At 38.9% G+C, this 288358-nt stretch overlaps 1 protein-coding gene across 1 annotated transcript; it reads left to right on the top strand.

Annotated features, from left to right (window-relative positions):
- Positions 1-66794: 66794 nt before the first annotated feature.
- On the top strand, positions 66795-272830 carry MED13L (mediator complex subunit 13L). Its single transcript, XM_076353034.1, has 31 exons — positions 66795-66943; positions 87114-87351; positions 164230-164314; positions 169398-169481; positions 215250-215395; positions 216786-216980; positions 217364-217555; positions 222563-222725; positions 223568-223672; positions 227083-227811; positions 229070-229292; positions 230272-230377; positions 230781-230905; positions 232344-232443; positions 236014-236234; positions 239452-239657; positions 242111-243057; positions 243734-243913; positions 245722-245945; positions 246558-246750; positions 248765-249209; positions 250504-250723; positions 253559-253747; positions 256660-256883; positions 257340-257482; positions 259273-259431; positions 260461-260637; positions 262853-263007; positions 266290-266451; positions 268564-268676; positions 269948-272830. The coding sequence occupies exons 1-31, from the start codon at positions 66872-66874 to the stop codon at positions 270078-270080; spliced, it is 6654 nt and encodes a 2217-aa protein (XP_076209149.1). The 5' UTR covers positions 66795-66871; the 3' UTR covers positions 270081-272830.
- Positions 272831-288358: the final 15528 nt, after the last annotated feature.

Genomic DNA, 288358 nt, shown 5'->3' with positions numbered 1-288358 from the left:
CATAACCATGATTTAATCAAGGATTACTTTTTGGAAATTCAAATATTTTATAGTATCCCCTAATTGTCTAGTGTTCTAAAAATAAAGTTAACACAAAAAATCAGCCATACAGAATAAATTTAGTATCTCCTCTTTTCAAGCTTTCTAATCTGTGATAATAAAAATTCTGCTTGTAAGGTATTTTATGTATTTTATGACAGTATGAGGCATTTAAATTAGGCCCTCAAAATGTGTTATGAACACAGATTTGTTAAGTCTTCCAAGACTCAGTGGAAGAAAGTGAGTGTTATTGCACTGGAAGTCTGCAATATAGTTGGAAGGAGAAAAAATCTAGGCCTTTGGATTCTGTGAATCCTTTACTTTAACCACAAGATCTTTCTTTCACATCTGTGACTCAAAAAAAGAAGTGATTTTTCTTCATTATAATGAGATGTAGTAATTAGAATATGGAAACAATCTGTGGCCTCTGAAACTGTACAGATGTCACTACTGCATTTTATAGTCACTTGGGGCTTTGTGGTTAACTGGAGATAGAATTCGAACTGTCCTGTTCCAAAAGCAAAGGCTCTTAACATTTAGGTTAAAAAAAGAATCTGCACTGGCTTTTTGCTATAAAGGGCTTATGATGTTCACATGTGATAAGATACGATTCTGACCACTTAAAACAATAGTATGTCATTTATGTGTACATATGAAGGATACAGCAGTAAGAGTTCCTGGATGGTCTTTAGTAGCTCTTGATGTCTGATTTATTAATCAGTCAATTCATTTAATGCAGCTTTGTGTGCAGAGTGATACGGCTCTATGTTGTATAATTTATTTCCCTTGTACAAAAGACTCATTGTCCTGGTTTGCCAATGAGACCTTGTTAAATGTGTGTGTGTGTTGCTCAAGCAACTTCTTTTTTTTATCTTTCTGCTTTGGTTCCTGTTTTTAGCCATCTGCTTGACATTACTGTTTGCCTTTTGTGCCTACAGAACTTCCTAAGCCATTGCAAACTGTGCTATCCAACTCTTCTTCCGTCAACCTCTTCATTCCAATGTCTCCCCCCCATGGTGCCAGGGAATAATAATACATGGAGGTGTTAAAAAGTATCTTCATTTACGTGCTTTCAAAAGTGCCTTTGTGTTTGATCATAAGGATGTTATCTAAAAATTCATCAGACCTGGAAACCAGTATTTTAGAGTTCATTAGAAATTGGTTGACTCTGTTGGTGGTGGTCATGGGTGTAGACCAGGAGGGCATTGTGCTCCTTAAGGTTTTTGAAAACACATTAACACTGAAAGACTGCCTTTGCTACCAGATCTAGAGAGAGGAGTGAGTTACCTGTGTTTTTGTTAGGCTGGGCGATGGAGCCAATCTTCCTGGCCTTGTCCACAAAGAAACTTCTACTGACCTACATACCCGCAGAGGTGCAATTCCAATGCTCCAGCTATACCAGCATATCTTACCATATGGATATGCTTATTCCAATGTAAAAACATTCACCCAGGGAGTTATATTATTACAGCAGTAAGTCTATGTCATACGTATCCTAGAGGATATAAGGTCTTTAAGTGCTGAAAGCTTTAAGAAAGAAACAGTGGCAGCCAGTGAAGGGAAATAAGAAAGAAAAATTCTGTTACTCCAAGGAAAATTGGACTCCTGTATTTGACCTTGCCTAAGCTAAGGAGTAACTAGAGTGTTATCTTTCCGTCTTAAGACAACCATATCTGTGTGTCATCTTGGCTATGTCTTTTTTATCCCTCCAAAAGTATATTATTTGGATGGTATTTGAGGATTTCATCCATTTGTCGGGATTTTGAGCAGTGCAGCAGCCTAGTCAGAACAGTGGGTACTGCTGTAAGCAAGCTATAGAGAAGATCTTGCGCATCCCAGATATGTTATGCTCACTGTGCATGTGTCACAGAGCACACAAGCATGCTATTTTTACTCAGGATTTCCCCAAAGTAAATATGGCTTCCTACCCTCTTTTGAACTCTCGTGAACTTTGCTGATGCCCAGAGGCTGCAGCCACAGTTTTGTTGTACGTAGGTGGAAAAAGCAGCAGCCCTGAGTTTCTCAGTCATTATGTGAGCAGGAAGTTTTGTTTAGCTAGAATCAGTGGCTAAAAGGAACTGCTTTGTGACTGCTTTGTTTCTCCTTTCTCAGGAGTTATGCCTTTCCCTGGACTTATCAGCAGTGGGCCAGTTGGTTTACAGCATCCATATCCAGCCCTTGAGGATTAAAGCAATAGACCTTTAAACTTAACATTAATGCAAGAGTGACTACTATCCATCTTGCGCTTTCGACCTGCGTAACTAGAGGAAGAGAAAGGAAAGGAAAACAGTCTTCTGGCAGTTTTTCCCATTCTATATTTTAGGTAGCAACTGTTTTTCAAACTGTTCCTAGAGTCTGGAATAGGATAAATCCTTGGAGAGGAGGGTTAGTGTGCAGAACACAGGTGAGGTGGCCAGGGTTAAATGAAAAATACCATTTATTGTCTGTTTTTACAGTTTATCATGCTACCATTTTAGACGCATACTTTATAAAATACCATTATATTTATTGTTAGCTGTTGTATATATAAGTCCTACTCATTTATGTAGCTCAACAAAGGCCTGCTACAGTTCTTAAAATAGCCAGAGATATTCTTACTCCAAAGAGTTCACTATTTCTAACTACAAAATAAGTTTTAATTACTTCCTATATCTCTATTGTGGCTTCTTAGTCATTTTAGTCTGACTCTGTTCCTTCTTCGTGGATAGGTTCCACACAATAAAACCAGAGCAGCTCAGGAAAGGCTGGGTATCATTTCTGTAACAGCCTGAAATGTTTCTACTGCTGGCCTTATATGGGGATGATTAAAAGGGAAATCCCTCCCTGTAGAAACCTTCAGGTGAGAACTCGTGAGGAGAAGGAAGACATCACATTATGCTTTTTTGCACATACTTTACTGTGGCAAGAATATTACAAATAAAATATACTTGTCAGCAGGTAATATGTCAGCAAAACCACTTCCACCTGAGATTATTGTATGAAGCCCCTGGTTCCTCCAGCTTCAAGAGGGAATCAGCCTTTTCCCAACAGAGCCTCTTTGGGGAGAGAAATGTTCGTGTCTGCGTCAGTCCTCATTGTCTTTTGAAGCAACCTCAGCATCAATGTACTAGAGTTCAAGTATTACTCAAACCGCCTGATTTCAAAGATAGTTCTGTCATTGTAGCGTCTCCTCCAAATCTGAAGTACCTTCTGTTTCCAATTGTTTGTAAAAGTGTACTGCCTTTTAATAGAAAGAATTTTCATATCCACTTGCAGTACAGAACAGGGATGGCTAACCAGCAAGGAGAAAGACGTAGATCCTCTGTTCATGGAGGGTAGACAATTTTGTTGTCTATTATCAAGCTACACTGACATAATTTTCAAAACAACAGCTTTCTGTTTTTAACAACTATAATCACCACCAGGAAAAGACATGAAGAAGAGAGCCTCACTGCACCCTCTTGAAGCTATTTCTTTTCTTTTCCAAGGAGTCATAGAAAACGGATTATTTGTGTTCTGGAAGAAAAATATTTTTCTTTTGCCCCTTTCTTTTCTGTAAGAGAAGACATGAACCCATTCACATTCCACTATATCTGTAGTAACAGTGAGGTTCCATAACCCTCATAAAATATCCCAAGTTTCTTAGCTAAAGAAGATTAGGACATAGCTACAAAGCTTCATTATGACCTGGGAGACTCTTCATTAAGAGGTTATTGGATATTAATTACCTCTTGATACTGACAAATATTTTATAAGCAACTTTCTTTTCTGTCTAAAGTTAAATCATTGGTGCATTTGCAGAGACCACTAACTATTAGAGCTAATGCCTGTGTGGCCAGTACTACAGAGAATATTCTGGTATTGCGTTACAGCAGAGAGACGTAATTTGAGGGCATTTACGTACAAGAGTTGTCATTTTTGATCAGGCAAGGCAAAGATGGACAACATGGTGGCAGGTTGCAAAGCGCCAAGGAGGTGACAGTGAGCTGGAGGCGCTCTCAATATGAAGTGGGAGGACCAGTCCAAGTGGCCTGGGCTGGCAACATGTCAAGTAATTGCAGATTGATTTGCCTCTGAATCTGGGATAACCCTTAGAGGGACAGTAGTTTCATTTAAAGAAAGCTGTTGGTAATAAGCAGAATTGGGTTTTAATGGGGTTCAAAGATAGAACAGAAATCAAATTTGAGTCTAATTGGCATACACAAGATGGAAAGAGAAGCGGAAAGCACACAGCAGCAATGGCTGTCTTGAGCTGAGAGGCTCGGCAAGCAGTGCTTAGGCAGCCAGTCTCCATTAAGATCCTATCCATAATGCATAAGGTTTGGAAACCCAGGGGACTGTCCAACAAAAAGGGAAGAATCCTCCACACTACCCTTCAGAAAGTGATGGGTATGCTGTCCCAAAAGGGGCCCGTCTAGAGAGCACTTTTAGTAAGTAATGGTTCACTTTGGCAGTAGAGGTGATAGAGCACTAATGCACTACAAGCCAAGTACTAGCTTTCCTTCCATTGCCCTCAAATGCTCTGCTGTTGAAGGATCACTGCAGAGAAACAAGGCTTTTTTTATTTCATCAAGATTACTGTTATTTTTATTTTACTTTGAGCAGATTGCAGGAGGTAATCCCTGCCTTAAATATTCTCTCAGGTTGGAAATAACAATGTCCTCCTGATTACTTAGTTAAACACTTAAACCTTTAAATGTTAACCCTTTATTAGTCTGGTGCGAGTCTAAAAAATTAGGTGTCTATTTCAATAATTCTGAGGTCTAGAAGAATTCACATTAAGAATTTTGATACAAACCATTGAAGTACTAGAACAGAGTGGCTAGCCTGAAAATGTGGATTTGGACTTTTCTTGAGACACTGTGATTTGGTCCTCACAAATTTGCTTGTCTTTTCAGCTGAAGTTATGGGCCAGACCTACTGTCAATCACTGCAGTCCTGTTTCTCATTTCTGATTTGTGGGGCCTGCAGTATTATTGAGTGTTCCAGTTATGTTTTGTATCTACAGCAGAAAAAAGTCCTTACATTGAGCATTTCTAACTTCTTTTCATGACAAATGCAGTATTGAAAAAGCAGAATTATTAACTGAAATCTCTTCCTCATTAGAGTTAGTTCTGCTAGAATGAAGCTACAACATGCAGTGATTGGAATGACTGAATAAATGGAGCTTGGAACTGAGAAGGTATTTCTCAGCTGTCCATGTTTTATCTTCTCTGTGGAGTGTACGCTGTACAGTAACATAGACCTGAGACTGGCCTCCTGGGTCTTCACAAGGACTGTGGTGTATGACCTTTTCCATCAAGGAGAAGAGGGAGGATCTGTCAGTTCATACACATCCAATTTATTTGCAGCAAACTACAGAATTCTGGAGAATATAAAGCCTACGTCCCAGACACCACAAAGTTTCCAATTACCTTACACTTTGGCAGGCAACTGAGGGAACAGCTGAAATAGTAGGGATCAAAGTTGTAGTACCATAAACAGCTTTGGCTCCACTGCAATCAAACTCAGCGAAGTACAATGGTGAATTCACTTCTCAGGCCTGAGAGGTGTCAATTCCTCCTTCTTTCCCAGTAAGGCCTCCTGCATCCTGCATGGGGTTCAATTTTACAAGTAAGATTTGTAGAGATCTTCATGGTCTTGAACTGACGGAGCATGCTCTAGGGTGAGACAAGAAGATACCTGAATGTTCAGATTACTAGTGGAGATTTATAACTTAATATCTTGAGGGAGACTCTGCAAATAGTGTTGGTCCTTTTTCTGAAGCAAAAGCAGAAATATAATTCTTTATCCAACTATAAAAGGGACCTGATGTTAGTCTTCAAGTACATAAAAGGCTGATGGAAAGAGGGAGGGGATCTATTTTTCTTCAATTCGTGGTGGATAGAACAAGAAAAAACAGTCTACAGTTGGGCAAGGAAGCCTGAGACAAGATTTTAGGAAACCTTTTCTAATGATAATGGTAATAAAGCACTGAAATAGATTTCTTAGGGAAGTTGAAGGATTTTAGAAGAATTTGTATAAGCACAAATTGATCTTGCTGCAGAGCAGGGAGAAGAACTAGATGACAAGGCTCTTCCAGGATATGATTCCATGATTTTAGACTAGGTTATACCTTTGGGCAAAGTCCTGGGCTTGTGGTGCATAATTTGTTCTGCCCCATTTCTATTCATCTACCATAGACGGAGTGGGAGAATGTGAGGGAAGTTTATTCTTTTGCATCTTTCTTTCTTACTCTTGTGCATCTGTCCAGTTCTCGCTCCAACCTGGAATCCGAAATGTGAGTCAATGAGATTAAGATGACTGAAATTTAGAAAGGGCTGTTTCTAAACTGCTCAGATTACACATTTGGCCTGTTCCCATATTGGCACATGCTTCTGTATGGATCCTATGAAGCCAAGATAAATGCTGAGCAAGTCTTTCTCAACCTTTATGCCAATACATGGGAGTCTGGCAGTAGCCTTCAGTGAAGTACCGTGCATTCAAATGTGTTAGATTGCCAGTATACGCCAGGTACTTCCAGTTGCACTCTACACAGCACTTGTCGAGTGAAGTTAATACATAAAATAGTGGTGGACTTAATTGTACTTCCTTTTAGGTACAATTTATTTCTTAATGCATGGTTGTCAGTGTCATAGACCCTAGGGTCTGAAGAGTATATGACCTATGGGCTTATGTTTGGCCCATAAAAATGATAGACTCTTTCTACCTATTTGCATACCTGTAGAGTCCCATGTGGCATTTGATTCATCTGGGAGGTGGTTTAATATTTTTTTTTTGCCTCAAGGGGGCTTCATTTAATATCTTAAAGGAGAAGCTCCTCAGTTTTTGGTAGTTGCAGTTCTGTCTCTCTAATGACTTTCTCAGCTGTGCTGTGCACATTTGCAGGGATCGTGTTACTTCCACTTCACAGGAGCAGAAGGTCACCTTGTAGGAGCAGCCACTGCAGTCAGTGGACACTGACCTGCCAGGTGACGTTAATATTAGGGAAGTTAGTAACATTCCTAAACCATACTCTTACTGCATACATGTCTCTCTTATAAAGCTACTCAAACCAGGGATCAACAATACGGATCATTTTCAGAACATTCCCGGATATATGTAGAAGTTCACTGAACGTGGATGTCTTTCAGATAATCATTGAGAGACCTGTAGTCAAATTATGTTTGTTTTCTTCAAGTCCAAAATATTTTCCAGACTTTCCAAGAAATCCTGAGGAAAGCTGACTTCTGACAGCATCTGTTAAGGAGCTGAAAAAAACAATTTTCATTTTTAAAAGACTCCTTAAAATAATTTATTTTTCATTTTATATCTCTCTGCAATCTTTCAGTAATGCTTCATGCCATCCTTAAAAACGTGTATGTGTCAGGCCTGGATTTTGCTTTGCTCTGAACAGAATGCATTAGGTCTATTTGTCATTATCATAATCTTTGTCTCTAGACGTCTCTTTATGGCACTCAGGTTTTGTAGCTACTGGAAGCTTTTCTGTTATTATTGATTGTTGTAGCTCATGGTGACTGCATTTTTAATGTGACATAATTTTTACTTTTACCATCTCTGTGTACTGCCATTTGGAAACAGACCACCTAGGAGGAACAGATGTGAGTTTTAAGTGATGAGAAGGTGTTAATTGGTTCTTTTTGAGCTTTCTCTTCTCTCTTTTACCCACCAGGTTGGTGGGTACATTTTGCCATAGATACTGAGAGAACATTGTAACAGGTTTGTGTTAAGATCTCTTGATCCAAAGTCTTTCATTTCGGTGTTGCTGATACTGACCTGACAAACTCCGAGAAGGGCTGTCGGTGTCTTCACAGTGTTAGGAAGGTTTCAATAGAAAGTGACCTACTGTGTGAGATGGAAGGTCAGTGCTTCTTGCATAGTCATGTCAGCAGATTCCCAGACTCCTGTGCAGGCAGCCCTGGAGGAATTGGTCTCGCTGTTGGAGATTGCAGTTCTATGGAGGATCATGAAGAATAGCAGAAATAAAACCCGACTCTTCTAAAACAGATTCAGGGTGAGTACAGGATCCTTTGATACTCCAGACATGATTTTGCAGAAAACGCAGTGTTCAGCTTCTTTTGAAAGCAGAGAGATACTTGTCAGCAATTATTGCTGAGCTAGGGAGAGTACAGTTAAGACAGATAAACTTGTCAGCTGTGATGATGGAAGAGTAGAAGGGCCAGCTGTAAGGTTGAAAAAGACCTTTGTATTTTAGATGCAGATAGTGAGGTTGTTCTTGCATAATGCTGCAAAATGGTTGAAAGTATCATTGTTTTTATGTGCACTAATTCCACAATTATTACAGAAAAAAGAGCCATGAATGATGGGCTAAGAGGGTTGTATTATCAGCAGGAATCACGCTTGCTGTTGGCAACATTTTTTTGTGGGCCTGCATGACTGAATCTTTCAATTTGAGCTCCCCTCGCTATTCAGGGGATTAATTGGTCTCCTCCTTCTACACACTATTGGTTTGCTCATCATCCATCTTTCATGCTTATCTCTTTAAAATTGTAACTGTTGCTGATTTTCTCCAAAGGATCTTCATAGGCTTGGCTGATAGCTATGTCAAATGTACTCTTTCTCTTGTAAAAGTCTGATGGTGTAAGATTCTCACTATGACATCAAATTTGAGGCTGGCAATGAATACGTTGAAGTGTTGACTGTTGGGCTGCTAGACTTTGGCTACATGGCTGGTTAGAACCCCTGAAGCGTGACTTGGAAGGCTCAGGGAGACTAAAACGTTCAACCTTGCAAAATGCATAAACACAGTGTATCCAGAACTGTTTTAATGTGTCAGGAATTTCCTTTAAATGCTACCATTATTTTTATATAAAAGTAATAGTAAACTCATTTCGGTTTTGTAGGACCTAAACAAAACAGTATCTTCTGCTCTGATGCCTGAGAGCCAGCAGAGGGAGTGAAAGTTAACTACTAAACCACCTTGGGCAATGCTGAACTGAGACACAGAGGAAAAACCTTGTGCACAAAAAAAATTGCACATCATATTCCTTTCAAGTCCCATTAGAAACGAAGACTAAATAATCAGTCTGCCAAACAGAAAAATATGATAGTAGTAACAAAAAACATTTTAATTCCATGCTTCTAAGTGGATATTAGCAACAATAACATTAAACAAAATTAAACCATAAAAAAGTACTCAAGAGTATCGTATTCATAGTCAGCATATAGAACCTGATGAGACTTCTGATATGTTTTCTCCATTACAGATGCTAGCGTGAAGGAAGTGAAAAATCTGTGTGTTGCCCTTGGCTTGTTCAGACTGTTGTTGTGTTTATTTCTATAATATTTTTCTCTCTCTCCCCTTCTCTCCCCTCCCTCCAATAACTTACGGGTTTCAAACACTGGTTTTTGCTCAGTCACAGTGAAAGATGTTTAATGTATCTTCATTAATATGCATGAAATGCTGTTACTGTTTTCTGCTGAGGAGGTAACTGTGGCTTTTCCATCTCAGGTCTCAGCTGTGTGTGCGAGAGTGTGAGAGACGGAGAGAAAGGGAAGGGGGAAGTGGAAAAGAGAGTTGTTTTCTGTACACATGTAGGTAGCTTTAAAAAAAAACAACAACAATCTTTTTTGTTCTTGTAGGATATATATTATATATCCAGAAGACACTCAAAGCAAAGACTCATGTCAAGCAGGGTGAGAGGGGGAGCTTTTTTCAAATTGTTAAATTTTAAGGCCTATGAGCCAGCTTTTAATCAACGTGGTGTATGTCATGTTGGAATGTACGTCATGTTCTGGCTTCTTAATCAGAATTTCATATTATAGAAAGTCAAATGTCTTCTACAGACATGAAACTGGATTAGTGGCCCTTTTATTCCCCCCCCCGTTTGCATGACACAGATCACACTAGTATAGAAATCAGTGAGTGAGGCTCCTATGTATCAGTATATCAGTAACGATAATAAAAGAGTAACAAAAATTATAGGACATGCACATGTATTATTAATCAATCATGAAAGTAATTACAGTTCATCAACTGCTTGGCCTTGTCTAGACCATTTCTTCTGTTAATAAATGGAAAGATTTTTGCTATCAAAATAAATCCTAGTGTTTTCACGTCTCAAAACAGGAAGATGAGTACACCAGCAGGTTCACTTTGAAATTATAGCAATGTGGTAAGGATAAACTGTCTAATGAAAATAAAACATCTTTTTCAGTGGTACGGAGTCAGGAGCATTGACGACTTCTGGAAAAGATTGTATTCTTTTTCATTTACTCCAGTCAGATCCTGTCCAGTGATTTCCTCCCTAAAATGTATGCATTGTAGTCTGTGTACAAGTTCTAGTATAAGAAAGATTTTTACAAAGTAGGGAAAATTGATATCAGCATCAACGCAAAGGATGAAATATCTGGAGGTTTGATTCATGGAGGCAAATCAAAAGAGTTTTTTATGTACAGCTTGGAAGAGAAATGTAAGAGAGAAATGGTCTGATAATCTAAAATGTTTCAGAAAGTCACAAATGCCGTGAGGTTGCAAAATAAAACCCAGAACATGCAGCATAAAACACTAAGGAAAAACTCTGGGGAGAAACCATTAAAGATGATACAAAGGAGTGTAATTTCTCGAGGTAAAATGAGATGATGAAATTTGTTTTTGACTATGAGTCAGCGTACAGAGGAGCACATTTCTAAGAAATATGATAGAAGTACAGTCACTGACTAAGACTGAATAACATTCTTAGAATACACTAATTGCTGCACTGATCGGGATTAGGGACTAGATAGTCTCTTCAGTCTCTAATTTTTGTAATCGTATGGATTTATCCACTATTTCAGTACGTGGCAGATAACAATATTTCATATTCTTTCAGCACTTTTCAGCAAATGACTTTAAATAGCTTTAATTAATACTTAAAATTCCCCTTGGTGATCAACAAGTGCTCTGCTTCTTACACACAAACTGGTAAAGTGAGATGAGTATGAAATGCAGCTCTGTGTAGACGGGCCTTTGCAAGATCTGTGCATTACTTAGAGTCACTGCTGCCAGAAGAGAAATGCAAAAACACCTGATCTATGTAACTAAGTAGCTCAGCCTGTATTGTATATATGAACTGTCCACCAAGACCTGTCAGCAGATAAAGAATTATCCAGTTAATAAGTTTGCAAATTATTCTGATAAAAATATGTTCAAGAATTTGACATACAATATGTGAGGAAAGTGAAATTAATGGGAAACTTCTGCTGAGCTGTAGTAGACATTTGTTCAGCTGTAGTTGACAGGGAAGACTTTTTACCAGATGACACCTCATAAGCATTACTTGGCCCTCATTTTATATACTCCAGGTAAAATCCAGAGTACTGTAGCAAAGAATGCTATGATTTGATACAGAAGTAGAGAATATCAGAATCTGAATCAATGTTTGAAAAGAATCAAAGGCTCTTTTGTCTACTTTGACACCTGATACTCTGCAGCAAAGATTTCCACTTCCAATGAATAAAACTGCCGCAGGCCTTGTTTCCTACTCCAAATATCCAGGGAGTAAATCTCTCCAATTGTTCCAAACTGCATCGATATATAATATCAGGAGGAATGTGCAGCAGAATGGATATAATGTGAAAAATCTACAAGGCTGAAAATAAAAACTAAACAACCCTCTGATCTGCACGCATAATCCCATGGTGCAGCTGACCCAGAATTGTAATGCAAATATTGTAGTTCAATCAGGCTATTTTAAGACAGGCTAGGAATGAGGCTTCTGCTTTCCCCAGAAGGAATGTACATCATTGCCTCTTATTTAATTTCCTTTTGATTAAAAAAATATTAGACTGTCTGAAGAGTATGTGCTATCTTTTCTGTGTGTTGAGGGAAAGAGAAGAATCAAAAGGAATGAGAAATACAGGTGAACTTGTCAATTCAGGTTCACTGGGAGAAGCTTAGAACTTTTTGTTAGGTGCTTTTTTCTATGATTTAGTTTGGCTGATTAAGAAATTCAATTTCTTTCCTTCTTTCTTTCTAAAATTCTGAAATCTACCACTGAGATTCTAGATAAGGAGGGGACAAGGGAATATAAGTTAAGTTTCTATGCAATTCTTCCCTCACCAATTGTTTAAGGTTTATTTACGTAGCTGTTAGTTCAATGGTTAGTGAGATGTGAGGTTTTGATACCTGAAGTATGCTGAAGCTGAGCTTTAGTGTTGCCCTATTTATTGCAGCCAACCAAAATAACTGATGGCAAAACCTTTATTTTTGAACTTTGTTTTTTGAGGTTTGCAAAATATTTGCAGAATGAAAGGTCTTAGAAAATTTCCAAATGGCTTGCTACGTTTTTATTATTTAACTAATTGTGATGGCAATTTTCCATGTATTCTTTGCCTGCTTTTGAGCCAAATGGGTTAGCTTGTTGTGCTTGACATGTGACTTTGACCAGCTGCCAGAGCCTTTGTATGGATAATGGCTAAACCTATCCAGTCCCAAGAGATTTAACAGAAACCATTTTTACTGTTTTTCACATTCTCTAAAAAGTGTTTGGGAAATGTAAGTTGCAGAAAGCATCCTTTAAATGACTATCCAGTATATGATGGGGAAGAGTGGCTTTTCCTGACAGCGTCATGGAGACACCAGAGAACAGAATAATATTTCGACCAAAAAATACTAGATGATAGCTTTCCTTTTAAGAAGAGAGTATCAAAGAAGGTTGAGGAAAGAGAACTGCTGACACAGGGAGAGAGCTATAAGCTTTATCAGGAATATCCTTAAGCAATGGAATGTTGAATTAGTTGAAGCTCTTGAATTTCTATTTTGGTATTTAGTTTTACTGTCCCACAGCTAGTTTGCATTGTATAGCTGTAGAATGGCAAGGGGAGTGAATACGGTGCTGATATAATAATTTTATATGAAAATTTGCATGTGGTAGATAGTGGAAAATCAGACTCTGTATGAATATACACATGCACACAGATAGTGATGCATAAAACTTTTTTAATCCCTGACTTCAGAGAGCCTTATGTTCTGTTGAGGTGTCTTCTCTTTAGTATGTAATATAATGTAACAGTTTCTATTACTTTGTGTGTTGATCTGTCGCTCCCACACTTCTCTGCTAAAGCGAAAGATGGAAACTGGAAAATGTGAAATTTTAACCCCTCATGGATTTCAGAAACTGATCTCCCCTCCCAAAGGTGATCATTCCATTCAATTTTCAGGGATTTTAAAGCTTTGCAGTATTAATTGGAAGATGGAGGAAATTCTTTATGCAGTTCTGCATGTTGATGAAGGGAATAAAATCTTTGTTTCATGAAGTCTAGGTATGCCTAGCTACTGCAGTGCTAGGTGCCACGGAACTGTTTGGCTAAACAATATACAGGAATTTAAGTGGCAACATCCTGAGTGAGATGGTGCTGGTAGTTCCAAACAAATGGCCATAAAACTGTGCCTGCATTCTTCACATTGTGTTCTTTGGTTTTGTAAAGACACTTCCTTTCTTTGGTCTTTATAATTTTTTAAGGTTTTTTTTTAGCTTCTTTTTAGCTTCTTCCTCTCTTTTGCAATGCATTAGTTACTATAGTAACTATGCTGTGAATGGTATAGAAAGAGGCTAGTGCACCCTAGCAGTGAAGTATAAAGCTACTTTATATAGTAGTTTGAAATTTATATCATGGTTTTGAAAATACAGCAGGTTTTGTGGTGGTTTCCATGACCACGTATGTGGTATAAGTATATATAGCACTCTTAGGTCATCACGGGTAATTACCCTCTTCTGCCAACATCCGAAGGATGGTAACAGCCCTGCCTGAAATTCTACTCCACAGACAAAGCATTCTGAAATACGCATCCAAGCACTTCACCACCATCCGTTTTCATCTTCTGAATATGTTTAGTTGTTATGGAAAAGTAATCTGTACCTGTAGGCATAATGCTATATTATAGTTAAATTAACTTCCACTTACTAAATAGATGGTTGGCGAGGGGTTGTGTCTGGACTAGCCACTACTCGCAGTTGATTGAAATACTTTGCATTACTATATTACATCCCACTAGTATAAAAGCCATAGTGTTTGTGCTGTGATCCTGTTATCTCCTAAGCTACCCTGCTCTGAGTCAGTATTTTCACAGAAGAATGCCAAGCATTGCAGAAAGCAAAGGTAGAGTAGAAAGTATTCCTGAAGCCAGTTCTGACCTGTAGCTTCAGCATAGCTTCAGGAGACACTGAAGTACAGGGTATTTGTTGATAATGATGTATTACACACCTGGTAACTTTTGCCTCTTCTGGTCATAAGAGACTTTTTTTTTTTTTTCAGAGAGCATATTTAAGCATAGCCTGGTGTAAATTCATACTTTAGTAATTGTGTTCTACCTATCCCTGGAGTTTTGAGTGAAAGCATTACCATTCATTACTTCCTGTCCTAAACACAGTGCTGCCAACTCTCATGATTTTATTGAGTCTCAGGATAGTTGTTGTATTTTCAAAAAGTTCCAGCTCCTGAAGTAATGCAAATATGTGAAATCTATTTCATTACATAAAGGGCACATTTCTAGTTTTCTCAGCTGTGGGAAAAGCTTGAACTAGCAACTCAGTGCGCTGTTAAGGCTGGAAAAAAAAGTAATTTAAAAATGTAGTCTTTTTAATATAGTCTCTAATTTAAGCAAGTATCTTTTCAAGTTCCTGACTCATAAATTTTGGATGTTTGGACTTGACAATAAGGTATTGTTTGTTTATTTTTGCTGCCATGCTTTACTTGGGAGCTTGAATATATCTCTCACTGGTAGAATGTCCTTTGCATTGCCTCATAAAAGAGTGAAGTCTAAACTGGAAACCCATTTTAAAATGTTTTGAGATCCATGGATGGAAGCTGTGAAAAACACATCTGTACTCTTAAATATGCATTAACATATAAAACTTACTAAAAATTCAGTTCTTAAAATCTTATTCAGATGACCTGAAAGTGTGCTGATGTCTCTCTCTGACTAGCATGGCAGATTCTTGATGAGCTGGCTAATTCTTTATTTAAACTGTGAACCACCTAATAGATTCCTGATTCTTAGGGTACAGTGAGTAAAAGACAATAGTTACAAGAGGAAAATGGCTAGGTTCTGCCAAGGTGTAGAAAAGGAAAAACACAGTAGGTGCATGCATGCATGTGTGTACATACGGTTGTTAGCATGCTGCTTTTGAAAGGCGTGTTGACCACTGGTCAGGAAAAAAAACAGTAAGCAGGTTATTTCACAACTACCTGCTTTCTGCAGGTTTTCTTGGCTCTTCCCTTTGAAATGCCTGGGACTGACCACGGACATAATATTTGGCTGACAATCTCAACTCATCTCATCTACTCTACTGATCTACATTGGCAATGTCCTGCATATCATCATATAGCAGATGCAAGCTTGTATTTTTTCCTTGCAAAGCAAGTTGTTTAAAGTATTCTTCACTGTGCGGTAGTAGGATGTTTATTTCAATAACATGAACTGTTGGATTCCTGTAACTTAGAGCCTAGAGAAGGGGAAAGAGCAGGAGAGAAACTGAAATGTTTCTGTACAAACCTCTGGCTGTGGAGCCCAGTAACCTCTCCAAAGCACAGTCATATTTCAGCCAAGTTATAGAAGGACTTGGAAGCTTGCTCGAAGCAGGCCTAGGAGGAACTTGCATTGTTCGCATTATTGCTGGTATTCTCTGTTTTCTGGACAACAGCCAACAGGAAATTCCTGGGACAAATCTTTCCGCTTTTTTTTTTTTTTAAATAAAATATTTAGGGGGGGGAAAAAGAGAGTGAAACTAAGTCTTACAGAACAAAAAAGCCAATATTAACCTCAGATCACAGATACGTAAAGTTTTGGACCTCCTTTGTTATTTTATTTTTTCCTCTGAAGGATTTATGACCTCACACGCCTTGTTTCTGTGACATCAGATGGTGTTGCCATGGGAACCATTTTATTGTCAAAAACAAAAGAATTTTGAAGAGTTCCTTAGCAGCACAGGACACAGAGTGCAGAGTATAAAGAAACTATTTTTATCTAGATGATAAATCTGTTTTATTAGGCCCATGATTTTCCAGCTCTGTCCTGCTAGAAGCAAGAATAAATCTGGCAAAAACAACAACAGTTGCACCTGTTAATCAGGGGCTGAATTTGTCCCTGCATGCAAAATCTTGGGATTTTCCTTTCTTGTCTCCCCCCCCTCCAAATGACTGATAGTTTCCAAATGCTTTAACATATGAGAAAAAACAGCAATCTGCTCCTACAGGCTTTACAGGAGCAAAAGCTTGATAAGTAACAGGAAGTTTATATTGCTGTGATTTTGGTTATTTTAAATTGACAGTGTACAATACTGAATGCAATTCATGCAGAATGAAGTATTGAGGATTCGTATTTTGCTTCCATAATACCTCCAAAATCAAAGGGCATGAGAGACTTGGTAGTTTATGTTATTAAATGTAGAGCTCTCTAGTTTGTACTGAGATATGAGGGTGAGACTTGCTGTCCTCAGCTGGAATGATGGATACCCAGCAATGGACCCATAGGTAAAAAAAGAACAAAATGTTGTGATTGAGCATAGCTAAAATGTGGAAGAATGTTCAAACCCTGGCTGAAAACAATACAGGATAAACCTGCTAAAAGCTAACTGTTAACATGTAGCAAATCCAGGAGTTTTACGTCCATAAAAATAGCAAGTGTGTATGATGTGTGTATGTGCATACTGATAACGTACTGATAAGTCTTACGATCAAATCTGCATGCATATCTACACACAGAGTTTATCATATAGTAACAGGGGACCAGCCTAGTTTTCCTTAAGAAAAATATCAACATGGGTTCCTGAAGAAAGTTGTTAGAGGAAATTTTAAAAATTCCTTTCACATATGTATCCTGCTCTAGTTAAGATTCTGCAGCTGCTGAATTTAGTGCCCAGAACTTGTCCAAAAGACAAGTGACCTCATTGCCATATATTTGCTAGAGTAAAAGTAATATACACAAGGGGATAGGTAGGTTAAACGCCATATGGTTAACCCCAACATTTCTATTCTAAATGATTCCCTGCATTTGGGTGTATATCAGCATTTTGCAATGTTTTGCTGATCTTTTCTTTTGTAATGAGGTAACCTGGGGAGGGACAGAATGATGGTAACTGTAATTACTACCGATTTATCTGTTCTCTGTCCAATCCACCTCTACAAATGTATTCCTGTAGACCTAAGCAGCTTAGAAGTGGATCTGAGGGAATATCAAGGATGCGGAATCCCAGCATGGGAAGGAGAAGGAAAGTGCTGCTTAAACATTGACACATTGCCAGATGTAGTGCTTTTTAACATTGGTGTGGGCTTGTTCACACTTGTCAAATCATACTGTGCTTGCTAATGTTGCATTTTCATCAAATACATTAGCTTGCTCTCTATTCCCACTCTTCAGCAATCCTTTTCATTTCTCCTTTCTTCCCTTCATTCCACTGTTTTTTGTTTTCCCTTTTTCCCCTTATGGTTATTTTCTTTCTTTCTGCCTGACTCCCCCTCAGCTGAAAAAAATCAGTCTGACCCAATCTACATTTTTTTTAGAACACATAGGTTAAACAGATGCCTGCCTGGAGGAATTTACAGTCTCATCCTGATGTACAACATGCAAGGAATATATAGGCTGATATACAAGAGTGGGAGTAGTTAGTTGTTGATCAGCAATTGAAGGATACATGAAAGAAACACGTTTGGGATTTTCTTAGGAAAAAAAGGTATAGCAGTGGATGTCTGCCATGAAGAAAAGGAATGCTTTTTTTGGTGTACCAGTGGGTAGTGTCAATGAGGAAATGGAACTCAGACCTGAGGAGCATTTGTGCGGAATACTAGAATGCACCAGAAATAACAGATTACAGTAGGCGGGAGTTTCTTATAGGTGAAAAAGAGGCTCTTAAATGAGTTGTAGAAAATAGCTGAGGTTTATGAAGGGATTTAAAAAAAAAAATTTCAGAGTAGCAGAACATCCCCTCTTCCCTCTCATTTTAAATGTACACAACAGAAGAAAGTATTCTCATTCCTTTGCCCCCTCAGCTCTTCCCTATTTCCCTGTGTGATGTGGAAGGATCAAAAGATAGAGCATTGAACTCAGAGTGTCTGATTTGGTTGGACAGGAGAAATACTGAAAAGGTCTTTGCTGAGGGCAGATCTGTAGGCACAAACAAGGGTGAGTGGAAAGGAGTTGTCCTGAAAGGCTCTTATCTAGGATCTCATCTCATTTCATCCGAGTGGGGGATGTCTGACAAGTACAGACAGTTAAGCAAGGCCAGCGTTAAACCAGGCTGTTGCCCTTCAGTGGTTTGAGAGCTGCTGCTGGAGGGAGAATGTTAAGCAATACAAAATCTTGAAGGATCACTAAGATGGCCTGAACTATGTAGGTTATGCTGTCTAGCTGGTAGTGGATGCTCTTAGAGGCAGGTATCATACTTTGTTTTTTTACTCTAGGTTGTAAGTCTTTGTATTCTTATGGTAAAAAATGCTAACGGGTCTAAATCTTCTCTTCACATAGACAACCTTTTACAAACCTCAAAAGGAGATTTTGCCAAGGAAGGATTTCAGCTTGTGGTCCCCCAGTAATGTCTTGTGCAATACGAATATGCACATTTGTCCAAAAAACAGCAAATGAGTTGCTGAGGAAGCAAAGCCAGTGAAGACTCAGTCCAAGTTGTACCAGCTTTTTCATGGACCTGGCACCTTTGCTGAGTGGATCACAAAATGGGGTTTGGTCTTTGCTACCCTTCTCAGAATCTGTATAGGTCACCTCTTCACATTGCCATGGGGCGGTTATTCATCATATTCAGGGGCTAAAGGTACTGACTTTCGTAGGATTCACATGGACACTGCTGCATTGGAAGCCCAAGGAAAATTCTGATCGGATCAGTTATGCTGTAGAAGCAGAGAAAGCTCCTTGATCCACCAGTATTAATGGAAGAAGAACTGCAGATCTGCTCTACCTCTGTATCTTGTTACCCTTACAATGGGTAATCACTGCTTTTGTGCCAGCTTAGTGGGTTGCATCCACACTCGATGTGATATAGATTCCTAAATCTGATAGTTATCAACCACAGCCTAGACTGTAATGTTTTGAAGTCCTCATATCCTATGCATAGCAAGGGAACATAACCAAATATTTTTTAAAATAGTTCTGTTTCTTCCCATTGTTCAGGGAAGGGACATGATTTGTTCAGACATAGGCTTACCACAAGCCATCCATCTTTCCATTGTATGTAATCTGAGGCTTTTCTGTGTTTGGGGAAAGATTTGCAGGGGTCTTAAGTAAATTAAGGATAGTTACATGTTAGAAGATACAGAGCTGCTGGTATTCATTGTAATGGCTGTAGGTATTATAATGAACCCTTATAAGAATACCACTTGCCCTAGACCCTGCCTCAATGATTACTTTTCATCTGAAAGAGGCTTTACCTGAATTAGTGTTTTGATTTGGAGCAATAGTGCAGTTTTGAAGTGAGCCCCCTAATCATCTCTACTTTCCGTGCATTGGAGTGGTTTTAGAATGCATTAACTAGGTTTCTTTTGGAGGCACTTAAACAAAGACCCTGCTCTAGGAACACCACAACCCAAAGTTGGGATATAAAGATCCAAAACAATGATTGGTCTTGTGGATACTCCTGAACCAAATATATGCCAGGGATACTCAGTCCATGGAACCGGGCTAAATCTAGTCCAAAGCAAATCTCCAGGACTGCATTTAGTGTACCCTTTGATCTACTAATGTGCTCCTATTGTACAAAATTACTTGCAGGATGTAGCCAGAAGTGGCTGTGGTTTAAATGTCAGAATTAAATGCAAAGATGAGAAACAAGAATTACTCCCAATATATCAGTTCATCCCAATAGTTCACATTGTGAGCAGCCCTACACCTGCCCTCCAGCTTCACATTAGCATTAGTAGATACAGCAAGTTCTGGTCGTCTTTGCCTACCAAATCCCTACAATGAAGTCAACCCCTCTTTCCCCCATACAGGAATATGACGGCCAACTAAAGATTTGTGAAAATTCACTTATCAGAGAAGGACTAAAGCTAAAACTTAGCATCAAGAAGTGAGAAGAGTAAATGGTGTGGTATGGGAAGTCATTAGTACATCCTGCATGCCTATGCATTGCACTGGAGATTGATGTCCCTGTTGTTCAAAGGACAAGGATACCTGAGACAACCTCAGGGAACTTTAATATTAAATTCCCTCCCTTCCCCACAAAAGTTAGTCTTGTGAAGAAGGAAACTGGAGGTAAGTGTTCCTTCTTTTCATCTGTGGGGTGGGGCAGCAATTCTCAGCCCATGGCTGCACGCCATCGTTTTTGCCACTATTCTAAAAAGGGAAAGATTTTAAAACTTTCATCTTGGAGAACAGCTGGGGTGATTCAAGCACTCTGTGCCCTGTGGCTGTCTGTAATTTCCTCTGTCTTCATGACTAGCACAAGCATAATTGGTTCTTTTGAGAAGGGAAGGTTGTATTTGTTTCTTTTTAATCATTAATATGCATCCCTTAGACCCTATATTGGGTTTTTGGTTAGAGAGAAGAGAACCACTATGAATGTGGGTGCAAGAATAAAAGATTAAGGCCTGGTACAGCCCTGAGACATGGAGAGAGAAGGGACACAATGGATTCATGGGCTGAAGCAGTACTGAAGGCAGGAATCCTGTTAGAGTACAGGGGGGTTCTGCCATATGTAGTAGTTCATACGGGGTGAGGAAACAAAGGAATTCTTACAGAAGAGCAGTGCTGACATTGTTTTCAAGTTAAGCTTTTTGTTCTCATTAGTCCTATGAAATTTCATGGTGAACCAGTCTAAATTATTACCTCCTAATGCTATTGTTTCTTGCCTTGTTTTTGTGAGAATGTTATAAATCTTAATTTTTACGGCGCTTTGCTTGATAATGCATGGATGTTTGGCCACATGATTTCCAATGTTAGTTGGTATAGTTGTTAGTATTATGTTATCTTTGTCTTAGAGCTGGCAATGTAATTAAAATACATTAATATTGACTAAACTTTAGTGTTTCTAGATTCTCAGCTGAGAGTTTGAACTCGATGTGCATAGAAATAGAAAGAAGGAGTTTTATGCACCCTGTGTGCATGTAGGAATGATTTCTGGAAAGTGCTGAATATTTTAGCGTAAAACTTCTACAGGAAAAACCTAGAACATTGCAGTTTCACTGCTTCATAGTAATTTATAAGCCAATTTTTTAAAGGAGAGGAAGAACTCCAGCTTAATTTCTTTATATGACTATGGACCTTTCACAGTGTACAGAAGTCATAAATCAGATCCCAGAAACAAAGAGATTGTTCTAGATTCCTTTTACTTGCTGGATGGCCTTTAGGATTCAGTTTTCCAGACTCTTCTACGCATTTTAGAAACTATCTTCTAATTGACAGGGAAGACTGGTACGTAATTTCCTGATTCCAGGAGCTGGGTCTTTGTGAAAAATACAAACTACTGCAAGATCAGCCAAAAAAAAGAAGTGATGTTTGCATCTATCTGGGTTATGACCATCTTGGTTGTTGTAGTCTGATGTATTCTGTACTGGCTTAAATAGGAATTTGTTCTGTTTGCTCTACCTTAAATTCTTGATCTGGTTTTTACACATTCAAAATAATATTTTTTCCCCCATAAGAGTAATGAGGATGACATAGGTCTAGGGAGGAAAACACAGGGACAGTACAGTGGAAGTCTTCCCTTAGATTTAATTTGGGTAAAATTAGTTTTGACATTTTCTTCCCTATCTTATTGCTTCTCTTCTCCTGTGGAAGGGGAATGAACGCTAGGATTTCCAGGTCAGAGTACAGGAACATGGATCAGACCAGAAGACTGTGGGAAGCTTGCCACTGCCTGCCTACTCTTCACTTCTGTCTGCTACTCTGTAATATATATGATCAATAAATACTACTCTAAAATAAGGAGAGGAAAAAGACAGGTCTTTCTCAGTGTGGAGAGGGGTAAAACGAGAAAGCAAGTGATAGAAAGCCCTCCCGGACACAATGCTTTAGAGATTCAGATTTGACTGTAGCTGCTTTCATTGCATTCAGTTCAACCCACTGGGCAACATTAGGTTTTTGCCTTAGTTCCTAACTCTATCAAATAATGGATCCTTCCCTTTGTGGGCATTTTCAAGGAATCTGCTCAAAAGCTTTGCAATGTGTGCAAGAAGAAAAAATTTGCAGGGCTGAACTGCTCTTCTTTGCTGAATACTACCCTCAGCCAGCCAGAGCTCTCCAACAACTGTCCCCACTGAGCTACCAGTCTTGATCTCTCTTGATTTAAACAGGAATAACTGCATTTGCCTTGTAAAGGTGCAATAGCCATTTGAGATGAACATCAAATCTGTTTTTTATATTAGCTGTTCCTTCCTCACTTGCTTTTAACAGGAGTTGTGCTGGCAGGTAAACTCATTCATCCTGTACACAAAGAGCTTAACAGTTGATTTCGTGCTCCCTACCCTTGTGCTGCCATTTCTACATGCATGGCCCTACCAGCAGCCCTGCGTGTCTCCTTAGTTGCAGGTTAGAGGCAGGAAAGTGTCCCTTTCTGGCAGTAAAAAGCACTCTTGAGTGTTTCTCAGCTGGTAACCCCAGTCCCCTGCAGCATTTTCATTGATTTTGCACAGAGCAAGGAGGGTAATTTTTACCTCAGAGAGCGCAAGGAGCCACACGATGTTTCTCCAGCTTGGGAAGAGCTAGCTGCACATCAGATTCCTGCTGCTCGGATCCTTCAAGAGAGGCTGTCAACTTGACTTTACTTCAAAACTGCCTCAGTTTAACAAGCCTGTTGTTAGACTGTAAATTCAAATGTAAGCCTTCAATTCTTCTGCTTTTCTGACATGATTCTTTATTATATGTATCAATGCAGACTAGAAGTGCAAGCTGAAGAATGCAAGCAGGTATGTTGTATGTATCAGTTGGGCCACGGAAGCTGTACGTGATGCCTCTGGGCTTTTCTCAGTGCTCCCATCCCTACCCTCAACCCACTGTGGAAATGACCTCTTCAGAAACTGAATGCCTGAAGGCATCCTTAAATATCGATGGAACAAGTGTGTTAACAAGAGGCTTCTTCTAGCTGCCTTCACTAAAACTCTGGCAGCCAACCCCTGACTGGTTATACCAGGTATTCGGACTGAGAAATGAAAGCATCAGTTTCCTTGGAAATGCACAGAAGCAGTTCAGGGGAACATCATCTCGACTGATGTAAAAGGGCAGGAGATTTTTGTTAGTAAAATCCTCTGTTACCACCTTTTCTGGAAGGAGCTCAAGAGGAGGTGACTTGTTACAAGGAAATCATTCACTCTGGAAAGGGAGAGAGTGGGGCTGTGGTCTTGGGACTATAATATCCTTCTGAGAAGATCTCAGAACTGCTCTAGGAATATGCTGGGAATCCTGTGAGGTCAGTATTTACTGCCTTCACTTTATAAGGGAAGAAACAAAGTCACAGATTGGTTTATCTGTGGCAAACAGACTGTGTTACACAGGCCCATGAGGCCGCACACCTTTCTGCAGGCAAAGGAGGAAGATGTCTGTGGTATTTCATTTTTGTCCTTCCTGTCTGAAAACTGTTGGTACGTATCTAAAGAGTACAGTCCATCAGGAAAGAGATCCTACCTCTTTTGAAGAGGAAGGTAAGACTTCGAGAATGTTTGAGGTCACCTTTGTGATGCCCAATTGACATGCTCACAAACCTAACTGAAGGTTTTTGAGTGCTCAGTTACACTGAGCTGAAGTCAGTGAAAGTCGTTTGTGCTCAGTATTTCTTCGGTGAGCCACAGAGTCACTCCAGAATTCTCCCCAGCTTACAGATTTGTTTCTTACAGGTTTGTCTCTCCCTTGAGAACTAATTCCTGCTATTGTATATCTCTCCATTCACTGGCATATTTTGTGAAATATTAATTTGTTTTTATATTGCGCTTCATTTGGCCACCTAAGTTGCATAATATTATGTCTGTTTCCTGAGTGATACTTTTTAAACTGGATTATGGCAAGGACGTTTAAAAAATGAATTAAAAAACCCCATGGGATTATTGAAACTGTGATTCGTTTGTTTTTGCTTTTCTGGATATTCTCCACAACAGGAAAAATCTAGGAAACTTACTTTTTATTTTCCTAAAACAAAGGTTCCAGACAGTCATGTGGCCACAGAAACTAGGGCTTTAAGAAAACACTATAAAACTGTGAGATTCATTACAAAATCTTGAGAGCGGACAAAGCACTAGCACTCACCCACATACAACTCCTCTTGTGGTAGGCAACAAGAAAAACAAAAAAACAAATACCACACATCATGAATGCTCAGGAGAAAATTCACCAAGTTTTTCACAAAAAAACCCACAATGCAACAAACAAAACCAAAACCCAAACCAAAAAAACCCAAGTTACTTATTTGTATTATTGTCTTCTGGCTGCTTTCTGACTGGCTAATTTTTCTAAACTACTTTGAGATCCTAGGGTCAAACACAAAATGGGGAATAAAGTTCAGAGAGGCTAGGGGAAGTGAACTTTACTGTATATGAGAATAATTAATGAAAAATTGTGGCAATAACTGATTTATCTCTTTCAGTGGACTCTTGCTGCTCTTAACATTGTGTCCCTTTTTCGTTTCAGAATCTAAATGTTTTTATTAGAATAAATGATGTGACTCTGAGGATAACCTTGCTCTGTGGTATTATTTATAAGCAAAAAGGAAGAGATTTCTGTCCATTGGATATAAATTTGCAATGTTTCAGTTTCATCCTAGCTTTATCAAACTGACGCAGGTTTCCCAGGAGGCCACATACACAACCCTTGCTCTGCAGCAGTGTTGGCACCACACTGTTGCTGAAGCCCTGGGATTTGGGAACTGCTCTTCTCTGCCTCACAGCACACTCTTTCCTGGCCTGCCCTGGCATTTCTTCTTCCCATGCACTTCATATTCAGCACACTGCAGTGAGGCTTATAATTCATATCATTGTCCTTTCAGGTTATGGAGCTCTGATCTTGTGCTGTTCTTTCATAAACATCTGCTCTGCATACTTGCCATTTGTGTTAACCCACAATTCCGTAAATGTTAAACAACTGGAGTGGCTGCACCATTGCAATTGTTTGTCTCCTTTTGCACTGCAGTATACACCCACTGAGTATTGTTATATATTCAATCCACAATCATAAAACCCGTTCACAGCTTAAAGCATTTTCTTTTCCTAAGACCACCTCAAAACCCCATACAATTAGTGCATGTAAAACTCTGTTCCACCTCTGGCAACTGATTTTGTTGGCTCTTCCCTTTCCTTGTTCTGCTGCATCTCACTTAATTTTTAATATCTTTCCTTGGTTTTGCCTTTTTTCCCAAAGTTCCTCTGCAGAGTGGCATTGTCCTGAAAAACCAGCTTGCTAGTACACCCTCAAGGTCCCCAACTATTATGTAAAGAAAGCTGATGATGTTGTATGTGAATCTTGTAAGTTTAGGAAAGGTCTCCTGTCTGCATCATGACGTTTTTCCTGTCTGTGACTTTTCACAGTAAGTTAATGAAAAATGAATCAAGTTCTGAGTCTACCTTCAGCTCTTTGGTTACTATATCAAGTTAATAACCATCTGCTGACCTTTGACGTGAAGGTGTGTCCTGGTTTTGGCTGGGATAGAGTTAATTTTCTTCCTAGTAGCTGGTATAGTGCTGTGTTTTGGATTTAGTATGAGAATAGGGTGTAAATCTGGGGCTGCTCAATTCAATTCTGCCCCTAGCCTTGACTGCTGTGTTTTTTCCCCCTCTCTATGATTTTCAGTATCTTTTCTGTTTTGGACTTTGAAAATGCTTGGGTCATCAGTGTCTGAAAGCAGAGGATATGAGGGGATGTCCAAGCTGAAATCTGATTTACTGAGGATTCAGTGTCCAGTATAGGATTCACTTGTGACAAGTACTGCTGGAATATGTTTGCTAACAGAGTATGTGATAATGCAGATTTCCTGTGGCACCATGGCTATGCTCAGGCTCCAGCTAAAGGAACTTCATAGTATTCAGGACTGGGTCTGAAGTGAACACTTTTTCAGCCAACGAGATTCCTAGAAATTGTTTATTTACTCCAAAAAAGAGGAATACTCCTCCTGAGGCTGGCTGCTTCCAGGGTTCCTTATAAAAATTACCCTGTTATTTCAAGTTTTTGGGGGAGTGTGTGGGGGTGTCTCTGTCTGTGAGGGAGAAACAATGTACATGTAGCTTTTGCACTGTGTGATGTGGAAGTTGCTCTGGCAACTACACATGGCTTATTGAATGCCAAGGTAAATAATAGCAAAAGACATGCATACACTATTATTCTCATAATTTCCTGCTGCCCTTAGGCAGTAATAACTTACACACCCTATTTTCCAAATGTTTCTAATTTATTTCTCATGAGCAGAATTATCTCATAAGTAGAACTCCTCCCCTTTGCAACCAGTCCTGCCTCTTCTTTTACAACTGCCACAAATGAGGTGACCAGTCAAAAGAAAAGATGATGGTTATCATATTTACTGTTAACTAGTGAAACAGAATGGCTGCAGCACACTTAAATTCCTCACGTCGTTCTGCTTGTTCACCTGGAGCTCTGGAGTTCTCCCTTTTCAAGTATTAATTCTGCGTGCAATGCTGCCTGCAATTCTGCAAACATATTTCTTTCCTTATCATCCCAGATGATGGTTCTCATACAGCTTCTGCTTTTATATCTGAATCTTAGGCTGTGATATCCTTGTTATTCCAGTCCCACGTCTGTCATGTGCAGCTTGAGCTTGATTTGCAACATGCCTTTTATATCAGCTACTAAGCTTCTCTTGAGAAAGAGCAACAGAGGGAGGAAGTAGCCAATTTTGGTTTTTTTTTTTTAACATTAAGGCAGCAACATAGTTATAGGCCTTCAATTTTCCTGTGTTGAGGGCTATCTTTATTTTTTCACTACTTTTTCTCCTTTATTGCCATCTATATTGACTTTTGAATTGGTTTTGAGAGTGCAGCAAATGATGTGCAGTGATGACTACAAGATAATTGAAAATGTAGTAAAAAACACACCTCAAAATTAGATTTTGAATATTGGTTAAGCAAACAAAATTACTCAAGATTATCATAAAACTATTTAAATGAATGCTTAGGTTAAACTGCAGTTGGAAGAGGATCTCCCTAGACTGGACTGTAAATCCCACTTTGTGACTCCGCTCCTGCCTTAACATCCTTTAGCATGAAGTCAGCAGTAATTTCCAAGCTCATGAGTGAGAGAATCGATCCTAGGTGACTGTGACTCCTGAAAGTACATATTTAAATTTTTGGTCTTTCTTTTTAATTTTGGGGGGCTCAAAGAATAAACTACTTACAGAATGTATTTTACATTTTAGTTTTATATAGACTGCAGTGAAAAAGCACTATATGTCCATATAAGAGCACCATGTGTACGTCTCCTCTATTAGTTTGCAGCAATCCTTGAAATAAAAACGTTATTGTGTTTCCATGCCAAGCCAAAGTTCTTAGAAACTAAAAAGGTATAGTACCCAGAAATACAGACACTGAAAATTTCTAGCCATGCTAAAAATTGTTATAAAAATTAATTTGTTGCTACAAATTTATAGCTACTGCTGTTTATTTCTCCTTTGTAATCATGTAGTTCAGCCTGTGAACTGGTTAAGGGAACTAGAAAGCAGGATTAGTCTTTTTTTTTTTTTTTTTTTTTGAGATGTTTCCACTTTCTTAGTCCCATGCACTAATACAGTATTATGGTAACTGGATTGCAAAACACATCTGAGATGTTACTTTTCTCAGGAGTAAAGGAAGTAAGCAGGTTTTATTAATGTATTGGAAAGTAATCAAGAAAAATAAGTTTTCTTCCTCTTTCTATGCTGTTTATTGTGTACCGTACCCCATTCTTCCCCCTTCAACTTCCTGCGGTGAGAGACATTACGCTGACTAGTTCTGCTGCCTCCTCTACTTACAGCCCAAATAGCTGTTTTTTCTCTGTAGCTGACCAGCAAAAATGGGTGGTGGTGGTGGCGGCATAGCAGTATGAGAAGCGGTGAGGGAGAGGAAGGGATGGTGAGGAGCAGGGTAGTTACAGTGTGGGGTCTCTGGTCGCGAGAGGTAATTGTGGCAGGCAAAGATGTTTGCTTCCTGCAGCGCTGCCTGCCCGGTGAATGAAATTTCAGCAGGGTGGTAGAAATGGTGGCACACAAGTGGGATAAATCTGTGAGGGTCACATCCACTATATGGAACTGAGAAGAAAATTTTTATGTGTTTGTTTTTTTTTTTTAAAAAAAGCCTTTTTCCAATTCTGTTCAGGTTAGGCTTTTATAGGACTGTCGTGTCCCCTTCCCCCCCCCCCCCCCCCCCCGCCTTCTTTTTGTGACTAAGTTTTTATCCCACTTTTCTGAGTGGCCATTTTCAAGGAACTCATTTACAAGTATTTAATTTTGATCTAAGACAGTTGCTTCTGTGCTAAATAAAGCAGTAATTAATTATTAAAAACATACCTTTTGTGGCTGAACATTCTCCCTCATAGCTGTTAAACTCTAAGACATGTTTTGCTTTTTAATTATACATGCTTCCTGAATGGCTGAGCACATACCTAGATGTATCGTGTACATCTGCCTCAATGCCTTTGTAAAAACAGCTGTCAGGTTATTACTGGTGAGCTTTAGTACCTCCTCTTACAGGACTGAGAACAACACTGCCCATCAGTCTGTTCAGGGAGCTGTCCCAGAGATCAAAAATGTACTGCAGTGCCAAAATAACTACAGGCACAGAACAAGTGAACCGTATATGCTAATATGAAAAGTTGTATATTCTCCTCCTCTTTCCCCGTTGATAACCCGCGAATCGGAACAGTGAAAACCCAAGATTTTTGTATGAACTGAGCCACCGTAGCTTTGCCCTGAGAAAACCTGGGTCTGTATGACGAGAAAAATGGCAAATTTATTTGCTTAAGGTTTAAAAGATCTTTATGAGCTCTGGTAAGGAGGAAATTTCATCTTTGAACAAAGCCTTACGCACTAGATTCTTTGTGAACCGCCTCAAGCCCTTTTCTGTAATTATTCATCTGATCTGTACAGGGTGGATTCAGCACAGCATATTCCTCCTGACAAACTACCTCTGAATGTTACAGCGGTGCTCCTTAAAGCTTTGCCTCTGTGCTGGAAACACTGCAGGAGCCTGCAAAGGGTAGATCTAAACTCAGCTGGTGCCGGTAGTCTGTGCTGCTACAGTGTGGGAGTTACGGTGGCAAAGCAAGAGCATTAGGAAATGTATAATGGGACCAGATAGGCAGCACTTCTCACTGGTGTGTTAGAAGGTCTTGTGCTGCTGAAAGTGCCGGTTTTTTCTAATGAGACTTAAGACTGTAGCTCTGACCTCCCATTGTGTATTAGCACTTTCTGCAAGAGATGAGAAACTTGGTAGTTGGCCAGATTGCAGCCTGCAGTAAGTTCTTATATTTTGCCTGCCGAGATTCCCTCTGCAGTTTCAGGTACGCTGAGTGCCCTACTCTTATTATCCTGAACAGTTTTATCCCTGTTAGCAGTGTATGGCAACTTTGTGTAACCGCTTTCCACTCCAGAAAGGACTGTGCTGCAGTGGTAAAGTCCTCTCTCTCTGAGCGTATACACGTGTAAAAACAATGCTTGAAATACTAGAGTTGATGGAGAGGGAAAATTTATCTTTCTCCCACAGTAGCTTTGCCTGGAATCTGTGGGAATGCCTGCTCTTTTGAGGCAAGGATGATAATGGTCCCAAACAAGGAACGATTTTCTCCCAACGTTATTAGGAAGGTGTAATTGTGCCCCTGGTGCCAGCTTTGGATACCACTCCTATGAAGGGAGGTTGTCTCCAAGGTTTTGAGGCCAAATCATTTAATGATTCAAACAGTATAACTTTCATTTCAGCCCCCATGTCTATTCAGTGCAAAGAGCCAAGCACTTGTGAGGAGATTCAAAAGGTCTGGAGGCTCTGAGTGAACAGCTGTCTAAAGATAGCCTAAGGATCAGTAAGTACAGGCACTTCAGTAAAATAGAGGCTGTGTGAATTTGTTCCTTAGGGCTAGATATGATAATAGATTTTATTCACTAACTGATTAATACGAACTTGAAGAACAGTCCTGGAAGCAGGGTTTCAGAGCCCAGAACTCCTCCTTCCAAGTGTGTGTCACAATGACTAGGATGCACAAACAGGCTGTCCCTTTCTAGCCAAAAAAATCTTGAATTATTTCTGCACAGAGGTACAGCAGAGACGGGCTACTCTATGGAAGGTGAGTACTACCTGTCAGAACTACTGAGCACTATTATTAAATAAGAGTCATCTCTGCTCCATAAAAAAAAAAAAAAAATGGCCAGAGGAGCCTGTCCAGAAGAGGGGCTGCCAGGTTACAGGTCCTGGAAGTGCCTTTCTTTAGCTCTGAGTCTGAATCTAGACCATGAGCGTCAGAAAAGGGATAGAGTCCATGGCCTCACTGTCCGCTGTTGATTGGCATTAGGCATTAACATCTTGTTCTTGGACTGCTGAGGAGGCAAATGCTTGGGTAATTCAGGTTTTTGGCATTCATCCTGAGCAATATCCCTGGGCTCCACCTGCAGTCTGGGAAGACTAGAGAGCAATCCCAAAGGCAGAGTCAACTGATCTAACTTAGATGTCTTTTTTGTATCATCCTGACTTATATGTCTGAGTTAGGAAAAATTAATCCCACCCTGGAAAGCTGAGACTTAGGGATTTAGGCTGGCTTTTGACACAGTAAAGAGGAATGGAGGAAAGATTTTTTTTTTTTTTTTTTTTAAATAGTTTTGGAAACCAAAAGTAAATAGGAAAAAATATTTTACACAGAAGATAATAAAGTGCCAAGGAAGGCACTGAAGCAGAGAAAGCAAATATCTTCAGGAAATACCTGCTGTAGCTTTTGTTTTTAGAAAATGTATTTAGAAGACAGAGTATAAAAGTAGGGAAGTAGGACTAAGAGCAATCAAACTAGGAAGATCTATGGTCGAGGATAGCCAAGTTGTTTTCCTGAAATTTCAAACAGGATTTTCCTGTGTTGTTAACATTCAAAGTGCTGAGAATGCATTTAATTAATCAAAGATACTTGTTAGTATAATGAAGGGGCCTGAGCAGTCCAAAATTGGGCCCACTGAGTGAAATCAAAATAGTAGAAAGTCTCTGTCCAAAGGAACATAGTGGATAAGAAATCAAAGGGTTAAAAATAAAGTGATCGAGGAAGGCAATGGCAGCAAAACTCATGCTTGTTTATGATTTTTTTGTGTGTGTAGATCTCTGGAAGTGAATCAGAGGTAGGAAAAGGCAATTAACAGGAAAGGAAGGCAGGGACAAGTGTGAAATGAGCCTGGGGTGTAAACACTGAAAATCTGGGTGTGAAGAGTGACCAAGCAACACAGCATGAAGTAAATGTCTGTCAAACTTTAGGAAATACTGTCTGTGTCAGTTTACTGCTGTGTATGCTTTTCCTGCCACTCTTCTACAGGTTCCTCTCTGCAGTTTCTCCACATGGCTAATGTCTTCCTTCTGCGTCAGTAGTAAGATGTATACCGTTCATCAGGCAATTTTCTTTAACCATCAGAAATAATAAAACCTCTCCATTCTCTTATCCAGTCCAACAGGGGATCTTTGCTAACACAGTAGCAAACCTGTGTGCTCATCTCCAAGGCTGCTTGTCTTGCACACTGGATTAGCAGAGGCATGCTAAAAGCAGCAGACTCAGGACTTCACTGGAGGTAATTCATTGCGTAAGTCCTCTTCTTGTGCCAATATTCAATCAGACTTGTACATTCTCAGACTCATTAAAGGATATCCCAATAGAGGCAGAGAAAACATGGGCAGTACGGAGAAAATTCAGGAACTCTTTCATTAGCTGATGGCTGATTCAGGATAGTCCTCAATACAAATAAATAATATTAACGCTAATTACTTTGTGGGTTCCTACAGTAACATGGGGTATGGATAGCACTGGCTTTTGGCAGGCACTGAGGAAGAGTTTACTGTGCTTGTTTCCCTGAATAGTTATGTCAGTGCATATCACATTCGACTTGTCACAGCTTCTCTTCCAGATTCTTGTTTCCAGTTCAGGTTTCCAGCTCAGGTCTTCTCTTGAGCAAGACTCTGTCCTTCATCAAAAAGGGCTCTTTTCATAATGTGCACAAGAGAGAGCCAGGGTGAGACTGCTGAATCCAATTTTTAGTTCAAATATATAAAATGTTATTTGATCTGGTTTTTTTCTAGTGGTGAAAAGCTAAAGAATTAAGTCATAGTGATGTGACAGCAGTGGCAGTAGTGACAATATTTCTGTGCCGTGTGCTTTCCAAACAACAAAATGGACAATCTGTCTTGAAGGATTTATAATATGAAACAAGCAGGCAGGCAGAATAAAGAGAAGGAAGCACAGCATACAAGTTCAGCAGTCAAACAGATGTCCAGACTCCTGCTAATAATAGGGATATGTAGATTACCTTGGGCTAAGAAATGTTGCAAGGCAAACATGATGCTGTGGGCGTTAGGAATTTCAAAATGAGGTATCCAGCCCTATGCCATAACTATTTCCTTTTTCGTTATTGAACTATTGGGACAAATTTTGTGAAAGTCTTGGGAGTTGGAGCTCATAACACTCCAGCAGGACTCTCTTGGTTAGCTAGTTTGCTTTCTCATTTTCTTAAAAAAAGTCTACTCCGAAGTCTGCTGGGACAGCTATATTGTATTCCAAACCTCCCTTCAGAGGGCAGTTAAAGATTAGCATGATTTTTCACAGTGCCGACTCTAGCTTTGGGTGCTGGATTCCTTCAGTCCAGCTTTGTTCTTCTGGGTGTGCTGGAGTCTTTGGTGGGGGTGTGCTTGGTTTTTCTAGCATCCGTTTTGCCAATCAGACATGGCCTTCCTGATGCCAGCTGAGCTTGAAGAGCGCTAGAGCTTCATGTTGCCAACTCATCCCACACATCATGTGATGCCAAAATTACAGAATCATCCTGATTTCCAGATCAGCACAGTGACATGAGATAACCCATTTTTTTTAGATTACATGTTTGATATTCCCATGAGTTCCTCTCCACCCTTTGGTAGAACTGCATCATGTGACTGAATTTCCATACATAGGATCTCCTTGGCATAGGTTCCTTCCATTTCAGTGGTTTTATTTCCCTTCTGTGTGCGCCTAATTTTTAAGATCTTTCTCCTTGGGAAGACAGAAGACTTTCTTTATAGTAATTGGGAAATGCTTTTGAATGTATATTCTGGAAAACAACATGTACCTCAGTGTAAACGATTATGCTACACTACATCCATTCAAAAGCAGTGATATTTCATATTATGGGCGCAAGGGAGACATGGGGTTCAGTTAAAATAGCACACTGAATTTGGCAGGAACGTGCAGCATAGTGCTGATCAGACTGCTTATGAGAGCAGCAAGTCTGGAATGTATGCTGTGGAAGCAAGGAATAAGAGAGATTTCAGCTATCTTCAGCCCAAATTAATTAGCATTATGTAAGTGGAGAGAAAAGCAAAAATTTAAAGGGGAGGGAGACATCTGTTATGTCTCTGCGTTTTCAAGCTTGCCTGCAAATACAGTTCTCCTGGAAAGACAGAAGTATCTCCGTGCTTTTGAAACAGTGAGGGGAGTAAGCGATGAGGAGTCACTGGCTAAAATCCAGTGGTGTGGTTATTGCTAATCCTGGCTCTTTCTTATAAGGGATGGTTTGCTTTCGCAACTCTTTATGATTATTTATTGTTATGTTATGATGAGGATTATATAGCAGCAAAGCGTGAGGACAAACTGAAACCTCCCCCTCCTCTCCCAGCAAATCTAAGCAGAGTGGCAGTGTCTGTCAGACTGATGGATAAAATTCCCAAACACTCTTATCTACAGAATAAGGAAGTTTTCTGCAATATCAAGAAATTCTTACTCAGGAATGTGTTCTGTTTGCTCTAAGGTGCTGCTGGCAAAGGCATGGTGGCTCAAGAGTGCTCTTCAATATGTACCAAGCAAAGAACTGATTACAGTGGCGAGGTGGGAGGTAATGTTCCAGCAATTTGGAAATCACTGTCGAGAGTTATAATGTTTAATTAAGGAAACACTTCTCTGAAATAAGACGTTAAGGCAGACTGACTCTTTCTTCCCCCACTGCCTTCCTCTGGTGGATTCTTTTAAAGTGTGTTGGGAGGAATAAAAGGAGTGAGGTCAGGTCAGACTGCGTGGCAAGGAAGGTCAGACAGGGTTAAGCAGGTCAGGTCACATTTCTGTGTCTTCTGTGGTTCTCCAAGAATTTGGGGTCACTGCTTAGAAACTGTGCTATTTGATCAGCTGTTGGTAATTTGAGCATTACACAAGAGCAAGTGGAATCAAAGATGATTCTTAAGGTGAATGATTGGAAAGAATGAATGAATGGAACACTGTTACATTGAAAAATTAAATACACCGATCCTTTATTTTATTCCCATTTCAAATAAGCTATCATGGTTGGTTGACTTAGAAATAAGTACTGTCTGGCCAAGCAGCCAGAAATGTGTATTTCACTGTGCTTAAGAAATAAATGCAGAAAAGGCCATGTGTCTGGGAAAGGAGGACACACAGCTGAGACATGTGCATAAGGTATTGTTCTGCTGAGAAAATTAACTTGTCACTTCAAAAGTGGCTGGGCACCAAGCTTGGACAAAAGCTACTTTGAATATCTGGTAAGAGATGGAATTGTGTTGAAGGGCTAAGAATAATCTTTATCCAGTAATTGTGAAGTATTTAATAACTTTTTTTAAAAAGTATATTATCATGGAGTAGTTTTCATCGCCATTCATCAGACTGGCAAACTGAGACATTCAGAGGTTAAATAGCTTGCCTAAGGTCACAGCAGACCAATAGCAGTGCTGGCGGTAGTACCTAGTTCTAAGCCATGCCTGCTTAAATTACTATCTCTGAAAGAAAGTAAATTCAAGGTGGATAAATTAACTTTTCTTGAATGATGAAAATGTCAGTAGAATCAAGTAAGAGGAGGAAAAGCCTGGCGTCAGCAGCTTAGAGAAGATAACTTCAGGATGGATTTCCTGTTCCCAGGGGAATGGACGATGATAAAGGAAAACTATGTTTGTTTGGGTTTTTTATTACTTTTTTTTTCCAGATCATGTTGTTTGAGTTCTGGATAGGAATTTGGCTCAGCTGTTCCCAAATCTCTTGCTCTTTGTAGGCCAGTCTCCTTATAAAGTAATATTTTCAGGCCTAAAAGTAGCAACGTACGTAGAAAAACAAATCCACCTGAGATTATTAGTTAGCTTATTAGTTAGTTCTCTAAGAGTTGCTCTGGGCAATGAGAGATGCGTGTGGCTTTCTATCCCCTGCCATCCTTGTCTTGGATCTCCTTCTCTCGAGTTCCCCAACCGTGGGAATGGCTCTCCAGCACACAGAGGTAATGCTGAGAAAGAAAACACCTATCTAGTGGGGAGCAGAGGGAATACCCTGGCCCTTTATATTCAGTAAGGAAAATCTTGTCACGGAAGGAAGAGTTTACTTACAGCCCAGCAAAGGAAAGTGAGTTTCAAGGAGACATATTTTATGGCTGTTTTACTGAAACTATAAGGACTTAAGTGCACTCACTTGTTATGTCACTCCAGAATTTTGTAATCCAGCTCAGAGTTCCTACTTCACCGTTTTCCTCTACCCACTCCTGCTTGGCAGTTTTTCCCTCTGAGCGTTGGTTTTGGACCCATGACAGATTTCTGAACAAAACAGCAATCTCGCTGCACTGTGATTTCCACAGTGTTCTCTTATGTTCAGATGCACCTGCACCCCCACAGACTCTGAACATTTCATATCCCTTTATGCAGAAATGGCTACTTTTGAGTTAAGCTATAGCTGGAGTAGAAGAAGAAAGCCCAGCAAACAGTCATGTGTTTATTGAAGCATTCAATGAACTTATAGTACAAGTTAATTGTGTATACCATAAAATTGAAATACTGCAATAGTTTTATAGGGAGTGAGTGTTTTAAAATCATTTAAGCCTAAACACATTTAATTAATGACAGATTTTCCAGTTTCTGGGTCCTGAGAATACTACTCTTGTGGAGAACAAAGGAGGAATCACAAGATGACACTACAAGAACTTTTTTGACTCATCTGCTTCACAAACAAGGGAGCAGCTTTGTACGTGTGTGGATATTTGGTGATGGAGGGGCTTGAAGAGCAGAGTTAGAGAGGTAAGACTTTCGAGAAAGGCAATCCACTATCTTGTCCTAAGCCATAGAGCTCCACCAGGCACTTCTCCATGCTAAGGCAGACTCTCCAGTCTCCTGTAGTTTGGGGTCTGTGCTCAGACCACACTCTGCCTCTAGAAAACACCTATGTGAATTCTTTTCTCTGATGTATTTGAGGAAGAACAATGCAAGTTAAAAGTTGGTGACTAATTCTGGGGTTATGAGAAGCCTGAAATGTAGACACTCCAGTTACGCTACCTTATTTTCAATGGCTTATTAATAATGTGTACATTTAGTTTTCCTCCATAACACTATCAAGAGCAGCTCGTTTAAAACAACACACGGGAGAATGTATCATTACTTTTTATAGCAGGAGGGAGAAGGATGAGTGTCAGTCAGTCAAGACTAGTTCCAAATATGTCTCCAACTAGGCCTCCTACAGAATAAGTGATACTGGCCAGGTGCCATCTAGATTATTCAGGGCTATAGCTCTTTAAAGAGTGTTTGTTATGGATTTCTACAGTAGAGAGATTTACCAGGGAAGAACAAACAGATCCTGCTACTGTTTCCTTGTGCTTTATAGAAGTGCTCTAAACTGTTTACAGTGTTGCCTAATACTGTTTAGATTAGTTTCACTTTCTGGGTGTTGTTTCATCCTGCCCTGTATTAGTGTTTGCGTGGATGCAAACTAGCTGAAACAACTCATCTAGTCCCCCTTGGTACACCAGTGTTCTTGCAGAATATCACAAGGGGCACTCTTCTTAGCACTGGGCCAGGGAGTTCAGCAGGGATATGCAGAAAGCATCCTAACTCGCTTCAAAACAGTGGGACTGTGGAGATGAGCCAGGCTTGGAAACGCTTTAGCCTGCCCACCCTGCCCACCAATTTCATTTTCTGGTTCGGACAAAGCCTGGGAAATTTATCTTTAGGACACAACCGTCCTGAAAGCTTTCACACCTGTTCTTTGAGTAAGTGTGTTAGGACTTCATAGTACCTTCAGAAGGTGGTATGAATTTCCTGTCTTTGTGCTTGAATGATACAGAAAGCTCAGTGTAAACTAGGGGATGAATTTCACTTGATCGTCATCTTTTATTTTATCGTAACCCCAAGATGTTTGCCTTATTCAGAGATTTCTTGTATAGTTTGTCTTTGCTTCTTTGCTTCTCTTAAGGAATATTCCATACAATTTTTTCAAGTTTTACATAACTCTGTAGTGCCTCAAGCAATTATTCAACTTAAAACACAAAAGGACAAAAAGTTACTGCCCATGGACAAAACCAAATATTTTAATCATTTATAGTGTTGTTTTAAATATACATATAATTATTTTTTGGGGCATCTCCACATGACATTTGCCATTTTTAAAGATGCTAGGATGATTTATTCTCACAGGAAGAGCAATGTAGGGTTTTTTTGGTTCTGAGGGGACAGAGAGATGGAGAGCAGTTGTGGCAGTGGAGGGACGGGAATTGCAGGGACTGAATGCGAGTGGTGTTGCCTGTGGGAAATATGGCAGAAGAAAGCACAGGGGGAAGAGCATGGGCTAAAGGATGATGGCGGGGCTTCAGGCTGGGATGAGAGGGACTGCAGAGGGGTTCAGAAGTCCAGCAGGAGATGCAGGGACTATGTAGTATTAGAGACTGGAGAAAATTCTGGGGAAGAAAGAGGCATTGCATAAAACAAGATGAAAACTGTGTGACTGGATGCTGTACCCAGTGAGAAGACATCCCTGCACAGGGAGTCTTCAGCCTGGCCTGGTGCTCAGTATTTGTTTTTCTTTTCCCTGCTTGTTAATTGTTGAGGCCAATGGCCATTAAGGCAGTGGACCTCCTGCTACTGGGTTTATCTCTACTTTTACAGTCCTGTCAAGCAGCAGTAATGTAGATAAGCTGCTAGATGGAAGCTGTTCAGACGCTAATTAAAACTATACTGAGAATTACAAGGAAAAACTCAGCTATACTGATACCAAAAAGAAACTTAAAATGGAAGAGTTGTCAGTTCAAACCTGCCAGTCAAATGGCAATGCTTAACTCTGCTGGGTCAGCTCCTGTCTGACTTACTTAAAGATTTAGACAGACCTATTAAAACATACAATAAAGATATGGCTATGTCAAGAAGAATCCACTCATTGCATAATGTAATCATAGCAAGCCCCCATATAAAACAGTGCGTGGCTGATCTTCTTTTCATTCTGTCAATGTAATTCCACTAATGTCAGCAGGGATGCTATTGACTTGAGCATCGTGCTTATACAGTGGCACAGACACACGCACTCTCTGTTTTCTAGCCTGCATCATATGTGGCAATGGGTTATGTTGTAAAGTGTCTATAGTCTTTGTCTGAATCAGAAGAGGCTTCTGTAATCTTTCACTGGAAATTTTGACACAATCTATTATTTACAGTCTGGTTGGTGAAAGGAATTCAAGAGCTGAGGCCAGCAGAAGTAAAGCAATCCAGAAGGGTGAAACTACTACCTTTCTTACAGTGTGTATCTTACTGGGTAAGTTCAGTCTTATAAAGGGCAAACATACCAGTGTCATACCTGTGCATTGCCAAAGGCAGGACCACAGTGAATGGCACCACTCATTAGAGCATTAGAGTGTTTCAGATGTCTAAAATGATGAACTTAAGAGGCTAGGGCAATTTGAGGACAGCTTAAATTTAAAAAGGTGCATCCATAGACATTGGGAAGGATTAGAGTTCATCTCTGAACCAGGTAGGACAGAAGATACCTTGCTGTAGAGGTAGTCATTACTCCGGCAGTTGCATGTGATACAGACAATACCTTGCCATTCATCAAGGGCAGAACATACATTTGCCTCTGGAAAAGGGCATACGCATACTAATCCCACAGGAACAGCTGGTTAATTAATAAAGCCATGAGGGAAATTGTTTGGCTTTGTTCTCTCTTTTCTGACTTCAGGGTTGATGAGTCTGAGGAACAGAGAACTACACAAAAACTGTTTACTGCAATGTCTTGGGACCTTCCAGCAGCAGAGAACGTGCTTTTTAATGGCTGTTTTGTTGGAAATAATAGTCGTCCATCTGTACAGAGTTCATGAGCACCGTTCCATTACGTGCAAGTTTTAATGTGGCACTTGAACAGTTCCTGCCACATTAAAACTACAGCATTGAGTAGCACTTGGGCCATATCACTCTGCAGCAGGAAAACATACTAGAAAGTAGGTCGTGGAAATTATCCTGCTGGTTCCAGTAATCAGAGTATACAAAGGGGTCGAAAGTTCAGAGTGAGCTGGGGAATGCAGTCGGAGAGTTTCTTCTGCCTGAGTGCTGGACACCACTTATTCTCTCTGAGGGGCTGCTGGAAGGAGGATTTCTCTTAAGTGGGACATAGCCATCAGCTGGGCTTGATAAAAAATGCAAAGTTTACAGAACCATTTCTTCCCCGGAACCTGGTGTCTTCCTTCCTCTCTGAAGAATGAAGTTCTTCAGAGCAGAGAGTGGGGAGAAAAAACTTGCTAGGTCTCTATATTCAGTTGTGTAAGTTTTACATACTGGAAATATATGGGCAGCTCTGTGATGGTTTGTTCATTCCCACTCAAAGAATTTAGACATAGGATGAGAGAGAAAAGGAGGAAACTGTCTGGATGTGGGTCAAGTTTAAGATTAATTCTGGGTTAGGAACTGTGAATAAAAAGATTATTATTTTTTTGAAAGTCGTTAAATTGTCTTGGAATTTCAGATTGATTATTCCTGTGGTATTTTGGCTGCTCCTGCCCCAGGGCCAGGACACAGAATCCAAAGCCATGCTGTGGACTTGATTCATAATCTAGACCTCCTTCTGAGGTTTTGGTATAGGGATTTGTATTCATGATTATCCCTCTATTCCACGTCAAAGTAGAAACTCTGTTTGAAAACTCAGGGCTGCTCACCTGGCTTCTGCGTATGTATGGCACCTGAATAATATAAAAACAGTAACTGTCATGCTGGATAAACTAGAGCTGTGTATAGGTTATGCATAGGATAAGGTGCTACTTTTATATCCTCCTGACTCCTTGCAGTTGGTAGTTTATGGTGTATCCTTACATGAGGGATGCATATAAGCTACCACGTTTAATAACTATCAGTGCATCAGTTCTCCATGAAATAGTTTAAGCCCTTTCAAATCCTCTTGCCTCTACAACATCCTGCATCAATGAATTCCACAGTTTCAATTATCAAGAAAAATCTTTGTTTTGTCTGTTTTTTAAACTAATTTATCAGATTTCTTCACTGTGGCTCCTTGATCCTTGTAATGTGAGAAACAGCAAATAATAATGTTTCATCCATTTTATCCATAACACTCAGGATTTACACCTCTCTCTCTTCATTCTCTCTTCTCTGAGCTGAAGATAACTAGTTAATACAACTTTTGTCACTGCTACAGAGTCCTTGCGTGGCTCTGCTCTTCAATTTCTGTGCATGTGAAATGAGGACAATGCTCCCTACACCATAAGATAATTGGTGCTTGTAAAGAACTTAAGAACTATTATACAGAAAAGGTATTATTGTAGCATTCAAAATGCTGCATATAAATTAATTCACAAATATGCAGACAGGTGATGAGTATAAATGCAGCCATTCTCATTCACAAATTGCTTTTCTTACAAAATACAGGTATCAATTACAGGCATCAGTTTTTGCAAATGTGGCCATTATTTACTAGAAAACAGTCCCAAAATTATTTTGGCTCTAAAATATGAATATTGCTATCGAAGAAAGGTATATAGTGAGCCCATTCAAAACATTAATTGGTGTTAACTGGAAGAAAAGTCCCCCACACCTCCTTATTCATTGCCTCGCTCATGAATCGCAATTCATATAATGTATCTATCATTCCTGGGCCAAATGAGAGAGTGATACAAAATCCTGTGTAAGTATTTCTTAAGTCATTTTACCATAATTAAATTTTGATTTGTCTCTTTCAAACCTTTCTTTCCTTGCTAAATCTTTGGAAGAGAGATTACTATAAGTAAAGAGCTTAAATGGCAGCTTTTAAAGTTCTAGCAGGTTCTCTTCTGAGGAGTTTGTTTATAGCTAGTTTCTTACTCTTTAAAGCTTGTTTTTTCCTTTCAGATTGTCTATTCAGATCACTTTGTTTTACTTAATGTAAATATTCCAGCAAATTTCAGAACCAAATAGTGATGAATGTGATTAGAATCAGAGCTTTGTTAAGTAGTATGAGAAGATCTTTTATTTCAGCAGGGGAGATATATCACCTCTGTTGCAAATTATATCATGCTGACAGAGTGAAATGTACTGTAACCTGATGAAAAAAGAACATGATCTAACTGTATTGATACAGGAGGAAAGAAATGCACACAGTGTTCAAAACAAGTATGTCAGGAAGAGTTTGTTATTTTCTTATTTTCATTTTCTGAAGCAGATAGTGAGGTAATTGTTTCTCTGGATAGAAAAGTACAGCCAGTGCCTGATTGATAGGTGGGTCTTACTCATTTGTTCATTAATTGACAGTTTACCCTATATGAAACAGGGACAATCACAGTAGGAATGATGAAGAGCCATCTCAAACAGAAAACATTACAGGATCCTATCTTGTGAAATTATACACTGAACACTTTTAAAAAACCTTTTTTTTGGGGGAACAGGTGGATTGTTTACAGGCAATAATTAAGACCGTGTCCCTTCCCTAAAATGCTTTTGATGTCAGGGCCAAATTTCATTTACTGTTACATCAAATCTCAGATTAAGTCATTATCTACTTCATCCAAGCCAACAGAGACAGTCTGGATTAATATAGGGGTTGTTGGGAGGAATATCTACTTAAAGTACATATAGAGCAACAGAGAAAGGAGAGCCCAATGGTGAAAAGCAGTATCATTAAGCACTAACATGAAGCAAAATTATTTGGGTCTGTGGTCTTGTTTGATTCTTTGCTGGAGATACACTGGTTTGCTGAGTAGATCCCAGAATAAGTTCCAATTCACAGACTCAACTGCCTGTATGAAAATCTGTTGAGATTTCTTGAGGTCAGGTGGGGGGACAGTGTTCATAGACGGTTGCTCACATACAGGATTTTACAAATATGTAAATAATATCATTTACCATTGATGCAGGTTAAAGGCATCACTATATTCAAACCGATGAAAAAAGAGTAGCAGGACTGCTTGAAGTGCTGTCTTGTGTACACAAAAACAGGCTGTCCTTTATCACTCTTCTCAAAGATTGTTTGATTTTGCAGTTGAAGCTAAAGCTTCTTGTATGGACTCACTATATTCAATTTAAAAAAGTAGTTTATCTGCCAAAGGAAGTTCTTTTTGAGTCCTGCAGTCATTGACACTGCCAAACCTGTCTGTTCTACCGCTCCATCACTACACTCTTCATTCTAAGCCATTGCTACAAAACATATTTCTACTGAAGAAACCCATTTCCAGCTGAAATATAACACAAAGCTTCCACTATACTTTGTAAGCATAAGTACCTATTTTTCAGATCATCAGGTGCATCACTAAATGTACCTACTGTTTGTAAGTGTTTGTTAAACCTACACTTAAACTGGGCTTTGCAATGGCAGAAAATTGCATGTTGGATTTATCATTAAGGGGGGTGGCGGAGGGGACAGAAGGAAAAAGCATTGTCTAGTGTATGAATAAAAGAACAAGGAAGCTTTTTATTTTCCCATCGCTCATTTTTCAATCACCAGAGGTTGCAATAAAGATGGAATGAAATGTCCCATGGCCCCTATGATAGCCTTGACCAAATGTGTTAAATCTGAAATTTATCCCAAAATTTGAGAGAGGGAAAATGTGCTTACCCACATTTAAATTCTTGCCTATAATTTCAACATATAAGTTTTACATGGCATTCTTTTCTTCTTGTTCTAAACTGCCGTGAAATGTTGCTGTACTGATATGACTATACACTGTTCCTATCAAAAGTAAAATCTCTGCTAACTTTGTTGATTATCATTTGTTCCTGAATGGTGCGGTCTTTCACCACATCAATAGTGAATAGTTATCCCTGCACATTAGCTTAAGTTTTCCAAGTTGTTTTGAAAATTAACAAGTAAATAAATATATATGCCCTATGTTGTACTGTCAATCTTACAAACATGTAGGGGAACAAAAATGTTTTAAAAAATAATTTAAAAAGTTAAGTATTTTTAAAATACTTTGCAAAACAGCAGGATGGTTACTTTTTTTTTTACTTTTAAACTACTCAGTTCTATATTATCCAAATGATCATTTTTTGCACTTGTATAAAACAAAAATAGTTTTGCTCTTAAAAGATGAGATTTGGCACTTAGGGCAAAATTTTCCTCTCCAATCTGCAATGCAGATGCCTTCGCCGCAGAGCAGATTTCAACTGCCTTTCTGCATTCATTTCATGCATAAAACTTCCACTGACGTCTATGGGAGCTCCATGCACGGACTCCGTTCAGACAACACAGAACAGGCCAGAGGGAAGAATATTCCCCTGATTTACCTTGAATGTCCAGGACCAAAATCTAGACAAAGATTGAAGTCGTGCTGGTAGCAACCATTTTAAGATGGTTCTTACACGATCAGAAAATATTCTTGGAATAATTGCGGACAGGCTGTGGTCTGTTGGAGAAGCTGATATTTTGGCGAGGGTTAGCACAGTTCTGTGACTGGTTTCTCTTCTCTGAATTGAAGAAGAGGTGGTAACTCTGCAAACCTACTTGCTAAAATTTGCCGTTAAAAACAAATCATTGCAGCCTAGGTTATGTGCGGGGCTGTTATCAGCGTGCAGGAAGAATTAATTTCCCTACAGTGCTGCCTTAAAGAGATGTCTCTGTCTCCTTCCATTAGCAGCTACGCTGGAGTGGTTGGCTGGTGAGTCTAACTACCACTGTCCCTCCAACCCATTCCTTCTGTCACATGCTTAAGATAACATGCAAAAATTCTATAGGGAGGAGACCCTCAGGATGAAGCGGATATGAATCCTTTTGGTATTTGTACAGGAGAAGGTTCCTTCCCCTGTGTAGGAAGAATGTGTTAAAGCCAGTACCAATTGCTGTTTCTGTGTGCCTTGAGGCAATGCAAGCAGGATTTTCTCTTTAAATCACTACTAATTAGAATGAATAAATCTAACGAAAATGCAGCAGTGAATATTAATTGAAATAAACCCCCAAATCTCACCTAGATGTATTTTGAATGTTTCTGTTGGTTTTTGTCTGTAAAGAGTCATACAAATACATTTATGTATGGTTTCCGTGCCTAAGAAAGTGTGAAAAAGCAAATAAAAAAGTCACAGACACCAGTGAAAATGTATTTTGGTAGAAATTTCCAGCAGAAATATTTATTCAGCCATGTTCAAATCTATTTCCTTCTCCTCCCTAGAACACTATGTTTGAGAAAATGAGGGGGGAGCAGACAGTCATCTAGTTCAGGCAGGGGAGACAGGGGAGGGGGTGTCACCCTCTATGTCAATGACCAGCTGGAGTGCACGGAGCTCTGCCTGGGGATGGATGAGGAGCCGACCGAGAGCTTATGGGTCAGGATTAAAGGGAGGGCAGGGACAGGGGACATTACAGTGGGGGTCTGCTACAGGCCACCCGAGCGGATGAGGCCCTCTGTAGGCAGATAGGAGCAGCCTCACGCTCACAAGCCCTGGTCCTCATGGGGGACTTCAACCACCCCAACATCTGTTGGAGGGACAACACGGCAGCCAACGAGGAGGGGTGCTATGCTGGACCTTGTTCTCACCAGCAAGGAGGGGCTGGTGGGGAATGTGAAGCTCAAGGGCAGCCTGGGCTGCAGTGACCACGAAATGGTGGAGTTCAAGACCCTTAGGGCACCGAGGAGGGCGCACAGCAAGCTCACTACCCTGGCCTTCAGGAGAGCGGACTTTGGCCCCCTCAGGGATCTGCTTGGCAGAGTGCCATGGGACAAAGCCCTGGAGGGAAGAGGGGCCCAAGAAAGCTGGGTGATATTCAAGGCTCACCTCCTCCAAGCTCAGGAGCGATGCATCCCAGCAAAGAGGAAGTCAGGCAAAAACGCCAGGAGGCCTGTGTGGATGGACAAGGAGCTCCTGCACAAACTCCGACACAAAAAGGAAGCCTGCAGAGGGTGGAAGCAAGGACAGGTGGCCTGGGAGGAATACAGAGAAATTGTCCGAGCAGCCAGGGACCAGATTAGGAAAGCTAAAGCCCTGATAGAATTAAATCTGGCCAGGGGCGTCAAGGGCAACAGGAAAAGATTCTATAGGTACGTCGGGGATAAAAGGAAGATGGGGGAAAATGTGGGTCCTCTCTGGAATGAAACGGGAGACCTGGTTACCCGGGACACGGAGAAGGCGGAGGTAGTCAATGACTTTTTTGCCTCGGTCTTCACCGGCAAGTGCTCGAGCCTCACCGCCCGAGCCGCAGAAGGCAAAGGCGGGGACTGGGAGAATGAAGAGCCGCCCACTATAGGAGAAGATCAGGTTCGAGACCATCTAAGGCAGCTGAAGGTGCCCAAGTCCATGGGACCTGATGAGACCCATCAGTGGGTCCTGAAGGAACTGGCGGATTAAGTTGTTAGGCCACTATCCATCGTATTTGAGAAGTCGTGGCAGGCCGGTGAAGTTCCCACTGACTGGAAAAGGGGGAACATAACCCCCCTTTTTAAAAAGGGAAAAAAGGAAGACCCGGGGAACTACAGGCCAGTCAGTCTCACCTCTGTGCCTGGGAAGGTCATGGAGCAGATCCTCCTGGAAGCTATGCTAAGGCACATGGAGGACAGGGAGGTGATTCGAGACAGCCAGCATGGCTTCACCAAGGGCAAGTCCTGCCTGACCAACCACGTGGCCTTCTATGATGGAGTGACTACATCAGTGGACACGGGAAGGGCTACAGATGTCGTCTATCTGGACCTCTGTGAGGCCTTTGACACAGTCCCCCACAACATCCTTCTCTCTAAACTGGAGAGGTATGGATTTGATGGGTGGACTGTCTGGTGGGTGAGGAATTGGTTAGATGATCGCATCCAGAGGGTAGTGGTCAACGGCTCAATGTCCAGATGGAGATTGGTGACGAGTGGCGTCCTGCAGGGGTCCGTATTGGGACCAGTACTGTTTAATATCTTCATCAGTGACATAGACAGTGGGGTCGAGTGCACCCTCAGCAAGTTTGCAGATGACACCAAGCTGAGCGGTGTGGTTGACATGCCAGAGGGACGGGATGCCATCCAGAGGGACCTGGACAAGCTCGAGAAGTGGGCCCGTGTGAAGCTCATGAGGTTGAACAAGGCCGAGGGCAAGGTCCTGCACCTGGGTCGGGGCAGCCCCCAGTATCAATCCAGGCTGGGGGGTGAAGGGATGGAGAGCAGCCCTGCTGAGAGGACTTGGGGGTACTGGTGGATGAAAAGCTGGACAGGAGCCGGCAATGTGCGCTCGCAGCCCAGAAGGCCAATCGTCTCCTGGGCTGCATCCAAAGCAGCGTGGCCAGCAGGTCGAGGGAGGGGATTCTGCCCCTCTGCTCTGCTCTGCTGAGACCCCCCCTGGAGCCCTGCGTCCAGCTCTGGAGCCCTCAGCATGAGACACACACGGACCTGTTGGAGCGGGTCCAGAGGAGGGCCACGAAAATGATCAGGGGGATGGAACAGCTCTGCTATGAAGAAAGGCTGAGAGAGTTGGGGTTGTTCAGCCTGGAGAAGAGAAGGCTCCGGGGAGACCTTATTGCAGCCTGTCAGTACTTAAAGGGGGCTTATAAAAAAGATGGCGGCAAACTTTTTAGCAGGGCCTGTTGCGACAGGACAAGGGGGAACGGCTTTAAACTAAAGGGGGGTGGATTTAGACTAGATATAAGGAAGAAATTTTTTATGCTGAGGGTGGTGAAGCACTGGCCCAGGTTGCCCAGAGAGGTGGTGGATGCCCCATCCCTGGAAACATTCCAGGTCAGGTTGGACGGGGCTCTGAGCAACCTGATCTAGTTGAAGAAGTCCCTGCTGACGGCAGGGGGGTTGGACTAGATGACCTTTAGAGGTCCCCTCCAACCCAAACTGTTCTATGATTCTATGATTTTTTTTTTTAGTTCAGTTTTCCATGCGAGATGTGGCAAATAATTAAAGATACAGGGTGAAAATTTGAAAAATACTTTGTGTTAAAATGAGACCTGAGCACCTAGCAGTCCTACTGAAAATGAGTGGGGCTTGGACACAGTAGTAATTTTTTAAAATGGTATTTTAGTAGTTTTGAAACGTTGTTTCTCCTGCTGCAAGGACTGAGGTCGGTTCAGGGGAGTTCATGAAACAAATCCACAAGGCTTAGACTCTTCATGCATTGCGAACAGAAGAAAGGGCTAAACCCGTGTAGTGAAGTAGTGCTACAAACGGTTGCTGAGTGCAGTTGCTTGCATTTTTCCAATAACAAGATCCCACCCTCCTGTCAGTCTTGTACTCTTTAGTCTCCTTTGATTTCACTGAGGCCATGCACATGAGCTTATTGTCTTTGCAGATCCAATGACTAGATATAGTGATCTTAACGATAAAATATAAAGAACAAAAGCAAAATGGATACATTTTTACCTGTGTTTAAGTGGTGCAATAGAAGATTCTTTCACCTAATTGCAAGAAAGGCAGTTTCACACAGTAATTACACTGGATGGGATTAAGGAGAATAAAAATCTTTTTGGAAAACAGATATTATAACATAAACCCATAGAATAGGAAGACTTTCTTTGCATCATATTACTGGCTTACTACTTAAATTTCTGGCTGACTACTTAAAATTAATTTCCTTTATAGAACAGAAAATTTAAAATATAGTATCGCGTACACCTTCGTCTGGAATTTTGATCTTTATAAGGATGTTACTTTGAAATTTCTTGGATGGGACAAAAGGCCTTTCAGTTTAAGTGCTTGACTTGGTTCTACCATTTCTGTGTTTGGTTGTTTCTCTAGAATTTTTTTTCATAGCCTTGGGCAAGTCACTTAATACCTGCATTTCATTCAAACCCAAATTGGATGCCAAGAGCTGGAACCTGCCTGCTAACTTTGCCCTCTTCAGAGACTTGAAGAGAAGCGTGAGTAAGAAGGAAAATGAAAAATTAATTAATATCACTTGTTCTGGCATTAATCATTCACTCAAAGAATTGTATATAAGATACAATGGGATTAAGATAATTGTATATAAGATACAATGCTGATTTAAATATGTGAAGTGGATTTTTTTAGAAGAGGACGTGCTGTCTCAACCTCAAAAAAGGTTCTGAGAGGTATTGCTTTGCTTACATGATTAATATATATTTTTTTAAATGCATTATCAGTCTTCTCCATTCAGTGGAAATACTGAAAGAATGAAATTATCCTTTTCAGTTATAAAATAATACAAAAGGGAACACAATTATTGTAAACCTTTCCCTTTTTAAGGTGTAATCAACACCAAAGCTAGAACACATCTCAGACAGTATGTGCTGTGGTTTGCAAAGTTATCGGTTCTAGTGCCCTCAAACCAGCCCGGAGTTGTCTTGTCTGATACTCCAGGACAGTCTATCTCCTGTGTAATAAATTTAGTGAAAATCCTTGTGATCAATGTCTCTACTAGTGCATGTTTTCCCATCCCCTGCCTGTTACTGCATTACACGAGAAATCTCCAATTTAGCCTCTAATCCTGGCAAACATTTCTTGGACCATATCACTATCCTTTCATGTTGGCCAAGTTTAAGGGGGGAGGAGGAGGAGGAGAAAGATTAGCCAGCTGCTTTAAAAACGCATCAGTGCATACTGTATTTACTGAGATGGGTAATAAAGACAAGCTTTGGTCCTCTTGTTTGCTTTATGGATAAAGACTGTGTTATGTTTGGGGAACAGAGATCACGTTTTCTTGCACTTGTGTCTTGTGATTGGTGCATTGCTTAAAGACTATGAGGAATGAACTTGTGCTCCAAAGGAAGCTGGCCGTAAAGTTTACTCTATAAAAAGAAACCTGCAGTTAGGATACAGTTTCCTATTCTGAGTCAAAGCAGGGTGTCGAGTCAGAAATTCCAACCCAGCGGGTCAGGAAGAATTCCAGGACTTCTTGAATCACAACTGAAATGTGTTCCCTTCCTTTCACCCTTTTGGCCCAAGTCCCACTGGGATTACTACTCAGAATTATTTTATTCAATTCACTGTGTGACTGGTGCTTAGTGTGAATACATACTGTGTTTTCCCCACGCTGTAGCTTCTCTTCCTGTCTTAACTGACTACTCTTGTTTCTCTTCTACATACTGTGCACATGACCACTTCCCCCCCCCCATTTAGAAGACTTTTTTATACCTAAAACACAGGAGACGCTGAACCCTACCCTAAACTGATGAAGATAACTGCTCTTGCTGTTTTCAGTGTCCTTGCTTATGGTATTTCTCTTGTAAAAGAAAAACCCCAATGAACTTACAAGCTATTTGGATAGTGATTTTATTCCATACTTATTTTTTCGTTAGAATTATTTTGAGAAGGACACACAACTTTTTAAATAAAGATTTTTTTCTCCTTTAAGAAAGCTTTGAACATTTGAACGAAAGCATGCACTTTGTTTCCACACATTTACAGTAAAGACAGTGCACAAAACATGGCAGTTTGTTCTGTATTGGCTATGATTTTGTGGACACGTTTATATTAGGAACTTTTCTCACCAATCTTTCTCTGTTTGTATATATGCTTGGCAACCTAGATGGAGAATAGGAAATATTTCTCATAGTTGTCATTCTCAAGTGGTACTGACTCCCAAATATAAGGTCACAAAAATAGTATAAGAAACCATAAATTATATATACCATGTATAGCATGTGGTTCTGTGATACTTTATGATGTGAAGGACTGAAAATTTCAAGTCTGCCTAGACAGAAGGCAAAATGTAAAATGAGTGAATCTCTTGTAATGTAGAATGGCTTAAATTTGATGAAATGGAGCTAGTAGGACATACTTACCTGGATGGTTTTACTGAGTTTGATCATGTATTGTATCCCATTCTCCTGGTTTTCTTCCCCCCAAGGGTACATTAAATGAGCTGACGACGTGATTTCTTTCTCTCCACTGTTATGCAAGCAGCACATGCTAAGGATGAAATGTTCAAATGTGAAGATAATGCAGTAATTAGCAAAGACCTACCTTTTTTAGGTACCTAAAAAAGAGAAGAAAATCTAAAAGGTGAAATAACAACATTAGAAGGGAAATTAACTTGTAGGTAAGTGAAACTCATGAGATGAGCAAATTCACTGAAGTTTTGGTGGTTCTGTGGATCAAAGAGCGTGCTTTTGCAAAGTGCCTTACATGACGTCATTGGGTAAAGCAGTAAGTGGCAAAACAAGGCAAAATAAGTCTGTGCCTTAATCATTAGGCATTAATAATTCTCCTTCTCTTTTGCCCCATGTATCTTTCACTCTGCTAGACACTGGACTGTCATCAAAGGATGGGTGGAGAACACTCCACCTAGAACACCCTGTAATTTAGTAGTTAGGTCATTTTCATGGGAGATGTGGGTTTGAACCTCCTTAGGCAGATGTCTCCCACTTCCTTGTTACTGTATTAAAAGGGGACATTACCCCAACATCTTAAGAGAACATTCTCTGAAAAGATGACCTTAGGTACCTAAACCTGAGGAGAATGTTCTTGGCTTGGCTGTCGGAGGTGAGCAAAGGTGGCCATGAAGGTCAGCAGTTTGTATCTGAGAACCAAGAGGTATACAGCCTTGCTGAAGGAAGAGACTTCATACATATGCCTCGCTTCAGTGTTTTCCACTGGCTGGGCTAGGAGCAGCACGTCATCTTCTGTGACTGTCTTGCTGAGTAATCAAACTTTCTTCATGGACGTATGTGCTGAACACCATTCTGGGAGAACAGTGCCTTCCTTTGGACAGGATGATGCATCGGCCTAAGTCCATTGTAAATCTATCCCTCAATTCTTTTCCTGTCAGATCAACGCCTCTGATGGCTCTCAGGTTTAGACCAAAACAACTAAATATGATGTTGAATTCATGCCATCACCTCAAGCTCTTGATCCTTCTCTGCTTTTTAACAGGAAGGTATGAAGTGGTCAGGAATCAAAGACATATTATTCTAGGTTCACTTGGCACATGTATAAAAGACAGAGTGTTTGGATAATGGAGAATCTAGCTCTTATTTTTCCTCAGCATGAAAAAGTCTGGATCAAAAATCCAATGCCGTGCTGCAAAGACTATCTCAAGTTCCCTTCCCATTCAAGACAGTGGCAGTGTTTATCTTTCTTATTTCTCATTTGCTATGCAATAGCCTACAAGGCTTCAAACTGTGAGAGTGAGCAGGGAATGGCAGTCTTTCCTTTACTGCTTTCGCTCAAGCACATGCAGGTTATTTTAGATGATGATTCCTTTGCAGGAGAAACAATGAACTGTATGAATCAAACGTTTTCACAGCAGTTGAAAACTATAGCTTGGCAATGAAGGGGAGCGGGAAAACATTAAAGACAATGTGGTAATAACAGACAGGGAAGAAAGAGAGAGATGGGGTAGAAGATAACAGGGTATTGGGTAGAGCACACAAGCTAAACAGGAAAAATTAGATGAGGAAAGGAATGTGAAAAAATGGGGCGGTAAAGATTGAGAAATCTGTCTTGCCAGGTAAGCAAGCTGTGGTGTCTCACTTTGAGAAAAGGGAAGGTTAGAACTGTTGACTGACCTCTGATGAAATATAGTTTGCATTTTCACAACATCTTAATAATAGTAGTAAAGTAATTATATTGCATAATGGTCTGAGAAATGGATACTTCTAACACTGATTTCTAGCACTCTTACTTGCTACTGTAACTGCCAGGATACCTTACTCCTTGTAAGAGGATACACTGATTGTCTTGCACGGGCACTGCAGGTGCCATACATTTGTCTTCCACGGGGCAGGCCATGCCCGAGCTTCAGATTTTGTCGTGCTTTTTAGCTGAATCTGCATTGGAGTCATGTGTCCTTTAAGTGCCTATTTCTTTTATCTGCGGTACTCTTATGGAGGTGAAAGAAAAGGTTTGGTGTCCAACACTTAGAACATAATTGAAATTTCATGGCTTGAGGCTTTCGTATAATTTGTTCAAGGAGTTTAAGGCATGTGGCCAAACACACAACTGATCTGTGTTTTGGTTGTACAAATGTCCCTGTATTGAAACCTGAAGAGGTTTTTTTTCCCCCTATTCTTATCCTGGAAACTACTCTTAAATCTGTGTCCAACAGACTGCAATGGCCCCTCTATGTATTCCGAGACAGACTTACGGCTGGTTGTGGGCTGGGATGACCATACTGCAAAACCCTGAAACCAACTGCATATTTCCCAAAGGCAAAGCCCGAAGACTCACAGTTTGTGGGCCCATTTTTGTGGTGTGCTCCTGTGGTGAAGGATCAGACGGATAGCATTTGCTTCACAAGTGATACCAACGTACATACCTAAGCACCACCTTTCCCACTGAGCACTACTTGCCTTTATTCCTCCTTTACATCACATTTGCCTTTTCTATGTTGTTTATTTGGGCACAAAGTCTCTTATACATGCAGTCATTTCATAAATCCTGCAGAGGATAGCCTTTTTTTCCTCCTGAACCTGAAGGCATAATGTCGCGTTTCACAGCCACAGCCTTACTGATCTGAAAACCTGCTGGTGACACCCACTTGCAGTTTGCCCTGTAGCTGAATTAATCCAGGTCTCTAGGAGAAAACCACAGACCTTGATCTACTCCGCATTTTCCTTATGCGATACCTAAGCCGCTTTAAAACACGGCAAATTTATAATGTGTGGTGTCATCTCACAGACTCTGCCAATGAATGTAAATGGCATAAAGAGCATGTGGAACAGATGGAATGAGACATGCACGTAAAGAATTAAAGTATTTGTGAGGGAATTTGGCAAGGATATTGGAATGCTTCAAGCACTGTGTACGGGGGCGGAGGGAGGGAGACCAGAATGAGTTGTGGGGGGCTGTATGCTGGTGATCCATTTCTTTCAGAAACAATATGTGACCTATTTCTGTAATCATGCTAAACACAGCAACAAATATTCCTTTTTTCCCAGCTTCCTTCAGGAAGCTTGACAACTTCTTTAGTTGGAGAAAATGTTTCCTTGAGGAAGAGCTGTGAGTTGTTTGGTTTTTCATTGCAAATATTAGAGCAAATGAAGGATAGCAAAGAGAAAAAAGAAAGCATGGGTGGGAGTGGAGTGACTTGTTACAGTCAGTAACAGTGCACTTACCTGTGCTCCGTGCGAGTAAGCGGTGAAGAATGTATTGCACTAATGCAGTTGTTAAATTTACTTATGTGAAATGACTTAGGGTTTTAATTTTGAAATGTATTGGCTTAGTCTAATTATTTTAAAAGTGACTTTTTAGGAGATTTTATACACACATACACACAAAGAGTGAGGTTTTTTGAGTGGCTTACCAAATTGGAAAGGAACAGGAAGAAATTTTATGTAGAAGTGCCATAAAGAAAAGCCACTGGAAAATGCAATAAAAAGCAAGAGACTGCCTCATCATGGACTTCTGCAGACCCTTTCCTTTTGCAATTCCTCTAAGCAAACTTGGGGACTAATGTTTTTGATCAGCTCATTGCATAACATTTTTCTTGGAAGATATATCTGGAAGTTCGTGATCATAGCTTGGATTCGCTTTGAGTGTAGTCTTGCAGGGAGCTGCTTGATCTGCTGCATGCCACTGGTGACACAATCACACAGATTATGGTGACATCCCAATCTTCAATCCAATTTTGTAATCTTTAGTCTTACTTTCTCGGTGAGGGGTCATGGAAGCCCTAAGTCTGTGGATAAATGTTCTTGTTCATTGCTCAGACAAAACATCTAAATTCATACACGTGAAAGGAAGGTTTCTTCCAGCCACAGGAAAAGCAGATATATTAACTGAGAAGATTTTTGAAAGAAAAAAGTGACACTTACTTGAGCAGTGCAGACTAGCAGTCTTAGGAAAAGGTAACACCTGATGGTTTTCATTAAATCACTAACATAGCTTCTAGTGGTGCTACTGGACTTTAAAGGAAGCCCACAGCCAGTTAGTTTGCCCCAAAAGAAATCCTGAAACAACAATGTGAATAGAAGAGACAAGTCAGGTTTCCCTTGATAATCATAAAGGGCTCAAATTACCTTCCTTTCCATCCCCAAAGGGGGCATAAATACTTCATTTATGAGATTGTTTGCGCATGACTAATCTATTTCTACATGCTAATTGTAATGACTAATGCATCTTACAAGACAAATATTAGCTTGTAATAATACCTGAACAAGTAGATTTATAAGCGTTAAGCAAAAAACCAAATAATTAACAGAAGCTGACTGGTATTATCTTCTAATTAACTGTAAAGACACTTTCTATTTGGAAGAAAAAGTATGAAGATTTCTCAAGAAGCTGTGGAAATAACTAGGCTAAGCTACTGTTCTCTTGAAAAAAAGGCAGTGGTCAGGTAATACTTAATTTTCATGGGAGCAGAGTTCAGTCATGCTTCCTCCACTGACGTCAGTGCAAGAAAAGCACTTTTGGCCTGTTCCTACCTGCTGAGACCATATGTCCACTGGGAAGAATTTGGCAGACATCTCTGAGTAGAAGTAATTACAAGAGACAGGAACGGTCCAGATAGCACAGTTCAGGAGTTACTTCTGCACAGCCCAACTAACTGACCACTGCTCCCAGAAACTGATCTGAAAGAATGCTGTTGACCAAATACTGGGTTTGATACATACAATACATTTGACTTGGGCTGTTGTGCTTTGTTTAAACAGAACATTAAAACTCTGCAGTGATGTTACACGTAATTTATTAAAAATGAGTTCTCTTTAAGTGAGGTGGAACATCAGAATCGTTATGGAACGTATCTCCAAATTTTTGCAGTTCATAGACACACATAGTAGCAAAGTGATTTTCTAACTGTTCAGACGTAAAGTTTGTGTACAGGTTAAAGCACCACACTCATATTATATTTGAAAACGGGATTTAAAGAAACTCTATTATACCTCCTGAATGCATGCGTGAGTGCTTACAGGGTATCATTACCTCAGAAATAGTATTCTAGAGTAACTTTTTACGATAATGATGTAATCCTTCACTTAAAATCTGTGAGTATTACCTAAAATATTTGACCTATATTACAGACAGTCATCCAGAAACCAGCTGGCTTGCCTAAAACCACAAAGTGAACTGAGGATAATGCTAGAAATGTTGTCCAGCTCTCATGCTCCCAATTCCTTTCTTCAGTTTTGATCTCTTCCAAGTTTTAAATATTCTGATAAGTGATCATAATATCGCACACTGAGAAATAGGATGGGGAGGCTCCCCTTTTGGCAGGTATCACAAGTATACATGAGTGGTGTCCCTAACTCTTCTGTTGCAAATAATTACAAGGCCAAACTGTAGACTGGGAATGTGCTCAGCCTGCAACTCAGTGGTCTGCATCCTACTGAATCTTAGTAAAGATTTAGTGTATTTACAGTGGTGAACAACAACAAAATAATGATTTACATGCATTCATACAGTCCATCGTACTGGCTTAATATTAAGAGACCAAACTAGAGATTCAGTAGAATTATTACACCTAAGTTTCTCATTTTACTCAGACTATACAGCTATGATTTTCGTTTAGATTTTACACAAAAATATTTCTTCCAAATACGAATTTGGAACACCAACTGTGTTTTGTCAAATACTGTATTAGCTTGGAGTTCTAGAACAGAATTTAGACACTGCAGTGTGCCGCGACTTGTAGCTTTGTCAATCATTTAAAAAAATCTGTTAGCAACACTCACTATCCTTCTAACTAAAAAACCCCCCCCACATTTCAGAATGAGTTTGTATCCATAAAGCCCCAACAAATGTGAAATAATCGGCAAGTACAAACACTACTTGTTTCCTAATATCAGTAGAAGCGTTTGTTTAAATCAGCAGAGTCGATCTTTGCCCAAGTTAGGTCCATGTGCCAGAAAGCTGAAGGTCATCCCTGATTAGATGAAAACAGGATCAGCTGCAGCTTCAGAAAATACAGTGGCTAATACGAACTACTGCCTCTTAGTCAAAGTGGGCGGTGGAAGGTAAACCACGTGAAGGCAAGGACAGCGACTTGTTCTGGACCAGAAAGCATGCTCCTATTGTGACCAGGTCATTGTTACTCTTTCCATCTGGCTTTGCAAATCCATTCAAATTTTTAATTGCTCTTCTGCATAAAGTCTCAGTCAAAGGATTTTCAGCAAAAATTATCGACGGAGTTGATGCGTAGGTATTAGTTATGTTGTATGTCCTACAGCCAAGAGGCTTCAGTCTCCACACAGAAAAACAATAAATATCACTGTGTAATTCATTTCGTTATTTGTCAAGCAAAGACAACCATTTCAGTTTCTTCCTGGAATGAGTGTCAGAAAAATCCAAAAAAGCAATATTCACTGGGATGCAGAAAAACAGAAGGATGAACAGATATCTCTAAGCTTGCCTAGCAGTCTGGAGAATAAGTTCCCTTGAAACAAACATTTCAAGCCATGGCTAGTTTCTTGAGTAATCAAGAAAGCAGTTGATTAAACTAGAAGCAGTTGAAATATTTTATTGTAGATGAGTATAATTTCTTATAAGGCTAATATTTTAAATTTTTGGTAGTAGGAGTGGTAGTAAAATAAATAGGATTTGCTCCGTAATTCCTTTTTAAATTAGGGCTTGTGAAACCTTAAAATCTCAAAGAAATGAGTTGTTTCATTTAATAGGGCTTGGAAACGGTAATGTCAATACAGGGCCATCTATGGAAGTCTTACATCTTTAATTCTTTCATTCCTTCTCATAATTTCAGCAAAAGCTTTCAGCATAATATTTATCTGCAGTCGATGGATCACTCGATGCTTACAACTGAAGAAAATGAGCATCAAAGATATCCAGTAGATTATTTTAATGGTTGGGTCTTTCACAGAGCAAGCTTCACCTTTCATATGTTTTGTTTTCTATAAAAATACATTTTATATACGTTTTAAAGACAGCTTACTATTTGCTTTGATTTACATTTCTTCTAACTGAGCTGTAAGTGAACTTGACAGCTTTGTGGCCAAAGGTAAGTCCTGATACTAAGGTTCCAGAACAAAAGGGCCTTAATGAGGTCAGAGTGGTAACAGAATGTAAAACAGAACATTTCTTATTCAATCAATATTACTGGTGATCCTCCAGTGGGTCCTCACTAGTTGTTTGGACTCCCAGTTTGGAATGGGGTGGGGGGAAGGAAAGACAGAAGAGTGAACAGGCATAAACTGTGAATAGAATAGAAATTATTACAAGTATTGAAATGTGCGTGCCTGCTCAGAGTGAAATGCATGGACGTAGCCTTTGCATTTTTGTCAGTACACCTGTGACTGACTAGCTTGCTTAGTTTTAGATGAGTTATTTTCAGGGATATGAGTCTGAACCTTAATCTCTCTTTAAATGGTGAAGTCCATGACAAGGGCATCTACTCCAAACTGGTTTCCGTTCATCTCATAAATGCGCAGTGACTGCTTGTTTTGTTCAGGATACAGCAGGAACAGCTGCACACTCCTCTTCAGATTCAAAATTTGTTTGATGTTTTGTTCTCGTATCAGTTTGCAAGATAACTTTTTAGTCTCAGAAATCTAGAAGTACAAAATGTGGGAGTGCAACAGTAAGATACACTTTTAATGATAAGAAAAATAAATCTAGAGGAAAGAGGAGAGGAAAAATTGGCAATTCAAATGTAATAGTGCCTATAAGGAAGAACATGAATGTGAATGATGGGTGTATGTACGATGAAATATTAGAAATTACCCCTTACTTACAAAGAATCTGCACACGGGTTGCTAAAGGCCTGAAGTTCTAGCTGTCATCTAGAAAGAGTTTATCATACCTTTTCAGATTGTGGTAACTGTTTCCATATATCCATACAGAAATGCTCTAGCCAAGACTTAGATAGTGTGGATACTCTTTTCTTCTGTCTTCTAAAGGATCCTGTTTTTCTTCCTTCCAACAGTGTGTGAAAGTGTTCACACCAGAGTACAATCAAAAGAGCCAAACAATTATAAGGATGTGTCAAAGTCAACTCTCACAGAGCTTTTATCCACTTATAACTGCAGGATCAGGCCCCAAGTATAATTCCATGTCATCAGTATAAAAGCAAAATAACCTGTAACTCAGCTCCTTTTTCCAGATCATAATGGTTACATAACATTTTAAATTCAAATCTATTTGGTTTTTTTTTTTAGTTTCTTCATAGTGCTTCACTTTGCAGAAGGTTCGTGGTATCCATTAGATGAACTTAAAACTACAGCTGGGAAATTGCACAGTTTGCAACAAGAGGGACAATAGCTCTAGAAAAGAAAGAATGAATATTTGAAGGGTGAAGAGTTGGAAGATAACAGAAGACAAAGAGAGCGAGCTACGTTAGTCCAGGCTCTAATGTGGTCAGTGATCACAGACCATAAGCCATAGTTTTTATTCATCATTTTTGTAACAGAACTTGAGCATGACTTCAAAAAAAGCAAAGATTTCTTAGGGCTTAGAACAAAAACTTTGTCTTAGCTTTTCCTGCCACAGTAAAGCAAAATGATTTTTAGAATTAAAAAAAAAATTTTGGAGTGATATACTTAATTTGTGATTTGCCCATACTTTCACTACACTTTGTCTAGAAAGGCCATACTGTCCCTGGCAGATTTTTTTTTCTGTTTTAATTTTAAGCTGCAAAGTAAACCTTGTAAGCTTGGCAGGAGACGTCCATATATATTTCAGGGCAATATTTTGCAATTCTTGTTTTTACAGCCATAAACACCTTCTAATGCCAAGGGGGAAGAGGACTTTAATCCAGATAAAATAAGATTCTTAAGCACTGAAAACTGTACTCAGATTTATGGGCCAATTTTAATATTTGAGCTCCCATGCCAAAAGCTGCACATTCCACATGTGCAGCATGGGGTGTTGCCTGAGTGGCTGCTTCCAAGGTCATAGCACATCAAGCTACATCACCCATCCAGCATTACCCTAAAATCTATTCCAATAAACAAACTTGGGAGTTTTGTTCTCAGAATGTGTTTGCCAAATGTTATTTCCATATTTACTTTGCCTTTTTGCCTTTTAGCCTTCAATCTTTTCATTTTTTTCTCTTGTAGTATTTTTATCCTGTATCTTATTTAACACCTTTTAATAAGCTGAATTCTTACCAAGCGAGCACAACAACATCTGAAAGATGAAATCTATCTCTTTGATGGTATGAAACCATGACCCAACAGGCCCATCCTCTGCCTAGAGGGCTAGTAGAAGCTTCGTGTTAGATTATTAAATCCTTTAGAAACTCAGGTATGTTTATTCATAATGCAAGGTATCTAGCCAACATCACAATTCTTTCCCCTTTTGAGTGCAAAAATAATTTACAATTAAAAAGTATTTGCCATTTTGCTCTGCCTAAATCATGCTCCCCTTTTATTCCTGAATAGTTTCAGTTGTCATTTGTTTCTTTCTGTTTTTCCAAACAGCTCATTTGCTTTGGCTCTACAGAATATTTAAATGAGAATTTACAATCGTGTCTCACAGAAACCAAGAGGGCATGCTGATGCACAAAACTGTTCCTTACCTCCAACTAAAAATAAACATGCTCCTTTGTCTTCCTTTGGTAGTTGCCTTTGCAAGATCTTGCTGGCCAGTTCTCTCTATACTGAAACTTGTACCACTTACACCGTAAGTTCTCAAAGGCCTCCGTGACACACAGAGCGTTCTCATTCTTTTTTTAAAGAAACAAGTGAAAACTTGCTACCACAGCGATAGCGTTTTGACTGTCAAATGGGACGACATATAAGAGACTGCCTAAAGCTTTATTTTTGAATCTTATCTATTACTATTTTCAACAACTTTTATTTTTAGCATTACGTTTTCTTGAAAGTAACGGTTTGCATTTTGCTATTTGCTTCATCCCTGCCAGTTATACCTGAAATGTCATCTAAATATCACCATGATGTGGGAAGGAAATAAATCTACTTCTCTGCTCCTGAACTGTTTTTATCCTTCCATCCAGAGCCACGTTTCTAGAGACCTTCCTTGTCTTTTCTTGAATTCACACGGCCAGATTTAGCCATCCTTTTTTCCTGACTCCCTCACACTTCCATCACTAGTAAAGGCACCGTGCTACTAGTACTACTCTTTATAACTAGTCAGGCACCTTTGGCGCCGTCCTTCCTTTCACTGTTCATTCCTCTGTTCATACTACTCTTCACCGCTCTCACTCAACTCCTGCTGCTACTTCATCCATAACAGTAAGAAATGACCTTTTCTCTTTCTAGACAGTAAAAGACCTTGTCTGGGCTCCTAGTGCCTGCCACGGCTTGCTTTCCTGCCTCTCTTCTATCTTTTACAATCCAGAGAACAAGGAGCTACTAAGATAATTTGTCTGTTTTTTGATAAAAATATAGGAGCACTTTCTTTTAACTCCATGTACAGCTTTACGTCTGCTTCACCAGAGTAAGCTTAAATGTCTCATTCTTGTCATTATGACTCACCTATTAACTTCAACTTTTTCTCTTTTCAGTTTCTGAATGATATGACCTTCAGTTAATCTAAGTCCTCTACAATAGTTTGCAGATTTCTTTCAGCATTATCTTGTAGGTGTGAAAAACTTCCCAAAACTGGCTTTCCAGGTCCTTTTATCTTTCCTCAAACTGCTCCTTAATAAGTACCGTTAGTCTAGTATTCATATGAGCAAATAAAATATAATTTTCAGGGAATTTTCATGTGTATAACTCTCAAGAGGTATGTTGAAACACTGACCTCTGCCATGGGTGTGCTTTTCTGAACCCCCACACAATCCTGACCCTGAAACAGTTGTGCCCTGTGAGAAGCTTGTTCCCGTAAGTAGTCCCAGTGACATCAACAGACTTAGTCAACTGAAGCTATTTATTTGTGAAAGGCATTTGCAAAATCCCTGCGGTATAACTATTGTGGGGTCTAGCATCACATCTGGCAGTAGCCTACATTTGGTCTTTTCTTCATCCTGGAAAAGGAAAAGAAACAGAAACTCCGTGAAGTCTGAGCAGACAGTCCCTGCTGCCGTTGATTGTCGAAGTTCAATGCTTAGATACTGGTGACGGTAGCAGTATAAAAATCTCAGATAGCATCAGCTGGGGAGGTTTGCAGTCATATGGAATGTGTTTGACTTGCTTTTGTGCACTGTAAAATAATCCATGTAATTAATTTTGATTAAAAATATGCTTAGGTTCTATAGATATTTTCTATAGTTAGGGGTGATTGTAAACAGACTACGTGGATCTATCTTGCAGTATTTATTGATAACGATGGTGAGCAAGGGTGACAATTCAAAGACCACAGTCTAATCACTAGCAGGACTTAAGCTATGGGCCACATGAACAACTTGTCTACAAACGAATCTTTTACTTATGTATTTATTTTCCTCTTAGATAGAAGCACCCATCCCTTCAGAAAATCAGTATCTTGGTTTAAAACTCAGGTAATTTTTTATCTTTACGAGGAATAAATAAACTTACTAATGTAGCCATTCCTGTATCTTAATAAAATTAAAATTAAAATGTTTGTTTACAGGCAATCTGTACATTATCAGTTTTTTTTGTTTTTGTTTTTTTTTTTTTAAAAAGAACTCTTTAGTATGGATTTAATGTGTGAAATTTTTTTATTATTTTTTATGTTAAAGTTAGATGCTGTTTATTTCTTCATGCCAGGGAACAAGTTTGGGTTTTTTGGGTTTTTTTCCCTCTTAAGTCTTTAATTTGTGGAAGTAAAGGGTTTTGGTTTAAAACCAAAATCATTACGAGTTCTTATTTATAAACGCTTGAACAAAAAAATGTAATTACTGGATCAATTAAAAAACACTTAAAAAATTAGTGCAATGTCATAAAAAGTAAACAATAAGACCACTGGAAACATACCTGAAATTAGGCTGTTCATCTGCACTATATTACAAGAACATGCAATAACGAACTACATAAAACATGGACAAAGAACTTGAGTTTTAGTAATCGTCAATGAAATTACTAACTTGAGTAGGATTTATTTAAGAGCAACTGAAGAGCAGGAGGGAAACTATTATTTTCTTTGTTGCTTTTTGGTATGTAGAATAGTTAAAGACCATTTGCTTGTATTATATTCATAATTTGGGTCTCATATCATTCTCCCCCACCCTATCCTTTCCATTACTGGGTATTGTAGGCAACTGGAGAGGAAAATTTAGAAAACACTAAAAATGACTTGATTAAATTTGACACAAGACAATCATTACTTATAGTGCCAAAGCTGGAATTTGTGCTAGTGAATAACCATGTCTAACTCAAATACGTGGAAAAATACATTTTACCTAGAAATGAGTTGTCTTTGACATGAAATGTCAAACACTGCTGCTTTCTGACACTGACAAAACTTGGCTGAACTCCAGTTCTGCTACTGGTGTAAGAAGGGCCAAACTCTCCATACCCAGAGCTGGGAGAGCCCTGTCTGAATCTAGTGCTCAGGCCAGTTGTATTCCTCGAGTAAATACTCTTTTCATAAATCGGAGGTACTTGAAAGTACAGCAAAGTGGACATACTTTAAGACAAAATAAACCCAAGCAACTGCTTGACATTCTGGCTTTGCTTTAGCCTCCTGACATCTTTGTTTCTTCCTCCATGTTTAGTTTGAAGCATAAGCAACACCTGCTGGTGAAAACAAAGTCTACGAAACTGCTGAGCCATCCTCCTTGAAGAACAGGTTTGATCATTACTGTAAGCTCGGGGTAGGTTGTTCTAGAATAAAATAAGCTTGCCTATCACTATTTGGGCTAATTTTGTAAGGGTCGGTAACTGGCTCCTTCCCAGAGTGCTTATCAGCTCTGTACGGTGAAGGCTCAGTGTGACCCAGCTGATCTCCAGGAGCCTGGAAACCCTGTGCTGCGTCTGAGTTTTGGAATTGCAGCTTGCAAGTTAATACATTGGCAGAATTAATTAAGAAGTTCCCGTATCTTGCGACTACGGAAAAATGGTTATTTTGTTAATGTTATTGTTCGTGTTCATTGATCAATTTTTAAAGAGAAGTAAAAGAAAACAAGGAATAAAACTTGAATACCCTTGAGTTGGGAAACATGTTCCACCACATACCATCTAGGATAATTATGCATGGGCAAGTGTCACTTGTGTATGATATCTGTAAGTGGAACAATTTCTGTTGTAAGTAACACTATTGTCAGAAGTCGGCAAGGGAACTTTCCTGGTTTGGTACTGTGAAGTGAATGATTAGACTGTAATGATTTCTCTTGTCTATGATCGCTGAACATAATATGAAGTCAAGTAACTGGCAAACTACTTAACGAGATGCTATCTTTTTTCAGTTTAAAAAAAAAGTGAACTTTGCAGTGCAAGGATGTGGTCAAAGTGTTTGACCGGTAGCCTGTCACAAATGCGAGCAGCAGCCCTTCAACTTCAGAACATTGACCCATTACAGGTAATTTAATTATACTAAAAGATTTTTAATTTAAGGAGTAGTTAACGTTCATAAGAATCCTGAAAATTGGCGAAAGCAGCACGGTGTGAGTATATTAACATTTCTCTCCATGAAAATGGATCTGAATCATGTGTTAGACCCCACATTTTCATGAGAAAATCGAGCATAAGTCATCTCTACTTGAAAGATCCAGAAGAGGAATGCTGACAACTGGAAATACCATTTGGAGGGTAAGCAGCATGTGGAAGAAACGTGAATTCTGCAGTTTCTAATTCTGCACAGTATTGTTAGTTTTCTCTGGGATAAGTAATAACGTGATTCTCAATTTCAAAATATTTCTATAAGAAGAAAATAATTTTTTCATGACAAGGGATGTTCTTTTATTCCAGAAATAGAAAGGATACTTCATCAAAGGGTTTGTTGTACCCTAGGCGTCGTTTAGTGGTAGGATGGATAACTGATGCCGCAGTGTATTTACAAAGAACTGTACTATTTTAATGCGGAAGGATGTGTTTTTTGGTTGGTTAATACACAATTGCTTGACATATTTACAAGTGTCAGATTGTGTTCCCTGTTTATAAGACTTGTTGCCAAAAAGGAGGGGAGTAATATGGTCCAAAGTACTCCCCTGATTCTGGAGCGCCAGGCTGTAGCAAGTGATTTCCAGACTATGGCAGTTTGGCTTCTTTGTCAGCTTTGCTCCTTACCAGTTTGGGGCTTTTACAGCATCTTTGTGCCACTTTGATTCTCCTAGATGAACTAAGGAGGATAAAAGTCTCTCCCTAGGGTGAGTCTAGGCTTTGTTTGGCTGACTGATAGGTGTAAAAAAATAAATACATTGCAATTGTAACTGAATGTATTTGATTTGTGTGTTTGAAAACATTTTCCCTCTTGCTAATGCAGGCCCAGTCTTTGCAAGACAGAGTTCCTGTTCGGTGTGACAGTGAAGGGAACGGGGCATGATGGATCGGATTTGTCAGACGAAGAATGCACGTGGTAAGAACACCGGTCTTGGTGGAAATTTTCTTTTGGCCTAAATTCTATCTATCGCTCTGCGTACGTAATTTAGCTAAATGGCTGTGATGCTTGTTTGTGTTAGAGATTTGTTACCATGAGGTAAGTACAAACAAACTCCATTCAGTCATTGGAATAGATGCTAATCTTAATTTATTGCGAAGAAAAGTAAATTGCAAAAAAGATGTCTAAGTAAGATTAAAATCATGACAAGGAAAGCTGCCATTGAGCACAGAGGGAGAACTTTTTCCACTGAATCAGATCACTGAAAACACGCTACATGTCTGTATTAAAGCTTAAGCTGAATTGCTAAACAACCGTCATCCTTTAAGCAGCAATATTTGCTTTGTATCACCTGTGGAACACTCCTGTCAGTGGGAAACTCAGGCAGGTGAGCTTTAATCTGCCTGAGCAGATCAGGCTCCCACTGGTTAGGATCCAAGGGTCGTTACGAACAGTGAAAAAATTATTTGTTATGAATTACGTATTTTAAACAAAGTATTTAATATTTATTGTTATTTTGTGTCTATCCTTTCTCCTTCTCCCGACCATGGCTGTTACAGGAATGAGTTTCATTTGTTTATTTAACTCAGGTATTTTCGAGTTCCTTTTATAAAAAAATAACTATACACAATGTCTTAGAAGCGGTTTCTAATGGAACGAATGCGAAGTCGTGTTTTACGCGCTCTGCAGAACTTGGGCTTGAACTTGACTTTTAAAGGGGAGCTCTCGGGGGGGAACGCCCCGACTTAAAAATTGGAATAAATACGTTTCGAAGCCAGTTTTAAACGACTTTGAAAATTCGCAGGTGCCGCGGAAAAACCCGTCGGACGTTTCGCGGTGCGAACTGCAGCGCGGAGGCGAAGCGCAGCGGATCAACAGATGGGAGCGGGCTCGGGCTCGGGCGCGGCCGGCGGCTCCGCCGCTGCCCCGCCGCCGCCCCCGCCCCGGACAGCTTCTTTTAAATCACATCTTCTGGCGGCGAGTGCCCCGAGGCGCGGGGCGGCCGGGCCGAGCCGAGCCGAGGCGAGGCGGGGACGGCAGGCGAGCGCCGAAGGCAGGCGCGGCAGAGCCCCCGGGCCGCCGCGCCGGCAGCGCCAGCAACGAGCGAGTTCGCCCCGTCCCAGGCGGCGGAGGGCGGGGCCCGCTCCCCGGCCAGCGCCGTCTCCGGCGGCCCCCGGGAGCGGCGCGGCCCCCGGCGCGGGCAGCCGGGCCCCGCCGGCCGCCGCGGCCTCCCCCGGCGCCGCCGCAGCGCCCGCCCTCGCCGCGCTCCCGCGCGCCCCCAGCGGCCCGGCGGGCGCCGCCGCGGCGGAGGGAGGGGCCGGGGGGAGCCCCGGCGCCGGGCCCCCGCCCTCCGGCGCGCGTCACGTGGGGCGGCGGCGGCCAATGGCGAGGCGAGCTGCGCCTGGCGGCCGCCATTGCTGTCAGAGTGGAGAGAGGCAGAGGCGAGTGTGTGAGGAGGAGCGGGTGAGCGGGGCCGCTGGGCGGGCAGCGCCAGGCGGAGGGGGGCGAGGACGGGCAGGGACAGCGCTCCCTCTCTGGGCCGGGGCCGCCGCCCGCCGCCCGCAGCACCGGGAGCCCCGCACGGAGCGTAAACAAGGCGGCGGCAGCGGCGGCGGCAGCAACAGCAGGAGGAGGAGGAAAACACCATCCACCCACAGCCAGCGGCGGCAGCAGCGAGGGGCGGCCGGGCGGGGAGGGGAGGGGACACGGCCTCCGCCGGCACGCGAGACAGCGCCCCCCGCCCGCCGCCGCCGCCACTGCCCGGGGCCGGGACCGGGACCCTCCCCCGCCCCGCCCCGCCCGGCCCGTGTCCCGCGGGGGCCGCCGCCGGGCCGCGAGAGGAGACCCTCCCCTCTCCTTCCCCTCCGCCCTCCGCCGCAACGTGTGCCCTGGCCGGGGGGGGGCCAGACCTGGACGCGGAAGGAGGGCCCCGGGCCCCCCCCCCCTTCTTCTCTTCGCCCCGGCGGTGCTGAGGCGGCCCGGAGGACCGGAGAAGGCTTCCCCCCTCCCGCTGCGTGCTGAGGCGCTTGGACCGCGACGCCCCCGCGCCCCGCCGGAGAGGGCCCCCGCCAGACCGGCCCGCGCGGCTCGAGGATTACCCGGCCGGGGACGGGTAGAGAGGATCGCGCCCGCCCCGTCCTCGGCGCCCGCCCGGCGGCCGGGCCGCCCCCCCCCGCCCGCGGCGCGCCCCCTGCCGGCCGCGCTCCCCCGCTCCGCGCGGGCCGCCCGCGGCGAGGGGCCGGACCGCGGCTGCCGCCCCGGCCAGCGGAGGCGCGGGCCGCACCGAGGAGTGCCTGCTGCTTCTCCCCCCCCGCCGGGCCCGTCTCCTCAGACATGCCCCGCTCTGGCGGCCGGGCTCGCCGAGGATCATGACTGCGGCGGCGAACTGGGTGGCGAACGGGGCCAGCCTGGAGGACTGTCACTCGAACCTCTTCTCGCTGGTGAGTGCCCGGGGGTGGGGAACGGCGGCTCCGGCCGCGGCTTAAACGGGCGCTCCGCTGCACAGCAAGTTTGCCGGTTGGGTGCAGCTGCCAGGGGCTTTATAGTCAGGGCCCGTGGGGCTGCTCCTCCGCTGGCCCCTCCCCCGGCCCGGCTCCCCGTGTTTATTTTGCTCTTTAACGTGGTTTGCTGCGGGTGTGTGTATTGCTCTCACGGCTGCGCTCCTCCGAATAGGAGAGCGTAGAGGCAACGGATCGTGTGTCCCCTGCATGTGCGACCATCTTCTCCGGTAAACAGTCTTTTCTCCCCGCCTCCCTTGGCACTCCGTGCCCTGTGTGCTTTGTGCCTACCGAACTGTGAGGTTTTTCTCTCCTTTCACAATGACAAACGCCATTTCAGCAGCAGCGAACAGTCATGTAGTGTGATTGTCTGTCGGAGTTACGCTCTGGGCTCTTGTGACTACATGTCAGCTGTTGTTACAGCACGGTCTCCTCTTTGCGTAGATCGTGCCTGGGGGCAAGAGATAACACCCCCCCCTCCCCTCCCCCCAAGCCTTTTAGTTTTTTCTTCTCTGAAGGAAAACAGTGGCTGAAAATGTAGTATGCTGGATAGCTTCTTTGCATAGATGCTGTCTACCCATCTTACTGGTAATTGACAACTTCCTACTCGTATTGTGTGGTTTAATGTTGCAGAAATTATGGTATCAGTTTTGGCTAGCTACAGATCTGTAATTTAAATTTAAAACAAGAAAAGAATTTGTTTCCGTGTAAGGGCAAAGTCATTTGGAGATACCGTGCTTTATTTTACCTGACATATATAGGAACATTATCCCTTCTGGCTGGGCGACAGCTGAGTGAGCGAGAGGACTGTTTGATCATCAGGAGCCTTCTAGTGCTACCAGGGATAGTGTCAGAGGGAAGGAGGGACTTTTTTTAGTGCATGGTATGGTATAGTTGAAACAAAAACTTGTAATGTGAGTTTGGGGATAGTGTGTGTGAAAGATTTGTGGTAGATACCCCCTCCCCGCATCAGAGCTCTGCCAGAACTGGAGGTGGGTGCATATGTTGTTCTTTTTCTAATAGGAAGAGACTGTTGTTAGCTCTCTTACAGGAATTTAGGGGGAAAAAAAAGAAAATTAATTAAAAATGCAAATCATCAAGCTCTTTGTTTTAGGTTTTTTACCTTTTATTGCTGTATGTTCATTATTTTACCTCTTTTTTTTAATGTACCTATGTTTGGTTTTTATTTTGCTCATACCTATTAAGAATCAGGGACAAGAGCCATAGTCACTTACGCTGCTAGGAAACTGATCCCGAGATTCTTCCGTGAAAATAAGTGCAGTTCTTACTTTGGCTTTTTATTGAACTGTTAGGTTATATAAGTCTGTATCTATGCTTCTGTTTGACGTTTTCTGATATTTATAAATATATAGCAGTGCTATATGTATCGAGATGCAGGAATTGTTATGGTGATTTTGGATACACTGCTCTTACCCAGTAAGAAAAAGAAAACAGCAAGCATGAGGGAGACAATTGTATCTGATGGTAAGAGCAAGGTAGTGAACGGTTTGTCCTTTACGGAAAGAGAGTTGTGAAGTCCCCATTTATTAATGGAGAATTGAGTAGAGGGTTTTTGAGACGCATAACTTTTCATGTAGCTGCAATCTGAAAATCTGTCCCTGGTAAAAATAATTGTTGGCGTGCGATTAGCATAAATTATAAAGTGAAGTTATTTCATAGTTATTGTGGTTTGGTCTCTTTTTATTCCACCTTACTAGACTAAGGAAATATTAAATTTTAAATGGGCCTGTAATATCATTGAAAAAAGTTTAGCAAAATTCTTTTGCAAGTGGGTTTAATAATAATAATGAGTTTAATGTGCAACCCTTTAATCTCCTGTGTAATTTTGTGGGAGCTATCCATACCTGTAATGTGGTGCTATGTGTGAAACTGTAGTGTTTTTATTGTTTTCTAGTTCTACTTGCAAAAAAAATTTCAAATAAAGTAGTATTTTTTTTTTTAATATAGCATATATACAAACACACAGTAACTATTAGGGTGATTTATTTTAAATTACATTAGTATTTGTTAGGATTTATGTATCAGTGAAAGATATTGAGTAAGGAAATACTGACTGGAAATACGTGGCCAACACCACTGACCCTTTAACCTCAAATTGTCATACTCATTTAAAAATTTATGAAGTGTTAAAGCTACAGTAGTCTGGATTACTAATTGGAGAAACTTTTGCTAATCGTTTACTTTTTCAGTGCAACGCAACAAAAACAAGCACAAACTAAATCAACTGTTGTTGGGAATTCATTAATTCTTTAGGAGTGAAGTGGATTACAAATCTTAAACTGATTCTGCTGCTAGAAGTTGACAATTAAATTTTTTTATCGCAGGCTTTGTTTTGGGTGTGAATCAAAAAGAAACGTTCTTGACTGGAGAATTACAGTTCTGAAATAGTCATAATCTACTGTGATTCTGTTTGTTTATGTTCAAGTAATATTTCTTCCCACAAACACTTGTTTTGTTTAAGAAGGAACGGTATCTCTCCACCCCAGAAAAGCCAGAGCTCTGTGGTGAGTCTGGTTGCTGTAGTGGATTCCGGTTGGTTTAACAGTTCATGATTTCTAGCTTATTTTTCTGTTGACTGTAGACAGTCTTTAGAGAGAGGCTAGGTACCACTGTTTCTTCTGAATCTTTTTACGGAAAATGTTTTCTAAAAGCTTTTAGTAACCGATTCTCTTTTATCAGCGATGTCCAGAAAGTATAGAGGTCCTTAGTGTTCTTGGCTCAAAATACTTCACGTGAGGGGAGGGCACAGTCTTAAGTTAAGGTTTTAAAGTTAGCTTTGAATGTCCAGATGCTGAGTGTGATCTCAGGCTTGCACAGTTGGGTTTCATGAAGTGTCCCTCTGGACGTAGTGACGCAAAGGTCTGTTGTCTGTATTGTCTGTTGCTCTATAATGAAGCAGGAATTCAGTGCCATTCTAGAAAATGGGTTAATGTTTGTACGCTCTGTCAGGCAAAAAAAAGCCACAAACAACCTACGCAAAGAAATCTAGAATTTTACTCTAAATGTAAAGCATTTCTTAGGAAGATGATATAAGGGCCAGTTTGCATATTTGTCATCAGAATACACCTCGGATATAAACTTGTCTATACTGGCATACACATCAGATTAATAGGCTTGCTCATTAAAAATACACTTTCTGTCTGAAATGGCTATGTTTCTAACGCAGCAGTAGAAGAAATTATATTTATCCTAACTCTGTTTTTACGGTAGTCAACATGTCTGCTGCTGCTTCTGAAAAAGAATGTCTGTTTATCAAAACAGTATTTAATAAGCAATTGTTAAGGGCCAGTTTATTTAAATACTAATTAAGAGTTGTCTAATAACTATTTAGAGCCAAAATGCTCTGAGGTAATACGCTTTGTATTAAAACTTCAGACCCAGCTGGCAAACAGTCTTCCTATGAATAATCCTTAATCATAAAAGTAGTCTTACTGAAATGAATTAGATTTTTCCTGTGAGTAAGGGTTAATCATATGACGGTGAGGGCTTGCATGAAGTATGAAGATGTTTCCTCAGCTGTCTGGCTTAGCTGCTGTGGTGGATCCAAGGCACAGGTCAGTCTCTGAAAATTGGGATGAAGTTGCATAATGTTTCATATGCTGGAGCTGGAAAAAAGAGTACGGCAAAGGGTGTCAGGAATGACCTAAAATTTGGAGTAGCTTTCATGTGGTGAAAGATTAGATACTGTAGGAGTAGGAGTCTTCAGCCTGGGAAAGACACGGTTGTGTTCTTGGAAAGTGAGACCTATTTATAGAGGACTTTAGAGAAGCTGGTATGGAAGATGTTGTGAGTACTTGTTTAAATGCGTTCTTGCAGAAACCTGCTGCCAGAAAGGTCAGGTTAGTAGGAACTGTATCTTTGTTCCAGTTAATGTTCAAAGGCAAATTTACAAACTGTAAAGGTCATTGCTGCTGTTAGTTTTTTCCAGTTCGCAAACAGGCACAGAAGTTGTTGCCTTCGATCAGTGAGTTTTGTTGCCATTTTCATAACGAAACTGAAAGGAGTCAAGGAAATCTGAGATGGCATTTGAATTATTTTCTTAAAGCTTTTTCATGGCATCAGAAAGTGAAGATTAGGAATGCAGAGATTGCTGGTGAGGTGCTCTTTGGCGTTGCATAATTGTCAATAAAGGACTTCATAGTAAATGGTTGATTGCCCAACTAAATCCATAAGTAGTAGTAAATTAACTGGTAGTCGTTCTTGCTTATTGTATTATCATAAATGCAGTGCTCCAAGCAGTAGGCTGTTATTTTGGCATGCGGGATGTTAGATCACTACATAGTAGATACCTTCTTTGTTTGTTTGAAATTTTATGTGAATTTACGTATGCGTATGTATTTAAGAAATGGAATTAACCTCTCCAGTTTTCCAAAAGTATTTGATTTTTTTAGTTATCTTTATCCTGAATTTTATTAGGTAACAAGATAGAAGTAGAAAAATTACATTAGAAAGCTTGCTCGCTTGCTGCTAATAAAAGATTATTTCAGGTTTTAAATCACTTCAGCAGTAGGCTTTTATTATGTCCTGTCAGAGTATTCGATAGTTTAATGATATCTACTAGGGTGTGAGTTTGAAGAAAATAGACCCAGATTGGGATGGAGCGACATTGTTAGCTTGCCCAGCTTTGGGAGTGGAATTAATGAACCTGTGTTAGGTAACTAACCTCTTCTGAATGTTGCACAAAGAAAATTAGGTGCGCAGGAGTGACATTTGCAGTTTGAGACAAAGCATGCCGAAGAATCCCAAGCTAGCCACTAAGAAATATTTGAGCGAGGTTTTCTTGAAATCCTGATTATCTTCTGAATGTACACATACACTGGGGCTGTGAATCCTTCTCCAATGACTGTGTTCTGACTTTGGTGACAACCCGAGTCCTTTGGTGAGACGGGTATTGTGAACATCAAGATTAAGAAAATACTCAAATATTAGGCTGATGTATTAAAAAAAAAAAAATTCTAGGTAACTACATCTTAAGAATCATGATTTTCACTTGCTGTAATACTGTCTGAAAACACATATTTCTGGATTTTTCTATGTAATTAGTGCAGTATTGACATCATAACCCCAGTTCTCAAGCCCCTCCAGATTCACTTGATCTTGAATTCTTTTCCCCTTCTGCTTCTGAGAGCACTTCCTCAGGTGAAAGAGCGTAAAGAAGGAACTCTTTAATCCTGTATATAGACATTTCTTCTATTATTTTCCTTCTTGACAATGCAGTTTTTTTGAAAAAATCTAAAGAAACTGAAATTTTTGAACTATAGTGGTGGAAAAAAAAATTGTGATGCATATGAGATGTATCTGCTGAATGTGTTAGCTTGATTAACTTTGGTCACTCGATGAAGAGGGAATTGTTATGGATTTTGTTTTCATTTTTTTAATCTCTATTCAGAAATGTTATGCCTTGGTAAAGGGGTGCGTGTGTGCAGATGTGCTGCTTTTTAAATACCTAAAAAATTCAACGTTACTGGAATGTTATACTTTGTATTAAGTTGAACGTCTATGCGTGTTTGAAGCTTTCTGTTTACTGGACAAGAATGCTTAACCTGTTGCCTCCACTTTTTCCTTGATCAGTATAGGGAATTACACCCACCCCCCCAGTCTTCACTTTTACTGCCTTGGTTATGGCAGCATCCTTTTATTGGGGTTTGACTAAAACATCCCTGCTCATATATCAAGAATGCTGCTACAAATTTTCTCTCGCATCCTGTGGCTGGGACCATGTGGCACCTTTCTGCATTCTTTCATTGTCTTCCCTTGCTGGTACATCTCCTCAAAGTTACTGTGCTTTCACTTCCAAAGCCTTGAGTCCCATTCCTTCTCTGCCTTTTGTTTTTCATTCAGTACTGACTCCTGACTCTAATATACACCAGGATCATCAAGTTATGTATTAGTATCTTTTGGGGTTTTTTCTAGTTGTTCCTTTGTATTTGTGGAAGGTTACCAGTTGACGGCCACAGACTTACTACATTGCTGTCCTACACACCCTTTTCCTGAACTTGTTTGTGGGATCCTGCAGACAACCTAATAACACTGAATTGGTAGTTGGTCTTTTCAGACTGTTGCCTTTAAGGCTGACAAGTACAGTTTTTTATATTCTTTCACGTCTGTGTGTATTCATTTACTGTTCTGTGGGCGAGTAGTGCACTTTTTTTGTGTAGAGTCTAGCACAGTGGGATTTGCGACTTGTTGGTGCCATAGTAACACAAATAATATGAAAAAAATACCGCTCTGACTAGAAGCAAGCTTGTTTTAGTATTATCTTGCCAGTTTTAAAAGTGCACAAGTGTTTTCAGCAGAAGAACCCAAATCAAATCCAGAAGATTTGTTTATATGGAGTATGTATTTACATGGGGGCATCCTTCTTCCTCAGACCAAGCTTTTATACCGCTTTCATTTTAAGTTCTAAGTATTGCTTTAAAAAAATAGGCCTCTGTCCCTCAGTTTCCCGACATCAACTGGTAGTTTCAAAGAGAAACCAGCTAATAAAAATGTTCTGCTCTAACAGACCTCAAAACATTACTAAAACATTGTGTTAGATTCCCTCTGCACACAGTTGTGAAGTATATACTACAGGGATAACAGGCCTGTGATACTAAGAATGACAGCTTGCATCGTTTCCTGCTGTGGCTTCAGCTAGTTACGCAGTCGTGCATTAGTATGATCTAATGCAGTATGATACTGTAAAATGATAATGACGTCTGAACATAAACCGCTTTGATACCATATAGTAAGTTTTAACTTTTCAGATCGGGAGCGTTCTTAGCATTTTACTTCGATGATGTCTGTTTTTTAGTATCTCACAAATCTAAAAGGTTTAAGCAGTCTTTCCTTTGGCTTTTGCTGGGAGTTGTGATTAATTTTGATAAATCCCAACTCTCACTTCCTACTTTAGTCTGTTAAAAAATGTTATTTCTCATTGAGTCGTGTGTGGCTTAATTGACTTTCCTGAACAGAATTGCAGTAGTGCATATAGAAATGGGACTTGAGCTTTTAGTGGCGTTCTCTCTTTTGTTTCTTTGAGACAGGAAATTTTACTGTGTGTTGCTGTTGTATAATGTGCCCCTAGGCAATATTTATGTTTGTGACTAACACAGATGAGCTCAAACATACACAAAGACCTTGTCCCCATACTAAGGAATGTATTTCATCAGCTTATGAAAATGGAGAAAAATGGACAGTCTTCTAAAATGTAATTTTTATTATAAGGTGTGGCATGCTTGTTTCTGTATCACTTCTCATTAGGCACTTACCTCTGCTTTCTTTAGTCAGCCAGTGTTGCAGTGTCGTGTAGTGTACTATTCTTGTTTACGAAAAGAAAATAATACTAACTACAGAATAAAAGGTGGGGTTTTTTTCCTCTCCTTTTTCTCCCTCCCCTTTCACTCTTCTTCCATGCCGTGGTGACCCCAAAAGGATTCATAAGCTCACATTTAAGCCTGGATCAGGGAACTGACCTGGTGAAAAACTTTTCCCCCTTCTCACTCCCTAGCCAGCTCTGTGTACCTCTTACTCCTCTCTCTCCCCACCAAGTTTTGGCAGCGGCCTGGATTGAGGCAAGATCAAAGTGGCCAGGTAACCACAATCTCTGTCTTAGAGAAGGGAATTTAAAGCTTGTTCAGTAAAACTTTATTTAATTCATCTTTTAGTTTTAAAAGAGCTATGCTGTGGTCAGTGCCTCGTTGTTGCCTATTCTTATAGCTCCGTATTTGCACATAAAACACAATATTTCGTGAGAATAGAGGATTGAAAACAAAATTTAGAGCAAAACTGTTCTGTACTTACTGACCAGGCATTGGCAACCTTTGTTTTTTGGTAATGATGCATTCATAGCTAACAGCTATGAGGCATAAGTTTCAAAACGTATTGGTTTGTCGCAGTATAAACCCATGACTCTTTTTCTTATTGGAGTCTCTGGTTTACTAGGAAGTTTTCAAATCTAGCCCAGTGTATCTGCAATCTTTTAGTGTCAGGTTTTTATGAATCTCAGTTCATGTATGTCCATCATATTACTGAATTTTTAGGAGGTTCTGGGTGAGTTATAAAATCCATTCCAGGAACATCTTGTAGCGACTGTGTCAAGTATTTTTATAACAAAATAATACCTTTGCTGAAAGAATAGGTTAATTGTGAAGTTGCTGGCTTCACTTTTAGCCCAGTATTTCTGGTTATTTAATTTTGCATGTGTATTTTAATAAAATTTTGAGTTGAGCTCTCTGTGAATTTCCAGAATTTCCTTCTGGCAGGAGTTGCTGGAGTCTTTGCAGGAATGACGGTAAGAAAGCTGGCAAAAAGGATCTACATGACCAGTCACGTAGTGGATTTATTTACTACTTTCTATATTAAGGAAGATTCATACAAAAGAATTCTTGAGGTGGTGGTTTTCTAAAGAGCTGAGGGATTTTGGCAGACTGCCTAACAATTTGAACTTTATTTGATGTCACTGGTCAAGACAGTGTTGATGTTAAAGAACCAGGGCTGTCTGATTGTATTTCTGCGCTGTTACTACCTTCCTAGCCTGGAGCCAGGAATCTGGGCCAGGGCCCATTTGGGCAGGCAGCATAGTTTGCTTTGCAGGTCAGTGATGGACACACATGTAAAACGACTATGTGAACTGTTCTTGGTATTCACTAAGCAATTCTGCTTCGATGTGGTGTACAAAAATGTTCTAGTTCTGAGCTCTTAAATACAGTTTTTTGTATAAGGGAAGAAAAGGAACTGCATTCTTTAACTCAGTATGCCAGAGTTTACTCTGCTCGGGTTGTTACTTCCTCCAGCCTGCCCCCTTCTTTTTTTTTTTTTCCTGCCCATATGTCAGATTACTTGGTTTGGGAAACATCTGATAGTCCATTGTATGAGTCTGATGTTTGATATTTCCTTCCTCCTTCAGTTAAAAAAAAAAAAAGGTAAAAAAAAAAATTAAAGTTGGGGGAAGAGAGACGATTCCTTCGTTTACTTGCAGATTTGCTTATAATTTGTCTCTCTTGCTGGTGACATGTCTTTTGTCATCTTTTTTCGTGTGTTGGACTACTTTTCTGTAAGAGGGGATTTTTTATTTTGGAAAACGAGTGGTTTCTTAGTTCTGATTCTGTCTTTTTGAAGGGGACTTGCAAACCTAATCATTCACCCTCTCTTAGAGCGAGGGAGGGACTCTTTGGCTAGCAAGTTGCACATTTGTTTGCTTTCTTTTGTGTGTTATCTGAAGCGTGCAGTGGTAGTTTTCATTTTATTATCTGTTCTCAGCCAGCTACTCAGAAGTTAAAATATAATTGATTCCCTTTCATAAAGAAACTGGCTTAAGTGTTAAAGAACTAAGAGGTACTTTTAGCATGCTCTGTAAAATAGCGTCCATCACCTGACCTGCAGGGTAGTTCACTACCTAAACCTAGGGTTTGTTAAAATGAAAAGAAGGTATTCAGTTCCTTCTGTCTCTTGTCTTGGAGATGGCATTTTGCTTCCAGGCATTATACAGCCTACACTGGTATACATTCAGTTCTGACATGGGTAAACTTCATTCCACTTCTTCCCCTCTTCCCCATAAAAACACCCAAACCAAATCAAAATCCACCATGTCTTGTTTTTAAATGCTTTTGTCTGTCTTGGCTTTATTTGGGTAGGAATGTTCTCTGTGCACACAGACAGGTCTTGCCTAGTAGCATCCTCTGCAACCTAGATCCCTACCTGTTCAGTACCTGTTTTGTTGTTCAGATTGGCTCTTCCATTTCCCTTTCTTGTGCATGGTGGTGAGACTCTAGCATGACAACTTCCCGTTTCATGTGTCTGTATTGGTGCAAAAGGCAGTAAGTATGAGTGTGTGGAAGTGCATGGCTATGTGACTTTCAGTCACATGCTGACCTGAGAAGATGTTGCTGCCATCTTTCAGTTTCCTTATATTTTTGTATCTTGAATATTTTTGACTCGAAAGCATTTTTTCAAGTAATGGCTAATCTCAGCCCTTTGGCTTCCAGCCATGCTTATCACGTTACCTTTTTAAATCTCTGTCTGATCAATTTAGTTACAGCCTTTACAGTGGAAGAGAGCTGACGAGCCAGGTGCCAGTTTGGAAGCGTGTACTGAGAATTGCTAAATCAGTTAAGGGACTGGAGACTTGCTAAACAAACCCATTCACTGAAGTAGAAAGATGCTGATGTAACCCAAAGGTCTTCTCTCAAAAGTTCCTTCTTTTGTTCTTTTTTTTTGTTTGTTTTATAATGAATGTTTTAAGAGTTTGTGGAGTAGGTCCTGAGTGACTACTAATGGTTTATTGATGGGCTGACTCAAGGATGGCAGGTCTGAGAGCTATTTTTGAGAGTGATCGTTAATGCTGCTCCTCGTGTGCTGATAAAGGTTTCAAAGATGCCAGTATGGTACCTGGCTAAACCACAGGGCACGGGAACAGCTTTGCTGAATCAGAACAAAAGTCCTTCAAAGTGTCCTGTCTCAACGGTGGCCAGTGGTTGTTTGGCCTGCTGGATTTAATGAAGCGTTGTGTTGGTGCTTATCAGTTTAACAGTTGGTAGTGACAACAATCTGTATTACATGGCTTTTTGTATTTGGGAGGTCACCTAGAGGCTTGCTCTAGCCACTGCTGCAGTTTTTCTGGGAGAAGAAAAGGGGACCCAGAAAATCTGCTGCAAAAGTGTGCTCCCCACCATAAACATTAGCAGTTAGCTGGGGAAGGATATAAGACTAAGTCAAGGACATAGTAATACTTGCCTTGAATAATCTCCCAGGCTCTAGGTATATTTGGTTGAAAGGTTTCTTGAACCAGGTAGATATTTAATAGACAATTTTTAAACTAGTACCTAAGTTTTTATCCTGACACAAAAAGTTTAGCCTTCTCGTTTTGGTTTGAGTCTGCATTCTGCTAATTTAATTTGATACCTGGAAGACACAACCAGCAGCTGTTCTATAGAGACTCTCATAATTTCCCTCTTTTAGACCAAACAATCTCAATCCTTGAATGCTTTTTGTTGTATGGAATATATACTTTTTGAACTCTCTAACTTTTCTGTTTTCTCTACTTCCCGATGTGGGGAAACAAGAACTGCAGTTAGCAACGAAGGTGCAGACCTACATGTGAATCGTGATGGCCTAACAATTTCTGTGTCACCTTCTGCTTCTTTCGTAAGAATTTGTAACATTCTGTTTTGTTTTGCCAACCTGATTTTGCAGTGGACTCTAGGAAGGTACTGTTTCTCTTTCAGTGTGTCAGCGTGTGCTCATTTTCCTTCTGTTGTGTTTTATTTTAATCTTTTATTTTAGTATTTAACCCTGAAATTCTGTGATGGTTGGGATACGTATCAGCAATTTGGGCCTTTTTATCAGATTACTCTTTCTTTTATGCTTGCCACTCAACACTTCTTTGTTGGGAGCTTCTGCATCTGCCAGAACTGCTGAAATTCGAGCATTAATATTGGAGTCCTTTTATATTTTCCACTGGGAAAGATGGTACTTAGTTGCCACCTCAAATTCCTTTTGAGACTAGTCTGACTTTTGTTTCAAAGAAACAAATCTGTTAATCTTCCTGGCTGCCTCCTCTCCCATGTAAGCAGAATCACACTGACATCTAGGAGGGAAGGGGAAATACCTCATTTCTGACAGTACTGTTTACTTTTTAGGCATAACAGCTCATGCTATTAGTTTGTGGTTTTTAATAATGGTATATCTGGACTCTTACTTTAGAAGTATCTTGGTTTTCTGGTCCTCGATACTATGATGTAGTATCTCAAATGTCCCCAGGTACAGAAGTCCATCAGGAGGATGTCTGATAATAGGATTTTGGTTACAGCTAAATCCTTCACTGGGACTCGGCAAAGATAAAAGATGACATACAAATGCCCTGACACTGTTGCTTGTCACAAACAGCTCTGAAGTAGTAGCACTTAGATAATCTGTTCCAGGGGGTATGAAGGAAGAGGGCAGCATGGTATGGAGCAAAGAGATTTATCCAGCAGAAAGCTGTTTCGGGCACGTGTGCTACATGCAGTGATGTGCTCAGTTTCTTGCTGGTTTTAAGAGCAAATGAATGAACAAAACAAAAAAAAAAAGTATTTTTTTTTATCCTTCATTTTTAAAAGTTTGTTAGTGGCTGTTCTTTGTGCTTTGTCCACCCACTTGACTCTGTGCTTATACAAGGAAAGGAATAAAGTCAAATGTGTCATTCTGCTGTTGATCAGTTGCATATTAAGAAGAATGATGCTCAACTCAGTTGATCATTCAGCTCTTTGAAGCACTGAGCATGGCACAGTTTTTCTGTTGGCCACGTGAGGCCTGTTTCAGAATTACGTATTTTTTTTTAATGTGTTGGTTTTTTCACATTCTTGAATTCAGAGTATGAGAAAGTTTGAAGAACTCTGTTTATGCAGTTAGGCAAAGCGATGGGCAGACAAGCATTGCAATAACAGAAATGTCGTTCTGAAGCTGAGCCACGGCTCGTTCCGTGCACGGTAAGAGCTCTCTTCACTGCCATGTGGTTCCTCCCTTTTTAAGGGGCAGAAGGGACAAGCCCTGAGGGAAGGGAACACAAACCATTCCCCCCTTTTTTTAAATGTATAGGATGAAGAGGGGAATGTTAATACACAGTTTAGTAAATGAGCTGATTTCAGGAGACTACACAGGGTTGCGATGGTTGGTTTGTTTTGGTTTTTTAAACCAAGAGAGTTACCGACCTTGGAGTAAAAGATAAGAGAGAGTGTCTTATGCACAGGTGCTTGCTGCTGCTTCAGTCTTACCGTAGAAAGTTGTGCTATCCAAATAGGAATCTTCTCAGAGTGTAGAAATAATATATAGCTATGAAGAAAACTATTTTTTTTTAGTTAAGCAGTCTCCTCTGTTCCTTGATGTGTCTGTCTTTTTTTCTTGCCTCTGTTCTTTCAATTCACTCGACAGGGACTTCGGCAGATGTTACTAAATATTTCATTTCAGTGAGAGTGGGGGACAAGAGTTCCTGTCAGCGTGTGCGTTTGCCTCCCCCATAAGCACACATTGTTACAGAGTATTTTTCAGTCCTCCTGTCTCCGTCCTTTTGTCCTCCCTTCCTAGTGAGGTGTATCAAGATGTCATAAATTTTACCTGGTATTTAAAGGGCTTGAGTAGAGTGTGAAATGCTATTTTGTTGCTGTGTGAGGATGATGTAGTGAAATGAAACACTGTAACCAAAACAGATGGTGCTAATCTTGACTCTGTCTGCAAGATCTTACCGCATTTAATTAAAATGGTGGTGTAATTCCCATGGCACCTTTAACTACAGTTTAAATTCTTGGACTATGAACTAAGGGCTTTCTTATGCAGATTTTTACTCATGTGAGTAGTCCCTAGTATGAGTCTCTAGTGGCTTCAGAATAGCTACTTACTTGAACGAAGCTCTCTAAGATGAGAGTGATAAATAAAACTGGCAAATATATATATATATATATATGGCATCAATGCCATATGCCATTTTTCATGTTCCAATTTGAAGCATAAATTGTAGACTAAAGACACTTAGCATCTACAGTATCCTACATAGAAGCAAACAAAAATCTAGGTTAGAGAAATTGTTTAGATAGCGCCTAACTTCAGAGGCTGGTAAATACACCTTTTTAAGGTACCCTGGACAACTTAACATCTTCACCTTGGTTAGAAGGGCATATGATAAAAGCCTTTTCATTTTCATATTCCCTTTGGCTAACTGAAACTTGTTTGTAGAAATACCTGACCTGAGTGGTGTGGTTTGGTTTTGGTTTTTACATTACTTGCTTCTTTTCTTAAAGAGAATTAGAGAAACTTACCTTTGAAGCACTGTGCAGACCTAAATTTGTCTGAGTAGCACCTTTTGGACAGGCAATTGGGAAGTACTTTTATACCTGGTTTTTGTTATGGTTTTGTTTTGTTCCAGATAGAAGTGAGGAAGATAAAATGACCTGAACAATGCCATGTTGAAAGTCTTTGAGAAAGTCAGGGTTGGAGCTGAGAGCCTATGTGATGGATATCTAGTCCTTTTGCTCATAAGACCCTTCAAGCTTTTTCTGTAGATCTTTACCTCCTTTTCATGTATATCCTTCCTATTTCGGAAATACTGGGGTACTGATTTTCTGCACTCTGAGGCCTGAATCTGCCTTAGCTTTTCTCACCTTTCTGTACTATATGAAGCAGGAAAAATAACGTGATTATGTAATTTTAGCCATTGTTTTTAATGTAGAGAAGTACAGTAATACAGAAATAACTCTGCTTTATGCTTGGTGTGGCCAAATACAAGAATTTCTCAAACTTTTGATGCTCTGCCTTTTTCTGGTTCTGCTGTGTCTATATTCTTGTATAATCTCTCCAAGGGAGCTTTGTGTATTGAAATGGGTGGAATTACTGAAGTCTTCTGGAGAAGTTCATTTAGAATTGGCCTGTCCATTTCCCATACAACACACAAAGTCCAAAAAGCATTTGATAGAGATGAGGGGGAAAAAAAGAGGAGGTGGGAGATGTGTTTTGTTTGTGTTCCATCTGTGAGGACTGCAGAAAAGGAGAATAGTCACAGTGGCTACACAGCACTAATTAAATCTTTAGGGTTGCTGGTAGCATGCCAGAATCAAGTTGTGCAGTGTGAAACGTTACTGGGGAATCGTGATTTTCAGCAGCCTAACCTCCGCCAATCTGAATGGAGCGCTATGAGATCAGCAGAAGACCCTTCTGCCTGTCTATTATTCTGATTTAAGCCGGGGGGGGGGGGGGGGGGAAGAATCAGAGCTTAGGTTTTATCTCTACTAGGAATTTACAGTTCTGGATGCTGTCCTTAAAGTTAAAATGGCTACAGCCTTCAGCTGTTGCAGATAGATGCAAAGGTGTCTGTAGCAGCAGACTAATGGTTGTAAGAGAAAGTGCTAATTTGCTTTCTCTTTGTCTCTTCCGCTTGCTTGTGTGTGTATAGGGGATATCAGAGCTTTGAATACTCTTAGTTCATTTTTTTTTGAAGCCGTTTCACTCTGTAGAGCTTAATGGTTAAGACAGTCACCTAGAGGGAGGGAAACCTGTGTTTGCATTCCTTTTCAAAGGACTATATATGACATTCTTTCTGTGGCCTGTTTCTGAATGAAAGCATTGGCATGGCTATGTTTTCATTAATGCCTCTTTCTTGGGTATGTTTTGGGTGTGTTTGGATGCCTACGTGGAATTTTGAGTTTGAATGCACTCTTCTACCCTGATAACTCCTTTTGGAAACCTCAGAAACAGATCTTTTTGTGTCTTGGGAAATTTACTGTAGAAAGTTGAATGTTAGTAAAGATTTGGGATATTACTGTTAGACACAGAGATTTGATTTCTCTGTTTCCTTGCAGGCTTGGCCCAGTGCATTCAGAACAGGCATCTTACAAACACTTTATTCTGTGTCCAATTGCTGTTAACTGAATTTAGGAAAAAAAAAATAAATTTTAAAAAACGCCCCTCGTATCTGGGAAGCTGAACCCTTCACAGCACAGTCCTCCAAAACATATGTTCCTTTATAAAGGAAAGCAAAAAGTCTCTTGCATAATGCATGATTTACTAACCATGTTGGTTAAGAGTAGAGTATTTGTAAGTTTCTTTTTCGTCAGGCTTTTCAGTGTTAAAAACATTGTAGCAGCCATAGTAAGTCAAGGCTATGCATATGGGAAAAGATGCAAGAAACACAATAGATTACATCACCTGGCAAGACTTTTGCTTTGTTCTGCATTCATTTCTAACCAGTTGTTAGTAAAACAGCATATTCACAGTTTTGTCCTCAGGTTGGCAATCTTGGTTTCTATCTCAGTGAGTACTTCAGGCTGCTTTAAAACCATCGGTCTTCCTAAAAGGAGCAGCTGTACCCTCCCTGACCTGCTTCACTGTCCTCTGTTTTACTGGTACAAGCACCTCGGTGGCTATTTAATGAATCAGGTATGGGCACTGATCTGAGTAGAGGAAAAAAATGTTTAATATAATACTTTGGATTTTTAGTCAGTTCACCTCAGTATGAATCTATGCAAACAGCAGCACTGTTGGAAAGCAGAAGTGGTGGTAAAGTCAGGAGCAGATGACTGATGCAGGGAAGGCAGGCCAGTCCAGGACTGCTTTTGGCACCAGTGCTTGCTTGTGTTGGTTTAAGGTGTACATTAACAACAGCCTCTGTGTGCAGTTTAATGTTCTGTTTTATCTGATTGGAGCTGTCACTGAAAGGGGAGATCCCACTCAACTGCCGCTCTCAGCTGTGCGTTCTCACTCCTGCTCTTCTGTCTGCTCTAGTGATTATGTGGCTGCAGGGTAAGCTGTCAGTGTGCTGATCTGATAAACGTTTTTCTTTCTTTTTGTTTCTCATCTTTAAGTTGGCGAAGTGATTCCATTCACCCAATGACTGCATGATCGCTAGATCGAATGTCAGTTTGGGAGATGGAAATGCATGGCTGGGGTTGAGGAAGAGGCTGCCATTTTGGTAGCAGCCTGTGTTCACTGCTGATTAAGCATAAATGAAACCACATTTAGTTCTTTAATACCATCACCAGAACCACAGGCTGTCGGCTGTCTTGTTTGTAAAAACCCTGCTACAGATTGAGGACTTTTGAAACTAGTGACATTTTTTTGTTTAAATAAATTAATTTAAAAAAACTCCATGTGGATGCAGATATTCTCCCTATAGCGTGTTAAATACTTTACACAAAACATCTGTAGAGGCATAGAATATATGTAAGTGTTCCCAGTGCAATCTCTTGCGTACTACTTCTGGATTCAGGTCTTATTTTGAATTCAGTTTTAATTAACATGAGGACAAAATCTAGACGTTCTGAGGGATTAGTATTGATGCTTACCTATTAAAAAATTTAAACAGAAACAGACATATCCAAGTAAATGCATTGAACCTCATCTCTGCAACTTTGACTGGGAAATGATGTCTGAGATGTCATTTTGTGCTGCTACTAAGTCCAAAACCCCCAGTACTTGTCTCTTCCTTTTCTTGGGAGTCACTTTCTGTGTGGGTGGTCACTAGTGATCCTGCTTATCTCTAGTAGTTCGTCGTTCCTCACAGTCTGTAGAATTAGACACTCCAGAAGTTTGTTAGTGTAGAATTAAATTGGATGCAGCTCTGCTGGTTTTTGTATGCTTTTCTTGACTATATTTCATCCGTAATACGGATGGGATGTTACGGGCTGATAACTCTGAGCTGCCAGAAAGCTGCAAGAGCTTGTCTGCTGTTTCAAACAGCTGATCTCTAGTTATTGCTGTGTTGATCAAGTGAGTGGTGCTGTTGAGTAACCTTTTTTGTTTGGTTGGGTTTTTTGTTTTTGTTACCCTCCTATTCCATGTTCTTTGTGATTTACCATATGTTCCTAGTTGATTATGACAGAAACATTTAACATTATTTTTTTCCTAGGTTGCTTATGCCAGCACTAATCTTTCGTGGTTTGTGATTCGTAGTCATATTTATTATACTATTTCAGAAACTCTGCACGTTACTTTTCCAAGCTATCGATAGAGATCCATGTAGAACAGATGTAGATGTTTTGGAGGAGCATGTGTAAGTGCTTTCTCTTAGAATATTATGTAATCTGTGAGGTATTCCAGCGCTACACAGCACCCTACTGTGGAAAAAATAATTTTTGTCCTTCCCTTTTGCCTCTTCCTCCTGTGCTCCCATGCCCTCTTTTGTGCCAGGAACATGACATATATGCTGTGCATCTTGGCCAGTCTTGACTATCTTCTCCTATTTGCTTTTCCATAGTACCCCAACACTTTGAATGGATGATCAGCATTTCTGTCTGAGTGCAAAAGTGGTAGTGCTGGCTGTAGAAAGCCTCCAGCAGGGATAATCCAGTGCTGTCTGTGATTTCACCACCGTTGGTGTCCTGCTGACGTGATACAGGGTGGTAGCGTCGCTTCCGCAACGGAGAGCTGAAGATGACCGGTGGTTTGAGGGCATGCAAAAAATAAAAACAATTTCACTGCTGTTCAGTGTTTTGTCAGATTTTTCCCCTTCCCAGTGGAGGTCAGCTACTGTATTCCTGTGTGCCCTGTGAGGCCTCTTCAGAGGAAAATTAAATAGGCAATGGTAAACTGAATCTGTGTGATTCAGTGTTTGGGGAAATAGTCCTTGAGGCGTAGTCACAGGAACTGTAGTCATGGGCCAGAACCCTCCTGTGCTAGGCAACAGACAGGCAGAATGAGGTGAAACTGTTTTAGAGGATATATTTATAAGATCAAAGAAATACAAGTATTTTTTGCTTGTGTTGTTGGTATGATGAATGTCACCTTTAGCTCCTCAGTAGTTAACCAGCTAGCTCTAGAACAAGTAACAGCCTACTTGCAGTTATTGTAGTGAAGGAAGGTAAATTTTAGAGTTTAAACTTCTAAATGAACTAAGTTTGTGGACTTGAAAAGGGAGATCCTTCTGTATGTGACATCTAGTATGGGCTTTGGAGGAGCAGTGTAGGCCAGTAGGTTAAATGTCCTTGTGCAGATGATGAAAACAGGAGGAATACGTGATCTGCAAGTCTTTTGTTTTCTTTAGGAGTAAAAATTCACCCTTTTTCTTATTGATATTTTCTATATGTACTGTCCAGAGAAAGGAAAGGTATGTTTACTGTTTAGATACAGCTTAATTTCTTACTTGGCGGGGGGGGGGTGGGGGGGGGGGCGGGCATTCCTACAGCTAGTGTTTCCACTGCTGTGTCATTCCTCTTCTCCCTGGCAATGACTTTTCTTGTCAAAGGTGTAGATGCTGTATTTGAGTTTTTGCAGCTTGTTGCTGTAGACCAGCTGGCTTTTCCTGTAGGACCACTTTAGAGCTGAGCACACCAGCTATTTCTAAGCAGCAAAGTGAAGGTGTGAATACAGTAAATGAAGCAGTAGAGGGAATAACAGCAGTGAGAATGTGGTAACATGGGTTAGAAACTAGAACACAAGCCCACTGTGAACACAGAGTATATACATACCACTTTTTTTATTTGATAATGATACTCACGCTCGCTAGACTGAAAGTCACATGAGTATTCTCCCTTGTGTCCTGGGCAGGCTCCCAGAGCCAGTGGAAGGTGGAAAGAAAGGAGAATGCAGCAACAGTCATAGGGACAAACCTGGAGTGGAGGAAAAGTGGGAGGAGAAACCAGGCAGCAGGCTGGGGAGAGGAAGAAGTGTGATGGGTAGGGTAATAGAAGTAGATAACAAGATAGCAATCTGGACATTTCAGAGAAGAAGGGAAACTGTATGTGACAGCTGTGAGTATCTGCTATTAAAGGTGAAAAGAGAAGGGAAAGAAAAAAAAAGAGAACCATTACTCTGCTGAGCTGGTTCTAGCTGCCAACTCTTTCATGGTTTGAGTACTTTGGTGGCTTCTTCCCTGGCAGTTGTTTATTCACGCTGCTATGCAGTGGGACACCTATGTTCCTTCAGATTTTTCAACGTGTGTAGAAGAAAACCTTTCCCAAAACTCTGGGTAGCCATTTTCCTGTTCTTTTTATTCTTCCTTGATGGTTAATGAGAGAATTCCGTCTGGTTGAGAGACAGTAAATGGCAAGTTTCCTTATTCTGTTTTTATTCATTTGAGCAAAATAAAAAGCATGTGTGGTAAACCTGTAACATCACAATATGAAACTATTTCACCATTTTCAGTAAGTCACTTGTTTTCTTATGTTCTGTAGTACTTTCTGTTTCCGACCTTCAAGTGGTCAACTCTTGAGCTGACACTGAACTCACTTGACCACCAAACAGCATGTAGGGAATGGGCCTTATTCCCTCTCCCTGTTTGTTTGGGGTTTTGGGGGGGTGTGTGTTTGTGGTTTTCTTTTTTCCCCCCTTCTAATTTGTAAGATTACAGTAAGATAACAATAAGGTTAGAAATGAATGAATCTGCTGGAAATGAGTCAGGTTGTGGTGAAAAACTTAAATGCAGGGGTAAGCCAGGTTTATTCAGTACTGTCTAAAGTTGTTTTCCTTTTTCCTCGAGGAGGGGAAAAGAGGAAAATATGGGAATAGGAGGACATTTTTAACTTCGGCTGCTTAGAACTAAATTCTAGGAACTGAACAATGAAAATGAAACAAACCAGTACTATGAATATAACTAAACTTTGAAACAGAGTGATTTAATGGCTTTTTTTTTTTTTCTCCCCCCTTTCCATAGGCTGAACTTACAGGTATCAAATGGCGTAGGTACAATTTTGAAGGTCATGGGGACTGTGGCCCTATCATTTCAGCCCCAGCACAGGATGACCCAATTCTGCTCAGCTTCATCCGCTGCTTGCAGGCCAATTTGCTTTGCGTGTGGCGCCGTGACGTCAAACCGGATTGTAAGGAACTATGGATATTCTGGTGGGGAGATGAACCAAATCTTGTAGATGTGATACATCGTGAACTGCACAGTAAGTTATTCTCCTTTGTTTCTTGATTTATTTATATTTTTTCCAGTGAAAAAGGAACTCTGTCACTAAAGGCTTTAACTTGCTACCATATGTGATTTTTGTCACAATTTATGTATTAAGACCTAAAGAAAAAAAAAGCTTGTATATTTGACTTTGCTGCTGCAAGTGATCCACAGATAAAATGCAAAATAAAACTTGAAAGAACTTAGGAGACTATATCCAACATCATTACTTAGATTTTTGTGAAATCTCAGATGCACTGTAAGAGTAAATTCTAGTTCAAAGGATAATAATAACGAAAATAAACTCTGGCATAAGGTAATAGTTGATGGAATAAACCATCTATACTACAGAGTCAGGTAAACTCCACGGCACCACAGGTAAATCTGCAAGGTCAGAACTTGCCACGTTGGTCATGCTGCAGGATTTGAGCGTAAATGGTGGCAAGTTGCAACGGGTGAATGTAATAAAAGGAAGAAAGGGGAAGGTAGGACAAAGGTGACAATGATAAGTTCATGTGATCATAAATTTTATGCCATTTGATTGTCCTCAGTGCCTCCAGAATGTGGAGCCTTAAAATTATACAACACCACTAACTTTATCTGTTGTGATCTCTTTTGGCTATGACAATCCACTATATATTAATTCCTTTTCAATGATGTATTGTTGCTTTGAGTAGACCTAGTTTGCCTGAAAACTTTAACTTCTTTTAAAAGGTATTTTATTAGACTGCATGAATACTTGTCTCTTATTTTACCTCTCATGTCTTGGATGAAAACAATGAAAGTTCACTAATCCTGGAACAATAATAGTAATTAAAAAAACCCCAAACCAATAATAAGGATCAGTTCCTTGTTTTTTGCAATAAATTTTCATCCTGGTAGCCTTTAGATGTTCTGGTTACTTGGTGATAGAATTTGTATGCCAGTTCAAATATATAGAATATTGTATTTATCAAGTGTGCTTTAGTTGTCCTTTATCTCCCTACCTCTACCACGTACTGTTTTGGTCCTGGGTTATACTATGTTCATTTTCTTATTTGTTATCCTGTTCTGACCAGCTATCTTCAGACCATTACAAACTTCATACTTTCATGAACACCAGATTGTTTATTTGGTAATATAGCCTGTGAAATCACAGATATGAAACACTGTGTATCTTTAGGCGCATTTCATGCAGGTAGCTGTGTGATTATGTATAATTAAAGAGATGGTTCAGAAGTGCTGCACCAAGCCATTCCACTGACGTTAATTTTTTATGAGGCACCTGTTTTGAATGAAGGCATGGGTAATATTTCTACTTACCCAGCAAAGCTTTAATAATATATACTTTTCTCTTTGTGAAATATGGTTTGTTTAATATTTCAAATGCAGTATGTGGGACTTAAGTGTCTTTTTATTTGAGGGGAGTTGCAGGTGATAGCTCCTGTTTCTACTGTAAATTGATGTAGCTTGTTTATATCTAACACCTTGGTTACAACAATATAATGCTAATTCCAGTGGTAATGGTATGGTGAAGTATTTAAATGTATGAATAGCTGAACCTGCTTGAGTATAGTATGGGACAGAGTATAGCAAATGGAGAATAGGATCACTTTGACACATTTTTCTGCCTGGTCCAAAATTTTATGAAGCATCCGGGCTGGAGCCTTCAGTACAATAATTTTTAAGTGGAATTAAATCTGAAAATTGTCTGCAAGAGCACTGTTTTTTTAAGTGTCAACAGCAGCAGTTATCACACTGAAAAAACCAGTCTGAGCGTAGTGTGTTTCACAACGCTACAGCCAGCTGCACTGAAAAGATATGTCTACCCTGGTACAATAGCACTATCATTGAGTGATCCTTATTTGCAATGCTCTCTCAAATTAAAGTAAAAACGTCTGAAAGAAAAAGATTGTGCAGAGGGATGTGAAGAGATGCAAAGTTGAGTTTGGAGAGGGAGAAAGGAGGACTGCATGGTAATTGAAAGAAGAAGAAATATGCTCCTGCTAACTGTCAGGACCCTACAAGAATTTGGGAAGTAATCTCCTTTTCTTCTCCCTTCCACTGCAGGTTTTGGAATTTCTTGTAATGTGTGCAAGTCTCATAATGATAGGTTTACTTGTTCTATTTTAAAAGCACATTGAAACGCTTGTAGTGACTGATCAGATAATAGTTTATTGTAAAAGTGTTATAAAATTTACTGCTGATAGGGTTGTCTTGCTCTTTTCAGTAGTTTTTTAGAGTTGAAACGTCAGTATTGACAAAATACTGAACATCAAATTCTCCCAGAATGAGGCATTTATGTACATTGATTCCTTAAAATATGACAAAGGACAGTGTTCGATGTTTCATGCAGCAGCAAGGCAGAAGAAACAAGGTTATTTTGCTTTTTCTTGTATAAGCAGACCACAGTACTGAAATATTTGATAACTGAAATTAGTTTCCTGAGTTTACATGCTCTTGAAAATATAAAGGACTTTGCATGTGGGCATACAAACAGAAAATAAGTAAGTTACTGAAGCATAGCAATTTACTTGCCTGTCAGCTGAGCCACGATAGGATGCTGTTTGTTTTGGTATAACCTAGTCATGAAATAAGCTGTATTGGCTTAAAATCTTGTTCGTACGGGTTGGATTGTCACTGTGGTCAGTAACTTACAGTTCAATGACCAGAGCTTTGGTTTTTGTGCTCGTACTTGTCCGTTTAGGAGGAGCACAATTCCCAGAAAACTGACGCTGCAAATCCAAGTGGAAGACTAGAGTCTATCCGAAACATTTTTAGCTTTACAAATCCTATCTTTTGAGATGTATGAACTTTAGGAAATAATGGCTGTTAATAAGATCGTGAATTCTTACCAAGTGTGAAGTTGCTCACAATGTTTTGGATTTCTCTTTTCCTACCTAGGACTTGTGCTTTAAAAGTGAAATTTTCATTAGGGTAATAAAAATTTAGCGGCAACTTAAATGTAAGTCTTTATCTTTTATTCATTCAAGTCTAAATTAGAATTACTGATTTTTCTGAATAACGGACTCACTCAAATAATATTGTATGACATTTAGTACTTTTGTTAAACGAATGACACCTCCAAAGTGAGACTTTTCTTTCAGAAACACTTTTTAAAGTTTTGCATGTGAACTGTGTGGGTTGCCTTATCTTTATAACATTCAAGATAGATGATTTTGGAAACAACAATCTGCCTTTAATAAAAAAAATTTCAAACAGTCATAGGCAAAACAGCTTAGTAGCGATAAACAGGAGGTACTAGGAACAGTTGTTTATGTAGTAGCTTTCCAAAACTGTGTAGATAATTAAATGCTGTCATGGGAGATTAAGTAAAAACAATTATTTGCAGAACAGCTATAGATCAGTTAAGTAGTTAGATTAGCTAGACAGCTGTGAATTTCAGAGGTGTGTCTCCTGCACATACTCCTACATTTCTTTTTCCTGCCAGCCTCAGCTGTTGTGTTCTGTTTTTTATAATGATTGGATTTTAAATTTGAAGAAAGACCGAAGATCTTTGTTCTGTCCCAAGTGAAAGAAACTAATTGGTATAGGGTCACTGAGTGGGAGAAATAAATTGAGTGACTTTACAAGTTTGAAAAAGTTGGGAGTGTTTTAGTTTGCGGAAGTTTTGTTTTCTCAAGAATAAATGCTATTTAATGATGTTACTGCCTGAAGAGGTTTGACAAGTGTTACAGCTGCTGTACCTTTTCCCATAAAAACATTCTTTTGTAAATTCTACAGAAGAAATGAATGGAGAGGAGGTAGTATCTTACTGTTGGCAGGTTTTTTTGACAGGAAAGTTGTAGATTTGCAAGTTGCGGTGACCAAATACCATCTGGAGCACCATAGAGAATTTATACTTGACTCTTGGGGGTTTTTTCTTTTCTCCCCCCCCCGCCTTTGTGTACCCTATGCATTCCACATAGACTATAAGCAGGTGATACCTGTTCCTTAGTTGCCTTCTTTGCTTTTGCAAAGAATACGTATGTCTGACATTTTAAACAACCTTTTTGTCTGACAGTTTTGTCTATAAACTTGTAATCTGCATATTGAGTTTATGGATATGTTCAGCTTTGTTGCACCTGTGGTACAGAATACTTGAATTATCAGGAACAGTGCAGGCATTATGATGTGCATTGCTACTAAGAATATAGTCTTGACCCTGGAGGTGGACTCTGGAAGACTGTCAAAATGTTAGCCAGCACCTTGAAAATGAGTAACTAAGATTCTGGGTGTTTGATAGGAGGATGCAGTTTCATTTAAAGAACTATCAACTTGTTTGCCTAAAATTACTGATTCTGGTAGGTATTTGGGATTGCCATCACGTGTGTTCCTCTATGAATCTGTGGAGACAAGACAAACGAATGTGAAGAACATAGGGCATCAGTGAGAAACCCCAGACACCCACCTGTACCCTCCAGCCGTTATTGTTGGCCTTAAGCAATGCATGACACAGAAGTGAAAACCCTGTATTGTGACAGGTGCTTCATCATATAGTTTCAAAATAGAAACCAAACAGTACAGAGCTTGTTGAGAGAAAATAAATACAATTGTAGTGTCTTGCTACTCTTGGGACAATCATCCTTGAAGTGTTGGTAAAGTTGCAGTTAACTCTTGACTCGCTCTCACTTAAAATTCACATAAAGATGTTTTCCCCTTAAATAGATCAGATTGACAGGTCTTCCCATGCAACCTTTTTGTTGTAGGGGGAAGGGCTTGTGAAGGAAAGGTGGTATATATAATGTTACTATTTTTCTGCGGGTTGAATTATTTTGAGCCAAAGCCTTTGTTTTTATGTATTGTCGGGTATATTGCGCTTGATCCATTAATTGCTGGAGGTGCTTCCCCAAAAAAAGATACTAATAACCTTTGTACTATACTGGATGTAGAACATCAGGATTTTGATGGAAACTCTTATGAAGAATAGATTATCTTGTATTAATTAGGTAAATCTTTCCTGAAAGATTATTGTTTGGGATATTCACAGTTTGCTAAGTGTAAAAAATCTAGTTAAAATTTGATCTGTGACGGGAAAAACATGGAGCTTCAGTTCATTCCTGTTTATGAATTCTCGGCACATTGGGCTGACGCAGTTGTAATCCCCATGTGCTGATAAATGTTCAGATGAAAAAATGTTAGCTGTAGGAAGGACTTTTTGCAAGACATCCACGTTAGTCCATATACTTGTGGCCCAGACTTAATTTCTGCTCGTTTCTCTGCATGCAAATGGCTGATGGGTAGATTTTCACGTAAAGGAAAATGGAGCGTGCCAGCTATGTTTTCAAGCATGTTTCCTGAGAAGAATAACTTGCCAGAGCTCAATTTAGGTATTTTTATTACAGCTAAGTAGGGTTCTTGATGCTCACTTATTAACTTCCAGATTTTGAATTTTATTTTATCAGTTAGGTTTTCTAAATTAAGTAAATGTTTAACTGATAACTGTTAAATAGATTGTGTTTTTCAGTATTTATTAGGGATTTAAAGAAAAATAATGGAAAACTTTAATTTTGAAGAAAAAAATTTTTTTTGGTTCTGCTAATATAAAAGAGGATAAAGGAGGAGTGAAAAGTCTCCTTCAGTTTCCATTTCAATTTAAAATAGTCTATTTGAGGTTCCTTCAAGGTACTGTGTTTGATTTACTGTAGTTGTAAGGAATTGAGAACTCTTTCCCGAGATACGAAGTATGTTCTTAGCTGCTGTATAGCAAGATATGTTAATTATTGAATGAGAAGATGTTCCTGTCTGTTGAAACATATTTTAAGTGTGTGAAGCAATGCGTAAAATCAAGAATAAGCACCCCTTCCTGTGAAATGGGTATACAAATTAATAGTATTGCTTCTAATGGAAGTGCTCTTAAATCTTTCATTCTGTTATGAGGTCATGAAAGTGGGAAAGAAGGGAGCGTTTTGCTGCTGAAATTGCATTATGGCTAGCTTTGATACTTTCTTGAAATTACCAAAAGGTTATCTCCTTGTTTCCTGCTTTGATAGGCTTAGTTGAAGGGTGTACAAGCATGGAATGTGTATTACAACAATTTGTTTTATGTATTCTAGATAACTACATAAAACCCAAAACTATTGGCATGCTCAGTATTATTTAGAATGAGACCAGCTGATATATGGAAAAGCAGTTTACGAACAAGGAATAAAAGGAATCTCACAGGAGCTGAAATGGAAGTATTTTTGAAGGCTTTCAATTTAAAAAGAAGCTATGAATATCAAGCAGCTGAGTACCACTTATTAATAATTTGAAGTGAAATCTGAAAATGGTTAATTGCTGGTTCTTGAGTTAAGAGTGGAATTAGCAAGTAGGTTCATATGACAGAAGACTTTATTGGAATATTAAGTTACTGAAAAGTCTGTTTCTGGGTTGATTACTTTCAATAAGATAAGTCATTTGCATTTTCTTAATTGCCTAGCATAGATAATTTCCAAAGACATGAAAACAAAGTTAAACTGTTACATTCTTTTGGAAAGAAGATAAGATTTAAAAGCAAATTCATACTTTCTCAGCTTGCAGAATTGTTCTGTGACCCTTATATTTGACACTGTTAATTGGTGTCTGGTGATTGCCAGTTGAAGTTTAGCTTAGACAAAATAAAGTTTTTCTTTTTAGGAGGCATATTAAATGAGGTTATTATGCCATCATTTGGGATTAAGGAATTGCTTCATGGGAAAATGCCAACTCCTTTTATACACATGAAGTTGACAAGAGCCTTATTGTGTCTGGGCAGGATGTCTTCATTTTATTTTGTTTTCTTTTTCAAATAAATATTCTTCCCACCAGCCCAACTTCTTCCCCCTTTTTTACTTTAAAATTGGTTTATGGTTATAGACAACAAGGGTATGAGTTGTTTAAAAAAAAAAAAAAAAAAAAAAATCTCAAATCTGAGTATCCCACTTAGAAGTCAGATTGCGCTTACCTTTTCCTTAATTCTTATTTTCTTCAGTGGTTTTTCTCTCAACGCTAACAGTGAATCTCAGTGTTCAGAGCAGTATCAAATGAATACATATGGCATTCATGAATTATCAGTTCTAGTCAATGATGTACCATTCTAACATACTGCATTTTTTCCCTTTTTATGGTCTGCAATATCTAAGTCTAAAAGGTAACCAAAAAATACAAAATCTACCCTAGGGTTGTATGTAAGACAGCCCATTGCTTTCTTTTTTTTTTTTATCTCCCAAGAATTAACATTTTAAATCTTTTCATGTTTGGGAATTTGGAGGTTTTACTGTTAATTGCAACAAATTACCTTATGAAAAAGGATTGAAAGACACTGATAGAAGGTAAAGCCAAGAAATTCTCTATTGAATACCATACTTTTTCCTTTTAATCTTCATGCTTTCAAAATAGAAGCTTAGTTCAATTGAAATAGTTGAAATGTTGAGTAACTAATCTTGAAGTTTTTTCGGCCATGCAATAGTTACTGTTTTTCTGTTGTGTTTTTGTGGAAGAATGAATTGGCATTCATTGTGAAACGTTAATAGCTGCATTCTGTAGTGACTGTTTATTGATTCTTTTGCAGAACTGTTTCAGTAAGACTAGACTTCATAGTAAACCATATACATTTAAGGGCGGAATAGAATTGGTACTACAAATGTGGTACTGCACAGAAAGTGCTGGAAATCCGAAACAAAATTGTAATAGCTCAGAATCCTTTTCAAATAAAAGCTAGAGTGAGGTATTACTAATGAATTGGAGAGAACTATTGTATAAAATGTGCTTGGAATTAACTAGAGTGTTGAGACCAAACTGAAGTCCAACTTTTGAATGTAAATAAAATTGATGTGTTACCACAGGCAACTCAGTGAACCACGTAATTAGTTTTTTTTCCATGAAAAATGAGACATTATACTGCAGCTGCAGCAAAGCTGTATGTAAAGGATTTATGTTCTAGTTATATGAAAATTAAACAATCATTAAAAGATTGTATTTTTAAAAGTGCTGCTTGAGGGGGGAAAATGAAAAAATCCAATCAGTAGAATTTATTTTTCAGCAATGTGTTGGGCAATATCATCCACAGTAGTTGATGTTTTTTGCTTCAGGGAATCTTTTTTTCTAGTGAAATGAACTCACTTAACTGTGAGAGGTAAATCTAAGTTAGCTAGAAGTGAAATCTGCATTAATAGAGCTCATTACTGATGTTTGTATTTTCACGTACTGAGTAATCCTAAGAACACAGGGTAAGCTCTAGTGGTAAATTTCATCTTTAAAAACAGATGAAATGCCACCTTCAAAAAATAATAATAAAAAATTTGCATACAACTGCATTTTGGTAATGCCATATTTAGAATAGTTAGTGAACTTCTAGTGCCATACACATGCTACTGGATTGCAAATAGAAAACACAGAAACATGCCTCTTCTAAAGTTAACCCATAGTTTCTCTTTAGGGAGGTATGTTTTCCATTACATAAAAGTTACTTTCTTTATTTTAATGCTCCTATTAAAGTTTATAAATCTTGATACAAAAATCTTATGCTCCAATTCTGAGACTAGTTTCATTTTAAGTGGACTTAATTATACATGTGCATTTACTTATCCAAGGATTTGACGGTAATCTGTATTACCAGTAGATTGGACACCTAGAAACATGTACGTATGGCAATTTAGAATAAGGTTTGATGTATGGTTCAGTATGTCAGTGATTGGCCATGAAATTTAAGCAGCAATATGGTACACTGAGAATGAAGGTTTTGAAACATGAAGTCTGTTTCCTAGTGTTTATTTGAAACTGCAGGGCATGCTGAGGTTGTAATACGTCATTTCCAAAACAGCATGCCATAAATATGCAAACAAAAAAATATTCTTGCATAGAATTAAGAGGAGGAGCAAGTGCAAAACGATTGAGCTGTAGCACATAGAATAGCTTAAGAATGAGGTTGAACTCTTACCTTTGTTCTTTGCCCATGGGAATTGTGGGTTTCGATAGGAAAAGAAAATGGTGGAGTATTGCTGTTAGTTAAATATTAGTTCCTTGTTTAAAAAAACCAAACAACTGTGTGTTGCAGTCACTCATATAATGACAACTAGAACTTGAACTTACAGTGAAACAGTGTTAAATTGATTTTTTGATATTTAACGTTTAAGTAGTTTGAAGGAAAAGTATACACTAGAGTAAAGGCATGCTACTGAAATGTTTTTGTATTCTTGTTGATCTAAACCACCCTCTAAACTTTTTCACTTTCAACTGAGCAGTGTAAGCATAACTTGTAGCAAAGCTACCTGTGCTCAGTTTGTCCAATATCAGAAAATTGACTATTGTGTTCCCTTTAGTCATAAAAATGCACTTCAATTGTCTTTGTATTCTCTTAGTTCAGGTACACGCTGGTGTGAGACAAGTCCACTGTTTCTGTTACAGCTGATGAAAGGTTTGGAGCATCACAGCCCTCAGCTCACTTAGTTTGCTTCTGCCTCTTACCATCCGTAATTGTGACTTGGAACGAGACACTGCTGCTTCTGTGATCTAGCACAGTTAAACTCAGGTGTTGCCCTTCGTGGCCCATTGCTACAGTTTGAAGTACCCGCCTCTGCATGAAAAAGCTGTGGCCTGAAAATAGCCATTCTTGCTAAAAGACCTTTGCAGTCCTTATTTCTGTTTTCTACTGGTACAGTATTTGCCAGTCTTCTCCTGGATTTTCACAAAATTTTGGGACACTTTTTGCTTTGGAATAGTGAGTGGACAAAGGGGTCAAATGGAAATGCTACAAATTTGTATAAGAAATTGATGGGTGGCTAGTAACAAATAAGCAGGCAAAGTTAGCACCTCAAATTTCTGGAGAAACTTAAGTGTGAAGTTCAGGAGTGTATATTGATAGACTTGGTCTCAGAAGGAAGAATGGAAGGTGGCAGGTATGGCAGTTTCTAAGCAGAACTCCAAGAAATAAATATCTCTCTTCGTGTTTTCAAGAAAACATTTCTTTTTTTATAATTCAACTTGTTCCATGACATTGTAGTTGCTCTGTCTTTTCTGAAACATAGGTAATACCTTTTTTACAGCCAAGGGAAACTTCAAATCATAGGTGATGAAAGTATCATTGTACAGTGGCTTTTTTTTTTTACTTGAATGGCTTGAAGAATTTCATATGTATTCTTTAATGCTCTCTAAAGAGATGGGAAGTACGAAAATTATTATTATGTCTACAGGGGGAACAGGAGGGCTTATAGTCTTATGTGTTTATGGTTCTGGAGAATTGGTTAACCAACTGGGGAATGGAAGTTAAATCTCTTGTCCCCTTCTGAGTTCAATAAAATTTATTCTGTGCAATATTTTGCAACATATGTCAACAAAATTCACTGGACTCTGCTCTCTAAGGCGAATGAGAGGGAAGCGTGTCTTTTTTTGTCTCCCCTGTCATTTTTTTTTTGTCTCCCCTGTATTAAAAGGATGCTGTTTCTGATAATACCATGGTAATAAGCGGTGTGATTATAAAGCAAGAATGGCTGTTGTATTTGGTTGATGTTCTCTGCTCTGGTTAAACGATGGATATGATGTTGGACTATGTTGGGTGGGGATAGAATGATGAAAGGCTTAACTGAAAACCCTACTCTTCCCAGTGATATTCCTGAATGTGCCTGGGAATTCTGCCACTTTAAAAGGCTGCTTATCAAGAGGAGTATGTGTTTCTGACAAAAGTTTTATAGGTTTACTTTAAAGTGCAATCAGCTTATTGAAAGGTAAAATTTTATTTTTATTTTGTAATAGCTTATATTTTGAATAACTTTTAAAAATAACTTATGGATTCTGTTGCTGTCCTTAGCAGCCCTCAATTGGTAGTCCAATTCTGATTTTCTTTTAAAACCAAAGTAAGATTTTTTTCATTGCTGCAACACAACAAGAGCGATTATAGAAACAAGATTTTTTTTTTTTTTTTTTCATTGATGTAAAAGAAAGCAAAGGTGGTTCTTCTTTCCTTGTTTCGGTAGTAAGTGGAAAGTATATATATGCTGCAACTTTTTAGCTGTTAATATGGAGAGTTGTCTCCTTTTCATGGCAAGTCACTTCAGAACAAATTAAAAAAAAATGGAAGAGACTGATACACTTCTGCCTCCTGGGAGAAGGAAGTGTAGTTCAATTTTAAGCCTGACAAGCCATTTAAACCTTTGTGCCATTTCACCTTTGCGCTGTGTATTGCGTTGAACGTCACCGTAAGCTTCATGTGGGGAACCGTATCTCTTTATGTAGATTGCAGTATATGGAAGTATTATGTTGTATATGCAGAAACTATATATTTGGGGGTGAATTGTTGTAATTCAGCAATGTGAAAAAGGATCGAGATAAGTGAAATGCTGGGCTATTTAATAGGACGCGCTAAAAATGTGGTGTCCTGAAGTGATGTCAACATCGTTGCTGCTTCTTTTCTGTTGGCTTCTTTGTGCTTCCAGCTTAAGTAAGGTCCTCTGATCCTCAGTCTTAGACGCTGCGCAAACTCAGAGCTAGAGTTTATAGCCTGAAGAGTTTTACAGTCCAAATGGAGGAGTTCCCACTCGTCTGTTCCCTTTCCCATTCTTTGGGAAATAGTTTGTGCAGGAGCTAATAAGCGGATGAGGTAAGGCGAGAGTAATAAACAGCAATGTGTTTCTGAGATCTCTCTAGAGAGACCTTTGTACCTGGATAAGCTATCCATTGAAATGTATAACTTCTAGACAGATATCTGCTGTCCCAGATGTATGCAGAATTATTGCTAAGTCCTTCCCCCCTGCCTTTTTCCTAAACTAAACCAGACTGTAGTAAGCATTACATTTTTTTTTTATTATTTCTTTTGCTGTAAACCACAGTTAAGGCATGGAAAGTGGGAAGAAAAATGTTTTACCTGCAAGACTGTTACTGCTTAGTTTCAAAAGAAATACACTATGGTACTCAAATTCCTAACGCCTCCCTTTTTGGTATACGGGTTCCTGCCTGGCCTTGTCCTGAAAGTTTCTCAGTAAGCCCACAACATGTGTATAACTGGTGAGCAAACATTACACATAAGCACGCTGCATTGTTTACTTGCATGTCCTGTCCTAGACAGCTAAATTTTGTGCCACAGAGACATGTTCAGCTTTTAGTATGGCAGATCCTGTGTTTTAGCAACTTCTCAAATTAAAGTGCTCAGATTATTGTGTGTTAACAATCTAACCAAAAGATCATAATGCTCATAGATACATTGAATATAGGTATGAAAAACCTCATTACTATCTTTGAGGAAATAACCTTTGAATTGAATGGGAATCTGCATGAGTTCAGTTTTCAGTTCTTTCTGTGGCTTTACAATTATTTTACATTTTTATTTATTTATTCTGCAGTAGTAAACTTAGCAGCAAACCTGTGTTATATAGCCTCTGGGAAAGCTTCCTTCCCCCCCTTCAGTAACTGAGTGCAGTTTACATTTTGTCTGTTAGCATAATGCACTGAATAGGAGTTAAAAATAAGTTTCTGAACTCAAAACTGGCCAAAATACAAAATCTGTAGGAGGGACAGGGTAGATATATTAAATGAAAAAAACAAACGCAAATTACCACTTGCTATCTCTGTAGGCCTCCTGCTTATGCTCCCCTATCCTCCCCAAATATCGGAAGAAGCAACTGACTTTTTAGTATTTTCATCTGAATTTAATTGCTTAGTTTAACTGACATGTAATCACTTTACTGAAAAAGGAGGGACCTTGGATTACTCATACATTGGAAAATCTATGGTAGCTATTCATTATTAAAGATACCATTTTATATAGCTGAATGGTATATACAAGGAACATGATGCTGATTTAGCTGAAATAACAGAGGGATGTGGAAGGAGCTGCACGCTGATAAGGCTGCATGATTCATTATTATGTTAGTTCAGAATCTTTCATTGCTCAAACTGCTGAGCTCTGTAGTTTTGTACTGTCATTTGTCTTTGTTTTAATGGGATTAAGTAATTATGTGTGCATTTTCTTTCAACTAACTAGCCTGATAAAAGCATGCAAAACTGAATAGCCTATAAATCGTCAGCTCTTCTGTTCTAGAAAAACTGCTTTGATTGCACTGCAGTTTTTAAATCTTGGTGCATATATTTAGCTGACCTACTGAGGTGAGTAAGACTATAGAAGTACTTTATGTAACTAATGGGCTGAGGGTCTCCCCTTGGGAATGTGGCTAGGGGAAGGCAGATCTCAGCCCACAGTACAGAAATTTTCAGAGAACAATCCACAGCATTTTAAAGCAGAAATAACAGATACGTAACCTAAGGCAGTGTCATAAGTGACTCTTCAGCTGTTCTCCCAAACAGTGGAATAACTCTTCGTTGGAACTAATCATAGTTGGTATTGACATTTATGCTTTGGCTATATCAGTAGTAGTTTCAAATACAAATTTTCCTGCTGCTTTGCAAAATCTCTGCCTCTGTCCTGCAATTGTTAAGACTTTCAGTAGGTTTTTTGTTAGCTTGATATCAGTCTGATTTTTCAAGTATTAACTGCTAGTTGTGTATCATGTCATGTGAAAAGGGGAGCATTTGTGTTTAATGGAATCGTCAGGTGTTTGGTATGTGATATCATCAACCCACTTAATGCTTTTTATAACTTTATGTATGGCATGTTTATACATTCAATTTTATCTTTACTATTAATTCAAATTAAGTCTTGTTTTGAGAGTTTGTGTAATCACTGTAATGAAGTGGTTGTGTTTGCTTGCTGCTCCTTGTTTATTTTAAATATTGGTCTGGGGAAGTAAAGGTTTTAATGTATTCAAAATGATAACTAGTAGTAACTATGCAATAGTCCTCTGTTAATTCATTTTTAAGTGATCTGCATATGAGAAGATTTTTGTACTATTATGCAGTCTCATAATTTTATGCTAGAACAAACTTCTGTTAATTGGCATTAGTGCTAGTCCGTATGTGTCAGAGCTATAGTTTTTCATTCCTCTTCTGGCTTGAAGTTATGTTGTCAGCAGATCCGTCTCTTCTTTTCTGGAGTTTGCATTTTATACTTGACAATACAGTTTCTGAATTTTGTGGAATTGTGACTACTTAATCCCAGGTAGCCATTTAAATTAACCTGTTGTTATGAATAATGAATGACTGTATCCTAAAAAATATTTTTCTTGTTATCTGTACAATTTCTCAAATGGCTTTCTGTGATTGTCTGTATTGGCATTGTGCATATTAAGCAGTCTCGGTTTAAGAACAGTAACTTGCAGGACCCGTGATAGAAACGGACAACTTTCCCAACACCTGTCTTTTTGAGATCTATGGAGGAAAATAAACCAGTTCAGGCCACCTTGTTTGCTTGTCTTACAGATGGAATTGTTTGTATCCTGGTTTCCTAACGGCATGACTAAGTTCTACATGAATGTTGAATCTCTCATATCCTTACACTAGCTCTCATCTGGCTATTTACAGTCGTTTGTAAACTCTTCAGTAGATTGCTGTAAGACCAGATGATACTAGTGGCTGCTCTTGTTTTGGGATTTTCAGCTGCTGAGCTGATTGTAACCAGGAACTCGAAGGTACCTTAGCCAAGCCAAGGTGCCTGCTTTTGTATTTAGCATTTCCCCCCCGGCCACCCAATCTAAGTTTCCTTAGCGCTTTAACTTGTGAAGTTATCCAGGACGTGTATCCAGGATGTGAGACTGAGGAGGAGGGAGTTCTGGTCCGTGATTGCTTTTATGTGCTATGATAAACAAGTAGGCAAGGCAAATGATAAATGAAAGTTAAGGCTTGCTTATCACTTCACCTTGTCTTTCTGTGTTCTGGTAGCAGGGGCAAATTGGGAAAAGGAGTGGTGTTGTGGAATTGTTTAAAATAGCAGATATCCAGTATCCTTTTTTGTTGCTCACACTACTCCCAGCTAAGTCTTCATGCTAATCCTCATTTGATTAAGAATGTTGGATGATGACACAAAGACCTCTACAAAGTAATGCTTAAGGAAGATATCCCACTATGTGCATTGGATGCCACATCTGGGATGAGATTATAAATTTAAAAAAGAAAAAAGAAGAAAAAGAAAATCCCATGAACTTTTTAAAAGCCTTTGAATATATAGAGCTTGAAGAAAATTGAAGGAGTTAAGATATTTTGTATAAATACATTAGAAAAGAATACAGAGTGCATTCAGAGTACAGAGACTCAAGTTTTATTTGCCATGGTTGTTGTCAATATGTAGCAAAACACTTAGTAAGTATTGTCTCAGTCTGTCACCGTAACATGTTGAGCATTTGCAGTTGTAAATCCCTATCGTATGTCAGAAGTACGAAATTTTGTGACTAAATAAAAACGTACAGAAACTTTGGATTTACAAAACTTTATGCTATCCACCATAACTTTGGTTGTAGCTTCTGTTCAGTGTTGCAGCTGGCCAGTGTATAAAGGGAGTTTTCAAAAAATGTATGTACTGTGAAAATGCAGCTATGTTTATGTAATGATAGTTTACTTAATGGAAGCTTTGCAAAGAATTTGAGTGCCCTGTGCAGCGTCCAAGTTAAGAGGGTGAGACACAGAAGTGGTGCTAGGGCACAGTCATCTTAAGCAGAAATTACATTATCAGATTTTTGTGAAAGTAGATTAAGTTTTTCAGAGGTGATATCTATGTTAGTAAGTAATTCAGTGAAATAAAAGCAGTTCAGTAGATCAAAGCAGTTGGGTTCCACACTGTATGAAATTTGGGGGTTTGCTTCAGCTGGACCAGAAGCCCTCCCCATGCATGGTTTTGAATTAGTTTAAACGATGAACCTTCAGTTCAGACCCTTTTGTCCCCTTTTGGGGTTGGGGTGTATTTCAGCATGTATGTGGAACTGAGATCCTGGCTTCGTTGCTGCCAGAAGGAATCTGTTTTGCATATACCAGAAGTGGCAGAGTGATAAGATAATAGGTGATCAGAGTTGCCCAGTATTTATGCTTCTTAAATACTGCTGTGATAATTTGGTTTGTTATTTGTCTGCAGTGGGTGTATTGCATGGATGGCATTAGTTCCTGGTGACGTTTTCCCTCGAGAGACACCATCTGTCATGACAACATGTATTTGTGTCGCATACATTGGTTTGAGTGTGTAGGAGATTTGTTGCATCTTGGACTTTGTGTGCAAGTAAAGAAAGTCTGTTCAACATGTGTACAATAAACCTGATAAACCCAGGATGCATTGAATTGACTGTATATGTGTTACTCTGCTGGTCTGCTCAGAGTTGGCTTATGGTGGTCATTTATGTAGACTGCCAAATGTCTGGAAATTACACACAAATGTTGAAAGTCCTCATGTTTCAGGCACAGTTTCTAGATATGAAGTGAGAATGTAGCCACCGAAGGTGTGTGGATTGTTGTTGTGGATGTGTGTTTCCTTCGTGATGCCATGAATGCTTTTCTACTCTAAATGTCAGTATTGTGCTTGTATGTGAGGGAGTGCCTGTGTTCCTGGCACTTTTGTTAAACTGTAAGATCAACTACCCTTCTCTTTTAAAGTTACTAAACATCTTAACATTTCATCAATATTTATTAAATAATTTTAAAAAAATGGGCACCATTACTGAATTAAAATGTAAAAGGGCTTTTGGATGTTACCTGGTCAATTGAAATAGAGTTGGGAAAAGACAAGAAGCCTTTACTACTGACTCCTGGATTTCTCTTGGATTTAGTCTCCTAAGTAATGTGGTAAAGGCTGGTTTCATGTTGTTCTGGATTAAAACTAAAACATCAGATTATATGATTTACATAGTTTAAATTATTTTGCTATTATTATATTTACATTAGTCTTTCCTTGTATTTTTGTTAGGCAAATGAATTTCTTGTTAAATATTTGTGAAGAGAATTTCGAAACACTGTGATTAGTTCTTTTATTTTGAAAGAAATAGTTAACAAATAGGAAAATGCTTTTGGAGTGCTGAATTTCTGGCAAGTACCATTGGTACAGAGTGTACTGAACTGTAAATGTTGCAGAGTTAGCACAAACTGTCTGATATAAAAAGCACGTTTTTGTTATAAACACTGGCTGGTTAACAGAGTTGTTGGCCTTACAGAAGAGCTTTAAACAGTGACTTGCTTTTGAGTAATATTAAATATTTGTCTTTTGGTGAATGTTGTCTTAGGAAAAATCATTGTAGATAACAAATAAACCAATCCTTTTATTGTGCAATATAAGTGCATTTGAACTTCCTTGTTTTTATCTAGACTGTTTCAGTTTAATTTATATGTTTTGGGGAGGTTATTCTTCACTTGAAAATTTTTTTTCATTTTTTTTTGCTTCAAAAAAAGTATTTGTACAGGTGTCTTCTGACTTCAGAATTGGCTATGGTCTTTCTAAGCTTTGTCTTGTTTTCTTTCTGACTTTGTACTGACACTTCAGTGTGTCTGTTATTGTAGTGTTTCAAGCGAGAGGAGTCGCAACAGTAATGGAAAATACCAACTTAGGTAAACATTTTCAGGAAGTATAAAGCAGTGTGAGTGTGTAAACCTTTCTGAGCTTAAACTCTGTAAAAATGTTCTCTAGAGTTCTACCCTGTGAATGACGGGCTTGTAGACTTATTTTCCATGGCTCTTTTTAAGATTAAATGCTATGAACATACGGCATGCAAAGTGTCTCTAGACACTGTATTTTGTGAATGATCTGGGGTGTATTAACTTATAAGCAGGATCAACTGGCCTGTTTATTATACAGTGCGATTTGGATATTCTGAATTCTAGGCTTTATGTCACCATTCCTTACCTGATCCTGTGGTGTGTATCTTTCTTTTTTCCAGCTGTCTCTGTGAACTCAGTTGGGGGAGGTGATGTTTGTTTTTTGGTTTTTTGGGTTTGTTTTTTTTTTGGGGGGGGGGGGGTGTTGGGTGTGTATTTGTGTGCGTGTAGTAGTACATACTAAAAAAGAACAGAATGGAAAAACTACCATTTTGGAGATAAGTTGCATTTTTGTTAATCATGATAGCCAGTTTACAGTCAGGGATGATAATTTCTGAGCTCTCTGTATGCATATTTGTAATTGTGTTGGAATAGGAGGACAAAATGTTAATTTGACTTATTTATCTCTTTAAAATAAAAATACCTATTGTTTAATTTGATTTGTCACTTTAAGTGCATCCTTATTATTTTACCAAAATTTTTTTGTAGGGCTATAGATGGCCCAATTTAATCTTACCTGTGTTTTCTAGACCTAATGTAATGGATATCTTCTGGGATCTTTGGGAGAAAGCAAACAAAGCCAAAAAACTCTTACCATTCTGTATAAAGCATTTGTATACCTTTGTTAGTATAGCAATAATTTTTGACTTATTGTCATCTTATCTTCAATAGAAGCTAGAAGTCTAGGACACTCTTCACAAACCTGCTAGATGCTTGCCTGTACCTTAAAGTGTCTCAGTACCTTTTAAAATTGGCTTTTTATGTGGCAACCCATCTTTTGAGTCTAATATAATACTGAAGGTTTGGCTTGAAAGTCATGAAGGTGTACGTTGAATGGCACTTTTAAATACCCGGAATGCTACATGTTCAAAACTCCCACCCTGAGACTTGGTGATTCATTAATTAAAACAGGGCTCTGATGAGGAGCAGAAAGGCCTATTATCCTTTATCTAATGTCTATTTTCTTCTTTTATTCTAGCGGCTATGTTTAATATTTTAGGAAGATAAATTATCATAGAATTATACAGTAGTTGAGGTTGGAAGGGACCTCTGGGTATCTAGTCCAACCCTCCTGCTCAAAGCAGGGTCAAGTAGAGCAGGTGGCCCAGAATGATGTCCAGTCAGGTTCTTAATATCTCTGAGGGTACAAACTCCACAACCTGCCTGGGGAGCCTGTGTCAACCTTACAGTAAAAAAGTTTTTTCTTTGATTTCCATTTGTGCCCATTACCTCTTGTCCCATCACTGGATCATACTGAGAAGTCTGCCTCCATCTTCTTTATTTCTTCTCATCAGATATTCATACACAATGAAAGATGCCCCGAGACTTCTTTTCTCAGGGCTAAACTAGTCCCAGCTCTCTCAGCCTCTCCTTGTATGACAGGTACTCCCGTTGCTTAATCATCATCGTGGCCCTTTGCTGGACTTGGTCCAGTTTGTCCGTGTGTGTTCTTGTACTGGGGAGCCCAGAACGGGACGCAGTACTCCCAGTGTGGTCTCCCTAGTACTGAATAAAGGGGAATTATGAAGGAGTCGCCTGTGTAATCAACTGTAGTTCCTCGCAATAGCTGGGAACCATGTAAGAGACATTTAGGTCACGAGTATCCAGAGAACATCCACCACACACTTTTCTTATATCACAAGTCTAAAAGTGCTCCTAACAGTGTATCATACTTAAGCTATATAAATCAAAAGACCACAACCTGCAAAACCTGCAGTGTCACAAAAATCAGGCAAGAGGGATGTTTTCAAGAATCTGCCGTTCTTGAAACAGCACCAATGTCTTGGATTTTTGTGATTGCCAAGAATTTTCTAGGTGAAATGAGCTCAGATGGTCCTAGGAGAGTTCAAGCATTATAGGAGGCCAAAGTAAAATCCAATTTTTCCTCTTTAGGTACTATTTGTGTGTTTGCATAAGCTTACTTTCCTAACTTGGTTTCATCTTCTTTGTAGTAATCTTACTATTCTGTATTATCCAGAATCCCCTGCTGATTTGGGCACTCCGGAATAAATAAGAAAGCGCATCATTGCTATCAGATTTTGAACTGATGGCTACATGACTGTAGCAGTCACTTTGTCTTCATATGTGATAGTTGTTTCTTCTAGTCTTGAAGAGGCTGATGAAAGGTGCGGGAGGTTAATGTTGTTGCTGCTGTTGGCATGCCGTTTCTTTAGACTTTATTCTTGCTGTCCTTCATCTTCAATGAAATTTAGGCCTGTTGTGTAATTCATTAGGAATATATCATGTTTTTATCCCCTACTCTCCCCCCCTCTTTTTTTTTTTTTTTTAACCATGTTTATCTTAATTTAAGCTTGGAAATTCTTGGGGGACAGCAGGTGCCTCTATTCCTTTTCTGGTCTTTAAAGATGAGCCTGGCGCCAGTCGAAGCTGTGTAGGGAACAAGGGATGGGGACAGGCCCTCTTCAGTCAGCAGGAGAGAAGGCGCTTCCAGTGTTCACACTATTGCTGAGCATGAACGAAACTACCAAGTAATCCATTTTTGATATCAGTCGTCTCCTAGTGTCCACTCAGAAGAAACATTTTGGTGGGTAAAAGGTGGAGGGGAGGCAGATTTGGTTTCAGATCATAAATGCACAACCTGTTTATCCCCTTTTTAACAACAAGGAGAATCTAATTACTTAATGCTTAACAAATGAGCCAAAGCAAACCTTAATCCAGTCTGTTTCTCTTTAACAAATTAAGCGTGCATGTCATTATTTAAATATCTAATGAGATTCTGGAAAATTTGATTAAACCTACTAAGAAAACATTGTGAAATGCAGCAGAGATGAAGTAAGAATTATACTGCAAGTGAGCATAAATAATTATTTTTATCAATCTGATGGTGTCTATAGCAGGGCTCGCTAATGATGTATGTGATTTTTTTTTTTTTTCTTCTTCTGTGTTTGCTTGTTTTGTTGGGTGTTTTTTTTTTTTTCTTCTTCTGTAAGCGTCAGTCTCCTGCTGTCTGTTCTGGGAATTCTGTTGTAGTGGGATGCTGTGCAGCCAAACGCTTTTAGAGTAGGGAAAGAAGGAACTTGTTTCTTGCTGATAATCTGTCCAGACGTCAAGGGAAGAAAGTATCAAAAGGAAACTTTTCTGAGCTGAGCAAATTTTGACTGGAAATGCAAGATTTGGAAATACAAGGCCAGTTTGAAAGGAAGCTGGAAACTTGACCACCTTCCTGTAAAATATGGCCTTTTTCTCTTTGCATGCTAAATTTTGTGAGCCTATGAATCTTGCTTGTTTTTCCTTGCGTGCTTATCATGCATAGATTCATATGCTTATAAAACAGCTGAACTTGCTTTGTCACCAGGTAAATGATTAGCAATGGGAGAAGGTTAAACAAGAAATACTTCGGAATGTTAACTGTAAATCTAATTACTTCCTTTTAAAATGAACCTGAAGCAAAATTCTGGTAACTGTTATTAGGAGGAAAGAAATGTGGGAGTAGAAACTAGATGAAGCTTGCAATAGTTGAAAGGGGATCTGGCGATTTGGGCATAAAGGGGACTTTCCACTGGCATTTCTAACATATATTGGGGATATTTTGCAGCTTATAATGGAACTGCTGCCTAGGATCAGGATTTGAAGCCGATGCGTTTCTCCTCAGAAATAGTTTTAATTTCAAGGCTTGAACTTTGGATAAAAATATCTATTAGGAGAATTGAAGGAAATTCAATTTTGGATTACTGAGTCTTAGTAAGAGAATGTGTTGTCAGCAGTAGCTCTTGTATGTAAGTGGTTATTTAGTTGTGTTAGTATATGTGTTTTAGAACCTAGTTACCTCTTATGACACCTAGTTAAAAAACCAAAACAAAACACAAAAAGCTCACAAAACCAAAACACCTCCCCGTCCCCCCGTCCACCACCCACCCCCCCCACCCCCCCCCGGTCACATGTGGCTTTAAGTTTTCAGCACCTATCTTTTATAATTTAAGTATCTTCAAATTTATAATTTAAGTATCTTCAAATTTAAGGCCACCATAATATAATTTCAACACTAACTGTGATTCTATGTGTGACTGTAAGAAATGACTCCCAAAAGAACTAAGGGAAACTATAAAGTTAATAACAAAGGTGAAAAATAAAAATTTCAAGCAATGTGTTCTGTGAAGCAAAAATATGGGTATTTTTGCTACAGATTCTGTTTTGCTACTAATAATTGGGAGTCTCATTTGCTGTTTTCTAAAATGGATGAGAAATTATACAAGTAAGGACTTTGCAAAAGAGATGTGCTATTCTGTCAAAACATAAACAGTTTTTGTATTTGTATTTTTTGTATTTTTGTATGCCTGTAAGTGTGTCCACAAAACTGGGAAATGAGGATTATTCTTCCTATTTAAAGTAGGACATAAAACTTAACACTACTGGGAAAATTGCCGGATCATTCTTGGTGCAAGTGGCCCAGTGCAATGCGGGAGCTGCGGTGCGGTCTTGAGTATCTGCTGAATTCTTACTTGAGTATCTGGAGTTCTGTGTATGTCAGTGAAGGCGTATGGTAAGACGTACTGATGAGAGTGGAGAGGAACAAAAGTTTTCTTAATTTGGTTAGAAATGACACCTTCCCACCCCCTTTCAGTATTTGATAGATAAAAAAAAAATATGGTAGAAGATCTCTTCACTCATTCTGCCACAGCAAACCACAAGAAGAGAAGTTGTTTAAACTAGATGACATATTTAGTAGTTGCCTTGCCAAAAAAACTTCTTTCTTTCAAACTGTAAATAGGTTTTTGTTCTGAAATAATGATCTTTGTATCTGCATTGCATTTTTCTCTACAGCTAGTCCCTTATTCGTAGAAGTTTATTTTTGTAAAGGTTTTCCAGATTTAGGAACTGCATTTGATGACTCACAGTATTTTTTTTTTTTCCTTTGCTTTATGCCAGGTATGAGCAGCTGTGTACTTGATAGTTAGCTTACTCTCTGCCTTTGCTTAAACACTGCATTCTTTTCAGTGTGTTCTGGCTGAGGGGGGAAAAATGCCGAATTTTTCTCCTGTTTGCTTTTTGTGTTCAGCCTACAAAAGCCAGTTTTACTAGGCTGTTGAAGCAGCCAGAATCTTTAAATAGAGCATCTAAGTAAAAGGAGGACTATAGAACTGCTGGAAAAAAAAAAAAATCCTTTTTTCCTCCCTCCATGTTCACTTTCTCTGAACAACGTAATTCTGGATAGTATTGTAAAAGTACAGAGGCCACAAAAAGCAGATGGTTACTATAGTTTCAGTGAATGAAGGCACAGTTTTACTTGGCTGAAAGTATTTTTAATTTCTGTCATCTTGCCTGACATTCATGAAAGGCTTTTATAAACGCATTGAAGTACCGACTATTTTCATATATCATTTGATCTTTTTTACCTATAAAAGCAGAAGTACTATCTCTGATGTTTTTAAGTACATCCTTATGCTAACGGTTTTATTGCCACTATGGTTTACTCATAACTGCCTTCAGTTCTTTTGACTAGCAGAACTAGTTTCGTTACGCTATGTCAGTCACAGTCCTCTAAAGTAAATAACCCCCCCATTGGAAAAAAGACAGCTATAACTTCAGGCAGAATTTTATTCACCTGAACTTCAGAAAACAAAGCAGCAGCCATAGCTTCCACGTACCCAGTTGAGGTTGCAGTATGGGAAAACATAATAATTAGAACTGCGGAAGAAGCGATTAGATGACATTTTTATGAATCTGCAGTATCTGTATGTATGTCTGCGGTCATCTAATAGATGAGAGATGTTATGCATGAACCTGTGTTATGATAAAATAGACACTTCAAAATATGAAAGGGATTCTGTTTGCCGTTGTTTTATTAAATGAGCATCTGCCCTGTTGAAAGCCTTTTTATTTTAAAACTGATGTTACAGTGGTTAAATCTGAATTTTCTTTCTAAATTGCATAAAACAAAACTGTCTCCTCGTCCATATGTGGATTCTTCTGTTGTGAGATCTTTAATGTCCCTTGTGTAAAACTTGCTCTGTACTGCCCAAATATCTTGTCAGGTCTGTGACGGCTGATTCAGTATCTAAATGTTAGCTGTGATCCCAGACAAAATTCTTGTCACTTAATGAGTTCAGAAGGAAAAATTATTCAGCAATAGCCTGATCCCACCCCCCAAATGAAGAACTTTTACAAACTTCTGCCAAACAGAAATTGTGATATATAGGCTTTGCAATATCAACAACATTTTTTTTTGCTTGATATTTAACATTGGAGATTGAAATGGGTAGAAAAACTTTTCAGAGGAGAGCTTAAGAGTTAACAGAAGCATCCCCAAGTGGGTCTGTGCATATTGTTATTGTTAGATGTATGTGGACATGCTTTGCTCTAATTTCTGTTGTTGTTGAGCAGAGTTTGACAGAGATTATCTATTTTAGTATGCATCGTAGGTAAGTGCATGCATGCAAGTACATTTACTAGTGTGGAGGAAGACTATTAAAAATTACAGTTTCCATTGTGATTTCAATTCCATGCGAGTTTTGTGCAACATGCATGACTTTCTGAAAACGAAATACAAGAAAAGTTTTGTGGTTTAGGTTTGTTAAATTTTTGTTCCATAAATTGGACTTTGTAGATGCCATGCTGCTTCTGCACAGCCTGTGCCCTTTTCTAAACCTCTTGTCAGGAGTTTGGCCTCAAGGGGTAAACAAAGATGGCATTTTACAAGGTTTCTGACTTCTCTGAAGGTGTGGGTAGTAGTAGTCTGTATGGTGGTGTGGGGTTTGGGGGGGGTGGGGGGTGGGGTTTGTTTGTTTGTTGTGTTTTTTTTCTTTTCCCAGATACTTATCTTCTCATTGCCTGATAGCTACCCTCTTACTGAAGCATTTACGATAGAGCTTTCTGACCGCTGGCCTGCTAGCACACAGCATATTCTCTAAGACGAAATGTAGTGTAACTTTTTATATTCTGTATAGCTTTGTAGTAGTTGTAGGCTCTTATGAAAGAGGACTTCTGTGCAGAAGCCATACTCAAAAATATTTTTCAACTTCAAAAAAGCTTTCATTATAAATTCAGGTATTTTAATCAGAAATGGTGTTTACTATGGGATCAGTGAAATGTTTCCTCTCTGGAATTGCTGAGACTTTTAGCTCATGGCTTAAATACTTACATTTGGAGAACCAGAAGCCCTCTGCCTGATCTCCTTTAGTTACTTTGGAGAACTGAAGAGTGTGTGTATGTATATACTCAAATATATACTTAATAGATATGAAAAACAGCATTTGAATGGAACACTAAGCATCCTTTGTGCTTCAAATTCAATTAGCAACTCAACATCTTCATAAAGATACACAGGAATGTTCACATTTAATGAGTATTTAATTTTATTAAGGTGCACACGTGGGAGGGGGGTGTGGGCATGTGAATCCGGAACATACTTGGAGTTTGCTAATTGCACCTTATTCATTCTGTATTATAAAGTAGTGATCTTAGTATTTCTCTGTATCGTGCATCGTGACTTTGGCATTTGTGAGGTGCTCATTTTGGCAGCGTTAAGGTTTTCATCATTTTTTTTGGTATTTGAATTGGCATGTAGAACCGAGGAGAAGTAAACAATCCCAACTATTTTAAACTACAGTTAACATTTGTTTTTTAAGATTGGATGAAATTCAGCTTAAACTTCCTTTGTTGCCAGCATTGGAATAGCAAGTAAGAAAGTAATTACCATTTTAAAAAAGTGAATGTGAAGAATCTACAAGTGAATTCTTTTGATTTATTGATACCACTTTGAGCTGATGGGTTTTTAGATTAAATTTATCCCTTATTTTAAGGAACAGATTTTTCCTTGATAGGTGTTATTGTGACTGTTAGTAGTGTTTTTGCTTTAGAGAATTGTCAGTTTTGTTGTCTTTCATGCACTCTGTAAAACGCCCGCATAATTTAGCATTCATCCACCTTGATTTGTTTGTTTTCTTACTCTGTAAGAAAAGATTAAGCAACTAGAATAGTAATAAACATAGGAAAGGTTGCTGCTCCATAAGAAAATGTAAGCTGGGAGCAGAGAATCACAGCAAGACAGGCAGAGGCAGTGGCCTTACCAACAAGGTCATAGTATCACAGTACCTGATCAAGAAGAACAGATGGTCCATGAGATGGTGAGCAGCCAACAGTCCAGACCACCAGACAAGTCCATAGTGATGAAGCAGGTCCAATATCAAGCCAGAAAGCCACCTCAGTGGCTCAGGATCAGAGTCAGAGAGGTACAATACCAGGCACAGGTAGGCACAGACCTACCTGTAGCTTAAGCTTAGGCTCTCACCCTTAGGCTCTGCCTGAGCTACAAGCACCAGAAGGGGGACAAGCCCCTGCTGAGGCTTCTTACAGCTCTTGGTTTCATGCTTGGATGGCTGCACCATCAAAGTTGGCTTGAGCCCAAGTATTTGAGCCCCCAGGAGTGGGGGGATTTGTTTAGGGATCTGACAGAATTAGGTAGGATCAAAGATCCATTTAGTATCCTGCAACCGATAATGACCTAGCAAAAGTCTAAGGAAAGGATGCAAGAGGAGAGCAGCAAGAATACAGTGAAGTGTCCTCCAGTTCATCTCCAAAGTTCCAGCAACCTCCAACTTAATGATGTTTCTTAGCCAGAGGCTGGTTTTTGTATTTCAAGTCCTCGCTTGTTCTGCCCCCCCCAATTTGTCAGACCTACTTCTTGAAACCCCATTAATTGCTGACATTAACAATACCCTGTTGTGAGGTGTTCCCCATTTGAACTCACTCATGAAACCAACTTCTCTTTGAGCATACTGCCTGTAGATTTTGCTAGGGTCCCCCTACTCCAAGGTGGTCTAAGTCACAGATAATTCTGTAGGGAAGTGAAGGTCCTGCCCCTAAGCTGCTTGTTGCTTTGTGCTAGCAAAAATATTTTGTAGTCATCTGTTGAACTGGACTGAGGAACTGGTTGGGTTAAAATGGGAGGAGAGGAACTGAAAAACTGATTGGGGACCAGTTTTTGGGAAGAGATGCTGTGTTTTATCTTATTGCTTAATGTATGATTTGAATGATGCAACTTGTAAGTTGTGGACTTGGAAGTTTGTAAAGGCAGAACATACAGAAGGCAAAACTGAGGAAGGCCTAGAGAGGTGAATTGATTCCGTACAAGACAGAAACTACCACTTCTAACGGCAAATTCAATAAGCTAATAGGAAATCTTGCTTTTAAATCTTATTTAAGCTTGTTCTTTTTTTTTTTTTTTCTTTTTTGGTGTGTGGGGTTTTATTTGGGGTTGTTTTTGCTTCCTCCCCACTGCTAAATACAACTGAACCATGAACACAGAGGTTGTTTGCAACCAAATCCGCCACCCCCTAACGAGGAAAACAGCTTTTTAAATCTATTTATTTTTATTTTATTTTATAGAGGTAGCTCTATCACCTAACATTTCTTTGCTTAGATTCCTTTTTCATATGTTTTGGCTATCAAGAAAGATTGCACTTATTTACTAGATTAATTCTTCCTTTCGTTTGTGTCTGTTTTCACTTGGCTAAAATTTAAGTTAAAGATGTGAAACAAAATTTGTAATCCTACAACTAATTCTATCCTAAATATGTTAAGGACTTACAAAATAGATCAAGTTAATCTAAACCTCTTTTGCCTTGAGACTTTACCAGTTGCACTTTCAATATTTACCTGTTTCTGGCAGTCATGTCTTAGCACTACAAATCTACAAGTGTCTTTTATTTTGCATCTAATAAATTATTTGGTGAGTAAGTCTATATGAATACATTGATTGTTTACTGTCCTCTTCTGATACAGCAGATAAATTGAAAGAAAGCAGGCATCTTGTCTGAGACACTGAAAGCATTATTGGAGAGATGGAAAGAGAGCTATAAAGGTTGCAGCTATGAAAGCCAATAGAGAACAATTTTTTTTGATGTAGAGAATCAGTGTTCAAGTCAAAGCCCGGAGTGGAAAGAAGATGTGGGGAGAACAAACAATGTTTCTGAATTAAGGAAAGGAGAAGACCCTGGTGCACTGTAGGTAAAAACCTACAGAGATTTTGGCGTTTGTCTTGGATTTTCCACCCACCCTTTCTCCTATCTCTCAAAATTTGGTTTTAATAAATGTCTTTTACAGCTTTGGCTAGAAGCCAGAGGGACACTTCTAAGAGAAACTAGTGCCAGGACAGGAAAACCTCAACAAGGATTACAATTTTGAGTTAAAAGCTTGGTTAGACTTAAACACTGAGAAGGCTTTGCGCAATCTGTTGTGAGGAAAATGAATGATTCAACAGTGTTTCCATTTAAGAAAGTTATTAACTATTCCTGGCCTCGTCCCTTCATCTTCAAGGAGCAGCTGTTCAAATCAGAACAGGCAAAACTTTAGCAGCTTATCTAAACCAGGTGACATAAAAGTAACTTCAGTCAGTAGAAGAAAGTAAGTTTTGTCTCTAGGCAGACAGATTGTTGTTGACTTTATCTGTGACTGTGTTCCTGTAGACACTGATATGACATGGGTTCGCGCATTATGATAACTATCAAAGAAAGTTGGAACAGAGTCAAGAAGCCTGTTAATAACACAAAATAACAACATAATGCTTTATCCCAGATGAAAAGTTGTGATACAGCTTTTGAATAATAGACCTCAATAATTCTGCTTTAGCAACAGCCCTTTCTTTTAAAAGGGTTGTAAGTCGTTGATATTCAGAATTTGTTCTCTTTAGAGATGTTCAGACTTTATTCCTGGCAGACTGGGGTAGGGTGGAGCAGGGAAGACTAATGTGCCTATGGCTGTGTAATGCTGTAAGTGAACTACTATTAAACCTTGCCAGCCTGGCTTAGATCTGTACACCCCAATCCTAATACACAGAAATGAATCAAATTTGTTTAGTCTGCTTGAGCAACTAGCATTCCTGGGGTCGAATAAATTCTCTGTGAAGCAGATCTAGCAGTTCAACCACTAATTGGCCATCTTTCTTTTGATCTCTACAGTTAACTTTTTTGTGCAACATCACTGTGTTTTTTTTAAAGAAAAAGAAAAAGTAAAAAAGAGAAAAGGAAATGAACTAGATTCATAAAAACCCAAGGCATTGGGATAACACTGTTTTGTTCAATATCATGATATCCCTGATTGCCAGAAGGAAAAAGATTATTAAGGAAAAGTCTAAGGTCTGCAGGAGCTTCAGCTTTATTCCTACTTAGTTATGCAGTGGATACGTCCAACCCCTAAGCATCTTAATCTCTTAAAGGGTGACACAGGGTTTTTCCTATTGTTAAAGCCTGGAAGACTTTGATGTTTATAAATATAAGGGGGAGTAATTGCAAGTCACTGTACCGTATGTATATTGGTCTTTTAATAAGTAATAAAAGTATAGATGGACCATGATATGAAAATAACTTGCTGGAGGAAAAATTCTCCAGCATACTTGATTATTCCCAATATCTGCTGCTGTAATTTAGTAAGGAAAACTGTACAACAAGCAATGTCTGATGTTGATGTTGCATGCTCTTCCCAGGTCTAATCTTTAAAGATCTGTGATTGAAAAGATGAAATAATTTTTAAAGCTAATTTACTTACCATTTCAGAGGAAGTTTAAAATTGATTAGGGATTGGGGTGATTAGGAGGCTGTCATTACCTATGATTTTTCGAGTGTCTATTTGAAGAAAACATTTTATGGCACAATCTCCTTTTTTTTTTTTTTTAATGTTTCAATTTTATTCAGAATGGGTTTAGAAAATGAATAATACTAGGTATACTTTTCTGATGACTTTTTATGTTCATCTAATAAGTACTAGAAAATCACTTCAGCATCAGAACATAAATTAAAAAGCAAAATTACGAGTGCTCTTTCCTCCTGTTTACTCTATGGCTGAAATTCTGAAGCATGACTTCTTGAGCATTCATTGGAAAAATAAAAAGGTGGGGTTTATGTGTTACCAAATTTATGCTGCCCTAGGAATTTCTTTTCATTTCAGAAGTGTCAAGAAAGCTGAGCAATGTTGAAACACACAAACACAAATAAAAAAGACCAGTGGGAATGCATCGGGATATTTAGAATAAGAATTTTTGAAAGTTCAGGTTTTAGCGTTTTTAGGTAAAATACTTTTCATGGAAAAGTCTGTTTAACGTACGCTTCTGGAACTGTGTCAGGTTTTGTATTTCTGCTTTAAAACATAACAGAAGTACTTCTTTCTTCTCAGTAACACAGTCTCATCTGCAAGAGGCACAGCCTGATTTAAGATAAACATCTCCACTTACCATATTTCTGAACCCTTGGCTTTACCTCATTAGTACTTCCTGCATTTTGCATTGAATTTAATGTATGCTGCCTTTTGTAATAATAGTGATAAACTACCCTTTTGGTTTTCTGTTGTTTTTTAGATTTCTGTGAATCCATCATGTTTGAATTGGTTTTACATCTTAATCTAATTATCTTTACTGTTGCTTGCTGAATTTATTTGAACAAATACAGCTGAACAATTTCTGAAAATTATCAAAAACTAGTGCATTTATGATATTTTTGACCTTATTATTTTTCCTAAACTTATACTTTAATGAAAATGTGTATGAAGCATTCATAAATAAATATAAAATATAGATTGAGCTGCTTAAAATTCTGAACTGCCAAAATAGCATTAGACTTTCAAAATACACCTTGCAGTCAGAAGAGCCCTGTCTCCTAGTGAGCTTATTCAAGATCTTCTTGCTGCTTAGGGCAGCGCAAGTAACTTTCTTTTCAAAGAAAGTGTGTGTGTGGGGAAATTATGAAGCCCAAAAGTTATCTTTTTAAGAAGTGATTTTTCAAAAAGCTGTAATAATGAAAACCAATTTCCTTTACCTTTGGTTCCATTATATGAAAGTCTTTGGTTCAGCCCAAGTTTTCCTGCTGCGTTATTCTGTGTTCTCTGTTTTTCCAAGTATTGTAGTCTGTGCTCACATGTGAGGATTAAGATGATAGAGAAGGTGTTTGGGACTTCAGGGTTCATAGTGGAACTTTTTTTTTCCATAATAAAATTATTGGCCACCCTGAATGCCTCTTTCAAAGCTCACTAGAAACTTGTCAACAGCCAGAATGTGAGCATTAAAATATTTCCATTTTTAGGGAGTAGACTAATGGATGTTTTCTCATCCCAAACCAAAAGAGAGATGATGGTTGGATATTGTTCGAGAAGTTGCTTTCAAGTATTGAGCCTGGCAGGCGATTATTTACAGTGAGAAGCTGGTAGCAATAAATACCCCGATGCATTCCCACTGGTCGTTTTTATTTGTGTTTGTGTGTTTCAACATTGCTCAGCTTTCTTGACACTTCTGAAATGAAAAGAAATTCCTAGGGCAGCATAAATATTGACCTCTCAGGATAAAATACTGTTACATAAATTGGTTTTCCAACTGATCCATACAACGCTTATGGTAGATATCCTGGCGTGAGTAACTCTTTATCCTCATCTACAGCCACTGTGCCGCTGTGCTTCAGCCAAATCTGTTGCTGTAGAGGGACTAGTCAGAGACTACTGCTGTTTGGGTCTGGGTTGCTAATAAATATTGTATCAGTACTGTCTGATGGTACTGTGATCTCAAATGCGCTGGCAGTGTTCCCCATCCTGATGAGCGTTTTTTTCTTTCAATAAATTTTACCAAGCCTCTAAACTTCTTTAGCAAGAGTTCCCAGCCATTTTATTGCTTTGAATGTCTTTTTCTTAAATCTGCACCTTGTCAGGCCGTTGTTCCCTATTTGCTTTTCTTACGAGGGTAAAGTATTGTGCAGTATGTATCTTCACAGCTCTAACCCTGCTGTTAGATTGGTCTTTATTTTTAAGTACTGATGAAGCTAGGTTATGGAGTTAGAAAAGCAGCCCTGGTGACTTTTTGTTTTGCTTAACCAGCGTTTACAGGTTTTCCCATCAGTAACAGGAGATACACTCCAAAGCTAAACTTGTATTTGTTATTTCAGGAATTTGAGCATATAATGCTTAAACACGGATTGCTTTTGTAGATTTGTTTGTGTTAGGTTAAGTTTACTCTGTGTTGGATTCTGTTGGCTATTGGTGCTACTTACCTAGTTCAAGTAACAGTTGATGCTTTTTTCTGTCTATTTTTTAACTGTTTGCTTATTTGTTTTCCCTGTCCCCTTCAGTTCTCATGTTGAGTGAGGAAAGAACTCTGTCAGCTGTAAAAATATTTTACTATACTTTGAGAATATGTTTATTTGTGGAAACTAAGAAATACTGTGACTAGAAAAAAAATGAGTGGAAGATGATGAGCATGAGTGATATATTGTGGTGTTTAGTCGCATTAGGGAGCTTTATTTGTGGTAGGTGAGACCAAAATTTTAAATTATGTAGTTTATGTAGATCCTTTTAAAGGAACTGTTTTATTTCAGCCCTTTAATTTGGAAACAAGTTAGCATGTTAGTGTTGATAATAAGATAAAGGTATTTAAATAACTGTCTAGTCTAAGTTGGGAAAGTTGTAGCATAACATTTATTGCAAGGAGGCTGGGGTTTGTTTCTTTGTTTTCAGCAGAAAAATAAAAAGATTTGTGGGTTTTGTTGGGGTCCTCTCTTTCCTGTGAAACTGCTTAATTTTTATTCTGAATCCCCTGGCTACAGAGCCATGTAAAATAGATTTCATTTCTGGCAGCAATGAGACTTCTGACTTTCAGTGTGATGGAGCTGAAATGAAACCGCTGCTGAGTAGCAAAACTGCTGTAATGTACTTGAGGTGTGTGCCTGTGTATTGACATGTTTGTTTAACTGCAGGTATTGGGCGGGCGTGGGGGATTTTTTGGGTGTGTAATTGGTCCTTGTTTAATCCAGACTGACTGAACTGCTGCCGTTCTCTACTGCAGTTAAGCAGTATGGATCCTGTACTGCGGATGGAGATTCCACATCCTCTGTAATGTCTTCCAGGGAGGAATTGGCACTCCTCTTGAAGTGAACCAAAACTGAAATAGTAGCATCATTATTTGCATTTTTAGTAATCTGTAGTACTCTCTGGATTATGTGACCACCATATTTGTCTTAAGTGCACTCAGCTTTCAGTATTTATCTACTACTTGGTAACTTCTGGCAAGTAATTAAAACCCTGAATCTGTTGGGTGTTAGGGATTCCTTACTCCCTTATCTCCATTCCCTCTCCCGCTTTAAAGGAGAAAAGTAATATTCTATACGTAATGTCAGTCTTCATAGGTTTCCTACCATAGTTGGCACTTGCTAGTCTCTTAGAGCTCCTGGATTTTACCTATTAATTTTCCGTTAACCAGTACTGTCTGTATATACGTACATAGCTGTGCTTCATTACATAATGAAGACTGAGGTACTTGGGTGAGATGTCTGATGTGCTTAAAATGCCAGCAGGCAGAGGTTTATACAAATCTGTGTTTTAAAAAAAAAAAAAAAGTAATAAATAAGAAACCCATTAGATGCCAGGAGTAACAATTCTTAATCACACTGATTGTTCGAGGTTACTCCAAGTTACAGCTCAGATGTATAAATCCAGAGATACTATGTAAGGGAAAACTTCGTATGAGAACTTGCTACTTAAAATGGGAAAAATATGTTGTTAGTTATATTCTGATAACACTTGCGAGTTCTACTCCTGAAGTAAAGCCTCATGGATGGCGTAAGGCACTCTACCAAAAAAGAATTAAAACAACCTTTGTACTGAATAATAGTTGCTAGAATTGCATTAAAGAGTTACTTTTGTAATCTACATAATTCTTCTGGTAAATCTAACAATTCATTTTTTAAAAAGAATTAACGAAAGTGATTTAAAGGGATTCACTCAATATAATAGATACTCGATAGTAGTGGTAATAGGGAAGCATTGTGATTTGCAAGCATTCTCACCACTGGCAGAAATAGATGACCGTGCATTTAGGACATGTGAGGAAGGAGGAGTAAGGGGGAAAAATACTTTTAAATCACTTCCTTTTTTTTTTTTTCTTCTCTCCCCCCTGCCATTGTCACATAAAAAAGCAGCTCAGAGCTTTATTAACTTATCTGACTTCCACCGAACACTTTCAGAGGCCCTCTGTGACAGCAGAGCAGCCCTTGTGAGGAAGGAGGACAGGAGCTGTCCATTTTGGGTGACTTCTGGTGGCAGACTTGGAGTTGTCTTTTTCCCCCCTAGGAAAACACAGATTTGTGGGTTGCTGATGCTGTAAACTTTAAGTTCTGAAATGCATCTTGTCTGAAAGATACTGTTAGGTAAACAGAGAAGACTGTTGAAGTAAATAACCGTTTCTTGACATAAACACGCTCATTAGAAATTCAGTTCAAAGGATGCCCTGGATGTAAAGGGTATCACTGAAATGGTCAGGGAAGTATTATGTTATTGTTTTATGAAACTGTATTTGTTGAATAAGTATTTATTACCGGCTTTTCAATAGGTATTCTAAGTGTTATTGCTTTCAAACTGTTACAAATGTAAGATGCAGAAAAAGTCATGGCTTAAGTACCTCCGAGGAATCCCTTCGTTAGCTCAGACCAAGTAATGTCGTCTTACATGGGATGAATTTGGCTTATAATTTTATATGAAATTACTGAATTTTGGAGTGTTTTGTCCAAGGGCAATAAAGGTGAAAACAAGATTTGATCACCACACCTGTTCAAGGACTTATCTTGCAGACAGTAAGCAATTGTTCGATTTTAATGGCATCTCTTTAGTAGAGAGAACAGTAAGTGCAAACATATGGAACTTATTCCCTTGACAGGCCATGCCAAGTTTATTTGTATACGTAATGAGCTGCGTGTAGGTTTTGAATTGCTTGCATTGTAACCAGTGCTGTGACTTTGCTTTTGCTTCTTTTTTTCCTTCTTCTCTTTCTTTCTTTTTTTTTTTTTTTTTTTTTTTTTTTAATTTATTCTGAGCCAAACGTGGGCTTAGATAGCTCAATAAAATATGTGTATCAAGTTGCGTGGAACATTTTTAGGTTACTGAAAGTCCTGAAAGGCCATAAAGCTGACTCCTTGTTGATCACTTCAAACGTGACGCTTTTCTTACAGTTCAGTGGTGTTGCGCATACTTCCACACAGGCCTAAGGCTTAGTATTACACATGCTATACTAGTGTATAAATATCTGCATAGTTTAGGAAGATACATGAATAAAGCAGAATTATTTATTTTCAAATTAATTACAGAAGTGTTCTTTTCCTCTTATGGGACGGTATAGTCTAATGGTATTTTCATTCATGACAAGAGGCATTCCTAGAGGCCATCATGAGTCAAATATTTTTGTGCAAAAAAAAAAAAGCTGACCTTTCTCAAAAATCAGTCTTTGTGGAGACAGAATAGGTGTTGGTGAAATAGATTTTTTTCTTTTTTTTTCTTTTTTTTTTCTTTTTTAAATAGGACAGCTTAACAATCAAGAAACCAGAATATTTTTAAGGAATGATAGATGTCTTCATTCCAAGTATCTGAGATCATAAATAACCTCGGAGATAATCTTTATTTTTTCGATTTCCTGAACTAAAAATCTGATTTGGTTGGGAAAACGAAAGACGCTTGTGTGTTCTCCCCCAGTCCCCTTTCCACTTGCATTTTTCAAGTATTTGCAATACCTTAAACAATTTAAAGATACACAGTCACATTTAGGGATGACTCAATCCAGTATTAAATCAGAGCTCCTGCCAGTTTGCTGTTCCTAAAACCCTTTTAGACTTTGCAGCATCTTTGCTATGGACGTCGTATCCCCTGTCTGTCTTAGTTTGAAGAGTGCTGTAGTAAGTTTGCTGCTCTTGTAGAGACATTTTAACTGAAATCATACTAATGAAGCTTTTTATATATTGTTGTTGGCAGTAGTAATACAATGCTGAGCTTAATATCAACCTGTGTTTGGAGAATGCCAGCAGGCTTTCTAGGCAGGTAGGAGACCCAGGCAGATACTCTTTTTTGTTTAAAGTGTTCATTTGATTTGAAAGCCTTCGGAGTTCCTGAATACAGACTGGCTTCAGAATAATGCAAGGTTTCAGCTAACGTGTCATGTGTCAGTGTTAAGGAGGGGTGAATCCCATTATTGGGGAAACCACTTAGGAAATGCACTGCTTTCCTGTTGTAACTTCACGAGGTAACTCAGTAAATACCCTCTTTGTCTTCTGTTCTGAAGGTGATTGAAAATTAAAGCAAGTTATTTTGCTTTTTGTTTTTAATGTACTAATTCTAATCTCCTCTCCCCCCCGCACCAGTGCTCTTTAATTTCATGTTGATCATACCATTTTCAATTCAGTCTTCAACTAGTCTGAAGTGTCCTCTAGAATTTCTGCAACTTCTCATAACAGAAATCTTACATCGATAAGGCTCTCCTCTGCCAGGCTGTCCTTCCACAGTGGACTTCTTGCCTTTTAATTTGTTGCTGCCATGAACCTGCATTTTAAGAACAAAAAGGAGGCTTTCCCTGTAGAGGAAATTCAGTTTTGCGTTACTGGAATGGCAATCCAGGGCTTCAGTGGAAGAATTTGACGAGATTAAACACTGCTGGCTAAGGTGCAAATTCATTAGGTAAACTACCCTTAGTATTACATAGAATAACCTTTTTAATGCAGTCTTGGCAACGCTATTCTTTGGGAGCTGTTTCTTTTATTTTTATTGTATTGAACTGATCTTGTCTGGAAAGCATTTATTAAGGATTTTAAGCATGGTAAACTGCTTTCCTGGCCCTGAGGCCAGTATCTGTAGCTACTGTTACTGAGATCCCCGTCATTATTCGTTGAAACTCAGAAATTCTGCTGCTGTTATTTAGCTGCAAAAAAAATCCTGAAGATGAAGATGAGTACAGTGTCACTTTCACTATAGGTTTTCAGGAGAGACCACATACTAAACTGTTGTATTATTTCTGTTTTACATTGGTCAGAATTTGTGAAACAAGTGCAGGAGTGGTAGTATCACTGTTGGATTTTGACCCTCTCCTTAGCTTCCGTAAACGGAATGCTTCACGGCTCTGAAGCAAAATCCCTAATCATTTTTCAATATGTTCTTCTTATAGAAGATAAAATTCTGGTAGGGAACATTTGTATAAAATAATAGTTGAAAAATAAAGCATGCATACACATTTGAGATTGTATAAATCAAATTAAAGTGTCCAACAGTTAACTTTATGCTGTTGTGTCACCTGCTTCAGATGGTCAGAAATAGCTCTGAATGACCTGGACCTATAGGGTGATTTTGGTATGTCTGGCTTTAAAGATGATTTTTAGCACTAGGACAAAGATGGCAGTAAAATACTAATTAATCCTGTCAGAAGCTGTTGAACTTTAAGTTTCGAGATAGGAGCATAAACCAGTTCTAGATTGGGTAATTGATGGAAAAGCACACAGGGATGGAAATTCCTTCATAAACAGCTGGTCTAGAGGAAGTTTTCTGACAGCTGTGCGTGTAGGTGGAGAGTATTGGATAAAAGTGTAAAAACTAATATGTGATAAAATAGAAGAGCACATAAAAGAATAGGGTATCTGCTGCACTTCAAACAGTGGAAATGCATCAGTAACACTTATTTAATGTTTTACCATCCGTTGGGACATCACGGATTAATCTAAACTTGTGTGGGTTTAGGGTTAACAAGGGGAAAATGTTTGTAGAAACATCATTTGTCTCAAAGGTGCCTGTGTATTCTTGAGCTGTTGATTGAATAATGTTTGTGGAAAAAATTGGAGTGGGTTACCTGTGATAAATACAGTGATATAATTTACTAGGAATTTTTAAAGTGTTGCTCAGTGTTAAAATTGAAAAGATGAGTTTGAACAGGCATGGACTTGATTAAAACAGTTGGATCATCTTTCAGAGTTAGCAGATATTGGTCATGTGTAGGTGGACTCTTTAAAATGTAAATCAGGATAAAATGAGCTGTTAAAAGCATACTGTGAGTAGGTTTTGTTGGATTTGTTTGTGATCAAATAATGCAGGCGGGGATTTGTGAAACATAAGAAGCAAAAATTCCTTTATGGATAGTTTTTGATAAGCAACCAAAAAAGTAATATCTACTCTAAACCTCCCCCTCCTGTAGCTTTTAATATTGCACACCTGTAGTTCAGTCATAGCTGTAATCCAGCACAGGTATCCATATGGATAGCAAATCTCTTTTCAAAGGCTGAGAGGAACAGAAACAGTTTTCCATTGATCCTTACGAAAAGTCAAGTATTGTGCTTGATCATCCTGCAGCTAGGAAGATGAACTGCAGCCAGATGGGGCTTGCATTTTATAGTAAAGCTGTTTAATTATCTGACTTTCTCATGCCTTTACGGGCTCAAAATGTGAGGGTTCTAAGGCGTTAAGTATTTTATTAGACTGACTGTCATTATTAGTGGCATTACGTGTCAGTTGGTGCTTTTCAATCAAAACTGCTATTTTCGCAGTAGTTTAGTGCTTAGTGCTTTAGAAGAGGGGAATGGGGTGAAACTAAGGATAAAACCTACTGCTTTTAGTAGTTTTAGAAGCAGTGTCAATTGGTTGAGTAAGAAATAATAAGGTGTAGTAAGCTTGACATTCAAGTACTCTGGAAAATCCTGTATGTGTTGGGATGAGCAACAAACCAAATACCTTTGCTGTAGTATTAACTATTACAAGGATACTTTCGTGTTCTTAGGAGTGGTGTATGTTTGTGTGCTAATATACCAAATGATGTGACTTGATTGCTTTGTATTGAGTTGAAACAACTATGCCTTTCAGTGCTTTGTCTTAGAAGAGGTATGTGGTCGTTACTTTTTAGAGGTTTTACAGTGCTCTTACTTGAGTGCCTGAGAATGAATTTTAATTTGTGACATTTTCTCATTGTAAGGGTTCTATTTTTTCATGAAAAATAGTCCTAATTTCTGTGAATGTCAGAAGTTAATGGTCACCTGTGTTGCTGTTTCTAATTGTGAGTCTGTGTTTACAGAGGCTCTTTATTTGATTCTTTTTAAAACACACTTTATTAGAATAGTGACAGCATTTCAAAGACTTCCTTGCCAAAATTGGATCGATCTTCTGCACTGCTGTACGATGCTAGTTGCATTTATTTAAACATCCTTGGCTGCTTCTGTTGCAAGTGAACTTATCAAAGTTTATATCTTCCACAGTGCATTTGGAAATAATGGTATGTATTGAACGAATGCCATAATTGCATTGTGTAGTGGGTTTTTGACAGAACTCCACATGAAACAATCGAGGAATAAGTTAAAGTTGGAATATTAATAGCATCCAGGGCAAGCAGTTGCCTGTGAATTGCAATGTAATGGAAATGGTGTCTGAATTCCATGAACTGTTTTGAGAAATTAACCTAAAAATCTCTTCAAGCCTATAATAATAATAATAATAATAATAATAATAATAATAATAATAAAGTACAGTATGATTATTTCATTTTTATTTAAATTCTGTATTGCAGGTGTTGCTTAGTGCACAAGATTATATTGCTGCATAGTAATAATTTTCTCTAGCTTTAATGTTCTCCTGATAAAGAGTCTTTTTATAGGTGGATCAACCGAACTCTGCTCTTGGGTTATATCTACTTTGAGACTGGATGCACTTGCTCTTTGTTGTGGATTGGGTGGGTGGGAATGGGTAGGTGATCAGCACACCTGCCGTTTCCACAGGAGTACCTCTTTTTTGGAGGCTATTTCACTTCTGCTTTAGCTCGTACTTTCATGTTTCACAGTTTCAGAACTATTGCTGTCTCCCTGACAAAATAATTAAGACATGAGTATTTGCATTTTCTATTTCAAAAATTAGGAATATGAACTGCAAACAGGTATGAAAATATTAAATGCCTCTCTTGTTTGCAGGGAAGACTATGTGGAAGTATTTGAAACTCTGCATTTCCTACCAGGGGTGGTTTGTGTACAATTTCTATCCATGACATAGAAAACAGAAGATAAAGTAGTTCAAGAATTGTACAATATGCAGTCATTCTCCTGGCTTTGTGCTTCTGTGTACAAAATGCTTCCTTTTCATATGTCTGCAGCAGAGCCTTTTGAAGAGCTAGTTGCCAGGTCAACTTTCCTGTTTGCAGCTACCTGTTCTGGAATCCAGACTCTGAACTCATGGAGAAAGCAACTCGTATTCCCTTACAAAGATCTTAGCGGAGATGTAGGCTTCACAGTGCTCGATGATCAAGGTTCATCTACCTCCTTTAGGCAGCGGCTGACAGTTTTAGGGAATATGTATTTGGAGCAGTCAAGGTTGAGGTTCTTCTCCAGTGATCTCTGGAATTTAAATCATTCATTTCTAGAGTAGCAGAAATTGTACAGTATAACATACTTTGCAGTCCTTGTTCTGTATGTACTTATTGGTTTAAATATTTCTTCCCTGAAAGCTTAAAACTTAACGTTAAGTAGTACGACATCTGTGAAATTCAGTCAGTTAATAGCATGGTACTAATGAAACTTCTGAAGCTATGGGCTTTCCCGTTTTGAGATGTCCTTTCTCAATTCCATCAACTTCTACAGATTCTGAGCTTAACTGATGAGGTTTTAATACGTACATCAATCTAATTTGCCTCAACTGTCATGTAGGACTGATGAAAATTATTTCTAATATTTTAGCTATCATACTACACGGTTCTTCTTTAGGGTAAAGCTGTAGCAGGCAGTTTTTCAGTATAAGCATGATTCCTTCCAGTAAACTAGTCTTCTGTAACCTCACTTCCACCTTTTTTTGTTTGTGTCCTTATAGAGAATGACAAAGGAGATGCTTGGAGTGCCATGCAAACAATATAAAACCCTGAAGGCATTCATTTATTCATTCATGATTTATAGGCTTGGAAACAAAGGTCTTATCTTTCTCCAGAAGTAAAAGAAAACAAAGTGAGCAGAAGTGCCAGAAAATAAACAGTAGCATATTTCTGGGTTTAGATCAAGTTACAAATCAAGAAAACAAAACATTTAACACTAATCTAGAAAATGGAGTTTCAGCCATTCTTAGATTCCTCATTTATTATGCTTCTGTTATTATTAGTATGCTCTTATTATTCCTCATTTATCGTGCTCCATAAAACAGCTGAAAAAAGTTATTTTCTCTGTATGGAATTTTTGATTAAGCTCTCTTAACCTATTTTTTCTTTTGCTTCCGAAACTTTACAATTATGTTTTAAAAGAAAGAGACTTTCTTAACTGTTGCTGGTTTGGTTGTGTTTTAGCTTATTTTGTGATATTAATATGCCAGCCTTTCCAGTCCTCTTTGTACTTATTTTTCTTTAGGCAGTGCTTAAAAAAGAAAAATGTTATTGTTTGAAGTGTTTCAGCTAGGAAGAGTTATTTCTGGCAGAGAATGCGCCTTCTCTCAGCCAGCCTGCATCTGCTGTTTTGTAACCGTTTCCTGTCGGGAGGCCTGATCCATGAGCTCTTTCCTCCCCGGGTAGTTAGGGAATTAGGGTGAATGAGAATTGTTGCCAGAAGCCGCATGACAGGTAACATGGAGTAAATGAATTGGTTCGTGGATTTGTTTATAAGTAGTACTTCCACCTTGCATTAAGAGCCACCCTCGTGCAAACTTGAGCTTGAGCTACAAGACAGGTGAATGACCTCATCACCGGGGGAAAAAGGGGCAAATTGTGCTTTCCTAGTTCTGTTAGCTCCACAAACTTAGAAAGCCTGGTTGCAACACTAGGTGTAGTTCACTTCAGGTATTGAATTTGTAGCATTTGTGTGTATACAATTTAGGTATTAAAAAGTTTTAATAGGCTTTGGCAATCTGGCGCAGTGCGTAGGAAGTGTGTACGTGGGAGCTCCATCGGCAGGTCTGAACCAGTCTTCGTTCTCATGCTTGTAATTGTGAGAAGCAGCTGAGGACAGTGACCTCTGGCACAACTGCGTGGATGTATATCCACAGCGACAGTGAGAAATATGAGGGTTTTTTTTTTTTTTTTAAAGCGGCTAGAATAGAAAAATAACTTTCATATGAAATTATCTTATTATCAAAGTACTTGGAGAATTTTCAAATTGCTTTGCACAGCTGTGTTACGTTCAGTACTGAACACCACTTTCATACCTACTTTTTTTTAATGGATCTTGCAGATTTTTTGCTCTTGCAAGCGAGGTTTTCCTTTCTTGTAACATGTGTTTTTAATATAATGAAGAACACTTCTTCAGAGCTATGCTCTATTACAAATATCTTAAGAAATTTTCTACTGTTCCATGAGAAAAAGTTTGTTTTGTTTTATAGAAAAATTCCCTTGCAGGTTTCACTTACTCAAATCTTAAAACTTACCTGACAGTCGTGACATTCAGTCATTTTCTATTTGAGCTATTTTTATTGGTTATTCTTGCAGGAATTAGGCAGTGGTTATTACTTGTTACAGGAGGTTTTTTTCCATAACCTACAGAAATTATAGTATGTAGTTTTACTGCAATTCAGAGAAAATAAATCTCTCGCCAGACTTTCTTTTTTTGCTTAAATTCAGATTAACTGGCTGTAGTAGTAGTTGTTCTTTTAATGATTTCTAACAAGGTCATATAGTGAACAATAACATCTATAAAAGGCTGCTGTAGCCTTCTGAGATGGTGTACTTCTGTAAGGTAAGCATTTTGTGTGAAAGGTAATACACTGGAGACAGCAGCGTTGTACATCATTCTGGCATGAAAAAGCTATTAAATACACTGAATGAATGAGAAATGTGGCGCTGTTGTTGGCACTCTCGGGTTCTGCAGACTTGCATGTAGGCAGGGCAGACTCTTTTCTTGTTGTTTTCAAGAGGCCATTTGCTGTTTTTTGTCAGAAAGAAAAGCCTCCCTCCCTCCTTTCCTTTTTTTTTTTTTTTTTTTTTTTTTTAAAGCAAAAGCTCTCCAGGCCCTGTGAATTATTAAGATCTGTTAGCACAGTTGCTCTTTCTTTGGGAAATTGGCTGTCAGAAGTAGCAAGAGAGCTCTTAGGAGTCTCTTTGCTTTTGATTAAGTGGAACAGTTGGATTGGTAACAGATTCCAGATTTTATATGACAGTTACTCATTTCTACACAACCTGTGCGATTAGAACAAATTCTCTGAAATATGCATGTGTAGCTACGTGCATATGTAAATGTAAGAACTTGCCCTAATCATAGGCATTGTGTGTGTATATACACACACAAACACAAAATGTGACATACTTTAGATTACCACAGCATTCTCTTTGCTTTTCTGTGAGCACAAAATGTTCAAAAATGTATATGGAGATGGATTTCTTACTGGCTGTTTTCTTACTAAGTAGAATCTACAGTGATATGATAAATATTGCGTCACTCACAGTGTAACATAATTTGTATTTGCCACCTATTAATAAAGTTAGAGTACAAATTCTTTAAAATTGTGAAGCGTTGGTTTTGAAAATAATCTTTGGAAGAATCAAAATACACAGCTTTCCTTCTTTCTAGAACCAGGAAGACTGGCAGCGTGTAATATTTTTGGTACTGTCTTCTGTTTTCTTTATCTTCTCTAAGGAGAATAGGATTTCTCCTTATCATGTCCATCTTGTCCATCAGTTATGGACAAATGGATGCACTTTAGCCTTCTGTTGAGCCCATTTACAATGTACTATGCTGTGGTACATTCGTGTCTGGGAAGGTAATGAATATGTATTTCAATGGAAAGCTTTTTTTGATAAATGTTCTGAAGTCTACCTCTTCTTGAAACAGGTTTTCAGCTCTGAGGATTAGCTTACTAAACTGTTAGCATATATTAGCATATATAACTTTCTGTATGGTGGAAGGAGATTTGTTTGTTGCAGTAGCATCGTATGAAATATGTTTGCATCTTTTAAAAGGAATATTTTGTTCTTATCAGACAATTCTGGCCTGGGCCAGTTTAAAAAGCTGGAAAGACCATGGAGAGAACCTTCTAAAGGGGCAACAGGATTTAGAGAACTTTGAATTTTCTGATTTCAGTGCCATTTTCTGGACTCTACTTGGACAAGCTTATGCCTGCTATTTGAATATTTTTGATCTCTGTAGTGGAGAACTGGCTGAGCTGCTAGGCTCCGAGAGAAATGGTTAGTGGTTCAAGGTCCAATTGGCATTCTAGGTTAGCAATGCTGTTTCTTGAGAGTTAATACTGGATTTGATGCAAAATGTTGCACCTGAGATGGAATAAAGTCATGCACCAACCGTTACAGCCTGGGGCCAACAAAGCAGCTTTGTAGAAAATGATCTGGGGTCCTAGTGGGCAACAAGTTGAATATGAATCAGTAGCAATGCCCTTAGGGATAATTGCCTACTGCTCTGGGAATTGATTATTCCTTCCTATTAGGCACTGGTGAGACTGCATCTGGAGTACTGGGTTCAATTTTTTGCTCCTCAGATGGGCAGACTGGGGTGAGTCCAGCGGAAGGTGGCCAGAGCACGTGCCATAGCAGGAGGCTGCGGGGGCTGTGTTCTCTACAGTCTGAAGAAGAGATGGTGAAAGGAGGACCTGATCGCTGTTTCTGGCTAGCTGCTGGGTGGCTCTACGGGAGGAGGCAGCAGACTCTTTCTCTGTATATGCCCAAGAAAAATGAAAGACAACAGAAACAAGTTACCACCAATGGGTGGAAATTTCAATTAGGCATCAGAAATTTTTTTTCCAACAAGGATGTTCAAACACTGGAACAAGTTGTCCAGAGAGGTGGTGGAATCTTCATCATTGGAGAGACTCCAAACTTGTCTGGGAGCAGCGTTACCTAACTTATGATTTGGTCCTGTTATGACCAGGGAGGTTACAGGGGTTGGCCTCAAGAGGTTTTCAGTCTAAATTATTCTGTGATTCCTTTGCTTAAAGTATTTTTGGAAGCCAGTACCTCACTTGAGGACTTACGTGGCCCAGAATAGATGTAAATGCAGGCCTTGTCTGCAGGAAGAAGCTGCCTGTTTTCTGGTTTAATACAAGTTGATCTTAAGAGATTGGACATAATGAGCAAATGAATATTGCGAATAGAATTTCTCTACTTAGTGCTCTCTGTGCCACACAGCTTCTACTTTGTACAAATTTCCCCCTTTTATTTCAGCTTGTTTTCTGAGGTAGAAACATTTTTCCTGTAGTATTTCAGTCTTAAAGAAATTAAAGTTATCTGAATGGAAACATTCAGTTTGCTATTAAGAGCAGTTCGAACATTCATTGTGCTCTGACCCCTTTTATCCTGATGTGGTGGGTTGTGCCTGGCTGGAGACCAGGTGCCCACCAAGCCGCTCTATCACTCCCCTCCTCAGCTGGACAGGGGAGAGAAAATATAACGAAAGGCTTGTGGGTCGAGATAAGGACAGGGAGAGATCACTCACCAGTTACTGTCACAGGCAAAACAGACTCGACTTGGGGAAAATCAGTTTAATTCATTACCAATCAAATCAGAGTAGGATAATGAGAAGTAACACCAAATCTTAAAAACACCTTCCCCGCACCCCTCCCTTCTTCTTGGACTTAACTTCACTCCCGATTTTCTCTACCTCCTCCCTGCCAGCGGCACAGGGGGACGGGGAATGGGGGTTGGGGTCCGTTCATCACACGTTGTCTCTGCCGCTCCTTCCTCCTCAGGGGGAGGACTCCTCCCACTCTTCCCCTGCTCCAGCGTGGGGTCCCTTCCACGGGAGACAGTCCTCCACGAACTTCTCCACCGTGAGTCCTTCCCACGGGCTGCGGTTCTTCACAAAGTGCTCTGGCATGGGCCCCTTCCACGGGGTGCAGTCCTTCAGGAACAGACTGCTCCAGCCTGGGTCCCCCGCAGGGTCACAAGTCCTGCCAGCAAACCTGCTCCAGCGTGGACTCCTCTCTCTCCATGGGGCCACAGGTCCTGCCAGGAGCCTTCTCCAGCACGGGCTTCTCACAGGGTCACAGCCTCCTTTGGGCATCCACCTGCTCCGGCGTGGGGTCCTCCACGGGCTGCAGGGTTGTGGCTGTCTGCTCCACCGTGGCCCTCCATGGGCTGCAGGGGGACAGCCTGCCTCGCCATGGTCTTCACCACGGGCTGCAGGGGAATCTCTGCTCCGGTGCCTGGAGCACCTCCTCCCCCTCCTTCTTCCCTCACCTGGGTGTCTGCAGAGCTGTTTCACTCTCATATTCTCACTCCTCCCTCCGGTTGCAGTTGTGCAGGGTCCGCCCCCCCCCCCCCCCCTTCTTAAATATGTTCTCCCAGAGGCGCTACCACTGTTGCTGATGGGCTTGGCCTTGGCCAGCGGCGGGTCTGCCTTGGAGCCGGCTGGCATTGGCTCTGCTGGACATGGGGGAAGCTTCTAGCAGCTTCTCACAGAAGCCACCCCTGTAGCCCCCCCCGCTACCAAAACCTTTCCATGCAAACCAATACACCTGAAAAGCATCTAGTTACCATTCTGTAATACAGCTTTATAAGAAGAATACAGCATTTGCCATCTCTCTATCCTTTCACACTTGTTTTCTTCGTTTTTAATGGGCCAGAGTTGCTTTCTGTTTGAATTTAGAATTATAATTTCCTTAAATACAGCAGTCAAGGCTCAAGATGATGTCAGTTGAACAAAAAGACTATTTTATGCTGAGTTGTACAAAAGACATCAAAATTAAAAGACTCGGGGCGTTGACAAACCTCTGTAACTAAATGCGTGAGCCAACACTAGGCGGTCTTACGTATTTTACTTGGTCATCTGCCTGACAGGGATGTGTGTGCTTTGTTAGATCGTCTTTTTCTCTATGAGAACGTATGCTGTAGCTGCTCTTAACTACCTGCTACCTTCGTCTTCTGTATTGTAATTTGAACATCAGAATATTCTGTGACTTTCTAATGGAACTATTTTAATAAGAAAGATATTTTGAGGGGACCTTATTCTTAATGAAGGTGTGCTGGTTTGGTGTTGGTGAGGAGTTTGCCTCTGTGAGATCCTGGGTGCCTGAAATGCTGAGTAATCCATTCTCCACTTAGAAATTACATTTTAGAAAATTAGAGGAAGTTGGTCGGAGGGCGTGAATAACTTGGGAGATAAAATCAAGCTTTCTTTTTTTTTTTTTTTTTTTTTTAGCATGTTATCTGCTTCCTCTTTTAGGAAAATATTTCCTCCAAACTATCATCGTGTAAAGGTCCATCGTGTGATTTTTATATTCTGAAACCAAAGCCTGCTGTTGGGGAAGTTGCTAATTAGGCAGAAATGAGTTTTAACCTGTCTTATCTTTAAAGGCCAGTTCATCCTGTCATATCTACATTCAGTCATGAAAGCACAAGCGTAGTATCTTTTTAATACACAGAGTCAAGTCCTGGCTTTGTTGTGTTGAACAACATTTTCACCAATTTCTGTGGGCCAGAACTTGTTGTTCCTTGTTTTCAGACAGATTATTGAGTATCTGAGGAAAAATAGTTTGCTAGCTACAGTGTGATTACTTGGCACACATCTTTGTGTTGAAAAGTTATTGAAATTGGTAAGGAGTGCGGCTGGGTTTATGTAATAGCAGCCCCAGAGTTTAAGTGAAGGCAAGATTAAATAAAACCATATTTATGTATTAATAAAACTGGATCTACAGCTACCCAAAACATAAAGATTTTGGAAAGGCTGAGCAAAAGCTACACCAGACAAGGTGAAAGGTTTCCTATGAAGTAACATTGCAATTGCAAAAGCAGGAGTACTGATTAGTGAATTGTGTGTTTATTTTAGAGAAGCAGGAGAAACTATCAGAGAAGTTGGGTCAGGAAAACTGGAGCCATGATCAGAATAAGCTTTGGAATGGAGCCATAAGAAAACCTCAGAACCTGTTTAGATCATTTGTTGTGTAGAAGGAAAGTTGGAGCTGTGACCAGAATTGCTATTTCTTACAGCTTGATTTCAGCTCTGTTCAAGTAACTGGAAAGAATCTAAGGATGTAGCCTTAATCTCTTCTTCTGTGATTAAAGTCTTCTGACGGTGGTGTGCCGAGATTTGATTCTGGTAGGCAGCGTGCTTTCTAGGGGCAAAACGTACAAATAAAGCTGGACTCAAGTTTGGATCCATATTGCTATGATAAATAGATAAAACAGCTTAGGAAAGCTTTTGTTAAAATCTGTGGTTACTTGTATATCCTTTTGTGCCCTGGAGGAAGTTGGAATGGTTTGTTGGGTAAAGCACAAGATTTAAATTGAAAGAAATGTTGGATTTCATTGTTAGCCAGCTTCCAGTAGGAGCTATGGCGTGTCTCGTTCTTCTTTTTGTTTCTGTTCTTCCTCACAATTAAATAAAAAATAAAAAAAGACAAGATCCTCCCTCCCTTACAGGAGGGCTGTGTTTCAAATCTTTCCTGTCCTTCTAAAGCTATTTGAAGGACTGTGTATTTGAAAATATTATTACTAATAACATGCATATAAACTATTAAAAAAAAAAAGTTAGATGATCAGTATAGTTTATATAGGTATAGTGCATTCGACTTCAAATTAGATTACTTTATAATTAGGTAAGGGTAACAAAATTCAAAAAAAAGTTATTTTACTTTGTTGGTGTGACCCACAGAACAGCTCCAAACAGTTCTGAAACCTTCGGAATTATTATATGCTGATTTAAAAAAAAAAATCCATTCACTATTATGAATGTGTTGATTGTCTTCCAAAAAACATTTACAGGTGGTACTGTGAAGAGTGTTTAAAGTGGAGTTTCCATTCCAAAAGCATAGAACACAGTAAGCACGCGTAATATTTATATGAGGGCTTAGACCATTTCTCTTTCTCCCTCTGTTTCAGCTTTCTTTACCGATCTTGTTTCCTGGAATCAGGTTTTCATTATAGCTGTGATGTAGCATTGTGAAACTCCATTGAAATATAGTAAAACGTGAGCGGTTGTGCCTGGTTTTTCGGAACCTAAGGTAGGGTTTAAGTTTGGGTAATGATGCCTCTCAATCTCACACTTACGAGAATTTTGGATGTACACAGCGTCGTGAGGTAGTGGTGGTGATGTACTGTTTGCTTATTTACCTCTCTTCTGTAGGTAAGCTTTAGATGAGCTATGTAGGGAATGTTTCTTCTATAGATGGAGACACTTGTTGCACTTGTTTTATGACCCATGGGTGGTGTCCACAGTATGGTTTCTTTTGATTACAGAAAAGGCTGTAAAGAATTGCATGAGCTAAGATAAGGAGTAGAAAACACGAAGTAAATACGATGTTAAAACCTCAAAATAATACATGAATAACCTATAAATTTAAACTAATTTTAATAGATGTGCCTACATAAATGATAGGTTTGAGTTGCGGCACTAGTGAAAGGGTAAAGATATAAACACTTGAGCCATTATTTTCTTGCTCTAATTTAACTTCACCTGAAACTTGCCGAAGACTCTTTGATTAATGGTACCTGGTTGTATAGCTGGCTGCAAGAGGTGAGCAGTCCTCTGGTCTGACTGTAGATGGAATTGTTGCACGTTTGCCTGACGACCACCAAGATTAATTTAATAACCAGAAATAACTTAATAATTAAATTTATTGTTTAGGTGGAAGGGTAAGACACTTCTGAGGCATTATGGAGTTCAAGAGTTAAGTTTATCTGGAATTTATGAATTGCTTCTGAGCTTATAGGTATTCCACTTTTTTAGTGGTGCAGATGTAGATTAAATGGCAACTTACGACATGTTTCAGATCTTACTAATAATGCAATTATTCCTATAGCAAAATGCAAGGAAGCCACAATTAAATAAAAAATTTACTTTTTGCTCTTCAGGAAAGAGAGTATACACCAGCTAATTGCTGTGTAAGACTCTTTTAAGTCTGTGTGGAGTGGCTCTGAATGATCTTTAATATCAAAATCAGGTTAGCCCTTGGGATGGAAGGCTGTTACAGAAGGAGAATAAATAATTAGAAATTATGTTTTGTTTTTCGGCAAATAAGACATGTAGAAGAAAAAATACAAAGACTAACCTAATAAAACATTTAAGATCTTTTTCCTCATTAGATGAAATAAATTTGAACAGCTGCAAAAAATAAGCACTACCTACCAAGTTGATACTGTAATCAGTTAAAAAAAATAAAAACCAAATCTTAAGGTTCAGAAAAGAAAAAGCATGGTTAAAGAGGTGGAACCAAGATGTAGAATGTAGTTACACTTTAAAAATATCACTGAAGGTAACTGGAATGCTAACAGTTCTCAGGTGGAATGTGAGAATTACAAAGACTACGACTTGGTGTTTTTATCAATTTTGCACACAGTTGTGAAGTAGTATCTCTGTTGCTGTCTGCCTTCTATGTATGTTTCTCCATTTTCATATCTTTAGTAGTGAGAGAAACATTATTTTATCAGTGTCTTCTTTCTTTAAGCTACAAATTAGTATAAATTAATCACAGTTAGTGTTGCTTCTGAAGGAATCACTTCTAGGATGGATGGCTTTTGTGTGTGTTTAATATGTTGATACTTCTTGTCAAATAGACTTTCTCATTCTGAGTGTTCTCTGAGTAATGGAAGATGAGAGGGTAAGGGAATTAAATCCCCATTTATTCAGTGGCTTATTGTTTCTCTATTTCATCCCTGAAAACCTCTGAAAGATTAATTAATGGATGACAAACATCTCAGCTTCAGATAATCCATCTGAAATACATGATGTATTTTATAGCTTATAATAAATTTATTATTACATTAGCAGTAAAAAGATATTAAATAATGCAAAATTGACAGAAACCCAAAAATCTCCAGCCTAATATTGATAAAGGGACAAAGAATTGTTCCAAAGTGGTGATATTTCTTTACCGATCAAGAACATTTAGGTCTTAATCACTGTTATCGAAGCAACCTCAGCACAATGTGCCATATTTCCCAGGAGGAAGGCAGAGCAAACAAACAAGGGGGAGACTGGCTTGTTGCTTAATTTTGTCCTCCTTGTAACAGTAGAAGTATGAAGTTTGTCCTTACAAAGCACTACAAAATGTCATAACATAAAATGCCCTTTTTAGGCCTCTGTGGATGCTATGAAGAAGTTAGTTATGCATTGCAGCTTTTTGCCACCAAAACAGGATTACGATATTTTAGATATTCATGCAGTTGTTTTTAAGTCTTTTAGGCTATACAGAAACACGACCTTGTATTGGTAATTACTATGTGTGTTACATGTGTAGCTTGTTTAGATGGTTTAGACAAGGACATGTTGTTTACGGCATGTGAACCCTAACAGAGTCATGTATTGCAGAAATTCTATTTAAACAATTATAGAATTTATTTTCTATTTCCAAAAGATTATTTCCCCTTAAGCCTAAATTCTGAGCAATGTTGGGAATCTTAGGTGCTCTTGCCTCTAGAAGGAGATGCTTCCAGCTACATTTTCAGGATGGTCTTAATTTGAATCTGATCTACTTCCAAAAGAAACAGCTAATTTCTTCCCCTTGCCTCCAGATGTGCTTTTCTGCCCCCATCTTTGTCACTATTAGCGAATGCAAGTCACAAGAGGTGTGCGTGCTTGCGAATTCTGATAGAAGCTGAAAAATAGTTTGAGGAAAAAGTGGGGATGACAGAATGGAAGAGAAATAGGGGGAGGAAAAACGCTAGCAAGAAAAGGGTCAGGCTGTAGAAGCCAGGGAGCAAACGTCACGCGCAATGATAGAATACATATTCAGCCTGTGTTGTGACGTGGATGTTAAGGTGTACAGTTGTAGACCTTGAAATACCCTGAGAGCCTTCAGCAAAGCAGCTGCTAAACTAAGAAGAATGGAGACTCAAGTGCTTATACAAAGTTCAAACAAAAACTCTTCACTGTGGTTTTCCTAATGCTATGCCCAAAATGTGTTTCACTACCTTTATCACTATTGACTCAAAGTTTTCTGTGCTCTCTGAGGAAAACTGTCTTTGATGTGAATTGTTAACAATACATAATGTGATATTCTGGGAGGTCCTGAAAAAAATAGCTGGGTTTAAGCATAAGTAGGGGTCTAAGCTGTCATATGTGACACTTGGTATAAATCAGCATGGCCTTCTTTAGGTACCAGCACGGGAGCAGTACCTGTGTTCCCGAGAGCTGGATGCTGTATAGCTGCACGGAGCACAGCAATTGAGTCCTAGCTGGTGAGGGTGTCTGAGCTCTTGCCTGAAGTGTTGAGTAAGCGTGACTTGGTCACATTTCCTTGTATGCATGTCTCTGAAATTTTCAGTCATAATTTTAGCAGACCTGCATGCGGATTAAATCAACAGCAAATTATAGTCCACACCTCTGACAAGGTATGTAATTCCACCTGCACTTGCAGGGTGGCATGCATAGCAACCATTATCAGATTGTGCGCACACACATAAATACGTAGATGGTTTTTGCTCACTAAGAATGTTTTTTATTGCTCCTGATCCAGAAGCTATCTGTAGTTGCTTTTTTTTTACTGACTCTGGAAGAGAGCCAGAACAGGAATGGCCGACATTTGAGTCTGCGGTCATACTGTTGAACATTGACTTTCTGTCTAATTTGTCAGATAGTGCAGCTGGAGTGTAGCTAGATTTAGGGTGTGTCTGAAATTCATGTAAGGAATTTAGTACAGTAAATGTAGATCACTTTGCCTGATGATAGGACATGTTTTAGGGTCTTTTCGTAAGAGAGTAACTATTTTCCTTTCTCTGACATAAGCAGATTTAAAAAAAAAAAAATTAGAAAGGGAAGGAGACCTAAATCTTCCAGGTTTTTTTAAGGTTTATTTTACTTTTCATTCCATCCAAAGTTTGAAATAATTGGTCATGTTTTGTGCAGAAATATTGCTTACCGCAGGTCTTCCGAATTGCTCTAAACTCACGCCTTTGTCTTTCATTGAATGAGGGCTGGTTTTTCGCTTAACAGAAAGCCCCTCTGCTCCAGCTGTAACTACATATGTACACTTGGTTCCGAGTTGGCTGAAAATTGTTGCAGAAATCTTTAGCGTAAAGTTAGATAGCTGTCCAGCCTAGCAGCTCACTCAGATGGATGCCATTTTGGGTGCTGCTCAGTGCTACTAATGGAACAGAGTGGAAGATGACCGTCGGTGGAGAGCTTAGAAGTTCACAGTGCTTCAGGCTCCTACCGCTTATTTCAGACAAATTTGAATCTGTTACTTAACAACACAAACCCTTGAGTTTGTTTCTAATTTTTTGAATGATCCCATCACATTTTTAATGCCCACGGTCTCTTACATGTGTGTGTTAGTCATAGATGTGAAAGGCTGGGGGGGGTGTCTTTTTTTTCTTTTTAAGATGAATGAATTCATACTGTTTGGTCTTTATGGATGATGGTGCTGAAGCACAAATAGTGAGTTAGTTAAAGTCATCACCTTGTGAATAAGAGGAAAAGGAATAAAAGACAGGGTTTCTCATTTTTATCTGTTTTTAGGGCCTTATCCATTGTTTTCTGTATTTTTTTTTTAATCTTTTAAAGGAATAAGTCTTGTACAACAAGCTTTGTTTTCTGCATTTTGATAATTTCCTTTAACAAATATCCTAAGTAGTAAATATTCTATTGCTTTATTAAAAAAAAAAAAAAAACAAACAACCAAAAAAACCCTCACCTAAAGAAAAACCCCCCAAACCAAACCCCCACAAAAAGCTCCCACAAATGCAAGGCAAAACCAAGCAAAACTGGTTTTATTTGAAGCATTAGTTTCTATTTCCTTGTGGCTCTAGCTTAAAGACATAGATGGATCAGGATAGCCAATAATGTGGTTTTGGGGGAACCGACAGAATAAAATTTCCCAGTATTTTCTTTGAAACCATGTTTTCTGTTCATAAATGTTATACTATTTTAAAAATATTTTTATTTAATTCATTCTCCCTCTTTTCAGATGTGGATATTTTGCTGCATAGTAAATGCAGCTATGTATTTTTAAAAAAAAAAAAAGGTTTTGAATTAAAAAAAGTTAAAAAGATCTTGTTTTTCAAAAATCAAACCATTCCAGATCAGTTTTAACCTAGATATTTCAAATGTGATTTGGTTTGAGAGAAACAGTTCTGTGAATGCTAACTAGAAAATATACCATCCCTCTGGGCAGATGCCATTAAATAAACATGTGTTCACTACTACATAAGAATATTATTTTTTCTAATGTGGCATATGCATGACAAGCACAGAAGGCTTAACTGTCAAACTTGAAAAAATATCTGTATAGCTAATTCTGCGCTTGCTCTTAAACTAGCTTTTGCATATGCTGTAAGTGTTGTTCTTCTGCATAAAATTTTTTACTTTTGCTTTTAAATATCCATTATAATACTGGGACTATTATAAGCCATGAAGTAATAGAACATCACTGAACCCCTTTCAGGGAAATGATTTAAAGGAGAATATATGCTGATATAAATTAGATGGTATTAAAACACCTGACATATGTCAATATAATTTGTGATTAATTTGACTTTATTGAATAATTCTGGAGAACTTCCTCCTCTTTACAGATTTTGAATAGGCTGAACAGAGTGAAATAAGCAAAAAAAAATCCCACCTGCTTTTCTGAAAATGAGATCAGTTGAACTGCATTTTGGAAAATGTAAATTCTGTTCTTTGTGACCCATCTTTTAAAGGGAAGTTCTGCAGGTAGTAAGCACAAAATCCATTTTACTGGACATCGTACTCGTTAAATTAATTAAAAAAAAAAAATCTGTCTTTTAAAATGAAACCTTCAGATTTCTTGCTTTTATAGATCTTCTGACCTGAACAAACAAGATACAAGACATGCAAGGTTTTCTGGATAGAAAGACCTAATTAAAAACATCTTTAACTCTAAAAGCAAGATTTTTAATTATCCTCTATTAATATTATCAACAACCTGCCAGAGTGAGAACAGTGCAGAAATTCTCCATGGTTAAACAGTCAGATTCTCTTGTTTTAACTTTTGAAAACGGGCTGTTCCTAAATGAAAGTTACTGGATTATGATGTTGTGTTGTGTATGCTGATTAATGTATGTGGTAGTACTCTGTTGGGATGTTACAATGTTAATTTTTCAAGTGTTGTAATTTACATAGAAATTAATTAGATAAAAAAACCCCACATTTAGTTCAACTGCTTGTATATGGGCAATTATAGACGGTGGTTTTCTTCTTAGATATTGTTCTGTTCTGGAGTTTCCCTTATTTGGGTTCTCAAGGAAGTGAAAGGTTTTTTTTTTTCCTCCTCTGACTCCCCTGAGTCAAAATGAGGGTTACTGTAGAACTCAGGAAGGTTTGAGCATGGCGTACCTGTGGGATGAAGTCGGGATGCTGAAGCTGGGGGCTTATCCTACGAGGGAGAAGGGAGGGGATGAAGGAGCCTTGTGAAAATTCCGTTCTGCATTTGTGCCTCGTTCCTCACCTTCTTTTTCCATCACCTTAAAACTTACTTTCTCTTGTACAGCCAAATGTAACATTTACTTTGGGCCAGTGGGAATAAGAGCCCTTACTATAAGCATAAATGCAAAAAATGTGTTGGGCTTCAGCGTTTGATATTAAAGGATAGGGAATAGGTTGACTGGAATTTTCTGTAAACCATTAGAAGCTGGTAGGTATGTCAGTACTTGGGACAAGCTAAGGGGAGAGAAGTGGTTCTAGAAGAAAAAGACGACATTCTGGATAAGAAGTGCAAAATTTTGGTGAAGGTGGTCTTTGGCATTTCCAGACCTTTTATCTATTAATTCTTTTTTTGTCGCCTACACTGCAGTTTGCTTTGTATCCTTGGACTAGCAAACTCTTGACTACAAAGTTCAGCAGCAAATAGTAGTTGTATCTGTTTTTTGGAAGGAGAGAGGATGAGTGATTTCAGTGTGTCCTGAGAAATGATCAGGATTAACTTATGAAATTAGCCAGGCCAAAGACCTCAAAAAGATTAGCTTGGTTCAGCACATCCTCTTTCTGTTGACAACTGCCTATAAATGTCATCTGTTCTCTCTAGGCAACGGTCTGTGCGAGTGGGCTATGCAGCATGGAAAGCCTCTCCTCCGGGGCAGGCTTCTGTGAATAGCTGCTTCTGAGACTGTATGGCATGAGCAAGATGAAATGATTGCTTTTAAAAGGTCCATTGTAAACTTAAATATAATTGTCAACAGAGATTACATTATTAACAGTGTCTTCCTTTCCCAGATGCTGTACAAACATTATCTAATTAATCAAATATATCTAGACAGTCAAAATAAACAATCTTGCAGCGATGCATGTCTGTAGAGAGCAGGAGAAAATGATGTTATTGTCTGTGGACTGGGTAGTCACACTGGTGGTATGTCACTGGGACGGGCTCGGGGGTTCTTCACGGCTGCAGGAATGGACAGTTTCTTGTAAGGCTCCAGATAAAATTTTTTTGGTCACGAATTCATCTGTGACTTAACGGTTGTCCGTGTTAGAGAGCCAAAAAGTGATCCAGTGAAACTGAATTGTTTGAAATTTTTAGGCAGAAGACAGACAACAAAAGGAACTAAGTTGACAGCAGCTCATGGTTAAGGTGACCTGTCACAAATGTGTGTATCATCTATCAGCCATGTATTTTGGCCCTATAAAAGATTGCTAGTTTCTGACTTGGAAGTAGTACGTTTCCCCAAACCTACCAAAAATGATGTGCAAAAACAAATACAGCACATTGCACCTCTGTCCGGTTACTTGTTGTAAGTCCTCCTTATATAATCAGTTGCAGCTTTTAATAAATTTTGAAAAAATTGGAGCTTATTTGACATTCTAGATACGGTCGATTACTTTTTAAGGTTTAAAAAAATGGAAGTTTAATAATCATAATACTGAGAATTGTCTGAGAATCTGTATGTTGTAGATTTTTCTAAGTAGTAATCACAGGGCCTACTTAACTAACTCCATATGGCCAAAAGCATGTAGTCAGCCTTCAAGTGGGACAGAGAGTGTTGGAGTCTTAATGAAATATGCAGTAATCATCAGGGCTGCGTTAGCTCTTTACGTTATTTCACACTGCTGCTTTGAAACAAAGAACAGGATGTGGCACATTTAATGCTTTCCCCTTGAGAATCAGTTGGAGTAAAGTTCAATTTTTAATTCAAAAGGCAAGGGAAGCTGTTACGGAATTAAAGATCTGGATGCTGCCCAGATGAGCTATAAATAACTGATCCATGAACAGCAAAACCTCCCTAATAGTCATGAAAAGATAAATGTACACCCCTACAACAGCATACTCATCCTAAACCTTTTCTCTCAGACTTGGTTTGGGTTTTTTTCTGCTGAGTAATTTAGCTATCAAAAACCAGCAACCAGTTAAACTGAATTAAACTGGGAGATGCAAATAAGAATTGCACCTTGCAAATAGAATTGCAAGTGCGTTTCGTTTCATTGTTATGTGAATCTCCTCTCACTGTATATTTTGTTATTCACACTTCCTATGATCTTGTGTGACAAAACACTTCATGCTTGCGCCTCTGGGGTGTGCTTACAACCTGTGCTGCTTGGTCTTCTGAGGCATGAAGACTAGAGTGGCAGCAATCTTGATTCTCTTGGCTCCCATCATCATTTTTTCGATTGACTGTCCAATTTACTTGTCTCTTGTCCAATTTAGCTTCTGGTGCCAAGTTTGTATAGCCAATGGTTTTGGTGGATTTTAAGGAATATCAAAGAGGTGTTGAAATGTCTTCTGTCTCTAGCTGACTAGCATACCAAACTATTACACACACTGCGACTTCACAACTTAGTGTCAAAATTTACTCAGCTTGTTTCAGGAATCTAAAAGTCTGAAATAGGGGAGCTAGCAAGTAGAACTGTATTCTTTGATGGTAATTCTTGGGTCATACGCCAAGGTCAAGAGAAGAGTATTCCAATACCTTTTTGACTGGCGAATCTGTAGTTCTTTGCCAGTAACATCATGGAAGGATGCTTCTTGTCAGCAAGCTGCAGTGGGATCCTTCTGACATATGTCTATGGTTCTTGCAGACGTTGAATACTACCTTGTTTTTCTAGCTGTTGAAAAGACGGCTAGCATAGATAAGGTAGGTGTACTCCTACAGGGGCTTCTTGGTTAAAAATAATGTACCAAAGAGCAATAGTTACTGTAGGGTAACTTCTTTTTTGGCAGAACTCCCAAAGTGAAAATGTTGTTCTTGTATTGAGGTAATATTTCAATCTTGATAGATTTGAAATTGCTTTTGAGCTTCTTCCCTCCCATTCTGTTGTTTGGATTAAAATATATTCTGGTATCCACTGGGCAGCGAGCCAGTACTAAATTAACAGCTTCCACTGAAAAGCCTTTATGTGTTCCAAGGTTTTAGTGTGCACTTGTTTTACATGAATATCTCAGAGTTTGGAAGGTACCATTCCTAACCATTATGAGTACATAATACATGATGTGCTTTTATTAAATTTTGTATTTAAAAGTGTCTGTGGAGCTTTTGGTAATATTTTCTTGAATAATGACTTTATTTGAAAATTGATTTAATGTTTTTAAAGGGTGGTGAAGAGTATAAGACCCTTTTTGTTTTTTTTATATATACACACACACGCATATCTTCCTTTGATACACAAAAGTAAGTTTATTAAACAGCTACAGGATAATGCCTGTCACTTCCACTTCTGTTTCTTAATTTGTAGTTTAAAAATGAGCCAAATGAAAAAAAATCATTTTTTCCCTCTTAGTTAAGCTTGTGTTTATTTGATTCTGTAACTTTTACCAAAATTAGCTCATTTACAAATACTTGTTTGCACCCTATAGCATCTCCTGTATTTCTGTAACCTCTACTTTCAAAGTATTCTCCTAGTACATTCAGCAAAGCATGTAAGGAATCCTGTTCTTTGGCATGTCACTTAAGCGCACACTTAAATCCTTTTCTCGTTTACTATATCATTTCATAACGGTTTGTAAGGGGGTCAGTCATCTCAAAAATGCTTCTGTTGCCCTGTAGACAGTATTGGGCTGTGACTGTTACAGGAAGGAGTCGCTGGTGTTTTGAAATGATCACTGCTTGTAAATAAGAGTTGCTGAGAATTCAGCAAGCAGTAAGTTCAAAGAAACTTTCATTAATCTTGTCAGCACTTTAATTTTGTCATCTTATTTACTTACCCGGCTTGGTGTTAGAGAGCAGTGTCTCCTGCTAACAGACACAGTGACACCACGTGCTGTTCTGAACGGAACTTCAGCCATAAAGCATGAACCTGGGCTCCTGACGCAGAGGAATGGAGTGGAGGGTGTGTGTCTGTCTGTCTTGAAAGATCAAAATGGTCATGTAATCTGTTTGTGTTTCATGAGCATCTGCCTCTAGTATAATCTTTTTAATATTAAGGTTCATATATTGCATGATTTTTTTCCTAAACCTCTCTGATGTAAATTAATGTCTGTAAATTAATGTTGTTGATTTAAGGTATTCTTGGCTGAAAACACAGGACAGGGAGAGGGCGTAGTCATCTCGATAGTTCTGTGCTTTGTAATGGTTGGAGTAAGGAGAAGCTGTCAGTTAACACTAATTAGGATCTTAGCATTTCCAGCATAATAAAGTCTGAGTATGAGGACAGCTTACAAGGTTGCTGTACATGTGTAAGTGCTAAATATTGTCCTTAACCTTGTCTTGGAAGCCGCTGTTGGCACCAATGGATGCAGCAGTACTGAGTCTGTGACAGACATTTTGTACTGATGCTGGCAGTATGCAGTGAACGAGAGGAAATGATGCAGTAACTTTTAAGTCTTTTGGACTAATTTGTGTCTGATGTCATGTTAAAAGTCTTTTTAAAATATATAGAGACCAAGAGGAAGTTGAGTGGCGTAGATTTTTTTTTTTTTTTTGAAATGCAGAATAAATATAGCATTCCAATGGTGACATCTTGTCAAAAGAAAAGACATTCAAAACAGTTCTTGTGAAATGCAAAAAATGACAGTAGTGAGAACAGTGAGTATATATTGCCTTGCAGATTTGGTGACAATTCACTGGGAATTTGTTGGGAATGAGAAGAATTTTTGGTATAAAACACTGCTTTATCAAACTTGTTTTCCCATTGCAGTATGAATCTCTTGCTTTATGTTGAAAGATATCCTAGTGGAAATGAACTACTTGTTAAATAATTCGTCTGTCTCTTACTGTTCTGTCTGGAAAAAGATTGTCATTTGTGGTGAAATTATTTCTCATGCTTAAAGGTAGGAACTTTGTCTTTTCTACCAAGGTTCTGGTAGTTTTTCATAACTTGATTGATTTAAATCTTGCATAAATGAAAAATAACAATAATTTTTCAGAATTACCCCCACTGACCTAATTTTTATTCCTTTCTGAAGTCACAGGTAAAGCCCACCACTTTTAAGGCTGAAAGTAAGTTTTGGCGATACAGTTTACATGCTAGCAGTAGTGACCTTTATTTTTTTATTTTTAACTAAAACAGAGGTGGTGCAATTACTTTAGACATTAAATCCTCTCCACTAATTGTTATTGGAAAGAAGCTGCATATTGACAATTTGAACATGCTAATGCTTCAATGTAATAAATAAGAAAAAGCGCCACAGAACATAGATACTGGTTTTTATTTGTGAAATCAAGATATATTTTGCTTCTCGTGTGATACTTTCTGCAAAATACCGGGGCAATCTTCATGTGTCTGCAGAATTGAGTGTATGGGAAACAATCGCTGCCATGATTATGTTAAAAGCTAATTCAAGGAGGTGCATGACCAGTGTAGTACTGATGATGGTGGATTGAATAGTCGAGTACAGTTGAGTCAGGAGATACAGCTGTATATAGAAAGCTGTGATCAGAAGGTAAGGAGCATGAAGATTGATACAGGGGATGATTTTTATGTAAGACAGCTTAAGATGGTAGCTCAGAGCAATTACATCTAGAGTTAATAAACTGGGATTATCTCCCTATTTGCTATCCTCTTTACACAACCTAGATATGTTTTGCAGACATTTGAATGTATTATATCTGGATTTTTATGCCAGCAAAATAATATCTGGAGTAATTGTAATGTTTTGTGCTTAAAGGCAAAGGCCTCTTACGGCTGTATGGGTATTGAATAAACAAGGAGGAAAGAATAAAAGAAAATAAATACAATTGTCAGTAGCGTCAATCATTGATCTGTTGGTTGTGTTTGAGAATTGCTTTTTATCAGGATAAAGAATATATAATTTAGTAAATTTCCAACAGGATATGTTTCCAGTTGTTTTATATTCTACTTGGAGGGGTGGGGGGAAGTAAGCAAAACCCAGCCTTGTAGTAATTTTCAGTTGGAAGCCTCATTTGCTGTCAGATTATGTTTAAGCGTTACAAGCTAGTGAAATTCTTTGGCCAAGAGAGATCAAGCTGAGCAGGGCTGCCAACTTGATGTGATATTTCAGATGGGGATTTTTCATTGTTAATTTGCAGTTTAAACTCAAGCACTGTGATTTTTATTTAGCAATGTAGGAGTGTGTATGTGGTTTGCAGTAGTTAAGAGTTGCTTTTTACATCCATAGCATGACAAAGTCAATTAAGTATGGCTTTTCTGCTTCTGTTGTAAGTAGGTGAGAATTTGTGTATGGTTGTAGGCGTTCTGAAGCGAAAGATTTATCATGTATGTAAAATCAGCTTATTTTTGCTTACATGAAGGACAGCCGCAGTTCTTGCAGGCAGTCTTTTGGGTATATAGCTATATGTGTTCTTACTTTTTGACATTCGAATCGTTGACAGAAAGGAAAATTATGATGTCCAGTGCAGTATCTAAATGTCAGTTAAAACAGTCTGACAAGAGATTTCTTTTTTTTCTTTTCTTTTCCCCCCCCTCTGTATTTGATAACGATCCCACAGATTCCCTGTCATATTCAGTCAGTATTCTGAATTTGCTCGTTAAATTTCTGGAGCGTCCAGTGGAGTTGGTTTGATGTACGTGAGAGGAGGCTGTGGCCTAAGGCAAGCACAAAAGGACGAAACACTTCACTGCTGTGCAAGTGTTATCTGAAGCTAATGCGTGGTGACACGGGCTGCATGGTCAGCCAGAACAGAGTTTCGGCTTAGGGCATATGAAGATTGCTGGGACCACAGTGTCAGCTCTGATTTCAATTAAGTCTTCGCAAAGAGTTCTGTGTGTAGGTCCTTCTGCTTGACAGCTAAGGTCTTTCTTTTAGGATGCATAAATATATGGTTGTTATTTACTGAAATATTAAGAAAAAATTAAGTAGACTGAACTATAATCTTATAGCTGTGTTTTTAAACAGGATTACATTTTTTAATAAAATAAAAACTCAATTTTTTAAAATAGAAATAGTATTTTGTGTTCTCATGTACAGCGAACCCCTGGGCTAGATGCACAGAAACATTTTGAGTTTAGAAAGAAGCTGCACGGCTGTGTGTGCATAGCACTGTCCTTGAGTGAATTTGTCTAAATCCCTGCTAGGTGCCAGCTTGTGAGCGTGCAGTACTACTCTGTGTGGACTGATGAGAGCAAATTTCTGCCGGCGTGGGGATCTCTGCACTTCACACTGCATCCTGCAGGCATTCCTCCAACGCCTGTGCTGCTCTTGCTCACATTTGGTTCCATTTGATAGTTTTGATATTTCAGCATGGTGCTATAGTGTGTGTTCAAGGCTGTCTTGTAGGCTTGCCTACTTTTTATTGCCCTTTGACCCTGGTCTTTCTTAAGTATGTAGAATTATAGGAGGAATATCCTTCGAGGAAGATAAATTCTTAATATCATTCCTTGCAGAGTAGCTATTGCTTAACTGTTCAGAGCTTGTCTACATGGCTGAGTTTCTGCTGGCGTTGCCTGTGTTGGTGGCCCCCCGGCCCCCGCAGTGGAGAGGTATTATTTCTAGAATAGGGACCTGCAGGGCCTGGGAATCAAATTAAACAGTCCCAATCAAGAAATGTTTTGAAAGTGAGCAATTAATGTGGATCTACAACCTTGGTTCCTCTAAATGGGAACGGGTAACAAGTAAAATACCAGTACAAAGAACAGAAAGTCAAGACAGCTAATGGGTGGCACTCCTCCTTGCTTCCTTTGGGTTACAATTCAGAAACAAATCCATCCGTGTGGCAAAATTCTGTCCTTTTAAGTTGCCTTGGCTCTTAAACTAACCCTCACTTTATACATAAAGCTGAAGGCTGGCATGCTTAGATTGTGAAAGATGAGATCTGTTCTGTTGTCTGAACTTGTGTAAATGGTGAATGGCCGATTTGAATGGAAGGGCTTGGATTTTTTGGATTTTTTTCCATTTCATATGCAATTCAAGAAAGTTTGAAAAGGGGAAGAACACTTTACATACCATTGGAAGTAGATGAATTACTCATCATTGAACTAGTAGACTTGGATAAGAGTGCCACAAGACCTTCAGAAACGTAGGCCAGTTTTGTGGCTTTTTTTCCTATTTGATCTGACGAAGCAAATACTCAGAAGTTGCAGAGGTTTCCTAGCAGGTTGGGGAGCAGCGCAGTAGTAGAGTGGGTTAGAGAGCACAAGAATTCTCCTTACAAAAGTGCTGCCTCCACCTTTGGGTGGATCTTTGGTGTCTTGGTGACTGTGATGGCAGGAAATGGGAATATGTTGATCCCTGCATCATGTGAATGGTCTGATTCATATGTAGTTTATTGCTTGGCGGGTCAGCAGGTCTGAGTACGCAGAAATGCCCATTCATTCCCCAGTTGCTGTATGTCTTTTGACTTAATTAAATCCACTTTCAGAAAAGCTGAACTGTTTGGGAAGAAGATTAAGTAAGACAGTTTGACGAACTGAAAATGAGAGAAATCCTGGATTCTCTTCATTCTAAAAGTTGTAAATTGATTGTGAACATTGCGTGTGCTTTATACTGTATTATACTTTTCTCTAAGCTAAATTATTCTTTCCTTCTCTCTTTGTGTATATCTACAGATAAAGTAGATTAACTTATCATAATCTTAACTACTGTTTTAATAAAGCAAAGGCAAATTTTGTTACTGTTTCTTTCTGGAGTCCTTGGAGAGAAAAACTTGTGAAATATGTGTAGGTAATAATTTCTGAAAAATCGGGGTTGTGGATTGCCTTTAAAAATTAAGTACTTGCAATTGCCATGCTTCTGACATGGCCCACATGCAATAAATGTAATCGGTTAGTCAAAATGGGCTGGAATAAAAGGAAAAGGAGGACAGAGTCACATAGGCATTGCTGGGTTGGTTGGCCACTGCTTGGTATTTAAGGTAAGAGTTCAGAAACAACTAAGATGTTTTCAACCATGGTGAAAAGCTAAATTACAGAAGTGCTGTTATATTTGTTGCTGAGCAGGTCCCGCTGTGCAGGTAACAGTCCAATAAAATTAAAGAGTAAAATTAAATAGGTGATTTGTAATCTTTGAGGTAGTTCTTATGTAGAGAAACATTCAACAATACTAAATTAAAATACAAATTTATGTGTTGTCTTTCTGTTTGTGATTTGTACTACAGTTGCTTATTCTCAAATATGCTTTCTTAGATGAGTTCTTATTCTTCTCCTGCTTACAAGCCCTTTCATTTTGTTTCTGCAATGAAGATGTAACAATTTATGACATCACATTAATATATCCATGGCAACAGACTGTAAAGTGAACAGCATATTACATTTGCATTGCAGAATCAGCGGTGAGGGAGATGGTTCCTGTTGAAACATGGATATGAGAAATAACTCCAACAGTGAATACAGGAGATGCCTGTGAAGGGGGAATTTTTTTGTAGATGTGTGTTCCCAAATTTTGTGAAACTGATCTTTAAAAGGAGTTCCAAGTACAAAAGAGTCAGAAGTTGCATCACTCTTTGGGTCAAACAGAAAGTCGTCATTTCTTCCCGGGCTGTTCCTCTCAGTGCCTGCTTGTCATCAGGGCAATCGTTCTCAGTTGTGTCTTCTGTTTGCAGTAACTCTCATAGAAGAGATCTTCACAGAAGAGATCTTTATGGAACAGGACTGGCTTCAAATTAATAATTGCTATATATATTCAGCCTTAATGATTATGAGAAAAGGTGCGTATTTGATGGTCTCAGGTAGTCTGTAAAATCTTGATGCTTAGTTTGTTATTGTGCACAATTCCAAAGATTTGGGTATTTCCAGAATGACTCTCCAGTCTTCAGTAATTTTTTTTTTTCCATCCCCAATGCTGTATACCATGTTGTGTCATCTTTTTTTTTTTCTGTAATACCTTCTGTTTATAAATAAGAATAAATAAATACATCCTTATTTATAAGAATATGCTGATTAAGAAATTGTTTTTCTGTCCCCATCGGAAAGAAGCATCTGTAGTACTCCCTGCTTGAAAAGGCAGATTAGACTTGATGGGGATAGGGAGGGAGAGGGGTTGTTTTCCAATAGTGAGTTTTTAGTACTTGTGGTTTGGGGCAGTCCTGTGTGTGTCCCTCTTGCTTTGGCTGGCCAGCCTTACAACCAGCCGTGTGTTGTGCTTGTCTGATTGCTATTCCGATGTTTCTGTGAAGGGGGAGGAAGAATCTGAGCACATCTACGTTGATTAATTTAATAGTTGAAGTTTCCCGTTTTGAAAGGTGCTGCCAACATAGCAATTGTAATAATAGGTAGCGTTAGTGAAGCTCAGCGTTATAAAAACGCTACCTCAGTGTAGCACAGGCCCTAATCATTGCGGCAGCCTGGTTAAGTGTGAGCTTAAAAACTCAGAAATTTTGAAACTTTCCGGGAAAGACCAAATGTGTGAAACAATATTAGTTAAAAATCAAAGATGCCTGAAAATATGTAAGTATCTGCTCAACCAATGGAAGTAATGGACATAAGATTTTCAAAGATCTTACTTAGCCTTTCTCAAGGGATCATTATACAGATTTGATACTGGGCACTTTGACTAGATTATTTTCAAGGAAGCTATTCTGCTTTTAAAGCTGTTTCATACAGAGGGTTTTATTTTAAAAGTAGCAATTAAACTGTTCCTACTCAAAATCTGCCCTCTTCTAATGTGTTTATTATTGAATGTGGTCCTTTTTTTCAGAAGTTTTATTTTTAGCATGTGTGATCTCGTATCCTTTTCTTAATCTGAAAAACAGATCCTACATTAAGAGTCCAGGAACTGGTTACATGCAGCCCCCTCTGCTGGCTCTCTGTTAGAAGATGACAAAAATATATTTTAAAACCTGCTTGACATCCGGCTGCCTCTGTATCAGACCACTTTGTTGGCAGAACTCGATACGTCGTGGTGGTGCACGAAAGCTGTTATTTCACTTTTACTTCAATTTAAATAGTGGCGAACTACAGTAAACATTTGCTCACAGAAGAGCACAAAGCATTTTGGCACGCTGCTTGGGGAGCACTAAAATCCAGTAAAGAACAAACAAAATGAAAAAAATATGGTTGTCTTGTTTTTGAATTCTTTTCTAGCCTTTTATTCTGTGCCTGTGGCTTTGAAAGTCTACTTTTCTTTCAAAAAAGGTGTGTCTATGAGGGAAACGGTTTGCACTGTCACATTTTTAAAAAGAGACTTCATTTCAACCACTTCTGCTGTTCTTAATACCTAAATTTAAGATGCATTTTCAATTTTTTTCAAAAAACAGTGGCAAAACTGGGAGTCTGGAAACTTACCTTTTCTTTTGAAAATACAGTGCTTCATTAACAAGCATCAAGTCTGACCATAAACATTTTTGCAATGATGTTAGGTTATTGCTGAAGCCTGACCCTCTGCTTCTAAAGTATGTATAAACATTATAAGCTGAAATTTATTGCTTAACTTTGCTACTCAAAAAACCTGCCAGCAATATTAAATTTGGGTTTGCCTATTGCTAACTATTACTTTTCTATTTGTATATTTGGTGATTGATGGGTGGGGTTTGTGTTTTTTGAAATTGCTTCAACTTTTGCTTCAGCAAGTTTTTAAGTAAACAAATTGCAAAGTCAATTCTGTAGTTCACTCCTGTGTAAAATATTATAATGAATTCCAGTAGGGAGGTAGGAAAACAAGCAGTAAAATAAGTTTTAAAACATTATTTTTCAAGTGATGTATAAACTAGAAGCAAATGTGTTTGCTCAACTCTTTTTCTAGTTTTCAAAAAGTAATATGAAGAGGACTTAGCTAATGTGTTCCACATATAATGGAATTAGTGTTGTAGTTCACACTTATAACCTTTAGCTGTTACGTGTTTGCGGTACATGATGTATGCTTAAAATGGGAGGCTGCTATAAAAATATTTTCCAGTATTCCTTAGTCAAATCAAAATCTTGTTTTCTCACAACACAGTGTTACAAGTAAGTTAAGCAAAAGAAGACTTTCTAATGAAAATTGTTATTTCTAATAACCATTGGCTTGAAAAAAAATAAAAGAAGAAAATAGTCTGGAGGCTGTATGTGTGAACTGAGAAAAATGAGTACAAATCTTAACTCAAATTTTAGCTAATGGAAAACCAAATATTTGCTTGGTTAAATAAGCATACAACTGGGATGGAAATATTACAGTTTTTTGTTCCACAACGTACAGCCTAGCTGGGTGGAAGGAAGATAGCCGTGATCGTGGAGAGATTGGGCAGCATCACACCCTTGAATTCTCTATAAACGTATCTTTGGATGGGTTGGAGATCTTGTCTTTCTTACATTTATAATCTTAACATATCAAATAAAAACTGTGGCAGCCTGCAAGCATATGGTAAAGCAGCAAATAATAATGAAAAAGGCCAGCTTTCTTAAAGATGATTATATTTTTTTTTCCTCTCTGTAAATGTGCTCGTTGTGTAACGCGAATGCATTAGCCTCCACGAAATGTAAGAAATGAAAGGCAGCAAGAAGCGGTTCCATTGTTATCACTCCAGGCATGTCTAATGAATCGTGTTTCCATGTTCTCTTGGTCACGCTGCAGAGTGCCCTTAGCCAGGGCTAAGCCTCCTGTAAAGAGCTCTTTAGGATGGTTGTAGGAAGCGCAGAAATGCCGGCTGCGGGGGGGCGGGGAGGGAGCGCTGCCGAGCGCCCTGCTTTTCCCTACAGCTGCAGGGATTACTCACCAGGGCTGGCGCAGGAGCGGAGGCCAACTGTTTGAGTGGTGAGTGGAAGGCTTTTCAGGGACTTGGCTCGTCAGAATTGCAGTTTAAAATGGAAACGTCCATCTTGAGCTGTGCAATTGTTTTTAAGGCAAACCTGTGTTCAAGAAGAGGGAAGAAAGCATCCTGTACCGCTTTCCAAAATGATCAATCTGTATTTCAAGAATGACGTCTTGCATACTTTATAAATGAGAAAAGACTTTTGGTTCCGTTTGCTTTCCAAGTATGGATTAATACAAACTGTATTTTTCCTAAGAACAAGCCTTGTTGTTCCTCTGGTGATGGCTGAACTTGCTCTAATTTCTCTTTAAAGAGACTTGCTGCCCTCGTACATTCTGTTACCTCCAACAGAGCTCCTCAGCTGTAGGGGATGGGGAAATATGCTCAACGGGCTATCGATGAAAAACAACATTCTTCTCAACAGTGAAGAAAACTAAAAGTCCGCATTCTCATTGCATTATCGGTGCAGAGAGGAAGATCTTACTGATGCAGATACAATTCAGTAGTTTTATTTTCTTTGAACCTAGAAAGATCAAAAGGCAGAAGTGGCGGGGGGGGGGGTGGGGTTTGCAGCTGATGTGTGGAATGAGGCTTGCACTGCCTGCAAGACCGAGGTGGTTGGTGAAGATGGGAGGAAATGAAGAAAACTTGGAGATTTGGAAAGGGAAAGAAGAGAGCAAATCAAGTTTGGAGAGTAGAGATTGTTTCCTGGGATTAGGAAAGCATAGTAATACTTACAAAAAAATTATTTGCCTTCAAATTTTTGGGGTTACTCTTTTATGTTCTTCCGAGAAACTATTTTTTAACGCCCTTGTACCAAAGAGTTGAAGAGGGAAACAAGATGTAACGGAAAGTGAGAAGTTCAGAAATGTGGGAGGAAATGCTAGTAACTCCCAGGAGTAAACTTAAGAAAGTACTTCTTGCTTAGTGACATCCTTAGCCTTGAACACTTTACAGAAGATGGTGAGAATCTCTCCAAACTTTTAGTCCATTTTCACTATGGTCAGGTTAATGCTTTTCATCTATAGGAAATACCTCTGCAGAGAAAATAAAAACTGCTTGAAAATAAAACTGCTTAACACAAATGTGCGGTGGGACAAATGAAACAGTGTAAGTCAGGGATTTGGGGGGAATTTTCTGGCGCGCGAGAGCAGGTTTTGCACTGCAAACGACTTCCCGCTTTACTTTAGGAAGCAGTGTAAACCGCATAAAAATTGTGCCGTATTTATGTTCATTTCACTCTTTCTTGGGACAGAGCTGGTGATTGTAAAAAGCATTCAAAGCAAAAACCACACAGCAAACTTAACTGTTTTAGTTGGAATCTCTTACATCTCTGAAGCGAGCTGCTCAGCTCTCTGGCATAGTTAATTTTGCATTCCTATGTAGAAAGCAGACTTGAGCTATAATTACACAGAAATGTTTATACTGATTTCATAGATAATAATTTTGGTTTTGGAGAAGTTAGATATTACTGCCGGATTTTTGGAATATTTTGAAGTGAACTTCTAAAGAACCAGAAGTGATTACATATTTTGCATGACCAGTTTGTTCCTAGTGCCCTTTGAAATGTTGCATAGTTAACTGTGATACTGAGAAAACTTCACTGTAAGGATCTGCATTGTGGTGTGTGACCATGGAAAGGCAAAAGAGACGGTGCAGGAGTAGAGGCATGTGAGAGTATGGGACAGGAAGAGGGAGAGAATGTAACATTTAATGTATATTTTATAAAAAATATTGCACCTATCGGGAGTGAGGAAGCAATAGAAGTAATACTTTAAGTAGTGCTAATATAATCTAAGTGCAGATAGTCACCTACCATCTGGTTTTCAATAAATAGCTATTATGCTAATTTCTGTTTCAATGCGCAACAATTAAAGCGTCACAGTATTCCTGTGATATTCAACAGCTGTTGCCTTTGAAGGTTTTATTTGTCTTTCTGAAGTGCAACAATTTTAGTTCCATAGTCAAGTCTACTTGAAAGTGTTAGTTTTTATATAGAAAATTGTAGTCCATTGAAATGCAAACTTGGGTCGTGTCTGAACAGCAATCTTCAGCGAGAGTCTTCATTAATTTTCTGATTTCCCTGGAAGTGTGGTGCAGAACTGGTGCTGTTAAGGATACCTTGGTAGGATATTGACTGTAAATGCTTCTGTGCATCTACAGCACATGTTCTCAGCGCTTCATGTAAGCTCTGTTTGCAAATAGATTAACACAAATAGATCATTCTGGTGAGCATTTCATCTGTATTGGTTCTTTTTTGGCTGATGAGTTGACTTGGGAGACAGAGAGCCAAGATGAATTCTCAGTACTGTAAGAGTAAGCAGTACAATTTCCCTACAATCATAACCCGTGCAAGGAAATTAGATCTCTAAGTGGGTTGAATCTGATTTAGTAATAAGTCAATTTAATCACTAATGACTTCAAACACAGATTTTACAAGATGATCAATGGGAGTATAACAATGATCGATCAATAGCATTGTGTTTAATTGGATTTTTATGGGTATAATATAGTTTTTCAGAATTAATGTACCATTGCATTACTTTGTTACTCTTTTAACTCAATTTTTTAGAAGAACTGATGCTTCAAAATGCTAGTTAGTCTTTGAAATATTGTTTTAAGGGCACGTTAATAAAAATTAAAATGAAGACTTAAATGCTTACTTTTAGTAATTGAATTTCTGATTTTTGTTTGAGTTATTTGGCTGTGTGTTTTTAAAACCTGTATCTACACAGGGAAACACCCCCCCCCCCTCTTCATATTTCATGGTAATGAGGAGACAAAATATCAAAGAGTAAGAAGGAACATATACTGCTCTGAATATGAATCCTGAGTAGCTGAGTAACTCCCCTTCCTCAGCAGTTTGACATAGTAATCTTCCCTGGAAGTAATCTCCTCGTCCCATGTGTCCTGCTTTAATCTATCAGTATTTCTGCAGTGTGCAGCAAGAAATTGATTTTCAGTAATTTTAATGGCTGAATAACTGGTCCTGTCCCAGAGTGTTTTTTCATATTTGCAGTGGCCAATGTGGTAACTGAAGTCAGTGTTCTGGATAATAGGTTTCATTAGTTTTGATGCCTGAGGTAAAAAAGCAGTAGGTGGGAATAAAGACTGTTTTTGATGTCTAGACGTTCATTTCAGCTGTTGCTGCAATATGATACATTAAAAGGAAATATGTAACATAGCTCTGAGGAAATATGTATTCTTTGAAACTAATTCTACTTTTAAACTGCATAAGGCAGTATGACCTGAATTATTAAAATGTGGGTGGCTGAATTTCTTAAAGGTGTAACTATCTCTGCAATGCTGACACAGTCTCAACTTGCTTTCTCTCCTTCCTTCCTTCCTATATTTCTTTTAAATAAAATATGTCAGTTTGGTCACTGAAGCAGAACAGAGATCTTATTATCCTTCCAGTATCTCTGCTGGGAGACCTAAAATTATTGAAGTATTTGCTTTGATATTTTGCTGTGACTTCCCTCCTTGAAATTTTTATAATGGTTCTTTTTTTTTTTGAGAACACGGCTGGCTTCACAAAAATCGTTGGACGCTTTGAAGACCTTAATATCTCTGACTTGAAAATAAAAAAAGACCCCAAGCCAACTAAGCTGCTCATTAATGTGTGTTTAAATTATAAATTTCAAGTGTAAGACTAAACTATTGTAGTTGCCTTTAATTCTTTTAACATCCGATCTGCAAGGATAAATTTAAAAATCAGCACAAATGTTCTATTCATTTTTTGAACCTATGAAAACAAAATGATAACAAACATTTTAAAACTTTATATGTGAAGGCTATCGATTAATTCCCGTTCTGTATGGAGACTAGCAGTGAGATGTAGCACCTCAGTCATAATCCGTTATGATAAGTGTCAAATACGCCTTTTTTCTTTTGGGATTTTCTGCTAATAATATCTTGGCAATGAGAAAATAAAAAGTATTTTCTCCATGGAAGATTTGTTTTGCAATTGAAAAACACCGCATTGTATTCTTTTTCAGGTGGTATAACCAAAAGGTTTTTTACCTTATTCCTGTACACACTTGTACGTTGGATAATGATAATGGGCAGGTACTCAGCTGTAACAGTAACTTTTGTTTTTACTATACAGTGCCCTGTCAGCTTACACAGAATTATTTTTTGCCATTGTATCTGTTAAAACATTGCTTTGGTGTGTTACTAACTTTCCATGAAAATTTTAATGACTATTTATATTTTCACTTTCTTAACTCCTATAGATTGAAATAATGATGCCTCTTCAGATAAATGAATAGAATATTCTTGTACAAAACTGGCTATCTCAAGTCTTTTTTTCTTTCCTTTTCTCTCCATACCCCCCCCCCCCACACACACACACACACACTCTTCGAAAGATACTGAAAATTTCACAGTTCTTTTTGGATCCATATGCTTCTTTAGTGCTCTCTATCTCCACTGGATTTAAAGAGCGTATACCGAGAATGATACAGTAAGGGCAGTTAGACTGACTATCTCAACTAAGCAGTTTATAGAATTACAGTTAATGACAGAGATGATGTGAGCTTGTAGTCTTGTTTTTTTTTCCCATGAATCCAGATTTTTAGAGATGGAGTATTAATAGACTTAGTTGTTTGTTTTGCGATGTGATTTCACTTTAAAAAGCCCAACAAAACACACATAGTAGTTGCTTATTTTGGTGAGAAGTGTAGTGGTAAAGTTATCCCTCTGTTGCAGGACAAACAGCGAGAAGGGGATGAACTGCCTGTTTTACAAGAAAGTAAATGCTACTCCCAGTTGTCATCTTTGACTATTCTGGAATGTACATGTGCTTAGATAAAGTAGTTAGCATATACAGAGAGAGAGAGAGAGATACATAGAGGGAGAGAGATCTAAATGTCTATATAAATCTATCACGGTAGAGGATCAGTAGATCAGACAGATCACACAGTTGAGAAGGAGCTTGGACTCCTGGAGGTGATCCAGTCCGACATCCTACTCAAAATGGGATTGCCGCAAACAACAGATCAGATTAGTGATGGCTTTGTCTACCCGGGTCCTGGGAAGTGGTGACCCACAGTTTCGTCCCCTCTGCTTTGCTGCCTCTCCAAAACTTTTGTCTCCTCTCTGACTTCCATGGAGGAAAAAGTAGTTACCTGCTCTGTCGTACTCTTTCTCTTACTAAAATTCAATCTTTACTTGATTCTTCCTCTAGAAGTTTTCTTTTTTGAAGATTGCTTTCACAGCTGTTGTGGCAAATTTGTTGCCTCTCAAGACAAATATTTCAACAAGAGTAGCAGAAAATACCTTCAGGACAGGATATAGGTGCTTGGCATAAGTATGTTTCTGAACCTGTGCAGCACCTGCTTTCTGTTAGCTGTATGCCTCAAAATGCTGTCGGGCAGCACTGAAAGGCTGATGAGGTCTTGAGTTGAAAGTGATGAGTGTTAAAAGCATTACAAATCATTGTGTAGACAGAGACCAACAATTATTTCCTAGTCTTCAATCTTCTATAAGGAATTTAAAATATTCTTCAAAATCTAAAATCTAGTTACATTGTTACAGTGTGAGGAAGTTAGCAATTCACAGGGATAGTCTAATCTCTAGTGTTTTGCCAAGTTTTGTTACTGGTCACCATTTGCATCTTGAAGTTGTAACTTGCTCCAGTTATTTAAGCTGGTTTTTTTTTTTTTTTTTTTTGGAGACTGGATCAAGAAGCCAAAGAGCAGAGAAGAAGTGAAATGCTGCAGTCCTAATTTTTTTCTCCCCATTTTTACTGCGACAGACATATGTACATACTCTCAATTGTGAGATGAACATTTTTAGTGGGATAAAGAAGTATTAGTGGTAATTGAGTAAGTATAGTGCATTAATATATCTGGGAATCATAGGCATTATTTATTATAGGAAAATGGTTATGAAGATGTCTTATGATATGCTTAGAGTTAAATTTAATAGGGAAATAACTTTATTTCCATTTCATATATAATTTATGTGAATGCCAAGTAATAAAAAAGCCAATTTAGAAAATTAGAATATTGAGGGATGATGCCACTTCAGACTTTCCCTTTTTCCCTGTCCCACTCAACTGCTGCTCCTCAGCCAGTCTGATCTCACTGGCAGACTTGACCCTAGGGACGTACCTACAAGGACCTCCACCGCGAGGTTAACACTGCTTTTTCCTGCTTTTCCTAGGCTTTGGGACACATTCCCTTGCATAGCCATTCCTTCTCCTGAGTGCAGGACAACCATGAATACAGCTGTGGTGTTGTGTAGAGAGGGAGAGTGCTGCCAGTTTCCATTCCCTCATCTTCAGTCCATTCTGCTGGGATACGTAGGCCTTTCATGTCACACCAGTCCTGGGGAGAGGGGTCTCAGTTTGTGGAAGAGTCATAGGATGGTATAGCCCAAAGAGGAGCTGTGCCAGTCATAGCTAAGCAGGGCAAAAGAATACAGGTAATGTCCAGTACCTAAAGAATTTGGTATTAAAATTATTCAAACTCTACAGAATATTACCTTATAAACAGTGTAAAGCAGTATGATCTAATCTTATTTCTTCTGGAGTCAGTGGCAAAATTATACTTGCAGAAAACAGTTTTGGGAGATGATACAAGCTGTTCTTTAATTGGGTCCCATTAGTTTGTTGTGCATACTTGGGAGTAGATAGTGAGTTATGATTGAGAACATCAGAACTGGCTGTGAGAAGTTTCCTGTAAAATCATGGAATAGATTCTTGTCTCTCCCATTTTGCATGAAGTTCTTAAAGCAGGGACAATACTGGCTTCTGGCACGGATGCTCTGATAGGATTAGGGTGAAACTCAAGAAGAGCTCAGTGCTGTGTAATAGTGAATTTCTCTTGACTTTTACAAATTCTGTCGATTTCATGACACTGCCTAAAAATTTGGAGTTTTATTTAAATATGGAGTTTTCATAGAGGTGAACTCAGGTGTGATCTCTCTCATACTGTAATATATAACTGTTTACGTGTTTGAGAATTGTGTAGTTTTTAAGTGCAAGACTGTACCAGTCTTGCAGTTTCTTAGGATTCAGTAGTTCTGAACTATGTAGAATTTATACATCAATAGTTCTGAAAATGTGTGGAGATTCTGAAGTTTCTTAAGAATACTGTTTTAAACATGAAATCAGAGGCCATGTGAAGTTCTATCTGGTAAACAGCTATGGCGCATTACACACTCAGTGTCAGTAAGGTTTTGCCAGCATTAAAGGGGCCTTTAATAGTTTTAGAGGGAAAGATACTTGGCTCACGCTTATGCCCAAAAGCATGTCTGCCTCTTCATTCTTCTGGGAAAGTAATTGTGCTATTCGATAAGGTGATTTAGGTACTAAAGCCCTGGCTTTTTCATTCTGTAAAAGGAGAGAGACTGTGTTACCAATATTAGCATATCACAAAATTACACATTCAAAAAAATGTGCCTCTTCTTGTTTGAGGTTATATGACTTACGGTTACTGGGAGAAGCAGCAGAATAACGAACAATGCTGGGTTTTGAGGCTTTGAAGCTGGCAGACTTGCTGTGTTGCTTGTGTTGAAGACTGCTGGCAATATTAATATTTTTCATACATCAGAAACTCCTTAAAAGCTTTACTTTAAACATGACTGTAAACTATAATTATGTGGTGGGTTGCGCCTGGCTGGAGACCAGGTGCCCACCAAGCCGCTCTATCACTCCCCTCCTCAGCTGGACAGGGGAGGGAAAATACAACAAAAGGCTCGTGGGTCAAGATAAGGACAGGGAGAGATCACTCACCAATTACTGTCACGGGCAAAACAGACTCGACTTGGGGAAAATCAGTTTAATTCATTACCAATCAAATCAGAGTAGGATAATGAGAAGTAACACCAAATCTTAAAAACACCTTCCCCGCACCCCTCCCTTCTTCTTGGACTTAACTGCACTCCCGATTTTCTCTACCTCCTCCCTGCCAGCGGCACAGGGGGACGGGGAATGGGGGTTGGGGTCCGTTCATCACACGTTGTCTCTGCCGCTCCTTCCCCCTCAGGGGGAGGACTCCTCCCACTCTTCCCCTGCTCCAGCGTGGGGTCCCCTCCACGGGAGACAGTCCTCCACGAACTTCTCCACCGTGAGTCCTTCCCACGGGCTGCAGTTCTTCACAAAGTGCTCTGGCATGGGCCCCTTCCACGGGGTGCAGTCCTTCAGGAACAGACTGCTCCAGCCTGGGTCCCCCGCGGGGTCACAAGTCCTGCCAGCAAACCTGCTCCAGCGTGGACTCCTCTCTCTCCATGGGGCCACAGGTCCTGCCAGGAGCCTTCTCCAGCACGGGCTTCTCACAGGGTCACAGCCTCCTTTGGGCATCCACCTGCTCCGGCGTGGGGTCCTCCACGGGCTGCAGGGTTGTGGCTGTCTGCTCCACCGTGGCCCTCCATGGGCTGCAGGGGGACAGCCTGCCTCGCCATGGTCTTCACCACGGGCTGCAGGGGAATCTCTGCTCCGGTGCCTGGAGCACCTCCTCCCCCTCCTTCTTCCCTCACCTGGGTGTCTGCAGAGCTGTTTCGCTCTCATATTCTCACTCCTCCCTCCGGTTGCAGTTGTGCAGGGTCCGCCCCCCCCCCCTTCTTAAATATGTTCTCCCAGAGGCGCTACCACTGTTGCTGATGGGCTTGGCCTTGGCCAGCGGCGGGTCTGCCTTGGAGCCAGCTGGCATTGGCTCTGCTGGACATGGGGGAAGCTTCTAGCAGCTTCTCACAGAAGCCACCCCTGTAGCCCCCCCCGCTACCAAAACCTTTCCATGCAAACCCAATACAACTTAGATAATAATCTCTGAATGATAGACATGCTGTTGGAAGGTTTCATCCTTTAAATTGGCCAAGGAGGGGTGTTAAGTATTCAGGTCTTAACACGCGGTGGAGTTTTTTGTTTGCATTTCTAAAGATCTGCAGAGTATTCCTGTAAAATTGAAATGACAGAACTCAGACAATTAGCAAATTCTTACTCCTTAACAAAGTTATTTAATCATCTGTTTTTACTCTGCAGCTGAGATTGCAGCTTCTGGCTGAATAAGATTTAGAATCTGGTACAGGCATACCAAAAATAGTTTTACTCTTGGTAGTTTTAGCATCCAAAAGCAATGGAGTAAGGACAGCAGATATTTTTGAGGTTTGTATATCTTTCAGGTACTCATTCAGGTGACTAGTTCATGCCGCACTCCACTGTGAGAGATTAATAGATTATTTTTTAACTTTCTAAAATCTCTGCAGTTTGGTACTGAGTTAACAGTTTTTATTTTGGAATAAAAACTGCTGTGTATTTCATATATTTGCTGTGTATTGCTTAAACTGCAATAGTTTAAGTCAGTACAATGGAGGAATTTCACTTGAGTGTGACAGTGAGAGGTTCAGGATAGTTGTCTAATGTTGTTTACGTTATGTAAATTGATTTTACACCTTTAATGATTCACTTTGTTTCTTGATTGCCTGCATCTGCGATTAAGTTTTAAAGGATCTCTTGGCAGTCATGGCAAAGAATGATCATGAATTACTCACGCCCCTGCTTTAATATTGAATGCTACAGACAAATGTGTTTGCTTTTATGCTTTTATGTTTTCTTTTCTTTAAATTCAAAGTTGGTGTCTTCAGCAAGTAAAGATTAAAGCTGCTTTGGCAATATAGGTAATAGTTGAAACAGTTTCATGAAACATGCTACTGTTGAAAATTGGAGTTGTTGGAGTTATGTTTTGTATAAATGGTTGTATTTCCCTATTCTGAGCATGTTGACATTTTATGTTTTTGTAGTGGTGGAAGAAGGATTGTGGGAGAATGGGCTTTCCTATGAGTGTAGGACCCTGCTCTTCAAAGCAATTCATAATCTTCTGGAAAGGTAAGAAAAACTCTATTGCACTCAAATATTTCATTTTGATATTTAAAATAATGCAGGATACCTGCAGACCATTTATATTATTATTGATCTTAAACTACATTTTTTTAGAGGTAGAACTTCAGTGCGAGAGATGCAGGATAGAGGTGGATCTCTTAAGTTATTGACTCTGGTAATGTGTCATAAAATCCTGTGCGGACTAATTAAATGCTCATACAAAGAATAATGTTGATATATATTTCTACTTGCATTCTTGTTGGGGAGCTGTTTCAAAAGCAAAAGAAAAAAGCTTTCACCTTCTTGAGGTGTTTACAGAGAATAATTGTGTCTGACCTCCAACCCCTTTGACGAGGTTAAATAGTACATATCTTAACAGATAACATTAAAAGATCTTAACTCTGTTCTTCCAATCATCCTAGTTACGTGCATGTCACAATTTGACTAAATTTGTGCACAATATTCATGGTGAAGTTTAACAGTTCCTGGCTCTGACAGGCCTAATGTGTCTTAGCATTGCTTTCTTCAGTAGAGCAAGCAGCGAAAGCAAAAAGCAGCCACTAACGAGCACTAGACTCCAACATACAGTAAGGCGAGCAAGCCCCACGGCAAGCACAGGCGCCTGCCGATTAATGGCTAAACAGCAATAACAGCTATAAATTTGGTCTAGCACATTCCAATCAAACCTGTCGTTATCTTGAACCCTTTGAGGCCCATGTTGGACACCAAAAAGGACTGTTGTGGTTTAACCCCAGCCGGCAACTAAGCACCGCACAGCCGCTCGCTCACTCCCCCCCGCCCCCGGTGGGATGGGGGAGAGAATCGGAAGAGTAAAAGTGAGAAAACTTGTGGGTTGAGATAAGAACAGTTTAATAATTGAAATAAAATAAAATAGTAGTAATAATAATGATGATAAAAGAATATACAAAGCAAGTGATGCACGATGCAATTGCTCACCATGCACTGACCGATGCCCAGCCAGGCCCCGAGCAGCAGCCCTCCCAGCCAGCTTTCCCCAGTTTCTGTATTGAGCATGACGTCCCATGGTATGGAATGTCCCTTTGGCCAGTTGGGGTCAGCTGTCCTGGCTGTGCCCCCTCCCAGCTTCTTGTGCACCTCCAGCCTGCTCAGTCGGTAGAGCATGGGAAGCTGGAAAGTCCCTGACTGGTGTAAGCACTGCTTAGCCACAACTAAAACATCCATGTGTTGTCAACATTATTCTCATCCTAAATCCAAACCACAGCACTGTACCAGCTACTAGGAAGAAAATTAACTCTATCCCAGCTGAAACCAGGACAACTACTTAGAGTGAATAAAAGTATAAAAATGAAATTCCCAGTCTAGAATGTTTACTAGTTCTTTTGTAGCTTTGCAGTATAAAAAGGAAAAATAATTTTATATGTGTTTATTAGTCTGTGGTACCCAGCCAACTGACTTCTAAGTATGACTCCTAGTGGATATCTTTATTCATTGGACCTTTTTAAGCTTGTGAAGTAAATTTTTAATTATTTTTTTAAAAAATAACTTAATTGAAATCAGTTGGCAGAGTTAGCAGAATTGTTCTGTCCAGCTGTGACTGAAGAGTTGTCAGAGCTCTCTTTCTTTCAGCAATAGTCTTTGAAATACAGTTGGTCAACACACATCAAATGTTTGCTAAAGCCTCATTTCGTGTCGCCGTAAGCTGTTCTGACTCATGCCACAGTCTCAGCACTTTGCCCTTGGAGATGAGAGTCCCACTGCTCTCTTGCCCCGTGCTGAGAGCAGCTCCGAGGCGGCTGCGGTGGCGGGGCTGGCTGCAAGCGGGGCCTTGCTCCGGAGCTGGGCAACTGTGCTAACCTGCTCTTCAGTGGGAGCTGCCGCGGAGGCACGCCTTCAGGAATGCCCTTGTTTTAGAAGTCTTCTAACGAAATAGTTGTCAAGGTGACTCAGGATGATGGTTTACCAATATCTATCCAGTTAGCCACCTCATTTTTACAGTATTAGAGCTGAGTTTATTTTAAATTATACACTTTTTGGGTTTTTTTTTGTTTGCCATACTAAATCTTAAGTCAACATCGTAATTATTTCATTTAAAATAATAGCAATAAATGTGTAGGCTTTATTAAAATGAGAAATAACACTTTAATTTTTAAAGACCCATTTTATCCTGTGTTTAGGAAAAGCTTGATTAATAAAAAAGTCTTGAATTTCTTTTTGATCTTACCAGAAAGTGACAGGGCTGTTGCCTGTGCTTGAAGTTATGTGGGGGTTTTTTGGTTTATTTTACAGTTAGTGAAGGACAGATTTTCTTCTCTCGGAAACCTGTTGTGTCCTGCCAAGATGCTATTTTCTTAGCGGGGCAGTCTGGTCTTTCTGACTAGCTACAGCTGTGGGTAATTCAGCTCGTACAAGGAGCGCTGGCCTCTGTGGGACGGGAGGCAGCGGGTGGGAGGAGGCCGCCAGCTGCCACGTGCTGCTCGGAACCGGTTCCAGCCGGTTCTGTCACACAGCAGATCTCCCGCCAGCCAGAGGAGCCCACAGCACCACGGCTCAGCCGTGTTCAAGGAAGAAAGCGGCAGCTTCTGGAGAAGGGGCAGGAAAAACTATTGTGGCAGGAAAACCTGGCGGCGGGAAGCAAATGGCGGCAGGAAGAACCACGGTGTAGGTGACCCCCCCACCTCCTCCTCCACCCGTCACCTCACCGAGGAGTTGGGAGGGACTGAGTGAAACCTGCAGTGAAAATTGTGACTAGGAAGAAGAGAGGAGAGGTGTTTGTTTTAAGTTAACCTTGGGAAGGGCAAGAAAGGGTATTTATGCAACTGTTTATGTTTGTGGGTTTTTTTTTTTCTCAGTACCCAAATTAGTGATCATAAGTTTATGTTAATAGGCGATTTAGAAAAATGTTAGAAGATCTGAGGAAGTAATACTCAAAATATGATGGTATTATTTCATAATCATTAGTGTGCCCTTGTCAGGTCATTTTTTTTCATAGAAAAATCAGAAATATGAGAGGTCAAGTGACAGTGAAATGCTCTAATAGCTGTATTGCTTAGGAAGAAAATATCACTCAGCCTTAACTAGAGAAATGAGCCATGGCGTTCAGAGTATTTCATGTCCTTATTTCATATGATTAAATAACTGCTTTTAAGTATATACTCGTTTGGGATTTTATGACCAGCTTTTCTTTTTTTTTACGCAAGTTCATTGTTACAGCTTACTGTTAAAGACTAGTTGCCATTGAGTGCTTATACAGTTGTACTGTCATTAATTGTTCACTCGGCCAAATCTTTGAGATCTATGCTTCTGCAGTCATGTTTCCCATTTTGTATGGGATTATACCTTCAATAACCTGTGATTTAGTTTAGCGTGTGAGGGTTGGCTGATTTTTAAGGCCAAGTCTAGCCATGAAGTCTTTTTTCTGGGAAAACAGCATTAGATTGAGGCAGTTAAACCTGCTATTGTGAGATGTGATAATGTGGCATTAGAGTGTGTGTGGGGGGGGAGAGGTTATTATTTTTTTTGCTTGTACAGATTATTTTCTTTAGGGGACTGATGTAAACTTCACAGAGTTCCTTTTGTTTGTATAAAGTGCGCTGATGCTGACAGACTTTCTCTGATAGCAAATATTTCCTAGGGGAAACAGTTGCTGAAGCATACTTCTTTTTTTCCCCACCAGCACAAGAGCAGTGTCTTTAGATCTCTGCTGGTTTAGCTTTCATATTCGGTTTAGCATATTGGTATATTCAGCTGAGCTGGATTCTTTTTGCTTTAATTGAGAAAGTGCTGTTAGAATTTTCTTTAGCCTAGCTTTAACTTTGGAAAACCCTGCCAAGTTTATACAGAAGAATTAGGAGCATATTAGTACCTACATTATCTGTCATCCATTTCCTATCTATGTCTTCTAGGTATGCTTTTGAAGTATAGATCACATAGGTTTTTTTAAACCTTGCAGAATGTACTTTCCCAGAAGGTTTCATGTGATTTTTATTTTGTTTTGTTTTGGCTAATTTCTAGCAACTGCTATAGACATAAACTATTGGAAAACTTTGAAGAATGGAGAAGTATAGTTCTTCCATCTAAATAAATAAATACTGATTAGACATGAAATGTATAGGGGATTAGACATGAAATGTATAGGGAAAGCTCGTTTATTGCTCGTAATCGTAAATAAACCACTAGGAACAAATGACCAGTTTTTCTGAATTTTTGAATCATAAATATTTACCTTTCTGGAAAATATTGCTTCATAACAAGTGTCTGTATGTGATCCCTTGGGCAGTATGTTCAACTGCATGTTTAATGTATGAAGCATACTTAAATTGTGTTGGCATATTGCTAGTGTGATTCATCTGTACAGGTGGACTTGGAAAGGCATCAAGCACTCCTTAACTTGTCGGCCTAAATTGCTTATTGATCACTTTGCATCCTCACTGTTTGGTTTTTTTTCCAAAGCCACAGAATATACGGTTTCTGTAAAGAAATTGTGCCCTTCTAAAGGGACCACAGAAAATAGGTAACTTATTGCTCTAAATTTAGTGACGTGGGAGTATGTTTGTTGGAGTGAGGTTTTCTGAGAGAGGAAACAGTAATTATGGAAGTTTCAACACCTGAAATCATGCTGTGGACCATGTGAAGGAAAAATGGTTCATTGTTAATATTTGGTTAATACAATTTCCTGTCATTCATATACTATACTGTGCCATTTACATGCCACAAATACAGGAATGCATATTCTTTATCATGAAGTCTGAGAGAAACAGTGTATAGAAAAGAATCAGTTCTATGAATTGTCTTTGTTCCAGAAGAGGAGTTTGAAAAATAGGATGATAGCTCATTCAGCAAAAAGAGTAGCATGGAGCAGAGAAAATCCTGTCAGAGATGAGGGGAAAATGCATATGTGAAGATCAGCATCATGAGATTGGACAGTGATTCTCTGACTAGTGTGGGAAAGTAGAAAGTGGCAAAGTTACATGGAACCCAGAAGCTACAAAGTTGATTTCAATATGATAGAAATTCAGCTGCTTAATCCCTTAGATTTACTGTCTTCAAAGACTGCGTTTAATTACATCTTAAGATGTAACTAGTAATTGTTGCTGTAATTATTTTCTAGGTGCTTGATGGATAAAAACTTCGTAAGAATTGGAAAATGGTTCATAAGACCCTATGACAAGGATGAGAAGCCTGTTAATAAAAGGTAAGGTGATCTCTATAGCAAGTACTGTTCCTGTCAATGTTGTACGTTGCATGATGGTAATTTGATGCTGCATTTTGGTGGTAGTTTTTGTACTTCTTTTACCATGTAACAACACAGATGCTATTTGTTCACGTCAGTAATACATAGAAAGCAATTAAGTAATTTTTCAGGTCTTGTTATGATAATTTAAGATGAGAAGGTGAGGTTGGTATTTATCCCTTAACTCCACAGAAATACCACTTTTTTTTTTTTAATTATCTTTTGAATAGCATCTGCCTGTTTCTCTCATTATAGAACAGAATTCCAGGTAGTTATAACAAATGATTTGAATTTCTGGACACTTAACCCCAACCTGACATTTTAAGCAGTAAAATAAGTAGTATATAGATTTGCTTATCTGTTTTCTCTAAAGACGCCAGCCTTGATACAAAGCTTTCACTGGTTAGGCAGACTGACAACTCAGACCTGTATGTCTGATTAATGCGCTTCTCTTGCAGCAACATAACCGTGGAAAAGGGCTAGCTGTCTCCACTTGCTCATTGCTATTTCCTCTCCTAGCTCTAAAGGTTACAGTGTTCTCAGATCTTCTGGTACTTGCATTTATAGTCATCCACTAAACAAGTTCTGTCAAAAATAATCTGAGTTAAGCTGAAACACAGATTTCTCTAACGGGAATCATTTTGACGGTACTAGGTTAGGAAGTGACTAAACATGCAGTTACGCTGGAAGATTTGAAGGTAATGAGCAAGTAGAGATGAAGTGAGGTGGCAACTTCTTCATCCAGCATAGCTACAGTCACAACAGCATGTCTGATGGCAGCTGTAGTACAGGTGGAAATCATTCTGTAGATCTACATACCTTCTCCCTCTCATCTCTATCTCACTGCATCGTCTTAAAACAGCAATGTCTCACCTCTGTTACAGTGTAATACTACAAATGGTTGGCTTCATTCTGTAACAGACTTTGTGTTAACCAAGTACTTCCAAACAGCAGTTGTTTTTAAGATATAATGCAGTAATTAAACATGCATTTGTCTCCTTTCTAAAAACAGAAAGCATTAACTTAGCATGGGGATCTCTCTTTTTTTTTTTTTTCCCCTATTTACTCTTTGTGGCTAAGTAGACTTACACTGTGTATGAGTAACCTTTGATTTCACATGGATCTAATGGCAAAAAGCCATTGAAAGGTCCAGGTTTTTCCATACCTTTCTCTGTCCTGGCTGTACGTAACGACCTTCCTGCCTCGTGTTTTCTCTGCTGCTTTTCTGATCACACCAAGATCTAGTTTAATTTTCTGGAAGATTAATTCCCTAAAGTGACAAAAGAAGTGCTGTCTTTTCCAGCTTCTGGAAAAGGGAGACAGCTCCTTTCAGCAAAAGCTATTTGTTTTATCAACTTTACTGCAGCCTTAGTGCTCAGATTAAATGTATTTGTGAGTCTCATGTCTGTTCCTGGTGTGTATCAATTTAAGAACTGAAGCATCTGATACAGTAGACGGTGTCTGTTGAAAACAGCAGCAGCACTGACATGGAAGGTATCGTTACTTTAGAATTCTGGCAGATTAGTAGGTCCTGTGTCTTACTTATAAGTATGTAACACCGAATCACTTGTACAGTGAGGTGATCTGTAGAGGATAATTACATCTGTAAATATACATACAGTATGCACATAAATAACTGGTCTGGAACATGTTACAAAAAATGAATTCATGTTGAACTTAAATGGTATTTGAACTGACATTTGTGTAGAGAATTTTAGGGTTGAAGGCTAGACTCTTGATTTTAAGAAGATAATGTTTGTTGTTGGTTTGTGTGGGTTGTTCGTTTGTTTTTTTATACAATACTTGTCACTATAGATCCTATGGATATACATCATATTAAAAGCATTTATTTAGCAGTAATAACTTGTGGCTTAATCTGAGATAGGTTTTGTGTTGTTTCAGGTTGTTAATTTTTCTGCTATAAACATATCATTGGAGTTAACTAATCTTACTCAAAGATGGTAGTAAAGATTGCAAAAGTTGACAGTAGAGTCAACTGTGGACAGGAGCAGCAAAATAGCAGGAGGCTTTGGGGACAAAGTTGTCCAGGCATTTTTTTATTTAATCGTTTAAGCTTGCTTTCTCAGTATAGCACAAAAAACTATCTTTACACAAATTAAGTGATTCATGTTATTCCATATAAATTCTTTGTGAAACTCTTGCTCTAAGCAGCCGCTTGCTATAGATAAAGCAATAAGGAGCAGTCACAGGAAGAAGAGGCCAACTGAGCGTGTTTAGGTATTTTAGCACTGTAATGCCTTTGTAACCAAAAAAAGTGGTATTTTAAAAAACAGTAGCTAAACCTGTTAATATATAAAATACTAGGAGTAAGTTGCAGATATGTACAGTGATTGGGTTGAAGTCTGGGAACAGGTAATCCCTGTTTAAAATGCATGCACTATTCTCTTTGAATGGGGAAAGAGATAGATAGATAGATCTATATGGATATATACCCACCTTGAATGGATAAAAACTGAGCAGGTGTCATTCTGGCAAAGAAATACAAATGGTTCCAAAGTCTGCTTTTATACTTCTACTTGTGGCAAAGTTAGTCATCTCAAATTTCCAACATCCTGCGTTACTAACTTCATTTTGGGAATATACTGAAAAGTCTTGGGCTGGGTATAAACAAACAGGGAAGGAGTTAAAACTCATGCGGCTGGCTTTCAAGGAGTAAATTCATTCAGGGCCTGTGATTTTTGTGAATGGCATTAAAGGAGAAGGGCGGGGAGGTCTGTGATTTTTAGAATGAAGTCAGAGATGAAGTAGAGCATGGCAGTGGCCGTGACCTAGTTAGTTCTGAGATGTGAAAAGGAGGTCTAAGAACAATAGATGACCTTCCGAGGCAGTATTAGAAACAGTATGCAAGATGAGCTTTTCTGGTCTTTTCAGGAGGAGTGAGGGGACAGCAGAGGGAGTTACAGACAGATCTGTATATGGTTTTGTTTTGCTTACGGTGCAAACCAGATGCTTTTGCCAGGAAGTTTAGCACAGAACTTGTGGGTTTTCTTTCCCGAGTATCTTTAATATTATGCGTCACTTACAAAATAATTCTTCGTGTATTATTGTCTGTTCTACAGCAGTGTGTGTCTAAAATATGTTTCCACGCTACCGCTGGAAAATGGCAAACTTGCTTATTTATCTACACAACTTCCTAAAGGAGATCTGTATGTTTGGACTGTACAGAATTTGTCTGATACAAGGCATTGGTAGTGCCTTCCACTGTGTGGTGAAAATTCATCTTCACAGTCTATTCAGAATCACTTTCCAAGTCTTGTACGGGGTTTTTTGGTTTCGGAAAGCACCACCATAAAACGTTAAACATCTTACTGCCAAAAAAATTTATGACCATCTTATGCAAGAACCTTTGCTAATTATTTTAGTGATTGTTTTCTTGGTGTGTAGTAGGAAATTGGGGGGGAGGAAATCAGTTTGTTTTGAACTGTATGAGCAATTTAACGTAAGTTGTTAAGCTGTTTTTAATTTGCTTAAATGTAAAGAACGTGAAAAAAATTGTTGCTTTTTGTAGCTTAAATAACTGATGGGTCATCCCCATCCCCAACCATCCCTCTTCCAAAAGTCTGTTAGGTTTTTTTCAGCCTTAAGAAGAAAAAAAGTTCCATCAGTAAAATATTTTGAAGTAGAGTTTGTTTCTTTTTTTGTTACTAGGTGAGAAGCCTGGAAGATAGGAGTGGTATCTAGATAGCCACGTTACCCTCTGTACACTTGAAACAGTGCAGATGGAAGAGTGGAATTACAGTTAGGCTGTAATGAAATACAGTTCCCTAATTTCAGTTTCCAAACAGATTTCTGTTTGTTACTGTCCCATAAGACAGTTGATCATGACAACCTCATGTGATGCTGATAGAATATAGAAATTTCTGAGTTACGAGTGCATGGGCTGGATCTTAATAAATACAGTATCCTAAGCATTCACATGTCAACTCTCCCCCCTAATCTAATCCATGAACTTTTACCACTGTAACAGAGTTCAGTCAGTACATTCATATCCAGTTTTGCTCAATAGCTGTGTTCATTTCTTTGCAAGCATCAAAATCACGTGCCATCAAAACTTGAAGACTGCAGCCACTTTAAGCACTGCTTCCTCTGTGAGATCCTGGAAATTATCATTGCTTTCAGTTCCCTGGGAGCAGTCATAGAACTTATCCAAGGGATATCTAGATCAGTGATACCAAAATTGACATTCAGCATTGTTGCAAGCAACGTTGCAAGCTGCATTCACCTTCTGCCATGCTAGGAACTCCTGTCAGTCAGTATCTTCATATGAAAACATCAGATTTAGTGAGCCCTAGAGAAGAACTGCAGCGCTGTGCCAGGAGGAATTGGAAACTAGTGGAACTAGTGCCTGTCTAAGGCTGGAGCACCTTGTCTGAATCTGATATGGAGGTTTGGTCCTGGCACGCGACATTACACAGATAATGTCTTTTGGCAAATGGTATTAAGGTGTTTCATTAAATGATGACATAATTCAGTAAAAGCATGGTAAAACAAGTTTAAGTGATCTACTTAAATTTTTAATAAGACCTGAATTCCTCAGCTGAGAAACAGTAACTGATTGATTGTGCAGGTACAGCTCACTGCAGTGCAGTGAGAATGTTTCAGTCTAAAACTGGACGGTTTTATTTTCTTGAATTTGAGAAAAATAAGCCATATAAATTGTTTTAATTCTGCAAGTTTGTGTACTTGTATTTTAACCATGTTTTAAAAAATTCAGTAACATGATCGTATGTGTTTCTTGAAAATAGTGTATAGTGATACTACAGTAATATGTATGTACAGTGTTGCCAACTAACACCATCATAAATGAGGAAAGACTAGGAAGGAAAACAATAAAAATCAATCTGGTTTAATTTTAAATAATGTGTGCTTATTCCTGACTTGTCAAAATAAATGTGATAGAAATACTGAGTAATAAGAAATACTGCATATTTTTCAAGAATTCTTCCTACCCCTGTAAAAATAAGCTTTTCTATTTCAGTTTAAGAGGCTTAGTTCCCAGACAAATATTTTTATATTTTTGAGGTTTAGTCTGAAATGTTATGTTCATCTTTGCTGAGTTTCTTCTCAGTCTTACTTATGGTTTCAGTAAAATCATACAGCAAGCTAGTATATTATATCAGTGGTTGGTTGGTTGGTGTTGGGTTTTGTAGTTTGTTGTTTTTTTGTTTTTTTGTTTGGGTTGTTTTTTTTTTTTTTTTAATTCGTAATCTTGTGTGTGCTAAAGCTGACTTAATTCTTACCTACTCTGAAATACTGGGTAGTGTACCCAATGGAATACGGTCTGCATTCATATTTTAGCAGAAGGAATACATATAAAATGCAGATTATAAAAATAAGGGGTTTCACATGCATTTTTCAGCAAAAGCTGGTGTCATTGATACCAGTATGCTTATATTTATAAATATGTTTTAAAGTAATTTAATATAATTATATTCAAGCATATTAATCTAATACCATTAATAAATATAATGTATTTTTATGTTTATGGACAGAAGACAGTAAAACATTATTAACTTGGGGTTACTTAAGGGTACTATTAAGATAGTTTGGGAAAATGCTAGTCAAGCACTACCATTTTAATTACTATTATCTATTGCAGATATACACTACTGGTAGTCTTGGGTTATTTTGTTTGTGTCATATTCCAGGAATCTTGTATGTAAAATTCTTGATTGAAAATGTTAGCACACTGCAGGAAAAAAGCATTTTGGACTGAAGGTCTTAATGTTCATGGGCTTTATTACCAAAGTAACTTTCTAGATAAGCTATAAATTAAGGAGTGTTCTGTATTCAGTTGTCTGATGTTTTTTGTTTAATAATGAAAATAATAAAACAGTATTTTATAAGAGATAGTAAGAACTCTCACAGAGCATACTGTAAAATTTTCATTGAATATATTAAATATATGACCCAGTTTGCATTACCTCTGCATAGCTCTACATTATGGTATGTGGCTACAGCCGTTATTTTTTATGAACGTCCTTCAATAAATGGAACAGGAAGCTAGATTGGTATACTTGTAGCAGCTACCACTGAGGACTGCTTTCTTCATGATAATGACCCAACCTTTTCATCTTCCTTTCCTGGGGTAAGAGCATTAAAAAGACAGTGGCAAAGCAACCCCAGGCACCAATTCTTCAGATTCCTTGACCCTTGCCAATCAAGATAAAGTCCTGGGAACAATAGAAAGACTCCCTACGTGGCGTCATTGGTAAGATGTCACTGGAACAGTGACATGAATGGTGCATATATCCACTTCAGCTAATTCAAATGATGCTGTAGAGTGTCCTACACAGCTGTTTGCTGAATGCATGGAACTGAGACAGACGGCTGAGGTAAAACGTAAGGGATGTTGATAGGTGTGCCACTGGTTGTTCAGTCCTGTGTTATTTTGCGTTTTGTTGATAGACATGAGTTTGAAATTCCTTCTTTGCAAGTATACCCTTGTCTTGGTAACAGGGGTTATACTATTGCAGTGACCTCTTTGTATGGATGCAGCATTATCTCAAAACTGGACTGCTGCTAATGAGATGTATTGTGGTATTTGCACTGTGTGTTTTGGAGTGCCTGTGTGTCTCTGGCAGCCACAATGTAGATTGTGGCTCCCTCATTTCATACAGAAATTCCAAAATGTGGGCAGGATGGTATGAGGCGGGAGGGTATGCAGCAGAATGGGCAAAGGTTGGTAGTCTGGCATGGCAGAATCTTGTAAAAGGATGTTTCTAAGCTCCAGTTGTTTGGCTCCTAGTGAGCTTCCAACACAGAAGCAAGATACTACTGACCAACATGTCCCAGTTTGAAATAAATTGTTAGCAGAATTCTTATCCCTTTCTCTCTTGAGAAAGAAAAATACCATCTGGCCCACTGTCTTTTAAAGGTAGCCTGTTTTCCTGTGCTGTACTTGAGCCGGTAGAAGTATTCAAGGTGCTGTCACAGAGTATCATGGAGCTTTCACAAGTTTGATTTTGGTGGGGAGCCTGAGACTTTGGATTGCCTTTCTCCTTCTGAAATACTCTGAATCCACCTATTTTCAGCATACATTTATAACTACCATTTCCTGGTAGGATTTTGAGGAAGCCAGGATATATGGAATATGTGTGTTGGGATATATGTGTTTCCATGTGCAGCCAGTTACACAGTTCAGGTCACCTCTTTCACCATTTTTGGGGATATGGCGGCATATGCTTTTGTGGATTCCAGTTTATAATGCAGATCAGTTACCTCTAGGATTTTGAAGTTAAGGATCTTTTTACTGATTTAATGAATGTAGGTGAACAAATAGATAAAGCTGCTCTTGTCATCTTTAACTTCTGGATTTTGTAAAACCTTCTCTTGTAGTTATTATTTGCTGGCAACATTTATTGTATATACAAATACTTATATATATAAGGTTACTGGAATGCCTATATACCTTCCAAATATTTGCATTATTTAATGTACTTGAGACTGTTATTTTTCACACTTTTGTAACTTTTTTAAAAGATAGTTGTTTAAACGGTTGAAATATTTTGGACTAGAGGTATACAAATGGCAAGTAGTTCAAGAAAATCAGAGTTGCATATTTCTGTTGTCTGTTTCTTTTCTTTTTTTTTGTGCCTTAATTTGTTTATATAGTTTAGAAGTGACTTAGTATCTTCATTAAGTGTTTTTTGGATACACTTGTGTCAGACACTTGAACTTCAATAATTATATATGAAGCCTGGCTTGATCAGGACTTGGTGACCAATTAGTGAAGTCCCACTAATGTTTAAGCTCCTTTTCTCATTATGCACTCACTATTGGCACTGTATATAAAGGATAAACTAAGTGCCCCTGATGTGCTGTTAATTAGATTTGTCAGGACTCCCAGTTGCACTGTCTGCCAAACACAAGTGTTGTCACTTACTGTATCAGTAATGAATTGACTTAAGGGCTTTTGTAGATATTTAGAGGGCCTTAGTTTTGAACACTTAAATCTGTTGCAACTATAATTGTAGTTACAGCTATAGCTCTGCTTATTGTACTGCAAGAATCTCCACAAACAAGAGATACCGGCTTTCTTGAATTTCTGAAAATCAAGCTGGATTTTGTGATTAAACTGATTTAAAATTCTTGTAGGCAGTATGTGGTCTTTTGAGTTCTGCAAAAACAGTGGCACTACAGGATTTGTTTTCAGTCCAATTCAGAAGTAAATACACTTCTTCCTATTCCCAAATAAAATTGGTGCCTAAAGCTAAAAAATTCTTCGATCTCTCTCCAAAAATAGGAAAGTAAACTTCAGTTGAAAGCAATTCCATTGAATTATTTCAGTCAACAATAATACCTTTTTCATTTATTTTTCTGACGCTTTCATACCTCTTTAAAATAACTTAATCTTGAAATACAACTTTGTTTCAGGACAGAGTTATCTAGGTTATTTATTCTGAAAGTCTGTTTTCTGAGACTTATGTTCACTTAAAAAATTTTTGCTAACCCTTATTTTCTGAAGACTCGGACTAAAATGGAATTGTACGGCAGTATGTTTGATTGATTGGGGTTTTTTCCCTTTTAGCCACTATGGAACCATTTCATTCTTGGTTAATCTGTCTGCTAGCACACCTTCAAGCATTAATGCCGTTTTTGCGATCTTGTTCATTTTAACTGGTTGAAATCACGATTTCAGACTCTCTTCTCGCCTTTCCATCCCCCAAATCTTTCTTTCCCAGTCTTTGTCTTCCTCTTAATCAGGTTTGGTTGCGTATACCTTTAGCGAGTTCTCTTGAATGTGAGCTGTAGCAGATGTTCTGTGCATCTCAGTAGTCTGTAGAAGAGTATTTAAAAATATTGCAAAATAATGTCATCTTTGTGCAATACCACACTATCCGTTAAGCATTGTGCAATCAGGTTGCTTGTTTAAGAAATCATCAGCTGATGTGATATAAATGGACTATTCTGTGGCTGATGTATCAAAAAAGTTATGGAAATGTTTACTTTTAAAAGATAATTGGCTGGAACCATTTATAAAGTTGAAGAGAAGGCTGAATTAGTCTTCTGAATGCTTTTAGGGTTTTGGCTTATGAAATTTTCAGATTCAGGATAATAACACAGTTTTAAAGTAGCTTGTCTTTGATATTAATTTACTGCTAGTTTAGAAGCTAGTGAACTTGTATGAATACTTGGTATATTGTATATAATCTAAATAAGGCTATATAAACCATTCTTCTGTGTAGGACTAGTAATACAAACAAACCTATGTTCTTCCTTTTAATAATGAACCAGTGAGCTGTAGGCCATCCTTTTCATGACCAAAATGAACATTGCAGAGGACCAGTCTGCTGATGTACAGTAATTATAGGGTGAATACATCTTAAAATAGATCATCATTAGTGAACTCTGTCAGCTTCAATTTACTTGGCGGCTGAGTAAAGCAAAATAAGTTCTAAAGTATGGCTCCAGTCCATTGTTGAAAGTACAGAAGTAGTGCTCGCTGAGGTTGTCGAGTTACTTCTTGCCACCTTTCTCCCTTCTGTTTGCTTCTGAAAGTTTGTTCTTTTCTCCTACATAGTCACTGTAACTGAACTCTGTTGTGAGCTCAGTACTATTTATTTTTAAACCTGTCTAGAATGGGAAGAGCTGCGGTTAGAGCAGTTAGGTTTGGTGGTACAAACTGGATAGAGTTTGATTAGTAAAGTGTACTAAGAAGCCACTGGTTGTTATTCTTGGATGCTTTCTGAGTGCATTGTAGCAAGAAATATTGACTGGTGACTAGGCTTTTACTTTTTGTCTTTGAAAAATCTCATATTGGAAAAAATCCAGCTTTTTCATTGGAAAGAGTGGGGCAGGATGGGTAGGGAGGAAGAAGTTCTGGCAACAGATGTGTGATCAGTTGCCTGCATACCTCCCTCAAACTGAGATTTTTGGGGTGGATTGTTGAGGAATTTTGTCATTTGAGAGCAAAACCTCAGGCAAAAGCCTCCTGTCCTCCTGCTCGGAGCTGCACAGTACACCTTGTTCCTTCAGTCTGAACTTCAGACAAGTTATATGTGGTCTAAGCCTGAGGCAAGGTGAAGAGCATGTGTGGAGCAAGTCATTTCTCAATCACAAATGCTGGGTAACTTTCAATGCTCTTAGTTTGACAGAGAAGTGACTCTGTATGTTCTGAGTGTATGCACTTATGAAGTTGAGAAATCCTGGACAAGTGAGCAAACACTGGATAAAAGTTTGAAAAAGAAACTGGAGCCACTTGCTGTGTTTGGGTCTGAGCTGACTAGATTCACTTTAGGTTGGATATATCCACGTGTATGGCTCTCTTGCTTCTGACTTACAATGTAGGCAGACCTCTTTCTCACACTGTCAGTCATAGCAGACATTATATTTATGTTAAGATTTCTTTCTGAAAAATCGGTAAACATAAAAAATACCCATAATAAATCAGACTGCATTTAGTCTCTCTAGACTTTACCCTGATAATAAAGCTAAGACTGAGTAATTACTAAGGAGTAGGTCTTTTTCCCAGGTGCCCAGCAAAGAGCTCATCTCTTCGAGTATTGACAAACTAATCTTCTTTGCCAATAATATGCTTCATACTGCCATCTACTGACATCACGTTTTGTCATTGCAGCAGGGGATCAAATCATGGCTTGTCTCAGTGGTAAAACATGTGGTCCAAACTGCTTTGTTATAATTATACCCCTGCAGATTTGCCATTATGATACTTGGATGTTGATAGTGTTCTTCAGGATTTAAAGTACTACTTTTGGATTAGCTTACGTCCATTACAAAGAGTTTACATTACATAGGAAAAAGGCACTCTAAATCCTGAAACTATGTTTGTGTAGAATTACTTCAGTCAGTATCTTGGTCAGGGTTCATCTATCCAGGGAACTGTGATGACATATACTCTGATCTCAAATCACTCGCCTTTTGATCCTTGGTGATCTGTAAGAAAAAAAAAAAGAATCATTCCTCATGCATCATTGGATTTAGCGATATCTTCTGTGTGTGACTTTCAAGATATTTTCTTCCTACATGAGTAGACTTCCCCCTTTTCTCTCCACCCTTTCTTCTTCGCTTGTCATTCAAGTTTTCTGTGGATTTCTGAGAACCAGTTCAGATTTGGACTGAAAAGCAGTTTTCTTAAGGTTTATTGTGTAATGATTGCCATCTTTAAGTTCAGCAGTGCATTACTAGATACTAGAGTATTTGGGAAAATTGAAACTTGCATGGAGAACAGTTGCCCTCCCCTGATTTTCTTTTTTTATCAGTCTGAATGTCATAGTGACAATTCTTCTTTTGGAATTTCCTCCTGGCGTTCCATGAGAAGTGGAAGCCACCACCTTGTAGGTAGCTATGTGAATCATTCAAGGACTTCCAAAATATGGTCTCATGATTCATGACATGACATGGGAGAGTGAGAGACTAATCCTAATGGCCACTGTGACTGCAGTCATGACAGAACTGTTAGGAGAAGAATCTTAGAAGGACAAGATGGTAATTCAGGGTAGATTGAATTTCCCACCAGAGAAGGGAATTTTCTGTCATCTTTGAGGAAAGCAAGCTGCAAAAATTACTTGAGGGATCTCAGCTCTTTTTAATGTCTTCATGTTACCGGCTGTTAAAGACATGGGAAACTGCAAGTGTTTTTTGGGTGATGATATCAGTACATTTAATTATATAATATCCATCTGTGGACTGGAAAGCTGATGGAGAAGATCTGAAGGAAGAACATTAAAATATCTTCTTCTTTTTGTTGTTGTTGAAGGATCCAACAGTCTAATTTGTGGAATTGGATATCTAATGTATGGAATTATCTTTTTACTAGTCTTTAGTTTAAGTAGAAACATGTCTGTGTGCACACGCAATGTTGCTTATACCACATTTATGATCTGATGTTTTGAAGAACAGTTCCCCAGCACAGGGACATACAGTGAAATTATGTACTGTCCCACCCAATTCCTAGAAAAAGATTTAATTTAGGAAGGAGCGGAAATGTTGCCTGAAGCTTCAGATCCTGTCTACTTTGGACACAGCCATGAGACAGATGTGGCATTAAACCAAGTAAGATAAAAAGCAGGGTAATATAGTCGCTCTGGATGTTTCAGGAAGCTGTCTGCTATTATGTGCTTCTAGTTTCTTAAAAAGAAATATACCCAGATACTCTTCCTAAATAATCCCTTAACGTAAAAATTGTCTCCAGCAGTGGTCAAAAGTGGAGCAGCTTAGGGAAGGCTATAAGGTCATGCCAAGAATACAGTTATTTTTCTGTACACTTGGTCGGCTTCCTGCTGGTTTTGGCAATACGACTTGACATATTTTTGTGTTTAACAACTGTTGATGAATTTTTCTTTTGTGAGTTTAATTGAGTTTGAACCCACACAGAATTTCAGCATGCACAAATACTTCTTGGTAATTAATACCATAGCTCATCTATGCAATGGGTGGAAAAAAGTCTGGGGTTTTTGTTTTATTTTTTTCATTCATTAGTGTAGCGTTAGGTCTTCTATTTCCTGTATGAAGGAGAGCATGTAACTATATCCTTTTTTGTCTCAATCCTTTTGATTTTAGTACACATCTGCTCTCTCCCTGTTCACTTAATCTCTTTCACAATGAAGACTTCTTATGTTTTTAGCTGTTCTTTGTGTGGAAAGAATTCCATATTTCTTCCCTTTCTTGTTACCTCCTTGTGCATCTCGTATTTCTACTGTCATTCCTTTAGATTGAGGAGATTCAGAATGGCACCTGTTTTTATGTGAATACTTCATGGTTTTCTGGGCTGTTGCAATGGTATCTTCTGTTAGTTCTGCATCCCTTTCCAAATTCTGAACATTGTTGTGTTTTTTGTTTGGGATATGTTTGTTATTTCTGAACTGATGTATCTCTGTATAAAAGTTTACTATAGATTCAAGAACTTCTTTCCTGGCCAGTAATACCTTGTTCAAAGTCAGAATCCCTAAGAAAGAATTTCCCCACCCCCATCCACCCCCCACCTTTTCTATATGTTTACCTATATTGAATTTCATTTGTGGTTTTTTTCCTCATCCAATCACTAACTCTTGTGAAGTTGTACTGCAGTTTTTTGCCTTGAGTTCTGGTTTTCATATTTTTTCAGTATTGTAGTAGTAGCAGAATTTGTTATCGTGCTGTTCGCCATCTTCTTCTAATTCTCATTATTTAGCCTTAATAATTGTGACGTTTCTTTTAAATGTAAAGTTAAGTCAAGGACTGTGTCTCAATACTGTGAAGAAATCAAAGGAGGCTAAGTGATGTCAGGAGAGGTACTTAAGTAGCTGTAGTGTTTGTATAAATGAGAGAACTGAAAGAACTAATTAAAGTAAGCTGGAGCAATGTATAAACTACCCGCACAGACCTGTTTAATACAGTTTAATCCAAACCTGCAGGACCTTTATTGTATTAATCATAAAAATCAATAGAGGAAATAAATATCTTACTGATGGAAGTTGCCACAGAAAAAGCTATTCTAAATGAACAAATTAAATATTGCAAAACAGTTGATTGGGAAATTCTACTAGCCAGTGGGTTTCATTACCCATTCCCCCACCCTGTGCATCACACTTTAATTTTATTTACAGGAGATAACACTAATACTGTTAATGTATTAGTAATAAATTACTAATAAATTAATAAAAATTTCTTCTTTTATTATAGTGAATAGTTTCTTAATATGTAACAAAGCCTGCAGTATAGCAGGATTTTGTTGTACTTCATTTTTCTTGAGGCCGCTATTCTTGCAAAAATATGAATGTTCACAATTGTGTCACACATACACTGGTAATTTCAGCTGTGTTCTCATTTTCCCTTTATGTAGCATTTATGATCTTTGATGATTTATTTTGGATGTAAATGGCTAGTTCAAGAGTATAAAAAGAAAAATCTATTTAATGTTCCAAATTTGAATGACTGTTTTGTGTGAGTGGAGATGATTTACTTTCAGTTGAAAAATAAACTAGTCAATTCTTTTACAATATACTCTCATAACAGAGATCTGGGAAATAAGAGTGTTAGTTCAGTGATTTTTGTTTTGTTCAAGTTGAAAACTGTAAACCACTGTTTTGAGACTGGACTGACTTTGTTTTATGGAGTAGTTTTTGTGAAAGTTCTTTTGATGATATATTTATTTTTAAGAACAGCATCATATACTGCAGCTTTGTCATTTGTGTGGTATTACAGAAGAATCCAACTCTCCTGGAGAACAGATGGACCAATAAACTCTTCACCAAACATCCGTACTTATTTTAGAATCTATTTCTGGTACAGTGCAATCAACAGCAACAAAAAATTAAAAATAGCATTGCTTTATTTTAGACTGTCATAATGCCTTTCTGCTTTCTGACAGCACGCTTTCTATCACTTACACGCTCGTATGACCTGTCTACTACTTGGAGGTGTGCTTTTTTTTCCCCGCTCCGTGTTTTTTTGTGGCCTGCTTTAATAAAGCTGAGCATGCAATTTCCCTGATGCAAAACTCAAGAGATCAAACTAAGAATACTTGGCTTCCACCATCTTCGGAGCTGGGGGGATATTGTTCGTTCTTCAATGTGTCATGTTACAAGAGGTTTTGAGATACAGTTGTTTCATGCTTTCAGAATTTCAGAGTTCTTTTAAGAGGATTAAGTGTTACTCTTTAAATGACAGAGTTGATGATTTGAAGAAATAATCTAGACCAAAGTCTTTTTAAAATAACGATGTTTTCTATAAATGTTAATAAACAATTAGAATCACAATTGAAATCAAGTGCTTATGCAGTTGGCAATGTTACAGTAATTTCACCTGTCTTCACACTTTGCAGATGCATACTTTACTGAAATTCCACTACTTTGCTTTGAAAAGTACTAAGCTGACTTTATTGATGTGATTTTACTGTTAAGCTTTTAAATATTACTACTTTTTATAAAGGTCGCTATAAAAGCCAGTCAAATGAATTTTTACATACTGTATTGGTAGCATATTAAAGCGAAGAAATACATTAAAGCAGTTTATAGCAAAAAGTACACTGGAAGTGTAAACAGATATTAAGCAAGAAAAAGATGTGGTTAGTTACACACACAAAACAACTAGAAGACCAGAGAGAGTCAGCCTTATTTATTAAACAGTCAGATGGCACTGCAAAATAACATCAATGTCATTCTGCCAAAAGCAAGCAGATCGCCAACTGAACTGTATAAAAGACTCATCGCTCTTCTATTGTTCCTGAATCTGTAAGATAATTTTTCATTGTAGTTAAAGATCTTGAGAAACTTGTTTTAGGGGGCAGTTAATAGCATCTATGTGATTTAATATGCAGGTAGCTACTTGCAGGGTTTTCAGACATGTTCAGGCACCTACTTAATGTTTATTTCAGTTGGAGTTTGGCATTATTTGTTTCTTTGAGATCCTGCTTGGTGTCTTTTTCTGTCTTACAGCAACCAATTGCTTTCAAAATCTAGCTCCAAAGTTAGTTAGCCGCATAAGTCCTGTGTTCATAAGTGAGTAAAGAATAATAAATCCAACCGAGGGTTTGTGAAATTTAGTGTTTTAAATGCCGGAGTGTTTTTTGAAAAAGGACGTAAACTTTTTTGGAAAGTTTTATACGAAAGCTTTAATTTTGTCACTTACTCCTGCTAGCTTTCTTTCACAGTCAGCTTCTCAAGCAATTTCTGTTAAATGAGGCAGGCTTTTCCAATTGTTTTTGAGAATATAGAAATACATATTGGTGAAAATTTTTAGTTATGGATAGAATAAATAACTTTGCATTCATATGGTTGGTTGTGTGCATATGTGCACATAATCTCAAAATACAATTTTTATGCACGTAGTTTCTGTCAGTGTGCTAGAGAATATAGCTCATGAGCAAAAAAACCCCTCAGCTGACACACTGCTCTTCCTGGCTTGCTTTGTTTTGAAACAATTCTGGAGCATCTGTCATTGTTTCACACAATTTCCTGTAAAGCTGCCTGTGGCAGTTGCACTCATTCTTTATTACCCAAGGGCTTTGCTAGCTATAAAATAATGTATCTGACTACCTAATAGCCTAATATTCAGCCTTCCCTGGAGAAGTGGGAGTGGAAAGCTGTTTTCACTTTCTTTTTTGCTGACCATGCAAACCTGACCCTATCTGAGAAGCTTTTATCTGTATTGTCAATGAAGTAGAAGGGATTTCCTATGATAATGGCTTTTCTAGCTACTAGATGGCCCCTTCTATGTACCAAAGAATGGCACTGATCAAATTATATTAAAGTTCTGCCTTAATACAGATGACACATCTGTATGTGATTATCTTTTTAACAACCCCTTGGTTTTTTGCTTTGTTTGTTTATTAGTTTAGAGGCCCCTTATACTGAAATAAACTGTAAAAACGGTACAAAAATATGTTGCCTACAGATGCCTAGACTCTGCTTGTAGGACCATTACGGCATATGCACACACATTACATATTCTGTATGTATCTATAGATAGATACGTGTTGCCGCTGTTCTTTTAAACTAGATTTTTTGGTAAGGAAGATAATTTTCAGATATTTTTAGTGAAAAACTGAAATGCATATACAGAGCTGCTCTTCTATTTTGTAGTTGAATAAATGAATGGTTTTTCTATAGAAATTTTTCTATAAAAACCTAAATAACAGCAGTTAGAATTAATTTAAATTTCCTGAGCCAAATTGTATTGCTTAAAGATCAAGATGTGGTAAACACTTCACTATTAGATAATTTTGCACGTGAACATTTCCATTGGGATTACTTATAAAACCTTATAAAAGTATATTTGAAGAATTAAATTATGCGTATATGTGTTGGTGCTGGAAAACCCCAACCATGGACCTACTGTATTAGTATGCCTTATAACTTGATGTTATAAAAAACAAACAAACAAACAAAACCCAAACACAACAAAAAACCTGTTCTAAAAAACCAAAAATCATAGAGCAAAGGAGTACTTAACCACTGTTTACTTATTTTTCTTTCAAATTAGTTACTTGCAAATAAAAAAATGTTAATGCAGGTTTGACTTATCATGAGGTAGGCCTCGTGAGTAATGAAAAGTGACATAAACTAATGAGAGTAATGGTCAGGAAACACAGTTTTGTGGATTAATTTCTCACAGTGAGCATAAACTCAATATACATCTGTATTGCAGAAGGCAAAAGTGCAGTGTGTTCTGAACTAGGGTAAATAATGAGATGAGAAATGCATTTTGAATGTTTCAGTTACAGCGTCATGTAAGAAGTGTTGTATGTGATGCATGCTGGTTTTAATAGTACTCCGACTCCTTCATCTGCAGTTTGATTACTTCAAGTTCTTATTTAAAAAACACTTGAGCCGCACATAATTTCAGCATATCACATTCCATTGAAGCCATTGTAACCACAAGATTGTTTAAAGTTATGTCCTTACTTCCTTGTCTGGCTGAATTAGGATACAGTCTTCATTTGTACATTCCAAACTCATGAGCAGCTTCAAAGAGATTCTTTTCCCAGCCAAATAGCTTGCTAGTGATACTTCAGCTTTCTGATCTGAACATGGAATCGAAATCTCCATTTTAAATTGAGCAACTTTTTTGGACTGTTTCCTGAAGTAGGTATTAGCTATGTTTGGAATATAAGGTTGTGTGATGCACTGCAAAGGCTTAACTAGCTTATAAGCTGCCTAATTCACTTCTGGACTTTCCACTTGCAAAGCAGTTCAGTAATCCTGAACGTGTATTACTAAAACCCCTCTGTATGTACCAACACATATAAAAACAGGACTTGTGTATTCATGTTACATATTCATGTTATACTATCTTATGCTAGATACTTATTATTCACATGTTTTTGTGATTAATTCATTAGTCGTATACCAGTCATGTACCTATACAACCTTAAAACTTTCCCAACGTGACATTAGGTTCCGAAGTACACCATAGGTTTGGCTATATTTACTCACAGGATGAAGGGAGTTAGCGTCTTCCTCCCTCCTCCCTATATGACCTTTAGATTTCATGCAGGTGACTGTTTGAGATTGGTAATCTATGGGTGTATATGTATTTCTATATGTGTGTTTTGTATTTAGAAATATCATGATCTCCTCATCACTGTTGTGTTATTTCTTTTTTCTAATTAAAATTTGATTTTGTGCGATTATTTTCTTGGCAGAATGTACATGCTATAGCTTGCATTTCAAGAAGCACATCAAAAATGTAGTCATATTTTTAGGAACTTAATTTTAGATGTGAATTTTTTGGCCAGGTAACTTATAATTTAGTCAATATTTAGATTTTTCTTGTTTGCCACTTGCTCTGACCTAGTCTTCATAGTAGATAGTAGCATTTTAAGATTCTTAACAAAATCTTTTTGATTAAAATTTTGCCTTTCAACAGTAGCATTATGAAAACATTTGCTAACGGTTGAAGAATGTTAGCTGAGCTGTTCCACCCAGGTCATTTTAATATTGGGAGAATGTTTGTTGTTGAAAGTAAGAAAGGAATGCAGGTAGTCTGATTCTTTTCCAAGGAAATAAATTGTTCTAATGCAGGGTTCATATTTTATATCTGCGTCTTCCAAAGCAGGTATACTAAGTATTATTTTATCATTTGTCAAAATCTCACTGCGCTAGGCTAATCAATTAAAACACAGCAACCACCTTACCATCGAAGTCTAAAATGACACAAGAGGAAACAGCTGAAGCAACGTAAGAAAACTGTGATACAGGCTTGACCTCCATAAGAGATGGCAATTTGACCACCTCCAAGCAGTAGCATAACACTTGCTAGGATCATCTGTGTACTAATTTGCCCATAGGTGTTAAGCTGTGAACTGAAAGACTAATATAGGCAGGCAAAATTAACAAGGACAAGGCAAAATTAACATGGACTTTATTCTCTTCTCTTACTTTGTAGTACACTCTCTAGCCTTTACTAGCTCACTCTTGATACATTTAACAGCTCACCCTGTGTAGGAGCCAGCACTGTGAAATACTGCCAAACTCAATAGCCGGAGCTGGTTGGTTCAGTTAGTGATGAAAAGATCTAGTGCTGGATTCTGGCAAGGTGTATTTGTTGCTAGAATTTTTTACCCCTTCTGTCAAGAGGAGCTTGCTATAGAAAACTCACCTGGAAGAAAATAGCAGTAACAATTCTGTTCCGCTGCAGGGAACAGAAACTTTCTTCTAGAGAAAGCTTTGCAACTTCTTCTGGCAGGCTTTGCAACCCACCCAAGTGCCTTGAGTTAGAAATGGTACGTCTTGCAGGAAGTTCTAGTATAGTCATCCTGGATTGCAGGAATTAGTGAAGTTTATATTCTCTTGTCAAATGTTGTCAATGAAGCCAGCCAAATCCCAGGAAGTGGTTGAATTCAAATTTCTTTTTAATGTATGTCTGTTTTTGCTTAAATTTTTCCTTTATTCTGCTGAGAATCTACTTAAATTACTGAGATCGAAGGTGGACACTAACAAAAGAATTACTCGTTCCTCAGGTTTATACCATGTTTTACTGTTGGTTTAAAAAAAGAAAATGGATGACCCTGCCCTGAGGTACAGGGTGGGAATGCATGAAGGGTAATCCTAGATTTTTTTTCTGACTACTCACTTTTATGTTGATACCCTTTTTTAACCCAGGCCACTTAATTCCATATGGGAAGGGTTGGCTCTTACTTGTGTGTTGCAGATAGAGAACACAAAGGTGCAGTACAAAGTTGTCTTAAATAGGCTAACAGAACTAAATGTAAGCCTTTTTTTCATCCTGCCCTCTGGAAGAAAAGGGTCAAATCATGTGAGTGTTTAAACCAAGCTAATAGTACTGCGGAGCAGTAACTCCTTGTAGGAGTCTAGAACTCACACACGGGCTTATGGCTTACATGTGCTTCCATGGTGCCAAATTTGGTTTCTTCAGCTCAATGGTTGCAGTCTGTGCAAGAAATCATAGAGAAATCCGTTTCTTCAAGTGACCTAAATAATTCTCCTTATTCCTAAACTCAGCTATGTGTTACTCTTTGCACATGCAACATTAATAGGATCAGGTAATATTGAAGACTTCCGGTTTTTTGGTTTTTTTTCATAATTATCTGTTTAACCTTGTGATTGAGGGCAATGTATCTTCTCCATCTGTTACTAATTCAGCTGAAGTAAAACTAGTTTGTCTGTGTGGAGGCTGTTGGCTTAAATGCTGATGAATAACCGTGAGAAGAATAATGTAATTAACTGACTTTGTATCATTTTTAAAGGTAAAAATGGTTATTGATGCAGGCCACCAGTATGAATTCTAGGTCGAAAAGTTTCAAAGCTATGTTAATTCTGATAGATGTTTTGCAATCATTGTGTGAAGGAATTTTGTAGATGCTGTTTCAACTTCCATGTTCTGAAATTCATCACTGCACTTCACACTAATGAGCAGACTGGGGAAAGAAGCCAAGAAATTAATGGACCATAGAAACGAAATTACCCTTTCAACCCTGAAGGAAGTCTTCCCTCGTACTCAACTCATGAATTGATCCTAACACAAGGAAAACAGAACCTGCTAAAGCCATTTGACGGCAGTGTCTTGCCTTGGTATTAAATGTGCATAGTTTTTACAAAACCAGACTGTGTCTTGGTTTAAATAATTTTCCTACATGTAGATTTCTTTCGAACTTCCACATGTAATAAAATTTGGCATCTATCTGAAGTGATTTCCCCCCTCCCCCCCCTTCCTCTGCTCCTTTGAATTCCCATGGCTGCTGGAAAATTGAAATCCTTTCTGGTTCATGAATAGAGGTTTAGAAATGGAAATTCTAGGGCTAGCTTGGATCGGTATTGCACTACTTACAATCAGCCTTCGTTATGTTATAGAAGAACAAATTGTGAGGAAAAACATAGTTAACTACAAAGTTCTCATGAGACACATGTTTTTAGGTACTTTAAAAATCTTGGTATTGTTTGCTTAAGAAAAAACAAAGCCGTATGGAATCCAGTCTGTAATTAGTTTCATATGGTTTAATTCTTTGGCAACAATTGTAGTGTGTATACTGTATCCAACCAGGGCTGTATACTAGTTCATATGTAGGCATCAGTTAGCTACAATACTAGCTGTTACTTGCAGCGAGACACTGTTGTTATAGTCATTGCCAATTTTCCCAGTACTGGTCATTTCTTTAAACCATTATATGTATTACTCCAGTAATTTTTTTACTGTAAAAAGATCTTACCCTCCTCCCGAAACCCAGACAGACACAGTATTTTACAGCCAGTTATGTGTTTGTTTTTTCAGTTAGGTGATCTTATTCTTACAGTTCACATGTACTCTATACGATCATTATATGTATACTTTTACAGACAAGTTTTTTAAAAGATTAATATGGATGCCTTATTTTCAGCAGTCACTATGAATGTGTAATGAAAAAGACAGATTTTCCAATGCGGCTACCTCACCATTCCCACCTCTAACTATTGACTGTAGTGACTCAACAACTAGGACTACTGAAAATTTTTTCTCTACTTAGAGTTTGTGAAGAAATTAACCACCAAACCTGTCTAATGCTGGTATAGCTTAAATTTGCAAGAACTATTGTATTAAAACGGTTTAAAGCAGTTCTCAAGAAATCGTAGTAGCAAAAGGTAACTCTTTGGTCATGCAGATTCATCTCCAGTAGGGCTTTTGCCAACATAGCGATGTCTGTGAGGAGGAGGAGCTTTCCTCTTTATGCCAGCAAATGTTTTGAAGTGTTGGCTATGTTTCATTAGGATTTTTACACCTGAAAATCATCTCTAAGTGTTCATGTTCTTTTCAGCTTAAGATAAGTAATTGTATTTGTTCTCTTGGTGGTTTGGGTTTTTTTGTTGTTTTTTTTTTTCCCAAGAAGAAATTGGTGAAGTGGGTCAGAACTGACTAGATGTCTTGAATGAGATGAGCTGTTTCTAATTCTCTTAACTCTTTTCAAGGTATTCTTAGGAGTAGCAGAAAGAACAGCTTCCGTTTAAGCTTGGTGGAGGACTAGTTGTGTGATTGAAATAAGGAGAATATCATGTTCCATCACTATATATTAAAACTTCCTTGCAGAAGGATACGTGCAACATCTAGTTGTCTAGCCATTACACAGCTGCCAACCTCTCAAACTTATGCGGTGCTCCTGCTGGGATAAAATAGCAGTAGATTCATGCAGGATTTTTGATACAGGTCTCACTCTGAAACTGACTCCTTGTGTGACAAAAATAATTTTTACATATGAATATGTAAATATATTTTCACAAACATATAATTTCATTTTTATCATTGAAATGTTTCTTCCTCTAAGCAGATACTTGTTGAAAATTATATTTATGTAAAATACATATGTGTAGCTTTTTACATAATGTTAGAAATTTCTGTATAATGCATACACACTGACAGAAACAAATTGTCTCATTACTGATACTTGCTGCAAGTTGCTGGCTGTCTAAACATAAAATGTTCACAACTTCTGTCATTTATGTATTATTGGCCAGTGTAACAAAAAACCTAACACTTTGAATGTTAATTTTACACTTAATTTTTACACAAGGGCTGTGTAAAATTCTGTGTTCCAGGGAAAAGCCTGAAAGCCTGTCTTAACTAACAGTGTCTTAAAGAGGGAAAAAATAGTCTACAGAACGCGTGAGAGATGTAGGGACTTTGATCCTTACAGGCCAGTGAAGTACCAAGAAAGTGTGAAATCACTCATGCCTCTTGTTAATTTAGCTGGGGGGGGCGGGGTGTTGGGGACGGGGGGAGGGGGGGCTGCTTTTTTCTTTTAGAAGTTTGAGCGATTCCTATCAAATTGTGTTGCTGATGGTTGGAGCAGAATAACATTTAATAAGTTAAACCTGCTGGACTCCCGCTCCTGGTGGTTTGGGCTTTGATCAGGAGGTAAGACATGGTGTATGATCTTTTGCTTCCTCAAGATGATAAATGTTCTGCTCCTAGGTTTGTTTTTTTCTTCATTTGAATTCTCAATGAACTTTATGAAGTTGCTTAATAAACTTCATTTCATTGAGAAATGTAGATGTAGTTGGGTGAAGTTGCGTACTTAAGTCTAAGCGATTGGGTTTGACCAAAAATTACAATGATGAGATGAGAATATAAATCAATTTCCTTTCCCTGCTCCAGTCTTTTAATCATGTTGTCACCTAGCATGCCCTTCAAGGCTCTCTTCTTTCTCTCATTAAAGTGCCAATCCTCTGTTTTTGCAGAAATTCTTTGAATTCATTCATTCATATATTCAGTATTTTCTCTTTCATGGGTAGAAATTTGATTCTCGTGGAATCGTGCTCTAATTAAAAGGGAATGCTAAGAGTCATTACTTTGGTGCAATGCACAGTTCCAAGTAATTGCAGTGATGTACTGTGCATGCAGGCAGGGAGTCGATTTGCCTTTTCTGCACTGGGTGGGTCTGAGATGTCACAGTGTTTGTCAGCTGTCCAGCTATGCCTCGGATACCTGCAGGGGGCTGGGGTGAGTAGTTCTGTTTCCATTTATTCCAGAAACTGGAACAGTTTTGAGTCATCTAGCAGTATAGTACTAACAAATACAGTTTTATTATGAATACTAATAAATACTGACCTTGAATTAAAGCTTAACTGAATAAAATTCTAGAGATTTGCTTGATTTTGACAAATGCTGATGAGGAAACGCATTTTTTTTTTCCTTTTTTTTTTTTCTTTTTTTGGCAAAACTTAAGTCTCCCTTAAGTACTAAGAGCACAGGCACCCAATAAGAAACATACTTGTCTTGTCAGCTCGTCAGTATTGACAGCTAATACTGCAGTGGGAATGAAGTTGAAGCAAAATCTTACGTGAAGTTGTTTATTGCTTGTCTGCATTCCTATCTGCAGTGTTTGCCGTATCTTAAAAGAAATTCCTACACTGATGTTATTTTTGCCTTTGTGCAGTTAGACTAAATGAATGTAACTTTATGAATGTATCTAAAGAATGATTTTCTACCTCTGCTTTTCGATTTTGTTCTTGAAGCAGACTGAGTATAAGAAGAAACAAGAAAACATTTTCTTCAGTTTGGATATTTTGCTTAATCACTTACTGTAGTGTCTTAGCTTAATGAGCAATTTTAAAGCCTTGTATTTGTTTCACCTTTTTCAGTCCTAAGTTGTAGTAATTGTGTTGAACTGTAGAATAATGGCATAGGCTTCATTTTTTTTTTTCTTTGCTGAAACAGGATATATTGTTTATTAGAAAACATTTCTTAAGCCAGTTGTTCAGGTGCTTTCTCTAAACTGATTGGCCTCTAGCTTCTTTTGATCTGCAGTAGTAGTATTTTTCCTTATGTTTCCATTCTGTGGATTTATTACAGCGTATAGGAAGTTGCAAAGTACTAATAGTTGGAAGTGGCAGTTCTCTGCTCCATGTAGGTATGTGAAGAGTATTTTACTGCTAAATACTGATATAGGGCATTCAAAAACTTTTGTTTAAACTCATGATAGGCTTACTGGGGGTTCAGTGTTATTTTAAGAGCAGTTTTCTTTTACTCCAATGTTGTTTAAAGTACAGAAAGGTAATTTCTTCAGTGACATAAGAGGTACTACAATGGGATTGTTTATTTTGTCTCCTCTGTCAAAGAGGAAGGTACTGTTACCAGGGATGTGCTTACTTTAGTCTGTTCTTATTAGAGAGTAACAAAGTAAGACATAAATGTATGAATGCTGTGTCTAACAAGCGGAGTTCTCAGCAGGAATGCAGCAAAATCTTTTATAGCTTCTGACATGTTTTCTGTTTTCTACTCTTGGACATAAAGTACCCATGTGATTTTCTTTGCAAATACATTACCAATAAACAGTAGACTTACTTTGAATCTACATTCAGAGTATTCATACCTAAAGTTGTTATCCAAAAATATGCCTACCAATATTATCCTGTGATGACAGACAGTAGATTTTTAATCACAGAATGCTATAGAAATTCATGAAGCTGTAAAAATGCTAGTCTAATTGCAGAGGGCTTACGGCCCATTCCTGAAATAGAGATACCATGTAGGTATATGCTTACTCATCTGTCTGTGCACCTTTTGCAGCTGTCTATCACATTGTGCATCCTTGATATATACATACATCGACTTGAAGATTTATGCTCCCCGCCACTTCTGTATCTGCTGTGTCCCTGGCCTCATCTGGCATCTGTTGTTTTGCATAACTTTGCTGTTGCGTGCTCATATTGCTACTTTACTGGCACAATAGAGGCTTGGCGAAGATGGAGGTGAGGTTTTGCCTCATCCACCAGAAAGGGGTTACACCCCACAAACAACCACTTTGCCAGCCCTTGTTTCAGTAGGATGGAGGAGCTTGGAGTCATGGGGGGAAGACGTGAGGGAGACTAGAAAAGTCCATTCGTTTTCCATGAAGAGGAGAGAAGGTCCAATCTGAGATGAAGCAGCATTCAAAGTTTATTTTTTCCCTATTTTGTACCCAGTATTATTGAGGTGGGGAGTAGGGAAAGAACACAGGAAGATGATCTTCACAAAGAGTAATTGTATGTGATTCTGACAGTGGGAAGAGTCTGCTGTGTTATGAAATGAAAATGTAATAATGATATTTTACATTTTAATCCAGAGATTAAAGGTATTTAAAGATATTTAAGCCTGATAGTGTCTATTTATGCTCTGCTTTTGTATTTAAAAAAAAAAGGATTATTTAAAGAAATTTAAGATTGTGGGACCTCTGCACAATGTAAGTCCAACCTGTGCTACATGTTTGACCATGCAACTGAATGATTAGGTCTTTTTCTAGTCTTTTTTCTGTACAAGGGAATTCTGTATTTCTTGTATGCACAGAGAAATGTTAAGAAACATAGAATTTGTTGGATTTGTTTATTGTTACCAATAAAGATGACAAGTAGGAAGAGAGGTTTAGGGCTTCAAGCAGTGACACTCTACTAAGGTCTGCCAGGCTAGGCTTAGAGTCAAGGTCTCAAAAAAAAAAAACCCAACAACAACCCAACCCACCTCCCTCTCCAAAAAAACCCAAGAAAACCTCCAAAAAACCAAACACAACAAAACCCCACAAACAAAACTACCCACTATCCACTATTCTCCACTTTCCAAAATAAATAACTTGATTTTTCCCTCACTAAAAAAAAGGAAGAAGTATATTTTACAAGCTTAATATTTTCCTTTCTTCTGTCTCTCCTTAACTTGGTAGCCTATTTTACAGTTCATATGTGCTGCCTGCCCCAAAAAGTCAAATTCATTCAGAATGTTGTTCTCAGCTGGACTACTAAGAGAATCTTCTCTTTCTGATTAATTCCTTGGGGTGTGTGTGGGGGTGTGTGTATGGAAATCAGTGCTAGGAAAATACTCTCTCCTTTTGAGAGTGATGTTTGTAGTGCTTTTAAACATTCTTCTTGTATTTTGGCCATTTTGAAGTTAGCTGTTCTGTTAAATCTGCTGTTTCTTGCCAATAATTATTTTTTGAAGGAAAATAAAGCCACATCTTTATGAAGTAAATACTATTATTATTAATGTATTGGTAAAACTAAAATGTCAAAGAGGAGTTTTTTCATTGTCTTTTAATTGTATGCAGAAGACAAATGCCTGTAGCCGGATTCTCAAAAACACCTAGCATAAGGATTTAAAAAAATTTTAGCCTCAGTAAAAATGCCCGCTGTCCTAATACAAATAGTTTGTAAATCTGAAAGTAATTCCTTGAATCTGACTCAGAATCACTTGTAGAAGATAATGACACTCATGAAAATTTTTTCTGGTCATCCCCAATGTATTTCCTTCACGTGTCAATCATAAAATGACATGCTTTAAAATTAAAGCACATATACAGATTTCTTACTTAATATCTGAGTCACTTCATGAGAAAACAAAAGACTGTAGGCAGCTAGAGTTTGCTGAATATTTTCTACTCTCTGGTTACATTTCTGGACTAAATGTTCCTCAGAGTTATGTACTGATGTACTCAATATGCTCTTGTGTACTTCTCATCTGTTATGAAAAAAATGGAAAAATAAAAGAATTTATTTATCAAGAAATCCAAACTCAAATCCTTTTCTACACATGGAGGAATTTAGGTTTTCCCCAAATTGCACTGCATTTCACCACAGTGGGGCCTTACCAGTAGTACTGCTTTCCAAGCTTTGGATTTTCTCTAAGGAACAGTAGACACCCTGCCTAAAAATAAAGCTACATCCATCTGCGCCCACTTTGCTCTTCATCTAGCGTAGGATGTGAGCACAAATACTAGCACATTCTCTGAAACTCAGTTGTGCTTACTGGGAGGAATGTATAAGTCCATGGTAACAAAACAAAAGCACTCAGCGGGAGTAAAGGACCTTTGTTTTAACTCTTGTGAAATAAGACGACTTCTCATTCTCTCTCTCTCTCTTAAGTATATAGTTGTTTGGGTTGTGATACACTCCATTGCCAGTTAGTGATTGTGCAGAGTGACACTGAGACCATAGCAGTTGCTATGGCAACAGGGTTTAAGTAGTAAAGATGCAGGTGTGATGTCACTAGGGCAGCATTGCCTCTTTTCCCCCCTCAAGTTGAGAATAGAGTGAATTTACAGATTTTTTTTAAACAACATTGTGTGGCTCCATTCTGTTCCAATTTTGTGCAAACAATTCCCTCTTACATTTTAGACTTAAATTCTGGAATAAAAGGCAAGTGTGGACTTAACCTTTCTGCCGTTCTATTGATAAGGACATTTCCATACGCTAGTTCTGTCATTTCTATGACAGTAAGGTCAGAAAAGTTTTTAAGACAGAATAAAGGAACTCAGTAGTACCTTTTTGTGCAACGTATCTATTGCCATCTGTAAAAAATGGTATCTCTGATTCTCAAGACCTTCTGTAACACCTGAAAAGTCTCATTTTACAGTGGAATTTTTTAATAGGCCAGTAAGCATCAACAAAGAAGGCTTGTGTTTTTCCGATAGTTAAATTGGGTGGGTAGCCTGCATATTGAGGAAATCATAGACCCTGAAGGAAAAAATGAAATAATTTGCATGTTCTCTACTGCTTTCATTAATTTGCAATCTTAATATTACCAACCTATTCCACATAACCTTTGCTCTGACTTTCCTCTTTGCTCTTCTGCTCATGTATCCTTTTTTCTAGAATAGTTGAATGTATCTCATGCAGTAGTTGATTGTGCTAAAACAAAGGAGCTTGATAACGGTCTATGTGCAGACAGCTATTTAAGTGCATGATGGAAGCCTGACATCTCTGTGGGAACAGCGTTAAGATTATGCAGCCTATTGTACTCGCATCTTCAAAAACCTTCTCGTGTTTCCTGATAGAAATCAGACTGGTGAACAATCTCACCATTTACCAGAATATTTTCAAAAGGAAGCTACTCCCCCCCCTTCACAGGTCATGTAAACACAATATTGTGAAGACTCTGCCTGTCTTCAGATGCCAGGGGTGAAAAAAGAGCAGTTCAGCGTTACTGAGAAATTTCTGTTTTCTGCTGTTAGATCTCTTTCCTTTGGAGCAGAGGGATACCGGGATAGAACATATGCTATAACTGCTGGGATGTGGTGGATCCAGACAGCTCAGGATTGATAGCTCTAGAGAGCAGACTGAGTACTGGGTGAGGCTGCACATTGCATAAAGTAATTGTCCACACCACAGAGGGAAAGATGTGCCAATACAGAGACCAAAGTTTGGAGAGCCAACAGAGACTCTTGCTGATGTTGTGCGAGAATTTCCTGGTAGGGATGATCTTCAGCCATTCCTTTCGGTATCTTGGGTTATTTCCAACTGTCTGCTCTTTACAACAGCACTTGTTCTTTTCCATGGTAATAAGGGTGCTGGGAAGACTCACAGGAGTGATTCCCGAACCATTCCAGGAATTCTGAACTACCGACAAAGAAAAACACTCTTGGGCTGCCTTGCTCATTCTGAGCTCCAGTGAAACAGCAAGTCACAATAGTATAAAACATAACATGTCAGCCATGGATTGAGGATGTATGTCTAAACAAACAACCTTGCATTAGACAGTTATGACAGGTTCTTTCAGTGGGGCAATATGGATCAGTGGAAGTTGATTCCTTGGGGGTGAAGATCTTATCTGTCAAAATAGCTTCTAAATAAACCTTGTGTGTGCTTTGTAGCTGATGAGGCATTGCTTAATATGGCTTGCAAAAGTGAGAAGCTTGAAAAATGAGAGTAGAGGAAATGGGTGTACAACTCCTCTTCTTTTGGTTCCACTTTATTAATTATGGTATGAGACGTTTTGGATCCTGAAGCTGCAGACTGTACTGAGGGATATCAATGATTTCAGTCTAACTCATTTCCCTTCTCCCACGTTTACTGGTAACACCTGTGTTTTCCCTGTTTCCGGCTTCTTCAGGAATAGGATGGTAATGGTAATAGCTGTAGCGTGGGCTTGAGTTTAAATGTTCAGAAATTTTGGCAGGCTGTCAAGTTACTGGGTGGGGGGAGGAGGAACCAGAATTGGGAAGTGGTTAGTTATTTTTTCTTCACCCTATAATTCAGTCAAAATTTAACAGTATTTAATTGAAAGCGTGAAGAGAACGTTTCTGACCTTGAGGAAAATCCTGCCAAATCTCAGTGACCTGTTAAAAATAATGAAGTCTTAGGTGTTTTCAGAAAAGTTTCGTGAACCTTGTACAATCTACACTTCAGAGGTATGTGTAAGTATGGCTACTTTACCTTATAATAGCTTGCACATACGGTTTAGGGAGTTCAGCTTTTCCTTTCATTTAGATTCTCTTTCAGTACTTTATCTGGTGAAGCTGGTTTGAAGATCAGGGCAAACTGCATCTTTTTTCCCTGCATGCTATTTATATGTGGATTTGCATTGTCCACTGAAGCTCAGGATTACATGTATGTAGATCTGTGCATGCAATGCCTGGGCACATGCAAGAGTAGTGTGCTTTCTGCATGGTAATTAATAGACTAAGCCAGCACTTAGAGTAATTTCTTTAATTTTGTTTCCATTTTTGGATTGTAGTCATTTTGAACAGTGTCGTTTCTCACTTGCAAACAAACATGTGCCATCACAATCGCTGGCATCACAGAACTAGCCTAAAATTTCAACCATTTCATTTCTCTATGTGGGTGAGAATTCAGTGCAGAATTGATGGTTGCAGCACATTCCTGCCTAAGGAATTGTTTGAACTGGCAGAGATCCTGAGTCAGCAGTATAGATGGCAATATAGGCTGAGACACAGGCACTGGGTTTTAAAGAGACTAAGCCTACTTAGGGTTTGCACAAAGTTCTCACGTGTTTCAGAATGGAGAAATCAGTAACTGCTTATCGCAACTAAAGATTGAGGATGAATAAATGATACTCTTCTTCCTTTCTCTGGTGGTCATTTTGTTTCAGAGTGTCCCAATGTGACTGGGTGCTGTTCATGAGAGCTGTCTGTTTAGTTAAGCATACTCTGCAGCAGTATTTGTAGTTTCATTCTTGCAAAGGCGCATAATTGGTATGCCAGGCATTTATATAAAATACTTCTCACCACAGAAAAGTTTTTGTGTGTAGTGGTGGGGTTTTTTCATTTTAGCAGCAGTTTCAGGCAGAAACTTGTTCTTAATTCAAGGGAAGAACGGAGGAGGAAATAACTTATATGATTACTTGGTGGAACTGCAAACAAGAAATCTTGCATTTAGTATGATAGAATAACTATTTTTCCTTCTCGTGATTTTCTTGAATCGTGTTCTTGGAACATACTTTCTTTAGTTGTCAGATAATTTGTTTATCATATGTTTATGTAAATGTTTTAAATACAACACATCTTGGACTGATGTACAGAAATAATATTTTCCTTTAATTTCTATTCATTTGAGCTTCATGTGCTTTCAGGAGGTGTTTTTAACTACAGCTTATTTGAAATAATTTTCCTTTTCAAACTTTTTGCTTGATTGGGCAGCTTATAGAAAAGGTGAGCTCCTTGACTCATTTTCAAATTTACCTTTTTGTTGAAATAGAGAAATCCTATGTTCATTCTGATACTCTTCAATGTGTAACTTTGTGGGAAAGTAAAATGTCCTATCCAGTTCTAATATTGGTGAGATTGTGAGTGGTTTTAATAGGCTAAAACTTCATTTTTATTTTTTCCCTTCTTAAGATTGTGCTGCTGGAGTTTACTGGTTTGGGATGATGTCCGATACCTCTGTTACCCATCTGAGCAATGATTTCCTTGGCTGACAGATCCAGCTCTCCCTATCTTTGATACCAAATTATTTTCCTGTACCTCATAAAGAAATGAAGTTACGGTCTTCGTAAAGTGATGTATGAAGCAATACAGTGTGACTAAATTTGTTAAACTGGGTACGTGTGCTTGGCAAGAAGAAATGAAATCCTGATTACAGAAGACTAATCCTAGAAGGAAGATGGTTATTACAGAACCTGAAATTTTGGGCTTTCAAGTCAAGAAATGAGAGGGTAAACAAGACATTGTCTTCCAGAATTAATTCAGGCCAATTTAGCATTAACCTACATATACAAAAGATAGAAGAGCAGAAGTCTAAGGTGACATAGAGAAAAGCCTGTGGAACTATATTGAGAGAAGAGAGGAGCAGTAGGTAGATGAGGACTAGAAACTAATGAAAATTAAAATAATTATCTGGGACCTGCAATTGTAATTTTAAAAAAAGAAAACATTCAGGATATGATTGGGAGCTGGAGCACTAGAAAATAGAGAGTGAATATGGTTGACTGAATTGTGAGTCTTTATTCTTAATACTTCACATCCCTGTTAATGCAGTTCTTTCTCTATTACTAAACGTGATTTGTGTGCCACCTGTTTCAACTGCATTCACTCTCCAGGGACATCAAATGGGAGTCAGCATGTAGAAGCTAAATTATTTGGAGAGGATTCAGTGATTGACTTAAATGTAAAGGGATTAATTGGTCTCTAAACTAGTCAATTAAACTGTACTCTGAAAGTGGAAAGATCACAAATGCATGGCAATGAATAAATTAATGCATTTTTCATGGTTTTAGTATTTTCTACATGTTGCTTAATGTTGTTTTGAATCATAAAGTTTATTCCATTAATTGTGATCATACTGCATAATGGAGGCACGTGAAATAATTTTGTGCAACCATCCTCCTAAAGGACAGCTGGTAGCAGGCTTACAGCATGAATTTAGATGTATATTAGTAGGTATTTACACCTTTTTGCAGCCTCTTTTACAGACAGTACAGCAAAGGATAACAAATTTGCTCTGAAACCATGCTGTAAAATGAATGGGGTTCAGGTCTCTTAAAAATTTGGGTCCATTCTGTGTAACTCATTAAACCTCGTGCTCTTTAATAGAAGCGTGAAGGACATCATATACTTAGTCCTTGGTACTTGAGCAAGGTATGCAGTACAGAGAACATAGATTTAGATGCTTTGCTTTGTGGTTTTTTTTGTGTGCGTGTGCTTTTTTTTAATTCAGTCAAGATATTTTTTTTCTTTTAGGGCACAAAAAAGGTATTCGTTTTACAGTAGTGCTGTCCTTCTGCCAAATTTAAGAGTTTAGCTGCAAGTCCTAGGAATATTAAAGCTCTCCATTAAGATTCATATCTCTTCATGTTCAGTAATTTAAATACTGGGTTATTAGCATAGGTTTATAATCATGTAAAGGTATCAGAAGATTTGTTTTGGGGGAGAAATGAACATAGAGGGGAATCAAGTCTTCTAGCACTTGCAAATCCTGTTTCCAGTTGTCATTTTTAAACTGATCCAAGATGGTCAGAAGTTATCTAGCTTACATGTTCTAAGAGCATGGCTGCTTCTTCACTGGAGAGCTCCCAATGCTGAAGTTTATCTGCCAGAAAAACTAAAAATTGGCTTATACTGGAGAATGGGTACATGGGTTTAATAGCTGATGACTTCAGATTTTTTTAAGGTTGTGTGAATCTATAGCATAAAACTCATGACATAATGTTTTTACTTCTACTTTTCTCTCGAGGTGCCCATGGTAAGCAGCTGTTTGAAAGCACAACTCAAAACTGCGTTAGTAGTTTTTAGATTTTGAGAATAATATTCTTCCTCTTTTTTCTGTGTTGAAGAAGCTTAGTAACCACATTTCCCTCTGTTGAGGTACTTGCTTTGTGAATGAAACTGATAAATGTAATTTCATCTTCAGTGAACTTAATGACAACAAAGTATGGGCTTATGTCCCTTCTTTCCCTCCCAGTTTGCCGTATTTTTTCAAGAATATCCTTTCTGAATGGCCTTAATCTAATATAATGCTACTTTGTGTAATAGCATTCAGCTTTCATGGGGGTGAAGGGAGGAAGGATGCATTAACCTACATTAGCAGACAGCAAAAATAAGCGTGTGTTCAGGGGCCTTGCTAAGAAGAGGAGTGGCATTTGATATGCTGTGTTTTTATTTTTATAACTTATACGTCAAAAGTATGCTATGTATTTGTGGTCTGGTATCTTAACTGTGGTGACAGAGCCTGCGTGCATGTCTGGAGAGCATCTCTGTGACTGAGCGAAAAAGTAATTTAAATTGAGATACAGCAAATGAATTGTAGTGTCTATTAACTTGTGAATTACTATGGATCGATATTACTATGCTAGTGCTTCTTAAATTAGTCAAAAAGGAATGAAAAAGAAGACTGCATGCTTTTTAGAAAATTAGGTTCTATTATTAAAAGAAACATTTGTCTTTTCTTTTACGAGTTTTCATTATTTTTGAGCCCCATTTTTAGGATTTATGTACAACAACCTTATAATCCTTGAAGATTTTGGGCAAAATAATTTTAAAGCTGCACACAACCCTTCCCTGTATGGGGAAGCATGATGCAAAGCAGGAGTGTTTAAGTGGCAGCGTCTTACTATCTGCTTCACTTTCTTTTGTTATGCTATTAGCAATCATCTTATGTTCACATATTATTTCCCCTTATACTTTTCTGTTTAGGGTGGTTGTAGAGCGGTTGACAGCTGGTTTTGTTCTCATATTTTTTAATTTCTTAGGTCTCTCTAGCCTTGTTCGAACAGTATTGTGGCGATAGCTTCAAGTAGGTGTTCCCACACTAAGAAAATGTTTTGTTAGTTACTGAAAAACTCAGAGCTATGTTATTTGTACAAAGAGGGCCACATATATAAACAAATAATGTGGTAGTTAAGACTTTGCAGGCATAAATACACAGTAGCCCTATAAAAATACATACAGTAATGCTTATCTACTTCACAGTATTCTTTCAAGTTACAGGGGTATTGAGAGTAATCGTTTCTAACAAATTGCTATTGAGATCAAAGCCATTTTAAGGCAAAACAGATTATCAAACATCTTAAATTTTTAGCTTTCAGAGCTAATTGTGACGTAACCATCAAGACAGAATTTAGGTAATTTTCAATATTCTGTTATAAAAGAAATTCTGTATTATCCCATGTTAATAGTCTTTTCAAAAATGTGCAGTTTTGAATCTAGTAGAATGCAAGAGCAAAGATGTGGTGACAAACTACTTTGTGGCTTTGAGTGAATCTGTGCAACGAGGACATATAAAAGAAAAGAATTGTCTAACACGATTAGTAAGGGACTGATAATGACTTGTGGCTTTACTCCTAGAGTAGTATTACTTTATGAAAATGAAGCTCCTAATGTAAATGTGGTTTGATACTGTTATGTACCTGTGTGTTAATATTCTTTTTGTTTATAAGCTGAACATGATTACATCACTAACTTGACTTAAGGTACAGCTACTGCAATTAGGGTGTAATATTGAAAACTACGCTAACTTAATTTGAAAAAAGTCTTTTTCATCCAGACTTTACAGACTGACTTGTTCAATACCTGCCAGTGCCTGTCATGTATCAAATGTCAAACCTCTCAACATTTCCCTTGCCCTTTCTCCAGAGGGATAGGAGGACTCTGCTTTCATGGTTAAGATATCCGGCAGAGTGTAGATGGCATGGCTGACTGGCAGAATAGGTGCCTGGTATTGGACATTTCAGTAGCCTACCGATCGCCAGCATGCAACAGCTGCTAATTCTAGAGCAGCATGACACAAATATTAATGGAAAGGATGATATTTTTACCCGCTTTATGACTGCTGAAAGCATCTTTACGGGGGGGAAGGGGAAGGCTCCTTTTTCCAAAGCTTCAGCTATATGGGGGTCTGTGACCCACAGATGAATCATTGCGCAGCCATGCCAGTCAATGATTCTAATACAGCTCACTTTGTGAGACAAAGTAATTGATGGCTGTATTATCTGTGATAAAATTACCAAGGAAAGCTTAAATTTAAGGAGACCCAGGGTTTAAACTTTGCAGTACTGAGCTGTTAAGAAAAGGTCAGTTTATGCCTTAGGCTGAAAAAATGGAATAGTTGGTTGGCGAACCTCCATCAGCGCTAGTCAGGCTTGTTCTTGAGTTTTAGGTTATTAATATTCAAAAGGATTTTTTTCAGTCCTGATCTCTAGAGCACAACTGCTCATGACAGTTCTGAGGTGATTTTATGCCTGTATGGTATTTAATAAAATGCTAAGACTAACAGCACAAAAAGAGGGCTTTTTTGGAGATACCACATGTAACTTACCGTGTAACTTATTCATGTGTCATGAATAAGTTGTGTCGCTTTGAATATATGTGCTTATCTGGCTGCATTCCTGTTTTAAAGAGTATTAGATCTTCTATGGAAATGAATCTTCCAAAGGAGTCCATTTCAAACACGGCGTGAAAACGCAGTGATTCAGACAAGGAGAGAGACATGTCAGAAGGGTGATAACAGCAGTGATTTCAGAAGTTTTATATGCAATTTTTCCTGATGTTGGCATTTTGAGTATGCTAAAGCAAGAAAGATTGCATCCATTCTGACAATTTTCTAGTTAATTATAATGAATTTTTGTAGTTATTACCAGCTGTTGCTATTGGTTTTAGAATAACTGGTAATACTGGTACAGTTCCTGATTTTTGTTAAGGACATATATCTGAAGAATCTCAGAGTTTCCAGTGAAAAATGTGTGTTTATTTCGGCATTAACCTGAATGTACCTTTAATAACCTTCATGTTTCTTTTTTTGGTATGCTTTTATATTTTATTGTAAAGCCTATATCCTGCATTACAATAGAAATATGGTCACAACAACTTCTGTGTTGCCTAAATAGGGCAGGATCCAGTGTCTTATCACAATGAATTTATAGTCGTAATGAATATGACAAACTTGCAGAATCATTTTTTGCTATTGACATTTTAAATAGTTCAAAATAGTTGTAGTTCTAAATCAGCACTATTCTGAAGTGTAACAGAAATGTAAAAAAAAAAAAAAAAGCATTCAATAATCATTAGTGCCTCAAGCTATATGTTGTGGTATAGTGCTGACTACATCACTTAACCTGCTGCTAAGGGAAGAATGTTGGTTGTGATTTCCTTACAGAAATTTTATTTCATAGATCCACGAGACCTCTTTTTTTTTTTTTTTCCCAATTTTATCTGTTACTGATTAGATTTAGTAAAAACTGGATTTTATTAAAATATCGTAATTTAGCACATAAAATTTTTAAGTGATCTGAATTTCTGTTAGAGGGAAACTGTTTCTCTGTTTATCTAATCTTGTCTGCAGACAGTATATTTTCTAACCTGAAGTGCCTTAAATGTTCATAAGTTTTAAGTATTAGTAGGAAGATGCATATAAACTTCAGCTATTTAGTGGTACTGTTTGGATTCCTGTAGTTTGATCTGCAGGTGGCATCCTGTTACAGAGATGAATCGTGTCCCATTTGCAGAGCAGGAATCACGTAAAGTTGTTGGGAAGGGGTTGTGCTTCTAGTCATGAAGTGCTAACTAAAAAAACCTGCATTGCCATACTCTGATTTTAAGTGGTTAATTTTTATGTTAGCAGATGTATTGACCAACCTTTTTGTGCCATCTGTCATTGTCCCATATTTCCGCATATATGGTATGAGGATAAACCTTATCCTTGATCCAGGGGCTCTCAGCCTTCCTTCTTACTCCACATTGCCTTTGGTATTTACTGATATGAAGACCAGGATTTGTCCCTGGATGTAGAGAAAAGAAATACGTAGCAGTGGTCGTGGCAGCCTGCTGCCTAATTTAATTATTTACGGATGTTGTGTTATTTTGGATTATTTCTTTAGTAACCATCAGCAGTCTAGGAATTACTTCAGTTCATCTTAAAAATAATGAGAAGCAAATTTTAGATCAGAATAGCATATTTTGATAAGCCACATTATATACACATGTGCAGCTAGTAATAAATCAATAAATTTCATGTTCAACATGCAACACTTAATTAATACAGAAAAATAAGGCTTTTATTGTGAATATTTATGGGAGATTTTCACCTGTTATGGTGTAGTATTTCATTGAGGAACACAGGAATAAAGCTGCTACTTCAGTTGTACATGGAAGAAAATCTTGCAGTGCCAGTACGCTGGAGGAGCTACTTATACATTTAAAGTAATCCATTAATAAAAAACAAACTAAATATTAAACACTGCTTTAATGTATTGTAAAAATATGCTTATTTCTATATAGGTATAGGTTTCAGGGAAAGAATGAGATGGCTATTACTGTAGAACACATTCCTCCCTGCAGAAGTCGTGTGGCAAAAGCTCAGTGATCTTCTTTCCTAGAGTGAAAACTTCTCTCCTCCTAAGCTTGAGCACTGTCACAGTATAATTTACTTACAGCGTGTAAGCCCTGTTATGTTGTTCTGTATATAGTCCAGTCCATCTTTATCAAGGCCATTAAAAAAACCAAACATGGAACTATCTTAATCTAAGACATCGTAAACAGCCAGTGCAGAAAATGCAGAGCAGTTTGTACTGTGTTCATATTAAAGGTTATGTACGTTGTACGTGACCTTTCCTCCAGCAAAGACTTGAAGTAGGTCTTGTACGTAGAGAGACTACAATATAATTACTCCTCAAAATGTTAGCTAATGTGATGTGCAGCAGTTTCCCCTTGACTTCTCGGAGGTGTTCATACTGCTGTTAGCCCTGTCATGCTGCAGATTGATGTATCCATTTGAAGTATAAACTCGAGTATCCCTCCAGGCTAGCAGGTTATCTTGTGCATACATTTATACAGAGAAAAGAATAGAAGGTTGTTAGGGATGGGATCAGGGAGAGAATCTCCATAGTAAGGCATATATTAGCCTTGGCAAGAGGTTTTGTTGGTGACAACTGGGGAAGTGTTGAAATAATAAAGTGTTTAGTTAATGTTATCTAAATGCTTGCTGCATTGTGAAACTGTTATCTTCGTACTTTACTCCACCACTGGAAAAACACTAAAGGTAATCAATATTTATACCAAGTTTCTGTGCGTGCATCTCATACTTTAAAAAAAAAAATCCAACAGAATATGTGAGACAACATATTGATATATAAAATACAATCATTAAAAGACCTGGGTAGTTCTGGGTACTGATGTTCTCTTCCCCCCTCTTTTTTTTGGGGGGTAGGGGAGAAGGGAGAGAGAAAAAGAGGCAACAAAAGAAAGAGGAAAGGAGTGATTGCCAAAGGAATGTGATTTAATCTGCAACTTGGTATCCTGTATTCTTATTCTCTACCATACAAAAATTTGTGACTTTGCACAGAAACAGCTACAGAAACACAGATTGTTTTCCCTGTGTAACCAGGTTTCTTCCAGTATCAGTTTCCCCTGTTCATGAGACAACAGTGTGTGTCACATGAAGAAAAGATGTTTTAAGTCCTGTGATCTAGTGAAATGGCTGCATGACATGGTTTCGGCTGGGTGTTCATTAGCCTTCAAACAAGCTTCTGCTGAAGGGACTGCTGCAGTTGAGTGCCACAACCCTCTCTCCAGATCTGACACACAGCATGTGTTGGATGCAGCTGGGCAGCAAGTCTTCGATTACTAGTGGTTAATATATGGAGTTATAGAGCACGAAATAGGCTCTAAGTTACTCTTTCACATATTTGAGTATGGGCCTGCCTCTGAGGCCACAGCATAGAGAAACCAACTATGTGAGTTTCATGCCTAGTACAGAAATGTGGTCAGCTTGGTGCTGCCTACCGTTTGTTCGAAGGCTGTTGTATCCAGAAAACTCTGGAATTGTCTCATGTCTGGAAATGCTTTCCTTTTTGGTTTAGTTGTGGTTTCTGCAAAAACTGTTACTAATTATGGCATGTTTCTTGAATGTATATTGCGAACTACTGAAGTTGTACTTCTGAATAACATTGTCTTTTTTCAGGCTGGGCAACATTCAAAGTCCATCTGGTAGGCAGAGAGTATGTTATGGGTTACTTGCAAGCATGAGAAATGTCACAGAAAAGTTTTGCCTCTCAGACTGTATCTACACTGCTTATTAGACCAGACAGGTCATGATCTCAAGAACTGGCGTGCTATCATCCAGACTGCTTTACTGTTGCATGCTCCCTACTTGGCTTTGAGCAGTGGCAGCTAGCGCTCTTCCAAGGCAATGCCCAGGAGAGGTTCTGGGGATAGCACAGCCAAGGACCATTTCCAGTAAATCGGTGTGGACAATGCCTTCCTTTTGGGGATGAAGAGGTTTTACCGTATGAACATGCTATTTCCCCTAAGGGCCAGAAAACGTGTCCTCGCCTTCTTTATTTGCTGCTATTGAAGTCTCAGTTCCAGGTCCTCTTTGGCTCCCTTGGTATACGTGAAGAAGCTTTCTCTGCTAACACAGCTGCCTGGCAGGTCCCTGTAGTTCCTAAATTGGACCATCATATGTCCTAGAGAAATGTACTGGAGATCTGGGCGCTATGAGAGTGCATCATTTCTGTCATTTAAGGAGAGTGCATAGGCCACTATGCATTGGAACAGAAGGTCTGACTTCTCTAAAATCAAAGCAGAAGGCCTTTCTTCTCCGTTCCCATTACATTCAGTCTGTGGTTGTTGTGAGAGCTTGTTCAAATTCAAACTTCACTGGGGATATTTATTTCCAGATTATTTAAAAAGAGGTAATTTTCATACTGGGCTATTAATTTACTCTCACCTGTTCAAGAGTGTTATTGGCTGTAGGTGTGTCCAGGTGCTGCCATCTCCTGTCCAGACCACCACTGTGACCTGCTAATAAATGTCCTGTTGCTTTAGACAAATTTAAAGGAAATTATTTTATTATGCTCTCACTCACTCTTACGTTCCAAATCCATGCAGAGCCTTTTCATGCCCTCTTTTTTATAGTCCACATCAAACAAATGATTAGTCTCGTTGGTATGACTGTCTCTTTTCCTAATGCATGTGGCTTACTGCTGCCTCTTTTCTGAGATCAGACTTGATAAAGCTATTTTGGGGTAACTGTGAGTTGAGGGCTTTCAGATCCAAACCCTAATTTTGAGGGGAATTAAAACAGCAATACAGTTTATTGGTCATAAATATAATTAATTGTACACAGTCAGTGGCTTTATGGACAATTGCTTATAAACTAAGGAGAGAAATAAGAGCTTGCCAGCAGCCTGGTGGCAGGGAAAGGGAGCTCAAGCTCGTCTGTAGAGAAATAAGTACTTAAAAAATTCTCATCCTTGAAATTGTTCTAAAAACAGGATGAATGTTTACAAATACAGGATTCTCAAATTTTCACCATGTTCTTCTAAGTAACCTTTAGTGTCAGTATTGTCATCTGTTTCCCATTGCACTTTCTGGGTGCATAAGTGGGTTGCAGTTTTTAGGATGCAACCTGGCTTAGAAACTGTACTCTGCACAGCAGCAAGTGTTTTTCAAAATATAAAAGTGCTTTTCAGTGAATTATTTCAAATCATTAAAATAATAATGATAAAATTCATATCATAAAACTATTTGTGGAATATCTCCCTAATAAGAAAAAAAAAAGTGATATTCTTTTAAGGTTTTTTTGTAGATTCTTCTTGGTGCCTCCCCAAATCCCAAAGTAATTGTTATTGGCATTTTCTTAATATTATTTTCCTCAAGTAATTGATTTCCACATTTGTCATCCAAAATGAGGTATTTCAAAATCTGTTATGAGGTACAGTTTGACTTTGTACACAGACGTACATTTAGTACACACATTCCAGACTCAAGTTACGAATTGCAATACCTTGGCATTTTTTTCACTGAGATTATTTGTATGGAAATAATCTCTTTAAAGTTTGAATGCAGACTAGCGCAATTTCCATTGGGTATTTCTATAAACCTACTAACAAATAGAAAAAATACGTAAATCCATCAGAGGTTTTCCTCTCTCTGCCAATGTTTTGTAGTTCAAACATAGTCATGTTTTCATAATCCTCATCTGAATTTTATTTCCTTTAAGTCATTTATGGTAACTGAGGGATTGGCATTCATAAAGATTATGGGAGGTTCTAAATATTGCATTGACAAGGTATTCAGCTACATTTTTAGGCATCTCAAAGGTTATTTAAGGAAATGAAGATCCCAGAGGAAACATCTGAAAGACAGTTGTTGTCAGTTACAGGTGATTAGGTGCCAAATTGAAGGTTTGATTAATGTAAATACTCTTTGTTTGAAGATTTTTCTGTGTTGGGGGTGGGAAAATACCTTCAATATTTAGGAGAAGGACAAAGATCTTTTCTTTTGTTACAAAAGATTATATGACATTGCTGTTTCTTTTTTGGGCTTTTCCTTACCAATTTCCTTGCTCGTAAAAGGTAGGGATCTAAACACCAAGAACAGATTCAAAATAAAATTAAAGGAAGTGACATAGAATATTTATCACTGTGTAATTGGGGAGTGATTGTTTTTTTGGTTTTTTTTGTATTTCTATTAATAGAAGCCTTTTATTTAAACAATTATTTTACTTTTAGCACATAAGTCTCTCTCAGTGGATATAGTGGAAATATTCCTGAAAGTATATGCCCAAGGGTTCTGCTGGCTCAAGACCATAGTGTTCAGTGTTTTTCAGCCCTTGGCCTTAATGCAGCTATAGTTGGAAATAACATATATTCTATATATGTTCTATATATTCTATTTGGGAAGTTGACATCCTAACTGAGGCAGTCATCAGTCCCCTGTAAAGGAAAGAAAGGTTTCTGCAAAGGTACCTGTAAAAAAGAGACAACGATTCCTGCATAGTGTGACGAGTACCATTACAGATTTGCATTATTTTTAAGTGTTTCTAATTTTTATAAAATAGGATGAAAATAATAGGTCTTACTTAAGTTTGTGTTGAAATTTTCTGATGGGAAACTGCTGCAGCTACCGCTGCCTCTGGTGGCACTGTTTGTGTGCCTGAAAAAAAACAAGGAAAGAAAGAAATTAAAAACCTCAAACCCTAAATGGTAGGTAGCTGAATTAATCCATCTGAAGTGTATTTTGTAGTAAGTCCATGGGTACATGGCTAAACATTTTCACTTTATACTGCACCCAAGGCATAAATAATTTTAAATGCCCCCAACTTTTTTTTTAATGCATTAGATGCTTCAGTCTGATTCATGTTTCTGATTTGGAACTTCTTCTAGGGAATATATGGCACTGTACTCCCCTGATAAGGACCAGGAATGTCTGGTGGCTTGCTCAGGATGGTCACCTTGCTTTCACACTTTCACCGTAGAGACTTTGTCCCTTCTTCCTTTCCTCTGGGTAGCAGTATAAGCTCAAAAACATGATTCTGAAGCTAGTTTTGTTCCTTGTGTAATTCATTAATACATGCAAAGTAAATGTATAATGCAGCTATTCAAAATTGGTAGTATTTTTATTATTGTGCTTGTTCTGAACAGGTGTAAGTTGACAGCTCGAGGTATTCCAACAGACTTTGTAGAGTAGGGGAAATAGTCTGGAAGCCATTTCACATGTCTCTCTGGTGGTTTCTGATATTTTGAATGTCAGGGAGATAAGAAAGAGTACAGAAATGAGTAAGTTTAAAAACCTGGAGAGATAGTAGAGTGGCTTCTCAAAAGCCTGTCAGCTTCAGTTTTTGAACTAGGTTGAAATAAATTTAAATAAAATAAAAAATATCAATCTGAACATGGTGCTGAATGTTTTTAGAAGCTCTAGTCTCATCTGCATTTTGTGTTTAGCTTTTTTATGGTGCCTTTGTTAGCACAAAGTGTAGTAGATCTGTTAAGAAAACTGGATGTTGGTAAAACACTGTTGGAAGACTAGTGAGGACCTGAACAATTTATGTATTTTAGAGCTTTAGTTTGAAGTATGTAGGTCTTGAGGTACGCTGTAGAGCTATAGCTAAATGGTTATTAGAAGTAAAGCCTCAGTGCTCGGTCTGCTTCTGAAAGCTGACTGTTTTTAGCTTGGTAAGTTTTCTTCTACTTGAATTTTATTGAGAGATCTGTCTCACATTTGTAACGAGAGTGATTTCTGCAGCTTGGTATTTAAGGAATTGTGTGAAATGTACTAAAGAGAGGAATGTCAGGAGGCTGGGATGTACATGCCTGAGTGGAATACATCACAGAGTGTGCTGACGCTGTTTTCTTGAAATAAAATTCGTATTTGTTACTAAAGTAAACATTCTACTCGGAATCTGCCAGGAGCTTATTAGGAATGTAGGAAGTCCCTAGGCCTTGATCTTTATTATTTTTGGTCTTGAAAGCTGAGCTTATAGCAATGACTCTGGCACCAGAGGGAGCATAAAATTTCTGTAACTGTTTCTTCTCTTGCAAAGCACTGTAAGACCGCCCCCAGGAGGAAAGGGAGCTTCCTGCTGGACCTGCGCAGGCCGGCTGGAGGCTTACCTGCTCAGCAGAGAGCGCTTCTTACCATAAGGACTTGTTAGCTGTGGTCTGAAGAAAGAGGGATGAGATTTGTTGGTTCTCTTTCTATAGCTGAGCATGATTTACTTTGGATCCAGTGCTAGGAACAATCCGTCTTTCACTAATGAAGTATTTATTGCTGGTCATGAGTAGAAATATTCATTACTATTATTCTTTAATCTGTCATATTTGCAGGAAAGTAAAATGGGCTAATACTGTATTTGTATATCTCTTTTCCTGTAATTAGTTGTATACACTTTTAGTCCGAGGCTATTTAATTTTCTGAACTTAATGATTAATTTTGGTGCTAGCCGATTCTCAGTTGAAAAAGTTAGTGGCATGCATTCCCTTCCCTGCAAAAACAAATGAATCTTTTGTCTTTTAAACTCTGATTTTGTCTATTTCTTATTCTCACAGTGTTTATGGATAGTTGTGAATGTTGCATAAGATTGCACGTGATTTGTTCATGTCAGACCACTTTGCAAGAGACTTGAAAGAGTCCCTGTGTGGTCCCAGAAGGCTATTTTTTTCTTTGGTTCAACAGAAGACAAGCAAGACTTTCACAGTCAAACCCTGTAGGAAGCTTGCAGAATCAGGAGGATTTCTGTGTAATATCCTAAAGACAGGAGTTGAAAATGACTACTTTACAAATAGCTTTGCTCTCTGCTTTCGAAAGGCTGACCTGCTGCATGCCGAACTCTTTGCAGAGATTACCTCCGCGTGATCTTAGACCAGATTTCTCATCTTTTATTTTTTATTAAGACCTTTTTTATACTAATGGCTATCATCCTCTGTAAGGAAACTAATGGGTTTTGATTAAATAATTGCGCTTTGCTTTTATTTTTGTATTTCTTGTATGTGCAGAAATCCATTGTTCAGGGTTTTTTTTACATGAACTGATTTATTATTGGTTTTCCTCCTTTTTGGGGCTGGATAGAAATACCTGGAATTTATGACCCATTTTGTCCCATGTCCTGTCCCATCCCCCCCCCCCAAATTAATGATCAATTTACTTCTGCAACACCGATGATGGTGAAATTTCTTTCCCTTGTGAAAATGGAAATCTAATGAAACCTTTTATTTAATGGAATTAAGTGATTGCTACAAAGTACTTCTGAATACAGGGTGATAGCACCAAGGAAGTTTAGTTGTTATCTGTCATTTAAGTAACGTTTTCTCTCCAGATTTTTCTCAGCTGACCATTTTCTTTGGGTTTTTTGTGGTAGAATTTGAAGCTCAGAAGAGTAACTTGTATCACAGAACGAAAAGTTGTTCTACATGATGTGTAGAATCAGAGATTCAGTGAGATTAAAACAGCTTCCTATTCTAGACCATCAGTGCCTTTATTTAAAAGTAGCTGACAGTAGTAGAGCAGTTGGTTGACTTAAATACTAAAGTGAAATTGCTATAGTTGCCTGTGTTATTTCTTTTTGGTGAAGGTAGTTAAGAGCTGTCTGTAAAATACTGGTTACATTATGGCTGGCCCAGTGCCAAAGCCAGCAGCTATAAAGCTATGTGCAGCTATTGTATTAGACAGAAAAATTACTGCATAATTACCACTTCAGCTGTGTACATTTTTAGTTGATTAAAATTATGATAAAAAGCATGAAATGTGTTTTGTTTTCCTTTTCTTGTGGCTTTGTGGCAAGGAGTATTTAAGCAAATAGCTATGATGGGAGGTCATTCTATGGGTAGAATAAAGTGGGAACATTTGAAATACCATTCATTTCAAATTAAGTTCAATCGTCAGTGGCAAATCCATGGTTCGTCTTAGACCATTGTCAACTTTTTGTAATATTCATGTGCTTTTATTTTCTTTCATGGAGGTTCTCCTGAGGTGTTAGACAAACATCTTTCCTATTCCTTTTTTATTCCTTTTCAGCTAGAACCCATTGCAGAGTGAATTTTGAAGAATTCCTTTTTCTTTCTGAAGACCCTTATTTTTACTGCTTGAATCCTGGTTAAAATCCCATTTGTTTGTAATGATCTTGTTAATTGAAACAAGTAGGAAAACAAATCCTTGAGATAGGTGCCAACATTGTCAGATATCTGTCTAGTGACAGGTCATTCTGTCATATATCATTATCAAGCAGTCAGTGAGCCTGTACTCAGTAGCCACAAGTGACAAAACAGAAGAGTATAGATTTGGCCTCTAAGGCTATGGAATCACTACCTCCTATGAGCTGATTAACATGCTAATAAATCTGTTTCTCGTTTGTCTCCCCCCTCCTCCAGTGAACATTTGTCGTGTGCCTTCACATTCTTTCTTCACGGGGAAAGCAATGTGTGCACAAGTGTGGAGATTGCTCAACACCAGCCGATCTACCTGATCAACGAAGAGCATATCCATATGGCCCAGTCCTCACCCTCACCGTTCCAAGGTAAGTGAGCGGGATTTGGAACTTCGTGTGCTTAACCTCCCTTCTGTGTGGCAGGGACTTCGCTCCTGGTGACGTTATCTTCAGAGGTGAATAAAGTAAGATTAAGTAACTCTTTAGATGGGTTAAATTTCTATTCAGGAAGTTGTGGACGTAAGGGAAAATGTTGTTAGGACTTCAACACTACAGCCAGCCATAAATGGTACGGGAATTTTCCAGAGCTTCCTATTCATTAACATTGTTTTTAAAGGTACATGCATATACTAAATAAAACAAGGAAATTCATCATTTTTGTTTAAAAAGACTTATTATTTAAGAAAGTGAGTGCACTGATTTTCTTACATGGTGTCTAGGTCAGTGGGCTCAAATCTGTAACTTCAATGCTACGTGAATACAAATATTGAGCTTATCTAATTCAGGAGTACTTTTCATTCATAGATTGTCAACTATTTTGTTTTAAAAAAAAAAATTATGCGTGTGTGAAAATGTATCAGAAACAATGAAAAACTTGAAGTATCTGTGACTATTTATTTGCCAGTGTAAGAAATTAGGGTTTTACAGAATTAAGTTAGTGGCTTATTAAATTCATGATGCAATTGTGGTGCAATGCTCTCCATCAAAAAAATTTAAGAATATTTGAGTCATTGAATTATACTGTCTTTACTACAGTCTGAAATTATGATTTCAAAGAAATTAAAGCAAGAAATCTTTATAAAATTAAACATACAGTAAAGAAACAGCCAGAGACTTATGAGCATTTATAGAGACGTTAATTTATAGAAGCTTTATTGAAAAACATTTTGTTTCTAGATATAAAGTTTTGACAGAGGCTCAGACATTTAAATCCTAGAAGGTTTTATTTCAGTGAGCTAAATTCATTACTCTCAAATCAAATATGACTAAAAGCAAAACTGAGTCTGATTGGAAATACCTATTGTTGAGCAACTAGTTCTCCTTGTTTGTCATGACTGTAGTCTTCTTCATATATTGTTATCTCTATCCTTTTTAATGCTGAGAAGTCTCTAGTACCATATGTTCCTGGTAAAAACCCTATTGTTGAATATCTATCCTCTATTACTTCCATGTATGGTCATCCCTTTGCCATAGCGAATGCTGTTTCAGTACACTTAGATTAGTTCATTGTGGAAATTATGAAACTATACTGCAAAAAGGTCCATTTTTAGCTCAATAAGGATGGCTGTACAGGAAGCTAGTGCAGCGTAATGTAGCTTTAAATTCACACCCTTACCTGATTTTCCAGTAGCTTTCCCCTGAAGACGGATCCTTAAATCAGCATGCGAATGGAACAGTGACTCAAGCTAGAGAGGCAGGGACTGGCTGATACATAGTTGAAATGTGCATACTGTAGGGACTGTTGTTTCTTACTTTGCAGTTTTGGTGAGTCCTTATGGTTTAAATGGTACACTCACGGGCCAGTCATATAAGATGTCAGACCCAGCGACTCGTAAATTGATGGAGGAATGGCAGTATTTTTACCCTATGGTGCTGAAGAAAAAAGAAGGCATGAAAGAGGAAGAAGAGTTGGGATATGACAACGATTTCCCTGTGGCAGTTGAAGTCATTGTCGGTAGGTTTCAGTATTCTGCCTGAAGGATTATTTTCCTCCACATGATTGGAAAAAAAAAAATCTAATTAATCAGAAATAGCCATTATAATTTTCCTATCTTCTCTTGTAGCTCTCTTGACACTGGAACATCTGACTAGTTATCTTGCCTCAAGCTTCTTTACTCCCTGTATCCCACATGCTATTATTCACAGTATCAAGCTACTTGTTTCAGCTCTGTACTGGGTATAGTGGGTTAGATGTATATTAATATATGAAATTCCTTAGCTCTTTATATTTCAGATAATATGTTTTGTCTAACTGACATTGAAAACAAGTTGAAGGAGCTAGGGCTGCTGAAGATTATCAGGTATATTTAAGACTTCTGTTTTCCCATTTCTTTGTAGGTGGTGTAAGGATGGTATATCCTTCAGCCTTTGTTCTCATCTCCCAGAGTGACATCCCCATGTCACAGAACGCTGCCAATACTGGAGGCCATATAAATGTGGGACAGCAGGGGCTTGGAAGCGTGAAAGATCCTGCTAGTACCTGTGGGATGCCACTCACTCCACCCACTTCTCCAGAGCAGGCCGTTATGGGTAAGAAATAAACTTAGGAGGCTGGAGTCAGTCTTTCATTTTTGCATAGCTCATGACAAGTGAGGATAAGTATGTGAACAGTAGCAGATTAAAGACAGACAATAGACTGACAGTTAGGACAGGGCGTTTTCTGTAGGTCTGTGGTAAATGAAAGCCAATGCTTTAAACACCCCTGAAGAAGGCACACCTTTAAACAAAACTTTGTGAATTCAGTTAAGCTCCATTTTCTATAACTGCATTATCTTTGTGCAGTAGTGCAAATACCTGAGGGACTACATTCGGACAGTGTTTTAGGCAGATTTTGCCAGTGTTTATGAAGTGTTGGTTTTCTTGTGTTGGGATGGGAGGAGGGTGTTGATTCATTGTGGTACAAGAGTACAGTGAACATACAAGAGTATGTAGCTCTTTTTGTAAAGAGCTAGAAATACAGCGCTTAACTAAGCATTCATGTTGGTATAATAAAAATTTGCAAATGCTAGCTACTCTTTTTGCCCAACACAGTTGGGTTTTAATTAAGGGCCATTCAAAAGAAATATGTAAGTCTCTGGAACTGCTAAGAAGGAGCTGGGCTTCCCAAATGAGATCTGGCATAGGCTTGCGTCATATGCAGATGGAAAACAGAGTGCTGTGTAATATTTGCAAGTGAGTTACGTGTTTTGTCTGGGTAGAGTATGCCCCTTTCAAATATTTAGATCCATAGTAGTTCTAATCTCAGAAGCCATCCTAATGCTTGGTATGTGGGGTACTAGACCCTTAATATCTTGCTTCGTTGAAATGAATATGTATATGCTGTTGCTCCTCAGAAACAAAAATAAATATCTATAACCTGTCATCATCTGGAATACAGACAAGACCTTAAGATTAGTTGCTGTCAGTGTGGTTATGCAGTAACAAATTCAGCACTGCAATTTGAAATGAGAACTAAGGCACAGAGGAGTCAAACGTCTGTTTGAGCGCAAACTTCTAAGATAATAAAGTAAAAAAAAGAAATCTGATACAGAAAAAAGAAATTCAGTGATTCCCCCCCCCCCCCCCCAAAAAAAAAATATTTTGAAGGCATGTTTACAACTAATTTTTTTTTTTCTGTGTAGATTGTCTTCTGAACTTGGTTTTTACAGACTTGCCAGTTACTAACAGAATTACGAGATAGTTGAGGTTGGAAGGGACCTCCGGAGATTGTCTTATCCAACCCTTCTGCTCAAAGCAGGGTCAGGTAGAGCAGGTTGTTAAGGACATTGTCCAATCAGGTTTTGAATATCTCCAAGGACAGAGACTCCACAGCCTCTCTGGGCAACCTGTTCGAATGGCTGACCACCTTCACAGAAAAAAGTTCTTTCTTATGGTTAAATGGAATTTCCTGTATTTCAATTTATGCCTGTTGCCTCTTATCCTTTCACTGGATACCACTGGTTATATCCTCTCTATTTTCCCTGTCAAGTATTTGTATACATTGATAAGATTCCTCCCCCAGCTTTCTCAGCCTCTCCTTGTAACCTTTATTAATAATAATTTCACAAGCATGTTTTATGCTTTGCAAATGACTATTATTTGCAATTGAATTCTCAATTCACAGAAGATTGTCTGACTTGAGTCACATTAGCAAAATCATTAGAGACCACTCATCACTGGGCAACCTTCTTCTGCTTGAACTTGTACTTTGTTTGAACTTGTTGATTAGCGCTTACCAAATTTCACAGAGCAATAGAAGTGTCAAAGACATGAAGTTTTGTGAGACTGTGCAGCCAGCTGGGGATAAAGAATCCTTGCTATACCCTCACTGAGCTCTAAATAGTTACGAAGCTAGCTTAGCCTTTATTAGATAGCTCTGTCACATCAAGAGGATCAGTCTTGATGCAAAGCCAAAGAAAACTAATAATCATTGGCTTCATTGCCATGGAAGTACTTGTCTGGATTCACTTGTCCATGAACAGTGCCTGTACATGAAGACAAAGTATTTTAGTATTTTCTGCTAATAATATAGATTGTGAGATTTAAATTCACTTTGAATAGTGTTTTTCAAGGCAACTGATAGTTAAAATAACCAAAAAGCTTATTAGTAACTAACTGAAGCAAGACAATTGACTTCTAAATAACAATCTCTATTGAAGTATTGATGCATATTTTAATGTGCTATTGCATTTTTAAGTTTTTCAGATCCCTGTTAAACTTGTACAATATCACAAGGGGATTCCATTTTAGAATATTTATAAACTATTAATATCTAAAAAGTGTTCATATTGTCCAATCTGGCAGTCACAGTTTCTGTTTGATCCCTCCTATTGTTTGAGGGCAATATGAAATTGTATCAGGGGGGTGCCTCTCCAATGAACAATGAAAGGATTCCTTTCTATTATATCATACACCATTTTAAAAGACCTTGAAAAATTGGAGAAATGCATTGGAAAAACATGTCATACAGTTCAGAATCAGTAAATGGGAGACGTAAACTGGATTAGTCTGAGGCACACGAACAATACTTCAGTTCTGCCCCGTACTAGTAAAAATGTGGTTGTAGTACCATGTCCAGTTTTGAACACTTAAAGATGTGGACAGATTGGATGGAGTCCAGAAAAGTGCAGTGAGAATGATTATAGATTCTGCAAACAGGACCTACAGGAAAAGATGGAAAGAATTGAGGTTGTTTAGTCTAGAGAAGAGAAGTTTGAAGGAGAGATGGTATAACAGTCTTCAGAGACATAAAAGGAGAAAAAGAATAATCTTTTCTCTGCAGCCAATATGTAATGAACCTAAACTGGAGCAAAGCAAAACTAGGTTAAACATGAGGAAAAGCTTTCTCTGAGGAAGGATAATGAAGTGTTAGAATAAATTGGGGGGTGGGAAGCTACAGAATTTCCATTAGCAGAGAGGAGGGTGGGATATTGGGGTTTTGGGGGGTTTTGTTGGGGGTGGTGGTGGTGGTGTTTGTTTTTAAAGAACAGGTTAGTCAAATATGTTGATCCAGCTCTGAAGCAGGGGATGGACTAGATGATCTCTTCAGGTCTCTTTCAACCATATTTTCCATGATTGTGTCTGAAGTATGTAACAAAACAAATTGCTACTGAAATTTGGGAATGGAATTTTTCATGTGTAGAAACAGACTGCGCCGTAGGAATTGTGAAGTGACCTCTGGTGAGGGGCTGCTTGTGTTCTCCAGTATTTATACCATTATATGACATAGTTGTTTATGTGTGTTCCAGTATGTTGTCAGTGATTTTCATGAATAAGAATTAGTGTCAGTATATGAGAACAAAATGTTTTTGCCTGCTGTGAAGTTCTGTTTCATGTTATGCCATGTATTGCTGTACTACTGTATAGTACAAAAATATTACAGAATTTTGGAAGACAATAATTAATGTGCTCAAATGTAACTTGAAAGCTCTGGTAGCTCCTTGGTTATCCTCTCATACCTCCTATCCTTCCCTTTCCATCATACTTTTTTTTTCCCTGGCAGTTGTAACTGTCCTGCTATTGACGTATACGACGTATATGTGTACACATTATGTTTGTTTATACACACACGTTCCTTCCTGCCCCCCCCAAAGGAGGACAGATTTGCTAATTCTGAAGTTTTGACCTGTTTTTTTGATCGTCTGTCAAGTTCACAATGTTGTAGAACATTTGAAAGCCAGTGAAATAAACTGTTAGAGCCACAAACCTCAGTATCTCTAGGGTTCCGTGGTTTTGACTGCCTCTTTTTTTTTTTTTTTTAATTAGAATTCTTTACAAAAAGAGAATCAGGGAAGGTCTAACTGGAGAAAAATACATAAGCATGAAGAATCAAAGAAGATACAGGGTTAGGCAGCTTGTGCACAATTCTAAAAGTTGTGTTTTGAAAGTCACCTAACAGAAATCAGCAGAATTACCTTGTTAGATGCAATGATGTATAGCAGTGAATCCTTTCAGCATTTTGTTCTTAAGGCTTCTTAAATTGCGTCAGGCAGAAGGACGAAGTGTTCTGTACACTGATTTGACCTTGTTAAAATGCGGCATATCCTTACTTACTTTTCCATCCAGAGCACAGAGTGGTGTTACTCAGTCGCCAGGCAAAATGAACCTAAAGCTCCCTCTACTGTTGTAGTTCGTGTTTGTAAAGGTGACTGTGTTAGATTTCAGTTAATCTAAAACAAAAACATATTTCATAGTAGAAAAAGTACAGTACCATCTGCTTATACAATAGCTGGTAAGGTTTCTGCATCACAGACAGAAAGAAATGAAGTGCAGAATGTAAATCAGAGTTTTCAGGCTATTAACATGTTGAAGTAATAACTTCATTTGTTATCTCTTTGATAATCATACAGCATTACTGAGAACCTCACATATTATGTTAATAGTATATACTAATGATCAACTGTTGAACAATTTCTGTAGTAGTATACATCTCAACTGTAAGATTTTACCAAAGCAAGTTTTGATTCTGATATTTCAATTCAAGCATATTATAAAGAAATAGCATCACACTAATCCATTCATTTCTTCAGTGAGGTTTTATCTTGAGTAGAAAGAACTGATTCTTGCTTTGAAATAGTCTACATAAATTATTGGGTTTCTTCATAGATGCTTTTAGAACCATCCATATTATAATAAATTTAGTCTTTAAAGCAACTTACCAAAGACTATATCAATTCAAGTTTAACTTCTGGGATAATCGGGGAAAAAACTCTATCTGCACTGTTTCTTAGTGATTCAATATAAGGCTGTAGGGGGCCATCTAAACTTACCTCCATTTAAGCCGCAGAGTATATTATCTCACATGAGGTATGGTACTCACACAACTGTATAGCACATGTACCTGGTATAACCTAGTGCCATCTTTGTAACCCCAAAGACAAGTCTTGCTTTGAAATGTAGTTTAGTCAGTCTTTCGTAATGAAGCTTTAAGCATTTTGTAGTGAATGTGAACATCTGCGTAGTCAGCAGCTTTATAAGAGGGGAAAGTCTTTTCAGGAAAAAGTATCAAATGTGAATATTAAGAACAGCTGTAACATTAATGCTTAATTTATATTGCAGGAGAAAGTGGATGCTCTCAGAGCAATATCAGCCATTCAGCTGTACAGGAGGGGACAGTCAGTGTACACAGTCCAAAGAAATCAGGCAAGATTACACCAAAATTTCACAGTCATATGGTTCACCGTGTCTGGAAGGAATGCATTCTCAACAGGTCGCAGTCCAAGTAAGGCAGTAGTCCTGATGGTTTTGTTTGTTAATAACACATAATATATTTAAAATTGTAGTAGTTTTGCCTTAGATAATGTTATTCCTCACAGAATTCTTTTGCCACTAGTCAAAGTTAATGATGCAGAACAGCATTATCGAAGAAAATTTGTTACTGTGTTCAGCTGAAAACTCCTGACGCTTAGCATTGTATTTGCAGTTGTGTATCTTAATTGTGACAGTCTTTGAGGTTACAAATTTATAATATGTGCCTTCAGCTAGATGCTTTCAGATTTATTGATTGCAGTTTCTAGCTCCAGTTGTAGTTACTAGACTGAAAGTTGGGTGGCTGAAGAATAGTATATATTTGATATTTAGAACTCCAAGAGTAATATTTGTAAAGCATTGTATTACATGTGTTGGACTAAAACGCCAATCGACAAGGATATGGTAAAGTCTTGTTGTTAGTATCATAGGCCTTTATTACTGGAGATTTAAAGTATATTCATGGCATGGTGTGCCGTGAAATCTTTATTTTTCACTCTTTCCATGCAATTTCCTCATTGGATATGTCAGAAGAATTTCCATATTCAGTTTAAATTGCTTGCCCCTTGGTTCTTGTGCTTAAACTCCAGACCGAGCTATCTGATACGGGGCTGGTACCATCCTCCCACATAAATCAAACTATAAGTTTTAAGGAGTAGTAGAGGGAACTACTGTTAAATACAGAATTCTATTTCAAAGGTGAAGTAGAAGGAAGTAATTTATTTGAGGGGAACATATGTGAATTTATGCATATGCATTTTTAAAATTTTGTTTTACAAAAGGTGATAACTACTAAAATAATTTTATCTTCTTCAGGAGGAATCAAATTACAACTGCAAATTTGGAAGAGGAAGTTCCTAACAATACTGTTTCTTGGGATTTTGTGGATCCAGTCCAAAGAGTCAGTTGTTCTTGTTCCAGGTGAGCTTTGAAGAGAGTAAGCATTTATCATATTGGAAGAGCCCTGTTTAATTGACACAGAGGTACACTTACAAAAGGGAGTTATGTTTTAGCTGAGAGAAGAGGAAACTCTAATATCAAAACTGTGATCATCACTCACATTCAGGTGATTAATGTGCATCTCGTGTCATTGTCACTTGCAGTAGTCAACTTGAGTGGAAAAATGGTCTTAGACTAGAGAATGGGGGCTAGAATCACTCAAACATTTCTCGTTCATAATGAACTCATCTTCAGGCTTTTCAGAGATGTGAGCTTTGAAGTTTGGAGTTGTAAGACTCATGATGAAGGGGGAGAGAAACTGCCTAAGTTTGAGAGCATCCTGATTGAGGGATGGTGCTACTGTCCCTGTTTGGAGGAAGAGGAAAAATATCCCTAAGAAACACTTTACTCCATGTACCTCTAGTCAATCTGCCATGACTCATCGGACACCAAAAAACACCCAAGAGAATATTAAACCTTTGCAGTATGGTCATCCACTGTCAACTGATCAAAAGGAAATCACGGCTCACTTCCACAAACACTTTAAGAGTTTATTAAATTTTCTGTCATCTTTGATGAATGCTTAAAGTTCCAGTACTACTCATTCAGGAAGGGCAAACCAGCACCACCAATTCTGCTCAGCCATTCTTAAAATTATCAGAGCGATGTTACAGGGCTGGGAAAAAACAGTTTCCAGTGAAATAGTCCTGTGAAATGGCTTCTACTGAAATTTTTAATTCCTAAGGTCACCATCTATTTATAAGATTGGTAAAGATGTTTTTATGACCTAAGGAAGTTATTCCTTAAGTATGCACAGATGTAAATGCCATTCGTATGATCAAACAGAAATGCTGATCGTGCTATGCTAACCCCTTTGCTATATATATATATATATATATATTCCCCCCTGCTCCCCGTCTCGTCCCCCCCGCCCCTCCCCAACTGCAATAAGGGTCTTTGCCAAAACAATAGTCAACACAACAGCCAGGGATGTGGCTGAAATGATTCTCTGCTTTTTGTCTGGTTGAGACATAACTGTTTTTCTTTTTTCTTCTTTATTTTTCTTTTAACAACGAGGCAAACTCGAGAATAATGCTGTTGTTCATAATAGTAAAATTAATATATTGTCTAACCAAATCCTTAAGCGTGTTACCTGCCACAGCAGTCTCTGCAGAGCTTTCTGTATAGATTCAGCTGTACAGAGAAATTTAGGAATGTAGCGTTCTCACAGTCTCTGGGGGGTTGTTGGTTAGAAATTTCCATTGTCCAAAATTGAATGAATCAAGCTTGTGTCCTTGTACCTTTTGTGTTTGACTTCTCATGAAGCCAGTTCTTCTTTGTGTATTTAGAAGAAGAGATAAAGGGATGCAGAGGAATTGTGCATCATACAGAGGGCAGAGCGTTCAACCTGGAGACTCTGTGCTGTCTCTGAAGTGAAAATGTTGCTCTTCTGCAGCCTTGCTCTTTACCCCTGATTATTTGTTGCTTGTATGTATATACGCAAGAACGTGGAACAGATAAATGTTTTGTCAGGATGCCAAGTGTTTCCTATGCAAAACTGAGGTCCAGCCTCACCTGGAAAGCGTGAGGAATCAATAGTGGATAATGGAAACCTGAATCTATGGATAGGTTCAGCTGCATTTGCAATTTCACACTGTCTTTTAATACCTCCAGTGATAACTACATCATGCTGGGGTTAGTGAACACATCAACTGGGAAATTAAAACATTATCCTTAAAATGAAGGCAGTACCTGATTTCAAATGGCAATAAAAATTTTCTGTGTAGCTGCAGAAACTGGACAGCTACTGTCATATAGATATCGGTTTAGTCATTACTGTGCCCATTCTATGTGTTGTATAAATGAGAGTATAAATGTCAAGATGTGATCTTAAATATGGAGTCTTAAAGGGTTGTCTGGTACTCGGCATCAAATTCAGGCTTCTATAGACCCAACTTTGTGTGTTGAACAGCAGACTGTCTAAAATAATTTTCTGCGGTCAGTTAAAATATGGTGAATGATGGAGAATTAAGTCAATGAAATGTTACAAGAACATGCTTAAGGCAAATCTTCAGCTACTAGGGTATTAGCTCCACATTATGGGTGATTGCAACTAAAGACCATCTGCTGTGGCAGAGAATTTGCAACATGTCCTGATAACAGCAAAGCCCACAAAGAAAGCCAGGACAATAGCACACAACATGGATGGTTGCAGGAAAAAGATGTAGCAAGTACAAGAAGTTGTATTTGTACCATTTGACAGCCGCTGTGTACTATAAAACTTGGATTATTTCATAGCTAAGTCATAAAAGCAGAATTGGTTTTCTTCAATCTAGTAATCTAGTAGTCCACTTGCAATATGTAGTTTATCTTTGTGAGTAAGAAGCATATGATATGTTTTGAAATGTTTTGTTGCTGTCCTAGATATTGTTGTTTAGAAACAAAAATAGGAATGATTTACTTTGAAATGGTATTTAACTTTAAACGGGTATAAATATTAAGCACAATACGTCTTTCAATTTGTGCTTAGGTTAAAAAAAACAAACAACTAGACAAAAAACTCCAAACAGCAAAAAAGGCCAATAAAAATATGGACAGTTAGATGTGCCTGTTGCAACATCCTTGGGGACCATCAGCTATATGATGAAAATACTGGTTAGCAGTACCTGAAATACTGAAATTCAGTCCTGTGCTTCCCAGTCTCAGAGATACTGGATACAAATTGAAAAAAGCCATATTAAAATATGAAGCCAGTAATAAGTCTGTATTTTACTGCATTTTTTTGTTTTGAATATTTTAAAATATCTATTCACGCTTTCTTCATCAGTTGGTAGTTGCTTTTTTTTTGTTTGGTTGGTTGGTTTTTGGACTAGAGTTGTACTTACTTTTTCTTACCTGATATGGAGGAGGAAACTGCCAGGAAAGCATCCTGCCATGTAATGCGTCTGTGAACATAACTAAAACGATTCCAATCTGTATCTTCTGTAACAGATGCTCAAGAGTGTGTGAGAGTAGTGGTGTGGTTCCACAGCAGTCGTTTTATTTGAAAGGCTATCTGTCTTTCTTTAGGGTAATGAAAACAATAGTAGCTTGGATTTTTTTTGTTATATTACTTTCCATCTGAGCAGTACTAAGCTTTTATAAACATTAAATCTTTCTTTTGAATGCTGTTTTCTGGAGACTGTCATTTTCCATTTTATAGGTCAGAGAAACTGCAGCCGAGTTGGCTTGAACGACCTGGTCCGGGTCATGTGACCATTCCAGAATCTGTTAAAGGGTCAGAAATAGACATAAGATTTCTCAGTACTGTCCTTTGGGTTGGTTTATTTTTTCCCATTAGATCAGATAACCGTATAAACCATGCAGTGACTTGTTTCTGCCTCTGCTTTCAGGCACAAGGTTTTCAAACAGCGTTGTGCTGCTGGCTCCAGCCGTCCCCCAACGATAAATCAGCCAGGATTCAGCGTGGGAACATCATCATCTTCATCATTGCCACCTCCCGCCTCTTCAAAGCACAAAACAACAGAGAGACAGGAAAAAGGAGATAAACTGCAAAAAAGGCCTATGATGCCATTTCACCATCGGCCCTCTGTGACTGAAGAGCTATGCATGGAGCAGGACACATCAGGGCAGAAACTGGGATTAGCAGGAATGGAGCCCTCCTTAGAAGTCCCTAATTCCAGAAAATACGAGAAGCCGCTATCTATACCTGCTAGAAATCCAAGCAAGCAAATTAATATGAATCCTATGGATTCACCCCATTCCCCTACTTCCCCTCTGCCTCCCACGCTTAGCCCCCAGCCAAGAGGTCAGGAAGCAGAGAATCTGGACCCACCTTCCATACCTGTAAACCCAGCACTCTACGGCAGTGGGCTGGAGCTTCAGCCGTTGCCCAGCTTAGATGATAGGACAGTCCTTGTTGGACAGAGGTTACCTCTGATGGCAGAGGTCAGTGAGACAGCATTATACTGTGGGATAATTCAGAACAATGAGTCACTAGATATGTGGAGGACCTATAGTGTCCCATCAAGCGACGATCCAGAGTTCAGGCCGCCAGATCTTCCGTGTGAGAGATATGATGCCAAGATGGAAATAAACTCGGACAGCACTGCACTGAAAAGGTAAGAGGGCAAATTGATCTGAGTTGTGGTTTTATTAAATTATAAGCATGACCAAACTCTGTTTTCAGTTGAAACTGAAACAAGTAGAAGGCTTCACTGTAACATCAAAGATGATGTATGCTGGAGATAATGTTAAATACTTAAATAGAAAAGTGCTATTGTAGTATGCCTTATTTCTTTCTTATCTGGCTTTCTTTCGGGTGCTATAAGAACTGATAAATCTTTTTGTAACCTGTATCACAGTAATTTGAGCAAATGTAAGAGTTTTATTAAGCTTATGTCTTTTGATCATTTGAAAAAAGAAAATCTGTGTTTAGTTATGCAACCTTCCAGCTACATAAATGCTTGGCTTCCAGTGAAATTCTGTTTATGGCACTGTAGAGGCACTTCAGTGTGGTTTCTCCAATTGTGTGGGTTGAAAATTGCACTGTATCACGCTTTCTGTAAGTAGTAGCTGATACTATATTATGGAATAATACTGCTTTTTCGTAAACCCACTGTTGGTTCTTGGAAATTGATAGAAACTTTACTATTAACTTCGGTCTCTGTAGGATTGAAACTGAAAACCCTAACAGTCTCTCTGGTCTGTACCCAGAAAAGAGCAAATGCTAATCTCTTGTAAATGTTACTTTAGAAAAACTACAGCTAACATACAGTGTCTTCCTCAGTGAAGAACACGAACTACCTAAATTTTAAGGAATTTTTAGCTGTCTCTTTTTATTTTTTTAAACATGGATTTTCTTTATGCAAAGATATTTATTTATTTATTTTTAACTTTAGCATGAGAATTTGAATTAATTTTATGCCGGCCTAAAAATTATTTTTGCATTCTGACAATGCATAGAAAAAATGTACCAAAGAGAGTAGTTAATGAAAATGTATAAACTAAAATTAATTGAGAAAGAATTTTTGCTTTATGACAACATTGATTTTGGTAATTACAATGGAGTTTGCTAGGCTGAAAAGGTTATGTGTACTTCAAAGTGTTTTGATTTATATAGTGACAAGATTAATTCTTTTTTTCATTGTCCCAAAGTAGTTCTTAATACAGTAAGATGTTTAATACTAAACGTAGGCAAATGCATCCTTTATTTGAGGAAAAAACATTTCTGCTAGATCAAGGAGGATGGAGTGAGATATGGGCTGTATTTGTGTGTGAGAGCTACAGATCTTAAGACCTGTTCTTTTTCTTTGCTGTAAAAGGTATGTTTGTTTTGTTTCATGATGGCTTTGTTTGCTTGTTTATTTTTACTTTCAGGCTCTTAGCACAACCTAATAAACGGTTTAAAATTTTGGAAGAGCAGAAACCAGTGCAGACGCTGAACTATCTTGACCCCTTGCCTCTAATACAACAACCTGGAGAAGGCTTGGGAGATGCTAGTGATCCTTACACTTTTGAAGATGGTGATATAAAGTACAGCTTCACTGGCAATAAAAAATGCAAACTTGGGGCTGAGAAAGATCCTTTGAAAAAGAACAAGGTAACATGTAAATCCGGCATCTTTATCATTAACGTTCATATTGGACTTACAGTACTGTAGCACAGTATTTGCTCTGCAGCTCTCTGGAAGACCCAAGCCTGTTCCACAGATCAAAATCAGAGAGATTATGTATTTCTTTCCTGCACCGGCTCACAGGAAAAAACTTCATTTCACTATGGTATTTTTGAACTGGTATTTGCTGGCATCCCTCTGAACCTGTTTGTATATGAAAACACTGCTGTTGCAAGGAATACTTCCTGTTTATATGTATTCAGCTTGACCAGCAGCAGGTTCCAGATTTAAGCTAAGAAATAAAATATTTTGAGCCTTATATTCACTTGTAGACATGAAAGAATTTGCTGGGCTTTTTCTTTTCTTGCTTGCTTCAGCTTGACGTATCGCCTCACTGCAAAGCTCAGAGATCTCCAGCCCAAGTTCATTTTTCTTCCCTTGGGCAAAATTAGTGTAGCCTTCCGCTGAAAGGATTTGTGGCACGGTCTCTGTATGGGTTTGAACATTTCCTTAGAGGTGTTTTTCCACATGTGAAAGAAAACAATTTGATCACCATTCTTTGGCCATCACCTGTCCTGTATGCATCATACTTCTTATGTATCTTATCCATAATGGAGCTGTTTCGTTGTCTGGCTACTCACTCATTTGTTCTTGTGCAGTAGCCACCATGCTTAAAATTCAAGATGATGTGTTTTCTGGAGAAATTGAGGTGGCTAATTATCTCTACTGGCTATCAAAGTTAACTGGTGTATTTGGAATCCTTTGTAAATCATACAGAATGTTACTTCATGTTTTTCCTGATACGTAGATAAACAGCAGACAACTGTGTTCTTTTCCCTCCGTAAATTTTTTTTTGCTTCTCAAGGCATTTAATCCAGAGCCCTGAGTTTGGCTTGACATAGGAAAACAGTTGTTCTTACATAGCTTAAATTAATACCCATTAAAAACTCTTGGGTTTTTTGTGTAGTCAGAAGATGGAATTGGTACCAAGGAAATCCCCACAACGGGTCATTCTACACCGGTTCCTGATGGAAAAGATGCCATGTCTATTTTCAGTTCTGCTCCTAAGACTGGTGAGTAAAAGGTCTTTAATTCACTCTGTAAAGCAAAAATACTCAAAGCTACACAATAAAATCTGAAAGGAAAAATTACATACTGAACATTTTACTGTAACGTGAGAGCTATAGACAGCTCCTGAGATGGAAAAAACTTGATTCTGCTTATATACATGATTAAATAACATGATTTATTTTTCTTTTTCGGAATATTAAAGTTGAGCACTCTTTCCTGATTGACCTTCGGTGCTTGCTTAAAACTTGTCTGCAAGGCTATTTCTAGGCTACATCTTAGAAAAGGGGGCTCAGTGACTCTTGCTTGTTCCCTGTTTAGAGTGAGAAGTAAAGTTGAAAAAAGGCGATTTTGTGTTTCTTAACTTTGCTTCCATTTTTCATGTGTTTTTCCCTTTCTTTTTGATAGATACCCGGCAAGACAATGCTGCAGGCCGAGTAGGCTCTGGTAGCCTCACGCAGGTGACAGATCTGGCTCCATCTCTTCATGACCTAGATAATATCTTTGATAATTCAGATGAAGATGAGCTTGGTGTAAGTCTTTGTAGGACTGAGTGTTCTGTAGCCTTAAACCTTGGCCAAAAAAAGGAGGAGGAGGATGGAATCCTAGTGGGGAGCAATTATCCCTAATAGATAGGAGAGAGAGTTTCCAGGTAGGCAGGCTTGGATTTTAATTAGGAAGAATTGGTAGCAAAGAGAGGTATCCTTTCAGGAGATCCATCAAAGAGAGAAATCATCACTCTGTATAATTCAGGAATATTAGGATATGACTTAGGTAACATCAAAGCTTGTGTTGTCTGGCAGTTTTTCAGTCATGAGAGGAACCTGTATACAACTAACTCGCTGACTCAGTCATTGCATAGACAGGCTATAAGAATGCTTCCATAGGTAAAGCTTTATAAATGCATTACATCTAGTTTTGTGTCCTTAGCTTTTGTCAGTATTTTGTGTTCGTTTGAGAGTTATGGAAAAGATCCTAGTTTCATTAACTGGTGATTTGTTCTTTTACCTTGTCTGAGAAGCTGCCCAAAGAAAAATAAATTCAACCTTACTGAATTTCAGTAATTCTCTGAAGCATGTTTCTTTCTATTCCTACAAGCAGTTTATTTCAGTGCAAAGAGGAATAGTTGCTGAATATTAGAAAATACAAAAGGAAAAGCAGATTTACATCAATTACCGGGGAAAAAAAATCAAGACACATGGAAAGGCAAAGATTTGGATAATTACTGTTTTTAAGCTTCATCTAATATAGCCATAATGATACAGAAGCTGATCCTAAACTGCCTGATAGTAGATAATAGTGTTTAAAAGTCTAGTGTCTGGTTCGTGGCAGTACTTTTCAAGTACACCAATTTATTTGGTGTAATTATTACACTTCCCCCTGTTCTGTAGTTCCACACAAACTGCACTTAAGATGTCGCAGTTAATATGCAAATCTACTAGAGGACTGTTCTGTCAAAATAAAAAATTACCTTTTTCTGTGAAGTTGGCCTGGACAGACCTAATGTTCTTCCTGTCTTAAAACTTGCATGTGTTGGACTGTCCCCTGTGGTAATCTGTTTATGGCATTCTTGCTCTCAGTGTCGAATTCTCATTATTATCTTAGAGTGGTCCAAATATGGAAGCAAGTAGAATAGTCACATTAATTTCAAGCTCAGTGTTTGTGATAGCATTTTCTATATAATTTGTGTGTATATAGATACATATGCTTATATGTATGTATCTATATATTGGGGGTGGTGGTGTATAGACAAGCAAATATTTCAGAGACTTCGTTTTGTTTTGTTTTGGTGTTGAAAGAGAGGAAAAAGAAATCCAGACTCCTTGGGGGGGAGCGGATGGGAGAGTAGAAAAGTACACTTTTTTCTTTCTTGTGAAATCTCATTCAGAGAGTTTTCAGAATTTTTAATAGCTTATGAATTCTAATGTTTTGTATATTTTTTAATATGGTATGTGATTATTCTGCTTTCAGGCTGTATCACCAGCTCTTCGGTCATCAAAAATGCCCGCAGTAGGGTCTGAGGAACGCCCTGTAGGGAAGGATGGTAGAACAGCAGTACCTTACCCACCAAGTAAGTAGCCGCAACTGATTACCACTTTGTTGACCGTTAAAATCTCCTTATAGCTACCATACTGTCTTTATGTAGGAGGCTTATAATGTCACTTTTTCAGGACTGAGAGGTAGTGTGCATATTTTGTTCTGTAATTACCAGATGCCAATATGAAAAGAGGATAAGCAGATTTTAATGAAAACAGTGGATGGTAATGTAGACATACATTTTTTTAATGTGCCTGCTGAGATTTGAGATGCTTTTCTTTTGACATTATTGTCTTAGATTGGAAGTATGGGAGGGATTTTTACAAATCTTCATTTAGAAGCCATCTCCTCTATTCTCAAGTCAGTATCTAATCTCAGTTAGTCATTTACGCCATTACCATATCCCTCTAAAGTAAAGTACAAATCGTTCTTCTTTTTAAAGAATTCGAAGAATTTAAAGCTGTGACTTACCAATTGGCCATTATGGTGCGACCTGTCTTGGAAGAAGATTGCATTCAGCATTCGACAAATTCAGACTAAAATCACCTTCAGGGTTTAATCTAGATGTGGAAGTGCATGATTAAAATCGAAGGACTAGGTTCTACTTGAAGACATATTGTAGACTTTTTACAGCTGGTTATGGTAGAAGTGATGCTTGTACAGGCACGACACATGTACAGGGAAGGCTATAGGAGTGCAGAAAACTTAGAAATCAAATTTAGTATGCTGAAAATGTATGAAACAGATGAAAAAGGTAAGGCTTTTTTGTAAGGACTTTGCCAACAGCTATTGGAAATGATAAATTTTAATCCCTGAGATAGATGGGCTTTCTTGCATTTCTTGCACCTGAAAGGAGGTTGTAGCGAGGTGGGTGTCAGTCTCTTCTCCTAAGTAACAAACGGTAGGACAAGAGGAAATGGCCTCAAGTTGTGCCAGGGGAGGTTTAGATTGGACATGAGGAAAAATTTCTTCACTGAAAGGGTTGTCAAGCATTGGAACAGGCTGCCCAGGGAAGTGGTTGAGTCACCATCCGTGGAGGTATTTAAAAGACCTGTAGACGTGGCGCTTAGGGACATGGTTTGGTGGTGGACTTGGCAGTGCCAGGTTAACAGTTGGACTCGATGATCTTAAAGGTCTTTTCCAACCTAAATGATTCTATGATTATATAGGTGGCATTTCTCTTGAGATGAAAGAGAAATGTGTATATGTATGTGTGAGAGGAGGAAGGTGAGAATTTTTGGTATAATACTAACCAATCAAATTATGAATTACAAATTACTTAGTGGTGAGCAGGAAGAATGTTTGATTTTTGTGGCCTCTATAAGCAGGAATCAAATCTCTCTGCAAATCATTCTTTAATGCCTTCTCATTACCTTTAGCTGGTAATGAGAACAAATTGAGGAGAAGAAAAAAACCAGTCTGAATGAGATGAGTCAGAGTTTTATGGACCCATAAAAGCTGTGCTGATTTACTCAAATGTAGAAGTCTGAAGTATACAGAGATTGGATTTTGACAGGTTTAGTTGATCCATAGCTTTTTAAAATATGCAAAGCTTTTTCAAGCATGACATACATGAAAATGAATAATGATAGTTAGCCTGTAATTTTTGTAATTAAACTTTTTTATGAATCTGCACTGCAGAATTTTGCTAACTGGAGCGAGCTTGACTATGAGAAAATGATATACTATAGAGCTGTATGAAATAAGTTAAATAGATACACTCCACTTCTGTTTTGTAGCTGTCCCCTTGACACCAGCTGTCAAGGCATAACAGTATCTGCAGGGAACTGAAATGCCTTGTACATCATAATAAAGTCCTACTGACCACATTTCATTTTAATCTTCCTTCCTGTCCCCCTTTCTTCAATTTCTGAAGCACACTTCTCTTTGTTGAAAAACAGAGGCAGTAGCTAATCCAGCTGGCATCCTGAAGATTGTATTTCATACTAGCATTGGGTGGAAGATAGTTTTTTTCCATTCTACTGAACCTGTTTTCAACATTAATTTCTCCTATATCAGGACAAGACTAAGGTCTTCGAAATTCAAAGACTGAGAAAGGAGGGGGGGGAGGAACTGAGTGGGAATAATTCATAGCCCATTCTTTACTCTATTGCTCCAGGTTGTGAAAGACTTTGGGTTCAGCTTTGACTATTATTACCAACAGAACTCCGTTTTGAGAGGACTTCACCTATTTGAGTTGTTTCACTTTGTCTAAAGAATTAAATAGACTGGCTGGCTCATCTCTGTGCACAAAAAACCTGAAATTCAGGTTTTGGCTCTGTCAAGGCAGAGTGGAGACACATCTTGAGGTTGTAGCGTCCTACAAAAACATACTGTTAGTGTATGTATTTGTATACTCTCTATATAATTTTAATTCCATCACTTATTTCTGTCTTTTTCAATTAGTTTTTGAGAGTAGTACTATGTTTCACCAGTTTGGATTTCCACAACACAGTGTTTCCCAGTCAGAAATCCATCTGTATTTATTTATGAATTTTCCATAATCTTTAGTCTGCAAAAGTTATTGAATACAAGTATGTCCTTGTGTCCTATCAACTTGGGTTGGATGTATGATTAGGAATGGAAATGGAATTGGGCATTTAGTCTGTCAGAAAAAGTATTTAAGAAGAGACACCTATGGGAATTCACCCTTCTCTAATTTGAGTATTTTAAAAGTGAATTCACCAGAGTGATGGTTATGTCCAGAGAATATCTGTCCTAATTCAAGTCAGGAGAAGATAGCATATATTCTGAGTATTAAGCAAAATAAATATGGAAGCTGGTAGCTGGAAGGAAAAAGAATGTAGCTGGGGAGAAAATACTAGACTATTCTAATTTTTGTTTGATTGCATTGCACTTTATAAAGCATTTCTGTAAGGGTTTTTTGTTTGTTTTGCTTAAAGAAGAAAAATACACGATGGATGATTACATTACGTTCATTTACTGAGAAGTAATTTAGGGATTTTCCTGGCTTAATGTCTTGTGATGCAAAATTATAATTTTGTGGCTTCCTCTGACACTTGTCACTTTTGGATGCCTGGCAGTCTGATTCTTAAGCAAAATTGCCTGTGTTTGTTAGCAACAGTAGCCTGTCTTATCTTCAGGCATTATGTCGCTATGGACCAAATGAGACTACAATGACTGTATGTCAGTGGAAAAATGCAGCGAAGTGCACGCTAATTCCAAAAGCCTCCCGTTTTAGGGCTCGAAATCAGCTCTAAAAAAGGGAAGAAACTACTCTGTATCTCTTTAGTAACAGTTGCTGGGGTGAACTTTGCGTTAATGTCAATTAATCTCTTCTGTTATGAAATATTTTTTTTGTTGCTGTTAAAATTGTACATAGAATCTGTGTATCTACCAGTTTGTTGTTTCTGCTGAACAATAAGCTTGCAAAGTATCCCTAGGAATTTTTGGAATTTATCCGTAGGAGTCAACTTTTTGTCTAGATTTATACTGGTGTCAGAACTCTAGTAAGTCTGTAGTATCTTTGCTAGGTTTTAACTGATGAAATAAGAGCTAGTATTGTCAGTCTTTTCTGTTTTATTGGATTTCCTTGAGAATTTGTATTTTAATGATTAACAGTGCATTATTTCATCATATTTAGCTGTGGCAGATCTCCAACGGATGTTCCCAACACCACCTTCTTTAGAACAACACCCTGCCTTCTCCCCGGTAATGAGTTATAAAGATGGAATAAGTTCTGAGACTGTGACTACCTTGGGAATGATGGAAAGTCCTATGGTCAACATGGTTCCAACACAGCTTGCTGAGTTTAAAATGGAGGTGGACGATGGATTAGGTAGCCCTAAACCCGAAGAAATTAAGGTAACATGCCAAAGATGCGGTATTTTTATAATCTCATCAGTGTATGTTTTGATTTTTATAAACAAGTCACGTGTATTGTAGCATGTGTAGCAGACTACTTTAACAAAAGTGAACTGGATCCATATAAAGTACGTATCAGTCTTTAGTTGGAAAAAAAATTCTTCTCTAGTAAAAGAGCTTTTTAATTGTTTCCCTGATTTTAACTATAGGTATTTTTCTTCTCGTAATTTTATGTTTGTAATGTTTTTGGGTGTTCTCAGGAAACAAACAATATTGTATGTGAAACAAGCCCTATGCCTAACAGAAAGAATGTACGTATATGAAAAAAACATCATGCTTGTGACTAAGTAGCTGTTAAATGATTTATTTCTTCAGATGATTTTTCTGTAGCACCTTTTATGTATGGCCACTCCTTGCTGCCAGTCTCTGGGGATGCAGCTAGGATAAAATCATGCATGTAGAAAGGCTGCCTTTTTCTCTCTGAAATGTTGCCTTTTTTGGTTAGGGTTGAAAATCTCTGAGAAAGCCCAGGGGTTGAACTTGCTCTGTTTCTTCTTCAGCTGATGTTACTTCACAAGTTTTAAGGCCAGATGGGACCATTCTTATCTGACTTTCTGTATAACACAGGTCAGGTAATGTCACATAGTTACTCCTATATTGAGTCCTATAGTGTATCTGAGTAAAGAACTATTTTTAAGTGGGGACTCTGCTGCTGGGTACTAGTACTCACCTCCCCAACTTCACATATCAAGATGTATCCATTTTTCCATAGCATCACATAAAAGGACTTAACATGAGCACCTAGCGTACATTGATTTGTATTTCATTGTTCATCTTTAGCACAGGTTAAGAGGTAGGATAAAATCATTCTGCCTGCTTGTGTGTATTCCGCATTACTTAACTTTTTGGGCCAATTTTTGTCACTTTTGTCAGAAGTTATTTTATCATATTTCCATGCATATAGCCTGAGGGTTTTTTTTATTTAAAATGCACATTTCCGTGTAGAAATACACATCACCTTGTTCTGCAGCAAGCTCATTTGTACGCAGGTAATAAAAAGGGAGATACACACTATAACTCTGTCTTCCTGGTAGTCCCCAACCCTTGATTTTATAGCCTAATTCTTCTCCTTCAGGCCCACCCTGTCCCTAATCTGCCACAGCCTGTTCCTTCTATTTCAGCAGCCATTTCTCTCCCCAACACCACCTCCTTCCCTGTCATTTTGTGCTCCTGTGAATGTTGGAATTAACTGAAGGCTTATTTTTAAGCATCTGCATTGCTGAGAGAGCTATACACAGAAAGATACAGCACTTGCAGTTGCATGGACAAGAAGTGGCTATATATCAATATCGGAATACTGATACATAAATTTATCTTAGTATAAATGATTTAGTCAGCTATGAACTAGTAAATTTTCCTGCATGGCAGTAATAGTGTACTTTAGGCAGACTGCAAATAAAGCACAGGCAAGCCACAGCGTGACTTTCTCCATAAGAGCATTCGGTTTTGTCCCTGGGACAGGAGGAAGTCCCTGTCCCTGGGAGGAAGTAAGACAGCTTGTTGCATTCAGGGATTATGTCTCCATGCTATGATAAAATGTGTCTAGTCAGACCCAGGAGTTACCAGCTCACAGGGCTGCAAATTAAGCTGAAACCTGTGAAGGGGCTGAGCTGGTAGAGAGCTTTTACAAACAATTCTGTTGAGAAGGAGAAACTTTGCAAAAGTGTAAGGGAGTTAGTTATCAGTGTGCCCCTTGTGAAGACAGTTACCCACCTGGAAAGCTAGGCATGCGTAGCAAGTCTGCTTTGTTATTGCAAGATCTCTTCTTCCTTCTATCCTAACTTCATAACTTGAAGGCATGATGAGAAAAGGCATCTTCTTAGAGGCTTTGCTGAAGTATAGCTGTCCATTTGCCTTCTATAGTTTGTGTATCTACCAATTTTTATACCATTATAGATGTTTGAAATAAGTTTTTTATAAGGTTTGGAAGACTTTGCCTTGCCACTACAGACCTTGCTGGTTTTTTTCTTCTGTTTGTGCAGTAAACTATTTGCTTAAGACTAGGATAATTTGGGCCTGGACAGAAATTCTGTATTAGAATTTGTTAGGCTGAAAGTTTTTGAGTGGGCAGAGATTTTAGGGCATTACTGATACTGAAGATATTTTAATCTCCCTCACAACCATTTTAGGAGTATTAAACTACATATTTTAATTCTGCCCGATAACATTTCCAACAGCACAGTTTACTTGCTTCTAAGTGTGTCACACCTGCTCATACACACCAGTGGGGGAAACAAGCACCTAAACCCATTGCTAATCATTTTGAGAACATGTAAGTAGATTTCTTGCGCTGAGTATTCAGCAGCTGAAGATAGTAATCCACACATTTCTCATCTCTCAATGCTTTACAAAGTGCAAGGGAAAAAATGCAAAGATCTAATGAGATGTTAAATACTGAAATTCTGAGAGAGACTACTGTTACTATTTTAATAATGATTTTTACTTTGCAGTAGTGCCTTGAAAGGACTAGCTTTTTTCTTCTGAAAGAAACTTGGAATAGGTCTAGAAACTCTGGCTGAAGTTCTTGTCATCATTCTCTGCCAACAAACATGACAGCCAATGAAAGTCCGGTTTGACTGGACTTCATTTATATTTAATATTATGTTTACCAGCTTGTTTATATATTTATATTTAATACTATATTTATATTTAATATTTGGAATGTATGAGGTGTCCACTGTTATTACTTGGATTGCATTAATCCCCAACATGGGGGTTATTCGGAGAGGCTGACTTAAGGCACCAAAGGTTTCTTCACACTGTGACTCAGCCTCTCTCTCCATTGTCAGTATAGAAGTCTCGCAAAGATCAACCTTTTAAGTGCCTAAATTAGGTGCTTAAAGTTAGGTAGTATGAAAATTTCATAGTACACTACTCACTTTTCAGACATAGCTTGTCTTAAATGAGTCTAATCTAATTGTGCAATCTACTGACGTTAAAGTCGTAGAGCATCTCAGTGTAACAAGGAGCCTCAGCTGAGTTTCCTTGAAGGAACTGCTCTTGAATGTTTTATAGAATGAATAAATATAGTTAACTTTGGAAGAAATGCAGTTGTAGAGGTTCAAACAGTACAATAGGTTTTAATTAAAAAAAAAAAAAATCTAAATATAAAGAGCAACCTTACCGTATTGTAAACAATGTCACTTGGATATTGCAGGATTTTTCGTATGTGCACAAAGTTCCATCATTTCAACCTTTCATGGGCTCCTCCGTATTTGCTCCACTGAAGATACTGCCAAGTCAGTGCCTCCTACCTCTGAAGATACCAGATGCCTGCATTTTCAGGCCTTCTTGGGCTGTTCCTCCTAAAATTGAGCAACTTCCTTTGCCGCCTGCAGCCACTTTCATTAGAGATGGCTACAAGTAAGTACAGTCTTGTAGGAAATTAGTTTGTCACACCCATACCTAAAATGGCTCGTTAATTAAAATTTTGTATGTATTAACAGCGCTTTACTATGCACCAGAACCATAAAATATCCTGCAAATGTATTTTAAACCTTTTCACTTTGTCATTGTCTCAGATCAAAAGTTCCAATAGTAGGAACATTTGAATTAAAAACAGCTTTTGGAAATTGGTGGTGTTACAGTATGTGTCCACTACACTCTTAGTGCTTTTAGAAGAACAGGAACATGTGGTACTTGAATTAATTGCAATTTCTGATACAGGAAAATATTGTAATTCAACATAAAACAGAAGTGTTAGGGAATAAAATGAATGCCCTTAACCTCTCACGTCTCTGTCCTCCCGTTTCAGTGTCCAACTCTGTAGCCTACAGTTAGGCGCCCCTCTGGTTTGTACTTGCGTGTTCAGTTTGAGCTTCAGTCTGATGATACCTGGTCCTGATGATACCAGTTTGCCTTCTGAGGGCACTTCAGATTTTGAGTAGGCCTGTGACAGCTCTCTTCTCCATGTTCTCATGTTAGCTCTTCTGAGTTCTTGTGATTTAACCTGAATGGGTCACATACAGAGCTGCTAATCAGACAGATGCTGATCGGATGTATGTGCTATCCTCCCCTTTCTAAATACTAATAGAAAAGATGCCAAGTCTCTCTTGAGTATGAGTGCTGTGACCGATAAGCAAAGACTGCTATTAAATTTAAAAGCTTGTATTCCTTACTCAGTTCTCAGAAATTAGCAATGTTTATGGAAGAAATTCATTGCTGGAGATTTTGAAAGCTATCAAGAATTTGCACCATTAAATTCATAAAACCTCTTAAAAGGCATCATAATAGTACAAAGGTCTCCTGCTGCACTGCATTCATTTCTAGAGGAAGTAGGCTGTATCTTTAAATCAGTCTGTAAATCCTTTAAATCAGTCCTTTTCCAGCTCCAAAGGATCCTTCAGTGTTCGCAAAAGAATTGCAAAAAAGAAATTGTAAACCCTTGATAGTGCCTAGGGAGCAATTTAATTCTCAGGTTTTTTCATAATAGTAACTGATTCACCAGGCCTGAGCTGGTTATTAATTTCAGGTATTTGTTGGGGAAAAAAACCCTTTCATTTCCAATATAATCCAATTAGAGTGAAGATTATTACTGCAGGCTTCCAACAGAGTGGTGATTGCCAATCAAGGTTTCTAGGTCACCTTTTCTTATTAGTCTGAGGCATTCAGTATGCTTCAGACTCAGAACTCCTTCAAACCTTTGTTCATTTTTTTTTTCCTCTCTTGCTTTGAGTTGGACATACATCAGTTCAAGGTAATAAAATGATTCTAAGGAATAAGGTCTTCATTATTTTCCTTTTCAAGTCACTAATGATATGTGAGCATTAAAACAGTACTCCTTTTAAATAACACACAAAATACACAGTAAGAACAGACAAACATGAAAAAAACCTATTTCCCTTCCTTTATCAAGAGACTCATTGAGTTCTTACACTTTTTCCTTGCCCTAATACTTAATGAACACATTTCAAGAAAAGTGAGCAGCTTAGTAGCAACTTGGAAGGAGAAAAGTTAAGTAAAGATCTTATTCTTTTGATTGGCCCTATATTACCTGTTTCTTGATCTAATGAGTCATTCCAGAGAGAAGATAGATCTCACGGGAATGTACAAACTGTTCTTTGGTCACTTAAATTTGGCAGAAAATGGCAAAAACAGAGCAGTAAAAAGCAGTCGTGACAGGAGATGGCCCAAAAATATGATTCTTAGCTTTACTGGACTAAGAGTTTGTAATGGAACGTGTCATATTGGGCTGTAGAGTGTGTAATCCTAAATGAGTATTTGCATTTATTTATAGTATCTCAGATACTGTTATCGGTTGCATACCACCATGAGGCAATATCGTATATGAGTGCCACGTGCATGACTTCCAACAGCTATTTAAAGTGATAATTTCTAAAATAAAGTAAGATTTCTATGCCTCTGAAATATTTTCTTCATTTTCACTGATGTATATCTCTTTACAGATAATTGTGTTTAAAACAACAACTGCAATTCTTTCTCTTTTCCCTAAAAGAGCTACAAATATCCTAAAATCTTAACTTGGTAATTTACCTAGAGATTCTTCTCAAGAGCATTTGAGTTTTAGGCCATGGGAATAATCTTTAAGAGGGCTAAGTGCCTGAGATGATAATTTTTTATTATGCTGATAAGAAACAACGGTGTTCATGATGAGCATTAAAATTTTAGTTGAGAGACATGAGTAAAAGCTTATGAGCAGAATGTCTGAAGGTGTTCTTTCTTTACTGCAGTTACAATGAATCCTTTCGGTTTTCACCATCTCCTTGCATTTAAAAATAAGTTTTGACAAAATCAGTCTTCACAACCAACCAGTTTGTGATGGCATTTGACTCTGTTTTTTCATATATTTCTTGTAGCAATGTGCCTAGTGTTGGGAGTTTGGCCGACCAAGACTATCTTCAGATGAACACTCCTCAGATGAATACACCAGTGACGCTAAATAGTACTGCTCCAGCCAGCAACAGCGGAGCAGGAGTTCTGCCATCACCAGCAACTCCCCGCTTCTCTGTCCCTACCCCACGCACTCCCAGGACCCCAAGGACTCCTAGAGGTGGGGGTACTGCGAGCGGTCAAGGATCTGTAAAATATGACAGTACAGATCAAGGTTCACCTGCTTCTACCCCTTCTACAACACGACCGCTTAATTCTGTGGAGCCAGCCACTGTCCAGCCAATCCCAGAAGCCCACAGCCTGTACGTCACCTTAATTCTTTCAGACTCTGTGTTGAACATTTTCAAAGACCGTAACTTTGATAGTTGTTGTATATGCGCCTGCAATATGAATATTAAAGGTGCAGATGTTGGATTATACATCCCAGATTCATCTAATGAGGATCAGTACCGTTGCACCTGTGGCTTTAGCGCTATTATGAACCGCAAATTAGGTTACAACTCTGGGCTCTTCATTGAGGATGAGCTGGATATTTTTGGCAAGACCTCAGACATTGGCCAAGCTGCAGAAAGACGACTGATGATATGTCAAAGCAACTTGATCTCTCAGATGGGAGAGGGAGCTAGAAGGACCCAGGAACCTCCAATGAGCCTCCTCCTCCTCCTCCAGAATCAGCACACACAGCCTTTCACATCTCTGAGCTGCTTGGATTATATGTCCTCCAATAATCGTCAGACGCTCCCATGTATGAACTGGAGTTACGACAGACTGCAGGCAGACAGTAACGACTCCTGGATAGAATGCTTCAATGCCCTTGAGCAAGGCAGGCAGTATGTGGACAACCCCACTGGTGGAAAAGTGGATGAAGCCCTAGTAAGAAGTGCCACTGTACATTCTTGGCCTCACAGCAATGGTATGGGTCAGAAGAGATTTTTTTTTTCCTTTGAATTCTTTTGTGACCTCTGTAAATTTGTTTGAAACTTGCCAATTGTGAGCCACTTAATCTTTATGTGGGAAATGATACGCGTAAAAATATTCTAGAAATAAAGTAGATTTATGAAAGCTTTATAAATTACATATAAAGTACCAATAATCCAGTTGTCCTTAGACTTCGTGGTCTAAATTGTGTAAGAATCTGTGGAAGTTCACAAATCTGAAGCAGAGATGCAAAACAAATTCAAGTATTGAGGGGAGGGCAGAATTATGGCCCTTTTTGTTTGGAAAAGGGTATAAGCAATCAGCAGAAAAGAACTGCTCTGTATGAAAGTGTCACCAAGGGAAAAAAAAAAGTGATTTTATAATCAAATATTACCTGTTCATATGCTGAAGATGCTCTGACTTCTTATGAACTGAGTGGGACAACACTAACATTGAAAGGTATGTGAAAGGGACTATGATGATAGCTTTATTTCAGTAATGTTTTCATAAAGTACCACATTAAATGCCATTAAGCTAATTAGAGCTGTACAAACGTAATGGGCATTGCAAAGAGCAACGCGAAGGAACAATAAACCAGAAAATGTTGCCACCTCAAAATAATTCTTCCTGTTCCTCACTGAAAATGATTGATGCTCCTTTGTCGTTTGCAGTTTTGGATATCAGCATGCTCTCCTCCCAGGATGTGGTGCGCATGCTGCTGTCGCTGCAGCCCTTTCTCCAGGATGCTATCCAGAAGAAGCGAACAGGAAGGACCTGGGAGAACATCCAGCACGTGCAGGGACCACTCACCTGGCAGCAATTCCATAAGATGGCAGGACGGGGAACCTATGGTACGTATATCGTGTTAGAGGTCAACAGTTAAAATAAAAGCATAGTTTTCTAGAAATGTGTACTTTCCTCTGGAAGTATGTTAGAACAAATGGGCTCTTTAGATAGCTTTTTTTTTTTTCTTTTTTTATTCTTTTGGGCTCTTCAGATAGCGCTTTTTTTTTTCTTCTTTTTTCCTTTTTTCTTTTTCTTTTTTCTTTTTTTCTTTTTTCTTTTTTTTTTCTTTTTTTCTCACCCCACCCCCCCCGCCCATTTTTTTTCCCCAAATGCCTTAAAAGGCATTTGAAGCACATGCTTGAATACCGTAGTGGAGATTTTACCATTCCAGATTGACGAATACTTACAGAGTGCAAAAATGCTGGGTGAGGATCAAACTCCCTGTCTGAATCTGTATTTTGGCTTGTACTGAAACTAGCTGGTATATTAATAACGTGAAGAGAGGAAGCTGTTAAAATTGTACCAAATTGTAATGAGGAAGAGGGGCTTTCTGAGCTATACAGATATACAAAAAGTGGGTGTGCTTTCTCCACGAAGAGGTTTGCTTGTTCTAAAGTTTCCCATAGTCTTAATAAGAAGTTTCAGTTTAAGTATCTCCTGGTTATAAGTGACACTTCTGGAAAATGCAAATTACAAAATAGATTTTGTATGTGCACACTTGCAAAATAATGACTGACCTTTAAATATATATTTCTCACCTGCAATTTATTTCAGTCTTAACCAATGCAGTCTTGCTTAGTTTTTTTTTTTTACAGTTCCATTGTGCTTTGCTTTATTTTCTCTCTGTTGGTATTTAATATATTGCTGCTTTCCTTTGGGGCTAGGACAACTTGTGGTAACTACAGTTCCAGTCTAAAGCTATTGTGCTTCATGAAGAGTACTTCTAATCTAATAATTTTTCCAGCATTTGTAACTTTAAGAGTTAGGATTTGCCAATTGCTACCAGAGAATAAAACCAAAATTACCATATAGTAAGTAGCAGAGCCTTTGATATAGATTCAGTAATTTTTACTGAATGTTGACTTTTTCATAAAGTTGGATTATATTCTGCAGAAACTACTGGGTATATTTTCGCTTGAAATTTTCAGCAATATTTCTGCTAACGAGCACAGTGTCTGGGAGATACCGTGTTAAACCGGATGGTAATCCTCTCAGCTGTGACAGCAAGTGCTCTGGAGCACTTCCTATGGAGAGGAGCAGGAGGCAATTTTTAGAATTATGGTAACTTTGCTTAGCATTATATACCTGGGAATAAGTTTGCCTAACCATTTTACTTAGTAATTTTGCACAACTGGGTGGAGGTAGATGAAGAACTGTAAAATCAGATTTTATGTTTTCATGTTATTACTTTTGGTTGAATAGGGACTTGTGAGATGTGGTTATGGTGATGACAAAGTAAAATCACGAGATTAAGCCTCGGGAAGGGCAATACAGGTATTTACAGTATACTGAAAGATGTTTTATTGCAACTTTCTAGGAAAGCTTAAATGGTGCTTGGACCGGCTCCCTCTACTTTGGCTGACTGAACTTTGATTTTATGACATTTCTTAAGTACAACATAAATCTTTCTTCTCCTTTATTAAATACTTTTTTCCAAGGAAAAAGACTGTGAGAGAACATGGTTTATCAGGCATGGTAGAGCCTCAGTATATGTTTCCACACCTATGCTCAAACTTCTAGGAAACTCAGCATGGCAAGGGATTAGTTATTTCCAATATTCCTGTAAAAGAACCCACTTCCTGGTGCATCAGAGAACCCACTGCAGTTAAACCAGTTATTTTAACATTTTTTCTTTCTCTTTTTCTCTTTGAAGGCTCTGAGGAATCTCCTGAGCCTCTTCCGATCCCGACTTTACTAGTGGGTTATGACAAGGACTTCCTGACAATCTCTCCATTCTCCTTGCCATTCTGGGAGAGGCTGTTGCTAGACCCATATGGGGGCCATCGGGATGTCGCCTATATCGTGGTGTGTCCAGAAAATGAGGCCTTGCTCGATGGAGCCAAAACTTTCTTCAGGGACTTGAGTGCTGTATACGAGGTTGGAAAGAGGAACCACACTGAATTATTTCTTCTTAAGTGTCATTTCTGCTCTACTGCATGTTCACTGGGAGGAAACCATGTTTTTTAAAGTTACAATTATTTGAATAAGGATATCTTTCATTCTGAGGACTTTTTGCACTTTCAGAGTCCAAGAATACTATCTAATTGAGTTATACTGTGATTCTCTGCATTTGGGGGTATTTGTTGCCATCTGCTCTTTCCAGTACACGTTCTCTTATGTTACAGAGGATATAACACTAGTATTAATATAGTTGCAACCTAACACATGAAGGGGCAACCAAACCTAAAGAGCAAGGAGTACATTAAAGAAACTGTTGCTTTCTTGTAATTGCTAGGCTGGAGATAAAACCATTCCCAGTTTTTAGCATGCACATTGTGTACTACTGAATGTGGAAGATTACTTTGTAACCTTAGTTTTGCTGTGTAAGTGCAGTTCAAGTCAACAGATAAACGTAGCCTTTTGTTTTTATATTTATTAGGAAGCCACCAGATATGTGCTGGTAATAAAGGGTTTATGCTACAAACCAGTCTGCATAACTTACTCAGGTGCTTGGCATCTAGTTACAAGCATTTCTTCTTTCCTCACCAGATGTGTAGACTTGGCCAGCACAAACCAATCTGCAAAGTGTTACGTGATGGGATTATGCGGGTGGGAAAGACTGTGGCACAAAAGCTGACGGATGAGCTCGTGAGCGAATGGTTTAACCAGCCTTGGGGCACTGAGGAGTGCGACAATCATTCCAGACTCAAACTTTATGCGCAAGTTTGCCGGCATCACCTAGGTAAGTCTACCATGGCGCTAGCAAGGCTGTTCTGTTTTCTGTAGTGTTTTAGAGGTTACTTGCAGTAGGTGGAAACAGGGGGCTTTTTCTTAAGGTATGGATTATGATCTGTTTAAAAATAAAAAAGGTATTATGAGGCTTTATCTTAATTTCTTAATCCTTCCATGTTAAATTTGCCTACTTTAGAAAGTTTTGTTGTTGTTTATCAGCCTGGTGATCATGTCAGAGATTCAAAAGCCAATTCTTACCGTCTTAGAAAAGTCAGTTTGGTATAAGATGTTTGTATGTCTCAAAGATGTTCCACACAAGACAATGTATAAATTGATGTGGTTTATATGCTACTGATTTGTATCATCACGCCAGCGTGACAGAATGATGTGCATGGTGCCTTCAAGCATAACATTTATTTATATAAGAGGCGAGTTCACTAAAACTCTGCAAAGGAAGAATGAGTTAACACAGGTGACAAAGAGCAAGTAACAGTATCCTTGATGACTGGGGCCTCAATCTACTGGGTGCTCAATCTACTTGGAACCACGTTACCCTGAAGGCGTGGTCTCCTCTGGACCTCCTGTAGGCTTATTTCCGTCCTGAAACAGTGACACATTTTAAAAGATTAGTCTTTCTTTTTTTTGTTATGGCAACCGGCCATGTTTGTTCTTTTATAACATAATGTCAGGTGTGCTTGTTTCATGAAGGAGTGTAGAATCTGAGAGTATGGAAGAGTATAAAGTTTGCTGGGGCACCATCAGATGACTGGTCCTGGCTGAGCCTGGATGAGTCCCTGGACTCATCTAACATTGCTCCCAGATTTCATCTGGGGAGAGACGTGGTTGGTCTATCCAGAATGGATCCAAAGGCAACATAACATGTATTGTGTATATGACTGAGAAATGGGATCTTAGCACAAGACACAGACCCATCCAAAATGTCACTGGAAAGACATTGGCTGAGACAGTGCTGGTCAGCAAGACAGGCAGTGACCATAGAACACCAGCCATGTAAATGTTTCATGCTTGAGCTGAAATCTGCAAACTATTTTTTTGTTTAAAAATAGCCAGGAACTTTTAAGTGGTTTCTTGAAAAGTGCTTACTCCCTTTGCTCTGAAAAAGGTGTGGCAATGGTTAAGTCTGCTTACTTTGAGGACTGGTGACTTGGTTTTGGAAAAAAGTTTAAGCAAACGTATCAGAGTTAGCTGGGCAGTTCTACAGACTGCTGAATGGTCGCCCCATCCTTTGAGGAAAGTTTGGCAGAACAGGCGAGAACTCATCAATCTCAAATGACCCTGTTGCCTCATTCAGTCTGCTTTTAGTTTTAATTTACCACGTAACTGGGAGGGAGGAATTATTACAATACTACTTAACATGAATACCCAGGTTTACATGCAGAAATATGTAGCATGTGCACAGCCAGTGGAGGAATTGGGCTGTTCAATTCACACCTGAAGCATCTGGCAGGGGCAGTGTTGGAAACTTCCCCTGCTGGTGATTTGCCACCTCTGAGAATAAATAAATAATAAATATTCATTTACTTATTTTTTATTCATTTATTACTTAAAAATAATCACTGTGATATCTCTTTTTCTGATACCGAGGAGCAGAAATAACTATATTAAAGTTTGCCATTATTGTAGCTCAGGTACAAAGAACTTTTAGATTTTCAGTCTGAAAAAGATGACCTGTGGTAGATTGCAAAGCTGAACACTATATAAAGCTGTTACCGCAACACAATCTAGCCAGAGATAATGACATGTCAGTACCAACTTCGATTCACAAAGCTCTGCAAAGTCAGTCCTGTTTTTTAAAGACATTTGATTCATATCAGTTAAAACTGAAACCCTGAAGAATGGGTTCCAAAGTAAATATTTATAATGGAGATTGTATTCCCTTAGCATTTGTATACTCCTAGAATATTCTAAAAGCACAGAAAATATTGTATGACTTTATGGTTAATGCAGTTCACTTTGATCTGACAGACTCATTAATCTCCTTTCCTCTTTATACGCTATTTCAGCACCTTACCTAGCCACTCTGCAGCTTGACAGCAGCCTATTGCTACCACCTAAGTACCAAACCCCGGCACCAGCAAGCCAGACACAAACAGTACCTGGGAACACTGGACCTGTACCCTCAAGTTCAACATGTCTTTCGGCTGCTGGGGCACCACCAACAGGCAGTTCTTTTAACTCCACACCCAGTGGTGGGACCACTAGCCTTCCAGCAGGAAGTAGTTCATCCTCCGGGTCCTCTGTGCCACAGCTGTCAGCGTCTTCTGCAACACCCAGCGTTAACCAGATGACCGCTACTTCTGCTCCAGGGTTTAGTGGGAACATTGGTTCAGGGCAAAACACCAGCACTGGGGGAAACACAGCGGACCGCTCGCAAGGAAGCACAGGTCCTGGAGGAGACACAGAATCGAGTCAAAACTTACCACAACAGCAACAAGAAGGACAGGAAGGGTAAGTTACTTAAGTGCTCAAATGACTCAAAGTACTTTGAATTAAATCCACTGTTCTCCTGTTCTCATACAACTCATAACCTTTAAGCCTTATGTAAATCCTTGAAACGAGAGGACCCTCGGTAGGATACCCCAGCTGGCCTGCATTTGCAGTACAAGAAAAACAGAAGGTGTCTCATAGGTTCTGTGCCATACCTGCTAGCTTGGTCTCACGTGTGTCAGGTACTGCAGGATATCTCATGTGGCACTGAATGCCTCTTAACGTGGGCAACTCCGTCACGCCTGTAATGTTAACAGATACAAAACGCAACCCAGGGATTTTTTCCTAATTTTCTTGCAAGTATTGTTTTGCAAGCAGGTATACTGTAAGGTCAGGAAACAGGGTTATACTGCTGTTACTTCAAAATAAATTTTAGCCGCCCAACTTTTTTAAAGACTTCATTATAAATAGTCATCCATCAAACATAAAAATTAGGAAAAGGTTTTTTAACATCATGTAAGTAACTTTCTGAGTGAACATGTTTTTCATTACTCTCATAATAATGCATATTACTAATAGGCATGATATATGTTATGGAGTTCCTGTATCTTAAGTGAAAAGCCCACATCCTGTTGTAAAGTTCGGGTTGTCCTTAAGACATCTGTTCACTGGATCTATGCAAAATACCATTTTATCAGCTGCAGCATGGTTTCTGACCAAGTAAGCCTGAGCTGCTTTTTATCACTTACAGATGTTGAGCCTTCCATTCGTGGTTGAGGCATGGAGGAATGTTTTACCAAGTAAAAAATGTTCAGTTGCTCCTTCCATTACCAATGGAACCTTTTCTGTAACTAAACAGAGGACTTCAGTCTCCATGAATTGGCACTTTTCCTCAGTTCTCAATTCCTTCTCTCACCCTTTCCTCCCACCTCTCCCAAAAGAAAACCCTAAACAGCACCAAAAACCAGGCATGCACAAACATAAAAAGAAAACTCACAGAGCTAATATTAGTCAACTTTCCCATATTCTTCAGATGTAATCTATCCTGATTGCCTTAAGTGAGATTATGTTAGACTTTATGGTAAGTATCTTTAATGCATAATTAATAACAGGTATTTTGGATTAAGAACTGCTGTGAGTAAAAGTCATCTCTCCTCAATCACTGTTGTCATGGTTTTTAGTTTTGCTTCTGAACGTAAGAATCACTTAGTACTCCCCTTTTTCCTCCTCTGCTTCAGCCCTGCACACCTTTACAGAAAAACAGTAATTAACAATTGTAACTTGCCTTTGAATTTAACAATGTATATGTCTCTAGTGTTACAGAGAGGGAGAGAATAGGGATTCCCACTGAACCAGAGTCTGCGGACAGCAACGCCTATCCTCCAGCCGTTGTCATCTACATGGTGGATCCTTTTACCTACACTGCAGATGAAGAATCTGCCTCAACCAACTTTTGGCTGTTAAGTTTGATGAGATGCTACACAGAAATGTTGGATAACTTGCCTGAGAACATGAGGAATTCTTTCATTCTCCAGGTAATTCTACCTTCCTCTGTATCTTCACACTGGAGAGTCATTCTGTCACAGCATACTTTTGATACGTATGCTATACTAAAAGATACAAAATGGAAGATAATACGGAAAATTTAGGTGACATTTACAAATTACTTTGTTGACAGAACAAGGCTATATATTAAAAAAAAGCTTTTGTTTTGATGAGGAAATTAATTTAAGGCAGCCACAGTATCCTTGCATCAAATTTGTTGCATGGTTCTAGCAATCATACATGCTAGATGCTTCCTGAAGAGGGATTTCAGTTATTTAAGTTGCAACTTGGGTTGCAAATGTCCAGTTGCTCCTTTGATTACTTTGCCTGTTGAGTGGTTTGCTTTTTATATTCTCTTGATTTATACTGTTTAATCCAAAAGAAGTATGTGAAACCAGACATTTAATGCATAATTTAACTATTGTATTGTTATTATCTGCTTCTTAAAAATAATTTACCATGTAACTTGGCATATAATAATAGTTACTTACTATGGAATTACTTAAGAACTGAATCTGTGTGGGCAGAAGCAGAGCTTGGCCTATTGCCCAGACTGCCTGCATTTTGCCATGCCTCCTCTTTCAGAGTGGCTCAGCCTAAATAAATGGGGGGCAGAATGGGAGGCCCGAGATTACAGGCTATGTGTGTACGTGTGCAACGCATGCAAGAACCAGCATGTGAATGATTTCTGTATACCTTATTCATGTATGCTCAACTTGGCTTAAAGGTATTTTAATTTAAATGCTAAAAAAAAGAATTAGAAGTTATTATAGTGTCTCAAAGTGGCCACGGAAAACATTTGTCATTTTTGGTAATCTTGACCTCATCGTTCCCTGAAACGATGGAGGAAACTGCCACCAAAATATGTTAGGCTTGGGGATGAACAGAAAATCAGATTCACAACTTCATATTGTGGTACACTGCAGGCAATTTAATTGATTCAGACCTGAAGCTACTAAAAATAAAATAGCCACTGATATCGCAATGTCTGAAACACAAGAACATGTAAACTGTATATTGAAATTGCATCTTAGTCTGTATAAGACAACTAATGGGCTTACCAACTCTTTGTAAGTACTGTTTATTTTCTGGGCACTTACCGTTTGTTTCTCAAAATATGTGGTGTTTTGCCAGTTTAAGTAAAAATAGTAGACAATTTTCTCTAAGGAAAGGGTAACAGGATATAGTTACCAGCACAACATTCTCACAGCTGTACCACAGTATACACAATTATACAGTTATTTCAAAATAAATCAAACCCAAATGTTTACAGATTTATTACAACTCATGTATAGAATGGAAAAGCCTAGGTCCTGAAATTCTTGGATAAAGAAGTTGTCTTTTAAAAACACGCAGTCGCATTTAGTAAGTAGAATATGCTACCAAAGTAACAATGGTTCAAGCAAGAACCATAGAGTAGAAGTTTTGTGATACCTAATTTTTATAACTACTGAAAATATTTGTTAAAAGAATCTGCTTGGGTCTCATAGTGTTAAGATTCAACATAAATATTTTGTATTGACAGTTTCTGCTCCAAATATCTCACTGTTCAAAAGACAGTATGTTTCCACAGCCATGTGTAGGACATTGTATTTCTCAACACTACAATAAAAAAAATGAGTTTACAGGGATTTAATTCTGATTTTAAAAAGGATTTGAACTGAAAAGATTATTTTTGTTATGCTTTGTTTACTTCTGAAGGAATGTTGTGCCATTTCTCCTTCCTGTTCTTGTGCAGATGGGTCTTAACCACCAAACTCAAACCTCGTCGGCAAATCTTACTGTAGTTCTGTTTCTTGCTGGTCGAACATGTAAATTTAAGTGTCTTGCTTCACATTACTTTCTGAAACAAATAAAACTGAACAGCAGCATAGGATTGCTGAGGTTCCGCTGTTTACTAAATTGAAAAGGAGAAACAACCACATAAATCATTGTAATAGAATCTTAGTTCGGCTTTCTACAATCTTCTTTAAGAATGACACCGTAGTGCTGAATCCCACACGAACAGCAAACAAATACTAATTCTAACCACAAACTCTGGAACCAAACCTGCCTAAACACAAAGTTCGGAATACCAAGATTATATGGTAAAGGCTACCTGCAAATGAAGATGTTGATCAGAAAAACAGTTTTAAAAAAATTAAAGGTGTTTGAATATCAGTGTTTGGTTTTCAACTGAGGGTTAAAAAAATTAAAATTAAAACTACCCCCAAGTTTTAGGGTATTGCTTTTAAAAGCCACTGGTAATTACTACTTGTGGTATACTTGGATAAATGTTATACATGTAATTAATTATGTGCCCTGCCCAAATTGCAGTATGAATGAGAAAGCAGACTTCAGAAAAATAAGACGACTGGGGAAAAGAATCTGTTCTTTTTGTGTAGTTGATTGGTTTTCTCATTCAATGAAGTTTATATCACAGAAAGTAAAATTCATTTAGAGTTTCTAATAAGCTGTGTTTGTCAGCTGTTACAGCTGTGTTATAGTACTGTTCAGTTATTGTTGCCCTATAAGAAGACTCTTCTGTTACATTGGACAGTAGGAGTCTTAGCTTTGTGAGAGATTTTGCAACCTTAAATATATCATTATAACGGAAACAGCAGGTTTGTGGCAGGGAATATAGTTGCTGAATGTTACAGCCATTCAAGCAAAAGGGCCGTAGCCCTGATGGCAAGCTCCAGATACTGTAATGCAAATAGCTGAATACCACATACAAAGTGTCATGGTTGTTAAATGACTAATAAATGTGTGAATCTCGTTTGATATTAATGAACAGCTCTTTGAAGACTTTCAGTCACGTTTTATTGTTTATGTGAATTATATAGATTGTGCCTTGCCAGTACATGCTGCAGACAATGAAGGATGAACAGGTTTTCTACATTCAGCACTTGAAGTCTTTGGCATTTTCCGTGTACTGCCAATGCAGGAGGCCACTGCCCACACAGATTCACATCAAGTCTCTCACAGGCTTTGGGCCAGCTGCCAGCATTGAGATGACCCTCAAAAATCCTGAGGTTAGTATTGCCGTCAAGAACATGAAAGCCTGCTAATAAACTGTACCCGCTTTTCTCAAATATCAAAACAAGAGTAGTTAAAATACTTTTAGGGGTATTTTTTCAAGGTATAGAAGACAATGACAATATAAAGGGAAAAGGTAAGCTAATACTAAATAGAAAATAGTAATAAAAATGTCAGAGTGCTTGCTTTCAAAACATTTTAAGCTTCTGGGTTTGAGTCATAAAGTAAAAGGTTAAAGTTCAGTGTGAAAGAAGAGAAAATGTATGCTGTTACTTGGGATCCTGAGATGTTTTGTAGTTTATGGTACTCATACAAGAAAGTGTTTATGTCCAACCTTTATTTATATACATATATATATGCATATATATGAAATAAGTTCCTGTGCCTAATTACAGATATTATATTAATTCCCTGAGGTAATGGAGAAATCCCCCTATTTCAGTGGGCTTATCTTTCATCTGTTTTTTTCACTGTAAATATTCAAGCCCTGTTTCTGGAATTTCAGGGGTTTCAAAAGAAGAATAATCCATCCTACTTTCCATGAATGTTTTTCATTCTTTGAAAGATAACGATGACCATTTTATTTAGATTTAATGGACCAACTAAACACTTAAACACTTACCTTGGGATAAAGACATGCTTGTTAGGGTTTAAAAACCTAGTTTCAAAATCATCATAAAACCAACTTATCAGCACATTTCATTACTCACGTAAAACCATAAGCTCTCACTGAAAATTTCTAAAAGCAGTATCACCCCAGGCGTCTCCTCTTCGCATTCTCTCCTCCATGCTTCCCTCAAAAAGTATCCGTTCAGCAGGATGAATTTTGCAGCAAGTTACAACAGTCGTACTTAAAGCTATTTAGGTGTAAGGGGAAGAGCAATAAACTTGCAAGACCCCTGCAAGCACCTCCTCCCATTAATTAACGTTCCTGCACTGTTGCCACGGTGGTATACTTCTAGAAAGTGACATAAGCAGAAATACAATACCCTTTAATGTCTCGAAGAACACACCGTAACTTACTTTTCCTCTAAGCTGATTAACTTGCACTTTGCATTTCACGTTTAATTTCCTGAAGATACAGAAGACACCAAAAAAGGGGCAAACGTTTTCACGAGCAGCTTGCATTTAGCATAGTTCATTTAGCATAGTTCATTAGTCAGATGTCTACTTTTTCCATTTTACATGAGTTTGCTAGCAGTCTGCACTGCAGACTTCCAAACTTTGCCTGAAAAAATTGAGAAAATACCCTGACCACTTCTAAATCATTGAGCATGTCTGTTCAGGCCCATAATGTTTTTTCTTCAGAGAGGAGTTACAAAGCAAAGATGGGTTTGGGGCCAACCACCTGGAAAGCAGCTTTGCAGAAGGCGGCCTGGAAGCCCTGTTGGGCAAGATGAATGTGAGCCAGCAATGTGCCCTTGCAGCAAAGCAAGCCAACAGCAGACAGGGCTGCATTAGGAAGGGTGCAGAGAGGAGAGCAAGGGAGGCGATTATTCTCCTCTCCTCAGCACTGGTGAGGCTTCACCTGGAACGTACTGTGTCTGGTTCTGGGCTCATCAGCACAAGAGACACGGACATACCGGAGCAAATCCAGCAAAGGGCCACAAAGATGATTATGGGACGGGAGCATCTGACAACTGAGGAGACGCCGAGAGGGCTGGGGTTGTCTAGCCAGGAGGGATCTGATAAATGTGCATAAATACCTCATGGGACGGAGTAAAGAAGATGGAGCCAGGCTCTTCTCGGTGGTATCCAGTGATGGGATGAGAGGCAGTGGGCACAAATTGAAATACAAGAAATTCCATTTGAACGAAAAAACACAAGAAAACTTTTTTACTGTAGGAGTGACTGAACACTGGAACTAGTTGCCCAGGCAGGTTAAACATCTCCATCACTGGAGATGGCATCCAATATCTGTATGTCCAATGATGGAGATATTCAGAGTCCCGTGCAACCTGCTATAATTGACCATGCTCTGAGTAGGAGGATTGGACTAGACGATCAGAGGTCCCTTCCAGTCTCAGCCTCCTGATTTTATGACTTCTTTTTGTTTGTCTGTTTTGTTTGTTTGTTTAAATAACAGATGGATTTAATTACTGTCAGACTGCAGGGGGACTGCACATGTATTATTTACAATACTAATTTGCTTCTGCTTATCGTTAAATGGTGTTGAATGGCCTTGATTTCTGATAACCTTTTACAGGTTGGTTTTCTGAGGGGTAGTTTGTTTCTTAAAGAGAAGCACTATCACATGCACAGCAGATCTGATGAATTATAGAATCGTTTAGGTTGGAAAAGACCCTTAAGATCATCAAGTGCAACCGATGTTCAGTTCTGATTCAAAACCCAAAGTATTTCTGAAGTTAAACTGTGAACTATAAGACTTAAAGAATTTCTGACATCATGCCCGATGTGCATGAAAGTATGTCATACCTAATGCCTAGACAGAAAACCGTACATGAAGTTTAAGCTCTACCTGCGTCCTCTGTATCTCACGTCAGATCGTGCTGTCTGTTGTGCTGTAGGTAGTATGTGAATGGACGGAGGTGAGCAGATGCCATCAATTTTAGCAAAAGGATATACAGAGTAACAGGTTTAACTCCTGACTGTTTCGGAGATTGGTATCCCCCTGTCCAAAGGCTGTTTTCATACCTTGGTTTCCCTGTATATAAAAAGAAATCTTTAGATAAGGTTTGAAGTGCATCAGTTTTCACTAGCAGAAATGAATTGTCTATAACCACCCTTTTCCCAATGTCTCTCTTGACTATGAATGCCTCGAATTTTGAATTTATTTATTGTTTCCAACTCACATTTTTCTGTACTCGCTGCCAGTCTGTGTTTGTGTGTTTATTGCGTTAAATAGTTTTTGATATATCTGCTGATGATTGTGGTGACTTTATTGCAGAGGCCCAGCCCAATCCAGCTATACTCTCCTCCTTTCATATTGGCACCCATCAAAGACAAACAGACAGAGCTGGGAGAAACATTTGGAGAGGCCAGTCAGAAATACAATGTGCTTTTCGTTGGATATTGTTTGTCTCATGATCAGCGTTGGCTTCTGGCATCCTGCACTGACCTTCATGGTGAATTGTTGGAAACCTGCATAGTTAATATTGATTTACCAAACAGGTAGAAACCTTTATTTTTTCCATTATATCTAGGTCTATAGTTGTCATCCCTCACTCTCATTAGTTTCTTGCACATCCTTTCTAATCATATTTCCTGCTGATGGGATTATGATAATGTTACAGTGATAACATTTCAGTTCGCACTTTTATAACTTACAAACTGCAGAGGAAAAAAGTTACTGTGTTACACTTGTTTTACAAATGCTACCTATGAATCTTACCTGGTATGTTGCTCAGCATATTGACACCTCTTGCATGTCACTGCAATAATAGTACTGAAAGCAGACATGTACTTTTTCTGCTTCTTGTTAATAAAAATTAAGTTAGGCACTCCACAGAACTGCAAGAACTCCTATCGAGAGTAAGCAGTGAAATAATTATATAGAATAGAAATCTGAATGTTGTCCTTGATTCTCTTCTTGCCTTTTTTTTTTTTTCTCTCTTCCTTAACCTCCAGGTCAAGGAGGAGCAAGTTGTCTGCACGTAAAATTGGTCTGCAGAAGCTATGGGAATGGTGCATTGGTATCGTACAGATGACATCACTGCCTTGGAGAGTTGTTATCGGGCGGCTCGGCCGCCTAGGCCACGGGGAGTTGAAAGGTATGAAATATCAGTGCTGTCACTACCTGTGGTTCTGGAATGAAGACACGGCCTTAGCGTGCAAGGCAGAATGACTTACAGAATTGATCGTGAACCTTTAAAACCAGAAAGTTGAGAGTGATAATCCTACCCTGGCACTGAATTTTTGTATTGGTTTGCATAAACCATTTGCTTGTTCGTACACTGGGTTTGACATTACTCCCTCATGTCCTGTAGCCGTTGTGTAGATTAACTAGTATTTGCACAGTGTATTTCCATGTGGGAGTCATGGCCTTCGTCACTTGTTAGAAAAAGATCTGAACAGTAGTTATCCTGTCACAGAAATAGAAACAGAATTCAATTCTGATTCCTAAACTTAAACTAAACAAACAAAAAATTCTTGCAAAAAAAAGTTACTGATCAAAAAAACTTTTTTTTTTTTTTCTGTGGTATACAAAACTAACTGATAATCAGTGTTAACCAGCAATAAGGTACCCTCTGCAGCCTGCAAAGAGTTCCCAAGATTTAGCATTCCTGACAGCTCTGTGGGAACTTAAAGGCAGCTCTGCTTATAATATTAATTATATTAATATTTATTAATATTAATGTCCGTGTCTCTTGTGCTGATGAGCCCAGATTTATATTAATCTTAAAACACACAAGGTTTTAGGTATAGGCGCCTTAATCCAACAAGGGTGGGGACCGCCTTGCTGCACTTCAACAGCGATTCCTCTCGCTAATTTAAATACGTGCATTCATTGTCTTTTCTTCCGTTTCTAATGGTCGTGGCCACTATTCAGGTTTTGTTTGGTAACTGACTGGAAGAAAACGGGGTTCTGAGAGGGTGCTCTCAGTCTTCTCCCATCTCCTGAGTTGGAACACGAAGATAAATTAGACAGGAGGATAAAGATATTTCATGAGTGTTTGTCCTTTTACATTAATAACTGAAGGAGACATGAATTCCTCTGGTTAGCTTATTATGAGAGATTCTGTATTTCATGAGATGGGGAGAAAAAATTGGAAAACGGTGCACAATAAATAACAATTCAGTCTGAAAGCACAAAGAAATACTATGGGGGGGAAAAGCAGTAGTTAAATGCCTTCTCCCATATAGTATATGCAGGGAAGAAGAGCTGTTGCCTGCCCTGGTAGGGGAATTCTGTATCCATCCCACACACAGGAGTTCAATGGAACGAAGGCAGGAAAACAGATTAAGAATTTAATCAGCAACTCCCTTCCTCTGTTTGGACACATAATGTCATTTAAATGGCTAAAAGTAGTTTCTTGAATGTATGTCTGGACCTCCACTGAAATTTGCTTTATTTAGTGTATTTTATTCATAACAAAGTTAAACAGAATTTCTCTGATGTTGAGTGTGTGAATTCATGTCTTTGCTTACGTTTCAAGTATTCCAGTTGTGCTGCATGTTAGATGAAAACAGATGTCCTTTTTGAAAAAAGAAATCAGTGCAGTTCAGGAAAAGATTTGTATGTAAATAAAAAACATCAAAAAATCTTAAAAACAGAATCCTTCATTGTTGCCCTGTTTCACCTCAAATAAGTACCTCCTCTATCTCACAGGTAGAATGAAAGACTCATTCTTAAAGAAACGCTTCATCTTCAGTGATCTGTCAGAGTAATGCAGTTAGCTCATGGGAAAACCGACAAACTACCTTGTTTACCTGGGGAGGCAGTCCAGAATAGGACAGTGTTAAAGAAATGCAAAGTGTTATTAATATTTTGCTATTTTCAAGCAAGTGCTGGCTACTTCAGAACTCCATGCTGTTCTATCATAATGTTTATTCTTTTCAGACTGGAGTATCCTCCTTGGGGAATGTTCCCTGCAGACAATCAGCAAACAACTAAAGGAGGTGTGCCGCATGTGTGGCATCTCATCCGCAGACTCTCCTTCTATCCTCAGTGCCTGCTTAGTTGCCATGGAGCCACAGGGGTCATTTGTTGTGATGCCAGGTAATAATAATATCCAACTATTTAAATGCCAATGAAAGTTCTCTTCTTTTATCATACTTAATCACATAAGCACGTTAATTTTGGGAGACTTTTGAGTCCAACAAGACGACCTTGACTAGCATGGCTAAATGTGGTAGAAAATAGGTTGAGCCAGCAGAATTCCCAAAAATACCATGAGGAGATGCTACGTTGGGAGTGTCGGCTCCTAGGGGGAAAGATTACTGTGTGCCACTGTCAAACTGATGAGCTTTTCCTTGGGGGGTCATGTTTTCGGGTAACCAGTTCTCATCAGCTGAAATGTGATGTTGTAGGCGCCCTCATGCAAGGAGGACTGCAGACACTGTGAGAGTCGACAGTGTGAAAGAGTAGGAGTCTTTGTAAATGGGAGTAAGGATAAACCTACTTGCCTTTTCGTATGCTTAAGTTATTTAGAGAGTTCTATTATAAGCAGCAATCCACACAGTTAAGTTGAAATAAAATTAAATTCTGAGGTTCCCTTATTTGTTGTATTACATAAGCACATACTTTTTCATATACGTGGTGACATATCCTTACAAACCACTCTGTTTTTTTAGTTTAGAAATAAAAGATTACTACATGGAACAGAATTAAATGAGCTTGAAAATTACTCATCAAGCTGAATAATTTTCAAAGCAGAGTTTTTGTAACATGAGAAAATAGATGGCAAGTCATGCTTTTCTCATGTCAACCAAAGTGGGGTATATTGCATAATTATACAGATGTGTGTGTCAAAAATAAATTTAGCTTGCTCATTTAAGAAGTAAATCTTTGATTAAGGGGCAGCAGAATGAAAGGAGAGGTGGGGCGTTGTATGGGAATTCACATAGCTAAACATTATCTACAACCTGTGATCTTAATTTCAAGCTCTTCTAGCAAGTTATTCTTTTTAAGATAAGAACCTTTAAACACTTGTATTAGCTTGCAAACCCAGATTAGAAATTAATTGAACACAGAACATTTTGAAGATGATGCAAATTAATGTCTCTGCTGTTGCTTCTGTTCTGGAAGATGCTGTCACTATGGGATCAGTGTTTGGCCGGAGTACTGCGCTCAATCTGCAGTCATCTCAGCTGAATACCCCTCAGGATGCCTCCTGTACACACATCCTGGTTTTCCCAACCTCTGCTACTATCCAGGTAGCACCAGCAAATTACCCCAATGAGGATGGATTCAGCCCTACTAATGGTGAGTAAGCGCGGGTCTAGTGTGAGAGGTGAAATGCTTGCGAATGCTCAGTGGCCTATTCGGAACATCAGCAGAGCTGTACCGCTCATGAATAAAAACTGAGCGGACCAATGTTCTCCCACGGACCCCAGACCACCCTAATTTAATTTAAAGAGAACACCACTGTACTTCATCGTTCCAGGATAATATACTATGTTTTTCTGAAATCTGTTTTCACATAATCTTACTGATTTATTCCAAAAGCCATATTGACCAACCACTCTGTGAAATGGCACAGGCTACAAAACGCTTTTCCTTGTTGTTGTGACTTGATCAGGCCAACTTGTTTTTTATAGTAGCAGTTCGCTTCATGCCCTGTTGTGTGCAAAGCTTGTAAGGAAGGAGGTACTTGTTTTAGAATTTTAATCTTCCTGAAAAGTAGGCAAAATAGACCAACCTGAGAACTCTTTATGTTGGCAGTGTGCTTTTTCAAGCATATTTAACCCTATAGTTTGTGTCAGCACGACTCTGGTTAATACTTTATATCAAGTAAGTATTTTCCTAACTGTAAAATAATTTAAACCAAGAGCAACTACAAACTTTTACAATATGAAGAGGGAAGTTACAGTATAGAGAGGAAGAAAGGCCCACTATTTTTAATGAAAGAGTCTGCTTTGATCTGTTCCTCCTGGAATTTCAGTGGGCCTCACAGAAGGGAAGTTACCCCTCTTAATACTTAAGAATCCTGACTGAATGCTGTGCTGACAAATATTTAACCTGCATTAACCTGCCCTTTAGTGCTTCAGATGCTAATTAGAATCAGGTACAAGAACTGGCGTTTTCCAAAATGGTGTTAAATTTAATTTTCTTAACTCTGTTCTACTTAATGATTAAACTGCTTCCTATGCTATTAGCCATCTCATTTATGCTTTGGAGGCTAAGCAGAGCATGACATTAGTTCTGTTTTGTTTACTGAGGTTGTAGGACAGAAGTTAATAAACTAAGTTAATTCATTGCTCTTGCAATCCAATATTTCTCTTCAGAAGATGAAGAAAAACAACCACCTGCCTATTTCAGCACAGGGACTTCAGATGAAATTAGTTCAAGACACACACATTCTTTTCCATTTTCATGCCGAGTAAATTCTTCTTCTTCAAGATAAATTATTTATTATAATATATAGAAATGCATGACTCTTGTTTAGGGCTCCATGTGTTTTATTATAAATTTGGCTGCAATTCCAATTAATCCAGTTAATTCAGACAGCTCCCACTGTCCCTTTCTGCCCCCTAAAATGTACTTTAAATGTCATTACGCTGTTTAAGCGTCTTTGCCTGCTGAGAAATCTGGATAAGGAAAAAACCCTTATAAACCATATTGTGATGCTTGTAATTTTTTTGCTCTGTGTCTCTAATGTCTCAGCTTTCCATCATGTAAATTACTCGTGGTATCATAACCTGTGTTTCAAATGACTGAGTAATGGAACGTACTTCTCATAGAATGCAAACACAGTATCTTTACGGGCGTATCTTTACGCCCTTCCCACAGATTAACATAAACCAAATTAAAATAGCAAGTTATGATAATACAACTGTATTCATTTTCTGAGATGAAACTAAAATATTAAAAGCTGCGTTGTAGGAAATGCTGGTGCAGTATTTGAAATAATCATGAAAGTACACTGCGTGTGAGCGTGGAGCAGGCCTTGCTGTCCTTACTGAGTCTGTGAGCAATTTCCTTGAAGCTGCTAGGGCTGCTCCTGGAATATTTTGAGCAAACGTGCCAAAGCGCTGGTGTGTAGCGCTAGAAACCTGAAGAGCAGCACCTGCTGAGAGTAACATACGTAGGTTTGGTTTAATGTATTTCAAGTATTTTGTTAATGGATTTCTGCGACCAACTGCAGAGAGTTGTCATTTTTTCTGTTACAAAGTTCAATTTGGATTTTTATTAAGCTGGTACAACAGGATTTTTGTTCAGTCTTTGACCATTGTTAAAATTAATGATTTTAATAGATGTCTGCCAACTTTTCCTTTCAAGTCTGTGCGGTTGCAGTCAAAGGTACTAAGAAGGATTAAACAGTAAAGTGTTTATCTCTGCTTTCATCTGTTTCAAGAGTATGTAAAAATAAAAAAAGGAATGATAATAAATTAAAGGGAATGGTAATAAATCACAAAAATTTCTTGACAAAAATGAGTACAGCACATTGGAAATTATTTTTCTTTCTTTTCCTTTTCAGATGACATGTTTGACCTCCCATTCCCGGATGACATGGACAATGACATTAGAATTTTAATAACAGGGAATCTTCACTCTTCACCAAATTCCTCCCCAGTTCCTTCCCCTGGATCACCATCTGGTATTGGAGTGGGATCTCACTTCCAGCATAGTAGGGTAAGGCTGCACTTTAGGGCATATCCTACTTAAAATAAAACACAAAAAAGACCCAAATCCTCCAACAAAATCTTTTTTTCCTGTAGATTGTCAAACATAATTATGTCAACAGCAATCAGAAATTAACGCTAAAATTGAAGGTGCTGGTTAAATACCATTGATGCAGATGCCTCTGCCTTGACTATTTACAGCTCTGAAGTTAATTGTTAGTGTACAAGATAATTGAGAGGAAGAGAGAAGGAGGAGAGAGAAGCTTTATTTTTGTGCGGCAGAGCCATATCTAATGACCCTGTATACATTTGATCGGTACTCACCCATTTTTTTCTGGAAAATCATATGGAATAACCCTGGCACAAAGTGACAAGTCTTTGAGAGAAAGGAAGATATGACAGCTCTGTTCACGTGAATTTCTAGGGGAGGCAAGACGGGGGATAATTCTCCTAATAATAAAACCCTACCCATAGAAACTCAGGTGATGGGTGTTTATGCAAATGTTGTTTTCTTAGTAAAAATTAGCCCAGAGCACATAGTGTTTGTAAGTTATTTTTCTTTGAAGTGGCTTTTATAAAGTTGGCTCTAACACCAGTGATTACTCCAAATGCAAATTATTTTTGGTAATTCAAGGTATTTTTCTGAATCGGTCTTAGCATAATTTGGATCATGTTTGATGGAACACTTTTACTCATACATTTAATTGTGTAAGAGACTTAGCTGTACTCTTAAAATGGTTTCCATCACATGTATGTAGAAGTTTGATGCTTCATAATTTCCTGTGGAGAAGTCTTATTCTAGAAATAGTACATTTAAAGCAGTAGCATATTACTTCTTTACTAAACAATACAGTATTGTATTAAAGAAACAGGCTAACTTTTATACAAGAAGCAGATAACCCATGCATTTAAAAGTTCTGGTTTAGTGATCTGTAATAATTTAAGTAACTGGATCTGGATCTGTGACTATCACTGGTGGCTTTGAACAGTCTCATCAAGAGAAACTATAAATCTGGTGTGAAAGGAAGTACAGAATAGATACTTAGAGGAGGTATACGTACAGGTAGGATATTTGCCTGTGAATGATGCTACTCATTCAGCCTCCGTAACAAAGCACTGCATTTTTCTAAATGTAAATAAGATACGTTAAGAAAAGAATTCTCGCTCCCTGAAAATGACTGACTAAATGCTGTTAGTTTCGCCACCTGGAAGGAAAAAGTCCTGCCTGTATTTTCCTTGCAGCCTCTGCCAGAATGCTTCAATGGTCAGCTTAATACAGTCTGAGTGAAAAACGACTTCTGCATCAACCACAAAAATGCTAATTCTCTATGTTGTGATCTCAGTACACAACCACCTTACCTTATGTTAATATTCCAACCCACTTTTCAAAGGCTAAATAATTGCACGGTACTGACACTTGGTTATTTCAAACTGGTATGTGGGCAAATTAAAAGTTTTCAATTCTGTTACTAAACCCTCCAGCCATAAATCACAACTCATCACTCATTACAATTTCTCTCTCTTATTTAGTTCATTCAACAATCTCCATTTTGTACCACTTTTAGAAATGCGTTTACAAAACTTATTCTCAGTGGAACTCCATCCGAGTGGCTTAAGAACAGCACTGAAAGGTTAATGACCAAAGAGCTTAGAGACCTGGACAAGCCATTTCTAGATGAACCTGTCATAGTAATTCAGTTTAATCATTAACAAGGGCCTAGTAATTGATGTGTAATTTTTGGTTTTAAAAAAGCAACAGCGTGTGATCATTACCTTGTGGGTCGGGGAAGGTCAAGCCTTCGTCCATGTAACCCATAATTGATTGCTGCAGTTTAGCAGTGTAAGTCCTGATTGCTCAGCAGCCAGTTTCAAGGTTTAGGCTTTCTGAGTGCCCACAGCCAGGTGAGCTGCAGCCTTCTCCAAGCTTTATGGAGTGTTTAACTTTCTTTGATTCCTGATCAAGATATTGCTGTTGGAGAAAGACCTGCTCAAAGGACTAGCAGTGAAGGCTTTGTGATTAAGCCAGTTTCTGTGCAGTGGAATCTTTTTTTTTTTAACCTGTTGACTTAAAAGATGTTTATGGATTAAATGAACTGCTATCCCAGTTCTTCTGTGATAAGTTGCAAGCTAAAATACTTTGCAGACATCTTTTGGGTTTTTCCTCTATGAAATAAAAGTAAAAGCAAATTAATAAAGGGTGTTTCCAAAAAACCCAAATGCATTTAAAATAGAAGCGTACTCTAGAATGGAATGGCAGTCACCCTTTCTGCTACCTAAGGAGATCCTTGTAGGTTTGGTAACGTGGCTCATGATGGATAAGGATACGTATATACACACACACAGAGAGGATGAGGTAAGCAAGCTCACACCAAGCATTCCTATCCAACAGCCTCGGGGATGGAAGGGTCATCTAGGTTTTCCTCTACAGAAATAAAATCACAAACATATATGCTGACAGGAGTGACTCAAAGCCTGATGAAATTAGTTTTGCAGACGGTTTCTCATTGTTTCATTCTCTCCTCTCCAAACAACTCTTTGGTCCATATATAAGAATATGGGTAACTAATACTGCAAAAAGACAGTATATAAATAAATGAATAAGTGACGTAAATTGAAAAGCAGGACAGCTGTTTCTTTTTCCCCACACTCACCTCTGCTTGGTAGTACAAATATAAACAAAGCATAGTATCTTCTGTCCAAGTGTCCATAGCAAGGAATAGCAAATGTAGCATTTTTTTCTGAGCTATCGATGTAACTAACTGAAAAAGCAAGCACAGCGAAGCTTATAAAGATGCAGATACTCTCTGTTCTTCCACATTTGAGTGTGTAACACATCCTTCCGCTAGCTGAAGTCAAGGAAGATCTGCAGTGCAAACTGCTGTTGTTGATATGTATAGGAAAAGCCTATGAGGCTTTCTAAACTGAAATTCAACACTGGTCTACTCTCTGCACGCACACGAGAAGCTGTTCAGATTCACAGCCACAGCCCAGTACCTCTAAGTTACTCTGCAGCATCAAATTCCACATGTACTGGGGTCAATTTAGGAGGTTAACATGGCTGTTTGGGAATCTAAAGTGATTCCGGAGTATAAGCCTGGAGAACCCATCTATGGGGGGAAAAGGAAGGGATTAGACAACTTTGACTAAGATTCATGAATGAGTAAAGGATAGCTCATTAATAGCAAGACAGAACTGGATTAAAGACTGAGTAATTAGTAAACAAAATTAATGTTACTGGAGTGGGATGTAATGACATAAAACAACGAACGTGCCTTTTCAACTCTTCTTTCAGAGCCAAGGGGAACGTCTCCTTTCCAGAGAAGCCCCTGAAGAACTGAAGCAGCAACCTCTTGCTCTTGGATACTTCGTATCAACTGCCAAAGCTGAGAATCTTCCGCAGTGGTTCTGGTCATCCTGTCCTCAGGCACAAAACCAGTGTCCCCTCTTCCTGAAGGTCTGTCTTGGTATCCTTTCACAGGGGAAGGAGAACAACTGTGTTTATAGCCTGTGGATTTTCCTTGAAAATGTTGACTTTGCATGTTTCCACAACTGTGACAGTACTGGAAACGGAAATGCAATTTTAGGTTTAAATTTACTTGAGATTGCTGGCTATTAAAACTTAATTCTCTCTTCCTAAAGCCCTTACCTGAAAATGGGACAGTTTGGCAGCTTCTAAATACAGAATCCTCAAAGCTGTATCCGGTATTACAGAAGTGTCCCAGTTTTCATTTTCAGTCAGCCTAAGACAGGAGGGACTTACCTCCTATTCTGCCCTAATCCAGTTAAGACACATAGATTACAAGTTAGAAAGGAGAGTAGCACCTCCAGATAGAGCATTTACTATCCATTTCTATCTCCCTAGTTGTAAAAGTTGCACAACGGAGTCTGTAGTGTCAGAGCGAACCTGATACCTTCCATTCCAGAATCGCAAGTGCTTGGCGAGATGTATACAGTAGAATTGGTTCCACTACTAGAGGTTCACTGATCCCTGTAGAGTGTCATGCAGTTTTTTATTTGAATGAATAAAAAAAAAAGTGAACTAATGAGCATGGAAAGAAGGTGAAAAATCTGCCTTGAATAGCATCACGTAACTATTCAAGCAAACAACATAGAATAATAAAGATAGTACCACTTACTTTATCCATTCCCAGCTTCGTTAACAAATACTAAACATTTTTGCAAGTCTCTTAACTAAATTCTCTCATCCATGTCTATCAGGCAATTATCAGAGTAAAGGTGTTCAGTGTTTCTCAATTCTTCCCTCATGCAAAAGAAGCAATTTTAGGACGGATGTTAACAATGACTTGCAGTCAGCATGGCAGGCTTTATAGTCAGTATAGCACCTCCACCAGCAGAGCACTGAACCTTATTCCTTACGCTCTGCACTGTTCATGGGTTGATCTCCCTGAAGCATGGGCTTTTCTTTAAACCTACAGAATGGAGATCTCAAAACAATATGAAAAATGAACCACCGTGTTTTAGGAGCTAGAGATGAAGTCTTATGCTAAACTTAAAACTACCTTTTTTTTGTGAATGAGTAATCCAACGACTATGTTTCAGTTCCAGCAGTAAAAACATAGTCAGCAGAGCTCCAGGCAACTTTATGAATTCCTTCTGTAAGCTTATACTAGATTTGTTCTAGAGAGAAGGAGCCACCACCCTTCCCTACACCACCACCTCCAGCCCAACACAATTGCTCTCTCAGATCTAGGCTGAATTAAATGTTTAATTTGACTTGGAACATACTGTTTTGGTTTGGACAATTTTTAATAAAAGCAAGGGGCTGAATTCATGCAGTAACTTGTTCACCATTCAGTGAGCAGGTGGTGCTGTCTCCTTTATGCTGCACAGTGCTGCAATTAGGAAACTTGTATGGCATGCGAGGCATACAGATTCAAGTCATCTTTGTCTGATTTGGATTAAGTATTTTTGAGCTAAAGTATTCCACCTCTAATGTGCGTGCCATAATTGGAGGAGTATAAATTAGAGGTTTTGCCTCGGCAGGCTGCGTGGCGTATTAGGCTGCCCGCTTGAAAGGCTTACGTGGTTGCTCTACCCCCAGCACACGATCAATACGAAATCCCTTTCCTACTCCTGTATAAACAAATGCACAAGCCTTGCTCCAGAAGAAAGCTGAGACAGATTGAGAAAGCGTAACAGCAGAGAGCAGGACAAAGGCTGCACTAAGTTGGACAGCCCACCTCTGTGTGGTACTCTGCGATGGGTCTCCTACTGGGAGAGTTTGAATGGTTTGTTACCGAAATACCAAAGGAACCACTGACACACCCCAGGTGTTTCCCCTCATCACTTCTTCCCTGACTAAAATTAAGAACAGAATTCAGCATTCTTTTTTAAAGATCCTTGATTCCAGTCAAAAGAGAAGTGAGTTTATTCAAAAATGTAATCATTATGGACCTTGGAAATACACATGGTCACGGTGGGTTCAACAAAGAATTGCCAGCTTGCCGTGCTGTCCCGAGACAGTTCAGAATGTGTTTGTTCACAGTGAATCTTCAGAAGTACTTGCTATGTGAAGGGTTAATTTGTGCTTTTTTCCTTTACACAGGCCTCATTACATCACCATATCTCTGTAGCGCAGACAGATGAGCTTCTACCTGCCAGAAATTCTCAGCGAGTCCCTCACCCCCTTGACTCTAAAACTACATCAGATGTCTTGAGGTAACGCCTTTTAGGTTTTGCATTTCCTCCCTAAGGCTATGGGGACGGAGCTCTGAAATTTCAGAGGGACCTTTTCTTTCCAACCCAGCAAAATTATTTCTTAGCTTTGTCAACAGCTTGTAACTCCACTATGCCCTACATGTGTGTCCCAGAGCGGTGGGCAACTCTTAACTACAGCTGCCACCTCCACCACCGAAGAGCAGGACTTTGAGGGTTACTTCATCCGTCTTCCATACTACTATACAAAACTATGTAAAGAGAACTTAGAAACAGCTTTGCCTTACTAAGTGGACACCTTGGTTTGCCTCCCAAAGATTGTGCTGTTTAGCTGGTGGTCTAATCTGGACTCCGTCAATAACTATTTTTACTCACCAAACCAAATTGATTTACAGATGGAGATAAAAGTACTCTCCTGATACCAGTATCGTAGGACGTGGGATATAAAGGAGACATTCTTCCTGAATTAATACAGGGTTGTGTATCGTATTGTTCAAGACAACTAGAGGACCGTTTGCCTCCATCCCACCTGTTGGGGACTGAAAAAAGATCTGTTTTATGAGGCAGTATACAGGGTGGAACACACCAGTGAACAAACACGTGCGTTTCACCAAGTAGAGAGCATCAGCAGGAAACAGGAAGAATAATCTAATCTAAGAAAATTGGTGGTGTTTATATTATTCTAGAAGATCTGAATTTGCATCCTTTTAGAGGACTGAGCTGTCACAGCTGTCCTGAGGTACTACTGTCTTTGTTTTGAGTAAAAGGATGATGCTATGCACAAGGAAAGAATGAGATACAAGAGACACAAGTTACAACATGAGAAATTCTAATCAGATACGGGGTCACACAAAAAGTGTCATCAAATACTGGCACGGGTTGCCCAAAGAGGCTGTGGAACCTCCATCCTTAGAGGTGTTCAAGGCTTTGAATACAGTGGTGGACTAAACCTCCAGAGGTTCCTTCCAACCTAAATTACTCAGTGATTCCATAATCTCTACTGTGCATTGGGGAGGGCCTACATTCAGGTAGCTTGGTTCAAGTTCAAACATATTAAAACTAAAAGTTCGTGCTCCCTCCCCTCCCCTCCCTGGCCTTTTCAGTGAGCTTCCTACCTTGCCAACACCACCAGCGTTAATACAGCCAGGCAGTCCTTGTGACGTTCTGTCTCCAGGAGAAACCAGAGATAAGTTTAAGTAAATCTTCTAGAAAAGACAAGAAGGAAAGGAGTGAACAATTCCAGTCTCATTTCTCTCTGCATTTCTCTTCTGCAGGTTCGTTTTGGAGCAGTACAATGCACTGTCCTGGCTTACGTGTAACCCTGCCACTCAGGATCGCAGCTCCTGCCTTCCTGTCCACTTTGTGGTGCTCACTCAGCTGTACAATGCCATCATGAATATACTTTAATAGATAGAAAAGCACTTGTTCTTCTGGCTTATTCTCCCCTCAACCTGAGAAACGTGCCACAGTCTGCAAAGATCACAATTTTGCTTCTCTTCAGACCAGTCCTGTGCTGTGCTTCTGTTCCTCCAAAAGCACATGTGAATTCTGCAGTGTTCAAAACTAAACTACCCATTAACATCTCTGGCAGCTTCAGTCCAAAATCTGGGAACATCCAAGAACAGTGAACACAGAGTAACCTCAAGCCAGTGTTAGTTTGGTGGCCCAGTAACTACTGGTCAGTGTGATTATTCTTTTTAATATTTTATTTTTTTAAGGAAGACTACACTATCTTTTTGCATTAGGAACTCTGATAAACAACCAAGAGCAGTTTCAGCCCTGCAAGTAAAAATATCTTGTAGTGACCGGTTTGGGTTGTCCAAAACTTATTTTGTTGTTTGATCATCATAAACTGGGACTTTGCAGAAGAAAAACAAAACCCACACAGTTGTAGTCTCGTATAAATATTGGAGTTTTCTGTCTACCTGGAGTTCCTGTCAGAGTGGATTGGGATGAATGCATGCATTTGTTACCTGTCCATGTAGATATGAATGGTCTGGAGATACTTTATTTATTTTTAGGTTTGGGGAGGGGAGGGATTAAATTATAAAGGACCAGGAACAGTAGAATATCTTAAAAATCCAGCTCCGTTCCACTGTAGGGTTATTTATCTACGTACCTCTCACTCTTCTGACCTAGAAATCAAAAGTGAAGCTAGTAACAATCAAAGTCCAAGCTGGGAAGGGCAGCGTATTCTGGTAAGGATGTACTTGTGCTTTGAGGAATTCTCACCTGCATCTAGCCTGGTTAAAGCAAGAAATGGCCAGTGTTTAATGAAGGATAACACTACCTAACGGAAGAAGAGTGAGTGAGAGGTAGGGAGGAAAAATACTTTAAAGCCCAATGTAAGGGCACACGGAAAGTGGTAAATTAATCTATTGTAGAGCTATGATTGAAATATATTTCCAGTAAATTTAGTGATGCTATAAAACTATTTACTGAAACCCAAGTCGCCCTTTAATTCTGGGCAGACTCGTCCATGTACATATCCAAAAATATGGTTTTTGTTTACACTAAATCAGTTACAAATCTGGTGTATTTTTTCTGACTATAGGAATATTATTTCAAAGAAATAATTTTTTAAAATTATATCATTAAATTAGTACTTGAAGTTATACCACTGTGGTGGAAAAGTTACTTTGTTTAGTAAAATGATTGCCATTTTAAAGGTTAATGGCTAATTGAAGTATTTTTATGACTCCTTCATTCCAGGCTTCAAGGGGTTTATATTTAAACTCCATTTTCTAATGTTTGTTGTTGCACTGTGCAGCAGGCATGGACTGCCTTATGTGAGGGGTCGGGCACTTTGATCAGGCTGTGTGACCTAGTTATCTATCTGTGGAGAAAAAACTACAAATTTTAAAGTTCTTCCAAAAGACTTTCATGTTCTGGTTAAAAAAAATGAAATTCTATGATTTTAAAAAGTATTTTTCTTGAGATAATGTAACATTTAAGACAAATTATATAAAATAAAAAAAAAAAAAAAGAATTGCTTGTGTAATGAGAAGGTGAAGTCAGAGAAGTAACCTGTAAATGGATTATTTCATTCTCTGCACCAAACCTCCCACGTGGGTATCCTCTTTGCAATGTATAGGTTAAAAAAAAAAAATCTGATATCAAACCATTTGTATCTAATGTGTACAGTGTAAAATTGACTTTAAAAATATTGCAGTACTATTTTTTCTTAATCAGAAAAGAAAATTCTCAAGGCCTTTTGAAGAGCATAAAAAGATGAAGATTGTAAACTTGTATAAAAAAATTTAACTTGGGGAGGAAAAAATGTAAAGTAGACATTTGTAATCTTTTACCATTTCGGGGTTATTTGTTCCCAGGATTCATCTGAACTTTGGATTATTATTTTGTTTGTTCTTTTTAAATGGGCCGTTTTTATCCAGGGGCGTTTCTTCCCCAGAAACCTGGTTCTAAGCAAAAATTAAAAATAAAAAAAGGGCAGCAAGGAGTAGTTTTCATCTGGTGTCTTTTATTTAATTTTTTTAAGTTAAGAGAAGCTGGTGACATATTTATACGTTTTTGTGCAAAATAAATGAATGGCAATAGATTTTAAAGAAAAATCTTATGTACTTCAGTGTGAAAAGTTCTGTATAATATTTCCCTTAAATATGCATTATTTTACTTGTGAGTTTTTTACTGAATTAACCTGAAATGTACAAGCCCTGGCTTTCCTACAGAGTGAAGAAAGTTATTTTATTTTTTTTTTATTTCTAACTTTGGAAATTCATGCCTAAATCAGAATTATTATTACAGTTGTTTGAGCTAAAGGGAGCGGGAGGGGGTGGGGAATGTCCAGCATGCTTGTATGTATATTTCAGAACCTTTTTTAAATGTAAAAGCTGTACATTTCTGGGGAGTTCTGAATTTCTTTTTGGTTTTGGTTTTTTTTTTTTTCCTCTGAGTATTTTGCAGTGAGCTTCTTTTATATATAGCCGACAATTTGAAAGAAAACAAAAAAAAAAATGTGAAGTTCATTTTAAATCTACAGTATATCGCTGGTACAATACACTAAAAAAAGACTTTGATAAAAAGAAACAATAATAATAAAGACCTCCATTTTAAATGTCATTCATATATACCTTGTGGATGAGAGCTATATACTTTTACACACTTTTTTAGATGAATAAATTATTGAATTACTGAAACTGTTGGTGGAGTTTTATTCTTATGAGTATTTTCTTCAACTCTTAAGTTTTAGCATTCCTAGTGAAGGAGGGCTTGCGTTACGAGGTGTAGATTCCATGAATGGAACTGAAATTAATTTAAAGGCTCTTTAATATTTATTTACTTTAGCGACAGTCACTGCTGCCTTCCCCGAACTCACCCAGCGCCTGCCCGCCTTTTAGATTTGCTGCGTGCTGATAAAGCCACAGCTTTGTCAGGCTCCCTTTCAGAGTAATAAGGCTCACGAAAACGTGTAAAGGCTCACGCTGCAACAGTGCTTTTCTTTAAAATTGAAATCCAAGCAAAACAGAATAGTCATTCTATTTAAGTCAAGTCTTGTTGTGAGAGGAAATTCGGTGCCGCTGATGTAAATGCCGAGATGAACAGATTTAAAGTTCTGCCGTGCGGGGTGGGAGGAAGCATCCTGGGGTAATCTGGTGACACGTGAGCGGTAGCTGCTTTACATCAGCAACTCTAATCACGAGAGCTTCATCAGTTACAGACGAAATGTCTCTGTATGCACCAGGTAAGTCTTTAATCGGCGATTTCAATGGCGTGTCGATGTCTCGTAACCTCCTCCCCCCTGCAGCAGGACTACAGATAAGATAACTGAAGTGCCGTCAGCCCCAGGTTAAAGAGGAATACGAACCCAGATCTGCCGCTGCAGGTTGCTCAGAGCAGCTGTAGAATCTCCATCCTGGATGAGCTGAAGGCTCAACTGGACACGTCCTGGAGCAGCCTGATGGAACTATACCCGCTTTGACCAGGGGCTTGGTTGGACTGTTAGACTTCAGGAGCTCCCTTCAAACTGAGACATTCTGTATTCAGCAGGTTCATTTCTAGACACAGACGTGCCAAAAAAATGATTAACAGCTAGACCCCAAGCCCTTTCACAGTGCTACACCTTGACAAGACCAGAGGTCTATTTTGCATTCGTTCTCCCGTAAGAATAGTTCTGGAAAAACTTAAAACAGAATCTTCAGATAACCTATAACTTCCTGTACTTAAAGAAGTGACAAATCCGTGACCTCCCTAAGGGTATTTTAAATACCGCATCCCTTGCTTTACTCCTGAACAAGAAAGAAGAAAAGCAAACGACAGCCTGCCCTTTCCTTTCTTCCCAGTTGTAACCACCATCAGCTACGGCTAGCCTGTGCTGCTGGTAGGGGCCAGCGATTTTCAGCAGTGGTGACTGTCAGAATCAGATGAGAGAGTTTCTGCAGACCCAAAATGCTTTTAGAACTGATCTTTGTAGCTCGCTCTCTTCCAAAGTATACTAAAAGAACCCGTTTTCCACGAAGGGACGGAGCCCACATTTGCATCCAGTCACAGCTCCTGTGACTGTATCAAGGAATCGCCACTCAATTTCATGGCTCTTTTAATGGCCACTTGGGATTGCCTCAGTAGTTGTTATTTCTAGCCCACTTTAATTTTGGTGCATCTTATTTCTAAATTTAAAGTTAAATAGTTACAAAAATAGTCCCCAAGATTTTGCCTTTTTTTATTTTTAAACTTTCGAGCTTGTATCTTTTAATTGACTTTACTATTGGTAATTTCTTAATAAATGATGCTGTACAATTAACTTGTACGAATTCTTACAGAACAGTTATGCCTCAGCGTTCCATTGTGAGTGCTGTAAGTAGATGGAATTACGGCACAGCAATACTTTTTAAATGGAGATCGCTTTATGGCTAATTCATTGGCTTTAAAGACAAAAACTACCGATTAAATATGCTGTTCCATGAGGACTGTAAGGAAGAATTGAATGAAAACACTAAGATCTCAGTTGATTTGTAACAGCAATGTAATACTAGGACAAACGGGTACAGTAATGTGGTGATGGTCTCTAATACCAATGAAGAAAACGTTTTTAAAGATTAGGCTGACATTAAACTACTTTTCTTTTTCCAACTGCCATTTCTATTTTTGGCAAAACATCGTGGCCACCTGAAAACAGTTTAAGCACATGTAGAAAGCATCAGAAGTCATGAAAGTAAACATGAGGTTTATGGTCAGTCTCTCACCATTTACAGTGGAAATAGAAACAGCCCTGAGATCCCAAAACAGGAAGTCTTTGGTCTTTAACAACAAAGCGGTATTTATAAAATTACGCTGCTTCCACTTCCCTATTTTGAAACTGAACCTTGCCACTCTAACAAATGTTTATGTGGGCAGACCCTATTTTATGCTCAACCGACTGTTCCTCTACCAGGTATCAAAGCAGCAGTCCCGTAGGGCTTTCCAGGGGATATATAAACCTCAGGGCTATTTTAATGAAACCTGAAATACTCTTCAAAAACCTGAAACAAGATGACCCCAACCTCTGTGAGAGGCCAGCTCTGAATGCAGGCTGCCCTCAGCTCTCACTGACCGAGATCCACCTTACTGGTGAACTCCGCTCGCGCCAACGTTCAGGCTCCAGTTCTGAGACCATTCAGTACACGTCAGCTCTCGCTCTGGTTCTGCACTGGGACTTATCAGCCGACTGGCACTCTAACCATGCTATAAGCATATATAATATAGCTTATATAAGCTATAAACATATAATATATGCTCATTTATCTGTATAAGCGTTAGCTTTTTTGCCTATAAAAACTGCTTATTAAAGCCTTTCGGAATTATGATACCATTAAAAAAACAAAACCAAGCAAAAAAAGGCCGAGCAGCAAAGGCCCCTTCCAGAAAGCCAGCATGGACACTGTAACTGCTAGAACGTACTACGCACTCTTTCTACAAGAATACCTTTCGTGGTCCTGCCACAAGAATCAAGGGCAACACCTGCCAGAATTCTCGGCTTGCTCCAGAGAGTGCGCCCACAAGGCCCAGAGACTGGTTTGATTACAGAAGGCGTTACTAGCCTCTAACGTGGATTTGAGGACACTGCAACGGCCTCTGCTGTTAACGCCTTCTCCGCTCCCAAAAGCCATCTCATTTTTCAGTTCTTAACCAACCTTCTAGTACCTAGCCGCCTCCTCTACCTTTACATCCCAGGAACACAGTTTCTGTCCCACCGCACATGCACCTTTTTCTGTTTGACAGACGTTTCATTTCAGAAATACCTGCTTCTGCAAGATATTTGTCATCTACACGTCAATGTCATCTAACGTCACAGGCAGGGGTACTCACTCCAGCTGGTTCGTTTTAAAAGACACAGACGAGCCAGCAGAAAACTGATTCAGCCCACGTGGCAACTATAGCAGGCCTAGGTCCTTCACAAATGGAATTTATTTTCTTTACACAGTAAATTAGACCCTATGTTTAAAAAAGTCCTACCAGCCTGACACTCTCTTTATTTTTAGTTAAATATTATGCCATTTTGCAAATGTCAAACTGTGGTATAAATCTAGGAACAAACTACATTCTCAAACGCATTGCTGCTACCTCGAGTTTTGAGAACTTCCTGCCAACAGATTCCAATATCCAGAATCCCAGTTAAAAAAAGGAACACACACCCCTGCATAAAAAGCTCACAGGTTCCTGCAATTCTGTAAAACCCAATCCCACAGATGAGGAAAAAAAAACCCAAACATTTTTTTTAACTTTGCAGTTGGGTGAATACTTTAAAAAGTCTTTTTAAGCCAACCATTTTTTAGTTATCTGTGATTTCCCGCAATCAGTGACAGGTCACATGAATCACATCTATTATCCTCTCCGTGCCGGGGTTATCTACCACATTAAGAAGTCAAAGTCATGTCCCTTGGCTTCCAGCAGGGGTCACGTTTTGATGGCAAATGAAAGGACCGATTCCTCATAGAACGGGCTTTAAAAAAACAAATTAAACTACACGCATCTACAGAGCTCGATCATTAAAGGTCAACCACGCAAACAGGTGTGGGTTCATTGGTCAAAGTGCTCCACCCCTGCTTGTAATCAGCTTCAGTGGTAATTTCATTAGTGCCTGGGGAAAAGACAAGTACAAGAGAAGCAGGTGATGGGGTAAGGTGCGTATGGCAGGGAAAGAGAGGCTGTTAATCCCAGCAGGGTAATGGCCCATAGAAGTGCTAAAAGAAAGGTGCTGCGAGCAACTCTCCTAGCTGCTGGGTTAAGCAGCATTTTAGAGTTAAAAGTAATTGCCCTTGTATTTCTTTCCCCGTTCAAAAGTTGGGAGCGTGTGGAGAAGGCGTTCTGCTGCAATGACACACACTAGGGCACAAATGGATTGTCAAGCAACAGCCAGGAGAGAGAAAAGAAACCTGAATGGGAACACGGAATAGGCAGCGTTCAAGCCCAGTCTCAGGGTGACTTTAGACATAAACAACAGGGAGTCCAGGTAGAAAACACCACATGCTTCAGAGTGGGCCTGTCTCATCAAGATCCATGTTGTTCTCTATTGCAGCAGAATGACAGAGGGAGATCAGACACCCCTCCTTTGCTGCCAGCAGCAGCACTGGAGATTTTCCCCCCATCATTTGCTGCCCTTCTCTTAGCACTTTATGTTGCTGACTTGTTTTAGCTAGTGAACTGTCGCTTCTATTTAAAAGAATCATTCTTCCTCTAGCACACTCAAGTGAGCATACAACACTCTTTCCATGAGTGCATTTTTGCACTGAGGTGGTAAAACCTGCCCTCCCTAAACAGTTTTAGTGAGAAGCAGAGAGAACGTAGAAGGGAGAAAAGACAAGCAAGGGAGAAGGGCGAATTAAAAAAGGAAGAAGGGTGAATTAAAAACTTTCAACAACTAACCCGAGAACACCCACGCCTAGAAAGTGGCTCCATTCCACCAACTGAGGGAGCTAGGCTTCATTTCCCAGAATACCTCTGCTTTTGTTAAGTTCTTAAGGCAACTTAGATTGCTGAGTCTTCTGTCCATACAGGCAACACAAACCCTTTGTTGTAGTCTACAGATTCTTGATCAGGGAGTGGGACTTAGGGTGACCTCCGTTACATTTGCAAGATTCCCACCTGCAGGGTCCTCCACCGCAATTACTTTCTTGTAACTTTTGATACTTACTGATTTATGTTCTTTCTAAACACCACAGCATAAGAACCAAGGCCCAACTTAAGAGTCTGCACTCCCTTTTGCTTAAAAAATAAGAATGGAAAAAAGTTTCTCCCCAATGTCATTGCAAAGGAAAACCTGAAAGCAAAATCTCAGTGCAAATGAGAAACTCGGAAACCGGGTTTTTCTTCTTTTATACAGCTATGAAAACACAGTGGTTCAGTTCAGACTGGGGATCATACAGGAACTTGCACACCCTTAACAGCACACACGTGTACCCACGCAGGCAGAAGGTCTTGTTCCCTCTGCTGAGCCCAACAGCCCCGCACAAAGGCACACAAGCAGGCGAGTTGCCAAGCCAAGCCGCACCTTGCTCTCCGCAGCTATCAGGCAAAGCCCTGCACAGAGCACCAGGCCACGCTTCCACCTTTCCCTTCTCTCACGGTTCTGCAGGAGACACCCTGCTTCCTGCCCTGCAGTCCCAGTCAGACCTCTGCCCACTCCTGCCTCCCTCCTTCGCGTTGACATTTAGCAAACAGCAGGGGAGTATTATGCTGTCTCAGTTTCATAGGCATTACCACCAAATCAGCTAACAGGGCAAGCAGACGGCAGCCCACGGTACCTATGGAGGTGAGGGGCACTGGCACTAAGCATTAATGCATAATCTCAGTATGCCTGAGGCCAGGCAGTTATGGAATGGAACTGCTGTTCCAAGTTTCTGTGCAACTACTATCCGCCAGTTCAGCCTCCTAAACAATGTCTTTCCAGTTATTAAGTCTGCGGTTATACAGAAGAACGGCTCCAGATTTAATAAGCAAATAAGGGAGGCATGCTAAAAGGATTGGGCGGAGAGGAAAGATCTAAGCTCTAATTCTAAACCTGCCAAAATTGATGTGTGATACTGGGCAAATTGTTGGCTTTGTTACTCCTTGTCTGTGTAACAATCATAATGATACTGATACGCCTGTCTGGATCTCTGGTTCATTATAAGTGAAAGACCTTCAGACAGAAGAATGCAGAGCATTAGTCTGCAAACTTTAGTCAATATAGTAAGATGATATAAAATTATACAGGACAATGGAAACTAAAACTTCCTGCAAAGACTTACAGAAAGATCCCAGCATGTTGAACAACTGGCCAATAAAATGTCAGAAGAAATTCATAGTAAGACACAAAAAAATTTCAAAAAAATGATGCCAAACACATGGATGTAAAATTGCCTCTAAACTAGGATACAACCTCAGGATATAAGACAAATTAGGATGTAACATTCAAAAGATCTCAGTCACTGTAGGTATTTCCATTAATAAAAGTAGCACAATGCCTTTGAAAAATCAAATGAACTGTTAGGACTTAAGGTGAGAGAAAGAGAGTAAAACAGAAATCACAGTCAAGCCACTGTACACACACAGTTTGCCTATGCCTTCAACTCTGCACGTTCCTGGGGCCATCCAATCACAGAAGGGATATCATAGAACTGCAAAGATACAGAGAAGGGTAACAAATATGATCAAAGACATGGAATGCCCATAATAAAAAAGAAAGACTAAACAGACCAGGATCATTCACTTCAGCAAAAAAAAAGAGAGAGGGATGTCTGAGGTCAAGCAAAGACCAATAGGGAACGGATTCTTCTCACCACATCAGACCTAGAAGACATCCTCTAAAATCTGCACAGCTGTTTTGGCTGGGATAGAGTTAATTTCCTTCCCAGTAGCTGGTATGGGGCTGTGGTTTGGATTTGGGCTGGAAACAGTGTTGATAACCCAGGGATGTTGTCGTTACTGCTGAGCAGTGCTGACACACAGTCAAGCCCTTTTCTGCTCCTCACCCCACCCCACCAGCGAGCAGGCTGGGGGGGGGGGCACAAGAAGCTGGGAGGGGACACGGCTGGGACAGCTGACCCCAACTGACCCAAGGGATATTCCACACCATGGGACGTCATGCTCAGCATATAAAGCTGGGGGAAGAAGGAGGAAGGGGGGGACGTTCGGAGCGATGGCGTTTGTCTTCCCAAGTCACCATTACGCGTGATGGAGCCCTGCTTTCCTGGAGATGGCTGAACACCTGCCTGCCCATGGGAAGGAGCGAATGAATTCCTTGTTTTGCTTTGCTTGTGCGCATGGCTTTTGCTTTACCTGTTAAACTGTCTTTATCTCAGCCCACGAGTTTTCTCACTTCTACCCTTCTGATTCTCTCCCCCATCCCACTGGGGGGGAGTGAGTGAGCGCCTGGGTGGTGCTTAGTTGCCAGCTGGGGTTAAACCATGACATATATGAGGCAGCTGAAGGAGGATGAGAGTTTCACAGCTAAAAATCCTAATTTTGCTTTAACCCTAACACTAACATATCCTCATATGCTTCAATCCTAAAAAGAGGATCCTTTTATGAAGAGGACCCTTATCCTTTTAATCCTAAAGACAATAGATCCTTATATCCTTTGGTGTATAAAAATCCTAATTTTGCTTTAATTCTCAACCTGTGCTCTGTATGAAGGGCTGAGGGAGGAGGAGAGCAGTCTGGGTTTGGTATATAAGAAGAAAGGAAGGGGAGGAAGAAAGCACAGCTCCCCCGGGGACTTTGTCAGGCCAATCAGGAGATGGCGGCCTCATAGGATCATCGACTCACAGAATGGCTGGGGTTGGAAAGGACCTTTAAAGATCACCTAGTCCAACCCCCCGCCACGGGCAGGGACGTCTTCAACTAGAGCAGGTTGCTCAGAGCCCCGTCCAACCTGGCCTTGAACACTTCCAGGGATGGGGCATCCACAACCTCTCTGGGCAACCTGGGCCAGGGTCTCACCAGCCCCACGAGCGGAGGCAGTTCCCTCGGCCTGCCCTCGTGTGCCCCGGCCCCTCACCATCCCGAAGGCCCTGGGCTGGGCCCGCACCCCACGCACCAGTGTCTTTCCTGGGCTGGGGAGACCAGGAGGGGACAGAGGAGTCCAGATGCAGTTGCCAAAGTACCAAATAAGAGAGAGGGAAAGCATTTTTGCCGTTACTTTCTTGGTTTATTGGTGGGGTTTTAATTTTCTGTTACCCAATCTTGACAAGAACTAACGAAGCAGCTAGCAGGGGCCTTAATGCTGAAGGCCAGCACTTCTTCCTGGCAGACCTGCGGTCTTCTGCTTCTCCAGAGGAGCGGCTGTCTCTCTGACGCCTCTTCTTGATCCGTTGCTGTTCTTCCTGCACCAGCGCGGAGGGTCTGGCTTCATCTCCAACCTCCTGCCGGGCAGCCTTCTCGTCCTCAGGCCGAAGAACCCCTACCTCCAGGCCCCAGGGACCTCGGTGGCCCTCTGAGGGACTTCTCCCGGCGCAGGAGCCCGGCGGAAGCCATGTTGTCTCATACCCTTTTTCTTGGGGCTCAGAGCAGAGGAGATGGCACCCCTTCAGAAGGGGTGGGGGTAGGGGAGAGGGTGGGGGACGGGAAGGAAGGGCTCACAAGACCCACGGACATCAACAAAATAATTGTTGATGCCGGGGAGATGGAACGTGTGAGCCTGCGGGCCGGCCAGGCGCAGAGGGTAGGCCTCCCAGCTAGTGCCAGGTGCGGAGTCCGGGCCGAGGGTAGGGCGCTGGCCGGGCGCTCCTACGGCACCGCGTCGCCGGTCTTGTGGAGGGGAGCCCTGGCACGATGTGGTGGTGCCAGGGGAGCCATCCTGGAGGTGGATCCACCTCCATCAGCTCCTCCTCATCTCCAGGTGGATCCACCTCCATGGGCTCCACACCATCAGCTACATGAGCGATGGCCATCGCTGCCATGTAGCTGATGGTGCCTCCCGTCTGACGCCGCCTCTTCCTCTGCGCCTCCCGCAACTGCTTCTCTGGTTGCCCACGCAGAGGTGGGCACCCACTCGCTCCGCTGCTGTGGGTCCTCTTTCTTCCAATCATCATGGAGGTCGAGGGCCCAGAAGCTCAGCGAATGTGGGCCAACTGCTGGGGGCCCGGTATTTATAGGGTCCGGAACAGAACACCGTGAGGTAGCTCGTGACATCAGGAGGCCACTGTGATGGCTATTCTGGCAGCTGGGGGGCCTGTGGCCTTAAAGGTACCCTACCGTGGGAGGAAGAGGAGGGTCAGGGAGCAGGGGGGGCTGAAGGCCCCTTTCCTGGGGATCGCTCCCCTGTGTCCGTTCCTAACGGAGGGACATTTCAGGGATCAGGTCTGAAACGTGGGCAAAGATTTTTCTGAGGAGGGCCAGAATTGTTTGGACTCCACTCCACTCCACCATCCTTTCTGGCACTTTAATGGCCGAGGGATTGTTAAAAATCTACGTGAGCCAGATGGAGACTTTCCACCAACTTTGGTGGAACTCGGATCAGGCCCAACGTGAGTGGGTCCTGACAGAGCTCGGGGAGAAGAGGGGGAAACTTTGCAAGGTCTAACTGGTCCAGAGAAGTGAGGCGGAGGGCAAAGAGGATGAGCGCTATGAAGATGCTGCTACCATTGCACTTCATTAGCAGAAGGCTGCGTTGCTGATTTCTGAGGGTGGATGGCAATAGAGCCCTGGCTGTGAGTCACATTTGGCTACTGGGAAAACGAAGGGGAGCTTTACCAGCTGTATGCGTGAAGCCACACAACATCTTCAATCACAGCAGCTATCAATCCGTCCCAAAACCCAAGTGCAGAGCACTGCTTCCAGGCTCAGTTCGCAGCCTCTCCCAGTCCTGGCCAGACAGGGAGCAGCAAGAACCTATAGCAATTTTGGCAGCCCAAGGAATGGATCAGATCCACGCTGCTCCAGCCCTAGAATGCATCGTCTCCGTCCAAGAGCTATAACTGCCCATCCCAGCGCTGTTCCTGGATGCATCTTTCCACTAGAGGAAACTTCAGCTGGAGAAGATGGTCTTGCTAACCTTTGCATCCAAAACGATGTGATTCCACCTTGGCTTCTGGGTGTTACGTAGGACAAACGCAGCACGTCACGAGGCAGGGCCACCGTGGCTTTCAAAGTGAGATTTAAATCTGTTTTGTGACTTAACGTACCTTGATCTTGTAGAGAGGGTTGGGGTGTGTCTGCAGACTAGGTGGCCTCTGAACTGGACGGATAGTCCAACATATCCCTGTTTTGGCTACTCAGAACCGCCAGTGAGTTGGTGCCTCTCGTCCAAATGGTGCTTTCCAGCCCTACCTTCCCGACTTTGGGCCAGAGCCCTCCACGGTTGGCTTCTCAAGCCCCTGAACTGCCTTATACGCTACGCTGGACCTTATTAATTTGAATCCGTGCCATCCCCTTCTCTCATTTACCACATTGCGGGGGGCTTTGGTTGCGTGCGTGTCAGCATCAGGACGCTGTGAGTTCAAGGCTCCTGCCTTACGTTGGCTGAACTCTGCTGCCTCTGCAGATTGGGACTGGCCTGGCATTTTTCAGGCAGGAGAAAAGTAGTTCTGATACTCTGGCACTACCAAAAAACATCAGCATTTGCGTTATAGCAACACCTAAGAGTCCTGCACCAATGGTCTGGCACTTCACTCCCAAACAACTGCAGGATCCTGATGAAGTGATAGAATGTTTGAAAAAAAAAAAAAATGCCGTGGCTGTTCCAAAGAGGCGTAACTTACCGCACGGTGCTGGGCCCTGGCCAGCATCTACCAAACACTGCTCAATATTATGCAGCACCCTCAAGGAGAAGAGAGGGGAAACACACCAACAGACACGATGGCTAAACCAGACACTGTATCAGCCGCCCCTGTAACTAAAAAGAAACAATGGAAGAGGAAGTCGACTCGTTCAGTAAGGGATGAAGAAGCTTCCGATTCTCTCCCCCATCCCACCGGGGGCGGGGGGGGAGTGAGCAAGCAGCTGTGTGGTGCTTAGTTGCCAGCTGGGGTTAAACCACAACAACAGGCCAGGACAGCTGAGTACAGGGGATGAGGCCCACCAAGGACATATCACCCTCCTAAACTGGGTTTCTCCCCTAACCTGAAACAGAGCCAAGACCAGTCAGTCCCCTGCACTAGACTGCCCCAGCCAAAAATGACCACAGTGGAAGTGCTGGTGATGCCACTCAACCACCACAATCATAGTCCAATGGCTCAGCTCCATTCTGCTTGTAGCAAGGCATCACAACCAAGAAACAGGCAGGCCCTCAGGGCAGGGGAAAGCAGACTCTGACACCCCTTCACACGCAGGATTAACCTGAAGAGGTGTGCATCCCAAAGCACCTCAGACCCTGCTGGAGGAGGTGGCGGCAGGGATGCAGCCAGCCACACCGCTGGTGGGGATCCATCTGCATCCTTCCCCTCAGCTCCCCTCTTGCTCCGGACAGCTTCACAGCTCCTGATGACAAATCCCCTCCGGAACCCACAGGAACAAGTTGCCACTTGCACACCACCTGGCCCAGGCCACGCAGTGCCGCCTCGCCGTGCCCTGGAGAGCTCCGTGGCCCAGCATGATCGCTCCCCTGAGGTGGCGCTGGGGGCACACGCTGCGGCTGTCGGGCGTGCAAGGCGTGACCGTCGGTGGAGTGACGTGGGGCATGGCCCGGTTCGGCGTGGCTCCTCCACTGTGCAGGGCAGCGTGTCAAATGGGAAGCTCGGCCGTTCAAGATGGTGAGCACTTTCCTGCCAAAAATGGCTTCATCCGGGGCCCTGATTCAAGCTGAAGTCTAGTGAAATACAGAGATCCACTGCTGCTTCAGTAGGTTGGTAACGGGCAGGTACTGCACCTTCACTTCTTTCTTTCACGTATGCTGATAACAGGTAAAAGTGCCTGTTTTACATCAGGTTTTTATTAAAGAACTACTCTCCCCATTCCCTACCCAGCATGTCTAAGAAGCTTGGCTGAAATTTTAGCATCATTAACACCCCATCAATGCTGTGTGAAACATGCCTGTAGGCCAACACTGGGGAAGTGTCCATCTGGAATCCATCCCTGGCATGGATCAAAGTCACATGAGAGCCTGTACCCGGACAATCGGGAGACTCTGCTGCAGGGAGAGGAGGCCTGTGGTAGTCCTGAGCATTTGAGATTTCTGATCCCGTCTAGCTGTCACTAGCCCAAACTCTCTGCCCATGAATTATGCTCTGGCTGGTGGAGGGGATGTAGAGAAGAATATCCTGTTGCAAAGGGAGCTTGTTCATCTTTGACCAGAACGAGCCAGGTGAACTCTCACTGCTTTGCATGATGAAACAAAGCTGAATCTTCCAGCAAGGAGCAAGTACCAGCTGAAGAGGAAAAGTCTGAACTTTTGCAATTAATCTGAGCAGGAAGCAGAAGGGCAGGCAGGCATGCAGCAGCTGGCCAAACTAAGGACCAAATCAGTACAGAGATGGGACAGGGAAAGAAGATCTTCATATACAAAAGGTCTGCTTTGTTCCTCTCATACTTTGTGTCAAGGAATCAGAGAAGGAACTGTAAAATCTAGGACAACTTTTTTCAGAGCCCCATGCCCTGCTTGACTGATTGATAGAAAAAAATGCAGGCCATAAATGTATTACATTCATAATAGACATCTGCAGTGCATTCAGGGCCTACACAAAAGTGAACACTTATCCAGCTGGGAACACAGCCACTGTGCAGTTTTCCTTATTGGCCTGGACCAAATTCTGCACATCTCCAAAGAGAGATGTGAGGTTTCCACTGACCAGAGCAGCACAGAGGGAGTTTCTTTTGAGATAGTGCCCGATAGGTTCCCACACAGCAAGCTGGCTGAAGTTTAAATTATCTACTTCAGAGCAGCGAAGGGCTGATGTGCTTGAACTCTGTAAGGTTTGAATTACTCAGACACCCCTTCTGACTTCAAGACTTTGGAAATAAATCAGAAGGGGGATGATTAATGCCAAGCTCACACCCTGCTCCCCCTAAAGGCTCAAGGACGCACGGATGGCATCTTTGGTCCAAAAGAAGACCTTGCAGTCGTCTCTCTTACGCTTGTCTCTCAACAAATGGCCTCCTTTTCCCAGAGATTTTCACTCTGGCAGCACTTGGACCTCAACACATATCAATTGATATATAGTGCTTGTCTGGACACATTTGGACCAGTTCTGATTCTCTGCCCCTTTCTTCTCTCCCCTGCTTTCCAAATAGCCATCCACGACTGTTTAGTTTGGCAACGCCTGCCAAAAAAAAATAGTCTCAATGAAAAGGAAAAATCCATTAGGAAAAGCCAACTGAGTGCTAAAAGGCCCCTAATCAGTGGAAAGTTTAAAGAGCACCGCTCTGAGAGAGGCTGCGGTGCCTTTCCAACACCTTCACAGCAATGTGTGAGGCTATGACATGTCAAAATGAAGCCCCAAACACAGGCACTGTGCCAAAAGAACTGGTTTCGTTAGGGCTGTGGAGAGTGTGTATGTCTGGGTGCGTGGTGGTGAGCGAGCTGCTTATGTAGAAACAACTGCATCAGAGCAAATAACTGCAATCAAATTCTTAAGATTTTCCCCTAGCTGGTTACAGCACACAGCCTTGGCTATCCTTATCAGTCAAAAGTGAAATGAGAGAGGTTTATCTGCAGCTCAGAATTACACCTTGACCAAAGCTGGAACTTAAATTTTAAGGGTGAATGCAGGCCAAAGTAAGGGGATCTCAGCAAAACCAGCTGGGGCAGAAAGGCAGTGCTAGAAGATGATCTGGTGCTGTGGAGAAAGAAATGCCCTCAAAACTGTTGTCTTCCTTGATGTCTGAAACAATAAATTCAGCCAACAGCTGGAGAAAGCAGGGAATATAGTTCAAGCTAAAATGCAGCTGCCCAAGAAATACCTCTCAGCTACTGATCCCAAGTGAGAAATGACTGTCCACTTAAGCTATCTGAGGTATCTAATGCTCCAGTCTCTGGGTAGACTTACTCGCTTTGGGTTGCTGAACCTTCCATATTTCAGATCACCATCATCTAACATTTCACAAGTCCACCAAATCACAGATTTCAAAGCATCACACAGAATTCAACGAACTGCTCCCTTCAGTTCCCCTGTGAAGACAAAAGATGCATGTTTTTCTTTCAGGAAGCAATCAAAATATTTGTAATGAATCTGCTGCTCTATGAACTGTTTTTTTAAAGCTTGATAGAAACAGTCAGGATTAGGTTTAGTCCCTTCTCCTTTATCTTCTATAGCTTTTAATCCAGCATGTAGGGAAACTCAGGCACAATTTAGCCTCTAGAAAGTCTATGCCATTAAAGTATGTGTACATTGCAGTCCAAAGGTGAGCTTACAGATCAGGAAAACCTACTCAAGCTAATTGTATATTGCTAGCTCAGCATTTTGTGTGCAATGTACAAGCTTGTCTTCAACTCCTGGTAATCACGCTGTACCTACAACCTAAATGACTGCCATGGCATCTTTCAGAATCTGTGCTATCTAGCTGAAGATAGCTCAGTATATCTACATAATATCCAAACATGGACAATAATATAGACCGGCTCTTATTTGCATGCCATAGCAAGCACAGCAGTTTCAAATTGCTGCAGGTGGAATATACTCTTGGAAGGTGCTTTGATTATTGAAACCAAAAGCTTTAATTTTCCACAGAAGAGAAGAAGATTGGGTGAAGGGCTTGGACTGGTGGTGCAGTGTACTATTACTGTGTACTATCACAGTAAATTTGACTACTTGAGGCAGAGGCAAAATGGAGACACGAAAGAGAAGGGCATTTTGATACAACACTTTGAGCTATTCTTTATCTTTCACATAAGCTATATAGACACCCCCCCTCTACAAAATTCTAAGACATGCCTAAAAAGGTGTCAATAATTTAAATTATGTTGGACTACATATAAATACATATACTTCTATGAGGTAGGAGTCCCATTACGTAAGAGGCTTTCAAAGTCCAGGGTTGTTCTGAATGGGAACAAACTTGATTCCTCCTCCAATCTACTTGGAAACTTTCAACGAAGGAAACTTAGAAGTCCCATATTGTTTTGGGATATTCAAAATGTCTTAGTGTCAACTTTTAAGAATTTTGCATTTCTAAAGAAAAGCAAAAAGGTATTTTTGGTGCTCTTAGAAGTCTTCCCATAACTCCAGTTTTATTACAGAGTAAAATGCTAGTGAAACATCCTAAACTGAGAAAGCCATGGAATTTCAGAGAAATACCTATCACACTATGAAAATTTAATCACCAAACCCTAGATGAGATCCATACAGCCGGGAATGATTCAAGTACAAAGACTGCAGTGTAAACTGAGTTTCCCTCCTAGCAATTAGAAAATAAACTGATATGGAAGAATAAAACCAGCTGTGTCCTGAACCTTTTATCATCTATAACAGACAGCTGTAGAAAGACCCATTACCCTCAAATGGGCAGAAGCAGCAGCTAGAGATGAAATGCCTTTGAATTAAGTGATTATACTCTTTGGAACAGCCTCCCTCCCAGCAACAAAATCTGGAAATATCCAGCATGCCTGCTGGAGCAGAAACAGTGTGGGCTTTCCCAAGAAATACCGTACTGTTGACAACATGTAGATATGTTGCTATAGTAAAACATCCCTATCCAGGCAAGGCTCAACCCACTTCAATTATCTTCTTGTTAGAAGACTTGATTCATTCAGTATTTTCACCTGTCTCTGCTGTCAGCCAATCCTAAATTACCATCTGTCTGTCTTGCTGACCAATCCCATTCAGCCTTTCAGGTAT

The sequence above is a fragment of the Aptenodytes patagonicus genome, chromosome 15 (genome assembly GCF_965638725.1).
Source record: "Aptenodytes patagonicus chromosome 15, bAptPat1.pri.cur, whole genome shotgun sequence".
Taxonomy (NCBI): Eukaryota; Metazoa; Chordata; class Aves; order Sphenisciformes; family Spheniscidae; genus Aptenodytes; species Aptenodytes patagonicus.
This window is presented reverse-complemented; position numbering and strand designations above follow the sequence as displayed.

Bases quoted from the DNA above. Each gene is read 5' to 3' on its own strand.
- MED13L (XM_076353034.1), top strand. From the start codon at position 66,872: ATGACTGCGGCGGCGAACTGGGTGGCGAACGGGGCCAGCCTGGAGGAC. The intron at 66,944-87,113 runs GTGAGTGCCCGG...CCCTTTCCATAG, and splicing joins ACTCGAACCTCTTCTCGCTG to GCTGAACTTACAGGTATCAA. The intron at 253,748-256,659 runs GTTAGTATTGCC...ACTTTATTGCAG, and splicing joins TGACCCTCAAAAATCCTGAG to AGGCCCAGCCCAATCCAGCT.